General features: G+C 41.6%; 8 protein-coding genes and 1 long non-coding RNA gene across 12 annotated transcripts; 5 read left to right on the forward strand and 4 right to left on the reverse strand.

Annotated features, from left to right (window-relative positions):
* The first annotated feature begins 3,312 nt into the window (after window positions 1-3,312).
* LOC115902455 (coagulation factor VII-like) lies at window positions 3,313-11,397 on the forward strand. The gene is made up of 8 exons (XM_030945961.1): window positions 3,313-3,382; window positions 5,612-5,772; window positions 6,340-6,364; window positions 6,456-6,569; window positions 7,495-7,635; window positions 9,934-10,040; window positions 10,549-10,669; window positions 10,859-11,397. Exons 1-8 carry the CDS (start codon window positions 3,313-3,315, stop codon window positions 11,395-11,397), a joined length of 1,278 nt encoding a protein of 425 aa, XP_030801821.1.
* A 2,209-nt stretch (window positions 11,398-13,606) lies between these two features.
* LOC115902445 (coagulation factor X-like) lies at window positions 13,607-24,417 on the forward strand. The gene is made up of 8 exons (XM_030945948.1): window positions 13,607-13,778; window positions 15,984-16,144; window positions 17,558-17,582; window positions 19,820-19,933; window positions 20,505-20,645; window positions 21,271-21,521; window positions 22,302-22,419; window positions 23,173-24,417. The coding sequence occupies exons 1-8, from the start codon at window positions 13,703-13,705 to the stop codon at window positions 23,712-23,714; spliced, it is 1,428 nt and encodes a 475-aa protein (XP_030801808.1). The 5' UTR covers window positions 13,607-13,702; the 3' UTR covers window positions 23,715-24,417.
* Window positions 24,418-27,154: 2,737 nt separating this feature from the next.
* On the forward strand, window positions 27,155-59,140 carry LOC115913722 (coagulation factor X-like). Its single transcript, XM_030965953.1, has 11 exons — window positions 27,155-27,230; window positions 29,393-29,533; window positions 31,192-31,442; window positions 32,221-32,338; window positions 33,083-33,616; window positions 54,678-54,791; window positions 56,069-56,200; window positions 57,460-57,545; window positions 57,625-57,742; window positions 58,254-58,738; window positions 59,126-59,140. Exons 1-11 carry the CDS (start codon window positions 27,155-27,157, stop codon window positions 59,138-59,140), a joined length of 2,070 nt encoding a protein of 689 aa, XP_030821813.1.
* Window positions 59,141-59,638: 498 nt separating this feature from the next.
* PCID2 (PCI domain containing 2) lies at window positions 59,639-72,283 on the reverse strand. The gene is made up of 14 exons (XM_030944997.1): window positions 72,130-72,283; window positions 70,211-70,300; window positions 69,575-69,648; window positions 68,827-68,892; window positions 68,263-68,304; window positions 67,738-67,792; window positions 66,041-66,144; window positions 65,313-65,388; window positions 65,051-65,192; window positions 63,919-64,019; window positions 61,749-61,822; window positions 61,461-61,586; window positions 61,127-61,250; window positions 59,639-60,233 (listed from the first exon to the last, which is right to left on the reverse strand). The coding sequence occupies exons 1-14, from the start codon at window positions 72,163-72,165 to the stop codon at window positions 60,141-60,143; spliced, it is 1,203 nt and encodes a 400-aa protein (XP_030800857.1). The 5' UTR covers window positions 72,166-72,283; the 3' UTR covers window positions 59,639-60,140.
* A 909-nt stretch (window positions 72,284-73,192) lies between these two features.
* CUL4A (cullin 4A) lies at window positions 73,193-107,732 on the forward strand. Of its 2 annotated transcripts, XM_030949334.1 has the most exons (20): window positions 73,193-73,423; window positions 73,923-74,038; window positions 77,338-77,441; window positions 79,516-79,585; window positions 81,334-81,407; window positions 82,827-82,989; window positions 84,711-84,800; window positions 85,241-85,323; window positions 88,383-88,450; window positions 91,572-91,690; window positions 94,157-94,349; window positions 95,727-95,831; window positions 97,585-97,695; window positions 98,076-98,161; window positions 99,147-99,254; window positions 100,429-100,542; window positions 101,453-101,558; window positions 104,577-104,749; window positions 105,583-105,735; window positions 106,012-107,732. In XM_030949334.1, exons 1-20 carry the CDS (start codon window positions 73,258-73,260, stop codon window positions 106,105-106,107), a joined length of 2,298 nt encoding a protein of 765 aa, XP_030805194.1. In that variant the 5' UTR covers window positions 73,193-73,257; the 3' UTR covers window positions 106,108-107,732. The 2 variants fall into 2 exon arrangements, with proteins under 2 accessions (XP_030805194.1, XP_030805201.1); XM_030949341.1 differs by lacking the exons at window positions 73,193-73,423; window positions 73,923-74,038 and adding an exon at window positions 74,045-74,338.
* On the reverse strand, window positions 106,106-118,786 carry LOC115904166. The gene is made up of 3 exons (XR_004060764.1): window positions 118,709-118,786; window positions 115,067-115,145; window positions 106,106-106,268 (listed from the first exon to the last, which is right to left on the reverse strand). It is a non-coding gene; the product is annotated as an uncharacterized LOC115904166 (long non-coding RNA).
* Window positions 118,787-118,900: 114 nt separating this feature from the next.
* On the forward strand, window positions 118,901-137,505 carry LAMP1 (lysosomal associated membrane protein 1). Of its 2 annotated transcripts, none has more exons than XM_030954900.1 (9): window positions 118,901-119,033; window positions 127,874-127,998; window positions 129,294-129,507; window positions 129,612-129,773; window positions 132,797-133,014; window positions 134,420-134,542; window positions 135,440-135,509; window positions 135,708-135,878; window positions 136,492-137,505. In XM_030954900.1, the coding sequence occupies exons 1-9, from the start codon at window positions 118,997-118,999 to the stop codon at window positions 136,629-136,631; spliced, it is 1,260 nt and encodes a 419-aa protein (XP_030810760.1). In that variant the 5' UTR covers window positions 118,901-118,996; the 3' UTR covers window positions 136,632-137,505. The 2 variants fall into 2 exon arrangements, with proteins under 2 accessions (XP_030810760.1, XP_030810765.1); XM_030954905.1 differs by having other exon boundaries at window positions 127,874-127,989.
* A 1,375-nt stretch (window positions 137,506-138,880) lies between these two features.
* On the reverse strand, window positions 138,881-173,412 carry GRTP1 (growth hormone regulated TBC protein 1). 2 transcript variants are annotated; one of them, XM_030958379.1, is made up of 8 exons: window positions 173,285-173,412; window positions 171,654-171,805; window positions 165,571-165,729; window positions 158,023-158,147; window positions 156,188-156,284; window positions 141,781-141,953; window positions 141,480-141,665; window positions 138,881-139,371 (listed from the first exon to the last, which is right to left on the reverse strand). In XM_030958379.1, the coding sequence occupies exons 1-8, from the start codon at window positions 173,320-173,322 to the stop codon at window positions 139,282-139,284; spliced, it is 1,020 nt and encodes a 339-aa protein (XP_030814239.1). In that variant the 5' UTR covers window positions 173,323-173,412; the 3' UTR covers window positions 138,881-139,281. The 2 variants fall into 2 exon arrangements, with proteins under 2 accessions (XP_030814239.1, XP_030814248.1); XM_030958388.1 differs by lacking the exon at window positions 165,571-165,729.
* A 30,290-nt stretch (window positions 173,413-203,702) lies between these two features.
* Window positions 203,703-224,822, reverse strand: ADPRHL1 (ADP-ribosylhydrolase like 1). Its single transcript, XM_030950306.1, has 7 exons — window positions 224,343-224,822; window positions 220,463-220,627; window positions 215,296-215,421; window positions 212,589-212,729; window positions 209,407-209,534; window positions 205,560-205,692; window positions 203,703-204,476 (listed from the first exon to the last, which is right to left on the reverse strand). Exons 1-7 carry the CDS (start codon window positions 224,554-224,556, stop codon window positions 204,319-204,321), a joined length of 1,065 nt encoding a protein of 354 aa, XP_030806166.1. The 5' UTR covers window positions 224,557-224,822; the 3' UTR covers window positions 203,703-204,318.
* Window positions 224,823-226,684: the final 1,862 nt, after the last annotated feature.

The following is a 226,684-nucleotide window of genomic DNA, read 5'->3' on the forward strand; positions in this document are numbered from 1 at the left end:
TCTCCTGCACAAATCCCTTGACCTTTATTTTGTTTTATGGCAAAACTGTCATTCAGAACCAGTTAGACTATTTCCTTCCTTTCTCAAAAACTTCTGCTGTATTGCCCCACACAGTGATATCATCAATGCACTGCAGGTGTTCCAGAGCTTCACCCTGTTCCACTGCCTCTGGATCCATCCATGGCAGGTGGTGGGGCTGTGCTGCCACCCCAGGGCAGTCAGCTTCAGGTGTGCTGGACTTGCCTCCAGGTGAAATCAATTGGAGTGTGAGTAGCCCCAATGCTCCTTAGCGGAACCTGAGTAGCTTCAGAGCCTGTTGCTGGAATCTGAATTTGTTTCCCCCTCCCTCGAGCAGCAGCGCCTGTCATGCGGATTTGGCCTGGTGTAAGCATTAACAGTTCCCAGCAGATGGCTCCCGAAATAGGAAGAGACAGCGATGCCGAGAACACACCGGGCTCGTTTCGCAGCCAGCGGTTCTTATCAGATCAAAAGCCGACACGAGGAAGTGCAAGAGAACCCAGGCCCCGAAGGCTCCAGACACCAAAACAGCAACAAATGCTGCAAGTAAGGTATTGCTTAACACAGCCCTGAGAACCAGCACGACCACTCTGATGGCAAATAAATCAGCATTGTGACCAGTGACTATTAAACCAATGCAATGAAGGCTTTTAACAAACTTGTTTTAATACTCTCTGGTCAGATCAGTCATCATCTCAACTTTCCAGGCCCTATGTTGAGCACCATGGTTTAATCCCAGACACCAACTACCAGACAGCTGCTCAATGCCAACCTCCCCATGAGATAAGGAGAATCAGGAAAAATGGGTTGAAATAAGAACAGTGTAATAATTGAAGAAAAATAAGTATTAATAATACTAATGCAATAATATTAGTAGTATAAAAAGCAGAGACACAGAGAAAAAAAAACAACAAGAGAAACAAGCAATGCACAATACAATTGCTCACCACTCACTGACCAATGCCCATCCTACTTCCAAGCAGTGATCACCCCATCCCAGCCAACTCTCCCCAGTTTATGTACTACATATAAGTATATAAGCATATATATAAGCATGGCATTCTATTGTATGGACTATCCCTTTGGCCAGTTTGGGTCACCTGTCCTGGCTGTGCTCTCTCATTGCTTTTTGTGCAGCTCAACACTGGCAGAGGATGAGACACAGAAAAGATCCTGACAGGAGAAGCACTGCTCAGCAGCAGCTGAAATATCAATATGTTATCCTCATCCTCACACTGAATCCCAACCACAGCACTGTACAAGCTACTGAGAAGAAAATCACCTCTATGCTAGCTGAAACCAGGACATTTGGGGTCTGAGACTGCAAGGAAGGGAGAACTCTCCCTTAAAAACACAATTCTTTAAGCCATGAAGAGGCCCAGCTAAAGTTAGTAGGAAACACCTGTGTGGTGAGATCTGTCAGTACAAAGTTCTTAAACAAAGAGTTGGAATGTAGTCCTGAAGTGCTGAATCCCCAGTGACCCTTCTCAGGTTCATCCTGATGGAGCCTAATTGCATTAATTTTCTTGGAAGAAGGATGGTCCCCATCCTTCTGAACTGACCCTTGTTCCCAGCACTTGGGCTTCTTCCAGGGCTCTAAAAATGACTATTTGGCTGTATTCCCAAGAAATAAAAGCAAAACCTTTCAGGTTTAAGGGATGCCAGCAGAGGAAGGAAGGCAAAGGGAGAATCTACACATCATGAAGAAGGTGGAGGTTGCAGAGGTGCTGCGATGCCGCTGCAGTTGCAGCCAGCCGCCCATCCCTGGCAGGCAGATGCCCACCCCGTGTAAGGAAATAAAGGCAGTGGGGGGCATAGGTGCAGACTCAGCCTGGCCTCAGGCAGAAAAGGCAGAACTTCATTCCCTGATCTGCATGACTCACACAGATAGGTGGGGCTAGATCGTGCCCAAGAAGATGAGATAAAAAGAAATTTTCAAGCTTAGTTTTGGTCTTGCTAATCTGAAAATGCATTTGCTATTTTCAACTCCCTGCCACAGGCAAGTGAACAAGGAGTAGGTGAGCAACAACTGTGTTGGCAGACTGAGAGGTATGGAGAGGGTTCCCAAAAAGCTGCAGAGGGCTGCTGTAGTTTCTTTTGCATTCCAGTAACTGGCTTCCTTCCTCTGCCTGGGACAGGACATGCCCAGGAACTGGGCTGCTGGGAATTAGCCAGGCTGTGATCCAGAGAAGTGCCTGGATACTGCCTCTTGGGAAAGTGATTTCAAAGCAGAATATCCAGTTATGTGTACTGCCCCCAGACAACAGGACTGCATGGAAACAACAGCCAGGAGCCTGACTTTCCTAAGCAATCACAACTTCTGCAAGGAGTTATGCTGAGCATTGGCACAAAGTAAAAATACAGCTGTTGATTTCCTTTGCTGTAGCGTTCAGATGCCGGGCTGACCCTCCTTCCTTTCCATGCAGGAAGGGGAGAACAGCCTGGAAAACAGTCCAGCCTTCAGCTAATGCTTCACTTCTCATAGACAAACATGCTCTTTACCTTGCTGCTATCTTAAGTAAATATTTCCCCAAGAATGTTGCAGCTTTCCAGTCTGATGCCATTAATTGATTTCCATTAAATCAGGGACTGCTTATGTTCCAGATAAAGCACTGTCTGCAGAGTGGCCCCTCAAGCCCTGATAGCTCCTACTGAAGTACAACATGGATCAGCTCAGTGCCACTTCCATCTGGTACAACCTGTGCAGGCCACATGGCACTGGCAGCAAAGATGGAGAGAACCAGTGTAGGATGTCTCTTGCTGGTTAATTAGTGTCTCCAAGCAAATTCAGGAAAAAGTGCAGAGTTTCAACTGGTGATAGAAAAATGGGAATAGATGCCAGTGGTACAATCATACTCCAAAGCACTGAAGGGCAATATCTTGACTGCTGATGTAAGATAATATCACATCACTGCTCTCTGCATGTGGTGCTATGTGGCCAAGTTAATGCCTGTCCTATGGATTCAGGGTCCCAGCATTCATGTTTCTCATGGAAAAGGTGTGTTAAATGGAAAATGCAGGCCTGGGGTAGCAGCCTGTGTAACCAGCATAGCTTTTGCATGGGTCAGGAGAGCACATTTCAAAACCAAGCTGCCTGTTTCTGTGAAAAGGGCACATTGCAGGATTTGCATGTGCCCTTCTGCTCAGCTCACCAGGCTGTCATGGATCTTTTGCTGTTTCCATGACTTGCTGGCCCCTCCTCTGGCTCCAAGCATTTGAAGCTGAGCCCTTTGGCCAAACAGTCCTTGCTGAAATGTCAATACACTGCCAGAACACTGGCTCACAGGGTCCATCATGATTTCCAGGCAGTATGTGGCTTTGTTTCTCTGCTTTCTGCTACTGATCCCTCTTTCTCTGGATGCAGGTATGTTATAGGATATAGCTGTAATGATGTTTACTGGCAATGGAGCTCTTTCCTGTTACTGAGGTGATTTTCACTGCAAGTTTTGAGCACTGCTACGTGTTTGTCGTGTCTCCTGCTGAGCCTGTGCATTATTCTAAAGCTCTAATTCACTGTCAGCAATGACTCCATGCACTTGTTCTGCCAACTAGAAAAAGCACCTCTAGACTGCTAAATTAATTTGTTATCTTGGTGCACAGACAGCAGGCAAACCACCAGCTGTCTACATGAAGAAAGGAACTGGGATTTACTGTTATTTCATGCAGAACTGGGACTTTTTTCAAAGCAAAGCATCAAGAACCTGTCACTCAGCTGATGAGTAATTAAAGCAGGTAGGATCCACCCTGTTTCAGTAGAAGGCAGAGAAGAGGTAGCTCTTCAGTTGCTCAGTGTATGTCCAAAAACCAGCTCCCATATTAATAAAACAGATCCAGTGCTCTCAGACTCCCCTTTAGCCGGTGACTAGGTCTTGTTTGTTGTAGTGAGAAAGGTGGGAAAATAGGTAGCAAAGTCAGAAATTATCCAATACAAAAAGTGGATAATGCCAAATGGATGTCCCAAGCCATGTGCTCAGGCATGCTCCTCTGTCAGAGTCTGTGCTCATGCAATGACACATGTGCCACATATCTGCAGCACAAGGTTAATTAAAAGCCTCTAAAGAAAGCCATATCAAATGCATACATCCTGACTGAAATCAAGGCAGAAAGACCCAGCTGACATTCCTATAATGACCAAGTGCACCCAGGGATAAATTCAGTGCACAATAATATATTCTTCTAAGTAACTTTGAAATACAGGGGGAAATTACCACTATTCTGCATGTAATTCAGCAAATATCCTGAATTAGAGACAATGTTTATGGGGACACCTCACATCACTTCAGACTGGAATAAACCCTCTCAGCATCTATGATTGGGTGTATATTGGTGATGACACATATGAGTCTGTCTTTCAGCATCCCTCAGGGCCCTTTCAGCAGGTAGAAGATAACTCCCACTCTTTTTGAGAGAATGTCCTGGGGAAAGGCAGGAGATATGCATCAGCCTCACTCCCCAAATCTACCCACAAGCAGAGGTGAAACAGTTAAAGCACTGGAATGTAAGCTGTCATGAAGCTCCAGAAGCTCCCCTACAGATGTAAAGGAGAAAAAAAGAGAAAAATTTAAAATTTCAATACTTTTTCTGTGTAGTACATGGAGCAAAATTACACACCAGCACATGGACTTCTTGTTCCTTATCCTGCATTATACTGGGAGAGCACAGTTGTGGGATGTGCTAATACCCTGAGGCTGAGGTCAGCATGGTGACCATGACATTGGTGTTTCCAGCAACACTTCTGCCAGTTGCAGTTCTAGGAAATGAGCTCTGCTGATGCCTGCTATCAAACCTATGTACCCAATATATTTCCAAAGCATGGCAGAGACACACAAGAGGACCCTATCCTGGCTGTAGTCTGTGGTGATGGCAGGAGCTGGGAGCCATTCACAGGCTCCACTAGGAAATGCAGTCAGCATTGTCCAGCCTTCCTATGTACCTTAACATAACCTTTTCCACAGAAGAAAATTAAAGATAATATATTAAAGCAGTGGTTCATAAAATGTGGTCTACTAGTGGTGGGATAAATCCCTTCTTCAGGTCCAACAAGTGGAGGGGTATGAATAATATGTGAATGTGGGTGAAGGCATGACTGTGGTCCACCTGTCACTGTGACTGACTGTATCAAGTACAGAAAAATCAGCTTTTACCGTGCATACCAGTGCTAGATAAAGTGACACCAGCTTTCCAGTGCCATGTACACCAGGGCTGGATAAAGTGACACAGGCTCCCCAGCTGCTACAGCTGTAAGAAACTGCTGCATGTGCTAAGATGCATATGACATGCAACAGTGCCTCAGGGGTCACTGACATGCATACAACACACAGACACACACAGACACACAGACACACAGACACACACACCCCACTGCTGTTAACAGGCCATCTTCTAAGCTCTGGGTTTTCTAAAACTCCTGTGTTGTCACTTTGCCTTGAGGCAGGCCAGAGAAAGGAGACTCTTTCACATCTGCACATTTCTTTTCTAAAGTGTCCTAGAAAAAGCTTGGGAAGCAGAAAAGCTTTCAGGGGAAGTTGTCCCCCATCTTCTCTGTCTGGCAAGCACAGCCCTATGACAAACAGAATGTGCTGCTGTTTTTCAGTCTTTCTAAAGCAGGAAGAGGCAAGCAACATTTTGCAAAGACAAAGACGAGCCAACAGCTTCTTTGAAGAGATAAAACTGGGGTCACTAGAGCGAGAATGCATAGAAGAAAGGTGTTCCTATGAGGAAGCAAGAGAGATTTACGGTGATGTTGAAAGGACAGTAAGTAACAGAAGGCTGGGTGAGCACTCATTGTCATAAGAACTACTCAAAGGTTGTGCTTTGACACTTTAAACCACCAGAGTTTAAAAAGCACTTTGTGTCCTGCTGTTTGCATTTTTCTTTTCTATTTACAGGGATAAATTCACTACAGCAGCAGTGAATTGCAGGAGGGCACACTGCATGGGCAATCTCAAGCAGTAACCATTTAGAGGATGGTGGGAAAATGGATGCTCTCTAAGACATCTCCCCAAACCCCCAGTAATACCTGCCCTGACAATACTTGAAATTATTGTTTTGTGCAACATTTTTTTCAGTCAATCCTACCTCAGCTATACAGAGCTTATTTATGCATGACCCATTTATGTCCATTGAACAAGGCCCTTCTCTATTAGTATGTGAAAATAATGTACAATCTAGAAAATAGAATATTTTATGGATATTAACTGTCACAACCTATAAAAGCAGAAGTGGCATCACTCTGATGGTCTGTAACCCATGCTGTGCAACAAGGGCTGTAAGACTTGATTTGATTCTTCTTTAATTAAATCTCACGTGTTTTTCTTCCAGGAAGAGTTCTGGCACATCTATTCCGGTATGACCATGCAGGATGTTCTAACAGCTGTGGAACACTCCCACTGCTGCAGCTCTTTGAGTGAGCTGGACTGACACCGAGTGTTTTACAGACCCTAACCAGTGTGCCTCCAACCCCTGTCAGAATGGTGGGATTTGTGATGATCAGTTCCAGGATTATGTTTGCCGCTGTCCCATCGAATACGAGGGCAAAAGCTGTGAAAAAGGTCAGCTGTGGCATAACTTAACAAAATAAAAATGCTGTTATTAATTCAAATGCAAGGCATTGAGATAAACAATAACAGTCATTTAATTCAGCATTTGGACTTGAAGATCCTCATTGGTCCCTTCCAACTCGGGATATTCTATGGTTCTGTGGTTCTGCATCGATCTAGCTGTGACAGCTTCTGTTCACAGTGCCTTTGGTGTTGAGGGATGGATCTAATCAGATAGCAGTCAGGCACTGCAAGGCAGCAAGACACTTATTGCCCTACAATGACTTTGTGGAAAAAAAGGAAAAAATTCATCTGAGAGAAAAGGAGGAATTTCCTACTCAAGTACTGAAGTTATTTTAACTTAGAAGCTCCATGCAGTATGTAAGTGAGAACTACAGTGCATATGCACAGTACAAAGCCCAAGTGCAAGGATCCAGTGGTTTATGAAGTTAATGTACGCTTTTCCACTGATTTCAGAGGACTCTGAACATTGAGTGTTACATCCTCAGAACACGCAGAGTCTGGACAAAGGTTAGGCACTCATTGAGTCTAGGCAGGCAGTTTCAACAGTCATCCCGGAGCATCCTCCTGCTAAATGGCAAAATGTCACAGAATTGAAATTTTTCAGTCATACTTTACGATGGTTACCACACAATTACAGTATCTCCATTCTTGAGACAGCTCAGGTACTGTATAAATGGTGAGTGATTTAATTTTAGGCATATATTTCTTAACCAAAGCCTATTCTTCCCTAACCCCTGGAGATCCAGGCCTACTTAGCTTTTCATGGAAAGTACTTTTGATGAAGTTGCTCTGCATAAATCACAAAAATCTTTTTTCCTGCCTTGCTTTCCTGACAGCATTCCAATTGCAAGTTATCAATGTTAAGCACAAAAACCCAAGTCTTGAATCTGAAATGCTCTTTCTCTGACTCTAGCTGTGGCTGACAAACTGAAGTGCATTTTTGACAACGGTGGCTGTGAACAGTACTGTACTGACAAGCAGTCCAAAACACGACTGTGCTTCTGTGATGATGATTACACTTTAGCAAGTGATGGTGTGTCCTGCATCCCTCAAGGTAAGACACTACCAACCTGATGCTAAGTCTAAGCCAGCTCTGGAAGAAAAGTTTTCAATGTGTACACGTCAGGACATGCAATGCATAATGCTCAGATACCAGCTCCTCACCTCTTCTCCATGGGCAGAGTCCCAAATCATACATTTGGCTTCTGGTGTAAGTTAGCTACCCCAGAAAAGCAGTGGTTAGTCAGCATGACCACCAAACAGAGATCCTTTTAGATCCTACACCCACAGTAGGAAAATACTTTGGAGGCAGATTTGTTTTACTGTTGTCTGAAACTGTGACTAGATTTTACCACGATATTTATTTCAGCACAGGAGTCAAGAGAGAAAGAGGCCTATTAAAACCAAAGAAAAACAGTTAATCTCTTTTTCTTTCTTTCTCTCTCTCTCTCTCTTTTTCTTTCTTTCTCTCTCTTTCTCTCTTTTTTTTTTTTTTTTTTCTCTCTTTTCTTTCTTTTTTTCTTTTCTCTTTTCTTTTCTTTTCTTTTCTTTTCTTTTCTTTTCTTTTCTTTTCTTTTCTTTTCTTTTCTTTTCTTTTCTTTTCTTTTCTTTTCTTTTCTTTTCTTTTCTTTTCTTTTTTTTCTTTTTTCTTTTCTTTTCTTTCCTTTTCCTTTTCTTTTCCTTTTCTTTTCCTTCCTTTTCCTTCCTTTTCTTTTCCTTTTCTTTTCTTTCATCTAGCAAGGTAAATTTCAACTGGGACTAGAGTAGTGCAAGTTAATCTTTTTGCCAATACGTAAGCTGGCACCTGACTCTTTTGCAGATGCCTACTTGAATTACTTGAATTATTAGAGGGAAAAGGAGACCCCTGGGGATATGAACATAACAACATAATGGACAGAGCCACAGGGAGCATGCAAAGTAATTCTGAGGAGCGGTGCTCCCCTGCACACACCTCAATGGAACACTCATGCAGAGAGCTGGTAATGACAACCTAGCTCTCAGCAGCAGCAATTTCATTAGAAAAAAATGTCTACTAATGTGCTTATCCCTTATTAACAGATTCTGCAATACCACGTGATGGGAAAGCTGCTTTTGTTAAAAGCCAAGAACAAACAATTCAAAATTCCTCACAGGCTTTTCAGTGCATCTTTCCCTGCAAGGAAGATGTATTTGTTGCTGCTTGTTTCTTGGGGACCAAAATAGCTGTAAAATTGACCACGTTTTGCAAGTAGAAAAAACTGTGTAACTGCCAGGCTGACAGTCCCCTCGCTGTCCCTCTGTCATCTCCCACAATGGCTCAAATTTGTGTTGCCCTACACACAGCATTAGAGACTATGGGTGTTATGTGCTATGTCTGTTTAATCTTTCACTGGCTGCACCAAAAATCCAGTCCTGTTTGTCCATACCTTGCATGTACCTGTAAAACCTCGATGCTGTCTTCATGTCAGCTGAGGTACTTACAGCTCCATGGAGACGTTGCAGCAGCTCAGCAGAGACTAGAGGACCCTGACTCCCAAAGAAGGAGAAACAGAGCACTCCTCCTCACAGTGTTACCCCAGAGCGAAGTGACTGCCAGACAGAAGGGATGGCGTGTTCAGTTTCAGCACAGACACGTGGCACACAGGCACCCCCGAGCGTAGACCTTCTCCTTTACAGGAAAACCCAGCTGGGTGAAGGATGTGCTGAAAACACCAAAAGTTCCTCTGCACTACAGCTGAACTGCAAGTTCAGTCAGGATTTTATTCTCTTTATTGTCAGTCTTCATGTGCTGACTCAGGCAGAACAGGGATGTGCAGCCTGGAAGAATCCAGCAGGCTCTGGACACAAGCAAACAAGGTAGTGTGCGAGAGGCACACCAGAAAACAGTGTCTGCCCTTGAGACATCTTTGGCTCTGCCCAAACAAAGGATGGCAACACCCCATGATTAAGCCTCTGTCTCACTCTGCCATGGATGCTGTCACTTAAAGTCAGCAGGGACAAAGAAATTGTAGAGCTTGTCAGGGTCATTTCTGCACTCCAGCCGGCAGCCTTCCTCATTGTGTTGATGTGTATCTTAAGCAGGTTTATTGTCTGCAAAGACCTGTGGTAGGTGGCTCCGTGTCAGTGATGCTGTAAGGGCCTCAACTCTAACTGTAAGAGCATTTCTTGGTGTTTCCAAACAAAAAAAGACTACTTCCCTGCTGAGCTGCTTTACATTATTTTTGAGAATCCATGCTCCTAGACTAGAAATCAGTTTTTCAGCTGACATAGCTTCACTGAAGACATTACACATTTTGCTGTGAGTTCAGTACAAAAAAACCCTTGTTGCCTTTTGTTGTTTTGGGGTTTGGTTTTTCGTTTTCTTTTTTCTCAGTGAAATACCCATGTGGAAAAATACCAGTGTTGGCAAAAAAAAATGCAACTGCACGTGGAAGAATAGTAGGTGGTTTCATCTGTCCTCCAGGTGAATGTCCATGGCAAGTGAGTTTTCAAAAATCTTTCATTGCTTTTATTTTTCAAATTTCCTTATGAAATCACTAAATTCATTGCTTTAAATCTATAATGTTAAAAATTCATAAGAAGCGCCATGTCTTGATAGCCAAATTCCTTCTTCATCCATAGCCAGCAGATTCACCTGTTTCACTTAGGCACCTTAGCCTTGTTCCAGAGTACCTGGTTTCATAGGAGTAGAGTGACAGCACAGCTGTGTCTATCTCCTGACACCTTTGTCCTTAACTTCACTGCCAGCAAGAATTTTAGCTGCAGCTTCCAGGGATACACTTTGGGCCATAATTTGCAGGGTCTATACTACAAGATGAAGAAAATGTCCACGGGAGGACTTCCCTTGCTAAGTTCTCCATGCAGTCAGCGTGGTATTGTGGAACACAGTTGCATAAAGGGACAGAAAGAAGCAATATGAAACCCATCTCTACTGAGATTTATGTCAAGCACATTTGATGAAGGACATGAATTTGCTTTATGTTGGCAGGCCCTTATAATACAGGATCAGAAGGAAAAGTGTGGTGGCACGCTGCTTTCCCCAGAGTGGGTGGTCACTGCAGCTCACTGCTTGGAGCATATTCACCCTAAACAGCTTCGGGTGAGACTGGGTATGTATCTTCCCCTCCTCATCTTATCAAGGTGGTGGCAGCTTCCCAACCTGATAAAATCAGAGTAGAAGGCTTTGGCACTACAAGGTAATTGTCCTTAGGGTGTCAGACTAGAAACACCCCACATCCTCAAACTTCCAAGGATTCAAGGAGCTACCTGACATGACCTGCAATTAATAACTTTTCCAGGTGAACACAAAATAAATGTTGATGAGAAAACTGAGCAAGAAAGTGGAGTGGCCAGGATGATCATTCACGAAGAGTACAGGAATGGACAGGTCAATAATGATATTGCCCTCTTGAAACTGGAAACACCCGTGAATCTCACTGACCATGTGGTGCCAATATGTTTGCCTGAGAAAAGGTTTGCTGTGTATGAACTGTCCACCATCAAGTTCTCCACAGTAAGCGGATGGGGACGCCTAATAGATGGAGGTGCCACCTCTTCTGTCCTGATGAGAGTAGATTTGCCACGTGTAAAGACACAAGAATGTGAAAAGGAGACTGATTTAAATATCACAGAGAATATGTTCTGTGCTGGAGACCTGTCTGGGGTTAAGGACTCCTGCAAGGGAGACAGTGGTGGTCCTCATGCTACACAGTACAAGAACACTTGGTTTCTGACTGGGATTGTCAGCTGGGGAAAGGGCTGTGCTGTTGAAGGCAGCTATGGGGTTTACACTAGGGTATCCAAATACATTGACTGGTTGAGGAAGCACATGGACTAATGATGCTGAGCCACAGAATTTCCAGGTCGTGTTATTGCCCCCCAATCCCTCTGTACCATTTTCCCACTGAAGGATTCCTTCATTATCTTAGATATTTGATACAGGCCATACCCACAACACTATTAAAGATTTGAAGTGAGCCTAAGGCCTACGTGAATACATAAAATAACTTCCCTCTCAGTGTTGTTTGTAAACTTGTGTATCTTGTCAAGCAGGCAGAGAATGACCATAACAAATCAGACACAATGTCCCTCCTGTTCTGCATCCATTTCTGCTAAAGGTCAGAGATACATGCTGAGAGAAAGACTGTCAACAACACATGATGCAGACCATAAACCTTCCTCCAGCCACTCTCTCAGCTTCTGGTAATCAGTGAAGTACAGACTTCCTGAGCCAGAAGTTGCATTAGATTGAACAGTCATGAATGAATGTGTTGTCCATAATTGTGTGCAATCTCCTTTGAACACATTCATACTTCTGGCTTTCATAACTTCCTATGCTATGGGTCCTGTAATATAATGATGAAATAGCAGAAACAAAAATAGAAAAGGTGCTTCCTTTAGCTTATGTTAGAGCAGGCTTCTCCAACAGTTGCAGTGGCAACAGGGAGATTTGAAGGGCAGGAACTGCAGGCACTCTCCAGGACAAGAAATCTGGGAAAAAGTTGATTCCATATTTACAGGTCTGCTATGAAAACTTGATTTAAATCTTCTTGCACCAAGTATTATTGCTGTAAGGCTAGTAAGTGCAATATTTAACCCTATATTTATGAGTGGTAAAGAATACCACTGATTTAATCTTATTATTATCGACATTATGCATGTCGATAGACAGAGTGCAAATGAAAGGGAATGTTTATCAGTTCTCCAGTACAATCTCAATTGTACTCTCTATCCTGAGATCTAAAACCAGAACAGGATAATTGTCTACCCCTCTGCAAAACACTGACCAAAGCCCATTCATTAAAGTCTTAAGGCATAAATGATAGAACCTGAAGCTCTCTGAAAACATACAGTTCAAAAATGTACTTTCTAACCTTAGCATGAAAAGACTGAAAAGGTGAGGAAGATAAAACTGAACTAGGAGATTGGAAAACAGTTTAACTATCTCATGCAGAATTTGCACTCTAGATTGTTCAGATAATGCAGAGTATCAACTCAATCACAAAAGCTTATCAGCAGTAGAACACAACTGATCATACTCTATTTTTAGGGGAAAACATTGTCATTGTATGGTACATACTATGCAGTACTGAACATCCTATAACCTGTTTTACCAACAGAAAATGAAGTTTTACTGTTTATTTAGGTAGTGAACTGAACTAGGAAGGGCAGCAAATTTCAGAGACCTGAAAAACAAGTGATGTTACAGTATATATGCATACATGCACTAGAGGTTCCCCTTACTCCTAAAGAGAGTCCAGTCTCAAGGAGAAAGTAAGTAATGACCAGCAAATAACGCCTCATTTTCATTTGGATGAGGTCCTGGGCACTGTAAAACCATCCCTGATGACCTCTCAAGGTAGAATAATTTCTGTTCACCATGATCCACAAGATGATTTCTCCTCTGTAACATTCCAGTGAAAATACTGATATTTGTGATCAAATCACCTTGCAGAAAAAAGGGTAAAACGTCAAAAGAAAGCAGCACTAACAACTGCCACACAAAATGACTTTTTCAAAACAAATCTGGGGTTTAGATTATTATTTTTAATATAACAGCCCGCTTGGGAAAGCCAAGGAGATGAAGGAGACATGATGGCTGGCTCTGGAAGCACCAAGGACGTGGCCACGGCAGCGCAGTGTGAATCTCCCCAAGAAAGGGGAGACAGATTGAGGCCAGTTTCAGCCGAGGGCACTGGTCCGGAGCGCGGAGCCAGCAGGTTCCAGTGTGGATGTGGATGGGACACACGGCCGGGAGCGGCCCGGGACGGCGCCGGCTGCGGGCTGCGAGCCCGGCTGCGCCCAGCGCCGGGACCACGGCAGCTTACTGAGGGGCGATTCACTTCCCCTGCTCCAAAATAAAAGGTGCAATTAAAACAAAAACAAAAACAAACTCCACGCTGCCTTGGGCTTTGAAAAAATGAACAAAAAGAAGAGCAGCCACGTTCCCCCGAATGAGAAATCCCGCCGCGGCTGTCACCCTGTCCCGGCGCTTCCGCTATTTCTGGGCAGGGTGAAGCTGCGCGGCTCCAGTCTCACCCCGCCCGAGGGGGTGAAGACTTCGGCTCCCGTCCCTCCCGTCCGTCCCGTCCTTGCCGTCCGTCCGTCTGTGCCGTGCCGGGAGCGGCACCGGCGGGGCCGCCATGTCCGGGCGCCTGCCGCTGCTGCTGCTGCTGCTGTGCGCCGCGCTGCCCGCGGGGCTCCGCGCTCAGGGAGGCGGTAAGGCGGCTCCTTTCCCATGGTTTCGGGAGGGGGGAATCTCCCTTCCCAACAGTCCTGGGGGCAGGCGGGGACCTGCCGGGTGAGCGCCGCAGGGGTGGCGGTCGGTGCTGCGGGCCGGGGGCGCGCACCGGGACAGTGCCGGGGAAGGGGAGCGGGCACCCCACGGCTCGGCTTCCCCGGCAGGTTCGGTTTCCACCCGGCTGAGGGCTTATCAGCACCTGTGCCGGCCCCGCACACCGCCGTACAGCGGGGAGCTGAGCTGCGGGGGCAGGGGGCACCGCGGGGACGGTGTAGGAAGGTGGGATTGCCCGCCGCTCGCAGAGGGAGCACAGCTGCCCTCGCAGCCTGAGGCGCTCTCCTGTGTGAGGGGAAACGTGGCCGAGTCGTGGTTGAGTGCGCTTGGCCGTGGCGAGCTGGGGCACAGCGGGGAGCAGGTCCCGCTGCCCTCCTGTGCCGCCGGAGTCAGCGCCTAAGTCCAAGGCAGCATCAGCAAATAACTTTTCAAAAGCTGTTAACTCTTCCTTCAGTGAGTCAGACTGCTTGGGGTTTAAAACAAGGTCTGTGGCATGGGTCTGGAATATCCCGCTTCGGTTGGCCAATGCCTGTTGCTTCTTGATGTCTCTAAGAAGGGAGTGTGATGGAGAGCTTGGGAAAGAGAACAGGCAGCCTCAGAAAGAGCCTAGTTCAAGTTTGCAAAAACATCCGCTAATCCGGGTGGCGTGAAAGCAAAGGAATACAGGGGTGATAACCCCACCGGCTGTGTCCTGTCCATTTCCTGACGCTGAAGAAAGGGATTTGAGGACAAATAAGATAGTGGGTGAATGAACTAACAGTCGCTGAGCTGCAAGTTAGAAGTACTTTCTGTAAGCCTGCCTTGAGAGGAGCCTTTTCAAAGTAAATGGGGCTTCAAATTATGTGAGCATTGCTTAATATAAATAACACAAACAGAACTTGCTTCCCTGAGGAGGAGTTCACCAATTTCAGTGAAAGCAGAATAAGTCTCCTCTGTGCTCACTTGGAGGATATTAGGGTATATAATTACTTTTAGCAAGTTTATTTATCATGGAATTAAGCTGCATGAAGAATGCTCCAAAAGGAATGTGCAAGCCTCCCAGTAAGTCATTGTCCTTGAAGTCACATCTGTAGCACACTCTTCCACACTCCAGCCTAAAAAATACTGGAAATATAGGAAATATTGGCAAATATTTTCTTAGCGTAAATTCCAGTTGCTAGAACTTGATGAAATGCCGACTTCCAAACTCTTCACAATTTCCTAGAACATATACTCTTTACAGGGTAATTAGCAATTTACTTAATCCCAGGAGGTCATTCTCCCCCTGTATGGAGCGCTGTTGAGGCCACACCCTGAGTGCTGTGTGCAGTTCTGGGCCCTCAGTTTGGGAAGGACTTTGAGACACTTGAGCACATTCAGAAGAGGCAACAAGGCTGGTGAGGGGCTTGGAACACAAACCCTATGAGGAACCACTGAGGGAGCTGGGGGTGTTTAGCCTGGAGAAAAGGAGTAAAGGAGTCTCGGGGGTGACCTTATTACTCTCTACAACTCCCTGAAAGGTGGCTGTAGTCAGGTGGGGGTTGGTCTCTTTCTCCAGGCAGCAACTGGCAGAACCAGAGGACACAACCTTAAACTGTACCAAGGGAAATACAGGTTGGCTATGGGAAAAGCTTTTTATGGAAAGAGTGATAAAGTACTGGAATGGTCTGCCCAGGAAGGTGGTGGAGTCACCATTCCTGGATGTGTTTAAAAAAGATTGGATGTGGCACTCAGTGCCATGTTAGTTGAGGTGTTAGGGCATGGGTTAGACTAAATGATCTTGAAGGTCTCTTCCAGCCTAGTGATTCTGTGATTCTGTGATCTCCCCAGCATTCAGGGAAAGTCATTCCATTCAAGACTGAGTCTTGAGCAGGAGCAGCAGAAATATAAGCCCTCATTGGCAACCTTTTCAGAATTAAAAAGAGTAGGAGAGAATTTTAGGGTCCTACATTTTGTTCTGAGGCTCCTGATTCTGAGACTGCTCTGAGAGATCTTGGGATGTATCAGCCTGTGTGAGGACTAACCTCACAGGTAATGTTGTGTACAGGTAATGTGGTCTGTTTTGGCTTTGTTTTTACTTCACTCATTTGTTGTGACTCTTTTCCATCTCTAAATATTACTCACCTGTATAATTTTTCTCTGCTATCTAGTATTCATCAAGAAAGAAAATGCCGACAAGTTCTTGGAAAGAACAAAACGTGCTAACTCTTTCTTAGAGGAATTGAAGCAAGGGAATATTGAAAGAGAATGCATTGAGGAGCGCTGCTCAAAAGAAGAAGCAAGAGAAGCTTTTGAAGACCAGGAGAAAACTGTAAGGATTAAATAATATGAAACATAGGTCTATATATTTAATGTTTAAAAATTACTACTCATGCCCTTTGAGCTGGGCATCAAAACTCCCAAGTTGTTCCCAACCACTTAACACAAATAGTGATTGACTGTGGGTGGAATTGCTAAGGCAATAATCATCCCATAACAGTCTTAATGTAGCTCTTGCATGGCCAGCCCAGGTTAAATCCTCCATTCTTTTACCTGTTCTGATCTGTTTAATTGTCACTGAAAGTTATTTGACGTTCAATGGCTTTGCTGCTATCAGTGTTGAAAATACTTTCACCCTGTCTGGGTTACATCCCTGAGTGCCATGACTGTGGTCAAGGCAGTCCCTAAGTGCCATAACTGTGGGAAGGCTGAGAAGGCAAATGCTGACATGGAATCTCATGAGGGAATTTTACTGAACTTATCTCAAGCAGCTTTGCTTGTAATTTTGTAGCTCTCTTTATCTGAATTGAGAGAATGTATACTGTTGACAGTTCATAAATGCCTTAATGTTGACTGGAATGATGTTTGTGTGACTCTTGTGTCACCTGCCCTACCCCAATGGCTTGCTTAACTTTAGACAGACATGTGATTTGTTCCCAAGCTGAAGGGAAAGTTAAAGAGATGGGGCAGCTGTGTGGACTGGAAGTAGAAAAGGTGGTATTGCAAACATAGGCAGTAGCTATATGGCTGTTCAGAACTACCCTGAAACTGAAGCTAAGGCCAGATTCACTTCCCTTCAGCATTATTTGATGGCCAGAATGTTCTTGGAGTGGCCCTGAGGTGTCCTGGGTGGGGAGTCCTGGGTGCATCACTAGTGTACCTCAGATCATAAATGTTGACTTACCTATAGCAGAACTGGCACAGCCTGTTCTGCCTGGTGACCAGATGTCACTGGAAAGGACTGTCCTGCACAGGCTGCATCCTGGAGTCCTCAGTGCAAATGGAAAGCAGAACACAAATCAGACAAAATATTTTTAAATGTCAGGATTTTTGAGGTCCTGATTGATGGGAGTATGGGGTGGGGATCAAGACTGAGAATTTGGCATTATGGGAATATAAGTAAATTCAGTCAAAACTAGTGGAAAGATAATTATGCAAGAAATCAAGTGGCTTAAGCTGAATGGGTCACACTGAAAAAACTCTAAGGAGGTTCAGATATTTCTGAAGAATGCATGAGACTTTTTTCTGTAGAGCTAGGCACCAAATGGATCGTATGGTTTTAAGTTATTAAATGGTAATAGTGAGCTGCTAGGCACTGTATGTATCTATAATGTAAATATTTCCTTTAACAATTGTTAGCTGCAAGTATCCTGTGTATGAAAAGTCTAATATTTTTCTGAGGAATTTGGTAATTCTTATCTAACTCTATTTATTTTTCTTCTCCATTTCTCACACTTACCTGTAGGAGGAATTCTGGAACATCTATGTAGGTAAGAAACACTCTGTGTTTATTTAGAAGATTAAGCTTCCTTACTGCAAGGTTTGAAAGGATGCACCTCTTAAGTAACCCCTTCCTGCTCCCTTGCTTCCTCTCTTTTCACTCTGGGACACCCTCACGTTGTGTTTCCTCTGAAAAAGGAATTTGATTTACTGCCTGCTGTTGCTTGAACCCAATTGCTTCATTTGAAGGCAAGGTTCAGCTGTCTCCAGTTGCTGGACTGACCTTTGTCCTCTCAAAAAAATAACAGTGGTCCTTTGCACACAAAGGACAGTGAGGTGCAGAAACTGTGTGTGGGACTGCCAGATAGTTTTCCTTCAGAGGGGCAGCCCCAGACAGGAGAATTCAAGATGCAAAGAATCACAGGTGAGGGTGTCTCTTAAATGCCATAACCAACACAAAGTTAAATGACATTGCAGAGTCATTTGCCAGTTTCTTGTCACCTTCCATGCCAAAGTGTTGTTGGTTCCTGTCTTACAGAGCATTTTTTGGTTGTGCTTTTTACAGAACTGTTTGGCATTCAAAGAAAATATGCCAATGGATCCAATATGTCAGCAGATACTACCTAACAGTTTTCTGGTTTTTTATCTAAATATGTGAGTTTTATTTATTAGGATTCTAGTGTTTGTAAGCACTGTGCAGGGACAGATTTTTAATGTATTAGTGTTTGATAACATGTTCTCCAGAAAGTATATGTCCAGTTTGCACATTGGGAGGGGTGCATCAAAAATGTTGGCCAAAGACAGCTCAGCTTTGTCGTTTGGAATCTGCAGAAAAATGAAGACAGTTGCCATGAAGAAGACACAGACTTTCACAATCCTCTAAGCACAGGATGAACTCTGCAGACTACAGACTAAAATTTCAAGCAAAGCCTGTGTCAGTGTTACAGTAAAGAGGATTGGAATATTTCAAACCATTTTCTTTGGAGAATACAGCCAGCAAAATATCAGTGCCAATGCTCTTAGCAGAAGTGTTAGTTTTCATACATTTTAAACCACAATCCACAAATGCTTTATGAGTGTTCAGAAGTATTGAAAACCACAGCTATGTTCAGCCAAGTTACTAGAACAATTTATTCTTGCTTCCTACTTCAGTAGGGTATTCTGCAATTTGTGCAATATTGATACAGAACTCATTACCACAGCTGCAACTACAGTGTTGGGTAAGAACTAAGTAAGTATGTTTTCTAACAATAGGATGCTTCTTAGCTAAAACCACTACAGAATAGAATGCTGTGGCTCTGCAGAGGAGGCAGAAACCAGAAGTTATGATTAAGGCCTTCAGGCTGTCTTTTTTTTTTTGGTTAATGTTGGTCTTGTCTTCCCTCTGTTAAGCATGGACATCAGTTTCCAGAGCCTCCTTAGCTGGAGCATTTGGAGAGCTCTTGGTTTTGGCCACATACAGGTAGAAGATGGATCTTGATGTGTAGGTGCAGTACACAAAGCCCAGCAGCTGTTCCCCATGACAGGCAAAGCTGCAGCAGATGAGGTTACAGCCCAGAAATACCACACAGGGAGCATGCTGGATCCTTAGGATGAGTAGCTTCTTGCAAGTTGTTTCTGCTACGGACATTGCTGTTTCAGCTGCTCCAAAGGGCAGAACAAGTGGTGAAATAGGAGGATAAGAGCATGTTATCTAAAGCATCAAATTATCAAGTGTCACTTTTCTGGATAACTTGCATTATGTATAAAACAGCAAAAACTATAGGGAAATGCAAAGGGCCAGAATTTCAGTATCTTTAGGCAGTAATTGCAGTGTGGAAATGTCCTGTTAGCTCTTACAGGCTTCACTGTATGTATATTCTGACCACAATCATAGTATCAAAGAATACTCTAAGTTGGAAGGACCCACAAAGATTACTGAGTCATTGATCATTGATAAATGAATGGCCCATACAGAGATTAAATTTGCAACCCTGTCCATATTAGCACCATGCTTTAACCAGCTGAGCTAATTTCTTTACCTTCCCACAAAAAAAAGGCTTCTGTGCACATCATAATATAGTGGCCACCAAAAAGAGATTGCAAAACTGAGGATGTGTAGATGAATCATTGTAGGTTTGGAATGATTGTATTTATACTGTTTGTCCCATCTGGAATGTGGCAACACACAGGATATAGATTTTGAAAGGAAGGATGAAAGATGGCTTAAGAAGACTAAGAGCCCTTCCATGGCCACTGAAAATACTTGCACACTTACAGTAATCTGGGTTTTGGTTTGTTTTTGTAGATGGGAACCAGTGCAGTTCAAATCCTTGTCACTATGGTGGCCATTGTAAAGATGGAATTGGTTCCTACATTTGCACGTGCTTGGATGGTTATCAAGGCAAGAACTGTGAATTTGGTAAGTTTCTGCTTTAGAGAACCGTGGCAGCGAACTTCCCAGGGAGCTTTGTAAGGAAGCATGTTTTGCATGGAAATCCTTCCTGAGGCTCACTTCTGTGGCATAGAGCAGCCCCTGTGACCTTGTCCTGGGAGGGGGTATCATTAGCCCAGAAGTAAGAGCAGGAATGTGAAACTGACGTTCAATCACAGGACCGAGGGGAGTGATGAGGAGTTGGCGTTTTTAGGGCAGGAGGGAGGAATTGTGTGAGGATTTACACAATTATGTTCTGTGTTAGTGTTTTGTTCATTGTTCCCCTGATGATTTGTCTCTGCGTTTTGAGCTCACCATGCCATGGCCACTGGGCCTGCTCAGACCCGGCAAGTACATTTGGTGTGCTGGATGTGGCTGCTTTGTAAGGCACAAGCTGATGTTCAGCACTCACATGACTTATTCCTCAAGGGTGCTTCAGGTGCTTGGCAGGGGGGGATACAGATCTTGTTTAAAGGGTGTGTTTTGTTTTGGAGAACTTCCAGATCTTCTGTGAAGTCAGTGTTTATGTCCAGTTTTTCTGCCACCATCTCTTTTATAGTCATACCAAAGTTCTGCAGAATAAACAACGGGGACTGTGAGCAGTTCTGCAGCGTCCAAAGAGATGGGCGGAAGGATGTGGTGTGCTCCTGTGCAGATGGATATGTTCTAGCAGAGGATGGCAAACACTGTGTTGCAACAGGTACGAAGCCATGAGATAAAGCAATAGCAGTGGTTGGTGAGCCTTGTGTCACTGTTAAGGGATATCTTGGTTTGCAGTTGAGGAATGTCTTTTGAATCTCCAGTATCCCACATGACATAGACTCAAGACTAAGGCTAACTGACTTATATTTCAAAAGCTTTCCGTTTTTGAGGTGTTGTGATGAACTGCATCAAAATGTACATGATTTTGAACCCTTTGCAAGGTGCCTCTCAGCAAATTACCGCAGTAAATTTCACTGTTGCCAAGAAGAAAGTCATTGCATTAATAACTCATTTTCTTAAATGCTTATGCTCATCACATAAATTATGTGATGAGCAGCCTGCAAAACTTTTTTTCTCACAACCTTTCCTTTTATAGAAACTGAAAATGTTAGGTAATTATAATCAGTGCTATTTACACATGTACATTGTAGCACTCTTATGAAAAGACTCATCAGAGGTTGTCAAACATATAATCATGATGTTGTTCTTATACAGTTTTAAAAAATAACAAATTGCTCTTGTGACCCATATTACTTCACTCTGTTTCCTTGTAATTTCCAATAAGTTTTCTCATAGCCTGGTGCTTCTTTCCATCTTTAATTTTAGCATTCTTCTCTTTACAGTAAAATACCCTTGTGGAAAAGTTTCTGTGGTAAGGAAGAAAAGGTCTGTTCTTTCACCCGCTGACCACAGCAATGTAACGAGTGATCAGGAAGACCCTCCTCCATACGAAATGACCACAGAGGAGAACTTTGTAATTACCACAGAAAGCCCAACGCCTCCACCTGACAACAGAACAAGCAGCAAGACTCCCTATGTTGATACCAGGATAGTTGGTGGGGATGAGTGCCTTCCTGGCCAATGCCCATGGCAGGTGAATGGAGGGGGCTTTGCCCTGCCTGTGGGCAGAGCAGGTGTCTGAGGGAAGGGGAGCAGAGGCTCCTTCCAGCTGGGAGCCTTCTGAACATGACCCATGTCACGGGCCAGCGTCAGTGAGACGTGGCTGAGCTGTGTGACCCTGGGCACTTGGATGTGCTGTTCTGCAAAGTGCAGCCTCATGGGGTCAAAACAAAAGGCTGCGTGCCATTTCAGGTGGAACTGCCTACCCTATCCCCAGAGAGGACTTCTGGGTCATGCTGTTCTCCCAGGCCATTTTTGCAGGTTACATTTTGGTTCTGTCTGAGACCATCCCCCCCGGCAGCACACCCAAGTGCATGCCAGATAAAGCCAGCGTTTTGGTTCACAAATACACCCTCATGTCTCAGTTTCACCATTGAGTTTGGGCCAGCCAAAATGAATTCCTGTTTTTGGACATTGTTTGGGGGGTAAGTCCAAAGGATGTGGTGATCATGAATTTGCACTCTGCCTGCTCAGTCAGTCAATGCCTGAGGGACGTTACTCAGCACTGGCAGTGAGGTAATGTGGAAGGCAAATGTTTTAACTTGACATAGAGACAATCAGGACTGTGTCGCAGTAGAAGTCAATCTGTAGCTTCTGAACATGGGAATGCAGTGCTAGGAGAGACGTGGAGGGCTACATACATGTTGCAGTAAGAAGCATCTCTGTAGTGTGCAGAGAAATCAGTTAGCGCTTTATAGCTCATCAACATTAAACTGCGCTTCCTCCTTCAGCCCTTACCTCTTTTGCTTCACAGGCGGTTCTGTTAAACGAGGAAGGAGAAGAGTTTTGTGGTGGAACTATTCTGAATGAAAACTTTATACTTACTGCAGCTCATTGCATAAACCAGTCCAAAGAAATCAAAGCCGTTGTTGGTGAGTAATTATTTCTTTCACTCCCCTGAGGGGAGAGTAGCTGTTCTGCCAAACCTTCTGTGCCTTAAATCTCCCATGAGATGTACTCATGATTCATGAAGGTGTGTTACCTTTTTGCTGCTTTTTATAATTTCTTGTTATCCTGACCACTCTTCCTTGTAACAACAGGTGCCTCTCTTTCTTCTCTGCCAGCTAGCTGGAAGGGATTGCAGTCAAATATTCTAGAAATATTGGTTATCAATGTGTTCAGCAGAGCAGTGCTTCTGCAGGAAGCTCATCATTCCTGGCACTTTGGAATCATCCAGAGTTGTTCTTGCAAGAACCCTCAGGAAAGCTATGAATCATTGAATAGAGCACACAAGAACAAACTCAGATTTACCATTGCTTCCCTTTTGCACCAGGACACAGGATCAACACAGCTTCACCTTTGCAGTGTTGTGGTCCAGACTCTGTTCTTTTCTCTAAGCCAGGCTCAAGCTCCTGGAAGTGCTTTCATACAAAATTGCATGAGTTTAACTGAATCAGCTTATGCCTTTGTGTAAACTGCTACAAAAATCTCCACAGAGCAAATCTCAGGGCCCAAGCCAATCCATTTGCTGCTAAGAAATGTTGCCTGTTTACAGTTTCCTTGTGTGGTCTAAGGTCCTGGACAAAGTACTCAGAATGAATATACTACTCTCTTCCTCTGTCAGGGTTGTTCTGAAATTCTTATACGTTCTCCACATTGATGACCCTTTTAATGCTCTTGTGCAGGTGAAGTGGACAGAGAGAAGACGGAGCAGTCTGAATCAATGCACACTGTGGACAAAATATACGTTCACTCCAAATTTATTGCGGAGACTTATGATAATGACATTGCTTTATTAAAGCTGAAGGAACCTATCACGTTTTCAGAGTACATCATCCCAGCATGTCTCCCCAAAGCAGACTTTGCTAATGAAGTTCTGATGACGCAGAAGTCTGGGAGGGTTAGTGGCTTTGGGCGGGAATTTGAAGGCGGGCGAACGTCCAAAAAACTGAAGGTGCTCGAGGTCCCCTATGTTAATAGGAACACTTGCAAGCAATCCACTAACTTAGCCATAACTGAGAACATGTTCTGTGCTGGTTATGACACAGAGCAAAAGGATGCTTGCCAGGGAGACAGTGGTGGCCCCCATGTGACCAGATACAAGGATACTTATTTTGTTACTGGAATTGTTAGCTGGGGTGAAGGATGTGCAAGGAAAGGCAAATATGGGGTCTACACCAAACTGTCTCGGTTCCTGCGCTGGGTAAGGACAGTCATGAGTTTATAGTGGTGCTGTGCCCCTTGATCCTTCTTGTTACCTGCCGAGGTGCAGGACTGGAAATGGAAACTTTCTTTTCCTGCACATCAGCTAAGTTGGTTTTGAGATCTGATTCCTTAAAATTATGGTCTGCTTTCATTTGTATTATTCCTGGCTTTAAAGCACACCTCTGAGGACTGTGGGGGTCTTTGGAATTGGTTGAATGAGGGAATTTCCCCAAGCAAAAAGGCTGCTGAGTGGGGTCTTTGGCTTCTTTTAATTACTTATCAATGGCCACTGTGGTTCCTATCAGTTGTCATGAGTGCTCCAACCAGAGGCTTCTAAATATGTTCTGAGGAGTCACTAGTCATGATGAAAGCAGGAAGAATGGGAGTCACTAAATCGTCATATTGCAGCCATCTGGCTCAGCAGGGAGTTTGTCCCTACTGGAGTTGTTTAGCTTCTACCTTGAGATGTGTTCAGAAGATGAAGGGAGCAGGGGATCTTGCATGGTAAAAGCTGAGACACAATTAATTAATCAATATGTGATGCTAAATAATCACATATTTCACAAAATGGTCTGCTCAGATCACAGCAGCTCATTAAAAAGGGGTTTTGATTTATAAGTATTCTACTTTAGTTTAATTTGTACACTCTGCTCATCAGAAAATATATATATATATGTGCATATTCAGTGTTTTCTGTATCTTGTTCTGGATTGTGTATGGCTGAGGATTGGAAAGCTCCTTGCATGTGTACTGTTCTATATGCTTGTGTTAGGTGCATTATTGATGTACACCAGCATTTGAAATAAAACATTCTTCTTTTTTTCTCCTTTGGTTGGGTTTTTTTCTAACAAAGCCCCATCAGCCTCTAACCCCCTTACAATTCCAATGGCTTTTCAAAACTTCTCCAATCTCTTATGTTCTGTGCTCTGAGGAGCACTGAACTTCCTTAGGCACCCGCTCCATCTCTCTTAGGCTTTGAGCTGGTACTGGCTTGTTTCGCATAGCAAGTGCTGTGAGCAAAGCAGACTGACAAACTCAAAACACAGCTCTGCAAACAGCAAGTATTGCTGCAGCCAGCACTGATTGTGGGCAGGAAAGTGAGTGGGCAGGTCAGTTATCTCAGCTTGATGGCCTTGACCTGTATTACTCTTCAGTGGGCTTCCATGTTTGCTCAGCAGTGTTTGTTACCTGAGTTCTTCTGTCCACTGAGTTCCTGTTCAAATCCTTTGTCCCACGGGTGCTGCGCCTTGTGCTCAATCAGGGTGAAAGATCACTCTTCAAAGGAAAGCCTCAGGTCTGGGTCCTGCCCAAATGCTGCTTACATACTTTTGCTAAGGGCTTTCTTCTGCTTTTCTTCAGCAGAGATTGAGGACTGAAGGAAAACACAGATTGGGCTGTAAAGGTGTTGAGGTAGATGAAGGCATCACTTTATGTCCATTGCTCTTTCTGTATCATGCCCTGCTGAGAGGACATGAATGAAACGTGCTCGCCTCTGAACCTCCTATCAAAGGTCATAAGCAACTCTAGGGCCTGTAACAAAAGGAGGAATTCGAGCACATTCTTTTTTTAATGTTGACAAATGATATGGGAATGATTTCACATAACAGAATTGAACAGATTGCAAAATCCAGGAAAGGGGGACAGCACACAGCTGCTGAGTAAACTGGTGGATTTTGAGATACTGGAATTCCTCCTGGCAAGCACACACAGCTGGCTTAGGCAAAAGCTGACATGTACCAAGGATGGTGGACAGAGAGGCACTGAGTTAGTCTCTAGTGCTCAGGCTTCTTCTGGCTTCTAGGAAAAGCCGGTCCTGAGACTAAAGGGAAGAAAAGAAGGATGGTGAGTAAGCCCGGTGACTAGAGAAGCCCTGCAGTAGATATTCCCAGGAGGGCTGTGAAGTCTCTGACGCTGTAAGGAGGTGTCAGGTGTGCAGCATGATGGGGGCTGCCCTAAAGAACACATGTGGACAAGCTGCCCTTTGTTATGGCATCCTGCACTTTGGGAGGAAAACACACTGCAGCAGGCTCAGTGTCCAACAGTGCTAAAATTAAAAGAGGTCGATTTGACCCCCTGTTGGCTCAGTAGGTTGGGCTAGGTGAACCTGAAGGTCTCTGCAGCCCCTGTTTCCTGTGTTTCCAGGTGAGCAGCACCAGCAGAGTGTCACTTTTAGGATCATGCCTTTGTGCCCTGCACTAGCATGGTAAGAGCAAACTTCCTGTGTACTGCTCCTTGGCAGAGGTGACTGACTTGGCAGGATTGTCTTCCATAGCCTGATTCCCAGAGCACAATGGCCTGTCAAGAGCTGTACCCATGGAGTGGTTTGAACAAAAGGAAACCGCACATTAAATCCACAACCCTTCGTTTTAGGGTACAATATGAGATGTACCCAAAAGTATGTATTCCATCAGCATCTTCATGAGCTGTTAAAACCACATGGGGCAGTGTTCCTTGTCTCCTTCATTACTCATCCTTGATAACTCCAGGGGATGTCTTTTGTTAATGGGCCACTGAGTGTGACTACATGATAAAATTACATCATCCCATTGTGAGATGCTCCACCCAAGGGGAGGAACCAAGCATTCCTATCTGCATATAATCTGAGGCTTGTAACAGTCACATTCGGCTTTATCCACTGAATTCCCAGAGGACAAGAGTTCCATAACCACCACTGGACCTTCAGAGGAAGAACAAACCCTTCTACAGGAACACTGCTTCAACAGAACCACATCTATCACTTCAAGAGGACTGCAGCCACCAGTTGATTGGACTGCTACCAACATCTGGACTAACAAGGTGTCAGGTTGTATTCTGGCTCTGTCAGTGTTTCTGTATAATTGCATTTATTTCAATTTTCCTATTAAATTGTATTTCTGACTTGGGATCTCCCACTGGTTTGCTTTCAAACAATAAAACCCCCCAACATTCATAATGGGATGGAAATTGATGAGTCTGGGAAAGTGTGCTCTGTCCAAGTGTGCTTGTGACAGAGCTGGTGGGTAACAACTTTGCAATGTGCTCACTGAGACCTGCAAACTGGGTACCCTGATTCACTCCTCACTTCTGGGGTGCTTTCCTGCTTTGGCCCAGCATGCAGGAGGCACAAAGCTCTGGTTCTGATTGTCTGCCTTCCTTGGGACATGGGCAAGAGCCACATCACCCATTCTAGCTCCTGGCTACCTGCATTGTCCAGCTGCTTTAGAGAGGCTTTGTCCAAACTTCTAGAGGAAAGCCTCTCAGAGGTGCTCTGCCAGCACAAAGCTATCAGTGGGGCATTGCTGCAGCACACTCACATGTTTTGTGTTTGAACACTGTGCCGTGGTGACACTGAGTGCAGACTTTGCTCTCAGAGGTTTTGTTTTCTCATGAGTGGCTGACCTTTGCACTGTGGTGTTTCTCACTCAGCAGCTGCCCCAGAGCCCTGCAGAGCGAGCAGCGGGTGATGCGCAGTGCGCTCGGAGGATGGGCATGGCAGGTCATCGTGGGACAACGTGGCTTCTTCCTGTTGTCCTCCTTTTCCTCCAGATGAGGCAGACAGGTAGAGTGTTTCCTTCACCTTGCCTGTGTGCTGCTTTGCCTAATCCATGCAGGTAGCTGTCCATGTTTTTGTTTTGTGGGGCAGGGGACATGAGAGAACAGGTGGCTTTGCTGTCTCACCCACCTTGCTTCCCTTTGCCAGCTGCAGTGTAATGATATCCAGGCCTGAGGCACATGGGGAATTCCCTTTTGGAGTGACAATTGTGGGGTCAGTATGTTGATATGTAGTCTTTTCAAATGCTCAGCACAATTAATGGGCTATTTCTAATATTCTCAGGAGACATGATATTTAATAACCCTTACTATCCATTTGTAAGCTGCTGAGGGACAAAATGATGTCCACAATATTTAACTGTACAGAGGAGAACAAGAACCCTAGCCCATATATCACTGTGATTTTCTAATTCTTCACAAAAACATCCCAGCTGTACTTAATAAAATAAATTATCCCAGCTATTCTGCCCCTGCTTTAAACAGAGGCAAAGCAGGTGGTAAAATTTAGAAATTTGAAATTTGTCTTCTCTAAAGCAATTGAATTCTTTAGCAAGTGTCACTTTTCTGGATATCCTACTTCTTGTATGAAACAGTGCATCCCAGAGAACATATGTGAGGGGGGTAACAGATTTTTTGCAGCAGAGCATTAAATGGGAAAGACCATGTGAGAAAAGGAATGAGATGGGTGGGAGAAAGAGCTGCTACATGAAATGTGTCTCCAAATGCAGAGTTACCTCCCTGACCTCAATGTCCTTATAAACGGAGTTTATGAGGTATGTGTGGCTGGGGCCCTGGAGTCAGGTCAGCCAGTTGTGTCTAGGAAAGGAAGAGAGGCTGCAGAACTCAAGATGCCAGCATAGATGTGGACAGCATGAGGTAAGAGGTAATAACTACAAGCTCAAGCTCATACCTCAATGGATACAGTGAGAAAATTTTGGTTCTCTAAGCAGTACAGAATAGAAGTTTGGTCTGCTCATGTGACTTTAGCAGGGTTTCATAAAGTTTGGGGGTTTTATTAGCTTCTGTTTAGTAAGCCATTATCTGTGTCTTTAAATGAACAGCTCTGCAGGCAAAAGACATGCAGAAGGCCTGAGATGACCTTTGAGGAAGTAAAAGTTCATGGGTTTCAGCCAGTAGTTGCAATATAAAAATGTCCTGTCTGGTTTTACAGGATTCACTGTAAATTTTGTAGACTCTGACCACTATGTATTACTTAATCTTCCTGTAAAAAAAAGGCTTGTGTGCACATCATAATAGAGTGGCCACCAAAAAGAGATTGCAAAACTGAGGATGTGTAGATGAATCATTGCAGGTTTGGAATGATTGTATTTATACTGTTTGTTCCATCTGAATTGTGGCAACACACAGGATATAGATTTTGAAAGGAAGGATGAAAGATGGCTTAAGAAGACTAAGAGCCCTTCCATGGCCACTGAAAATACTTGCACACTTACAGTAATCTGGGTTTTGGTTTGTTTTTGTAGATGGGAACCAGTGCAGTTCAAATCCTTGTCACTATGGTGGCCATTGTAAAGATGGAATTGGTTCCTACATTTGCACGTGCTTGGATGGTTATCAAGGCAAGAACTGTGAATTTGGTAAGTTTCTGCTTTAGAGAACCGTGGCAGCGAACTTCCCAGGGAGCTTTGTAAGGAAGCATGTTTTGCATGGAAATCCTTCCTGAGGCTCACTTCTGTGGCATAGAGCAGCCCCTGTGACCTTGTCCTGGGAGGGGGTATCATTAGCCCAGAAGTAAGAGCAGGAATGTGAAACTGACGTTCAATCACAGGACCGAGGGGAGTGATGAGGAGTTGGCGTTTTTAGGGCAGGAGGGAGGAATTGTGTGAGGATTTACACAATTATGTTCTGTGTTAGTGTTTTGTTCATTGTTCCCCTGATGATTTGTCTCTGCGTTTTGAGCTCACCATGCCATGGCCACTGGGCCTGCTCAGACCCGGCAAGTACATTTGGTGTGCTGGATGTGGCTGCTTTGTAAGGCACAAGCTGATGTTCAGCACTCACATGACTTATTCCTCAAGGGTGCTTCAGGTGCTTGGCAGGGGGGGATACAGATCCTGTTTAAAGGGTGTGTTTTGTTTTGGAGAACTTCCAGATCTTCTGTGAAGTCAGTGTTTATGTCCAGTTTTTCTGCCACCATCTCTTTTATAGTCATACCAAAGTTCTGCAGAATAAACAACGGGGACTGTGAGCAGTTCTGCAGCGTCCAAAGAGATGGGCGGAAGGATGTGGTGTGCTCCTGTGCAGATGGATATGTTCTAGCAGAGGATGGCAAACACTGTGTTGCAACAGGTACGAAGCCATGAGATAAAGCAATAGCAGTGGTTGGTGAGCCTTGTGTCACTGTTAAGGGATATCTTGGTTTGCAGTTGAGGAATGTCTTTTGAATCTCCAGTATCCTACATGACATAGACCCAACAGTGAGGCCAGGACATTTGTATTTCCAAAGCCCTCCATTTTTGAGGTGCTGTGGTGGAGTGAATCAAAATGTACGTAATTTTGAACCCTTTGCAAGGTGCCTCTCAGTGAGGCATGTCAGAGTGAATTCTGCTGTTAACAAGATAATAAAAAAATCATAGAATCACAGACTATCCTGTTTGAAAGGAATCTTCAATGAACATCAATATCCAACTCCTGGACTGTTACTAGACTTCCCCAAGAATAACACCACGTGCCTGAAATTGTTGTCCAAACATTTCTTCAACTCTGTCAGGCTTGGGGCCTTGACCACTTCCTTGGGGAACCTGTTCAAATGCCAACTACCCTCTGCATGAAGAACCTTTTTCTACCATCCAATCTAAACCTCCCCTGACACAGCTTCCTGCCATCCTCTCAGATTTCTTCATGGAAAGGGCTGTCCAGCACTGGAATGCACTGCCCAGGGAAATGGTGGGGACACCATCCCTGGAGATTTTCAAGAAACAACTGAATGTGGCATGTAAATCTACAGTCCAATTAACCAGGTGGTGATCTGTCAAAGGTTGAATTCTATGATCTTGGAGGTCTTTTCCAACGTAAAGGATTCTGTGATTCCGTGTCCTGGTCACCACAGAGAAGAGATCAGTGCCTGCCCTCCTCTTCCCCTCAGGGGAAAGTTGTTGACCACAATGAGGCCTCCCCTCAGTCTCCTCTTCTCCAGGCTGAACAGCGCAAGTGACCTCAGCCACTCCTCCTACTTCCCCTCAAGGCCCTTCACCGTCTTTGTTGCCCTCGTTTGGACACTCTCTAAGAGCTTTATATCTTTCTGATATTTATATGTCAAAAACTGTACATGGGACTCAAGGTGAGACCACGCTGAGAAAAGTGATCACAGTAGGATCTTGGGTTAAACACTTACAGGCCATACAAAAGAGCAGCTTGCAAAAATTTATATTCAAATTGCAGTTAAACTTGTTAACTTGCAACCGAAGAGATAGTGCTAATCATAATTATCCAATGTACATATGTACAATTTTATTGTATTTCAAAATACCACAGGGGAGGGGTAAGTCAATGAGTCAACCATTTAGATGTCATGTCAGGTTTTATATATTTTATAGCCAATAACAAATTGCTGTCATTAGCCATATTATTCCTAAAATAAAGCACTTCACTCAGTCTCCAAATTAAGTGCATTTTATTAAGAGGAACTACATGAATCTATCAATGTAAAAAAATGAAGATGATGTATTAAATTTGTTAAAAACACATTTAGGATGGTGTATTACATTTTAAATACTTCCAAAACATGATTGTGAGATGGAAGCTGAAGGAGAGCCATCATGATGAGAAAATAAGACTCATTTTTCGAACCATATGGTCTTTCTTCCTTGGTTCCATGTGCCAAGTCTTACATATTGTCTGGAAAATAAGGAAGCAGCACTATATACTGTGAAATGGTATTTCCAAGGAGTATCTTTTTGTGTTGGTGTTTCTCTCCATCTTTAATTTTAGCATTCTTCTCTTTACAGTAAAATACCCTTGTGGAAAAGTTTCTGTGGTAAGGAAGAAAAGGTCTGTTCTTTCACCCGCTGACCACAGCAATGTAACGAGTGATCAGGAAGACCCTCCTCCATACGAAATGACCACAGAGGAGAACTTTGTAATTACCACAGAAAGCCCAACGCCTCCACCTGACAACAGAACAAGCAGCAAGACTCCCTATGTTGATACCAGGATAGTTGGTGGGGATGAGTGCCTTCCTGGCCAATGCCCATGGCAGGTGAATGGAGGGGGCTTTGCCCTGCCTGTGGGCAGAGCAGGTGTCTGAGGGAAGGGGAGCAGAGGCTCCTTCCAGCTGGGAGCCTTCTGAACATGACCCATGTCACGGGCCAGCGTCAGTGAGACGTGGCTGAGCTGTGTGACCCTGGGCACTTGGATGTGCTGTTCTGCAAAGTGCAGCCTCATGGGGTCAAAACAAAAGGCTGCGTGCCATTTCAGGTGGAACTGCCTACCCTATCCCCAGAGAGGACTTCTGGGTCATGCTGTTCTCCCAGGCCATTTTGCAGGTTACATTTTGGTTCTGTCTGAGACCATCCCCCCCGGCAGCACACCCAAGTGCATGCCAGATAAAGCCAGCGTTTTGGTTCACAAATACACCCTCATGTCTCAGTTTCACCATTGAGTTTGGGCCAGCCAAAATGAATTCCTGTTTTTGGACATTGTTTGGGGGTAAGTCCAAAGGATGTGGTGATCATGAATTTGCACTCTGCCTGCTCAGTCAGTCAATGCCTGAGGGACGTTACTCAGCACTGGCAGTGAGGTAATGTGGAAGGCAAATGTTTTAACTTGACATAGAGACAATCAGGACTGTGTCGCAGTAGAAGTCAATCTGTAGCTTCTGAACATGGGAATGCAGTGCTAGGAGAGACGTGGAGGGCTACATACATGTTGCAGTAAGAAGCATCTCTGTAGTGTGCAGAGAAATCAGTTAGCGCTTTATAGCTCATCAACATTAAACTGCGCTTCCTCCTTCAGCCCTTACCTCTTTTGCTTCACAGGCGGTTCTGTTAAACGAGGAAGGAGAAGAGTTTTGTGGTGGAACTATTCTGAATGAAAACTTTATACTTACTGCAGCTCATTGCATAAACCAGTCCAAAGAAATCAAAGCCGTTGTTGGTGAGTAATTATTTCTTTCACTCCCCTGAGGGGAGAGTAGCTGTTCTGCCAAACCTTCTGTGCCTTAAATCTCCCATGAGATGTACTCATGATTCATGAAGGTGTGTTACCTTTTTGCTGCTTTTTATAATTTCTTGTTATCCTGACCACTCTTCCTTGTAACAACAGGTGCCTCTCTTTCTTCTCTGCCAGCTAGCTGGAAGGGATTGCAGTCAAATATTCTAGAAATATTGGTTATCAATGTGTTCAGCAGAGCAGTGCTTCTGCAGGAAGCTCATCATTCCTGGCACTTTGGAATCATCCAGAGTTGTTCTTGCAAGAACCCTCAGGAAAGCTATGAATCATTGAATAGAGCACACAAGAACAAACTCAGATTTACCATTGCTTCCCTTTTGCACCAGGACACAGGATCAACACAGCTTCACCTTTGCAGTGTTGTGGTCCAGACTCTGTTCTTTTCTCTAAGCCAGGCTCAAGCTCCTGGAAGTGCTTTCATACAAAATTGCATGAGTTTAACTGAATCAGCTTATGCCTTTGTGTAAACTGCTACAAAAATCTCCACAGAGCAAATCTCAGGGCCTAAGCCAATCCATTTGCTGCTAAGAAATGTTGCCTGTTTACAGTTTCCTTGTGTGGTCTAAGGTCCTGGACAAAGTACTCAGAGTGAATATACTACTCTCTTCCTCTGTCCTGAAAATCTCATACTTTCTCCACATTGATGACCCTTTTAATGCTTTTGTGCAGGTGAAGTGGACAGAGAGAAGAAGGAGCAGTCTGAATCAATGCACACTGTGGACAAAATATACGTTCACTCCAAATTTGTTGCGGAGACTTATGATAATGACATTGCTTTATTAAAGCTGAAGGAACCTATCATGTTTTCAGAGTACGTCATCCCAGCATGTCTCCCCAAAGCAGACTTTGCTAATGAAGTTCTGATGAAGCAGAAGTCTGGGAGGGTTAGTGGCTTTGGGCGGGAATATGACGGTGGACAACTCCCAAAGAAACTGAAGGTGCTTGAACTCCCCTATGTTAATAGAAGCACTTGTGAGCAATCCACTTACTTTGTGGTAACGGAGAACATGTTCTGTGCTGGTTATGACACAGAGGAAAAAGATGCTTGCCAAGGAGACAGTGGTGGCCCCCATGTGACCAGATACAAGGATACTTATTTTGTTACTGGAATTGTTAGCTGGGGTGAAGGATGTGCAAGGAAAGGCAAATATGGGGTCTACACCAAACTGTCTCGGTTCCTGCGCTGGGTAAGGACAGTCATGAGTTTATAGTGGTGCTGTGTCCCTTGATCCTTCTTGTTACCTGCCGAGGTGCAGGACTGGAAATGGAAACTTTCTTCTCCTGCACATCTGCTAAGTTGGTTTTGAGATCTGATTCCTTAAAATTATGGTCTGCTTCCATTTGTATTATTCCTGGCTTTAAAGCACACCTCTGAGGAAAGTTAGGGTGTTTGGAATTGGTTGAATGAGAGAATTTCCCCAAGCAAAAAGGCTGCTGAGTGGGGTCTTTGGCTTCTTTTAATTACTTATCAATGGCCACTGTGGTTCCTATCAGTTGTCATGAGTGCTCCAACCAGAGGCTTCTAGATATGTTCTGAGGAGTCACTAGTCATGATGAAAGCAGGAAGAATGGGAGTCACTAAATCGTCATATTGCAGCCATCTGGCTCAGCAGGGAGTTTGTCCCTACTGGAGTTGTTTAGCTTCTACCTTGAGATGTGTTCAGAAGATGAAGGGAGCAGGGGATCTTGCATGTCTAAATAAAGAGGGGTTTGATTTATAAGTATTGTACTTCACTCTAGTTTAATTTGTACACTCTGCTCATCAGAAAAAATGTATGTGTATATTCAGTGTTTTCTGTATCTTGTTCTAGATTGTGTATGGCTGAGGATTGCATGTGTATTGTTCTAGATGTTTCTGTTAGGTGCAATATTGATGTACACCAGCATTTGAAATAAAACATTCTTTCTTTTTTTGTTCTTGTTTATTATAATTGTAACAAGCGCGGCCCCAAAAGGCTCTATTCATCATGTGGTCTGCCCCCTAAGTATCCTGAAGGCTTTTACAAAGCTTCTCCAATCTCTTATGTTCCCCTGTGTTCTGGAACACTGAACTTCCTTAGGCACCCGCTCCATCTCTCTTAGGATTTGAGCTCCTACGGGCTTGTTTCACATAGCAGGGGCTGTGAGCAGACTGACAAATCCAAAATACAGCTCTGCAAACAGCAAGTATTGCTGCAGCCAGCACTGATTGTGGGAAGGAAAATGATTTCACATAGCAAAATTTGATCCAATTGCAAAATCCAGGAAAGGGGGGCAGCACACAGCTGCTGAGTAAACTGGTGGATTTTGAGATACTGGAATTCCTCCTGGCAAGCACACACAGCTGGCTTAGGCAAAAGCTGACGTGTACCAAGGATGGTGGACAGAGAGGCACTGAGTTAGTCTCTAGTGCTCAGGCTTCTTCTGGCTTCTAGGAAAAGCCGGTCCTGAGACTAAAGGGAAGAAAAGAAGGATGGTGAGTAAGCCCGGTGACTAGAGAAGCCCTGCAGTAGATATTCCCAGGAGGGCTGTGAAGTCTCTGATGCTGTAAGGAGGTGTCAGGTGTGCAGCATGATGGGGGCTGCCCTAAGGAACACTTGTGGACAAGCTGCCCTTTGTTATGGCATCCTGCACTTTGGGAGGAAAACACACTGCAGCAGGCTCAGTGTCCAACAGTGCTAAAATTAAAAGAGGTCGATTTGATCCCCTGTTGGCTCAGTAGGTTGGGCTAGGTGAACCTGAAGGTCTCTGCAGCCCCTGTTTCCTGTGTTTCCAGGTGAGCAGCACCAGCAGAGTGTCACTTTTAGGATCATGCCTTTGTGCCCTGCACTAGCATGGTAAGAGCAAACTTCCTGTGTACTGCTCCCTGGCAGAGGTGACTGACTTGGCAGGATTGTCTTCCATAGCCTGATTCCCAGAGCACAATGGCCTGTCAAGAGCTGTACCCATGGAGTGGTTTGAACAAAAGGAAACCGCACCTAAAACCCATAATCCCCCAACATTCATAATGGGATGGAAATTGATGAGTCTGGGAAAGTGTGCTTTGTCCAAGTTTGCTTGTGACAGAGCTGGTGGGTAACAACTTTGCAATGTGCTCACTGAGACCTGCAAACTGGGTACCCTGATTCACTCCTCACTTCTGGGGTGCTCTCCTGCTTCGGCCCAGCATGCAGGAGGCACAAAGCTCTGGTTCTGATTGTCTGCCTTCCTTGGGACATGGGCAAGAGCCACATCACCCATTCTAGCTCCTGGCTACCTGCATTGTCCAGCTGCTTTAGAGAGGCTTTGTCCAAACTTCTAGAGGAAAGCCTCTCAGAGGTGCTCTGCCAGCACAAAGCTATCAGTGGGGCATTGCTGCAGCACACTCACATGTTTTGTGTTTGAACACTGTGCCGTGGTGACACTGAGTGCAGACTTTGCTCTCAGAGGTTTTGTTTTCTCATGAGTGGCTGACCTTTGCACTGTGGTGTTTCTCACTCAGCAGCTGCCCCAGAGCCCTGCAGAGCGAGCAGCGGGTGATGCGCAGTGCGCTCGGAGGATGGGCATGGCAGGTCATCGTGGGACAACGTGGCTTCTTCCTGTTGTCCTCCTTTTCCTCCAGATGAGGCAGACAGGTAGAGTGTTTCCTTCACCTTGCCTGTGTGCTGCTTTGCCTAATCCATGCAGGTAGCTGTCCATGTTTTTGTTTTGTGGGGCAGGGGACATGAGAGAACAGGTGGCTTTGCTGTCTCACCCACCTTGCTTCCCTTTGCCAGCTGCAGTGTAATGATATCCAGGCCTGAGGCACATGGGGAATTCCCTTTTGGAGTGACAGTTGTGTCAGTGTAAATTATGGGGTCAGTATGTTGATATGTAGTCTTTTCAAATGCTCAGCACAATTAATGTGGTATTCTTCATGTTCTCAAGAAATATGATAATTAAATTATCTTTTCTAACTAATGATAAGCTACTGAGGGACATAATGATGCCCACAATGTTTAACAGTGTAGAGGGGAATGAAAACTAGAGCACCCACTGTAGTTTTGTACATCTCCACAAAACCATCACATCTCCATTTGATAAATCATCCCACCTCCCCTTCAGGTTGGACACTGAGATCTTCCCTACAGAATTAGTTTATGAATCACATTGTGGACATGATGTGTGCCTTATGTTTTAATTTTGCTGTTGTCTCTGACTGGAGACAACTGAAAAAAAACACCTGAGTCATCACCATTATAAGAGCTATGAGTTAGAGGTGGATTTTGACATCCCAGAGATGAGATGGGAGAGGTACTTAGTGGGACACAGAGTGCCCTGAGAGTCTTCAGAATGTTTCAAGGAATATCTTGCATAAACATGTCTAAAGCAAATTTGAGTGCACTTATATGCATTTAATGTTAAAATATAGACTGGAAGTTGCTGACAAAACAAAGATGGAAGGTAACTTCTATAAAATTAAGTGTAAAAATGACAGAACTCATTAATGAAATAAAGAAAAAGATCAAGTGAATAAAATTAATGTATTTTTAAAAGAAAGGCTACTTCTAAAATCCCCCCAAACCCCTAAAGTTTTTAAGGCATATGTCAAAGCTGTCCCAAGGTCAGGAAAGTACAGGACAATTGATTAAAACTGTGAGATATTCTGTGACCTGACCTCCAAAAACAAGTGTTAAAGTGCCTAGCTCTGTATAAAAGAATTGTAAACATCCTGACATAAAACCAGAAAAGCTGAGAAGTAAATGTAATAAGATACATGTAACATAAAATCAAGAGCTGATCTAAGTATTTGAATAATGGAAGAAAGAACATGAGTGTTAATCTGTGACCAATGGAGAAGAAAGTCTTTCTTCCTTAAGGTACCAAATAACTTGCACCCAACAAGGAGGAAAGAAACTGCTGAACTGCACTATTCAGGAAAAAAATCACATCAAATTTCTCCAAAGGAAAACTCACATCACTTTTCCCACAAGACAGGATGATAGGCTGTGTGGCTGCAAAAGATGAAGTAAACCTCAGGTCTCTCCTTCAAGGGAGGCTTCTAACACAATTTTATCCGATGCTTTTATTGCAACAGCAAGAGAAACAGCTGTAAGTTTGGTGCCAATCTGGTCAAGAAACTGTGCTACTTGATTGAAAGAGTATATGGAGTGCAAATCTCCACACCTCTGAAGACCTCTGGCACTGGTATTTTCCACAGTAACCTGCAACACAAAAGAGAGTGTTTTCTCATGGCTTTTTTACCTCATTCCAGACTGGAAGGGCTACCATAAGTTGAGATGAGCATTCAGGCAATCTTGGGAAACTGAAACACCGGTCCAACATAAATAGAAGGCAATTATGTAAACACAAAACCAAAATTTCACCTTTGGTCCCACAACGTGCAACCACAGAGATGTGTAAAATATATAATAAAAGCAAGACTTCTTTGTTTTCCTGAGGATGAGCAGCTAGGACAAGAAGTAATGGGATCCCACTACTCTAAGGCCTACTCAGATTAGATATTAGGAAACGCTTTTTAGACATTATAAGGCTAATTAAGGAGTGCATTAAGCTGTGTGGGTGAGCTGTGGAATCTTATTAGGAATCTGCAGGAGCAGGTTAGACAACATCTTGAGGAGCAGTTTACTTGCTCTTGCACTGTTAGAGCCAGGAAGAGCTCTCTCATTCTGCCTGTGATCTTGCAGTACCAAGACTGAGCTAAAGTAGCATGAGCCATATACAGATGGAAAAGGAATGTTGCAAGGATATAGCAAGAGCCCAATACCTCATTTGTTACTGATGCTTTAGTTGTTTATATTTTTCACCTCTTACCCACACCCGCGTTCATCTTTGCCTTAGTACAAAGGCTGTTCTGGCAAGCACAGATAGCTCCTTGAATTGCCCTCAGAGAGCTGTTTGTTAGAGATGGGAAACACAGCATAAGATGTGGAATAATAGTGCTCTACCTAATGTTGACAGCTTACCAATTTTTAAATAACAATACAACTATTGTTATTGTTAAGGCCTTTTGCAGGAATTGTACTGTATTTCCTAAAGTGGTGGGGTGTTTGACTAATGTTTGCAAGCCAGCTTTTATAAGCTGCTTGTGCTTTTATCAAGTCACCACGAACCTGTAACCTGCCTATACTTTTGTCTCCTTTGCAGTCATACCAAGTGATGCAAGGTCAACTTGAGAACTGTCAGCAGCTCTGAAAAACTGAAGATGGAGGAATCATAAGTCCCTGTGCTGCAGGCTATGCCCTGGGCAATGACAAAACCTGTGTTTCTGTAGGTACAAAGCACGTTCATAGTTCATTCTATGGGACACATCACATCTGTACCACATTTAGGAGGTGCTGCTGTGTTGCAGTGCCACTGTAGCACAAAGAATACTGTTAATTGTTCAGGCCTTTCAAATTACTTACTTGAGCTGTTGATAACAAATTTAGTAAGACTTTAGCCAGAGGACATAATTTAAGTAGCATCAAATTATGCAGCTGTGAGAGATGTATGGCAGCAAAAATAGCTCAAGAAAGTATTCTGTGCAATTGGGTGTGTTCTCTCAGGGGACTGCAAAATCCATGTCCCAACAGAGGGAAACCATATCAGAAACTGGTGATTACAGCTCAGATTCCTCTTCTCCCAAATACAGAAACAGACCTTTTGTGCTATGGAGCATTTTGTTAGAAAGTAACAGGTTAAATTTTTGACTGATAAAAGTTGGTGTCTAGTTTCAAGGCCTCTGGGACATGCTAAACACCTACAGATCCAAATAGGTAGAAATCCAAGAAATTTTTCCCATACTATTCACAAAGACTCATTATAATTTCAGTAGTAGTAACATCATGTGACTGAGTTATATTTCACTTGTTTCTCCTCAAATACCACCTGTTCCATCTGAAAGAAATACAATCTGCCTTTCTCTTTTCTTCTAACAACAGGTTTTCTGCAGTTTTCATGCGGCAACCTAAATAAATTAATAACTACTGACCCTGAATTTAATTCCATCAGTTTTGCCTTCATTCAAATTGAACATTAACAATTACTAGTCTTAGTCTATTTTTCTGTCTGATATAATAACCTTTGTAACTTAATGCCAAATTACTATCACGAGCTTATGATTTCAAGCATAGAATACTTGACTCTATTTTTCAGTAAAAAATATTTATTAACAGCAGGTACATAATAATTATACCAATAATGGAAGATGTTTAATTTTCAAATACTTCGAAATGCTGAACCCACTTGCCTACTTGCTCAAAATTGGTAAGTTTTAAAAGAAATAAAAGTAACTTTCATTTTTCAGACATTTCAATCTTTTTGCATGTGCAAAGTTTTTGTTAATATCTTGAAAAATCTAGCAGAGCCAAACCTGACAAGGACACCTGCATATCGAATTAGATTGTAAAACGCTGCTGTCAAGGAGTTTTCCTTCAAATGAATGTTGAAGGAAACTCTTGTTTTCATGAAGGGTTGATTCCCTGAAAGTGACCTGTTTCCCTGCAAACCATTTTCCTCCACTGTAGGTATCTATCTGTAACTCTAAAGGCTGCTTTTGACTGAAAAACCTGTGTTCCAGCAGGTTGGAATAATTGTGGTGAAAACCTACTCAAGATGCAATGGAAACAAGGGGTACTTTCCTGACCATAAAACCTTCTTTATACCAAGGGCTCTGTCAAACAAGCTCTGCTGAGTGGCACTTCAAGGACAGAAATTGCTTCCAACAGCAGCTGCCTGCTCTACAGGGCTCCTTGCCTGTCACTCAGCTTGGTACCTCAGGGACAGCACAGGCACCATCCCCTGCAGAGATGGAAGACCATAGTCCCCATTTCCTATATATTGGCTTAAATCAGGTATTTCTGAGCTCAAGTGGAGGCTGGTGACACCAGCTGAGCATTCACAGAGTGTGTTCAGTGTTATGGACAGGGGCTTTTTGCTCTCAGCAGGCAACACATGCTTCAGAGTCCCAGTACCACCCATACAAGAAGCATTTTGATTATGCCTTTGCAGTTCAGTTCCCACATAAGGCTCAGGAATCATGAACTAGATGGCAGAAAGTCACAGGAATCACAGCAAGACCCGATGCCCATCCTGAAAATGGGGGATCCACTGAAGCCTTGAGCAGACAGTTGGAGGTCACCAGGGAGGCTGGCGTTCACCCAGCTTGTGCCCATAGCAGGCAAGGGGCCTGCTATTTTCTCCTCATCATGCTCATCCAGCCCTGGGCCCAAGAGGGCCTGTCTTCCCTGGTGTCAGAATTCTGGATGGGTTATTCCACTCTCCTGAGTACTGTGCCTCTGCCCTGAATGATCTTTGTCTCCATTTCAGCATCAAGCAAGTGCTGAGAGGGGCAGCCCAGGGCAGAAGTGGTTGCAGGTACGGCATTGTTGGTAAGTGCTCCTCATTGTGCCCTTTACTACAAAAATAACAAACTATCCTGTTGTCATTATATTGCAAAGGTTCCACAGTGTTGTTTCTTTATTGCAAGGGTTTCATACCTCCTTGATGTTTCTCATAGGCATCTCCTCCAAGCACTGACTCTTCCTTCTCACAGCAGCCAGCTGACTCCAGTTCCCCTCAACTAGCCACCCCACTCTTATAACACTCTTCTTCTCATTGCCTACAGCTGTGGCCTGTTAAAATCAGACCTGCTCCTAATCTTTAATAATTGACCCAGCTGCAACTCCTTAGGGGTAAGATTATTTTCTATACTACCTTTATTTTCTTATATTCTATCCCCCTACACTGTCCCACATTTTATTCTCCATATGTGAGACACAGAATTGTAGCAGAGTTTTTCTCACCCTTTTGTTGTTCCTCACTCCCTCATTTTATCTCTTGACTAACAGTGAAATACATGGCTGAATTTATAGAATAGACAGTTTCTTTAAGCTTGGCTTGACCTAGTGTATTTTGTATATGTTAGAAGCCAAATATAAACGAGGGAGGGATGTGGGCAGGTAAGGCTGAGCTGATGTAGTTAAATTGGTGTAATATTACAACTTTATGCAATTTCCTGTGTTGGCCAAACACTGAAGAATTCCAGATGCCTCATTCAGATATTAGCAATGACTGTTTCGACAGCATGTAGATATTATTCTGGGACTGTTCCATACTTGAAACCTCAAATATAATATTTATTATTGTTGTTTATTAAAAAGTAATTTATCACCAATTCTAGGCACTGAAAAATGGTGTTCTGAGTCATAAAATTTGTGCTCATCCTACCAGAGTAAAGCAAGAGTTGTAATTGCCTTAACTTCAATTGCCTGCCCATTTAATTCCCAAAGAATCTTCACACAAATTGAGGAAGGCCAAATATATATGTGGATTTGTAGATTTTTGTATGCAGAATGTTGAAGTTTTAAAAGACAATAAGTACCTATTTTCTGTTTAAGTCTGAATATATTGCTCTACAAATGAGGCAAAATTCTTCTGTGTTGAGGCTTGTCTATCATAAGTGCCATAGCAGTACTGTAATGAAGCCCAAAGCATTGTAATGAAGCATTTTGTCAGCCCTCTAAAACCTCTCAAAAATGGGTTTGATTTGCTACAGCTTCAGGATTCAGGACTGGTCCATTTTATTTGTACAGCACATTTACCTATATAGAGTGCAAGGAACTTTGGTCCCTTCTTGGGACCATAGAAAATTATTGATTTGCCTTAGACTTGTTGGTATTGTCTTATTAGCGACTGCTTTCATCATCTGACACAGGGATGACAGACAAGGAAAGGTAAGAGCCAATGCACAGAGTGGACAAAATGTGTGGCCATGCTGAATTGGATACAGAAACTTTCAGCAGCAACAGCATCAGCACAGTCTCTCTCAAATTGGAGAAACCTGTCACATTTTCTGAGCATGCCTTCCAGAAGATTTTGCTAGATATATTCTTGTGGAAGAGGTTTTACACTGACTTCTGTGAGCCAGAGAGAAGTTTGATAGGAGGATCCATGATTATCCCTGAAAGAATTTTCTACCAAGGTGTTGACATAAAAACCAAGAAAGAAAGAAAGATAAATAAGAGAAACTTGCAACTGCCTGCTCCAATAAGCACTTTGTTTGTCTTTATTGACCAATGAGTAAAGTGTAAACTTATGAATCTTGTAAGAATATATAAAAAGCATGCATGCTATAGTAAAAACCGGGTTTGAAGCCTTCTGAAAATGGAGTGTTGCTTTGTATTGTGATGGTCTCAACTACGACATATTCTGATGAATTAATTGGAATTGTCAGTGGCTTTGAGAACATGTATACAGGAAAAACCCCTAGAAAATGAAAAACTCATGTATCCAGAAGAGTCTAATTAACTGTGCATGTCACAGAGTGAAATGAGTTGTAACATGAAGTTCCTTGAATTGGAAAGGCTTGCTTGCTGTCACCAAAACCACTGCTGTTCTGCTAGCTTCTTGCTTTCTTCCTGAGATACTTTCTTCACCAGCATTATTGATATAATGGTTTTGGCTGTCATAAAGTGAATGCATTGCATACCCCAGAAATTACAATATTGTTATATGTTATTATTTATATGAAGTATTATTTAAATAATTCGCAACTGAAAAAAAATTAAATCTGCAAGGGTAACTAATATTTCAAGACTAATAAAAGCGTCTCTCTTATCATCTGAACCTGACATCCTCTGTCTACCTTATTTCAATCCAGAGGGAAAATTATTTGTTTTGCAGCCAGTTCATTGGTATGTAAAAATTGTGAAGCAGATATTGAGATATTTGAACCCCCATAGAAAAAGTACTCTGAGTTGAACTTCAAAAGGTGTGTTAGTATGTATTTTGGAAGAGAGAAGAAAGATGTTACAAATGGGATTGTGGCATAAAATGTACAATATTTTTCCCATTCCCTACCTTCACCACATCCAGTTTTCAAGTGTAAAAGTCACCGTTTGGGGATGGTTTTTATAATGGAATTTGTTGATCACTTTGAAAGGAATAGAGCAGTCAACTTTATTCTGCAATGATCACTGTCTGGTTTCCATATAAAAACTCAAAAAACCCTCTCTGGAGTCTGTCCCATTTGTATTATTTGCCTGCCACTTTTCTCTGACATGTCGTGAACTTCAGGCTGCTAAATGAACTCTGTTCAGGAGTGACAGTGCATTGTAGGTCGTGGTGTTCAAGCTGGATAGAAGCTCAAGCCCTGATGGCTGCATATGTCACTCCCTGATATCACTGCTCCAAAGGATATACCCCTGTTTGAATTCCCACAGGAACTCCTCTGAAATCTCTGATTATAGCTCAGTCCTACAGAGAGAGCTAGCCTGATACATGGAGCACTGGGCCAGGTTGGGTTGTGTCCCAGGGACTACAGGGAGGCCATAACACAGGGCTGCCACTTGCTGACCCATTCCCCCATTGCCATCCATCTCTCCTCCCACCCAGCCCCTCCATGGCCACTTGTCCCAGTTCTGCAGCACTCCTGGTTTGTTCATAACCAGTTACAGAGGGCAGACACCTCTGATGGGCTTTGATTGCTGTCTTTAGCTCCACATGCATTCATGGGGAATCAGTCATCTGAGCTTCTCCTTCCTCACCTCGCAGTTTGCATTGCCAGGCATGAAACACCATCATCAACCTCCTCAGATATTCAGTACCAGATAAGAACAAATTCTGTCTGCAGGGACACTTACCACAGCTGCTTAATTGCACAGAGAACTGCAATCCTCCCTCAAGACACACAGTCAGGCACACATCATCAGTGCTCTGCCTCAGTGCTCTTTGGGTCTGCACACACCGGATAGAGTTTCAACTCGAGTCATCCTGAAGATGCACTTTGGAACTTGAATAAGCTTTTTTCTGCCATCCTATTTCAATACAGATAGAGTTTTTTTCCTGTCATAAATGCAGAATTTAATCTCCAAAAGCAGTCCAGCAGTGTGACAGTTGCACAAGTCCAGAATCCATGTCTCCCACGGCTTGGGAGTCAGGTTGATGGCAAAAGCCAGTTCCACCACCCAGTTACAGATGTCTGGGCTGTGGGTGGAAGGTGTTGGGTGCAGTCTTTGCACTGGTGCTGCTGAGGTCATGGTAGGACTTCCCTGCTGCTGAATCTGTTGCAGAAGGAGTGACTGGTTGGTCAAAGGAACAATTTAAATTATAGCATCTGGACACAGCTGCAGGGCTGCTGCCCCCTGTCCTCAGTGGAGAGAGTCAGGCAGAAAGACAGAGGAACAGGAAACTGCATTAAAAAGTCTGAACTCTGGGTAAAGTCCAAGTGCTTTCTTATCTCTTCATTTTCCACTTCAGACTGCATCAGTGTTCCAGGAGTTTGCCTGAAAAATCTGCTGTTTAGGTTCCTCTGAGAGCCATCCCTAATAATTTTTATCCTGAACTCCAGGTTAAACCAGTGGGGAGATGTTACCAGACAAAACTGGAGAAAAAACATCTTCATCCACATGCACAGATTCCAAAGTAACTTTGCTTCATTTTTCACAAGGGATGAGGGGATATTCCTCATCTCAGAGCAAAATTCACCATCTTACCAACCACTCTTATCCATCACTGAAACTGTAACTAAGAGCTGAAGTGCAATGATGCTGTCTGTGTGCTCTGTCATCCTGTGGTTCTTCCATAGCAAGGTTTTTTGGCTGGAATTTTGGTAGGGAAAAGAATTTTAATATATAAGTTGAGCGAAAAGGTAAAAAAACCATGAAGGTGGAAGTAAAGAAGTAATGAATTTTAATAAATTAAGTATTAACAAAAATAGCTATTTTTAACAATATGTGCATGGAAAATACCAGAGCTTTCACCTACAGAGATCACAGAATCACAGAAGGGTTTTGGGTAGAGGGGGGCCTTCAAAGATCACCTCATACAACAAAGCCCCATCCAGCCTGGCCTTGAATACTTCAGGGGATGGAGCAAATGTCAGAGCAGTTCCAAGTTGGCTTTTGTTTTCACTGCCAGGCCATCAGGACACTTGCACATCCTTGAGGGTAGGCTGACACTCTTGTTATGAGTGCAGCAGCCAAAGGAGAAAATCAGAGCTCCCTGGGGTTACATTCCCTTGTTTGCTCCTCCAAGGTTTCCTGCAATCTGTAACCAAACCACAAAGAGAGTGCTGATGTTCTTTTGAAACAGCCGCAAGTTCCTCCTCATTTAGAAATGCTGATAATGCTGATGCGCTTCGGATTTGGCAAGAAAACCTTTTTTTTTTTTTTCTGCAGGTGGTGAACAGACTTGGCTGATCTCAATCCAGGTGTTTAGCTGAAATCAGTACCCATTTTAACTGCACTAAGCAGCTCCCTAGCTGAGGTGTGCATTTCCAAAAAAGCATGTGATGGGTTACTCAGGACAGCTGCCCTTGGCACATCGTGCTGCAGCAAGGCTGATGGCCAGCCCATAGCAGGAGGTGGCATTGGCATGTCCCCATCCCTGCCCCATCCCTGCCCCATCACTGTCTGGGCAGCAGGTTTCCAAACCCACTTCCCTTGGGTTGCTGCATTGGGAAAGGAACAACTTCCATATGAACCAGTTGCTAAAGCAGGACCAACTCCCTGAGCTGCTCCATCCTGAGGAACTGCTAACTTGGTATCTGACACTGCCTGCAGGCTTCATCCTGGAATGAGCAACCCTTCAAGAGGAAGGCAACCCCTAAGCAGGGCTGCAGGAAACAGGGTGCAAAACTCCATAATGAAACATGTCACCATATGCTGCTCTCTGTGGTAATTAAAGGAAGGGAAAAAGAAATCCCAGTAACTCTCTATAAAGAAACACATGAGGAAAGGACAGCCTTTTAAACCCCCCTTTTTATGAAGTTTTCTGTGACAGTGGTCACAAGGGTTCTTGAATGAGGCAAGAGATGAGAATGTTGACTCTATGTTCAGAAGGTTTGATTTATTATTTTATGATATATATATTACATTATAACTATACTAAAAAGGAATAGAAGGAAAGGTTTCTTCAGAAGGCTAAGCTAAGAATAGAAAAGAATGAATAACAAAGGCAGCTGTCTCCGAGCGAGAGCCAGCTCTGCCGTGACTGGTTACTACATCTAAACATCTACAGGAGACTAATCATGGACGAGCTTGTTGCATTCTACAGCAGCAGATAACTATTGTTTACATTCTGTTTCTGAGGCTTCAGTTTCTCAGAAGGAAAAATCTTAAAGGAAAGATTTTTCATAAAGAGATGTCTGTGACAGTTTTCCATAGTAATATAAAAGTTAAAATGTAAACCTGTTGCATTGATGTCAATACAGAAAAAGCAAAGTCAGTGCCATGCATACTGAGTACACTGTCCCATTCCCAAGGACACAGCTGCTCTGTCAAGGGATATCTTTTGTAAAAAAGATCCCACAGCAAGAGGAAAAATGACCATGTAAACTAAGACCTTGTGAGACTACAGCTTCTGAAGCTGTGTGTTATTAATATTAAATCAATTTGAATGACAAACTTATACCTACAAGAGTTCCTTAGTTGACATAGGTTTAGGTTTGTGCAATGTAAACAGTATCTTAAAAAAAATAAATAAAAATCTGTGGATCCACATTTTTGTTCTGGGTTCTGCAAAGTCCTGTGCTGACATCAAGTGGTGACACATTTTTCATGCCAAAGGGAGCCAGACTGGCTGTGCTGTATGTGCATGGGATGATTTTCATTGTCACAAGAAGGTAAAGGCAAGTGGTCCTAGGCCACTGGGGGACTACAGCAGCAGCCTCTGGCAGGTGCTCCCCTGGGGATGGACAGCCAGAGGAGCGTGGAAAAGCAACACAGCCCCTGCAAAGCAAGGCAAGGGGGGTGAGGTGAGCCTCCACAGTGGCAGACACAGGAGGTGCTGTCTGACACCCACCAAATGTGACCACTGGCAACAGCTCTCCCTTTGCTAGCCAAGAAAGCTCTGGCCAGGAGAGGGACAGTGGGGCTTGGTGGCCTCATGGGACTGGGGAGAGCATGGAGAACTCATTTACTGAGGAAAGCTGGACACACAGCTAACCAGGGGATGGGAGGCTGTCTTAATTAGTTCTGCAGAAATACCAAGGAGGGCAAAACAAATACATGAGGTCATGAACTGGCTGTGAATAAAATTAAGCTTGGTATTAGAAGAGTTTTAACTCCAAGTGAACTTCTGGAACAACAGCTCTGTGGAAACTGCAGGAAAACCCTCCCATAATGGAGTTTTAAAGGGCAGGTTGATTATTTGCTGCAGGTATTGTGGCTTGTGATGTGAGCTGTAACATCAGCCTGGGTTGGTAGGGACTGGCCTTGGTGAGGGATGTGGTTTGTTTCCCTCATTGGCCCCAATACTCACTGAAGCTTGTTTTCAAAGGTGCAGCTGATGGGAAGTGCAGTTTTATTTGTGGGTTTACCCATGGATGTTCAGGTCAATCATACTTTGTTAAAAGAACTGCATACTCAAATAATAGCTGCAGATTTATGATATAAAAACACAGAATGGTCTTGGTTCATAACTTCATAACATTAAGTAAAAATCCACTCTTCCTACCACTGGTTGTTGCTCTGAGAGTAGAAATGGTTCCTGCCCTTCCCAGGAGCCAGCCTGTTCTGGGAGCCCTGCAGCAGCACTGCCATTGCACGCCAATGGGTTTATCCTTCCTCTTGTCCAGGGCTGGGAAGCAGGGTCACCCTGTCCACAGGGTGCACGTCTCAGCAGCCCAGGGAATGTTTCTGTCCTTTCCAAACCTACAGCTCCTTTCACAGACTCCATCTGCCTGTGCATCTCTGGGTGACTGGAATCCTGATATCAGGAAATGTTTTCCATGCTCTCCTTCATGGCTGAGCATTGCAAACCAAAGAGTGAAAAAGAAAAATGCCATATCCATTCAGATGTGTCCCTAGGGGGAGAAGATTAAGTTTATGGGCTTGGTTGCTCCAAAGCTGGTGGGATTTGCCCATTGCAGCTAAGCCTTGGTAAATGTTTTGTCGGGACGATGTACAAAAGGGCCACATCATGTAATTGGTCCCTGAGGTCATTGCCCAGCCTGTGCTTTGGTATGGTGCAAAGAAACGTTCGTGCTGTTCTCCACCCACGCTGTGTTACAGTAAGTGAGTGCTGGGGCATGGGGGGAACATCCAAATCCCAGAGCAGCTCTCAGTGGCACAGGCAAAGGGCCCCCCAATCAGCCAGGGCATGGAGAGGAGGGCACTGTTGTGCTCCTGAGCTGGGCGTTGATTTCCTTGGTTTGCTTTGGGTTTGTTTTTTGGGTTTTTTTACCCATGTGTTGACATTGCAGCTGTGATTTGCCCTTAGAGGTTTTGTTTTCTCATGAGCAGCTGGACTTTAAACTTCACCGTCTCTCCTGCAGCCATTTCCCACAGGAGCTGCAGGAATGCAGGCAGGCACCGTTAGGCTCAGAGGGTAACCATGGCAAGGTGCTCTTGGATAATACTCTTCCTTCTCTCTGCCCTTTTCCTGCAGACAGAGCAGGCAGGTATGGCTTTTGTTTCGTTGTTCCTTTGGTTCTGATTTGTGGTGCTGCTTTTCTAAAAACACCAGTAATTTTGTACCTTGTATAACGCTGACTTTGTAGCACAGAGTGAAATCAATGAAAACAGTCCATTCCTTATTTTCTTTAAATTTCTGCTGTTTATTTCATGCAGCTAAGTGAAAACTCCTGTAAGCAGTTTTGAAGTGCCATCATTTATGCCAGGGTAATATTTTGTCTTTCCTTACAATTTTTAGAGTGTCCCAGGTATTAAAGCAAATTTTGTTTATATTTCTAGTTGCTGCTGAAATAAAAATGAGAGAGTCCTATGGAAGAGGCCAATATGCATGCTTGTTATAGCTTGAAGAAGTTTATGCTTCTGTGTTAATCCTCCATGGTTTGTCAAAAATAAGGAGGAGCCAGGCAAGGAAGAAGAAGATGGTGTTCTCTTAAGAAAGTCAAAATACCTTGCAGCAGAAGTTCGCTGCCAGCTGTGCTGGATGTGACAGAACCACTGCACAGCAGAAATATGTGCTGAGAGTCAGATAATATTTAAAATGCAAAACAGAGTCATGAAGCTTTTCTTTTTTTAATATTATGTGCAAGGCAGTTGCTTATGGGATATCCTTTAAAAAGATAACTAAATATCTGTACACAGTGTTGGAATAATTTTGCTATTGCTCTCACTTTTTCCAGCTCTATGATTATTGATTACTTCAACCAGCAGTGTTGGGTCCCCAAACACTGTATAAAAGAGAAAAAAACCCTGAATATTCCCTGCCCCAACACATTTGCTTTCCAAGCACAGAAGAACTGACAAACACGTGTGGACACACATGGTCACACATTGATTCATGGGGAAGATGAGGCTCCAGGGTGGCAGCAGCTGCCCAGCTGGCAGGCAGCTTTTGACGGAGGTGTCATTTGCAAAGAGGAGTTTTAAGATCTGTTAATTGGTTTCTCCTCCTCTTTACTCAAATCTCAAGGATTACAGTATCTCCCACACAAACAGTGGTATGGGATATAGCCCTCTTAGCCATGAGCATTGGTGAGGGGTCGTTTTCATTTACTCCCCTTAAGAGAGAATTGATTGAGAACTCAGCCATGTTATGGCTTTGCTTCTCAGCAAAAAGAAAAAGCCATGAACTAAGACTGAAGAGCATCAGTTTGAATCCACCATCATAACTTAATACCACTGATACCCACTTGTACCAATGCATCTGAGACCCCTGTGCAGCCACAAAATAGCCTTTGCCTTTTATAATAATGTTTTCCCCCTTTCCCTGGCTGTGCCACCACACCCTGCTCTGTATTCTTGTGCAGGAAGGGTTTCAAATTCCCACTGCTTGGGAGCAAGTCAGGCATTTCCCAGAAGTAAAAACTCTCAACTCCTCAGGTGAATTTGGGCTGAGACAGTAGAGCTCTTTAAGTATGTAAGTTTAATATGGCTGAAACCCCAAATCAACCAAAATTATTTATCTTAAAAAAGAAGGTAAAAGAATAAAAGGAAATTAATCTAAGTACTTATGTTAGTGTTTTGTCATACAATGTTCCAGTATTTATATCAGCTCATGATGCAAACAGTGTTATCAAGAGACAGAGACGTGCCAGTTCCATCCTTCTGGAGGAGGTCCTTCAAGGCAGCTTGGAAAGAGAATGCCTAGAAGAGAGATGTACACATGAAGAAGCAAGAGAAGTATTTGAAAATGATGAAATGCTTGTAAGTATTTGGTTTCCCTGCATGCACAATAAAAACTGCTGCCATGATCCTTTACTTGTGAAACACAAATCTGCTCCATTTGTTTGGGTTTCTCTCCATGTGAAATCTTTGCATTTCCCACCTCAGCAGGTAGCAAGCAGGTGTCTTCCATGGTCAAAATGGAAATGAGGAGGTCAGCTCTGATATTGTTCAAGTCCTCTCCAGAAAATGATGTGTCATGCTCCTTGTATTAGTAAATCACGTGGCTGCTGTCCCATCCTGACCACACACAGAAATGCAGCTTCAGCATCCCTTAGGGACCAGGAGGGGCAAAGGGCTGTTGGTCAGCAGAAGAGCACCTGGAGGGCAGCACAAAGGAATTCCAGCCACTCCAGACAGTAAATTGGGTTCATCAGGGCCCAACTCAAATGCCTCTATGCAAATGCATGCAGCATGGGGAATAAATGAGAGGAGTTAGAGTTGCGTGGGGCACTGGAAAAGGTTGTCCAGAGAAGCTGCGAGTACCCCATCCCTGGAAATGTTCAAGGCCAGGCTGGGTGGGCCTTTGAGCAGCCTGGTCTAGAGGAAGGTGTCCCTGCCCACAGCAGGAGATTGGAACTTGATGATTTGCAAGGTCCCTTCCAACCCAAACCATTCTGTGTTTTTATGATTGGGACAGAGGGAATCAATACACCAGCAAGTAGTGGGACCTATAGAGAGAGGCTCACTTGGTGAGTAGCTGCAAATTCCTTTGCACCAGGGGCTCTCCAGACATACAGAGATGGATGCTGTGCCCTTTAATGGGAACCTGGATGGAGTTCTGTTTGCAGGGAAAGCCGAGGAAAGAGCTGTAGGGCTGCCCATGGGCAGCTGTGGTGCTTTGGGAAAGGGGTGGGCAGAGGTGTGGCTTTGGGGAAAGCAGCTCCAGGGTCAGCTGCAGAACCCAGAGAGATGCAGGGCACAGGGTGCAGGTGGCCAGCAGTGGTGCCCACAGCTCTGCCCTGTGCTGACCCCTCTGCCACCAGCAGCACCTGCCAGGGGCCAAGGGGGATGGGACAGGATGGGGTCACTTCCCAAGCTGCTGCACGCCAGAGAGACAATAGCCAGCCAGTTTTTTCAGGGAGCTGCATTGCTGAAGGGTCCAACTGTTCCTCTCTGGCCTGTGCAGTGTTTATTTTCCTGTACAGCTTCTTAGGAAACAATAAAGTAAGCAGTAGGCAAAGCCCCTCCCTTCTCATGTGTATATTTGCTAGCAGCGCATTATAGTTGTGCAACTCTGTAAACATTAAACCCCTGTATATATTCTCTCATAACATGTTTTTTGGTTTAGCAAAATATTTATGACATATTACATTACTTGGGAATTAAAATCTAATTTCCTTTTTTTTTTTTAACCCAGAAAATATTTTGGGATGTCTACTATGGTAAGTTGGCCTCTTGATTTCTCTCCTTCATAGTACTGTCACATTATGAACATTATGATTCAGTCTAATACTGGTTTTCTAAGAGATTATTCTATGAGAAACAATTAATGTCTATTTGTCATGTCTGTAGTAAAGCAGAAGGAAAATTCTTGATGTGAAATGATTTTTGAAAAGCAATATACATGAAAAACCATTTAAATCTGCAAAAACAATAAAAGTAGAAGATGAGTAAAGGTTATCATAGTAAATAGGCTACTTCTTCTCCTGAATCTGAAACAGCCTGGGACATGAGAAAGTATGTTTTGCTGATACAATAGAACAGCACAGTTCTACCAGAAAAATCTCCCAAATACAGTATTAGCACTTAAATCTGGGCAAGATAAATAGATATTAAAAGCTACTGAGCTGTCTATAGACTCTGCACAGTGGGATTGCATCATTCCCTGTCAGGTGCCAAGGCAAGAAACAAATCTGTAGAAGCCTGATGTAACTAAATGCCACCTGAACAGGAAGCCTGTGGCACCACTCCTGGTGACTGTGCCCTATTCCTCCCTTTTTTCTCTATGCTTCATCCCAAGTTTTTCTCTTGTTTTTAACTTAGCTGTTATTAATTTCTAATCTTAGGTTTAAAGAGTGGATAAGGAGGTGGCAAAACCAGCAGTCAGTATTTATTTTCTGCACAAGCCACTAAATCACTGAGTCCTGGGAACCATTGCATAGAAGAATCCCATCAGTGCTATAAAGGTTATGAAGAATGATGCTAAATATCTGGCATTTTATTACTTTTGTGAGGGTGGGATTAATTTCTAATTTGAGTCATTGGATATTTGTACTAAGCATGTCATGCAGGCCTCCTCTCTAGCCTAGGATGAGAGAAGGGAAACCAGTTCAGAATGGTCCCTCCAAACAAGCTTGGCCACAATCAGGACACATTACTGACTTCAGCCTCAGGGGTGGCTTTCTTGCTGTAATTAAAAGCAGTATGTTCTGCCTCCTTCCTAAAGAACAGCAGTGTGTGTTTCCTTCTCTGTGATGGCTTCTCTAACATTTTGGAGAGTGTTGCATTTGAAAAGTGGCTTTTTCCTCCTCACTAAACAAACAGATTTTTTCATCCTGTCTTCCAATAATCTCATTTTCTAGACCTCTGGTATCTGTGTTGCTTTCCCCTGAAAGTCCAGGGTGCAGTGGATAAATCTGCTTTATGAATAAAAGAGGAAGCTTTTATTTTTTTTTTATTTATTTATTATAAAGGCTGAGCACCCACCTAACTGCTGGGTCACCCCCAGCTCTGTTCTGCACTGTTTTGTCCCTTCAAGTCAAAACTGATGTAGGGGCAGTTTGCTAGATGTCTGCTGTCAGGGCACTTTGCCTGAGCTCACCCTTGCCCCTGACCCTCTTTTATCAACAGTATGAACTTGGCCATTGCCAATCTCTCTTTAAACATCACTTCCCAAAAGTTTTGTGCAAGCCTTATAGAAGTCTGCTCACTGAATGACAATATCATTGGAGACATTTCTATTTTATGATGTTCACTGATTCCCCCTAGGTCCCTACTCTATAATATAATTAGATTTAAATTATTTGAATTATTTGATCTTGAAAAATGTATGATGGTTTTTACTTCCCACCTTTTTAGATTGCTGTGTGCTTACAGTTTAACCATAGCTTGCCAGTAACAGAAATCAGGCCAATTTCTCTATACTTTGCATCTTCTCTTTCCTCCTTTAATAAAGCTAGGTGCTGGATTTATTTTCTTTCCAGCACAGACTTCAGAGGCTTGAATCCATCTAACTGCTTCAGGCTGCAGGGTAATCCCTCCCTAGCTCCAGCTCCTCAATACTACCTGCTCAGCTGTGCAGGTGAGATTCCCCCAGTTCACCCAAAAACCCTCTCTGGAGGCCTACATTGTGCTTGGATATGCTGGTGGCATCTGACTGCAGATGGGTTGAAGGTGGTAATTCTTTCAGCCAGTATTTTAGTACATCTAACACTCAAAGACATAGTGCCCATAGCCTAAGAAGATGATGATTGGTATTTTTTTTCCCAGTAGTTGGCAGAGTTTTCACTTTTCCATCCCCAAAATCATACAGGGCAGCTCGCTGACTGAATTAACCTCTCTAACAAGGTGTTAGTTTTTAGAAAGATTGGACAGCATGTCCCAGGTTAGGCTCTCCTGGCTTGCTCACTGATAGCCTATGTCTATAATAAATAGTTGTTACTTGGATCATGTTTTCAAACTGCTTAGGAGTCATTCCTGTGGGCAGCTTGAAGGGAAACTGGCAGCTCTGCCTGGTGCTTCACTCACAGTGAGGACAGCCTCTTGTTTCAATGTTCAGTTCAGCAGACAGAGCAAGCTTGCTAGTGTCTGAGCTGCTGCATGATAATTGTGCAGATATAGAAAAGTTATATTTCCTCCAGTTTTGATGTTGCTTTCTGTACACTTGATCTATAATTTTGATGCCAGCTTTTTCTATCCAGTACATATCAATCTAAAACACCAGTCTTATATCACATTTGCAAAAAAGCAGGAACTGTGACAATCCTTTTCCCTGAATTAGAGCATCCGTCCTCCAGAAGGAGGCTCTGCCTCTGGGCAGCTCCCAGCCTCTCTCACAGGGTCTGCAAGAGCACCTCTGGAAGGAGATTTGAGCTAAAATTTCCCCTGAGGAGCAGTTCAGTGGCACTTAGCCCATTTCCTTTCAAGCTGCTCTCACAACACGTCTCTGAAGAGCTCATGTGCCGGGATGGGGGCTGTGTAATTTGGGATCGGTGCTGGCGGTGACTCCTCCCTCTCCCCTTCTTCAGGCGGCAGGAGGTGCTCCTCAAGCCCCTGCCAGCACAATGGTGTGTGTGAGGACAGCATCCGTGGCTACACCTGCACCTGTGCTGAGGGCTACGAGGGAGAGAACTGTGCTTTCGGTAAGGCACTGCCCCCTTCTGAGGAGCCTCATCTCGTCACAGGCTGTCCCCATGAAACCACACCCAGCTCTCCCATGGTGCCGCTTCCCATGGTTTTGGGTAAAACGCACAGTTGTGCCAGAGCAGGGTGATGTCTGCTGCCTGCCTGCAAAACATTATGGAATCCTGAGGTTCCACAGGCTGTCCCTGTGCCCTGAGCCTCCCTTCTCTGGGCATGCAGCAAAAGAGCTGAAACCAAACCACCTCATGGGTACACCCCAAAGCCAGCCCTGCCACTCCACCTGTGCTGCCTGGCTGCTTGTCCTGCTGTGCTCCCAGGTGTGTGGCCTGAAGGACCAAGGCTCCGTGCCAGGGTGGCTTCCCAGGCACCCTGGTGCCCCGGAGGCCACACACCCCACAAGACAGTCCCTCAGGACAGAAGGACTCCAGAAAACAGACTGTTTCCAGTGGAAGTGAAAAGCATAAAGTAAAACAGATGTGTTTTGGCACAGGAAAACCCCAGGCCAGATACTACATTTTTGTATCTGCCAGGTTCTACTTTCCAGCCCTGACATCAGCATTTCTGCTGGTTCAGAGGTCCCCTGGGGTGGGAGACGCCCTGGCTGCAGCAAGGCAGGGTCATTCTGTGTATAAGGGGTGTGACTGTGACCAGCTTCTGGGGAGCACAGAAGGTGACACAGCTTGGACCAGTGCTGGGAACTAGATCATCTCAGAGCCTTAGGCAGCCATGTTATAAAAGATTTTTTGCTACCTATGAGCTAGATCAAATAACAGTTGCTTTGTGCTAAGGATTTAAGTGATTGCTTAGCTATGGAAAGTCGAGCATGTTTTGAAGTTCATACTCCCTTTCTTTTTTTCTTATCTTTGGTAGCTACTGTGTGCAAAATCAAACAAGCATGCAAAATGAGAGCTACTGGTTTTTGTCAAAACCAGAAACCTTAGCTGCCTTCTTCCTCAAGCAATACTTGTCTTCATACCGTGCAGCAGCTCCCCTTGCTGCACATACTTGGTGTTTTGTTTAAAAACCCATGGCACCCTTTCCCAGAACTCAGAGGTGCAGTGTCTGCTGCAGGGAGGTGCAGAGGGAGCACAGTTTGCAATGGTCTGTGAATGCTGCAGAGACTCAGCTCGCTCCAAGTTCTGCTTAACAAGGGGAAGAAAAATCCCAGTGGTAAATACTGTCAACCCACATCCACACAAAGGGAATAAAAAAAAAACATAGAGGATTCAAACAATGAAAGAATACTCCATGTTTTTCTTCTGTTTGTTCTGTTTAGCTAAAAATGAATGTCACCACCAAGCAAAGGTAGGATGTGACCACTTCTGCTATCCTGGAAGGGATTCCTACCGCTGCTCCTGTGCTGATGGCTACGAGCTTGGGAAGGATAAAAAACAGTGCATTGCATTAGGTAGGTGTGAGCATGGAGGTACAATTTCATCCCCTGCCTACCTGCTCAGGGCTGGGTGGGCAGGCCACCATCTAACAGATGGGATCAGCCTGCTTTGAGCCCAAAGCAGTATTACTGGGTAGAGAAAGGAATCTAGGGACCACCACCCAAGATGCCAAAGTAGTGGCAAAAGAAGGGCTATTTAATCAGAATGTTTAAGTATGAATCAGCAGAGGGGACTTGCACCACCCTACATATCACTCACTGGACGAGGTTTTCCACTCTTGTGTTTGGTAAAGAGTAATTCTGCTGAACACGTATTTGCTTGGGAATGAGATTCAGTTGATTGCCATCAGGTGACCAATGGTTCAATAAATGAAGGGAAACATTTGCTGCCAATTTAATTGGCTTGAAACAGTAGTCCTTTTTAGTTCTTCAGTCTCATATTAGCTTTCTCATTCAATTTCATCCTCTTACAAAGTAGGTCTACTAAAACCACAGCAGTATATTTAGACCTGTGTCTGTATTAGCACAAGTGGGGCAGCCAAATAGGAGTTCAGCTGTGGAGCCACGTTTTTGGCAGTGAAAGACAGATGTCCACACTCAGTGCACACTTCAGGTGGGCTTTACATCAAACTGGCCCAGTTCAGTCCTGTGGACTAAGTACCAGTCAGCTGTGAGAGCCTGTCATGTGTGCACCTGGAAGGTGCCCTGTGGTTTAGCTTCACCTGAATAGGATCCAGTGTGTGTGACCCAAACCTAAACCAAGTGGAAGTGTGACAAATGCAGATAACTGGGTGATCCAATCAAAAAGCATGTGTGTTGTTTGAACCAGATGAGAAAGGCAGGCATGTCCCTAGAGTGGCAGCTGTAACAAGGAAAACCCAGGATTTACCTTGTCCAGACTGGGCCACAGCTCTCAGGTATTTGACACAATTTGAATACAGGACACAAAGATGAAAAAACAAGATGTGCTTATAGTTGGCTGGAGAGGAAGCCTCATTAGTGAAATGAAGCACAGTGAAACCTGGTCACTACAAGCCTAACACAGTGACCATGTTCAGCCCATTGCTAAACTATTATGACTACAATTGCCAAACAAATTATTCCAATTTTCACCAGCTGAGAAATTGTCATTCTCCTCTTCCTCTGTGCAAAAGCAGAACCCTAAAGTCTAGATGGAACAGTAGGCATTTGCAGGTATTAGCTATCTTGAAATGATACAGCTGTCTTGAAATGATACAGCATGAAGTTTTATTTTTTTTTAATTCATTTGTTAGATGCATGTGCATGTGGCAGACTTCAAGACAGTGATAACCTTATAAGTGAAACCAGGAAGAAAAGTGATGAGCGATTTCCTTGGCAGGTATTCCCAGCAATTCATTAAACCCATCACTTACCCTCACATGGATAGTGCTATCTATTGGTTTTTTGCATTTTCTTAGGTACTGCTGCTAAACCCAGAAAGGAAAGGCTTCTGTGGAGGAGTGTTGCTAAAAAGTAACTTCGTGTTGACCACAGCAGAGTGTGCCCTTCTGCACAGCCGTTTTCAAGTCAGGGTTGGTGCTGGTAGGTGATCCAACCTTTTTCCTTGCTGCAGCACATTTCAGTATTGACAAGCTAAATTTTAAAAAAGCTTACTAAACTTCTTGTTGCATAAAAATATTGTTAAAGGAAACAAATATGATGTTATTTCATTTAAGCACCTCAGTTGAGTATCTGAGCTAGAACTACAGCTACCCCACATTCCCCTTTACAAGGCAAGCAGAAAGTGCCTCTTGAGCACAGCTCAGAATTCAGCACTCAGAGATCAGCTAAACGCGGTGGATTTAGTGGTGACTTGTTTCATGCCAAAATCCACGTTAGTGCTGGATATTCACCCTTACTGCTGAAATTATTCATGCTCCTACCAGCATTAAAAAGCTGCCAGTGTATAATTCCTCGTTTCCCTTTACTGCAGAGGAAGAGTGCCTTTAGCTGCACGTGTTTCTCAGCACAACCAGGCAGCTTGCATGCAGCTTTCAGGTCTCTGATAAACTATTCCTAAGAGCAGACAAATGTCATTGCTCCACAGGGCCTAAAGGAACAAGTGGAACTGGGAAGATAATGCAGATTAGGGAGAAGCACATCCACATCCGCTACGATGAAGACACTGGTGAGAACAACATTGCATTACTACAACTTCAAGAGCATGTTGAGTGTGACAGCTCCCACCTTCCTGTGTGCACCCCTGAGAGAGACTTTGCAGAACATGTTTTAATTCCAAAACTGGCTGCTACAGTCAGTGGCTGGAGAGTGGAGGGTGATGAACTTCAAGGTGAAGAGCTGCAGGTTTCATACCTGCCTGCTGAGGACTGCAAGCAAATCCTCAACATCACTCTCACAAACAGGCAGTTCTGTGGGCACCTCCAGGAGGCTGTAGGCAAACACCTGGCTGGAGGAAGCTTTTTGGTTACTGAGTACAAGGGCACGTGGTTTCTGACTGGTATCCTGGGATCCTGGCCGCTGGAAGACACCGACTGGGAAACACTGCTTTTCACCAACACTGCAAGGTATATGGTATGGGTTAAACAAAAAATAAAGTAAGAAACAAAACACAACCAACTCCCAAGCACCAAGCCCCTACGAATCATTGCAAGGAAACACATGGATGCAGCCAATATTCCCATTTGACTCTACTACTATTTGCAGCAATGGAAGTTGCCACAATGTCATGTATTTAACTCCAGTTTATACAGAAAAGCCTGTTTGTCTTTCCTTCTGCTGACACACAGTACTGTGAGTCATGATACAGTAAACCTAGTTATTGAACTAAAAACTGATTTAATTTTAAATTTCCTAGAACTGTTCATCCTAAACCTCAAAACATGTTGAATATTTTTCTGTGATTTCAAATGTTGCTAGTACCCTGAGGTTTGATTCAGCAAATTCATATTCTTATTTCAGGATCCATACACGTAAAACTTAAAAGACATGGGGAATGTCAAGGTTTTAAATGTCTGTGTTGAGGTAGCACTTCACACTTTCATCACACTAAAAAATGCTTCCCCTCATACATGGAATTTATGTTTTCCAGTATGAATGATGCCCATGTCAGTTAGAGGGTAAAATAAAACCCAACTGTTAAAGACAACAAAAAATAAACGTTTTATTTGTTTTAAAAATAATTTTAAAACCCCCAAACTAAAATCTCATCGGTCTGGACAAAGTTATATTGTACCACCCCCAAACAAACAAACCGACCCCCAGGGTAGTAGCACTTAAAATTCTGAATCCAGTGGTAGTGTTTTCCCCCGAAGCAAAATAAAACAGAGTATGGATAATTTAGCTACGTGAGTTTTTGTTCATCATAACAAAAATTAAACAAAATATGACCAGAATTAAAAAAAAATCCCAAAGCCATCTGTGGGCACCTACCACATCTACACAAACCCATAAGTATTACTGACACAGTAAAGCTTTTGGTGTCAAACACTTCTCTATTTTTTAGAGACAGTTTGAAGAGAGTATTTAATACCAGCAAAATTATTGAGACTTCAAAAAAATTGGAAACCATGTAAGAAAAACATTACTTCCACTCTGTAGAATAGATTAACACAAGTAACAAAGGCTGATACTTCTCTCTGAAGGATAAACACAGAAATAGTAACATGAAGTACTTTATAAAAGCTTTTAAGTAGTTGGGAAGGAATTTGGAATGCTTTGCTTTATTTCTTCATGAGATACTTTGAATGATGTAGAAAGCCTGTGGAAACTACCATTTCAAAGTCAACATTTCATTTCAATGCACTTTGTAACCCTGGCAGCCTTGGCCATTCTGGGAAAGGAGCCACAAACAGTTCCTGATATTTCAGTCCTGGACATGAGCCAGGCCATTGACAGTGTTCCTGGGGTCACTGGGAGCAGCTCCACTGGGCAAGCTGAGTATCTGAAGAGTACTTGCATGGCTAAGATGCAACACTCAACAACACACTGTTGACAGTGGAGGAAATGGGTTCTGCTTGCTGACCACAAGCTTCTGATGCTGATGGGATATGTAGCCTTTGATGTGACCCTGGCAGAAGGAGAAAAAGGCAGAGTTAGTACCTAGAGCTGGTAACACAATCCCTACAACCCAAGCTAACACCTACAAGCTAACCATAGCAGAGCTGTTTATGCTCACTCACCACTGCACTACTGTACCTAAATATCCATGAGGGTCCAGTTTAGGTAACTGGGTCACCTTGGAGAGCCAGCACAAATCTGGAGCCACCACCCTGTTTGTGCACTAAGGATGCTGTCAGACTGAGAGCCTCCTGCCAGGGCCCCCCATGGGTCTCCTTACACTGCTTCCAAGAGACAGAGCTCTGCACTCTTGCTCACTTTAAAGTGAGGATTTTAATCAATTAGTATTCCATACCTAATAACTAAATGATATAGTAGTATGAAACAGAAAACAGAGTAGTGGTTAATTTTCTTGCTGACACTACAATGATGCTCCACAACCTCTGATTTAATACAAATATTTTGATTTCAAGCTTTTATCCATTCATAAACAGTTGAGATTCACTTAAAGACAAAATGCAGAACAGAACCAAAGAAATCTATTTTCTTCTAATTTCAGAAGACCAAGAGTCTCCTACTTCAAATGCAGAAAAAATCTTTTTGGTGCCACCTGAAAGGTTTCTATTTTTAAATCAATGTTTCTGCATATATAGAAATGTCAGTATTGAATTTGTAATGTGAAATTCAACTTCAATTTTAACTCATTCCTGCAAAAAAGGCAGGAACTAGAGGAAGTCCTCAGGGCAAATGAAAACATTTCAGTTTGAGCAGAAGTCTCTCAAAAAAACCACAAGAAAACCTGGGATTACTGATGAGTTTTTTGTCATAAACTGTTATTCTCTATCTAATATTTTTCACTGTCAGAAGTGTGGAAGCACCAGACAACAAGTGGTCAGCACTTACCAAATATATGAGGTTAGCTAAAATGCACTGGACTTCATCAATATCAACATCATCTACTTGCATGAACTTCAGAGCAATCAGAAAAGCATCTAGAGATAGCTGATGAGTTTTGAGCAGTAAATATCTGAAAGAAACAACAGGAAAAATGTGTTATTGAGAAATAATCACTTTTAAATTCTGTTTCTTATAAAAATGGTCTTTCTACAATAAATTCACTTAACAGGAAGTCAGCTCTCTTAGAGAGAACTAAGGAGCATATACAATTCTACCCCAGTCCCAGGTGAAACCATATTAAGTATGCTTTTCCAAAAAATGTAGGTTTTTTTATGCTTACACTTTCTTGAAGAGATTCCTGTATGTGATAATTTTCAGCTTCTCAAGGATAAGAAAGATTCCACATCGAATAAAGAAGGTCTCATGCTTTGTTAGAGCATCATTCAGAAGGAGAAGATTTCCTTCACTGCAAGGATAAAGAAATTAATAAGTGAGAAGGTCTGACATCAGTGAGAAAAGAAAGTATGACTTGGTAGGAATATGCCTCCCCTGCCTTCCTCAATCACCCCAAAGAAACACTTTTTACTTAATACTTTTTGAACACAAAGCAGAAAAGCAAGCATCATACCTCACAGACTTTGTTACTTCAGCAAACTGCATAAGGTCATACTTTTTTAAGAGCTGAACTGTTGGCATATGGCCCTGAAAAATAAATGGTGTCCAAGTTTTCCGGGGTAAAGTTAAATACATTTTAAATAGAATCTAGTAAAAAAAAAATCTAGCTAAAAATTGTTAAGAGAAAAAAAGAATTTTTAACCACTTTTTTTTTTCTATAGAATACAAGTGAATAAAAGTATTCGCAAGACAACCCCCTTGTCCCTCTCAAACACCTCACAGCACAAGTCACAATAACTACTGATTTATCATGATTTAGGGACAATTAATACTTCATGTTAGGGAGCAACTATCAAACTTGTAGAATCAAGATCCTGTGACATGAGGCCTTGGCAGATTCAAATTTTATGTCACAGTTGTATCATTTAATCTACAAACAGAAGAACCGCAGGAATCCCAAGCATTTCCAAAGGAATATGAGCAGTGCTTCAGCCTTGTCAAGTGTTATCTCAGTCTGTAACAGATTTTTTTCTTCTCTATCCCTCCATGCGGAAATAAAAATGTCCTCTCAAAAAACATACACTACCACCATGCCCCCCCCCAAAAAAAAAGGGAGAGAAAGGTTAATTAAAAAAAAAAAAAACAAAATTAATTCTTATTGTTAGATCAGGAAAGACTGAACCACCTACTGAATCAAAAAGAAACTTTATCTTTTATCCCCTGCAAAGCAAAGATCAGAATGCACATTGACTTGGTCAGACTTTAAATTTAGTTACATCATGCTATGCTATCGCTAACTCCTTTCCTGGACGAAGGATTAGCTGAGAGCAGAACTGAGCTGCAGGTTTACTGAGAGCTGTTCGGAACAAAAAAAACCAACACACAAGCTATTTTAGTAGTTTGAAGTTAGTGTTCATCTTTGGGCTCTGATTTAAAAAAACCAACTGTAAATACAACGACCTGTATCTAGTTTCTTTAATGCCTCTTGTACACTAAAACTGCTTAGAAAAGCCACAGTAATTCTAGGCACTAACAGACCAACCAGTTTAAGGCACCCAGTTGGGACTGGGACAAAGATTTAGGAAGACTGTTAATAAAGCTTTTAGGAAGACTTTTTTTCCTTTATCAACCCTACTGATTGAGCTGAAAACAACCACTAAGAAAGTCAACATATAAATAAAGAAAACAGCAGCCAGTTATCATACCCATTATACCCCCCCTTTATCCACTTGACACAGCAAGGATTGGAAAGGGAGCACTGAAAGGAAAAAGCGGGAAAGTCATAAACAGGTCAGGGGGAAGGTGGAAAATGGCAACTCAATAAAGGCAGGTGATAACATTCTACATGGGTAACTTTGGGAACAGGGCCAGAACAGGAAACTCTAAAATCTAGCTCCTGTCCCCTCAGTCACAATGAATTAATACTCAGCATAATCCACTAATTCAGGGATACACAAATGTTAGCCCAGCACATGGAAAGAAACAGGAACAAGAAACAGATGTGCTTAATTCTTTTAATAGAAATATGAAATTATCAAATAGTAACAAGTCTTCACTGATTTTTCAGAACCAAAATGCTCTGCCTCATGACCCTTCTGACATGCCTTAAATGGGAAAATGTAGGAGGTACAAATAAAAAAGCCAAAGACAGGCTGTAGCTGTGGCAAACCCCTCTCAGTCCTCAGCCAACTGTCTGCACACCCTCCTTTCTTCCACCAGGTGAAAGAGGCAGACAAATTTGTTCTAGTGAATCTACACCTTCCCTGGCTTTTGTGTGCAGTTGATCAGCAGAGAGGCACTCTGCTACAAGACAGAAGTCACACTGTTGAGTGCTTCTCCAAAGAATTCAAATATACCTTCATTAAAGTAGTAACATCAGGTTGCACCCTTGGGAGGGGTGGGAGAAAGGTAGGGGGAAAGGAGGGCTGGGTTGGTTTTGTTTGGGGGTGGGGTTTTTTTGTTTGACTATGTTATTTCCCCTCCTATCTCCTTTCCCATGTTGCTGTAAATGACAACTCAACACTTTTTGCCCTCACATAACAAGGTGTGCATTCACTGGCTCTTACAGGGGTAAAATAGCCTCTGAATTCCTCTAAGGGAAAACCAAGAAAATACTGAGCATCAGTTTTACAGTCTGCATGTGTACCCCCTTCCCCTTATTCAGGAAAGTAGCATCTACTCACCAACAACATTTTTACTGGCAGCAGGTAGATCAAAATCATTCTTTTGTTCTTCTGGCTTGATCGGTGACAGTGCTCAAAGGCAAATGACAGATACTCCTCAGCTGCAAGCACAAGTAACACAAATCAACACAAAAATAGATTAAAGCTGTAGCCCAAATTCTGTGCTCAATGTCCATCTCTCTTGAACACATAAAATTTGAAATTGTATAAAAAATCATAGCACTCAAAATACATAAAGTTGGAGAGTCACACAAAATACAAAGTATTACTAGAAAGGTAAGTTCCCCTTCAGAAAGTCAAAGAAAACTTGTCAAGATCTTCATGTCAGACATTACAGTTATAAGGAATATTAGATTTTTCAGCTAATTTCAGTAATATTATTGTGCTCCTATTAGAGAGGCAGAGAATCTCAAGAAGGGCTGGTAATATGCTCTACTTCCTAAATCAAGATTATGTTCTTCAAGAGATGAAAGCTGAATGCAATGCCCACATCTCCTGAGCTGCAGAAATATGCCTGTGAGACCACACAGCATAACAGCATGAAAATCTCTCAGCAGCTTCCACTGACACAGAGAAAATGATAAGCCTGAAAGGCAGAACACAGTTTGGAGTAACAAAGCCAGCTCCAGAACAGATGTTGGTCAAGGGCTGCAGTTAGTGATGAAGCTGTACCCCTTAGCTCCAGAAGCATTTCTGTTACTGAAATCTATTAGAAATCTAAGAAATGCAGTTTGTACATCTTCCAAAATCAATGGATTGAGAAACTACAGTTTGCTACACTACAGTTTGCTGAAGATTTCCTGTGTGGCACACCGCAACTTGAAGAGTTGAAGTCTCCTCTGCAAAACTTTTACAAACCAATTCTTTTGGATGCTCATACATTTTGTAATGCACACATATAATACATAAGACTGTAGGCAACTTCAGTGACACAAATATTTTAAAGCTGGGCATACATTACAATTAGAAGTGTCATGTAACTCATCTCTGTTCCAAGGCAGCCTGTGGGCCTTGGACCTTTTAGCATGACTTTTCCTTTGATCAGTGCAATTCTGAGTCACACACACACAACTTCAGCAAGATTTCATGCCAAGCAGCAAGACTTTAAACATGTCTTACTGGCACACAGTACCTTGCTTAAAGTCACTGTCAAACATGGCCTTGCGTCCAACGTAGTATTTGTATGTAACTCTCTGTGCCATGCTATACTCATCCTTCAGATTTGAGCTGTCAATTGCTCTAATTAAGGGCTTACAGAGATGGAGCTTGTTGATCTGTTAAAAAACAAAATAGCATTTTAATCAGCATGTAGATAGATGGCATAATATAAAAATAGGGTGGGTTTAACTTAGAATATGAAATACAAAACACAGCTTACCAGACTTGAACCCTACCTTAAAATAAATTTTAAACAGCTGATTCACAAGAAACAACATGCCCCACTTCTTTGAGTCTTCAATGCCTGCTCGACTGTCATAAGGAAAAGGAAAAAACCTGCTAGTACTGAATATTGGAAGAAAATAATAACTTCGTCCTCACAGTAAATTCATGCCATAGATATTGACTCCATAGCATGTTTAGGGTAAACATAGGTGTAGCTCTGCTATATATTTTTTCAACATAATGAAAAGGTGTCATGCAGAATATTATTCATCTGCATCAGGTCCTCACTCCAGTCTGCAGATAACACACACAAGCACAGCAGTGGCTTATAATACCTGAGATGAAAGAAAGACCCCAAAAAAAGCATTTTTTCCACTTCAGAAGTGTTAGAATTGCTAACACTGGAAAACAGAGCCACCTCTTTTCCATCTAATTAATTCTAATGGAGCAAACTTCACAACTAACAGGGCACAGAAGCATTAATCACCTTTCCTGAGAAACAGGGCCATAATCAGTCTCTCCCAACAACACCTGCTAGGAATGCTAAACCTGAAGTGAGGGCTCTCCCTCTGTAGTTAATAGTCAAGGGAGAACAGACTATAAAGGAGAAGAGACAAGCCTCGGAAGTGCTCATTCCAAGACCCATATATGGTCTAAGTATGTGGGAAAATCTAAAGCAAAGTTCATTAAGTTTTTGGCAATTTACTAGTGCAAGTGCAGCAGGGGGTCCTTCACTTACGTGTCACTGGCACAGACTCGAAAGCAGCCCATCAGCAGCTCTGCTGCTTTTTCCAACATGTCACCCACTTTGCTTTTCCCTTTCTTCACAAGCTGTTGATCTGCCTAGCAAGAAATAATACGCAATTCTACATCATGGTTCACTGGGCTGCAAAGTTTAGTTTTTTAATTTAGCATTTTATGAAGTATTATAGCAAGAGATCTGTCATGGCTGCTATCTCCCAAACCTAGAAGGCAGTCAAGCTCCCAGAACAAAAGAAAACACTCAGAGGGGCTCCTGGACATGTACCAAGTCCAATGTAGAGAAGGACAGTCCTTGGAAAATAGCACTGATCACTATTACCTTTAGTATCACTCAGCTTAATGCAGCTCTCAGAAACCTAAATTCAGGTTTAACACCTGAATTGCAGCATTAACACTTCAACTCAAGTGTACAAAGGCCAAGAGCCTGGAAAAAATTATGGAGTTTGAGTCTTAGAATTTATAATTCAGTTTCTCTGCACAGCCAGAAAGACTAGATGTTATTTCTAAACCATATCCAACAGTTTCTAGTAGTGACACACAATGCTGGCACCTCAGACTTCCAGAAGAAAGATAAAACATATGTTACAGCAGCAAGAGGAAAAAAAAGATAATTCAGTTGTCAACATATGGGAAAGATCCACACACTGACTAATGCAGAACTTCAACAGAAAAAATATAGCAAGTAGATATTTATTACATGCTTTTTAAGAAGTTTTATTATTGTGTTTGTATTCTCATTAGCTGAAAAATAAAAGAAATGGAAATGCATCCTGCTGCAGAAGTCTTCTCTGAAACCAGATCCTCTGAATAATACACTGAGGTCAGAAGATAGAGTTCCAACACTTCCAGCATGACTGATTCAACATTAACCTTTCTCATACATCTCAGAGACATGGATTTCTCTCATTCAAACTGAGAATTGAGACTTGTTGCAAAGCAGTCACACACACAAAAAATACTCCCTGTGCAAGCATTCTACATGTGGTTTTGTGGGTAACTGGGCAGGAGAGAGTGATGAGGGGAAAATGCTGGATATTGTCAAACCCTAACCTCACTTGAACTGTAGCTTGAACTTTTCAGGTGAACAAAATCACAACTCTGCCACTTACCTTGGCCGAGAAGTTCTCAATAGATCCCTACACAAGCTACTTCTATTCACCAGCCTGAGAAAAATAATTTATATTTGGGGATTATTAGCATGTCACCAGTTGTATGGGCTCACCAAGGGCTCCAAAGAGCATCAGAAGTGGTGCACACATCTGGAAAAGGGGAGCAGAAAGCTCCCTCTTCAGATCTGGTGGTTAGATCAGCTTGGTTATCTGTGATACCTCCAATTTCCACCAAATCCCAGTGATAACATGGAAATAGTGACTTACACCCCATGCTACTCAGTAAAGAAAATATTTATCCCTTCGTAAGTTCTAAGCAACTGCTGGGAGCTGCATTCAGGTCTTCAGAACTCCTCTAGTTCCATCTGCAAATAGGAGGTGGACAGATCGAGCAATCTCACTTTTCAATAGGACTGGATGAATTTAGCATGCCAACAAAGTCCTAAACAATGAGTTAAAGAGAACTGAGCAAAATTAGACCATGTTTTAAACTCTGTAAAAACATTTCTATTGTGGAAATGCCAAACAGATAAAAGTAATGAGGCTGTTAATCAGATCTACTTACATTATTAGCAAAAATTCGAAGATCAAGGGCTACAGAATACATAATAGGTAAGGCCCTGGAAAAGAAAATCATAGTATTCTTAGTAGCAATAAGTAAAACATGAGAAACAAGCAATTTTTTTTTTTGTTAGTTGGTCATAAAATTAGAAAAGTATATATTAATCTCTTAATGAAGAAGGATGCACTTCTTAAAAGGACAGTTCTTCAAGATCTCAGCATTTCAGAAATCCTACACTACAAAAATTATTTTTGAAGTCTTTTTTACTGTGGCTTTAATAAAATTTCACTTCTCTTTGAACAAATCCTTCAGGTATTTACATATGGACCATTCTATGTAATTAAGCTCAGATGTTTAGATTCCACACTTTGGACATGAAAACTCAACCAGGCTACAAACCCAATTCGGCTTGACTGTAGCATCACTGGGGATAAATAAAACTATAGATATAATTTTAGTTTGACTCCAATCGTATTATACTAGGAAAAGATGAGGCTATTTTCTAGTAGCTTTCTACCACGTACTCACCAATTTTCTTCTTTATGTGCCTGAAATGCCCGCAGGAAAGATGTATTGTATTTAGGAAAATTTAAAATGCCATGAAATGAAGCACAGATTCGAGAAACAGGTGTTCAGTGGTACCATATACGACTTCATGAAGGACTAGAAATCAAAACACCATCAAGAAGCTGAGGAGCCGAGTTGCAGCATGAAGAACATGAGCACAGCCATGCACTTAACTTTGAGTGGCAGCAGCAGTAAGGAACACTGGCCAGAGATAAGATAGAAGCTTCTTTATCATTATCTTCCCCTCCAGCCACATACAAACTGCAAGGTATTATAATGATTTGAGACTCTCCTATATTCTGGGAGAAATTAATATTCTATTTTAGAGCCAAGTAAAACTTTCTTTCTTAGCCCTATAGAAAGCTGGAAGAAGAATGCATCTGGATTTCCTTGCTCAGAAACCTAAACAACTGAAGTGTATTGGGAAGCAGACCACATTCTATTAGATTTTTAAAAACATAAAGAGAACTTACTCTACAAGAAGTTAATCTGAAAACAATATACAAGATTTATGGAAAAGGATATTGGACAATAACTGTTTGGCATTTGTATGCTTCTATGAAGTCATGGTTTGCAACAGCATAAGTACACCTGTCAAAGAAAAAGTGCATTAGTGCATCAGAAAACATAAATGAAATATTTTTGTGTCCTACCAGGCATGAAGTTTTACAGTTTATTTAAGGTACAAGGGAGTATGACTAGAAGCATTCCTAAAAAACTGGCACAAGCATTTTAATAGAGCACTAAGCTTGATAATTGTAGAAAACAGATCCTAGAGGTGAGTAGGTTTTTTTTTATATAAGCTAATGCTTATTGAAACTGTCACCAAGATGAAATTTTAAAAATACAAGATTGTTGAAAGAGACTAGATGCAGAAAATTATTTAGTAAAAGCCTCGCAGAATTACTTCAATACTAATCTCTCTTACAAGTATTTTTATGATTAAAATTCCCTTTTAAAAATATTTCTTTCCCTCACTTATTTCACTCTAAATTCTTGTGCAGCCAGTAGGCAGAGGGGAAACAGCAAGCACTGACACCAAAGCTGTGCCAATGGCCATACACAGATGACAGCCAGGTACGTAGAGAAAACTTTATGTGGAGAGGAGAAAGAAAGTCTTCATTTCCTGCAATTCTAGCATTATTTATAAGACTAATAAATAACAAGTTTTCAGGTGTAAGCCCTTTAAAATGGGAAAGTAAACTTAAGGATATCCTTCCCCATCCCTGCTGTACACCTCACAACTGACTTTACGTTCTGGGCCCATCTTTACCTTAAGTGGGCTGCAAACATTTCATCATAAGGTGATTCCAAAACTTGTTGACACTTCTCCTCTGGAGATGGAAGCTAAGTGTAGAATAAATCAATAAAACATTAGAGGAACATCCAATGCACCAGAAACAGAATATCATATGCATATTTTGTCATGGCAGTTCTCACAGATGTGCTAGGGTTGGAAGGGACCTCTAGTATGCATCTACCAGAACTTTAAATTACATTAACAATCCTACCCAGAGTAATGAATTGCTAGTGTGCATTCTGTCTCCAGAACCTGAACAGAGTCAGCCTGAAATAAAAGCATCCATAACACACAAACACCAGACCCTTACCACCCACTGCTTTTTTGTCCATAGTGGCTTCCATGCTGCTATGCTAATAACTAATTCTGGTCAGAAAGGACATTCAAAATTGTATCTATCCAGAAAACAATTCAAAATGGAACACAAAGAGCCAACCAGAAAACAAAAATTATATATAGTGTCCTTGTGAAAAGGGAAGCAAACCTACATGGGGATCCTACCTCAGCCTGTGAAACAGATTTCTGAGGTTTCTCTCCAATGGAAAGGAACCCACACATAGAGCTGGGAAAACTAAAAGTAAAACAAAAAGTCAAAAAACACATCCTCACCTGCAGCCTTGGGTTTGCAACATGTGGATGTTTAAATGATACTAATTCTGCACAAAATGTACCATCTCTGGTCTCAATGGCTTCTTGCACCTACCGAAGTAAACAGTCACATTACAGAACAAAATCCAGCAACAGGCACACAACATATTTACACAACTACAGAAGCCACCACCTAGTGACCACTGTTCATACATGTTAATATCAAATCAAATGTGAGTTTTTGAAGGCCGAAAACCGAATAAATAATTTTCTATTTCCAATACACCTGTTGTTCAAAAAGGTCTCGGGGAGAAGGTAGAGAGAACACCATTGTGTTTTTTTCCTTATTTGTAGGGTGCAAGCATATGTATGTACATGGGTTTAGCATTGTAAAACAGCAGTTGAGAGCCAGATTTGGTTAAGCTTTTTAAAATTCCAGTTGGACTTACAGGCATCAAACACAGATGCAACGATGCAATCTTTGAGAAATGCTTTAAAATGAAGACAGAAAGATTTAACATGTAAATATAAATCCAAAGGCAATGTCTGATATTAGACTAATAGTCTATATTCAAAATGCTTTTGAAACCTGCTAAGACTCTAAATGTTATACTCTATGGAAAAATGGTTTAATCCTGCTTCCTGCTAAAGATAACTCCTTGTAAAAAACAGTCTGCTTGGACAGGTTATTGTAACATCAAGGTGGAAATTTATTCAGTTATGGAGGTAGTTTCAGGTATTACTTCTTAAGAGTTTCCTTCCCATTGCTTATGCCTTGTCATATTTTTGTGTCTCAAAAAAAATGAAAAAAAAAATCTTTTTGATGTATGGAAAGCTCATACCAAATGGGAAAAAAACCCATAGACTAAAATAGCAAGAAAAAAAGGAAAAATCAACCGTTTAAACTCTTTCAGAAATTTGTGTTTAGCTATTATTTCAGGAAAAAGAAGACGTAATTTTATGTTTGCAAGATAATTTTTCATCTTGAATGTTCAATGGAGTGTCAACCTAACAAAACATGGACTTTTCAGAGCAGACTGCTGTCCTGGGAGATCTCTGATTCTCCATTTTTGGAGACTAAAACCCAAACAATTACTTTCTTATTGTGCCTTAACTAATGCTAGGTGAAGTAAGATGGTAACAGCAACGAGAATACGATGGCCCAGTGTCACAGACATTTCTTTTATGAAAAATCTTCTCTTAAGATTTTCCTGCTGAAGCTGAGAAGTTCAGCAACCAGACATAAACAATAGGTTATCTGCTGCTGTAGAATGTAACAAGTCTGCCTGGATTGGCCCACTTTAGATGTTTGGAGTTGGTGACCAATCCAGAACTGAGATCTCTCGGACACAGTCCGAGAGAGCTAGTTTGTTATTCATTCTTTACTTTTCTTAAATAGCTAGCAGCTTCTAGAAACTCTCCCTTTTCTTTTTCTTTTAGTATAGTTTAAATAGATGTTTATATCATAACGTACTAAATCAAGCCTTCTAATCATAGAGCCCATCTCGTCTGTTCCTTCACCCCAAAACCCTTGTGACCACCGTCAACAGTCCAGCAAGAACCATGCAGAGCGGGGACACATAGGCTTGTCACTGATAGCTCCATGCAGCTGGAACCCCTGCGGCTGCGCTCCTGCGCCTCCATCCATCCACGGCAGAAGTTGTGTCTGCATTTCTGTGCATCAACGAGCCCCGCATCCCTCAAATCCCTGAGCTGCTCTTGCCCCTGGACACACACACAGCCCTCCGTGGCCGTTCTTACACACAAATTACCTCAGAAACCTCCACACTCTTCAGGCACATCCTTGGCACTCAGACGGTGTGTGCTTCACGCACACTGTGATTTATTCCTTAACCAAGGCACCACATTTACAGCAAACACGCATACTCAAACAGAGCCCACAGATTAATTTTAAAAAATAATTTAAAAATCGTGCTTACTTGCTGCAAGTACTGGTTAATGGTGATGTGCGCCATTAAGGGAGAGGAGCTGAGGCGGGGGCCGCACACCGGTGTCGCCGTGCGAGCCCCGGAGCTCCCGGAACTGCCGCGCGCTTCCGGATCCCGGCGCGGCCGAGGGCGGCGGGAACGGCCCCGAGCGTCACGTGACGCCACTCAGCGGCCGCTGCCCCGCCCACAGCGCGCCTGGGGCGTGGCTTCCCTCGAGCAGCCAATAGGAGTGGGCGGTGGGCGGGGCAGAGGGCGCGCGTCAGAGGTAAACCTCGTGCACGGGGGCGCGCCACGCTTTCAGTGTTGGCGGGGCGTTGGGAGTGGTGTCGCCCGCACTGTCTCTTTGCTCTCGGCTTGGACAGCAGGCTGGCTGTGCCCTCCGTGTGACAGGAGCCCAGTGGCGGGACAGTCCGGTTACTTCCCCGGGAGAGCTATGGAGGCTCGCCTCCCCTCTCTCTTCGCTAACTTCGTTGCCCACGGGGAGCGCTGGCGAGGGGTCGCGGTGAACTTGGGTGGAAAAAGTTGAATTGAGCATTAAACTCCCGAGCGGGTTGACTCCTGAAGGCGCTGCCGCCAGGGAGATGTGTGAGACAAGGACATGCTCCCTGTTCGTGCCCACTGGGCTCGGTTGGGTTTGGCAGGTGCCGGTGAGCAGGGCGCGGGCGGCCTCTCGGGCTGGTGGCTTTTGTGGGCGGGGAGGGCGGCTGCTCCTTGGCCTTCGTTCCGGCCACCCTTCGGCGGGTACCAGCGAACAGAGCCAGGGCAAGCGGGGCACACCGAGGGACTGCTGCCGCCGGCGGCAGGCTGCCCCGGCCTGGGAGCCATCTTGTGAGCGGGGCTGGCGCTGCCCGAGCGCCGCGGGCCGCCCGCACTCAGGAACGGGCTCGAAGCCGGAGCCGCAGCGAGCGGCCGCCGGGGCGGGCGGAGACGGGCGGGCGGCTATCGGTGCCTCCCCCCGGCGGCACTTGGCAGCCGCCCCCGGGCAGCGGGGGAGGGCGGCTGGGTGGTGGCGGCGGCGGAGGAGGAGGAGGAGGAGGGGAGCGGAGGCGGGGACCAGCCGGCCCCGGCCCGGCCCAGCCCAGCGCGTTGCCCCGGCCGGACACGGCGCCCGGGGCGGAGATGGCGGACGAGCCGCAGAAGAAGTCGCACTTGTCGGCCTTGGTGGGACACACGAACGGGCTCACCAAGCCCGCCTCGCTGACCGCCACCCGCTCTACGGGAGGGGGAGGAGGAGGCGGAGGCGCGACCGCCTCCTCCAAGAAACTCGTGATCAAGAACTTCAGAGGTGGGTACGGGGCAGGCCGGGCCCTCTGTCCTGGCAGGTGCGCTCGGCCCGAGCTTTGTTTACTGCGGCCCCGGCCGGGCCCCGCCGCCCTATCGGCGAGGGGCGGCTGCCGCGGGGCTGATAAGGCCGCCGGGCTGATAACGCCGCCGGCACCGTGCCCGTGTAAGGGCTCCCGGGGACACGCGTGGGGCTCCGTGCGGCGCGGGGGCAGCGGCCGTAGGGAGCGGGCAGAAAGCCACCTTAGTGTCAGCGCTGATTAAAGCCAGGCAGGGTGGTTGCCTCGCTAAAAGTAACACGGGCGTCAAACACGGCAGCCGGGGGTGAAGCGCGGCGTGCGAAGGCTCGGGTGGAATTAGTGACCCCTCTGAGAGTGCCAGAGTTACATGGCCAAGAGCACAGAGGCTTGGCACAACCTGATGGAGCAGCAGGGAGAGAGACATTGCTGCTGCAGGCTCCCCTTAGGTGGCCGTTTTCAAACTACCTGTGTCTTACTTCACAGAAAGACCCAAATTACCAGATAATTATACTCAGGACACCTGGCAGAAACTTCACGAAGCGGTGGGAGCAATACAGAGTAGCATTTCTATTAAATACAACCTTGAAGAGCTCTACCAGGTAAGCTACGTCAAGTTTTGGTTTCGTTTTTTGCAAGTAAACTGCTTTGGCACGCATTCAACATAATGTATTTTGATTTCTTAAAAGCTGACTGAATACTTTGCTACATACTCTGTTTCTAGTCAGTTTTTGTTTATCAGTTTCTCAGAGAGCTACCAGGATCTGGGCCCATGAAAAAGCAGTTTCTGTTGGAAGGCACAGAAAGCTATTCCTTGGCAGGGCTGAGGTCTAAGTCTAAGTCTGGTATCTTCAATACTCTGCCCACTCAACATGCTGAAAACAGGATGTTATTCTAACAGGGTAATGAAGTTATATATTTTATGATGATTTTTGTACATGCTATGGTCTCTTGTAAATAGTAGTGTTGAAGTATTTGACATTATTACATTATAATATTACACTTCAATACCTTTTGGGGAATTAGAAAGGAATCTTGATTGAGCAGATGACAAACTGTCACTTTATCCACATTTCAGACTACTGTTACATTTTCATAACAATCAAGGTCTTAGTTCTTAGTTCTTCTGTTCAAGCGATGAAAAAGCATTTCTGGAACACCTGGACTACTGGAGCAGAGGCTAGGGAGAGTAAAAGAGAGATGGATTCCTCCATCTCTCTTTTACTCTCCCAATTAGAGCCATTTCTCTACTTTCTCCAATTATGTGTGGTTTAGTTCTATGTTATTTCAGATGTATGTGCTTTGAGGTATTTAGCTGAAGTTGCAGCTTTTTAGGTGATCATGCTGTAAGAGATTACTGATGTCCTAAATTGTAGTACATAATGTAAGTTAGTTGTGAGTTTTCTGTGGGTGCAGGTGTTTGATCTGCAGATTGATGTCCTTGCCAGACCAGGACTGAAAACTTTATTATGCGCACCTAAAATTTTCTAAATGTTTAGTTGAGGTGCAAAGGGGAGACTGTGAGAGAGGAGAAGGCCAGTAGTCCATACTGGGTCCCTGTTCAAGAAGATCAGAATGGATTTCAGAACTGACAGAACTGACTATACTTAACTCCCTATTTAGGGTATGTAATATATAGGTTTAAAATGGCTGATTATGTAAATGTATATTGACTTAAAATAATTATTTCTTTTAAATTGAAAGCTTGACTGTAATATATTTATCTATTAATACTTGCAGATTTGCACAGTTTGAATGACATAATGCATTTTATTGTTTTAAATTCAGCATTTGAAAAACACTGCTTTTTCAAGTCTAACAAACAAAAACCAAAAAACAAAAACCAGCCCACAGATGCTTTGAGTGTTACCTAACTTGTTTTGAGAGGCTCAGAAATGAGATTATAGTAATATGGCTATGAAATCACTAGAGTACATGCTTGAGTTTTGGCAGAAGAGGAGAGATTTCAGATAAACTGTGAAGGGAGAACTGTACTTCTTGCTTTTCCTCTTTACCTGCTTATTTGTAAAAACTGTGCAAGGCTGATTGAATAATCCTTAAGGCAGCAAATCAGGAAGATTTCTGCACAGTGGGTGGTGGTGCTCGGTGTGCCTGTGCAGGGACAGGTATTTACTGTCCTGCCAGAGGAATAAAAGATGAGGTTCAGCATCAATTGGAAACCTGATCTGTATTTACAGATCATTTTAACTGCCTGTTAGTGAGCATCGAGTCATCCACAGGGGAAAATATCTCTGGGTCCATCAGTTCTTACTATCAGGCCTTTGTGGTGGTATTTTTTTTTTAGTCTATCTGACATTATGGGAGGAAGTGAAAGGCCTGCTAGAGTTCAATGCACTCAGTGAGCTGGTGTACCAGCCTACAGTTGAACCTTCTGATTTATTTATTTAATTTGGCACAGTGGCTGAGAAGAAACTGAAGAACAATGATGAGGCTGAGTGGGAAGCCTGAAGGATACTCCTTTCCAGGCATTAGAGGCAGCATGGGAGCAGGCATGAGGGTGCTTGGCAGAAATGTAGTCAGTGAGCAGTGGGAGGGTGGCAGCCAGTTTTTTGTGACTAAAATAGAAATGATGTCTGGGATTGGTGGTAGATTGCACAGATTTTGATAGAAGTAGCTTATACTTGATGGGATAGAGAAAGTGGGGCAGTACAAAGAATTGCTGAATGAGGAGTGAATGATAAAAATAATGGAAAAAGAAAATTACCTTTGCAGCAAGGTCCTAAATAACCTGAATTGGGGCAGCACTGCCCTTTTGGAGGACATAGAACAGGACAGTGTAGTAGCAAAGGAAAGACAGTAGAGCAATGAAGGAAAAAAGTATGAGACTAGACTTATAGTTGGATGGGTAGATAGGAGTGGCTGTAGCATTATCTGCAAAGTGATTGTCTGAATACTGTTTGTTTCAGGTTATCATTTTACTTAAGAACAGATGAAAAACATTATAGGCACTGTGTTATAATTTTGTTTGTTTGCAGGCTTTAATGTTGTATCAAAATTGTGGAGGCCGTTTTTATGTGTATTTAACTAAAAATAGATTAGGTAGATTAGAATCCTCTGGAGCAGAGGAAAACATTTTAATTGTCCAGGTGACATAGTTCTTTAAATCCTTGGCAGTGTTCTGTGCAATATTGCCTCATAATACAACAACAAGTTGATATTAATATAGTGACCACCAGAACATTTGGTTTTGGGCAGAATTGGCATCCTTAGTTAACTAAGGATAAATACTCAACTAAATCCTATGAGCTCCCGATGAATAAGTTCAAGTCTTTATGTAATGGTTAATGTGGGGTTGATTATGGGGCTTTTGTTATTGTTTGGAGCTTTCATTTTTTTTTCTCTCATTTTACATACCTTGCCATGAGTGTGTGAATCAGCGGAAATACTTGGGAAGAAATAAGTGGATAAAAAGACAGGAAAGGAGCTATACTCATTTACCATTTAGACAGACTGGTTGAAATGTCTAACCTAAAGTTATAAAGAAATGAAAATATTTGGCATGGTTGTGTTCCTGCCCCAAAAAAGCACTTGTGTGCATACTGAAGGATGCACAAAATGGACCTTCTGGACGAGTTCTACTGCTGAGCAGTACTGAAGGAGGCAGAATTCTGGTAGTGTTTAACAGCACACCTGAAATATGATCCAAATTGTGATGGTAGATCCTGTCTGTGACACAAAATCTAGCAGAATAAGAGGGGACCAAAATCGGGAAGGACTCCTGAAGTCTTAATTTTTCTACATAACTTTGTTTTGATGTTTTGGTTTTGTGCACAGCTTGAACATGTAAGGCTGAATTTTTTCCTTTGTAAGCCTTAATTACATAGACACAAAAATTTAAGTTGTTTTTTTGTCTCGTTCATAATCCTTTTTTGGTTTTTAGGCTGTTGAAAATCTCTGTTCCTACAAAGTCTCTGCTACACTGTACAAACAGCTGCGACAAGTCTGTGAAGAACATGTGAAAGCACAAATCCTTCAGTTTAGAGAATATCCTTTTGTCATGCACAGAAGTGGTTAGAATGCTTAGTTTAAATCATTATTTTTTTAAAACAAGACTTTGCAAAAAATGCACCAGTAATTGTCACTGTGTTAAAGAGATTCTTTGCTTATATGTTTTTAAATTAGTCATAGGCAGCTTTAGTCATCTGGGTGAATAATTTTTGTGTATTGATGTGTAGCATCCAAGTAAGAATTTATTTATCATTTGAATAGGGATGTAAATTTTACACTAAATCTAGAAAATGTCAATAACACTATGATACTTCTCAGCAGGTATGAACTTCTGTAGCAGGTGAGTAGTGATGCTTATGGCAGCAGTAGCTTAAATAAAATCACAGTGACTATCAACAAAAGTATAAAAAATTCAAGCATAGTGTACCTGTTTGACCAAAAATAACTACTGGTCAACAGTGATGTATCACAGAGGCATTCAACAAGCCTTCACTTATTTTATGTATGCCTTGGGAGGTTCTTGGAAGAGAGCTCTAAGTTCAAGAGACCATTTGGCTGTCTTGGGATGCATAGAAGGATGAAGTTTTATGGTAAATTTCCCCGTGGTTTACTGAAGTTACATTCCTGGACTTTTCTTCTGGCTGAATGGGTCACAGAGGTGCCTGTAGATCTTCTGTGGACACCTGGCTGTAGCCAGCCCTGTTTCCTGAATTCAGTCAAGCTTTACATGCTGAGAAGGTGCCTTATATCATAGGTGTCTTTTGTGTAATAGCCACGGGCTTGCACTGCTGGAGCAGCAGATGGATAGTCTGTGTCCACCTTGCTGTCCCCGAATTCCTGGAAATGCCTTAGCCAGCAGATGATGGATGGAGAGTGCCATATTGAACAGATATTACAGCACTGTGGCTGCTGGCATTGTTTTCCAGCTCTCTATGGATTTTTTAGCAGAAGATGATAGGATAAAATAGAAAAAACCAAGGGGCCAGGACCCAGAATGAGCCTCCTTTCCAGGTGAATGCTTTAAATGTGCTTTGAATTGTAACTCTCCGTTTCTTGGTTCACTGCATTCCCCAGGTAGGTGCCTACACTCAGAATAATTTGGGGTTTTTAATGGTACATAGCACCAACATTATTTCAGGCTGTGTGGTTTTGGTTTTTGTTGGTGGTTTGGTTTTTGGTTTTTTTGGTGGTTTTTTTTAGTCCCATTTATGACATCTGGCTTCTACCTAGCACATTAGTGCAGTAGTCTTTAACATACCTGGTCTTTGAGAACCAAATCTTACAGTCGTCTTTAAAGCAGTGTACAACCATTTTTTGCATTCCTGCTTTTTCAGACTTCAGATGTTATGAAGAAAACATTTTAAAACTAGTGTTTTCAAACTTTGCTTTGACCTTGCCCTCTTGACAGGGTGATGGTAGATTGGAGAGCTGAAAATTTAATATTTTGCAGGTGTGCTATTTTGTATCCTAAGGCATGAGATCAGATTAATCAGATTTGGCCAGAATGAGTTGGAAATGATGATAATGTGTGGGAGAAGAAGGTAAAGCCTCGTTTAGATTTACTTGTGAGATACATCAGAACTGTTTTATTTGTAAATAACAGTTGGATCTGTTGTGTAATGAAGAAGACTCTGTAGATTACTTAGGGTGACCTGGAGATGTATATGAAAAGAGTGGTATTTGGATTTGTTGAGGATTATTTAGAACTGTAACTGCTTTTAAGAGATTAGGGTCACTCCTGTTGTGCTCAGTGTGAACTCATTAAATAAACAAAATAACCTCTCCATCCCTCTCACCTCAGTTGGTGACAAATGTGTGTTTGATGCTGGTGGGATTTCTTGTTTAAATCTATATTAAGGTTGCACAGTGCAGCCACTAGATGGTATTACTGAAGAGCTGGGAGTGTTATTCCTTGAAAACACAGGGAGGCCTTTTGGAGAGTTGCCAGCCACTGTGCTGGGCAGCTCTGCAATTAATGGTTTATCCCTGGCAGGCACAGTAGCATTGGAATATCCATGGAGCAGCTTTGCCTAATGGCTGGCAAAGATCATCTCCAGAATCTGGCCTCTAAAGAAACCAACAAACTAGTTTTCCTTAATGGGTGCTATACAGATTCTCTGGATAGTCTTTTATTTTTAAAGAAGATAAATAAATGCTGGCAAGATCATTGCAGACAAATGGTAAGTTGAATGTTTGTTCAGAGTATATATCCTTGAGGTATGAAATCTGGCTAAAATTAGTTTGTCATAGTTTTAGCTTGGGACTGCACTGCATCTCCTCCTCCAAGTTTTAGCATTGCTTTTCACTTTCCCCTTTGCTGGCTGAGGGAACTTCTGTTGTTGAAATGTAGGTTCTGTTAACTCTGACTTTGATAGGTTCATTTAAGGACTGAACATCACTCAAATATATTGATGCCTTTCTTTCTTTGGGAGGAAAGAAAAACTAACCAAGAAATGCTGAATTTGTTTGCTGTTCATAATTTTAAGTAATTTGGGGAGTCTTTGCTTTTAGATAGCTCCAAGAACTAGGTTAACTTGTAAATTTTTTTTTCAAAGCAGAGATTATTATCCTGACTATACAGCTAAGAAACAGAAAGGATAAAAAAATGAAACTTGCTTTCTATCTGCCTTTTTTTGTCTTCTACCTCCACAATGATTTGTTACAGAAAAGGTCCTCTCTGAAACACACTCTATGAAAACTGCCTTTAAGAAGGCATCATTGTAATTCCAAACTAACATTTTACAATGAGTTTTTATTGCATTGTCACTCACTTAGTTTGGCTGCTGATGCCTCATATGGTTGAATTTCTATTTTCATTCCTCAAATCCACTGTTCTTCCCTTTCCTGTGACGTTTGGGCAGAGGTATATGATTTTTATCTGAATTAAAAATGGAAGGTGTTAGGGAAACTATTTGAATTCAGTAGTCTGATGGAAACAAAGTTGAAGAGAATGCCTTGAAAATGTGGTTAGTATGCACCTGTGTTTTCATGAAAGGGCTTTTGCTGTGAACACTGTTTGCTTTAGTTACTTCTAAGCATTCTTTTTGTTTTTCTTCCTTAAAGTAACAACCTGTAGCAAGTGGCTCTCTTGCCCATGTGCTGGGTTAGCGCTTGTGCTATTTAAGGAAAAAAAAATCAGCTTTACTGCTGTTTTGCTTTAATATGCTTGGCCAGTAGCTATATCAGCCTGAGAATTGCTTCAGGGGCAATGAAATCTTTTAGGAAAGGAGTAGGTGGACAGCTAGGAATAGAAATCTGTCTGGCCTGGGGGGAGGTACTGACATCCGGAGTTAGACTAATGCTAAACTGAGAGTTGGGCAGCCTCCTTATGAGCAAAGTTAAAAATGGATTTTGAATGTAAAAGTCTAGTAAGCTACAAAACCACCTCCTCCTCCCACTTCTTTAATTTAAAAAAAGATAAAATATTTTTATACCTTCTTTTGACTGCTGGATTTAATGTATCTCTATTTTTCTTACGAATTTGGCAGCTAACTTTTACTATGAACAGATCTGTTCCACAGCTTATTACTGTCTTAGTTTAAACCTTTGGTTTTTGGTTTTGTTTTTTTTTTGTTTTAAAGCAAGAAGCATGCCAGCATGCTGTTTCAGGGTGTACACTGACTATTAGAGGTACTGTTTGAATAGCTTTGTATATCAGTGGTGTAAAACTCCTAACAAGATAATAAAACTATTTAGTCAATGGTTATGAATTTGAAAACTGTCTTGGATGTACTTGGGAATGCCACCAAGTAATAGTATTAACTTCAATAGATGGCATACCCGTGGCTGTACAAGTCACCATAAAAGTTTAAAATACCTACATCAGTAAATGAGGTGTGTGCCTGGGATATGGTTTTTCAGAAGTTGTTTTATAATTTAAAATACCTCGTGGTGGTGAAGAGAAAAATATTTTCTTTATATATTTCAGATCATGATCAGAAGCATTTTCTTATTTTTGGATCGTACATATGTGCTTCAGAATTCAGTGCTTCCTTCTATATGGTAGGTATCCATGTAAGTATTCCTATAATCTTTAGAGTGTTGATGTGCTATTACATTTGCAAAGATGGAAAATAAATTTTTCACATTATATTTGATCTATATAATAGTTCTCTAAAATTTTGTGTCAGTTTATGAGGATGCATGTGTCAGCATATGTATGTGTCATGTCCTCCTTCCCCAGGAATATTCACTGTCAAGGGGGGATAAAAGAGGAAGGTCTGTGAGCGTGGGCTTTGAAATCAAGGCTTATGTGTAACTGTTGTTGTCAGAGCCTGGTGAGGCTGAGTCTGTGGGAACCTCCCCTTGACTGCTGCTTCCCACCTTAGCACTGGCCCAGCATTACTGTAGGTGCTCCTGGTTTTGACAAAATTCAACATTCAGTTTCTTGCTCTGTTTTTTTAAGTAAGTCAGATACAATGACAAGGTGCAGATTATCTTTCCACCTCTGGTCACTTGATGATGCTTTTTTACTTTCAGCTCACCATGGTCACATCTTTGGGCATTCTGCTTTAAAGCATCCCCCCTGAGGGGCATTTTACATCATTGCCCAAGCAAACAAGCCCAGATTTTGCCAAAAATTTCTGGCATTGTTACTGCTTTATCTGAAGTGCCCTCCCCACAAAAAAAAATAGTAGATAAAGCATGGAAGTAAGAGCATCTCTTGTCCCTGCCTGGCTGGCTAATGTGCTCTTGTGAGTTCCTCAGGCTGTCTGAAGAACCTGGCATCTTTCTCCAGCTTGCTTGTCCAGTGGACATCTTTTGTTCCCAGCTTTAGGGGTTTTCCTCCAATTCTTTGTGTTAGGCTTCTTTTTACTAAACATTGTTGATGAGGTCTGTTCATACATTGTCTTATTTTTCTCCCACTGGTAAAATTCTTTTGTTGAAATCCTGATGCACGTGAAGAAGTCAGAGGTAACAAGTTCTATCTAGGATTGCTCAGTTTTCAATATTTAGCAATTAGCTGCTTCATGGCATAGAGGCACCATTCCTCATCATCTTAGAATGAAACAAGAATCTGATAGAGGTGGTAAGATCCTAAAGATACAAAGAATTCATGCTTTGAGCAAAACTTTTGAATTACATGTAGACTGTCCGATCCAGGGAATTTTTTATTAAGGTATATGATTAAGGTTTGTAGGTTTTTTTTTTTAATGAGCAGAGGAACTTGTAGTCTATTATGTGAAAGTTGGACAGGCTGGTAACAGATCTCCACTGAAGTGTATGCCTGTGGTAGCATGTGATCTGGTATTTTTAGGATAATTTTTGTTACAGTTTTGTTAGAGGACGGTGTCAAAAAGAGTGCACACACTATTAATATTGTCTTTTTTGTATAATATATAATATACACTGTATATATTTTAAACATGTATGATTTTTCAAAAGACTCAACAGTGTGACTAATTTTCAATATCCACATAGGGATATGGGGCTAGAGTTATTTAGAAACCATATCATTAGTGACAAGCAAGTTCAAACCAAGACTATTGATGGAATTCTCCTGCTGATTGAGCGAGAACGAAATGGTGAAGCTGTGGACAGAAGCTTGCTGCGGAGTTTGTTGAGCATGCTCTCGGATCTGCAGGTGAGTACAGCCAAATTCACTACTAACAGCTTGGTTTAGAAACACAGTGTGGATGGCCTGAGTTGTCTTTTCTACAAAAATTATCCTGTTCACCTAGTAAATGTGTGTAAAATCTGCCGGTTACATTGGTGTGATTGCCTCTTCTTTACCCCATGTGCAATCTTGTACGGTTTTTAAATGAGACTTCTTTGCCTGTTTTCCTTAGCAGAGGTAATGGCCTCAGATCTTAATAGATTTGCAGTATTTTGTCTGTCTTAATCACTTACTGTCTCATCCTAGTGCCAGTTAAATGTAGGAACAGAAAAATCTCTGTGTCACTGTACAAAGGTGTCACATTTTGGAGTCCAGATCTTGGGTCTCTATCACAAAAACATCCCTCTGCTGGCAGCTTCTTAGAAATGCTGAGGATAGAATGGGATGCCATATGAAGGCCAAGGTTTTCAGATAGATCATGTCAAGCTGCAACAGACTGGAACTTTCCATGAGCAGAGATAGTAAGTAACCAAGGAGACTGACAAGTGCTGTGCTTCTGGCTTCCACATAGGTTGTCCTTGAGTTAATGTTGCAGCCTTGTGTGATCTGCAGTGAAACTTTGGAGTTATCCTTCATTCCTAAAACCCGCTCAGGTTGCTCCATTTCAGAGTGTCAATACAGCATTACAACCCTAGCTGAAGGTGTGAAGGAGTTTGAAGAGGCAGACTACATAAAAAAGCCCTTTCTGGTTAGGCAGCTTACCTGGTTTTCTACATTTCATGTTAATCCTCTTGACTTTAATCTGTCGCTTACTCTCTCATCCCAGAAAAATGAGTCTGTTTGAGAGAGAAGCCATTGAGAAAAAACCAGGTTTTTGAAGTGATAGAATGGTTTGTGTTAGAAGGGGCCTTAAAGATCATCTAGCTCCAACCCCCCTGCATTGGGCAGGGAACCTTCAACTAGGAGTCCTTAAGAGGCAAAAAGTGGTCAGAATGTAATGAGTTTTACAGCTCTGTGTTTTGGAAAAAATATTTTCTTCTATTCTTCCATCACACTCAAGGAATTTTCCCTTTTTCTTTTCACTGTCCCTCTGTTTACATATGAATCCCTAGTTCCTCAGATTGTTATAACTTTATGTAGTTGTTCTTTCTGACTTACTTCCTTTCTGTAGTAAACTCTTAGTCATTATGCAGAATTTTTTTTAATGTCTGATTGTTATTTGTGCCCTTTTTGCATGCCTCATTTGTTCCCCGTAGAAAAAGTTCACCTTATTTGATATAATTCATTTTTCCTGGGCCACTGAGAGAAACCTGGAAGATCTGAAGATGTGTTCCTCATCATATTTATATTTCACTGATGACAGTTACCTGGTTTGTGCTAGGTGGAAGGTTTTTTGCTGCAGAAATATGAGCGGGAGTTTAGATCTCAGGTGAATTGGATGTCATGGCTGTGCTGTGATGTCGGGTACTGATGGTGGGCTATGTTCCTTAAACAGAAGCCTGTTAATTTAGGCTGTTCAAGTACTGATGACTGAAACAAACTGTTGCTGCTCTGGGAAGTCAGTTCTGATCTCAGTCTTTCTGAAAACAGTGGGCAAACAGAAAATTTGTTAATGTAATGTTACATTGACATTTCTCACAGCTGTGTATATCCTTAAAATTTTACTTGCCCTCTTACACCTGACAAACAAAATATGATACTGTTACTGTGAGCTTAATGTGAGTAACTACATTGATTTCTCGAGCCAGGTTTACAAGGAATCATTTGAACAGAGGTTTCTGGAAGAGACAAATTGTTTATATGCTGCAGAAGGCCAAAGATTAATGCAAGAAAGAGAGGTAGGTGCATGTGGTAGATGATGGTTTTTATGTTAGCTTTATCAACTCTGGGATTACATAAGAACTTTGATAGTACCATGGTATATTAATGTCTGGTGAAATTTACTGGCACACAGGTATTCAAAAGACACATGTGTGTTGATATGGGCAAGGGTATCAACAGGGAGAGCAGACCCCAGGTTGTAATGGAATTTGATAGATGCAATTGTGTAGTAACACAGTGACATTTTTGTAGCTAAAGTCACATTATCAACTATAGTACCTTTAGTATGAAGTAACATTGATTAATAAAAATACAGATTATGTAGTACATAACAACGTTCTGGTGGAATAGTCCTTTCCAGTTCATGTACTCTTTTAAAAATGTAGTTTGATTGTCATGGAACAAGATTAGCTGCCTTTTCATACTTTTATAGTTGAACTGGTCATTCTCTTCTTAGGTCCCAGAATATCTTCACCATGTTAATAAACGTTTGGAAGAAGAAGCAGACAGAGTTATAACATATTTAGATCACAGCACACAGTGAGTACAAATTTCATCATTTTTACTGTAAGTCAAGCATTCTTCATAAATCAGTATGATTATCTATGGTTGTAGAGACACTGAGATAATGTCTTCATTATCTTACAGATATTATCTTGTTGAGAGTGCTTGTGAAACAGCTTGTTTTTTAAAGGCTTCAGTTTTATCAAAAGTTAATTCCTTAAAATAAAAGCATATTTTCAGTGAGAAAGAAGACATTTGTTCAGAAATATTAATTCTGTATAGTGCAGTTTAAAAAATTGTATAAGAGCTCAAATTCCCATTATCAAAACAGCAGCTGATTTTAGCCGTTCATGTACTGATAACATCTTTAAGCACAAATCTCTTGGGGGAAGGAAAGACTCATTAGAAAAAAAAGCAAAACCACAAACCAACAAAAACCCAAACAAAATCTGAAAAAACCCAGAAGGGCAGAGGTCATGAGTATCATTTGTAAACAGTCTCAGGTGTGAGCTTAACAGTGCATCAGCTGTTGCCAGTGCACTGTGTGAGGTAGCTTGTCCTTTTTTCATGTGGGTTTTAAGTAATAGTTTGTGTTTTGTTGGATTAACACATTCCTGCAGGAACTGACACTCCATAAATCCATATAGAATTTTCCTGTAGTAAGTGGTTGCTTTTGATGCAACTTAAAAATTTTCTTTACTTAAGAATGTGACATTAAATTTATTGGGTTTTAGTCTTCTGGAGAATTTATTGGCACGTCAAAAAGGATAACTGAATAAAAATTATCTTTTTAACTTATTCTTTTCCTCAGACATTTTATGTATATTGATGTGTATATATATACATATTTATATATAGATGTATAGATGTACATGTATGTGTGTTGTGTGTCATGGCACGTATTTAAACTTGGATCTTCCTTTAAATGCTGATTGCAGGGTGACTAGCTTTTTCTGGTAAAATCACTCATATTGAAATATGTGGAACTTTCTGTTTATAAAGCTATAGCAAATATATGTATTTATTTACTGTTTAGGTTAAAAAAATAGATTGATACCATTACATTTTCAATCTAGATAGACATCAAGTACTTGCATTGAATCTTGCCCTTAGTTCAAGGCTTAGAAACCTACTTTTAGTAGGATTCACACTAATTTTCTTCCCTTGCATTAAACAGCAGCTCTTAAAATTAGAGCGCTTGAGTGTTCCTGGGATCATATTGTTTCTCTGTGTGTGCATGAAAACAGCAGAAAGGATGCTATTTAGTTTCAACTCGCTTGATCTTGAGATGGAAATGAAACTTGTAGGACAAAAGCATCATGTGAAACACCACACCAAATGCTTCAGACAACACCTGGGATGACACAAGTGTGTTGTTGCAGCCCACAGGGGATTCTTTCAGCCCAGCAGTACATGCTGCTCTGGACAGCTGACCAGATTGTCTCTCCTTGTTAGTCAGTAGGTGACCAAGGTACATAGCTTTGAGGTCATCCAGAAGGTACCTTCTGGCTCCTTCCTTAGCCAAGATATATACTCATTTTGTTTGCTTGCTAGGATGTAGTGCTTTGCCTCTTAACCTCAAGCAGACAAATTGTTCCTTATCCTGTACTCAGAATAGGTCTTCCAGGGCAGGGGATGGTATTTCGCACAACCCTGACTCCTGCTGTTGGAAACAGCCAGCAGCTGCAGGTAGCAGTAGTTGGAAATGGCAGGGGATAGGGAAAGTACCATAAAATGGCCATGTGTGTGAAAAACAAGGGTCTGTTTAAACAGCATTTCATGTTCACTTATGACCACTGAAGGGAACAGATAGAGGAAATGTATGTGATGCCCTGATACTCTCCTGGTGTCTGCCTATTTTCAGCTCAGTGTATTTTCTGAACCTGCTGGGGTTTGTGTCTTTGTATCTCAGAAATACTTGCAGTCTCTCATAGGGATTCACATCAGCTTTTCTGTCTGTGCCAGGCTTTGGCAAAGTGTTCCACAGGCGATAAAGTGCCTCCTTTTAAGTCTGGTGCCCAGTATCATTGCTGGTGTCTCCAGTTCATGCACTGAAAAGTGATTAGTCAGTTCCCTTCACCCCTTTCCTGCCTTAATGGTATCCCTAAGTCATCTCCTTCCCAGAAAGAAGAGTCTAGACATTGCAGTTGTCTCTCTTGTAGCTGCTGCTGCATGTTTTGATCATTCCCGCTTCCTTCTCTGAACCTCTATAAATGAAAGACCTAAACTGGTGTGTTGTGTGGAAGGTCAGGCATTTCACTGATGGGCTGTTTCAGGAAAGAGAGTGTCTTAGCAAAGGTGCCCTTTCAGCAGAAGTGTATCCTCCTACAGGAAAGGCTGCCATCAGTCCAAGCTGAGCACCTCTCTTCCAGGAAATCCCAATTAAGGTTCTGAGAAACAGTTTTGTAATACTTAACTCATATTGAAATGGTTGGTCTTACGTTGTTCCATTGTAAGCAGGGTAGAAGTTTAAACATTGGAATTAATTAATGAAGTGCCTTTGCACTTCAGACATTTATTTTATCTTTTAGGTGATGAAAGGTGTAAGGGAAAACTTCCCATTATTTTTCAGTCCTGTCTAAAATGCATATATAAAGGTAAAAAGTAGGGCATATTCAAGGAGAAATTTAAAAGTTTTTCCAAATTTGTGTCTTGTGCTCTTGCTCAATTTATGCTTGTGTGCATACAGAACACAATTAGCTGAAAATTTTACAATTAGCTGAATTTTTAACATAAGTAGTGTGTATTATTTTGGTTTGAAGTTCAAACCCTTGGAGGTTTTTGGGTTGTTTGCTTTTTTGTTTCCAGAACTCAATGACTTTTTTTCCAGTTACACTTTTGTATTGACTTTTGCAGTGTAAGCTTCTCACTTCGACTGTGTAGGGAATTTCATTTTCTCAATTTATTTTTATTTTTAAATTACATACATAGTTTATTGTTGTCTTATATCACATGATGGTTTTTGTCTTAATTTGTAACCTCTAAGTATAAAACTGTTTTTTGCAGTATAATGTAAGTTATGCACAAATACACTGTGACAGAAGGCAACTCCTTTGTACTGTAATGCTTCTAATACTTTTTCTTGTAAAATTCAGGAAACCACTGATTGCTTGTGTGGAGAAGCAGCTACTAGGAGAACACTTATCAGCTATTTTGCAAAAAGGTATTTTTTTAATAGTTGTAATCTTTGATTAGCAATAGTCTAATACTCTGCAATGGCTATAAATTCCATAGCTTTTACTTTAGGAGTTATATTAGTCATGGGAAAAACTTCCACAGACACAGAAGGCCAATCCTGTGATTGTTACCCTCACTGCGACAAGTAAATGGTATATTTGGAAAGAAATGTCTAAAATCTAATTCCATATTTGTAAAGGCTGCTAAGCCTCTAAATCTCCTTTAACTTGCAGCAGTGGGCTTAGGAATTAAACCTTTGGAACTGCTTCTTTCCTAGAATTATATGAACTTCTAAATCAGAGCTGCAGTTACTGTTGTAGCTTCTTTTATGTGATAATCACACAGCTCAAGTGCAATAGTTTCACATATTCTGGTGATTGTGTAGTTTAAGAATCATGGGTTACTGGAACTGGCAGCATTTGAGGCATTGAGCTTTCATAGGCCTCTGTCTGTCCCTTACCTTTTGTCTGGCAATTTCAGATAAGAATTGCAGCCTTCTTAGGAGATCCTTATTCATACATTAGTGTGTTCAAATCGCCAGTGCTTTGTTCCTCTAAAATTTTAATATCTCCTTTTTCACTGAATTTCTGGGTCTGTTCAGTATTCCCTGATCTTTGAATACTTTAAATTATTTTTTCTTTTGCTTGCAGTAGCCATATTTTAGGTTTTAGGTCTTCTAGCAAATTGTCCTTACATCTGTGTTTTCTTTTATATTGCAAAACAGATGTCCCTGGTAGTCTGGTATCTTCAAGCTCCCTCACATCCATGTTTAACACTTTCATGTTATACATACCCTTTCTATGTCTTTTTTTGTCCCTTTTAAAGATGAATTATGCTCAGTTTTATCTCAACTACCCTGGGAATAGCTTGTTTCACTGTTTTCAATACATTTATAGAAATAAGCTTGGTCACTTCATCTTAGTTATTCTTAAACTTATAAACAGAAGGTAAAAATAATTATATTTTGCTGATATGTATTAATTTTGCTTGCTCTTTAATTCAAGTATGATTAAGTGACTTTTCCAATGATATGCTTGTTTATCGAGTGGCTTCAGCAGGAAGTATGTGGTCTTGTTTTAAACAGAACTTTTTCTTGGTTTACAACATGTATGAGCCATCCATGTAAATATGGAGAGACTTTTACATTTTTCCAGCTCTCTGGTTACTGTGCTTCAGGACTCCAGGATTGTCAGATCAGGTTTTGCATTCTATGTCTCTACTGGGAAAAAATAGTAAAAAAGCTTCTATCATCACTTGACTTGCTTAGTTTTCTGTATTTGTTTGATCTAGGACACATTTTAATTTGCTTATGACATCTTAGTATTCTGTTCAAGTAGAAGATGATGTTGCCTTTTGTAGGTTTTCTTCATTAAGTCAAGGAATGTGAAGTAGTCAGTTTGATACAGGAGTAAAAACCTTAAAAATGCAGGGTCTGTATAAGAAACTTTTTTTCCCTTATGTTAGTATAACTGCTGTTGACTGGATATTTGGGGTCAGATCTAGTGGTGGGGGGTTTTCTTGTGAGTAAATAGATTTTCCCAAGGCTATGGTGGTGCTTTCTGGAAGCTCTTTGAAACCTTTTATCAGAGGACTTTGCTGCATATCCTTTTTGTTTGTCAGATGTGTGACTAAATATTTTTTTCAGTCACACAGCTCATGTTAGAGAAAGAGGGAAGGCTGTATTTTGTTATCTAGATTATAATAAAGCAGATAGTGTTCTTTAACTGAATAGGAGGTATTGGGATGGGCTTTTCTTAATTAACAGAGCTGGGGTTATTCAGCATGGAAAAGAGAAGGCTTCCAGGAGACCTCACAGTGACCTTCCAGTGCTTAAAGAGGGCTTATAAAAAAGAGGGGGCAGATGGTGATAGGTCAAGGGGGAATGGTTTTAACTAAAAGATGAGAGATCTAAGATGAGATGTTAGGAAGAATTTCTCTACTATGAGGCTGGTGCGTCACTGCAATATGCTGCCCAGAGAAGCTGTGGATGCCCCATCCCTGGAAGTGTTCAAGGCCAGGTTGGAAGGAGATGGGAACAACCTGGTCTGGTGGAAGGTGAACCTGCCAACAGGTGGGGATTGGAACAAGATCTTCCAATCCAAGCCTTTCTGTAATTCTTTGATTTCCAGGATTTTAATTCCATGTTCAATGAAAAGAGAGCACTAAAACTCTGTATTCAGGACTGTGTAGTCTGTTGTCTTACATTTAAAGTATGTCTGCTCTTCTGATATCTCAGAAGTTTAGGAAATCTCAAGACAGCAGACAAAAGTTTACCTGGCATTGTTCTTGAACATTGCTTGCCTTTCCGAGCATGTATGTAAGTTACAGTATACAGTGAAAGTATTTTTAAGCTGAAGAATATAGCAGAACATGGAATAATTTGGTAGTGATTTGCAAATTAGTTTTTAATATAATTTAAAAATTAGCATTAATGAAATATATTTGGTGAAGTAGGGCAGTTGTACAGTGGTGGGAATTGTCAACCTGGGTAAAATCAAGCTTTTTGTTTTGTAAAAAAATGTTATAAGTCTTTGATGCTATGCTCTGGTATTACTAAGGCCTCTGTAACTGACACCAAAGTACTTCTGATTACACTGGAACTACATTTGCCATACTCTCAAATGGAAAAAATGTGTATGAAGTTACTTGCTTGTTACATTCTTTGGGCTTCACTTCTCCGTTTGCTAGCCCAAAGCTTAATCTCATGTAGGGTGAATCAACAAAGCAAAAGTTGCTTGAAAGGAATCTGTAATCTTGTGTTATTCCATTGGTAGGAGTGTAGATTGTTCCCAGCACATTCTTAATCTAAAAACATGGCTCACCATGCTCCACAGGAAAAAATCATGTGACGTATTTATCATTACTTTAATTTTAGGGCAGTTTATTTAGTGTCCTGTTTTCTCTAGTGGTTCTTGATGAAGCTATACCCTTGAAGTCAAGGTCTCTTCATAACCATTCTGCAAAAGGCTCACGATCACCACCTTGTTGGGAAAGTATTTCAGTTGAAATACTAGTATATTCTCTAATAGATATATTCTCTAATATATTTCTAATTGTATTTATGTAACTGTATTCAAATTTCCTTTTTTTCTAACTTAATTTTTTAGGACTTGATAGCCTGCTTGATGAAAATAGAATATCAGATTTGACCCAGACATACCAGCTGTTCAGCCGGGTAAAAGGTGGGCAGCAGATCCTTTTGCAGCACTGGAGTGAATACATCAAGGTATGTCAAAGACCTATTACTAATGTAAAAATTTATGCTGTTACAAATTGCTTCTGTCAAAGCCGAGAATAGTATATAGGTCTATCACCAAACTTCTGTTTTAAGTAAATAGGGAGGGATGTTAATGCTTCTGCCTCAGTAACAATCATATGATAAGAAACAGCAACACCTACTTTGGTTTTAAATTTCTACTAGGAAATTGCTTTCCTTATAGATTTGAACATTATACAGGATGTTTTTGGTTGCATTGCTTTAAATAGAACCATGTGCACTGCGTTTAGACTATTCTGGACTGTACTGTGTGTTGTTTTGCTGCAAATACACTCAAGTGTTTACATACCTGCAAAACCTGTTATTCTGCTGCAGCTTAGGCAGTGCTACTTGTAACCAGCCTACAACAATGCTGATGGGTTTTAAAGCTGTTGGGAAGGGAATGCTCCTATTGAAAATAATCCATCAGTCCTATTTAGATGGTTTGGGTTTGTTTGTTAGGCATAATATCCATAGAGTATGCTGCCCCAGAGAGCTTGCACTCTTGTGCTCTTGTAAGATGAAGGCAGGAAAGTGTCACAGAAAATTTTTCTCCCTGGAGTTGGTAATTCCTGATGTCAGGGCTCTCCCCTGAATTGCCCATGTGTTCATCAACCCTCAGGATTAAGTGCATGATATCAGTTAGTCCCAGAGGTGCATTTTCTGCATGCCTATGTGTGGAGCTCAGCATGATCCACCAGTGCTGCAGCTCATGGTAATGGAACATGGTTACCCTCTGCCCCAGGACTGAGGAGGAGTTGATTCCTTAGGGTGTTGCCCAGTTGAATGGTGGTGCTGTGGCTGAGGAGGATCCTTGTTCTTCTTCCTTTCTCCCAGACCATGCTCATCACTTCCTCCTAGTGCTGCCTGCCACTACACAGGCTCTCCTGTGATCTGTTTTATCACAATACCTGGGCAAGGTCAGTTTAATCCCAGGTTTAGTGAGCTAAGGAGACTCACAGAAGAGTCCATGTGCTGGTCCAAGGAAAGTATAGGAGTTCAAGATGGGAAAAGGAATAGGGAAAGGAATTTCTCGTCTCATAACAACTGTTAAATTGGATTATCATACCCTGTGTTTCACAGAGTCAGACTACTTACAGCTTTAAGATGGTTGTGTACCTACTCAAAAACCTAGAAAACCTTTTCTGTAAGTGTCAGTAAATCTCCTTCCAAACATTCTGTGTGACAGTGAAGAGAGGCTTCAAGAACTTTCTAATGTTTATCTTGTAAGCCAATTTACTGTGGTAAGGGTCTGTGTTCCATTGCAGTCACGCTTTTGTGAATTCAGAGGTGCCACTTGGCTTTTTGCATCTAGGTTTGCTGTTTCAGAATGGGGGGAAAGCCTTGCAATTTATGAATGTACCTGGTAGAGACTGTGAGATGCTGAAATGTTGTGTTAATGTAGGGGAAATTGTGACAAGTGGAAGATCTGATGGACTAGGTGACCATCAGAGGTCTCTTCCAGCCCAGACTGTTCCGTGATTCTGTGATACACTTGTTGGTTCTAAGGACCTTGGGAGCCTTGTGTTCAGCTTTACTCTGAAATGGTACTTGAGCAAGATCTCCATGAAAGATGGCAGTAGCTAATTAGATAATGCAATGGAAGTTCTGAGGCTGGAGAGGAGCTTCCCCCATCTCTTCTACTGTTGTTGGCTAACATACTTCAGTTGACCAAAATATACCCATTGATTACTGTTTTGCTTCTGCTTATGCTGTGTCCTCTTTCTCACCTTGGAAGACTGATCATTCAGTCCAGGGCACTGATCAGTGTTACTAAGCAAATGTTAATTGCCCAGTAGGTGAAAATCCTCCTTTACAGGATATTTTAGATATCCATTAGACAAATGGTATTCTGTGTCTGAGATAATAAATGTAGGAGCAGGAAGAAAAAGTCAAGTCTGTGGCTGCTGTTTGTGCCTGAGAAAGTTTTGTTTCCCTGCAAGTCAGCTAGGATCATTTTGGTTTAGAGCCCTTGATGAAAAAGAAATCTTTGAGGGCTCAGCAGCAGCCCTCAAAGTTTTGCTACCTGTTTCATCAGTTAAGCTCTCTAGTGGGTTTAATAAAAATAGTACAAAGTTTTCCTTTATACTTAACATTTCTGAGGCAGTTTCCATTTAATTTATTTTACATGAATCATAGTTCTGTGTCTCACTGTGAACGTGCACATCATAGTCATGTCTACTGTATATTTTTTTTTACTTTTGTCTTAAATGTAAATAATCTTTAAATCAAGCACTAATGTTTGAAATCCATCAATGTGTGTCTAGTTTTTATTTTGAATTTCAATGCATCTCCGTTTTTAAAAACTTGAAGTCATAACTAGTTCTGTAAATAAATTCATTTTCCTATGATACTTTTTATAAGGGTAAATGTGTCTGTTGGGGGAGATAGGTAGCACTCTAAAGTATTTTACTATCAAAAGTGTTTGTTTTACAGAACTTTGGGACAACAATAGTGGTTAATCCTGAAAAAGACAAGGATATGGTGCAAGAGCTACTAGATTTTAAGGATAAAGTGGACCATATCATAGAAGTGTGCTTTCAGAAAAATGAAAAATTTATAAACTTGATGAAGGAGTCCTTTGAAACATTTATCAACAAGAGACCAAATAAGCCTGCAGAATTGATAGGTACACAAATATTTTTCTGTAAAATATTTCAAAAATCTGTAGAAAGCATGGTAATGCTGCTGAGTGTGCTAGTGCAATAGTGGTGCAGTCGCATTCTGCTTTAGGAGACTGGTTTGGGGAGAGCCCCGAGAGCCTGGGTGTGCTGCCAGGGGGCTGCTGGAGCTTGTGTCACCTCCTGTCCCTGCACTGCTGCTTGCGCAGGGCCTGGTGCTAACCACTGCTCGCTGCAGCACAGGGCTGCCACGGGAGGAATGCTCTGGGGGAGAGCAGCTGTGGCAAGTAAAGGGGAAATGGCTTTAACTGTGGAAATAGAGTTCTGTGGATATTCTGGATCTCTCAGGAGTAACTACAGCCCATCCATCTGCCTTGAAGTCTGAAGTTGGGATAACAATTTTAAAGCCTTTAGATACAAGGAGTTTTAATAGAGGGGAAAAAAACCCACTACCTTGACAGGAGAGCTTGTGCTTATTAAGGGGAAAGATAATAGCAAACACTTCAAAAATATATTTAGTTTATCCCTGATCGGACGAAAGCTATCCTGACAGTTCTGCCTGCTGAAAAACTGGAGCTGTGGCATTTTACACCAGGAGAGGATCCTGCTCCTTGGTTGTTTGTTTTTCCTCTGTACTTTGTTTTGCCTTTATTTGGCTGATTTTGTGTCTTCCTTCTAAAATCAGCTTTATGTAGGACAGATTGCACAACCTAGTGATACTGGTTAAAGCCATTATATGGGCTATTGTCATTTGTGGATCATGTTGTCCCAGCTCCCACAAGGTTTTCTTCTTACACAGAAGGTTGTATAAGGATACTAACGTGGCTTAATAAATACTTAGCTAAATTCAAGGCTTAACTTTATTTCTGGCATTCTGAAACTACTAACTGGAAAGCATTGCTTCTGTTAAAATTTTAATATGCTCCTACCAAGGAGCATGAGGGACATGGTAAAGATCTATAAAAATATAGTCCTCTTTATGTTGTTTGTTTCTGTTTCTCATAAAATACATTCATATACATTGTACGCTTCCAAAACATTGTCTTTCAACAAGTAATGTGCTTGTATGACACAAAATATGGGAATTTCTAATGCATTAATTTTAATTATTATATTGGATTAATTTTTTGGCTTGGACTATTCCTTTTTGCTGTACTTTTCCATTATATATAGTAGGGCTCCAGTAATATTCCAGTAATACAGTAGGGCTCTGTCATTCCACTGAATACAGGGATGGGAAAAGGGAAAATAGAAAATGTAGTGCTTATCCTATGTTTTAACATATATTGGTACTTAACACATAGTAATATTTCAAGCAGGAGATGCTTAAGTTGGTTATTTTAGATCTTTTTTTTAAGCTGTTACCTGATTTTATTTATTTGTAGCAAAATATGTGGATTCCAAGTTAAGAGCTGGTAATAAAGAAGCAACTGATGAAGAGCTGGAAAGAATCCTTGACAAAATAATGATCATATTTAGATTCATTCATGGTAAGAAATAGCAGTTCACTGTTGATGCAATTAAAACTGTTCCCTTTGCTATTAGCTTTCCTCTGAATGCAAGAGATTTTTTTCAGCATGATTTTCTGCTCAACTCTGTCTTTAATTCAGGTTGCCTTACTCTTGAAGGAGCACAATAAATATACAGGGGAGGACAGATAGTTCTGTGGAGATTGGCTAGTTACAGACCTTTCAGAGTCTTGTGAGTGGAGACCTAAGAGTTAGAGGTGTTGCTGGAAGTTTTTTAACACAAATTAACCATGGCTGTAACCACAACTTCTCCTCTAATAACAGTACAGATTTTGCTGTCCACTTATATATGTTGTAGGTACAAAGCATGAAAACCCAGCAACTTTCCTTGACTTCTCTTTTCTCATGATAGCTGAGAAGGAACACAGAGGAGGGCTCAAAATGACAGGAAAAAGTGTTATTGCTGAGTTTCACTGCCTTTGAAATGCATTTCCCTCATGAATTAGCAAATCCCCTCTGTCTTAGCAAAAACCATGAATGTGTTAGGATTTTTTTTTTCCTAGATTGGCTATCAGAAAAACCAGTGGTCTAATCCAATACAGATGCATTGTCACTGCTCTGGGGGAGGTGGAATGTGTGTCCTGGGCTGGGGTGGAATAGCAAGAATTACCTAATTCTGTATTAGTTTGTCTGAGATCTGTGGGGTTCTCTCCTCATAAAAATCTCAAACAAGTACAATATGATGGGAAAGCAGTTGAGTCATAACGTAGTATCATTTGCATAATTGAATCATAATTGCAGCATTTTTGTCAGATGGAGATGGTGAATGAAAACAGTTGTACTGGCAGCTTGTCAGCCTAAGAGAATAATTTTTGTTAATCTGAAACTTTCACCAACTCTTTTTTCTCTTCATAGTTTTTGTATTACTGAGCTAAAAGCATGGATTTTATTTTGAGCTGTCTGGTACATAAGAGCTCTTTCAAGAACAGATGATAATTAGTAGGTAGTTTCTGGGTATTGGCCTTTTTGATAATGTCTTGATCCAGCTGGTTCATGAAACTTCATCAGGACAGGATGGGGAAGGAATAAGACTATCACAAGAAGCCCAAATTGGAAGCTGTTCACAAGGAATTATGAGGCACTACTGTAGGCAGCACGAGTAGTGCCTTGGGTTACAGTAAAATTGTTCCTCTTTAAAGGGGAGCACCTTGCACTGTCATATGGGAGAAGTTTGGGTTTAAGGTGTGAAAATTTGTGGGTATCTATATGACTCTTTCATTTCATAAGGCTATTGGCAAACCATATGAGAAGACTTCTGTTAAATTTTCTTTCCCTTAGGCTTTTAAAATATATTCTTCAATATATAGAAAACCTCCCCCTCCTCCTTTTTTTTCTTCTTAAAAAGACCAGTGGAGGGAAAATGTGCTTCTGAACCCCAGAGTAATTTCATTTGTTTTGTAGCTGATCCAGTGGGAAATACAAGGCAGCTCAAGTTCCTGAGGCAGAATAAAAAGAAATAAGTAAACATTTTGCGAAATATGTTAAAATTACTAAAATATAAAAAGAGCAAAATGTCTACATGTTTTTCTTCACTGCTGCATAATGAATATTGTTCTGCTAATATTAATAGAATATTGTGGAATATTCATTGAATAATATCAACTGAATATTGTTCAGTTTTTCATGAGAAAGTCTTGTGTCAGAAACCTGAAGGGCAGTGATGCAGATAGAATGTATCATTTAATTTTATTTTTTTGTTTCAATTTCTTTACAGGGAAAGATGTGTTTGAGGCATTTTATAAGAAAGACTTAGCCAAAAGACTGCTGGTTGGAAAAAGTGCTTCAGTAGATGCTGAGAAGTCAATGTTGTCAAAGCTTAAACATGGTAGGTGTCTTCAGATGTGTTAAATTTGTATTACTTTTTGGCGTGCAGATTTGGAATCCCTATTTTCTCATGCTTTTAAGTAGTGACAAGCCAAATTTTAAGTAATAACTGTTCAGCTCTTAAATATTAAGGGAGGATGCAAGTGTGTGTGTGTATATATCAGACCTCTCATTATGCTCAGCAAGAATTATAAAGCTGACTTCTTAGGTATGAGACTGTTTATTTAATGTACCTACAGAGGAGCCAAATCCTGAGAAGGTACCTATTTGTGGGTGCTCTGTGACCTGGTAAATGTGGCTCAGCTGTCTCAGGTTAAATGTTTCACTTGTTCTGTGCTTCTTTGTAATTGTGGGATCTTTGCTTTTTTTTGTGTGTGGCAGAATGTGGTGCTGCTTTTACCAGCAAACTGGAGGGCATGTTCAAGGACATGGAACTGTCCAAAGATGTCATGGTACAGTTCAAGCAGGTACATTAACTTTTGTTTGTATACGAAATGTTTCATAGTCATGAGGAGACATTTAATGGTCCTATCCCTTGGATTAAGCTAAAATTAAACAGAACAGCTTTTGAGCAGGTACTAGTCATAGTAATAGTGTCTACTTACCGTTCTGTTTATACAACAGAATTTATTGTATACAATAATTTTACAATTTTATTTTATTCCTTTTAAAGTAAATTAGTCTAAATACCACATAGTAATTTAGTTGACTGACATCCTTGGAAGTCTGTATCCTCTCATTCTGTAAACTGGTGCTGCTCTGATGAATTTTTTGTGAATGGCCCACACCAGAGAAACTCCCTGAAGGTTGCTAAGTGCACAGAAATTATGAATATCTCAGCCCCAGAGTTTCCAGCTTGTTGGTGACTGATGAAGACTTGCAGGAATTACTTTACATGCTCACCCTGTTGCATTTCTCTCTGGGTACTTGTTTTGGGGCCTTACTGAAGTCAGGATGCTGGGTTAGAGACCTGACCCAGGACAACACCTGTAATAAAATACTGTAGTGACTCTTCTGTCCCAGATTTTGCAGTCTGGCTGGACTGATGCTCTACTCCAATTACAGAAAAATGTTTTGTCTAACAGATGTAGAAGTCCAAGGGGATCCTTTTGATCTTACAGTCCTTGCCTTGGCTTCTTTTCTTTGGCTTTATCTGCATGTGATTAAAGCTTCTTTGACCTTAGCACCCTGTATAGACAGAGGTCTTAGACTATTTCAAGGCATGTTGATCTTTTCTTTGTACTCCCAACCACTTGCTGTGTTTTGAAGTTGGGGAAGTGGTCATAAGATAGTTACTCAAAATCCTGATAGAGCATGTCTAACCAAGGTTGTGGCCTGTAAGAATTTTTAATTGTTATACTAATCCCAAATGTCTAACTTAAGTATATACATTTTCTAATTTAGTATCGAGATAGTAGTATACTTGAATAATTTTTGTCTCTTCTATTTTAGTATATGCAGAACCAAAGTGATCCAGGAAATATAGACCTGACAGTAAATATATTAACTATGGGATATTGGCCAACTTATACACCCATGGAAGTCCACTTAAATTCAGAGGTTGGTGTTTGCATTCTTCTTCTAAATACACGTTACCAAATGAAATCATTATCACAGAGTGCATTAATGCCCTTCATTTAAAGTTTTTCTGCTAGATATCTAAGGGGTTTATGTAATTTTAAGGATTCCAGAATTGCAAAAAATAGAATGTAGTGGATAAAGTCCACTTTTTTCATATGATTATTTCACTCAGTGTGGGGGGTTTTTAACCTGCATAATAATATCATTGCCTTACTTAGCATTGCAGTCAGTTACTTAAAAGTTTGCAATTGGTCAGTTCACCTTAATTTAGTCAATCTTTAACTACATTGGTTAGGCACTTTGAACTAGTCAATAGTTGTGTTTTTGCAAGTTCCTTTTTTCAAAGATACATTGCAGGGAACAGATGAAGTATCACACAAAACTAGCCCCTACATTTAAATAGTATTTGCTTGAAAAATGATTGTTTCCAAGTTGAGAGATTCTTGCAAAGCTCCTTCCAGTAGGGATTTAGGTTGAAGTGTGTATTTGGAGTCCCCATTTCCTACAGTACCTTGTTTGATCAGACGTATAGGAAGCACTTCAGAGGTCAGAGGTGGTAATGGGGTTCCCACTCAGTTTGGAAGATATGGATGCTCTTGTACTCTTGTTCCTGAGGTGTCTTTTCCTCCGTGGCAGACTACTTCTGAAGGGTCCAACCTGAGCAACACGCCATGAAAAAGGACTTGTAGAACCCCCTTAGTTGGAAGTAAGAGGGTGTAAAGTAGTGGCATTGGACTGGAGTTCTATTCCATCCACAAACTACAGGAAGAGCTTAACAGCAGATGGTACTAGCCAGTGTAAAGGTGTGAGATGGATGCTTTTTGTCCCATGATTTCTAGGTCAGGTTCAAAGATGGGGACAAAACCAGTATCTCTTTTGAGGTTTAAAACCCTTTACAGGGAGTTTATTTTACTGTTATTCAAAACAAGCAAATTAAAAACCCAAGGAAAATTCAGTTATTTTTGAATTGAGGCTTTCTTATATGCATAGTAGTACTTGAGAGCAAAATTTTGCTCTTTGGGTTAAGTTTTTCCCACAAAAGAACCAACCATGTTCTTATGAAACATGGTTGAGGAGAATAAAGAAATTCCATGTGTGAAATCATTTGGTATCACTGCAAAATATAATGCTAGTGCTTCTCTTTTCTTAACAGATGATAAAGCTTCAAGAGGTATTTAAAACCTTTTACCTGGGAAAACACAGTGGTCGAAAGCTTCAGTGGCAGACTACTTTAGGACATGCTGTCCTAAAGGCAGAATTTAAGGAAGTAAGTTTGCTTGCATAATGCTTTGCCTGTTAGGTTAAAATTGAAGTCAATTATTTGGAATCTAATCATGTGTTTCATTTTTTATAAAGGTAGTAATACTTCTGTGGAGGAACAATCACAATTCAGTACTGTTATTTTGTACAGAAAGTAGGCTTTTTATTATTAAACTGAAAACTAACAAGACAACAACATGATACCTTTTGGTAATATTAATTTTATAGGAATTGTTGCTCATTCAAATAAATTAAGTTGTAATAAAGCAAGAAATGAAAACAAGAAAGAACACAGCATTTTTTATCTGTAATTTGGGATTGTTTTGATTGTAGAAATCCTGGTGATGCTTTTGGTATGCTTGACATACATAAAGAGACTGAAGGGTGTTAGCCATGTAATGGCTGTGGTTAAAATTTAAATGCTTGTTGAATATTTAACTGTTAAATAGCTGCACTGTTTGTTCATGTGGTTTTGTTTTGTCTCCTGCAGTATCTTGTAATGGTGCAGCTTCACTGAGCCACAGCAAAGACAGAAAAACCCTTGAATTCTTCTACCTACTCGTTGTGAATATTAACTTAATTAGAGACAAATTCACTCTTGATAGTGGCAGCACCAAAATGTCATATAGTGTAATTAAAATGAAGTGAATCATGTGAAGTAAATACCAGGCCATTCTAATGAGCTTCTGCTGTCTATTGTATTGTCACTGTTAGAGGAGCAAAAAAAGGAGATTTTATAAATATCCTGTTTCCTCAATACTACATTCAGGCAAATTCTTCTGTGTGCCAGGCATTCTAAAATGCATATCCATTCTTCTAGAAGTAGAAAAATTAATGTATACTTTCTGTAACTGTCAGTTGTAGGGGATACAATAGAAAATTCTCTAAATATTGCCATTGTGTTGTTTCTCTTTTAGGGGAAGAAGGAGTTTCAAGTATCGCTCTTTCAGACATTAGTATTGCTTATGTTTAATGAAGGAGATGAATTCAGTTTTGAAGAAATTAAAATGGCTACCGGTGTAGGTAGGAAGAATACTTTCTGCTTTTTAAATTTATTCATCAAGTGATTGGTAATTATGATTTGGTATGTGAAGGCCTAATTTTAAGAAATTTTTCACAATCATTAGGACAAACTTCATGTGCCAAAAGCATACACACACCAAGAGATGAGGAGAACACACTGCAGGTGTTTCTTAGTGTATTTTCTTGGTGTGTAAAATTGACCCTTCACAAAATTATTAGTAAGAGCTGTGTGGCATGTGGTACTTCTAACAACCTATTAGATTTACAAAATGTATCACTGCAATTCTTAAAATGCAAGTGGTGATAGAGACTGTTGTGTGTACAGATTGTTTTTGCTCCTGTTCAGATTCACATAGTATATTTTGAAAATGACCTGTTGTAGAATGCTCTCAGTTGGGGGTGATTTAAGAGAGTATTTTCAATTGAACTGTTCTGAGAGCTCACCTGCCTGTTGCCCATTTCTGTTGCTGGGGTGCCCCTTCACAGCAGGTCTGATTTGTTCAGAGCAGCACTGTGTGCTGGGTGTGTGCTCTGTAGCTCTCTGCCTCTGCACTTGAACCTGAAGGACAAAGAAAGCTGAGGAGAAGAGTATAGTTTTTCTTTTTAGCCATCTGCAGTATCTGTCTTGTGTTTTTATGTTCCTGGGTGGGCTTTTTTCCCTGAATTCTTACACTCTCTTGAAATAGTTATAGCCAAAACACAGTCATCATTACTCTCTGCAGTTTTTGCATCAATCAGCAGCTTATAACCTCTAGTCCTTCACATGTTGAAACTTAAGATCAACCTAATATAGCAGTACCTGAAATAGTATTTGAGCCCTTACAAGTACTAAAATATTGGAATATATTTACTGAAATACTGTAAAATGGGGATACCATGAATCTTTACAGTTCAGAATGATGCATTGCAGAAGGAAGTACAGCCTGGGTGCTCCATTGTCTCAGTGTCAGTGCTTCACGTCACTTAGTCATCCTCTCCCTTAATGGTAAGGGAGCTGAAGAAAATCCATGCCAGTGATAATAATCATCAGGATAGTCTGGAGAGGCTCATTAGGTTGAAGTACAATGTTTACAGAACAAACACAGGTTCATGCAAGCCTTATCCAGGTCCTGCTTTCTCATCTTGGATTGCTGTCCCTTGGAGCTGGCATTCTGGCTGCCTGACAGCAAAAGATAAAATCTGCTGCATGGAAATCCATTCCATTATAGCACAAAATAAGGAATTCAATAGACTGTTTTTAAGGCAGGTGGCTGGAATTGATAGCTGGGAGCTATCTCTATATCATTGCACTGAGCTCCATGTCTGTATTTCTCTCCACTTTGGAGTAGTATAGAAATTTAGGTGATAAGGGCAGCTCGTGGTCCACGGGGTTCCTGTGAGGCCGGAATGAATAGCATAGAATCACAGGATGGCTTGGATTGGAAGGGATCTTAAAGATAATCTAGTTCCAGCCCCCTGCCCTGGGCAGGGACACCTTCCATTAAGCCAGGTTACTCATAGCTCCATCCAGCCTGGTCTTGAACACTTCCAGGGAAGGAGCATCCAGAACTTCTCTGGACAACCTGTTCTAGTGCCTTGCAACTCTCAATAAAGAATTTCTTTCTAATACCTAATCTATTCTGTTTCAGTTTGAAGCCATTCTTCCTCCTTGTCATGTCACTACATGGTCTTGTAAATTTGCAAGTTCCTCTCCATTTTTCCTGTAGGGATTAACTGGCCATGGTTGGAACTTGTGTTTTTCAATCACCGTTAGAATAAATCTTCATCAGCCTCTCTAATGAGATTGTCCCTGGTACATTAGGACAGTGACAAAAAGCATAAACTCTTACTCAGAGAAAGAATGGTCACCTTCTCTCTGATTGTGTTTCTTCAAGATGTGTTATCCAAATATATTCCATGTTTTTATTTGCCTGTCAAGGGAGCCTCTAGGAGCTGTAGTTTTTACTTCTGTTTCAGAGATTGATAGGTAATTGTAAATTCCTTCCCTCTGGCATATTGTAACCTGTGACTTCACATGCAGAGCTCCGGAGTGTTTTAACAGCAGCCTTGTGTTCTGGCAAAAACACAGCTCAACAGTCTGCATTTACTGAGGCTGAAACACACAAAATGTCTCAAATGTCATAAATGCCAGTTTAGCCCACATTGTTTAAAGGGTTTTTTTAAGAAATCATAGAACAGTTGGAAGTTTAAAAGAAGGAAAAGGTTGCTCTGTGTAAAAGCTCAAGTATTTTAAAAATAGCAATAGTGTTAATCTTTTACTCAGCTGTACTTCAGCACTAGATTGCAAAACCTTTCAGGAGATCCAGCACATTCAGTGATAATTTTATACTGTGACTAAAGTATTCTAGAGACTGCAGAGGCTGGTTCAATGCAAAATCTTGATACAAGACTTCACAACATAATTAGAATGTTTAAGACTTCATTCTATGTTGTCTAAATGCTTTTAGCCTTAAATATTACTAGATAAAATTTTCCTCACACACTTGTGTCTACTACTTTCCCATTTTGGGGGAAGTTTGACTATAATAGCTGTCAGCTCTACCCTCCCGCAAAACTTCATCCTGTCAATTTAGACTTCTGTATTTTTATTTGATTATGTTTTCTTTTTTGCTGTGTGATAAAAACACTGATCAAATCTTGAAATAGGTGGCTTTGAGTTTCTTGTCATACACTGGCTTTTTCTTTTCCTAAGTCCTGTTGCTACCACACAAAACTAAAGCAATAAAACTAAGTTTGTATTACTGTGAAATCTTTTCTGAGACTATTTTGGAAGGAAAACTCACTGAGATGAGCATAAATCTGTCTTTCTGATGTATATAATCCTGTGCATGCTCTCAGCATTTAACCTGTGAAAGATGATACCAGATTTGAAGGCTGTGAGCTACTTCTTAATTGGAACTTAGAAGAAAGTATTAACATAAAACCACTGGCTTTTCAATTTATTTCTAGATTAATCCCATAAAACTCTTGATGTTAATGTTTTGTTCTGCTTTCTCCCATATCTGAACTCCTTCACAGAGGACAGTGAATTAAGAAGAACCTTGCAATCTTTAGCTTGTGGAAAAGCAAGAGTATTGATTAAAAATCCAAAGGGCAAGGATGTAGAAGATGGAGATAAATTCATTTTTAATGGTGATTTCAAGCATAAGCTGTTTAGAATAAAGATCAACCAGATTCAAATGAAAGAAACAGTATGTACTTTTTGCATTTATTCCGTTTGTGTATTAACTGTTTATCTACATATCCCATATGGAAAGATGTAATCTCTTGTATTTCTTGCATATAAAGGAACAAATATTTAAATTCTAATTATAATTAATTTTCAGAGTAGTCAAGATGACTCAGAGAGGCAATAAAGACTTTTAAATCACTGAAATTGAAAACTTAGGTTTCTTCCTGTGCTTGCTAATTTAAATGGCTATATATTAAACTAAAAGATCTTGTAGATGTTTCAGTCCATCTTGGAAGTTTCTGTGGTATTGCTGAAGTGTTGGTACCTATACTGAACTCATGAATCAAATGTGATCATGTCATTTCTATATTTAGCAGATAAGAAGGCTATAAAAGTTAGGGTTGTCCCTGATTCTGCAGTGAAAACAAACCTTTTTTGTTGTATCTGAATTCCCACTCTTGACACAAGGTGACATATTCTAATTAAGAGTGACTTGTTTCTTTTTTGCCTTGGCATATTAAATTCCCTGAAAGTCAAACTGGAGTTTGGCACAAAACACTGATGTGTTTGGGCTGTCAAAGTGTTATGGGTTCTCTCAAGAATCTTAAGGGAGTTTCTAAGATTTATTTATCAAATAATATAAGATAAGACATTTTTTTTCCTTTACATTATCCTGAATTTTCTCTTGTACACTTCAGAAATTTCTTAGCTCTTAGAATGCAGTAATGCATGCATCTGTCTCAAAGAAGAATACATGAGCTTCATTTTATTGTGAAGGTTAACTATAAGATAGAATTAATAAAGAGTAGCAACAGAGGGTGATATGATTTGTGGTGTTGTATTGTTCTTTAGGTTGAGGAACAGGTCAGCACAACTGAAAGAGTATTTCAGGACAGGCAATATCAGATTGATGCTGCTATTGTACGGATAATGAAGATGAGGAAGACTCTTGGTCATAATCTTCTTGTTTCTGAATTGTATAATCAACTGAAATTTCCTGTAAAGGTAACTCATGTTTTTGTTTGTCAAACCATCCTAGATTTATCTAAATATATGTAATACATGTTTCTATTCAGCTTGTCTATAAGAGCACAAAATGTGAAATATCATAGAATTCAACCCAAAGATGAAGGTATTGTGTGAACAGAAATAAGTCAGAGTATCAGTACCACATCAGTTATATACTATGGTGCATTTCTTATGCAGCTTTTAGCAGTATTTTTTTAAAATATGTTTGCTTTGTATTACTAACTGTTACACTAATCTCCTCTTTTCTTGTAGCCTGGAGACTTGAAAAAGCGAATTGAATCTCTCATTGACAGAGACTATATGGAGAGAGACAAAGACAACCCCAATCAGTACCACTATGTTGCATAAAGAAGAAGAAACAGTTTTATTTAAAAAATAAAAAAACTTCTAAAATAAAAACCAAAATCATCCACATATATCTTTAGGACACCAAATACACATGCTGTTCCAGACTTTCCTTTTAGCAGATTTCAGGTTGATGTATATTATTCAAGCAGCTGCATGCACTGCTGTGGAAAAGAAGCAAAATGACATGTTAATTGATCACCTTTGTCAAGACTTCTTACTAATTTTAAATGCCCTGGGTTGTTTTTTTCCCTTTAGTTAATCTTTTGTTCTCTTGGGTTCTTCAGAATTTAGTTCTACAGTTTTGTTTAACAATGTCATTGAAGTTGGATGGAAAGGTAATATCACCTGAGTGAGAAATACTTCTGTCATGGATGCAAGTCTGGTTTCTTCATTTAGGTGTTCCTAACTGCATCCACAAAGTCCCTAAATGCTGCATTCTTTAGCTACAGTTACAACTTGAGTACCTTTTTAAAAACCCTTCATTGACGAACATGTATGTACAAGCAGTGTTGTTGAAATACACTGAAGTTTTGCACCATGAAAACCCTTAAACTTGCGTTCAGTTAATTTTCTTCCAAGTCTTTACAAACTTCAGTCTGGTTTGGATAAATCAGGTTTTGAAGTGAGATTCTTGAAGTGCCAAGAGGACAATTGCATTCACGTGTGTACTGAGCTGTTGGATTCTTTAGCTAAAATATGGATTGTTCTATTATTACTACTTCTGCTGGCTTGGGTGGCAAAGATTAGATCTGAGTCAAGGAGGCCCTACCTCATTTTAGGGCAGCAGGTGTATTTCACTGTTTCTGTAATTGGTGTAACATTTAGTTCTGCCTTGAAAATAACATCCAGGGAACCTACTGTACAGCGTGCTCCACTTTAAGAAAACAAAACCTTTTTTTAAAAAATACTTTTATGGTCTCAATATTGGGAAAGCATAGCTTTTTGTCTTGAAAGACTAAGGACTTTGTGAGTACTTTGTTTCATATTGTACATATGTAAGTTGATTTGAATTAAAGAGTGAAAGACACTGTAGATCTGTTAGATAACTGTAACCATAAGGAAGACACCTTCTCTGGTAATACTTGCAAGACTGTTTATTTTCCTGATTTGTCTACTGGTATGTTTCATTCTGAAAAAGAGCTACCAAAGGAGTTTTGATCACTACATAAAGGAGAATTTACCTGAGCAATATTTTCTTGAGAAATACCTTACTAAGTTTATGTAATGAGGGGTTTGTGCATCAATTAAAAGGCCACTTCTTAAAGTAAACAGTGCTATGCGGTGACAATTTGTGGAACTACGTATTAAAAGTCCTTATTCTGTCCTCTGGTGTTATTAATTGTATTGCATTCTGAATTATTTTTGTTCCCTTCATGTTTGGAAACTAAACACATTTAGTTTATTGTATTTAAAGCATATTTAATATTATAATTTAATGTAGACTTATTTTAATATTTGAATCTTCAGTTAATGCAAATAAAATCTTTGATGCATATTAAGTATTAATTTCTTAGCCTTTGTGAGGATGTGGCACTTCAGTTTATTTTTGAGGTTGGTGTTTTAGTGTTATACCATTCACTTTGTAGTTCACTTTTTATGTATATGGAAACCAATCAGATCCATCTTACCAGACTTCTAAACCAAAAAGGAATATGTGCCTGTATCTGTTTTGGTTTAGAGCAAAATTTTGGGAGAGAGAGAGAGAGTTTACAGAGGGGCTCTAGTAGGAGGATAAATTCAATCGGCTTTTCTTCTCTTACAACTAGTCTGGGAGAAAATACTTCTTTGAAGAAAAGTGGAAAAAAGTTGTTTATTAAACAATAGAACTTAACAATATTAAAACAATAAAACTTTTTGCTGCTTTAAAAGAGATGACTAATTGAGAAAACTTTTTTTCGGGTTGCAGCTTAGCTCACTCAGTCTCTTATTAGTCTTTTTGGTGCTGGAATTCTCACAGGCCAGGCCCGGCCTGGCCCGGTGGCTACAGGTGTGAGCTGCTGGTGCTTTTTTGGGTGTTCAGTCTAGAGCAGGTTTTAAGAGGTCTAAAGAAAAGGAAAAGAAAAACTACAGTCTAGGGACTCTTTTTTGCTTCAGCTAGCTAAAACTAACTAAAAGCAAAAGGAGAGCTCTCTGTCTTGCCGTCTGTTTGTTTGCAGACAACACAGTCTTGGAGGAGGAATGCGGGGGAGTACGTGCAATGTCTGAGCGAAGAAAAAAAAGAACTGTGCGATTTTTCTCTCTTCTTTTACTCTCTGCAACAAGTCTTAAAGGTGCAAAACTTATTATTATTCAGCATAAATTAATGAGACGATTTGGGGATAAAAGCATTATATAGTCAACTCAGGACATTCTACTTCTTATCTTTATATCGTCTGCTTACTACTAAAACTAATATAAATTTAACTCTACAAACACATACATTATACATTTATTATACAGTTATACACAGACAATGGTAACAGCATTTAGCAAACAGTGATATTTACATATAGGTTTCACTTAACAATCAGATTTCTTTGAGGTACACATTGTGTTTTCTTATCTCTTTGCATTATCTACTATGTGTAACTTGGTCTTTGAGCAAAAACAACTTTACGAATGGGTTTGTTTGTATTCGAGGCAGAATTAATTTAAACTGTCTTCTTTAACAAACTTTTGACATGTACTACTGGGACTTTGTCTCTATTTACTTTATGCAAAGACTTAGATTGGGCAGGGCTTACTCGGTTAGTAGAGCTTCGGGTATTAACTAACTAGGTGGCTTTTGCTAGATGCTGCTCTTAGTTTTTGAAAGATCTTTTACTTAATGCTTTTAATGTGGTTTTTAACAGTTTGTTGTACTTTTTACTTTGCTTGCAGCTGGTGCGTGGTAGGGGATGTGGTACACTTACTTAATACTATGTTCTTTAGCTTAAGTGCTGATAAGGCTGTTCTTAAAATGAGTCTCGTTGTCTGACTCAATTTTTTCAGGGGTACTATGTTTCTACAGAATTTGCTTTTCTAGGCTTAGGATAGTGTTACGGGCAGTGGCATGAGGCACAGGGTAGGTTTTTAGCTATTTAGTGGTGGCTTTTACTATTGTGAGCACGTAGCGCTTGCTTTGGCGTGTCTGGGGCAGTGTGATGTAGTCAATTTGCTAGGCTTCTTTATATTTGTACTTAGACTACTGCTTACTATACTACAGGGGCTTTAATCGCTTGGCTTGTTTGATGGCAGCACATGTTTCACAGTCATGGATAACTTGAGAAATACTGTTTATGGTTAAATTTACTTTTCGGTCTCGTGCTTACTTATAGGTGGCATTTTTACTCTGATGGCTTGAGGCATTATGGGCTTATCGAGCTAGGAATAACTCTTTTTTATGTTGCTAATTTAAGTCTATTTTTGACACTTCTATTTTTGCAGCTTGGTCTACTTGCTCATTATTTTGGTGTTTTTTATTAGCTTGACTCTTGGGGATATGGGCATTAACATGACGGACTTTTACAGGTAGTTTTTTTAACTGAGTGGCAATGTCTTTTTATTTATTAGCAGCTCAGATTGGTTTTCTTTTACGCTGCTAGTTGGCTTTTTTCTACTTTTCTAGCTATTTTTACAGTGCGTTGGCTACTATTTATGAATTAGTGTAAAGGTAGAGCTTTGGCTACTTTTTTCTCTCAGCAATGTCTAGGGCTAGCTGAACAGCTTTGAGTTTAGCAAGCTGGCTTGATTTACTTTTTCTTTCGGTAGCTTGTGCAACTTGTCGTGTGGGGCTCTATACGGCTGCTTTCTACTTTTGGTTCATTTTTACAATGCGGTAAGAACTATCAGTAAAAAGAGCGTATCGTGTATTTTTTGCTGGCAGCTGGTTATATGGTGGAGCTTTTTCAGCTTGTGTCACTTCTTGTTCTTCTTTATTAGTGAGACTAAAATTTTTACTTTCTGGCTAGTTTGTAATTATTTTTAGAATTTTAGGGCGATTCGGGTTTTTAATATGGGCGCGCTGTGTGATAACAGCAATTTATTTGCTCTATGTGGTGTTGGTGGCATGGTGCGTAGAGGGAACTTTTGCTTTGAACATTTACTTTAGCACTGGTAGTCGGGGTGCTAGGAGGAGTTGTGTTTTTGTGCTTATTACTTCTGAGGTAGCTTGGACTTTTTTATAGGCAGCTAAGATTTTTTTTTTTTTTGTTGGAGTATAGTTGGCTTCAGACTCTTTGTAGTTTTGACTTTAGAATCTTAGCGGTCGGCTTCGAGTCTCACTAGGCACTTTTTGCTAAAGGCTCTAGGACAAGCTATGGTTTTTGGCTGCAGAGTAGAGCACGTTTTTCACTTCTGGTCTCGTCTTGACTGGGCTAAGGGCTACTGCATGGGCAATTTTTTGCTTGATTTGTGCAAAGGCTTGTTGCTGCTCTGGGCTTTAGTGGAAAGGGTTTTTTTTGCGGGTGACTAGGTAGAGAGGGCTTACGATTTGACTGTACTCGGGAATATGTATTTTTTAAAAATTTATGGCACTTAGGAAAGTTTGCGTTTCTTTTTTGCTGGATGGTGGAGACATTGCTGTGATTTTGTTGATGACATCAGTGGGAATTTGACGCTGTTTGTCTTGCTACTTCACTCTCAGAAATTGGATTTTTTGAGTAGGTCTTTTGACTTTGCTCTTTTTGATGGCTAAGCTGGCTTTTAGGAGAATTTGGATGATTTTCTCTTTTTTCTCAAACACTTCTGCTGCTGTCTTCTTTTACACAATGATGTCATCAATATATTGCAGATGTTTTGGAGCTTCACTCTTTTCTAGTGCAGCTTGGATCAGTCTATGGCAGATGGTGGGACTGTGTTTTTACTTTTGGGGCAGTCGGTTTTAGGTGTACTGCACGCTTTTCTAGGTGAAAGCAAACTGGGGCTTGCATTTTGCTGCTAGAGGAATGGAGAAAAATGTATTGGCAATGTTAATAGTGGCATACTACTTCGCTGCTTTGGACTTTAGCTCGTACTGGAGTTTTAGCATGTTTGGCACAGCAGCGCTTAGCGGTGGAGTCACTTCATTCAATGCATGGTAGTTTATAGTCAATTTTTATTTTTTTTCAGATTTACGCACAGGCTAAATGGGGCTGTTGAAGGGTGAGTGGGTCTTGCTAACTACTTCTTGGCTTTCTAGCTTACGGATCATTTTGTGGATGGGGATTACAGCATTTTGATTTGTTTGGTACTGTCGGTGGTGCACTGTTGAGGTGGCAATCGGTACTCGTTGCTTTTCTACTTTTAGGAGTCTTACTGCAGATGGGTTTTTTGACAGTTTAGGCAAACTGTTTAACTGCTTGACACTCTCTTTCTTTACAGCAGCTATTTTAAATGCTCATTTGAGTTTTTTTGGGTCTTTGAAATATTTACTTTTGAGGAAGTCTATGCTTAAAATGCATGGGGCTTTTGGGTTAGTTACAATAGGGTGTTTCCTTTACTCATTTTTAGTTAGGCTCACTTCAGCTTCTACTAAAGTGAAATTTTGGGATCTTTTTGTTACGCTAACAATAGAAACAGACTCTATTTTTACATGTCTTGATGGAATTAATGTACATTGTGCACTAGTATCAACTAAAGCTTTATACTTTTGTGGTTTTGATGTGCTAGGCTAACGAATGTACACAGACTAGAAAACACGATTTTTTTTAGCTTTTATTTGGCTAGAGGCAGGGCTCTTTTAAGCTTGGTTATCTTTCTTTTTTTGGGCATATGCTTTGGAGGTTCTTTTAAGGGGATTAGACATGTCATCATCATCATACTTGGCAGTTTGGCTACGGGCAACTGGAGCTGCTTTTTTTTTGGTGGAATTTTTTTTCTCAGCCTTGTCTTCTTTTAATTTACGCACTCGTCGTGCTAGAACAGCAGTAGGTTGTCTATTTCACTTTTTCATGTTTTTCGTACAATTACGCAGGTAGAACTACAACTCAGCTCGTGGGGTGTACTTTCTCTCGTTATCTGGGAAACGTCTGCTTTGGATACTAGAACTTCTGATCTGTATTGCTGAGATCTGGAGAAGGTCTTCTTTAATCTCTTCTCTGAGCTTTTTGTGGTTCTCTTCTATCTTGTCTTCTAATTTCTGCAGACGTGATTCTACTGCTGAGATTCTGGCATGTGTTGGGCCATGCACAGCGTCTGCATATGCTCGGAGCTTCTTTGCCATATCTAGTACAGTCTCATCCCTCTCATCCCTCTTCATTATGGCTAAGGCAGAAGCATATTTATGTGGCTCAAGTCGCACAAGTTTTCGCTACATCACAGACGTGCATGGTACTAAGTCTGGGTTCTTAGTTGTTACATCATTTGAGAAGATAATCTCTGCTACTGCTATTTTTCTTAGGTGTTGGATTTTTTGCTCTATGGTCTTCTACTGTGTTTGTTGCATATAAAGATCATCTGCACACAGGTATCTTTGTGCAACACTTTCTAAGACTCGTGCTTAGAGGCTCTGTGGATTAGCTCCCCTCATCATTCTTTGATCGATGACAGGGTCTTGTGACAGGGATCTCAAATGCTTCGCTTCAGTGCTGTCTAGAATTGTGGCTTCACTTGCAGCATCTCAGAGACGGACTAACTAACTAATTATGGATTCATCAGGTCGTCGGGTGTAATCTTTCTGTAGTCTACGAAGGTCTTTTAGGGAAAAGGACTCAATATTTGCATCAGATCTTGCACTTGCTGCTTTGACTCTTGATTTTATGTCGGGAGGTGTTGAGGTTCTTTCTCTTGTATCATCATCTTCATCATCTGCTGGTCGGTTGGTTTTGTCTGTGCATTTCTCACTTCTAGTACTGGTAGCAACAGCTATTGGTTTGGCTGCTGGCTTTGGCTCACTATCTGGTTTGGCAGCTGGCTTCGAGCTTGGCGTGCTGGCTGCAGCTTGACTGACTGGGATAGCTGATTTATCTCTCTGCCCCCCTGCTTCTGTCTGCTGCCCTACAGTATCTAACAGAGTGCGATAAGCATAGGCCAGGGCCTAGCTTATTGCAATTAGCTTTTTCTCGTTCGAATCGTCATGGCACTTCTTTTTTAGGTATTTCTTCACTTCAGCTGGGTTCTGAATTTGTTCCCGTGGAAAATCCCAGCTTAGAGGATCAGAAAATTCTTTCAGGGTTTGGCTTATATTTTTTCATTCTCTACACTACTCAGGATTTTCTACGCTTGCATCTGCTTCTGGGTCAGGGGTCTCACCAACTCTTCTGGATATCTCAGCTTTTATTTTAGAGAAGCTTTAGACTATATAGAGGAAGCTTACTAGATTAAATACTAGAAAGATGGTCTCTTTAACATTCAGGGGAAACTGAACATTCTCAAACAGTGACATAACAGCTTCAAAGGAGAAGAAGGAAAAGAAAGGCTGGAAAGCTTTATTTTCAGCTCTTCTTCTAACAAACTCGGTGCAATTACTAATAAATTCTTAAAACATACTACTGGAACTGGGAGGCAGGGTAGGACGAAACATATCGTAAACAGACGCCAGCATCTTTATAAATGCCCTATAAATCATTATCACTAAGGCTAGCACAAGAGCTACTCTAATCTGTGCTCGTCTACCGTAAGAATTACGTATTATGGATAATAATCTGAGTGACTAGAATGGTATCGAAACTTCAGAAAGGTCTAGAGACCAGAACTACATGAAGGTCTCTACTGCAAGAGATGTTACGAATTCTAGCAGCATGGCTATTGACTGCTTTAACTCACTAGCTAGTGAGCACAACTAACGCACACAATAAGCTTTTTTCTACTTTCTTTGGCCCCACGTTGGGCGCCAAGAAGTGTATCTGTCTTGGTTTAGAGCAAAATTTTGGGAGAGAGAGAGAGAGAGTTTTCAGAGGGGCTCTAGTAGGAGGATAAATTCAATCGGCCCTTCCCCCCCTCAACTAGTCCGGGAGAAAATACTTCTTTGAAGAAAAGTGGAAAAAAGCTGTTTATTAAACAATAGAACCTAACAATATTAAAACAATAAAACCCCTTGCCGCTCTAAAAGAGATGACTAATTGAGAAAACCCCCCCCCGGTTGCAGCCCAGCTCACTCAGTCTCTTATCAGTCTTTCTGGTGCTGGAATTCTCACAGGCCAGGCCCGGCCTGGCCCGGTGGCCACAGGTGTGAGCTGCCGGTGCTTCCCTGGGTGTTCAGTCCAGAGCAGGTTCTAAGAGGTCTAAAGAAAAGGAAAAGAAAAAACTATAGTCTAGGGACTCTTCTTTGCTTCAGCCAGCTAAAACTAACTAAAAGCAAAAGGAGAGCTCTCTGTCCTGCCGTCTGTCTGTCCGCAGACAACACAGTCTTGGAGGAGGAATGCGGGGGAGTATGTGCAATGTCTGAGCGAAGAAAAAAAAGAACTGTGCGATTCTTCTCTCCCCCCTTTCACTCTCTGCAACAAGTCTTAAAGGTGCAAAACTTATTATTATTCAGCATAAACTAATGAGACGATTTGGGGATAAAAGCATCATATAGTCAACTCAGGACAGTGCCTTACAGAAAGGTAATGGCCAGAGAAGCTCTGACCACACTGAAAGCTGGCAGTAGTGTGCAGTAACTGTTAGGAAGCAGTGAGAATGTCCTGCCTGCCCCTTCTGAACTCAGATGTTCTGGTTCAGTAGTTTTAAACAACAGCTTAAAGGAGTGGTGTTACCCTGAAGATGACTGAAGTGGTTCTGCCTCAAGAAGAAATGTTAATTAAAAGTGCTGTGATGAGCAGTTTTTCTTAATTGCCACAGACTAAGGGCTCTTTGGCCATGTTATTCTGGTCTAGCAATTAAAAATGAATTGTTCCACAGCAGTGGAAATGATGAAGCCTGTCTTTCTGTGTTGTATGCCCTTGGTACCCAACTGTATCATCCCCTGCAAATAACCTCAAGCAGCAGTACTCTGAGGGGTTCTCCTTGGTTCTACCTTTCTGCTTGTGGCAGTGGGGGTTTTGTCCCTCATCCAGCTGCTCGTCTCTACCCATCCCCTTACCTCCTGAACCCACAGAGAATGTCATGATCCCTGAAGACTTTTCCAGACGGGTCTGCAAGTGGCTTCAGAGGTTCAAAAGCTGTGGGAGAGATTGACAGGGTAGGTAATTATGACTCTTTTTCTCAGGTCCTCATTTTTAATTTGATTCCCTCAAATTTTTCTTACTGGGACATTTTATGTGCTAAACCAAAACAGGTAAGCAGTTATTTTATGAGTCAGCCTGGAAATCACTTCTCCATAGTGAAATGGCTACATTTGATTGCTTTTCAGTAGCTGGTGATGGAATCTGGCTGAGCAGTCTGACTGCCTCAATCAGTTGGTTCTTTGGGGTCACATTGCCTGAGTGTACCTGTACCCACAGGGCTGAGGTTGTTAAACATTTGTTCCTGGAAGATTACCCAGTGTTGAAGATGTTGGGCAATAGCTAAGTAACAGATGTCCTCTACAGAGCATCAGTGTTCAGGTATGTCAGGGAAACCTGGATCTTGGCAATTCAGCATCCTTAGAACAAATTGTAGAGCAGCTTCTATGGAATCACAAAAAAACCAGCAGGAGCCTGGATACAGCTGGGGGCTCTAACTTATCCAAACATATATACATTGAAAAAGCAATTTTCCTAAATGTGACATGCTGTTATCTGGCCCAACATTTCCTGAGGGAAAGTGAGTGTGAGAATGTAGGCTGGGGGCTGACTTACAGGTGTTTCCCAAGCCTGGCAGTTCCAGCTCTCCTTAGCCAGCCAACAGCCTCCTTTCTGCCCTCTCTTTGGGTCTTTTTTTTTTTTTAGTTCTGTATTTAGCTTTCCCTGGATTCCTTTAGCTGAAGCTGGGTTTAGCATTTAACTCTCTTGATCTGCTGCAGCTTTTTTCATCCTTTCTTTGTGCTATACATCTTTGAAAAAAAAAATTACACACCTTTTGGGTAACTTCAATGTCTCAATTTGTTATGCAGATCTACCTATGCACTGCTCCAGGGAGTGGGGCAGAGTGCCAGGCAAGCTGCCTAGTGGAAAAGGACCTGGGGGTGCTGGTTGGCAGTGGCTGAACATGAGCCAGCAGTGTCCAGGTGGCCAAGAAGGCCAATGGCATCCTGGCCTGGATCAGACATAGCATGGCCAGCAGGAGCAGGGCAGTGTTTGTCCCCCTGCACTCAGCACCAGTGAGGCCACACCTCCAGTGCTGTGTTTAGTTCTGGGTCACTCACTACTCTCTACTATGAGAAAGACACTGAGGGACTGGAGAGTGTCCAGAGAAGGGCAGTGGAGCTGGAGAAAGGTGTGAACACAAGTCCTACAAGGAGCAGCTCAGGGAGCTGGAGTTGTTAAGGCTGGGAAAAAGAAGGCTCCAGGAAGGGAGCCTTATTGCTCTCTTCAACTGCCTGAAAGGAGGCTGTAGCCAGGTGGGGGCATTGCTCTCTTTTCCCAGGTAACAAGTGACAGGATGAGGGGAAAAGACCTCAAGCTGTGCCAGGGGAGGTTTAGACTGGATATTAGGAAAACCTTCTTTACTGAAAGGGTTATTGATCACTGGCTCAAGCTGTCCAGGGAAGTGATGAAGCCACTATCCCTGCAGGTATTTAAAAGGCCTGTAGATGTGGTGCTCAGGGACATAGTTTAGTGGTAGGCTAGGCAGTGCTGGGTTGCCAGTTGAACTCAGTGACGTTTGAGGTCTTTTCCAACCTAAATGGTTCCATTCTGTTTGTAGGTTTATTATCTTTGGCAGGTATGTTCAGGAGAGTGGACTCTGTACCATGAACTTCGTTCGCCATTCCTAGGAGGTCTCTTCTGAAAGTAGGTAACTGTGTGAAGTCAGGCAAAAAGCTATGGGAAAATAGTCATGTTTTGTGACAAAATTCTTTCCTTGTAAAATCCCCTAGCCTGTACTCTGTCTCCTTTGTTTGTACTCTGCCTTGACCTCCCAGGACAGTTTTTACTGTAGTAACGGCTCCTAACTCTCCTGGGTGTTCTCCATGAGCAGCCCATTCTGCCCATTCCTATCTGTGCCTGTGAGCAGCTGGATGGCCAGCAGCTCTGTCAGATGAAATGTGTAGTGGCTGGGTATGGACCATGTTTCCTTTCCCTCAGTGACAGCATGAATCTGGACCTCCAGGCTGTGTATATAGCAGCTTTTACAGAAGCTTTAACTTTGTTTGTTTATGTCTTACCCTGCTCTCATGTTTGATTGATGTCAGCCAACAAGTTACCTAGCACTGGGGCTGATGGCCAGCACGGTTGTGCAAGACTTCATGCATTTGTCTAACAAACACCCTGGTAGTACTTGTACTGAAAGGAGGTGGAAATTGATATGGTGCTGTCTCTGCCCCATTAACAGTGGCCCAGTGAGCTAATGATCCACATTGTGGACGGTCAACATCATTCTCTGCTGATAACCTTATGTTCCTTATTTACCAAATTTTACCATAGTATTGTTGCCTTATGCAACTTTTTTTTTTTGTGAGCTATCCAAGCATCTGTAATTTTTCCCTTCATAGATGCCTACTGATTTTCCAGCAAGGAGGCAGAATACTGCACACCAAGTTTAAACCTGAACCTCCCCATTTGCCTTGTGGCAGACTGTGTTCCACAGACCTTCCTCCACTCCCAGGGCAGGTTCCAAAAACAGTGATCCAAAATGAGAACAACCCATGTCCCACCTCCATTACCCTCAACCCCTCTGCAGATGAGTCATTCAAACACTTGACCAGAGCTGCTCATTATGTCCTTTTTCATATTAACTTCTGCTTTTGGCAATGCATGGAAAGAATAAAGATTGCTAGAAGTGCTGCAGGGAAAAACAAACTTAACTAAAATAATGCATTACTGTGTCAAAAATGCACAGGTAAAAATGCGGCATTAAAAAAGAAATACATGTTTATAGCAAGAGCATTAAAATGAAAGGTAGATCCCCATGCCATCCTTAAGGAGCAACTAAACTTGTCCAAGATGTTTTGGGGAAACAGGAACTGTGAGTGAACTGAGACAAAGAGCAAGGAAAGGTCAAGTTCACAGCAGCTGAACTTGACTTTAGCAGCTGGGAGTACCTAAATTGCATTTCAAATGGGTTCAATGTAAAAAAGTATGAAGGCAGCTTGGGAGCAGGAACCATTCTGCCTCAGAGATGATGAATCTGGAGCAGCCTGCAGTGAGGAGAGGGACTGTACAGCAGGCCAGCAGGCATTGTGAGAAAGCAGAGGCACACTGCTACTGGCACACATTCCAGTCGGACTAGAAACAGGATTGCAGGAGCAAGAAACAGCTTCTGGGGTTTCAGATGAAGTAAGCATACCCCTAGCAGTGTGGATAAAAGAGAGCATTGGATTACAAAGTGATCAAATGACCTGGGCTGTCCGTCTCCATTACGTCTGAGAATGTTTACAAGGTAACTTCACCTTTTTTTCTGGTTACAAAAAAAAAAAAAAGGTATGCCTTAACAACCAACAGACATCTGAAGCTATGTGAAATTGCAATTTTTACGCATGCAAACACACGTCATTAGCAGTCCCTGTTTTGTCTTGGAACACATGTGACTCATATGTACACCTGGATATATAAGATAGAACACTTCAGAGAAAACAGATCATCAACTTCCAGTGTTTTTACACAGATAGGACTGAATTATTCCTGTGCGAGACGACTGTACTCACCTCAGAGTGCCTTTAGCTGCAGTGTCACGCAGCCCAGATCCCGGCGGCACTGCCGGCCCCCGAGCCCGCTCCCCTCACACGGCCCCGCTCTCGCGAGACCCTCCCCTCCCTCACCGCCCCTGCCGAGCCCCGGCCGGGTCACGTGACTGACGCCCAGCCTCTGTGACGTCAACGGTCACATGATCGGCCGGGGCCGTCGCCAGAGCGCCCCGAGCGCGGAGCCGCCGCCGCCCCGCGCCCGCCCTCGGTCCGAGCCCGCTCCCTCCGCGCCCGTCCCTGCCCCCCGACATGGCCCGGGGGCTGCTGGCGGCGGCCGCCCTGCTCGGTAAGGGGGGGACGCGGGCGGCCTGTGCGATCGGCGGGGTGGCGGGGGCGGGTCGCAGCGGCCTGAGGTGGCCCCGGGGCCGGCGGCGCTGGACGCGGCACCTGTAACCGGAGAGCCGCCCGCCCGCCTGCTCCCGGCTGCTGTCGGCCTGCCCGGGTGCTGACTGAGCCGCGGGGGCTCAGAGCTCTTGGGGGGGCCATCCCCCGCGCCGGGCCCCTGTGGCGCCCGGGAGCCTCCGAGGGCCGCCCGGGGTCCGAGGGCGATGAGGGACGGGAGGTGGCGGCGGCCGCGCTGGGCCGCGTTAGAGCCCGGGAACGCCGCTCTGGGCACCTGCGCTGGGTGTCGGGACTGCGCTCCGGGAAGAACCTGGAAACGCGCCTGGAGCACGAGGCATGGAGACGCGGGGGCTACTGATGTCATTGCTAGGGAGCTGCGCTTTTCTATAGGATATGTAGTGTCCCGTTCCTTAATGACTTTCTTCCTGCCCTGTCTTGAGTAAAATATGAAAGGCGTCAGGAATAGAGAGGTTTCAGTGTCGTGATGAGAAGGTTTGTTAAGTCAGCGAGGCTGTTTAACGAGGAAGTGTGTCTTGCTTGTTTGCTGATAACTACCTTGCTTTTGGTTTCTTGTCTTGAAAGCCACATCACACAACGCTAGCAGGTTTCTGAGATGTGGCTTTGGCAGCAAAGGAAACTTGTTCAGCAGCTGGCCAAAATATTTGCCAAAGAGAGTAGCAGTTGAGAATGCTTATCTGCCATCATTTTTGAGCTGGGACAGTCCTTGTGACTCCTGTAACTCCTCTTTCGTAGTGAATATCGTTATCACCATTGACCGGACTTCAGTTTCACTGAGCCCATAAGGTGCCGCTTGCAAAGGGCAGTGAGCAGTTCAAATATCCAGCCCTCGTGAGCCGGTGCAGCAAGCACAGTGATTTACAGTGCTCCTGCTTTTTAGGGCTGCCAGCTGAAGTGTGTGGTTGAACTGGTGTCATAGTGGGAGTTACTTGAATAGTTTGTTTGGTGTAGTTATGGCTCAAATGAAGAATTGCTTTGTAGTTTGCTTTCAAATCAGCTTTTGTGATTTTTATGTGGTACCACAGGTAATACTTTTGGCCTTTGCAGTAGTCTTCCTCTGCTTAATTGGCAGTTACAAACATCATTTGGTGCACCATCTTTGTCGCTTTCTGGCATGTGAGATGTGTTACGTTTCTGCAACTGAGGCAACAGAATAGTTTATTTTACCACAGATTTATTTATTTTGGATTTTTTTTAAAAATTTTATTTACTGATAGTCAGGACTTTGTACCAGTCTAGTAGCTTAGTAGCTGGCTGTTTCTGCATAACTTAATACTACAATCTTGGGGGAAGATCTTGTGGTGTAGATAGAGACCCCTTTCTTGCTAGAGTGTGGGGTTCGGATTGTAGGTGAGGGGAGAAGAATGAGAGATAAAGATAATATATGAGCTGAAGTTTTCAGATATTTGAGCTCATTTGCAGCCTTTTAATCATCTGCGTTAACACTGGTTAGGATAAGGTCATGATCACAGGAGACTGAAAGATTAGTATGGGTGGGGCAGATGTGAAAACTTGTTTGGTGATGCATTGACTTCAGGGCAGCAGAATTTTTTTTCCAACCTGAACACCTCACCATGCCTCACTTAGTGTTTCGGTTTTCTACTTAGATTGAGCAGCAAGCACTAAGCTGAACATTTCATGTGTCAGCATTGAGCATTTTGTAATTAATTTCCTCACTACCATCAAATTTATATATGGAATTAAGAAAACATTTAGGTAGCATATGGTACATGCAGGGAAAGGGAGCTATGGGAAATGGAAGTACCTCCCCTAAACTTAGCTGCTGCTTTTTGAAATACTGAGTAAGATGGTGCTTGTCTGTTGTTGAGCACGATGAGTCAGTTGGGTTGTGTGCCAAAGCCAACAGAGCTGCTCGTGCTCTCTGAGATCTGGAGCACCCATACATTGTTTCATTACTGAAACACAGACACATCAGAGGATGCTTTCCTCTAGATTTAAGGTTAGAATCAGACATGTGTAGTGAATAAGTAATGAAGTGTTTGAGAATTGCAGAAGGGAAAATTAGTTTTTCAAAATAGTGTGATGACATTTCAGAGTCACTGACGTATAATCCACATGTTTCTATTGTGCAATTCAAGTCCAAAGAGGAATTTCAAACCTTACTACCCATGTAGAGATAGTTGAGAAACTTGATAATAAATTCCAGCCAGTGAGAAATCTGGTGCAGAATTGTTTTTTTCGGGTTTGTCATTATTGGGTGTTTGCAACTGAGACCAGTATAACTTGGTTTTCACAAAATCTAACTGCTTTAATGTTGAGCAACTTTGGAAATATTGTTTTACCAAGTGCTGCCCTTGACATAGTGTTTGCTTGATAGCTGCTTGAAGTGTATGGATATGGACAGAGTCTCTAAGGATCTGAATTAGTGTGCCAGTCATCATGTGATAGCTTACTTGGCAGATGACAGAGTGAAGAATTGCCTCTAAGTACCGAGGAACCTGATTCAAAGATTGATACTCTGTTGCAACATTAACTGCTGTTATCTCTGATAAGTCTTTGTAGGTCTCAAAGATAAAAGTTTATTTCTAGCAAAAGGCACACCTTGCTTTTGCTTGTTTCAGCTTCCACAGTTTGTCTTTGCTCTCAAGTCAGCCGTGATTGTTTGGAAATTCCTTGAGAAAGCTTGGTGTTGAAATGGATTTCTTGGTATGTGTTCTCTTAAGCTTGGCAGAAGACACTTTTGGGCATGTAAATGGTGGGAATTACAACAGCCATTTGAACAATCCCTTGAATTATCTTGATTCTATAGTGCATACTTTTAAATCTACCTTATGTTTTGGTAAATCAGGATTCCACAGTTTTTCGGCATCTGACTTCAAGATGGACTAGTGTCCCTTTCAGTCTTAGTATAACAGTTTCTTAACCTTCTCTGTCCCTTGACAGCCCCACTGACTATCAGTACTACTTTTTCTACTGTTAATTCCAAATGTGAGTGTCTCTCCAGTTACAGATCACCCTGGCATTAAGAGTACAGAGTTTAAATGTGCTTCAGCTCTGTGCAGTGGGTACTTGTTCCCTCTCCAGTGTTCAGCCTTGAGCACAGTTGTTCACAGTTAATACGTTTGGTTTTCTTGTATTAAACTTCTGATGGCATCTGTTTTCTTAGCAAGAATTCACTCTGTATGATATGGGAACACCTGTATTCTTACTTTCCTTGACAGGGTTAAGATCTACACTCTAGGACTGGGAGGGTGGTTTTACTCAGGCAGTTACTTTATTTCCAATATCTTCTCCTCTGGGGAAGCTTTCTCTTTAAGTTGCCACACAGTGCTCCTTTCTTCAAAACATTGTTTGGGGCTGGCAGCTGCCTTGAAGAATGTGTGTTAGTTGTGTGGTGTGATACAGCAGCACTAACCAGAGCCAGTGCAAAATGGACTTGTGTGAATGCTGAAAAGGGTTTGGCCAGGGGAGTTCAGCTCTCCCAGTGCACCCGTGCAATCGCTTGCTGTAGAGCTATGCCAAGACTTCCTTCCTTTAGATAGGAAGCCATAAAGGAGTTTCATGTGACTAAGCTTGATGCAGTTGTGCAATTCTCTGGTCAAATGGTAAGTGTATGGCTGTTAGATTGCCTTTCCTTTCTAATGCTTTTGTACTTGTATAATTTGGTTTATAAAGACAGGAGTTATTAATCTGCAAACTGAAATGGAAAAACAAAATGTTTACTGCCTTAATTGAAGTCAACAATATCAAAACCATAATCTGAGATTACATGAATTTGTCTCTTGGTTGGCGAGGATGCATATTCTGGGCTGGATCAGGAACTTGATGTAATCAGGTGCTGCACCTGCTCAAGTGCAGCAAGTTCTCTTATCTTTGAATTAAGCTGTGTTCTCCCTTTCCCCACCACAGTGTGGGTATTCAAGTGAGTCCAGCCTTGTCTTTTCCTGCCAGCTTTCCAGGTAGCCAGCATTCAGTCTCATGTGTCTGTTGGTGAAAGGTAAGTATAACTCATTATTTTATGGAGACCATCTTGCCTCTTGCAAAGTTTTGTACATCAAGCCTGTCACGGGATTTTCCTGCTTTCAGTTGTTCCTGTCTTTCTGTATTATCCCAAGGTGGTATAGGTTCTGAATCCTAAGGAAGTGATCTTGACTTGGTCTTCTGATACAGGACTTGGACCTGGTGTCCCTCTGGGAGTGGTGCATATGTTGGAAGACAGAACTTTGTAGAAGAGTGTAACTCCTTGGGGATTTTTCCATTCTATTCCCTGGCATAGATTTAGGAGTTAAAAGTGGTGACTGAAATTACCACTGTTCACAAAATGGCACTGAGATGACAGGATCATTCTGAACCATCAGAATGAGTAAATTACCGGGCAGTTTGGTTAACATGTACAATAGAAAATAAACCTTCTTTCGATAATAACCAGCATTTCTTATCTCCTTGGATGAATGCCCCACAGATAGCAGTGTTCACTGTGTTTGTCATCAGAACACCTGGGCAAAGGTGCAAGGCAACACATCAGTGCTGCAGCTCCGGTACAGGATGATTATTCAGGGCTGGTATCCCTTACCCCAGAGTGCTGCTGTGCAGCATTTCCAGGGTGGGCTGGAGCTGAGGAGAGTCCATGGGTGTGACCAGGCTGTGGGATACTCTGAACCCCGTCATAGCACATCCCAGGAGCTGGCAGCTGTGCTGTGCTGCAGCCATGGTTTTCCTCCTGAATGCTATAGGCCATGGTTTTCCTCCTGAACATTGCAGGCAGTCCCATCCACCAGATATCTGTGTGGCTTAAAGTACTGATGATATGGGATGTGTGCCCAGGTGGTTTGGATGACTTGTTCCCCTTTATCCCAAGAGGAAGAACAATGCTAAAGAAGTTTTTACTTATGCAGGAAACATGACTATAGTAATAAACCCCAGATTATACAGAAGTAGCTTTTGGTTTTTCCTTATTGTCAGTGTTTCATGTTTCTAATAAAAACTGGAGGCAAAGTAAATCATTAACTGTAGTAACTGATGTCCTCTTTGCAAGCAGATGGTGTACACAGTTGCCATTAAATATGCTTGGTTTTCTAGTACACAACAACCATTTGTCTATCTCCCTTAGTAGGTTTCCATTATATGGGAGAGTAAATCAGGGTAGCTGTGTTTGACTAACCGGATTTCAGTTATAAAAAGGCTGAAACCTGAAAGCATGTGCTAGATTGTTTTGTTAGCTTTGTAGTGTCCAGCTTAAAACAAACAACTTTATGAGGTGGATTTCTTTAAGATAAATTGTTAGACAATCAAGGAAGTATTTGTTTTGTTTGACTTAGCTATTTTATCTCAGATTGTTAATATACTTTGGGTTTTCTTGAGGTAGGTATGTTAGATAAAGAAGGATGCTGGATTTTATTCAAGCAAGATCTCTAGCTGTTGCTTTAACAGTTACCTTAAGTGTTTTCTTGCATGTGGCTATTTCTTCATTGCAGAAATGAGGTATGAAGGGAGAGATTGTCTTATGATTTTCAGTTGAAAGTATGCAGCTAGAATAAATATTATAAGCAGTCTTTTGTTGGAATTTACTGGAATACAAAGGAAGCATCTGAACCAAGTGAAATTTCTTTGTACATTTTTAGTAATTCCTTTACTAGATATCCACAATGTAGTGCTTCCAGCCAAATGATAATGAACCTAACAAAACTTACTTTTTGCTATTGAAAGGTCTTGGACTGCTTCATTTAGATCTGAAGTCCTGCACTTGCTGTACCACGGATAGTTGTCATAGAGGGCTCTGCAGTTTATTAAGAGGAACATTTAAAGCCTGAACTTAAGAATCTGGAGGTTGTATCAGTTTTTGTGTTTAACTACAAAGAATGGTATTATTATGAGATGTACAAATAATATTCTCAACTTGTAGATATGCTCTGAATATTCTCAACTTGTAGATATGCCCTGATAGAATTAAGCAATACATTATGTAACTTTATTAGAAATATTCCCAGGATGGATTGATTCAACATCAGTTTGCTTTTCTGTAGTCTTGACATTTTGACTGTAGGCTTGTAGTGTTTGTAGGCTGGTGATGATTCATGCATTAATCACTACTGACGCTGAAACTGCCTTTATAAAACTCAACAGCTGCTTTCCTGCGAGCTGTTCCTGTGCCCTTAAACTGGCTGGAGCAGACAGTAGGCGGGACCTTCTTTCCTTCAGTGTCTTGATTTGTTCTTCAGTGCTTTTTTTCCAATTTTTCTTTGCTCCTGTGTCCCATACATTTCACTTGGTTTCATCGACATTCCTTCAGGACCTTGGGAGCAGATGATGCTGCAGCTCAGTTCTGTCTGATCACCATGCCTGTGAGTGTTGCCTTACTTGCAGTGAAACAGCTCTCACCACTCCACCAAGGACACTCAGTGTCTCGTGCTGGATGCGTCTGTCTCATCACTGAAACTGCAAATCCAGCAGCTGCTGAATAGTTCTTAAGGAGGACTGGGGTTTTATAGCATTTGTTCCACACTAATGAAATCAGGATTCATGTAATGATATGACTTTAACCTTACAAAAATCTAGTAGTTATGCAGGTGTTACTATTTAATGTTTATTCATGCCCCTGGTTCTTTATTACTTAAACTTGCTGAGGGTGATTTATCAGCTCTTCATTACCAGAATTTGTCTTCCATTTGATGCTTTCTGGTACCTCTGCGTTGTCTGTTGTTCTCCGAATCATTTGTAATGGACAGGTCAGTCATGTTTTCATTTAGGCCAGCAACATTTTTCTTGTTTTCAGTCTTTTCTTCCCCCTGCATTTCTTTTAAAAATTATTTTTCTTTCATTCTTTTAGTCAGTTACTTCATTCTTTTTAGCTCTAAAATTGCTAAGATTTTAATAGCTATCAGACAAGGGAGTCTGCATGCACACTGAAGGTTTTCATTCTAGCACATTTTTCAGTCATAGTGTTAGTTCAAGGAGCAATGGATTCTTATTCCCTGCCTCAGCTCTTTTCTGTGCTGTGCTAGAAGTCTTCAGGAGGGTGTAAGCAGCTTGCTTTGGAGAAAAGCAGTGCTTGCATGAAATGTAAACAAGTTCCAGATGTAAATGCAAATTGAAACTTCCATGTGGATGAACATGTTTCTGATACTGCTCTAATTGCAGTAAATAACATTTCTTTGGGAATATGTTGTCCTTAATGAACATTTTATGCTGGACATAAAGGCAAAGGTAGGACAGGTTTCGTTTGAAATAAGTTTTCTATGCTGTCTGTTCTTAAGCATTTTCTTTCTTCTGTCTATCTCTGATTTCAAGTCTGGACTCTCAAAAAATAGATAAAGTTGAATGAATTCCAGTTTCATCTTTGCCCTCCTTGGTGCTGGGAGAAGATGTGATGTTGCTAAGGGGAAGGCAACAAGGGAAAATGCTTGCTGGGTGCCAGAGAAATAGTTTCCAATGTGTTCCTGCAACTGCTGTGCCTTCTGCTGAAGTCCAGCTGACCAAAGTCCAATTTTTCCTAATAATTTTCTTTGTACAATTGTACGCACCATAGTTTTGCAGTGAAAAGTTTTAAGATTTGTTTTTTGAAAACTTCTCAGGGAGGGAAGCTAGCTAATGGATAATCCCTCATCTGGATCTCTTTGCTGTTATCAGCAGTTGAATGGATTAGCATGTTTGACTCCTTAAAGCTTATTTGCTTGTGATAATGGCTTATGTCTTGCAGCTGTTTTTTTATCAGGTTTTCTGCAAGACTGAAGTTGTTGCAAATGCAAACTGATAGTGCTAGCATGAAGATGGTTCACACTTTTTGCAGTGAGGTTCACTTGGTGGGGGTGGTGGTGACAAACTGAGAATCTGAAAAATAAAAGATTCTAAAATAAAGAACTGGTCAGGTGCAGGAGCACTGTCAGGTATCCATTGCCACAAATGAAAGAGGAGATAACCAGCTTTCCAGCTGTTTCCAGCCTGCCACAGTGTGTCCCCTGTGTGAAGCTTTGTTGGCAGTGGGCACTGGTCCCACTGGTGCCAGTCCATGCTGCCATCAGAAGGATGGCTGTGTGCTCCCCTTGCTGCGTGTTCTTGCCCTGTTAAGTCAGTACTTTGGGCAGTTGTACTCAGCATGCTCTGAGAGTAGAGGCTGGAATCGAGCAAGGGGCAGAAAGGCTTTTCTCTGCTTTTCTCAGCAGCTCAGTCTGAATTTAGCTTAAACCAGTCAGGAAAACATAACCTCAGTGTGTGTCAAGGTCTTGGCTTCCTCCTCAAGTGTGGAGAGCATGAGGACAGTAAAGAGAAGTTCTCCTGGCAATGGTAGCATGCTCTATCACGCTATTTTTGGCAGTGCCTTCAAAACATCTGCAGTCCATCTAGGCTTTCTAAATGCTGCATTCAGTGCATGTGCAGCTGAGTGTCCTGGTACAGCAGGAGTGAAGGCTGCATGCTGTGCTGTGGGGGGAAGGCAGAGTGTTGGAGGCATGCAGGATCAAATAAGCTAAGCCAGGTCTGGCTGAAGATAGTAAAATGGTTGCTGTGTGCAGAGAACACTGAAGCTGCCTTGAACACTATGACTGGTGTTTATTGCATGTCTTTCTTATCTCTTAGGAACCAGAATGTCAACAGTTTTGGTTTGGGTGGCTTTGCAGTTTTATAAATGAGGTGTTTAATTTGTCCTCTGTTTCTTAGTGATGTTGAAGCTAATCTAGAGACTGTTAATGCCCAAATTTCCAAACTCAACTCATGCTAAAGTTTTACTCCTAAAATGTACAGTTGTACATATTTGGGATTAAAAATGCAAATTAATGTGACACTAAGTTAACCACTTTTTATTTTTATCAGGCTTTTTACAGGCTTGCTCTTCATTTGAAGTGAAAGATTCAAGTGGTAAGGTCTGCATAATTGCTGATTTGACCGTAGCCTTCTCAGTGGAATACAAAACCAGTGTGCAAAAAGAGGTAAGAGCAGTGAGTATCTGACTGCTTGTCATTTATTAGTCTTTTTAGTATTTATAAAATATGTGGTATCTTTGCACGTGTGCAGTATTTAAACTTTCTCTGATATCTTTGCATGAAAAACTGCTTCAACAAAGATTTTTACTCTCCCAGTCAAGTTGCATCAGCTTTTCTTTATTATGGATGCTTCTAATTAAACAGCAAGGTTGAGGCTGCCTGAAACAATCACAAACAAAACATGTGCAGTTACTTTTGTGACTGAAATTCCACACCTGTCCTGTTGATAACTAAAATGGCTTTCACTGGAACTGTAAAGGCAAAAACACTACGTGTTTTGTTTTGGTAACTTGGTCACACTCAGGTGGATTAAATCTGAACTGAAACATAGCTTTAAACTTTTTAAACTCCAGAAATCTGTGACCTTCTTACTTGGCAAATCTCTAGATTTCAGTGTATCTACAAACTAGTGCAGTGCTTACAAATTTTTCCATATTAACAGCAAAAGCTTGGTAATGGAAAATTAAGAATTTACCTTAACAAATAAGTTTTGGGATTTTTTGTATCTTCACTACTGAATCGGAATTAGGGATTATTTATAGTCTTATTGCAGTTTTGTGTTGTTGATTTTTTTTTCCTAGCTGTCAGTGTAATACAAGGTTAAAAAATCCTACTACTTTACCAGTGGTGCACTTGCTAGGTGTGATTTGAACTGAGCCTTATATTGTATAATCCATGTTTTCAGTGGTGCTGATGGTCTGAAATCCTGCTGATACTGGTATATGTGTTTGCATTCAGAACTGACTTCTTTCATAACATTCTTTTGTCTGTTTCTTATTGTAAGCAGTAAGCTCAAAACTTCGCAGTAAATGTTGTATTGGTCTTCAGTTATCACATTTCTTCACAATGTGTAATAAACTCAAAGTATTACAGCCAAGCTACATGGGATGTACCATTCACTTTTGTTCTTGCTCAGTTGTTCTACAAGAAGCAGAGCTTAAATTCTCCCATTTTTCACATGTCCAGAGTTTGCCAGATTTGATTCTTGTAGTACAGAAGTACCTGCAAATTCATATTGCTGGTTTAGAAGGAAGAAAAGTCTAAGAGATGCTGTGAGTATGTACTGTTTAGTCCTCCAGGTTCAGAGAGCAGGATTCTCAAACTTCAATGCCAGTAATATGCTGCTTGCTGTATACTGGTATATAAGTAGACATCTTATATATAATGTCTGCTGTTTGTTAGTAACAGCTTCACAGGATATTTTAAAAGCTGTGAGGAAAAGCTTACGTGTTTTATTTTCTGCCCCACAGTTTGTACACTTTTTTCTTCCGCAAAATGCTTCAGTAGACTCACAGAGCTCATGTGGTAAAGATAATGCATCTCATCCAGTTCTGGTGTTGGATTTTGGAGCAGGACATTCGTTAAGCCTGAATTTCTCAGAATCTGCAGACAAGTACCAAGTTGAAGAGTTAGTTTTCCACTACAATCTGTCAGATGCAACTTTATTCCCAAATTCAACTACAGGTAAAATAAAAACTTACTGTTGTTACTGTAAAACCCTTCCAGATATAATACTAGGTCCTTTCTTTGAATACTGGTACATACTAATGCAATGTATTTTTTTACAGGAGGTGTGAAGACTGTATCACATAAAAGTATCATGCAGGCACACGTGGGCACAAAATACAGATGCATCAACTCCAAGCACATCAATATGAAGAATGCAAATGTTACTTTTAGCAATGTCACTTTGGAAGCCTATCTCACAAATGGCACTTTCAGTGTGAACAGTAAGTATCTTGTAACAGAAAATGAACTTGATGAGCTAATATTTCAAATAATAGGTTATTTCTTTTTAAGTCCTCACTAATCATATTTAAGGTGAGTACTGGATCTAAAACTCTGACAGCAGCATCTTTTGAAATGAATGGACTTGCCTCAGGTTTTCTCTGTAGGATGTCAGAATCTGTGCCTAGGGGATAGTGCCCTGAGTTCCCATGGGTATTTTACTGGCTCTTCATGAGTATGGATGTTGAACACATGCTGCAGTAGGTTGAGTGGGCACATGGCCAAAATCCTAGTTTAAGAAGTACATGATAACTTCCAAGCATTATGGCTCTACCAAAGTAATTTGAACTAGTTACTCTGTGCTCTGGGCAAAATTAGTGAAATAATGGCAGACAGTAGAGAATTGGTCTGTAGAGAGGAGAAACTACATCTTCCTACAGGAGGTTTAATGTCAGTTGTAAAAGTCAGGTTTTTCTCCTTCGGGGACAATCACAAAGTCAGGTTTTTATCCTGATTGTTTGTATTGAAAAGTAGTGTGGAATTTAGTTCAAATTATTGAAGGCTAATCATGTCCTTTGCTTTTGTGGCAGCAGTCTTCAAGCTTTATACAAAAGAGCTGTATAAACCGATCACCCATACTGTCTTAAGGAGTGATAAGTCTTTGCCTTACTTTTAGAGTCTTCATTTTCCCTGGGATGTAGAAATTTCCTTCAGTTGTTCATCCCATTTATGCACCTGCTAAGTTGAAACAAATATTAAAAACTAGGGTAACCATGGAATGGTTACAGTGAACAAGTGCCTTCTACTGGAGTATCTCCACCTTGTCCCATTTCTGTGAAAAATACCTTGCCTGATGCATGATAATAGTGGCATTGACTTTTTTTTATGGCTGCTTCACATGACTGGCTCTGATTTGTATGTATCATTCCCTTGATCAAACTTTTCCATTCAGTGAACTAGTTTGCAGTTAAGATGTGTACCTACATTTATGCTTAAAAAAATCCACACCAAATTCTAATTTCTATTACTGCAGTCTTCAGAACTAGTTTTTTTTAAATTATGGAACTTTGATCTGATTGTTTTAGCAGTTAAGTATGATAAGTGTTTATCAGCAGGTTTAACATAAGATATGATACTGGGAAAAGCTGATTTTTGCTTCTACAAAACTTCAGTGAAATCTCCCTACTGTGTAATACTTTTCTTTTTAAGACATTAAGATCTTCTTTTATGTAATCCTCTGGTTCCATTATTGTAGGCTTGTGCCTTCCCCTGTCCCTTAGGCAGCTAGTTATCGATAAACTTCAGATCTGGAATTTTTCCTTAATGTTTTTCTTTTCTCTGCAAATCTTTAATGAAAGGATATTTCTGCCAGTGATTGGTACAAGGCTCACTGAAGGGAAGAAGGGTCAATATTCAGTGCATCTGCATAACTGGAAATTGTGACTTCTGTCAGTGTACTAGAAGTTAGTGACTGAGGGGATGGTAGTGGTTATCTGCAGCTCTGAAAGGACACATCCTTTTCCTCTGTGTTGGTAGTTTTGCCAGCTGCTTTCCTCTAATTGTCAATAAAAGACATAAGGATTTGTCTTATCTTTTGATCTGTCCTGAAGAGCTACTAGAAACTGCTCTAAATCAGTTCAGTAAAAATAATGTATCAAAACTCCAACTAGGCTAAACTTCCACTCAATGTGATTTGGTTGTTTCCATCTGTGCCAAGTTAAAGAAGAGCCTCTGTGTGTTGAGGTCTTGCAGATAGAGGGTAATTCTCCATTGAAGTGCCCAGAAAGATGCTTTTTGGTTTGTTAGGAAATTATTGCATTTTGGGATCAGACCAGTATCAGTCTATAAAATACAGGATCACTCCTCCTTCATCCACCTTCATTCTGCTCTTGGACTTTCCAGGAGTGGAGTAGAAATAGGAAAGCATGCTATGTTGGAGTGTGTGTGACTTCAGACAGCGTGATTAGAGTTCTTCTCTCTGAGCCATAATCAAAAATTAAGCTGCTTAAACTGTTTAAGGCTATTTATTAGTTGTCTTGTATCTATGAAATACGTATGCATTAAATTTTAGAAGTAGGCCCTTTGAGTGAGAGTTGATTGTTGCTGCAGTTGCTGTTGTCCTTAAAAAGTTGCAAGTTGTTATCCCTGGCATGTGGAGATGACCTTGGCTTGGAACATGGAAGTCTCTACTTTAGTAATGTCTTTGTTATGACCTTTGGTTTTGGCTTAGATGTTCAATGCAGGAACCTTCTTGGCTCCCAGATCAAGTTAAGATCTTGCTGCCACATGTTTCCAAGTAGTCTGGCAAATAAATCAGTGTCACTGTTCCCTTGGAAGTTGCTGCTGGATTGGGTGAAAAGAGAAGGTGAACTTGCACACCTTCACAGCCTTGTTAACCCCGTGGAGGATAGCTCCTCATGCAGGACTGAAGGGAGGATGGATGTGAGGGGATACAGCAGAAAACTTGGCATGAGAAGCAGTGTCTTAGAATCCTCCTGTTAAGGACAGAAGAGCCAGAGCAATATATTAAGGCTTCTCTGGTTATTGCCAGAATAACGAGAGTGAAGGGAAGGAGAATACATCTGGGAGACCACTTTGAACAGTGAGCAGAACTGTTCCTCTGCTTTTCCCACATGAGTGCCCAGAGTGTGTGATAGGGATCCCAGCCTGCCTGTGAACAGGCAGCAGGAACACTAGGACAGCAGGAATGCTGGGTCTGTCAGATTCACCCTGACCTGATGGCAAAGTGAAATGATGGATGTGAATGAAAGCGGATGTGTGGTCCCCATTAATTTCAGTAAATTACCAGCAGAGGTGTAATTTTCTCATGCCATGCTTTAAAAGGGTCTCAGACTTTGCAACAAGACTTTAGGTAATGCTTTATTGTTGTGTTTCTGAGCTTTTATTATCTTTTATTAGGAAAAAAGCTACTTGAAATTGTGTTGTCCTTTCCCTCGAGGATTAAAAAGGTAGATCATCCACAGCTTCATTTTGTTTGGTAATGACTGTTTTCCTTTCTCTGCAGAGACAGAATGTGCTGAAGATATGGTCTCTACTACTACTATGGCGCCTACAACTCCTAAACAGACTACTGGCCAGGTTCCTACAGCTGGCCCAACACCAACATCATCCCCCCAAAATCCTACAGTTGGTAAATACAATGTGACTGGTCCAAATGGAACCTGTGTACTGGCCTACATGGGCTTACAGCTTAATATCACCTATCCAAAAAAAGATGAAAAGGTACATTTTGATTTTTGTTTCTTCAAAACCTTCAGATTTCTTCTTTGGGGAAGACTTGGTAAATTATTATAAGCTAACCTTTTTCTTTTAGAAGCCCAGGTGTTTGTGTTCATCCGTCATTATCCTCTATTTGAATTGCTTAACCTGGTCTGGACTAGTGACATTCCAAACACTTGTACTGAAAGTGGTTCTTAAGGATTATTCCATTCACTAAAACCAGCATTAAACTTGTCTGTTGAATCCAGGAAGTGTATATATGGTCATTTAAGAGAAGTAGTAAAAATTACCAAGATATGACTAGGGGAATCCTGTTATCAAAATTGCAATCAAAACAAGATTTTTAAACTGCTAAATACAGAAATTTGGCCTGAGGTATAGAAAGAGTGAGTGACTAGTAGAAGGGAAAATTACTACTGTAAAACTGGACAGGCTTCTGACTTAATTACCCTCCAGCCAGCACTGGAGACATTTGGGTTTGACTTTGATGCTTAAATGCTTTTATAGTATTTTTAAAAAGAGAGAAAAAATACAAGGTTTATGTAAGATCCAGCCCTGGCACAAATTCCCTCCACTGTTGGTGCAGAGCCTGGCTTGCCAGCCCTATGGACAAACCCAGAGTCCTAAAAGGACCGTTGAATCCCCCCAACAGGAAACAGTGGTTTGCAAAAGAAGCTACTGCATTTATTTATGATGTTGATGACTGAAAGGTAAAATCATGATCACTTATAGCTGGTGTGTGGCTGTACAGTGGCTTGTTGTGATGGTAACTGTGTTTTGGCCACCTTAATTGTGTGAAATTCCCTGATTCTGGTGTTCTGCTTTTGGTGGAACAGCTGATTTCTAGTGTAATGACCAATGAGGAGGTGGCAGTAGGTTTTCTGGTCACACGAGGATCAGCTAAGAGCTACTGAAAGGGTTTCTATTTAATTGTTTGGCAAGTGGCATTTAACCCACAGCCTTCTGCAGATGCAAGACAGTATAAAATCATAAACCATGGACAAAACTAAAACATTTTGAACTGAAATGACATACAAGATGATGTGCTGACAGGTGGTCCCCTTAATTGCTTCCTTATGTCAAATCAGTATTTTATAGCATCTTGCCCTCTGTGTGATGTGGTGGTTCTTGATGTTTTTTCTTATGCTACAAGGACCAAAGCAGTTTATGTGGAGAAAGCAGTTGAGTTCTTGCCTGCAGCCAGTCAGGGCTGCAGAAAGCTTTGTTTGATGAGCCCTTAGTTGTGTGTCAGCCTGGTATCTCAGGTGCAGCCTGCATACGTCTGCCCTGGGGTCTGGAACAAACACAACACTGTAGGCACCAGACACGAGCCAGCCACACCTCAGCTGAGTGGAAGGTGTTGTGCTCAGTCTCTTCAAGTGTCATAATTGTTCCTCTTCTCTTACAGATGGGTTTGGATTTGCTGAATTTCGTACCACATAATACAACTTCTTCTGGGAGATGTGACAATACATCTGCCTCGTTGAACCTGACTTTTGAGAAAACGAGGGTTATCTTCCAGTTTGCCTTGGTAAGAATCTCTGCACCAAGTGTGTAGGGTCTGCAGCACTTCCCATGTGGGAAAACTAGCTGGGGCAAGGACAACAGGAAAAAAGACAGCTACAAAGAGAGTGACTAGTTCCTTTGGTTTTAATGCTAGGATTTAGTGGGTTTTATGCTTGGTTACTATTGTGTGAAAAGAATGTGTTTGTGTATATATGCACACATACATATGTGTACACAGAAAAGTATTTTGTTTGGAGTGGGAACTTCCTTGAAGATTATGTTGCTTACTCTTTAAGGCTTCTTGCTGAAACAGAGCAGCCTGTGACAAGGGGGCATCTAATCTAATATTAAGCCTGGAGCTGGATTTAAGTTCTCAATAATATTCTGTGTACTGACCAAAGGCCAAGTGTGCTTGTCTTCTGGTCTCCTATGATGGTTGGGAATCCTGTTTCCCACAGCCCTGCCCCAGGTGCTGTATTGGAGCTGCATACCTTTGAGGACTGAATCCACTGTTTGTCAAAGCTTCATGCTCCTTTTTATGCTGATCACGTTGAGCTGTTGCTATTAAATGACTCTACAGCTCTGTGGGGTACCAAATTCACTGCAAATAGGCTGCTTAAGCAATGGGTGGGACTATGCCTGCAGTGTGGAAGTCAAGTCAACAGTTTGGGGGTGTCAAGGCCTCCTTTCTCTGGCTCTTTGCCCTCTAACAAAATAATCTTCCTTAAGGTGCATACTTTCTGTAGCTTTTCTCTCCTAAAGTCCAACTAAACACCTCCTCTGGATGCTAATCCCATTTGTGGTCTACATTTTACAAACCTTTCTCAAAATGCATGCAGATTGGAACCTGAACAGCTTATGTTGTACATCATCATCCTAAATGACAAGTACTGATTTGTTGTTTTTGGGGATTTTTTTTAAGAATGCAAGTGCTGAAAAATTCTTCCTGCAAGGTGTGAGTGTCAGCACAACCCTGCCTTCTGAAGCAAAAAGTAAGGACTTTAAAAAAATCTACTCTCTGTGACTACTTTAAATATTAAGGGTAGCCTACATTAAATAATGCATGAGAAATGTTGGGGATGAGTGTATCAAATTGTGGCTCTATGAGCTTATAGCTTCTGCTCTTCAGATTCATATAATTAATAAGAGTTTCTCTTAATAAGAGATTAATAACAGTTTCTCTTACACAGATCCAAAATTTGAAGCATCAAACAACAGTATGAGTGACCTGAGAGCTTCAGTAGGGAACTCCTACAAGTGCAGTTCTGAGGAGACTCTGCAGGTCTCGGACCAAGCCCTTCTCAATGTATTTAATGTTCAGGTCCAGATTTTCAAGATTGATGGAGACAAATTTGGGCCAGGTAAGAGGTTTGCATTTGGCAGCCCCTGTCAAATCCAAGATTTGTGAAGTATACTTGGATATAAATACAACATACTGTAGTCAAATGTCAGCTTGTGGGTGCTATGCTTAGCCTCTGCATGCCCCACTACAGATGATGTGGGGGCTGATTAAGATGCCCAAGTTGAGGCTAGTGGGAGAAGTATGTAAAAAGCTGTGAAACAATTTGGACTTGTTCCTGATGGTCCAGAGAAGAGTTAAGGAAGGGGCTACCTTTCCCTCCAAACTGTGTGCAGACAGTTGTGTGAAGGGGGCAAACCTGTCCCTTGTGACTATGATGAAAGCAAAATAACTGTGGGAGGGGTCATGTGGATATTTATGATGGCTAAATTTGTGTATAGCTAACAGCTCTTGAGGAGGAAACAATCAGTATAATCTCCATATTTTGTATACAGCTGGTGCTAGAAAGACTTCATCCTGAATGATCATAGTTAGTGGACCTGGCTTCCTTTTCATTGTTGACAAGCTAGCTGAGCCAGTTTTATTGACATGCTGAGAGTAGAATGCTGAAGTTCTGGATGTAGCCATCTGTTTGTGCACTAGCACCTAACATGGATCTTTTTCTCTCTCTTCAGTGGAAGAATGTCAACTGGATGAAAATAACATGCTGATCCCTATAATAGTTGGTGCAGCCCTTGCTGGTCTTGTTCTGATTGTCTTGATTGCTTACCTGATTGGCAGAAAGAGGAGCCATGCTGGATATCAAACAATTTAATTACTTGCACTAAAATCCAGCATAGATGAAAAGCAATTGCAAGAGGCTGGGGGAAAAAATCCCCCTACATTTCCCCTGAACTGGTTGATATTGTAAGGTAACATCTTTTCTTGCAATTTGCTTCTTTAAAGTCTGCTTTATTAAATGTGAAATCATCTTGCAGCATTTAACTATGCACAAAAATAACTTCTGAAGATTCTGGTGTTTAATTTTGCTAACTAGTTTTAATATTTACCCACTTAGAAACAAGCTAAAAGTTTTTAAGGGTGCTTTTTTGGAATTGGCTAAGATTATGTCAGCTACAGATTCCAGAGAGGGATGTTGCTAACTCTGACTCAATTTCAGAACTCTTAACAAAGGGAAAAGGTTCATTATTTGCACCGCCGCCATTGAGCGATGATGTTAAGTATACTTACTGATGATGCATTTGAAAAAAATTTTAGTAACAACTGACAAAATTGAAATCTAAAATCTGAACTTCACCTTGTCTCTTAGGTGTGTATTTTTTACTAAGCTTTAAACTCAATGCCTGGCACATGCAGGGTGTGAACGACGCAATACTCAAACCTTACAGGAACTCTTTATGATTGGACAACTCCCCTGTTTGATATTTTTGATGCTATGCCAGCTTGTTAGGAGCTGGTACTTTTTTAAAATGGGTGTTATTTTTATTTACTTTTTTTTGTAAAGTTATTTCAGTCTGGTCTGTTGGAAGGTTCAGAGAGATCCTGTTACTGCACACGTGTACAATATAGATCTCAATCTGCTGATTCTATTGCTTTAAACTTGGCTGGGGGGTTGTACACTTTAAGGATCAGTTCTTATGTATGCATTGCCTGTAACAATGCTAATAAAGACACTTTTTTTTCTGTATTTCTTAGTATTGCTGATCACTCTTGTTGACGACTGAAGTCATGGTTTGGCAATACTTGGGAAGCTTGAGACAAGCATTAGTGTGAAGTTAAACAAGTGCTTAAGTTTTTTCTTTGTGGCACAAAGGAAAACTTTAATCTGTGTGTGTGTGTTGGAATCGGGTTCGTTTTGCACTTCGTGTTTGGAAACAAGGAAAGCTATGTGTTGGTAACCTGAGACCTGGAGGAGTTAACTCTAAACTGTCACTTCTGAGACGTGTCTCTGTACCAGTCTGCCTGCCTGAGCCTCACTTTCTGACAGTGCCGCTAAGGTTCTTAGTGTAAGGACTGTGTCAGTGGCATTTCTTGCTTGATTCTGAAGTTGGCCTCTTACCACAAAGTAGGAAACTCGCTTCTGCTGAGGGCTGTGTGCGTTGTTACGTGCTGGAAATGAACCTTGGTGTTTAAAGCTTCCCTGACTGCAGGGAGGCTCTGGTGTTAACAGTACCAGCTCTGCAGGGCAGGAACTGGGGCACACAACAGCATTGCACAGAACACTCATGACTAAGGGAACCTAATGCTGGCTTTGGACCAATGCCCTGTGATTTGAAGGTAACTGGAAGCTGTGAATTTTCCTAGGAGTGAACAGTGTTTCCCAACACCTGCTGACATACTAGGCGTATGTTACTGCTACTGTCCTTATAATTCAGTACTTGAGAAAAATGTGTATGCCTGGTACCATAAAGGCTAGGATAGCTCAGAATCACTGTTGAGTAGCAGTCTTGAGTTGTCTAGAAGAGCAATCCTCTACTTCCTCTGAAAAAGGAGATTTTTTTCTGCTGCGGAATGAAAAAATATCAATGTGTGAGATAGGGGGAAGCCACGTTTCACAAGTGACAAAGAGAGCTTGGAGTGCTGTTAAAAGGTGAGGCTTTCCAAAGTAGTTGTTGCACATGGAACATAAAACCCCACGAAGTGCTCCAGTTGTCTCTCCTTTCCCCAGCTGGAAGGAGAGAATTTGGCCACGAGAGGGCTCTGTAAGGACAGGAAAGCAATTCCCAGGCTCCTGGCCCCAGCAGGGCTGGAAGTGGCTTGGTGCCAATATAGACTTAGGAACTACACCGTGTCTTCCTCTGTCAAAGAAGTCTGTTCGTGGCTGTCTTTACAAGTGTTTCTCCTCAAATTTTTAGGGACATGGGTATGGGAGAATCGCACCACAGCTGCTCTGTCACACTGTATAGATCAACTGCTAGTGATGATCACTGATTGCTCTCTTGCCCTGCACTTTGCTCTATGTGAGTTCCTTAAGTGAGAGCAGTGAGGAAAAAGATGCTTGTATTCCAGCAATGACTGGCAGTCAGGACTCAGATCACATAATTTACACCATGAAACAGGTTCTGACAAATTAAATTAATTTATTTTGTACAAATGGTAATAGTATCACAGTTAACACAGTAATACATAATTTTTTACATCTGTTTGCTTTTAATATTACAAAATTCCTTGGGACTATTTATTTAAAAGGAGGGTCCTCCTGACATTGATCACATTCTAGTCTGAAGATACCTTAATCCTTAAAAAATAAAAACAACACACCACCAACAAACATTAACAGAACCACCAGATGCAGTTATCAAATCTGACATACAGTACAAAGTGTTAACACGCTTACTTGAAAGGCAGGAAAAATTGGTCAAGTGTCAATTAATTCATGGAAAGCTTAAAGTGTGCTTTAATCAGTGCAAATAGAGGAATGTGTCAATTGCTGTAGTATCTGACCAGCTGGTTACATCTGACATTTATCCCTGAGAAAGCACCTTTTCCCTGCAAGTCTCTCGGAGTTTGTTGATTGTTGCCATGGATAAGCTTCCAGGATCAGTGAATATTTTCTGAGGGCAAAAGAAGAAAATTCTTAGTAAAAATGCTGGCTTTGGACAGCATGCTAGATTTCTCACATAATTCTCTGAGGTGTGAAATCCTTGCTTCCATGTCCATACTGTGAAATTGCTCACTGCTCTCTGGCCTGCCTATAACAGGGTAACACCTTCATCTACTGGGCTGTAAACACACAGTAAAACTGCAGCTCATAACAAGTGCAGTAAGTTACACAAAAGCAGCAATGACAAATTTGGTTTGAATGTGTGTCCAGTTGAGATTATTTCAGGTGGTGGAAAGTGGTATATTTAGAACATATTAAACTGTCCTTGGTAATGTGACAAAGCACCAGTGCACTTCTGTGTGGTGCCAGCAGAGGTGGTTCAGGCTCTGGAACACAAAGACACCAGTGTCTTTCTACTGCAAAAAATCAGTTTTAATCCCTCAGGACACTACCTTTGCTGCTCTTCTCTACCACACTTCCCAGGGGAGTAACAGATATGATGTAAGGACTTTGTATGTGCTGAATGGCAGCACACATCTTCAATTAGTTTTTTTCTTTTGTTTTCACTCATTGTTCATGAACAATATATTTGTTTCCACTACTTCACCTAGAACTTCTGAGTGAACTGTGAAGCAAAGCTACAGGTTTATGCACTTTAAGCTACAGTTAAGGTGTGTGGGCACCTCAGTTCTGTGGAGCTGTTAAATGACAGCTCTAGGGATGAGACTGTAATTGAACCAGTTCAGAACAGCTTTCTGGCAAAGAAGCCTTCGAACTGAAAACTAAGGTTCTCTTCTGGGGGTGGAGGCACAAAATACCTGCCATCACCTCTACTGCTACTAATACCTGTAGCAGTAAAAACCCAATAAAAACCCAACCCAACAAACATCCAAGCATGAAAGTTTCAAAGTTACACAAGAACCTAACCTAAATTGTTTATCTGTCTTCAAAGCCCCATTACTACGGTAAATAACAGTTAAAATTCTTTTACTCAGGGTAACTGCAAGAAAAAGGTGGTTGATGTTCTAAAAATAGTTGGTGTAAAATTTAACACAATTAAAGAGGGGGGGAGGGAAGTCCTTCAAGGACAAGTGTTAGCATCAGCCTCTGAACAGATGTTAAGGCAGTTAACATTTAATAAAATTCTTATTCTAAACTGTTTATGGAATGGAATGGAAAAACCCCTCAAACATCTTCCTTCTAAATTAAAGCTGTACTTATGATTTTTCTCTTGCTCCTTTAATCAAAAGACTTAAAAGTGTCAGTAAGTTAAGCTAATTTTTCTTCTGTAAGAACAACAATGAAAGTTAGTACAAATTACATCCTACTGTGAGTGACCTAGGCACAGAGATGTGCTAAGAGCATGAAACACTTTGAGGGGTAAATGTGACCCTCCAGGACATGCTTTTGTGCACACTGAGCAAACAATGATAGTGGAGTTGACCAAGTGATTTATGACACATGTGCTCCTGTTACTTGTTTTGCAGCTACCACCTTTTATGTTTCCATCTTCTGAGATAAGCCCTGAATCTAATGTTTTATACTGATGTGGCACCCATTGTATTAATAATTTAAAAGACTAATCCTTAGCTTGCAGACTGTCATAGCACTTGGACATTGAACTTCATGGGTTTTTGTCTGGAAATAACAACCATCTTGTTCTAAACAGAATGTTCAGGCACTACAGCCATTTATCACTGCAAGTTTAAAATTCACTTTGTGCTTATTCTACAATACTGTATTTACAGTTCATCTGAAAATGAACTGCATGGGATCAATATCCACAGTTCACTGAAAAAATGCATTGAAATTATCTTCTCATCAGACTTCCTGCCTTAACTGGTAAAAAGGGCAAAAAGAATTCTTTTCCCTGTATGACAGATAATGTGGATGGATTTCTATATATGGAATTAGATAATAAATATAATATTTAATGGAAAATAATTATTAAATACAAATGATTTAATATATGTATTAGAAAGGTTTGAGTTTTTTATTTAAAAAACAATCCTAACAGCTATGTTTCTCCTAACTGTATCCATCTTTTGCTCAGTGAAAAACATTTCTAAGTCAGTCTTGGTTTTAATTTGGAATGACTAAAAGCTGCAGAGAATTTACCTGCATGAAGCTGTGACACTCTGTTACGAATGTTCCTTTGGTGATCTGCTTAAATTTATCACAAATGTCAGGGAAATTCGTGGCTTCCAAAATAAAAGCTTGGTTTTGCTTAATCAATGTTAAGGCCACACGGAAGATGATCTTTGACCCTTCATAGAATAAACAATCCCATATTCGGAGCACAGTCTGCAGTAAAAGAGAGAATTCAGATTAACCTTGATTTCCAGTAAGCAATTATTATTAAAGCAGTTCAAATGAAATAATCAGGGGTGTAGTATGAGAACTTTATGTTACCAGTTACCTCCACTGGAAGAATGTCAATGAACAGGCATATAAACCAGCGTGACACCACTAGGGTCCACATGACTCCATGTCTTTCCATCAGCTCTGCCACAGCTGGAACTTTCATTTTCACAAGTTCTCCAAGGACTTCCTGATCAGTTTTCAGGCCCAACATTGCAGGACTGTAATAATCTTGGAGAGAAGAAATCAAAACTCAGGAATCTGTGCACATGATCTTTTCATGAAATTGAAGAAAATATCCTCTGCAGCTGAATGTATAAAGGCACTCTGAGCCTAGGAATCCCAAGGTGAAGTAAATTAACCCACAGCACAAAGATCTCTGCACTGTGGTCATAGAGTGCTGCTCTTTCAGCCAAGCTGATCCCTCTGCACAAACACTTCATTCATGCCTTCTGAAGTATCTTCTTTCTCTCTGATGTTTTTTGGCAATGCTTTCTTCCTTCACAAGGAAGGATTGTTTAGGTGGTTTTTGACTGCTAGCTTAAACTACAAAAGTTTAAAACAGTTCAGTATAACCAACCACCTCCTTCCTGTGTGGGGGGCTGCACAACTCCCAGTCCACATGACATCCAGAGAGGTAACAGAAAACCCAAACCACCACAATAACCTGTAGCCTTTAGACCAGGTCCAGTCAAACTAGAAATGCAAATTCCCCAGAGATCAGCTGTGCAGGGATGCTGGATACTCCCCATCTTCCTAGGAGTGGCCTAGCCATTAAGGTAGAAGTTTTTCTCTCCTTTCTCTGAGCCAAGAAAATCCCACTTTTCATCTAATAATTCTGAAAGGAAGTGAATGACAGATCCCTCAGGCAACATTTCCTACTTAACTTACCTGCAAGACAGGGACTGAAATAAGACCTACATTCCTGCACTTGTGGTCACTGCAGTAACTGGTAAATTCACAATTAAGAACAACAGAGCACTCTCTGGCTGTCAGTCCAGAGCCTGTTTGTCAGGGTAAGACTTTTCATTACCAAGTTGCAGGCTGAATAACAAGCATCTCAGCTCTATAAACAAGTAGCTTTGGGTATATTAAAGGGAAGAAAAAGATGTTTCAATTCCTAAGTATTCAAATGCCCCAGTATGACACAAGAATTACACAGATGTTTAAGACATTCATATTTTGGGTTTATATGTTGACAGAAACATTTGAGCTGGATTTGGCCACTCCAGTCCTGGGAAGCAACTTTTGATAGTTCCTGAGCACTTTGCTGACAAGACCTATGTTGTTAACATTTGATTATAGAAAGAAAACAGTGGTAACACAAACACCTTTCTATGCCTTCCTTTCCTTCACTGATTCTGGAAAGCTGCAATTCAGGTTTCTCTGTCTTAACTGGCTTCCAATGGCCCCAGACACACAGCACAGGCCAATGGTTCATATAAAGGTGAAGGAATCAGAGCAAAGTCTATTTGCCTGAAATAATTCTAATAAAGCCTCCCAGTGTCACAGGTAAGTTTAAAAATACATCCAAACTATGCAGTACATCTATAACCACTTAAATTTCTGTAATTTCACAACAGCAGTTTAATATTCCACTCTTTCCTGTGCCAATGGTTTACCTGAACAGACTTCCCACCCCATGAGTTACTCGCTCTACATTTGTTCTGTTCAAACTCTAGGACATCTACAGGAGTTTTTAACGGTACTACAGAGCATCACATTCAATCTTTAGGAACCTAGCTTTCTGTCTGAGTTCCCCCTGAAGACCGAGATGTAAAACTCCTCTACAGACCTAAGAGTCACCGCCACTCATATATATTCTTCAGCCATCTGCCTTTCCACTGCTTGTAGGGAAAGCTCCAACAGCTTAAACACAAGTAATCCCATGGAAAAGTGCACTGAAAACACACCATGACCTCAGAGCCAACACAAAACCCTCTCTTTCTGCATAAGTTGTATTAGTGCTGTGCTCATTTTTGAACTGGAATGCAGTAACAGTACCATTAATTGGCTGAGTACATATTTTTTGATTTTTAATTTTTTTGTTTTTTCACTTGCTGCTTTAATGCAAGTGAAATCTAATCACATCTCAAATAACAAATAGCAGAACAAGCCCTTTCCCTTTCCTATCCTTCCTCCTCTCATACATCCACAAACCATTTTTCCCCTCTTAATCTGTGCTCCTAAAACACATGAGTACTGAAATCTTCAAGTTACCACTGGCAAATGTCCTCAGGAGGAAGGCCAGCAGCCCACTCGCTCTGCTGCAATCATCTGATATGCTGAAAGCAACAGCAGCTGCTATTTTTAATCTGTACAGCAAAGTAAATGTCACCATCTCAGGAACACAACTGGACATGTACCCAGCTCTTTGAGAGCTGGGAAGCAAAAAGTTAACAGACAGACAACGTGGATATTTCACGAATTACAGAAGCAGCCAGGAAGCTTTGGTGTAAATTAAACTTTCATTTGAGTCTGTTAGATTGTACTGCTGGAGAGGAAGAAAAAAGGAGCTATTCATCTATCTGGGGCAGCCCCCTGCTGTTCCTCGTGGAGCAGGAGCAGCTCCCATTGCCCTGGGACACAGCACTGCAATGTTCAGCCCAGCCGTGCTGCAGAACCAGTGGGAGTGATTAACAATTTATGCAAATGTCAATAACTGAGTAGCAGGGGTTTTCAGGATATTAGCTGCCAGTTCACAACAGAAGTTAGGTTAAAAGAATCTGCACCCAAGACATATTTACATGTAATTGTTGTCTGTTAATTATAGTTCATGTAGGTATTAATTATAATTATTACACATAATTAATATGTAATTATAATTTTCTATTTATTTTTCCTGTATATATACTTTTATACATAAACGTATATATATAAGATTAGCTCCTCAAATTAGGAAAGCCACATTTTGGAAATCTTCAGAAACATTCCTGGAGGACCTTATATTTGTGCTAAACTTACCCACAGATCACTTACAAGGAACACCTTTCACAGTCCATGTCTGGTTTCACTAGGGAAAATGACTTTGTAACTTGGTTCAGTGCCTAAGTGCTTGGTAACATTTAACCTACATGGCTCTTCTGTTCCCTTCTTATTTACTAGGGATTCCCAGTCATTAAGCCTTCTGGAAATGTCCCCTCAGCAAAAATCCTGCAGCGCTCCCTTGCTGCAAATGCTTCATTCACTGTGTGCCCTACTTTCCTAATATTTTATAATTGGCTTCTCTGCCCAGAAGTCAAAATATCTTTGTTTATAACCAAGTCTACACAAGCCTACCTCTCTCCCACACCACAAAGCTGTTTTTCAGAAAATACAGTGCAGGCAATTATTTTACCCATCTACCATGGAAACACATTAGCTTTATATTCCTTACATATCCTACATCTTACAAATTGTTTGAAATTTTTAGATTTGCATGATCCATATTAAATTAGCATCTTAATTATTTTTCCCCCTCTCAATAATCTGGCAAAATACTGAGCAGTTGATGACCCAGAACAAACCTGAGTCAGTAACTGCTCTCAATCTGCCACTTACTAATTAAAAAAATAGGCTAATTATATTGTTGATATCTGTTGATCTAGGTGGTTTATAGGAATGTCCTCTGACCAAATATCATTCCCCTGGAAAAAATACATAGCCGGGTTGTTTCCTATTTTCCTTCAAATGGTCAAACAGAATTGATAATTTTTAGGTGATCACACACTACATTATTTTTCATCACATTTTCTGGAAGGCGAGAAATGAAATATTGCATTATAAATCATTATTGTGTTATTAATTTATTACTAAATTCCAGAAAAATATCTAGATGAAAATCAAGTTTCTCAATATGCAATTTGGCATTTTCAAGTGCTTCTGTAAACTGATCCAAGGCTTTCTGTACTTTCCTCTCAGCTTTCCCTTTACTGCTTACCCGTGTGTTTTGCCCAGTCTGTTCTGAGTACCTGCCTATGGATTTTAGATGCCTTGCTAAGTTTAGGAGTGCCTGAGAGTGTAACAGAGGGCAGTGTGGGCAGGATCCCACATGGAATTCGTCCTGCCAAGTGCTCCTTCCTCATCAAAGTCCTGACCCTGATCAGCAGTGTAGCCCTGTGGCTCTGTTGGGATCATCAGCTGCTGCTTCTTGGAGTCAAGCAGCAAACAGGAAAAGCCAGCTTCACCAGCTGCCAGCTACTTTATTGCTACTGTACAACACCGGTGAACACATGAAGGGACCTTTTCCCTTGTTCAAAGGGCTTTTTGTTGCTAACACTGCACTGCCTGTGGCATGCAGACACTGAGCTAGAAACCTGTCTTGGCAGAGACACTCCTAACACTACATTTCACTGTCTCCCTGTCACAATAGTTAGCACCTCTGGACCTAACCAGAATGTCCAGGTCTAAGACATAACTGGCTGCTAGTGCTCCAGAACAGTAATAAGATTTGCAGGAAATAAGGATAAAGCTTGTAGGGACTCTGTGACCTTGTTCTCTGTTACAAATAGATTAAGAGGTTCCAAAAATAAAAGTTTAAGAAGCAATACTCTTATAGTCTTAAATCATCTCTAGGAGTCAAGAGCTACACAAGTTTAAAAAAAAATCCTTCCAGTCTGTTGTGTATATGTCAGGTTTAATATACCTATTCCTATGGAACTGAATCTCCAAGTGTTACAAAAATACCCAAAACAAGACCTCAGCTCTGCTGCTTATCTCCCAGCATTCCTATTATTTCAAGAGCCTACAGAGCCCAGCCTGGAACAGAATGATTTGTCTTGGAGATCCAAACCAACTGGAAAGTTAAAAACTGGCTGATTATCTTTTCTCACAGTCTACACAATGCAGAAGTATTTTATTCACAAGAATACGTTTAAAATGTCCATGAGAACTGGGGTGTGTGTGTGTGTGTGAGATGATGATAATGTTCTCTCTTCTCCCAGAGCAGCAGCAATGGTTCATTTTTATACCACCAAGCACCATTCAAGAACGTCTCCTTGCTGGAGATACCATTTGCTACCACACCTCACTGGAATTCAGGAGGGAAACAGAGCAGGCCTAAGGGCTGGCATGAAAACTCAGAGGTTTCCATGAACAGAATTTTGTGAAAAGCACTCAGTTCTACATTTCAAGTCAAACCCAAAACAGATTCCATCATGTGCATTTGTAGGGGGAAAGTACAAACACTTAAAACATACCAGCTTTTGTGCCTTCTAAGTATCTACATCAGGAGCCTTACATTAAAAGCTGAAAAACCTACATTTGGGAAGAAATTAGAAAGCCACAAGAGGAAAAGGAGGAAACCCAAGAGTACTGCCAATTCTTTTTGCAGTATCAGGCCAGAGTGACTCCTGCAGGTGTCCTGGCTAGAGTGACATCCTGCAGATATGTGGTTAAATGGCAAGCTAAAACCTCTTAACTATGCCATTTTAAAAGCACAAGTTCCTAATTTTCCAGGGAACAGAGAAAAAGAAACCCTCTAACAAACCAAGCAATAGGATCAAGTTATATTTTATCTCTTCCTTCAAACTAAACTGACTGAACTTCTGTCCTGGGGTACTGACCTCGCACAACAACCAGCATTAGCTATATCATTCACAACTGAACATTTGCTTTAAGAAAATATAAGGAAATCAAATTTATTTTGGATGGCTGAACTATCTTTAAAAAATGGGAATGCAAGCATTTTATAGATCCTTATTGGTTGATATTGAAAATTTAGAGTAATATATTTTGAGAAATGACTTACTATTAACACCTTTCCAGCAGCACAAAAAGGCAGTGTTTGTTTCTACATAATGCCATCTGCCTGTATTCATCTTTGCTTCTAGTCCCAAACTTGGAAAATAGATCCCAGGGAGCTGAAAGACCCTTTGGTTTCCCATTTGCATTTCACAGAGCACAGTGGGATTCTGAGCAGATGTAGTAGGTACCTGCCATTTGGAAACTGAAGAAGGATGCTTGTTAATTAGAAAGACAATGGAAAGCCAGGCAAAGATGTCATCCTTCCAGACATTGCAGAAGACAGAGATGAAATACAAAGAAACAAAGACTTAATGTATAACCCCTCAGAGAAACAAACTGAAGTTAGCAGCATGGGTTTGGAAAACACAAATGCAACTTTCAGACATTCCAGTTACAGAGAATGAAATTGGCTATTTTAATTATTTATTTATGCACCAGTTCTATTATGTGTTGCTCAGTAGAGACATTTGCATAATTTAAAACTAGTCCAGCTTAAAGTTATAGATACCAAACCACTCCTTTATAGCTTAGATATAACTGAGCAAAATACTGTTGGCCAGCTCTCCTCTCTTCCCTCTCTCCCCTCTTCATATCTGCTACCACTGGAATGGCTACATTTGTGGATAGCAGTTTTTTCAGAGTATCACTGAGCTGACAGACACAGTGCACACCAAATATTCCCCACTGGCTGTTTCCAAATAGCCTGGCCTGACTCCAGTCATTGCACCCCATGAATTGTGCCTGTCGAAAGAGCTGCATGCTTTGGAGCAGTCTGCAGCTCATGGGGCTGACCCAGGAGCCAAGGCTTTTAACTCACAAAACCCTTTGACAGACTTTTATCACCAATGTCCTCAAACAGAGAGGAAATGCAAGAACAAGCATTGAAAACTACAACTGCTTATCAGGCCTGTTGAGAAAACAAACTTTAAAAAAAAGCTTACAAATGTATAATGAGTCTTAATGACTGATGACCACAGCTGAATAAGGATTCCTGGATCTCTGTCTGTAACTCCTCCATGGGATAAGGAAGAATAGGTATTTTATCAGTTGACCACACTGACAAGTTATTCCTAACACCTCAGCACAAAACACAGCAGTGATATCCTCTCATGCTAAAGAAGAACCCCATTCTTACATTTTCATCAGCTCTTCACAAGAATGCTACAATCACACCATGGGGGCCACTGAGCACATGACTTGAGACTGGGACAGAAGCGCCTTAAAACAGAGAGCTGGACCAACACATATAGTTCTAGCGCAACCAAGGTTGCGTTTTCTAAGAATCTCTCTCAAATTAAACACTCACATCTTGTACACTGAGGTAGACAAAAGTCACTACTGTACACGATCTTCTTCATTTGATTTCCTTAACTCCCAAAGCACATCTCCTTACACCAACACATTCTTTATGTTGCCACCTGTGCTGCATGTGCATTATATTATATTTTGAAACAGCATCAAAGCCTGCTGTCAGTGCTTCTTTCTACTATGATATATTTTAAAAATCCAACACTTAATAGAGTTGAACTTTTGGAAAAACTCAATTTTGCAGTATCATAAGCTGCAAATACAATAAATGCAGAGTAAGCACATCTTAGCTCAAAAAAGCAATCCTTGGATATATTCACTACTGAAGAGAGAATATATAATCTCTGATTATGACAGTAGCAAAACTGAGGTTAGAAAACTGCACCCAGCTCTGATATTTACAATTCAGGCAGAAACTTGAAGAACTGGAAAAGATATGAAAGAAAAGGTCATATTTAGAAAAACTGAGTTCTGTAAGGAACCTCTTTATTCGTAGCATTTATGCAAGAAAAATGAAAAGTAAAGTCAACAAATTCATAGAGAAAACACAGCAGGCATTTGGGCTTTCCAATATAATAGGAGAAAGTCTTCGAAAAAGCAAGATCTCCAAATTAGGACAACTCAAATTCCAATAAAATATATAGCAAGTGTTTTTAATAAGACTGATTTACAATTTGAATACATTAGTAGCAGTGGTGGCAGGGTTGCTCTTTCAAACCAAGTCTGGAACCTCTCAGATATCCTGACCTGGCCTTGAACACTTCCAGGGACAGGGCACCCACAACTTCTCTGGGTAGCCTGTTCCACTGCCTTACTATCCTCTGAGTAAAAAATTTCCTCCTGACATCTAATCTAAGTGTCCCCTATTTTAATTTAAAACCATTCCCCCTTGTCCTATCATGATCTGCTCCTGTAAGAAGTTGTTCTACACCTTTTTTTAAAGTTCTCTTTAAGTACTGAAAGGCCACAATGGGAAGAGTTACTATTTCCTCACCTGTTTATTTTGTATGGAAAGTTACATTTCCAGTTACATTTCCAGTTTTATGAGTTTTGGTATTTAATACACAGATAACTTCAAGCATATGAATACATTTTATAGGGATTTACAAGTTAAAATACAAAACTGTGTACTGGGATCTGCTTTGAGCATGTATAACCCATCATACATTTGTCAGCTGATATGTTATGCTTCTTACTGTCAAAATGACATATTCAGGAAGGGTCATTTATTAAAATTGTAACTGAACATACAGAGCCCTGGCTGACCATCAGAAAGTAACAAAAGCAAAAAAAGCTGCTGTGGCTTTGCTGTGTTAATTCTGCAGGTGGAACAGCACAGTCCCTTCAGCATGGAGATGGCTCTGTCAAAAGTATCATTTCAATACCACATGCTCATGAGTGCTTTCACAACTCAAGCCATTAGATAAAAATAAAACTAAAAAAAAAATGCAACAGCCCTCCAACATGGCTACTCTAATAAAATATAAATTACAAACTAAGTAAGCCTTGTGCTGCATACTAAGGCTTGGCCACTAACAGGTTCTTCCATGTCACAAAAAACCCAGAATCTCTTCTCCCAAACCCACACTTCTGTGTTTATGCCACTGTACCTAACATGCAGCCAGGGAATTCTACCTTTGATCAATCCTATCAATCCTAGCTGAATTAAGATTTCATCTGACAAGTTATTTTGCTGATGGCTTCAGAAAGGGATGAAACTTCGATTTACTGGGTAGATAAACAAGCAAATAGCACATCTGCACAGACAGCAAAGGCTGCAGTCCCACTTGGAGTAGTGCATGTATGGCCTACTGAAGACACTTTAACATAATCAAATTATATCAATGAAGGATTGCTTGTCAGAATGAAGGAGACATTCTTGACTTTGCCTTGGTGGAACAGGTCCTGCTTCCAGTGTAAATACAGTAGTGTAAAGGCACATCTCAAGGAACACAATATTTTTCAGTGTTTTTAAACACTAGGGGTGCTTTTGCAGCATGCTTCCTCACAAAAGTAAGGCTGACAGAATGGATATTGTCATGTACAGCAAACTTCTGTTTCACACAAAAGTGTAAGAGTTCTATCCAGCCACCTAAAACACACCTAAATAATGAGATTGTTCTTTTATTGATGAGGTTTGAGACTTGGTGGGAGGGAGATATGATACAGAAAATAAATAAATTATTTCAAATGTTATTACCTGTGTAATTTTAAAGAAAAAAAACACCCCATCACTTGCTTATTTCCTGCTTGCTCAAGTCTCAAATCCCCTAGCAGCTCAGATTTGTAAGTAATGAGGATTTCAGGCTTATCATGGTTTCTAAATACAGGCACATGACTCCTTTATTCCACCTTCATCTTAACAGGACACTGCATGCTTAATTCCTAGGTATATTCAACTGACCTCTAATGCTCAAGCATTAATGCTTTCATTGTGGCTGGGGGTTAACAGTAGAACATGATGGAGTCCCATATTTCAAAACGCTTCATTGTTCAGCTGACCAGCAAAATGCTCCTGTCTCTGAGTACCAGATGTGAAGTTGGAGGCCAGAGGGGCACATCACTATGCTTCAAATGCAATCACAGAGGAACTCCACGGATGAGTGAGAATCCTGCCAACTCACAGACCTGTAGCTGAGAGCTGCCAGAGGAAGATAAAGAAGCAACCCAGAACTGATCAATCTGCTGAAATTTTCTGGGTTGATGGTACTATAAAAAAAAGCTCAGTTGTCAACAACAACTTTGCAAACATGGTGTCATGCATGTCACACATCGCCTTGAAAGGAGCTTTCCACACCAAAAGCACATGCTCAAATCTTCTCTCTGAAAGGAAATGCTTTTCATCACAACAGTCCCCATCTTAGGCTGCAAATTCAGCTCAGTTTAGGTCTAGCAGTGTTTTCTACCTGCACAACTAAATAAAAACACTTCTTGTCAAGAGGTCCACTCCCTTTGGAGATGCAGATCTGAAAAGATGCAGCTGCCAAGCCAGTTCTGCATTCAGAGGTTCCCTGGCAATACCCAATTAAGGTATTTAAATAAATTCAGCCACAAGAACAAAATAAATACAGGCTCAACTGCAATTAAAAGCAAACAGTCTAAACAGAAATACTTTACAGCTTAGTACAGCCTTCTGCATTTCCCAGGTGGTCCTTCCCTTCAAACCTGGAAGTCTGTATGATGGGACTCGAAAGATTGTTATAACAAGAAGCATTCAAAAGGGAAGGATATTCAAGAGTTTGATACATAGCTATGATGCCATTCAGTTCAAATTTTTTGTCTCTTACCCTGCCTAATCTCTTGTGCAAACTGGGAGTCTCTGGCTGATACAATTGTGAGCCAGAGAGCAGAACAAAGATGAGAGATACCCGTTCTCTCAGCATGCAGCCACCTGCCTTAACCAGCAGGCATGACACTGCACACCAGTGGCACCTTGCTTTGCACCTTGTGCACTTGCAGCTTATGCTAGCTACTTCAGTGCAGTCTACTACTTTAGTGACCATTTAATAATTTAAAACTCTACTCTTTTTATTTTTTATAAACAACCAGGCAGTACACATGGGTAAAAAATTTTAGTAGAGGCTGCTAAAAAGTAGTGAGACTGAAGGAAGATTGTTATTGCTGCTAAAAAGTAATGAGACTGATTCTTGAAGAATGCTACACCTCATTTAAGATTTTTATTAGGAACATTAAGAGAAAAAGAAAAAGCTGGTATTTATTGACAACACTAAACCCATGTCAATACACAAAGCACAACAAAGTAACGGTGGAAAGACTGGAGTAAGAGATGTGATGACATTGAAAATAACAAGAATGTGCAAATAAACTTCAGCAAAAAGGTGTTATGAATTCCTAAATGCTGTGGAAAAAACATCTGTTGACAATGAGAGAGAAACAACAGCACATGCATTATGATGTAGATCACAAATCAAAACCAGAGTGCCACTAGGGAAAAAAGGCAAGGGAACTTCTATGGCTTTTCTGTCTTAGGGAAAATACTTTCCACTGTGAAAAGAGCCACTGCACAAGGCACTAGCTGATTCTCCACCAGAAAATAAAAGTGTGCCATTGTGATCAGGTTTACAAAAACAAAAATTGAAAAATCAATTCAAACTAGAACAAGCACACAGAATAATTATTAGGTTAAAACAGGAACAGAGAAAAGGTTCATGCAAGACAAGAGTTTGACTGAAGGGTCACAGCCATACAAAAAACCTCCAATATTAATTGACTGCATCCTACAAATGCATGAAAAGTAAGCACAAAAGAGAGGGGGACTTTCCTCACTCCCAAAAGTTGGCATTGACACTAGAATGAAAGGATATCAAGTTGGCCATGAATGGAATAGTGCAGAACTCATGAGACCTCTCTTAACCACAGGAGAAATACTCTACAACTAGTTTTCATAAGAGTAACTCCAGGATAATAGTCCAGTAGATTTGTTAGAGTATACATTGATATACACAATAGCTTCCAGAAAAACACGGAAGGTGGAAGGGGGGATTATTCTTCTATATATAAGCACAACTGTCATGCTAAAATGAGACCAATGTTGAGTTTTTCTTCTCATAAGCTCACCATTTAACCACAAATATGTAAAATATGACAAGTATACTTCTTTACTTACATACTGAGGTACCAGAGTTAAAAGGTCCTACCGACCCAGTGCTTTCTAAAGCAATCTCCCCACTCTTTCCTTAACAGCACAAAAAATCCCCAAAACTTCTCAATGAGGAGCAGAGTGATGAACAGAACAGAAACATCAGAGCTATGCTGTGTACAAACTGCAGGCACATCACTCTGAGTTTGAATTGAATCTATGCTGCTTCTTGTGGGCAATGCTGTCTGCTCCAGCCATCTGTCTGAATGAGCCTGGGAATAAAAACAACTTGGTAACACCAAAACTTCAGTTAAACAAATAATTCTCTTCCCCCTTGCAGTGTTTAAATGATAATCCCTCCAAATCCCTGGCTGAGCTGCTGACAGACAACAGGCAGAAATTCATGGGCTTGCCCTCAGTGGAAGCAGGACCTTTCCGGCCTCACCCAGCTGTATCCAGCAGTGCTGGACAAATGAAAGTTCAGCCAAATGAAAGGCATGCACGCAATTCCTCTTACCAATCAACCAAGGCCTAATTTACTGGCTCTCTCTCCCAGCTGCATTATCTCCATTTGGATACGACAGAACAATTCAGTCAGAAAACCTTTACTGATGGAGTCCCATTTTCTGTCACTTGCCCAGAATGTTCCCATCTGTCACACTGTACATTTACCAATCAATGCCATTGATCTGTGGCTGGCTTAGTTCATCTGCTGACCAAGAAAACCACTGTCAGCATCACAGTTCTGGAGTGGCTGTTCAATGTAATTAAATGTGTGTGGGCAGGGGAGGAAGCACCCACAGGGACACGGCAGAGGGCACAGAATGGATTTCCAAATTGTCCTAAAGCACCACTGATTTAACTGGTAGTGACAGGACACACTCAAAAATGAGGACATGACCTGGAGGCATATTTGGTGCAATGATAGGGGGAAAACATGTATATTATAATGCAAACAAATCAGGAAAATCAAATCAGCAACCAAACTAATGGGAAAATGTTGGCTAATCCAACTGATAGGATCCAACTGATAGATTCCTAGTCTTCCCTCTGAAAGCCTGGAAAACATTCAAGATCTACAAGATCTTGAGAGGTGCTTCTCTGCTTCCCTAACAAATAATTATAGGGCTTAAAATTGAAATGTGCAATACCTTGCACTGTTAACAGAAAGGCAGTAATTATTTACCTGAGCGAGTTGCTTTATGAATATGGTCCATCTGATTCTTTCTCTCACATATGCACACACAGTATTTCATTGAAATTATGCCAATTATTTTACCTGTCATGCTTTGACTTTTATAAATACACAACTCAAAACCATATTGGAGAGTCATGGGAATAGAAGGGATAAAAATATTTTTTAAATTCTGGGACAGGGTAAAAGAGCATCAGCAACAAGTTTTCTGTCAATAAAGCCTTGTATTATTTAATACAAATATTCATACTATATAGAAGATTCATATTGCCTAGTTGGACACAGGCCAAAGTCAGTAACAACAATCCTGTTACAGAAAAGGAAAAATGTACCTATAACTTGAGTAAATATACACCTACTTTATACACAGTAATTGCATTTCGTGTTATGAGTTTCTTCTCATCACCAGTGCTACCTGCCTAAGATAAAGTCAACAGCTAGGAGGGAAAAATAAGAACAACTTTTGCCACAACTATCAGTAAAGTGTAGAAGGATATATAAAAACGAAGGTTTCTGATAAAGTGAATTAGGTTTCCTGACAAAAACAAGAAACAAAATTCAGACTCTACCTCCTTTGCCTCAAAAAAAGTGTGTAAGACTATTGAAAGGACTAACAGCAAGAGTTTCCACACATAAACCCGCTTTTTACCGAGTGCCTTATCCCTGACACAGTGATGTCAAAGCAGACAAATACCCATGCAAGGCAGGGGCAGGTCCCAGGGCAGACAGCAGCCCTGTCTCCTACCTGTTTGCACAGCTTAGAGCTCTCAAGGCTGAACAAAAGCAACAGTCAGTTGATTTCTTTAGACTATTTTACAGCTTGAAAGTAAACTTCAAGGCTGCATAATGTTAAATATTTGCAGACTGACTGAACAACTCATAGCATTCCCTGCCTGTCTCTACTCTTTCAGTCTGGAAACAAAGTCCAACCACTGTTTCCACACAAGAAAAATTCAAGTTCCTACATGGTGTATTCAATGTAAAATGATTTCTTACAGTCATTCAAAAGCATGAAAAGAATCCTTCAGCTGTTCTTCTTTATTTCTCAAGGTCTTTACTTTCTATTTAATAGGGAACTAAATTTTTTTTGTTGTTTAATCTTAAACATGAGCAGACAGAAGCAAAAGTGACAGTTTCAATCAACCTTGACCAGTAGACAGTGTCATACTGAATTCCACCTCCAACCATTTGAGATAAAAATCTGTGCAAAAGCAAAACTAGGCCAATAAGGAATCAGTCCTTCATTTTCTACTGGTCTTCCAATGAGACCTTCCACCTACATTAAAGGTGTGTCTGTAGTCAGACCTTTGCAATGCTCATACGAATTCACGATAAAACCATTCTCCCTCTATAATTAAATCCCAAGAAAAAACATTCCCAAATGCATTTCACAGGAGTAAAAAATATAGCTGTGCCTGATCTGTTTCTGGTTTTAAACTACCTCACATGTGCAGTGAGGTTCAGCTTATACATGGGGCAAAATTGATTGTGTAAACACCTCCTGCAAACCCAGAGATCCAGGCAAGGGAACTCAGAGTTACTGAACAGACCAGGTGCAGGTATTGTCTACAGCTGGAGAAGAATGCAAAGATAAAAGACAAGCTCCAATATATGAATAAAACTATACTTTTAACATACCAGGCAATATTCTTCCAATAAGAGCATCTAGTAACCAAAAAGACTCCTCTTCATTCTTTGTAATAAGAATCAGGTATCCAGCAATGAAGTTCATGCCCTGAAATAGAAAAGTTTTGAGATGCATACACTTATCTTAAGAGTTTCTAGCTTATTTCTTTTGATTAAGGGCTAAATTACTACAGTTCTACAAAGTCTGCATATTCAATCAATTCTACTAATGAAGGCCACTGGTTGAGTAACCTGCTGAACCTGCACACAAGAACTATTAACAAATATCAAGGAGAGGAAAATTAAAAGAAAAGGCTTAGCAGTCTATACTTTCAATTTTGCCTTTTTTTTTTGAATTCCAAAGCCCAATGCAACTGAAAGTGGCTGTTGCTTTGATCAGAACCCAAACACAGCTGTATTAGATGAGCACTACAAACACAACAAACCTGCAGGTAGATAGTGAGGCTGCAGGAGGAGAATGTCTGACCCAAACACATAAAGTAAAATGCTGCAGTTCCAGCAGCTTTTAGAAGTTTTTGCTGCTTAACTCACACAGAGGCTGCGTACAAACTGTTTTCTTGCATAATACCTCTAGTACTCCACAGATACATATAATAGCACTGATCCTGTGAGGAGACCAGATGTGCAAAGAATCCACACAAGGGTTTTTTAAGTGCTCTTCTTTCATTAGCCCATTAAACAGGCAAGGTACCAAAATATTTTATTAAAAATTGGACACGTAGAAGCTACTATGGTTTAGAAGTTGCGTGTTATGTTGTGTTTAGCCACCTCTATATAGAAACCTGACACTTGCAAAATTGAGTATTCATAATTCTACCCCTTCTGTTATTACCAACATATTTAAATTATATTTTGATAAATATGCATTACTGAAAATAGTAGAAATCATTCATCTTCTGAAGAATGGGAGTAAATTTCTGTACTAAAACTAGCTGAGGTACACAAGAAAAAAAAATTTTTTCAGAGACTTCAGTGTACATTTAAGTTCCTTTAAGTATTCTCCTCTCAAGATTTAAAAAAATACTGTTCATATTCTTTCAACTTTGAAGTAGTTATATTTACTACACAACTTTCTCAGCTAAAATGAGTTATATGTTAGCACACACATTCTTGCTCAGGAACCGGAGGAGACAGGAGAGAACTTAATAAGTCAACTGAAAGCACATGTTGCTGATGACAGTGCCCGCTTCTTTAAGATCCTTAAAGACAGACACTTTTTTTCTTGGCTGTCAGACTATCATGAATCAACTTATGCTCTTTGTGTCCCACAGGAAACTTTACAGTACTTGACAGTGACAACAGAAGCTTTCTTGAGCTGCCATCAAAGCAATATCAGGTTGAATTTCAAAGAAATTCTCTTCCTACTCGTGTTATCTATATTGGGAGATGGCACTAAATAATGCTACCAGCCCCCAAGTACATGATGCTACATTAATGCTGGTCTTTCTGTACTTTGAAAAATGTGACAGTGAAAACACAGGAAACTGAGATCTCATGATGCCTTGTGGATACCAAGGAATGTGTGGGGAAAGCTGGCAGGACGAGGGAAAGGCAAGCTCGCTCCCTCTTGCTCTCCAAAGCAACTACTTATGTTGCAGCTAACAAATGGATCAAGCTGGCTACAAGAACAGCCACTGAGAAATTCAGAAGGGTATCTGAATTTGCCTGAAGCTATTCATACTCTGCCCCCCCCGCCAAGCCTCCCAGGGCCAGTTTATAAACAGAAATAGTTTTGTGGGTATGCTTCAAAAAACACACATTCGAATGGACAAGAGCAGTCAGCAGCGGTGAAATGCAGCATTGTTTACAGAACAGTGATTACCTACCTGACAATATCCTACTGCTTTATTGTGATGCCCGTATGCTACCAAAACGTTGTAGAGTGCGTGCTGCAAACACGGATCAGCAGTTTTGCGGAATTTTACATTATCTGGAAATGTTCTGTTCATGTCTAAACAAAAGGGAAAAAGACCAAAATTAAGAGCTGTTCCTTGTCAGTTTCCAAAAAAAACTTTTATAGGTCTTCTGAAGTACAACTGAAGCTTCACTATGGTTCATTGAACTGTTGTTTTGGTGCATTAATGTTAAGAAACAGCTTTACCTCCATTTTGGCTAAAAGGGCACTTGCATTCAAGGATAATCTATTCCTAGAAAGAATAATCCTATTAGTGTACAGAAAGCAATTTCAAGCAGACCTAAAGAAATTCTCCTGCAGACTGGACTCCCTCCATGTCTGACTGCAAAGCCTTAAATGAAAGCAAACCAGGTATTTAGACTGACAGACACAAGACGTGCCAAACTTCAAGTCAAGTGGCATGACAGGAGTTTGCCTCTAGGAAAGCACATTCTCATAACAAATCAGATGAACTCTCAATTCACTTACTCAGTGAACTTCTACCAAACAGTAGCAGCCAAAAAACCCCAGACCTGTTCCCACAACTGCCAACATCCACTTAAAAATCCCTTTTTAAAATTTAACTTTCTCCATGATGTGATCATGAGAAGAGTTGTGTCTTCACTGGTGCAAGATCATCAAGAATGGGAGTGGTTTCTGATAACCAAGCAGCAGAGCACATTCCCACATGCTTCAAGCTCAATGCTTAACCAAGTAAGGAGTATGCAATTATTGACATTTCCAACCATTAATTCCTTTCGGACCAAATATTAATTGTAGGATTCATCTTTCCTTACAAACGTCTAAAACTTAGACGTGCAAGTTTGAGCTAATCACCCCAAAACAGCCCCTAGCTGTTAGAAAAAACAGGCAGAGGTAATTTTTGGTCCGCTTCACTCCATAAAGAGAAAACCCAAGGTCACTGGCACAGAGCTGAAAAATTCTATCTTTAAAGAGAATTTTTCTCTCCAACTTAAATGTCTAAAAGTAAGTTTACAGACTTTCAAAACCCAAGAGTTATTAATAAAATATGAGTAGTTGTTTGGGTTATATTTAACAACAACAAATTGGGTTAAAGTTAAAAACAAACTTCAGTAACAGCACTTCTGTACAGATCTTCATGTCCTAAGAATTATCACTTTTTATCAGCCTTTTCTGGCATAAAGGAAGAAGTCTGTTACAGCTTTGACACAAAGTTCAGCTATAAGCAACCAAAGGAAGAAAGCTCCCCAAAATCATGAATAGTGTGGTGGAAGTCACATGCATGAAGAAGTTATCACACTAATTGCTATTTCTTCCTTTTAAAGGGAACAAATCATTTGCAGGAAAATATTTCACTTCACCTCTCATGTGTATAAGAAGAAAAACACAAGGAAAAAGACAACTTTTGAGAAGACCTGAACAATAGACCGTTGCAGGATAAATACATTTCTTTTGTTTCTTCTTGGTAAGAAGATTATGCAGCATAGTATTTGCATAATCAGAATTTATTCTTTATTAAAGCATATGCGGAATGTTACAGAAAAGGTTAATGCTGAATTTTAGCCATGGCTCTTCTCCTCAGGTATACAGAGAAAGGGTGAGGGGAGAGTAAGAAAAGTCCATCACATACAAAGCAGGGACTACTCAAACTGAACTCATCTCTAATTTCAAAGCCTGCAATTGAGAGAATCAGTTGCAACTTGTTTTCTGATTGCAGAGCATGTTTTTTCCCACAAGGACTGGGGAAGCCTTCCCTGGTTTTATGAAGGATTTAAAACTATATTTAGTAACAATATTTTAGTTTAGGGTGAGGGGATGGAGAGAAAAAACAAGATACAAGAGCTAAAAAGCTTTACCCTTAATAGAAGATATGGAGCATGGTCTTACAGGACTCCTTGTGCCAGATTATTCCTTTGAGCACAAGAGCAGAGGATCCCATTCCTTCTCCATCCTGCCCTTTCTGCTCCATTTGCATGCTCTCCCTCCTCCTCCAGTTCTGAGGCTCCTCTGACTCAAGATGAGGGAACTCAACCCTCCACAGGCACTCATAAGCCAATGTTTTACCATGGTACAAGACGAGGGTCAGAGATGACTTGAGGCAAATGGAAGAAGCAGGCAAGGGATGTTCTTTTGGCTTCACCACTGACATCCACTTTAATCCATCTGTTCCAGGGGAGACATACAAACACCTCCTTCTCATGCTCTGCACAGCCTACCCTCTGACCCACTGTCCATTAATTTACTTTGCTCTTAATAGACATTACTGTCCAAAGGAACACAGCCTCAAACTAGTACAGTTTTGTAGGGAGGAAAAAAATCAGTTATTTTCAAACAGCAAAATGAACATTAGAATCTTACGCTGCTAGATAGTCATAATTTTGGGATTTATCTTTTCATTATGTGCAGATCTGCTGCTTATAAGTAAACTAGGTATGGGAGCACAGAACCAGGAAGGGGGTCACAATGAAAAGACTAGCTACTCTTTTGTTGTAAATTCAGATTAAATCCCAATAGCAATTTTTTTACAATCTTTCCACACTCTGAGCTGGCAGTTTTATGCTGCCAGCATAAAACAAAAATTACCACCAGCTTTCCTGCTGATTTATGTCTGTGCAGCAACCATGAGAAGACCACTGGATTCTTTCTTCCCTCTCACGAGTCTGCGGTATTTCAACCTCATTCAGTAACACAAACAGGCAGAATACATTAGCCTCAGTTTATAAAACAGATGTCTATTTTGGTACCAAGAACTACAGCCATTGATGCTATTTCTGGAGCAGAGAAATTCAAAAGCACAGTCCAGAAAAGCAATGCTTTTAGAACCAGTCTCGTGCTTTTCCTACTTAGGGTACTTCAAAAGTCATGCATCTACAAGACAACCTTCTTCACATTGCTGTCTCATCCTTCCTTTTTGTCCTGATCCCAGCCAGGACAGGGTTAATTTCTGCAGTAGCTGGGAGAGGGTGTGGCTATAGGGCCTGGAGGTTGTTCTATACCACCACACCAATGCCAGGGGCCTGGGAAAGGGCGTCTTCCAGGGAGAAGGGGCTCCATCCAGTTGAGAAAGCTGCAGAGGGAGCCACCTGGTATTGTCTATTATCCTTTGTTTTCTTTCTGTGAATTGTTTTATATACCTTTTGTTATTAATATTGTTGCTGTTACCGTTCATTTTCTTATCTCATTGCTGTTTCCAGTAATTTGTTCTTATCCAAACCTGTGATCTTTGCCTTTTGTCCCTCCAACTGGAGGTGGGGAAAGGAACTGGCACGTGGTTTTAGTGGGAGTGCTAAATTGAAGAATACATTTCCTAAACCATGGCACCTTTACTTTCATATCCTGGGTACCTCCCACTCCAAGACACAGGTGGTCAGTAAATTACACAAGTATTTTTATAACTAACATATCCTACTCCACTTATGGTCATTTCTTTGCCACTGCTACATTTGTGATGCACATCCACTCTGAAGAGCTTCCAGGCAGGTGATGTTTTCTTTTTTTACATAGTAGAGAGCAGAGCAAAAATTCACTTCAGCTGTCAACTACAAGCACTCAAAATCTCCACTGCAAATAATGAGGTTAGGCCATAAATTGCAACTTGTAAAAACAGTATACTTAAAGAGTATTTTAGATTTGTTATAACTGGGTGTTTAGCAGTCATGCTCAAGCTTTTTCCTGCAACACCTGGAACTATAAATTGTTTTGGAGGCTTGGGGGGTTTGTTTCAAGTTAAGGCCGAGTTTTTCATTAACTAAAGTCAGAAAAGCTGACCCTCACAATCCCCACTACCAAGTAACAGTTCAAGAGCTTTTAGCAATCAAGAAAGCCAACAGGGTTAGGATTTCCTACAAAAGAACAATATTGCCACTGTATAAATCTGAGAAGCACATGCATAAATTCCAGCCCTCTTCATCTCCAAAAGATGATACCAGAATTAGAGAAGTTACAGAAAGAATGGCAACAAGGAAGACCACAGATATAAAAAGGCTACCTTATATAGCATAAACCCAGGTGGATAAAAGCTACTTAGTTTAGAGGGATGATTAACAGCATTAAGACAGCACAAATCTGCAAAATTATGAGCAAATTTTTGAATTTTTTCCCATCCAGCATTATTAGGTACAAACATGCAGCATGTCTTGGCAACTCTCAAAACAGCAGATAACTGGAGACTAGGAAAAACATTCTGAGGAAGTGTCACTACACACTTCACTCCTCCAGTTCTTCCTTCAGCTGTTCTAGTAGACCAAAGACCACATGAGGCAGCTGTTTGGATATGACCTGTCAGGGCTCCTCTTACAGAGAGCCACAAGAGCTGACAATGCTCTTCCCCTTCCTCTTGCATGGTTAAATGCTTTAAACTCACCTGAAAATTCCCAGCTTCCACTTACAATTTTAGAGATGCTTCAGAGAAGCTTCTTAGTGCTTTGATAGTAAAATATTTCCTGTCTCCAGTGAAATGGCAATGACCATTGTTTGAATTACTTTTCTGACCCTGTCATAAACTCAGTTAAGATCCTGCAACTATCATCCAATCCATAGTCAGATCCTTATGCCAGCTGTCACACAGCACAGCTCAGGCTCTGGGACTGACTGGTAAGTGTAAAATCGTAGCCTTCACAGCACCTACAATTCCTCCTCATGAAATGCAAGAGTGGAAACACAGATTAGCTGCACGTACATGCCTGAGCACTTGCAGACACAGACACACTTCTGCCCAATAGCATGTTTTTCAACGGAGAGAAAGGACCAGATACAAGAGCTAAAATTCAAAACAGCCCAGGCTAAAGGAAGCTTACCCCAAGGAAGCTACAACTTACAATCCAGTCTTCCTGCACCCAGCATGCAGCCTCTGCATTAGAAGGACAGCCAGTTCTTACAACATCATTTGTCCTACTAAACTTTCCTAGAATAGGGCATGAAAAACAAAGTGTTGCTGGAATGCATGCCCTTCTAAATGTGTACATAAACTAAGACAAGAAAATTTAGACACCTGCATTCCTTTAGCTCTTTTTTAATGGTTAGAGTAAGAAGCCTGTTCCTTCCTACATTTTTCTTAAAAAAGCAAAAATGTTCAAAGAACAAATACCATATAAAACAAAGTAGCAATAAAGCTCATCAGATCAGAATCAGGAAGTTAAAGGTCAGAAATGGTGAAAGAACAGATTACAGATTTAATTAGCTGAAAGACTTCCGTTGCTATTACTAATCAGATTTTTCTTTAAAGATTAGACCATTTCTTCACACAGTCTACCTGCCATTTTTAACCTGATTATACCACATCAAAGACTTTCCCCTATGAAAACTAGTTTCAAACATACATGAAAATGGTTTGCAGCTTCTGGGCATGTGAAAGAAAGAGGACACATTGGCTCTTACACATTTTAAATTGAATTTGAAATAAAGTCGTTGGTTGGCCTTGTCCTCCTGCCCCTCCCCTGGGAAAAAAGAAAAAAGTGTGGTTGCTGTTCTCTTGTTCATAAACCCCCAGCACTGTGCTGTGGGAATAAATACCACACCGTTGCCTGAAAATTCTGGAAACTGCAAATATGAAAGCAAACAGCAATACAATTCCACATCTTACCTTGCTTTGTTATTAAAAACAACTACAGTAATGGGAGAACAACACTTGAAGAAACAAAATCAGTCAGGCAACAATTCACATTGAAAGAGTCCTCAGCCAAAGCCCACTATAAAATGCTCACAGTCAACAGGAGCATAAGTTCATTAAACACACAAACCACAAAGTCTACATTCACCTTAAGTACTTTGTTCCTTTCATCCCTCCTATGTCCACATTGGTTCTTCCTTTCTGAAGGAGGAGTGTCTGAGGTCTTTATTATATTTTTCCCCTCCAATAAAATCTTCCAGGGCATTTTTCTTTATCTTTTCCTTCACTTGCTCCACATTAATTTTCTCTTCTGCAGTTTTCCAATCAATGCAGCAGCTCTTCCGAAACTTTATTTCCTCCACAGCTCACAAACAGATCTTTATCCTCTCCCAGTATTTTTCGTCCTCCACAAAAATACTTTTATTTCATTTTAACCTGTGGGGAAAGCCACCTACTGACCCTTCCTGTCTTTGTCTAGTACTGGAAAAAAGTTGTTTTCAACTCTCTCTTGCAGCACTTTTACCCCAATTGAATAGTTTGATGCTTCTCCAGACCCTTACCAAGGTGGGCTTTAGAAAGTCATCTTACTAGCTCCCTCTTTATGCATAGTAACAGCTCTACTGTTTCTAGTTCTGAGCAGGATATAAGCCTGCAGATTTCTGGCTAGTCTCCATATTCATAGGAACATGGAATTTATGCTCCAAAATACCTTACTAAGGCGTGTAATCCCAAAAGCCCGAAGTATTCCTGTTGCGGGGAAAGGCAGAGAAGAAACTCTGCATAAAGCAAAAGCTTTTGGATGCTTATCCAACTTGAATAAAAATCTATAACACCCAAACTAAGTACCTGGGTTTTTGCAAGAGGAAAAAGACAACCTGCCTTTCTAACCAAACAACCTCAGCATTTTTCTGGAGCAGAGCCCAACCGCTTGACGTTTTAATTGGACAATTTAGCCAATATCAGCTTGGCCACAAAGACTCTGCTGCAGCAGGTTTCAGGACAAGTATCATTTACATCAAACTCCTACTTGCTTGTCCTCACCTACTGCCTTTTTCCTCCCAGTGGGCCAGCCTAAGGTCTGGGTGCCCTTGTACCCTGCCATCAGTACTGGCCACTGATCAGTGTTCACAGAAAGCACACATGAAAACAGATTAGTAGAGGAGCAGTGTTTCACCTCCTGCATTTCTCCCAGGGATTTACATTTAGTGTTTAATAGTTCATGCATCAAGCGGATTCACCCACCTCTCAGTTTATCAAATTCCTTTTTAAACCAGTTCATACTTCTAACCTCTGCAGCACAGTAACAACTGCCACAACTCTTCTAAACCTGAAGCACAGCAAATTTCATTCAGTGTCCTTGGTTCTTATATTACAAGAAACAAATAACAATTGCTCCTTATTCACCCTTTTTGCACCATTTATAATTCATATAAATCTATCAGCAGCTTTTTCTTAGTTGTCTTCTTACTCAACCTGAAATCCTAGCATACTTCACCTGCCTCGTCTGGGCCTCTGTGCCACATCTTCAACCATCCCTGTTCCAGTGTCCTATGGGACAGAATTAGGGAGAAACAGACTCAAAGGCAGGTGTCATGGCTCCAAGTTACAACTCTTCAATCACTTAGATGACACCACAATGTTTTCTAGTTTATTCTTTCTCAAATAATTTCTAATCTTCCTTAAAAGGATTCCTGAATGCTTTTAACCACATGATGAACCTGGAAAGATCTGTGCTGTTAAAGAGCTTATGGCTAATCTAATTTAAGTGTTAATTCAGCACTTTAACCACTACTACAGAAACATTAAGTTTTCCATGACATAACTTGATCTCTAACACTTAAGGCCATAGGATGGATAAATACAGATAAACAGCATTATCAAGGGAATAACCTGTTTTGATTGCTTCAAGCAGCTTGGCATTCTTCTCTCCTTCCAGCAGTCTGTGGTAATACCCAGGGTTTTGTTCCATGTTAGTTTGGGCCCCACTCACAATCATCCAGACCAATGCACGGTGTTCATTGGGGATGCCTTTCCTGATATATCTCTTCACTGCAAGACAAGAAGTTTGGTATGGTTTGTTCATTTTTAAATAAATAAAAAAAATATCCAGCTGTATTATTCTTTTTTAAATGAGTAGCCTGAACTTAAGAAGTCATAGGAAAACTCTTAACTGAGTATTATTATATTTTCTCTCCTATGCTACCATTTTAGGATGAGCATTTACTTCTCAAGCTGCATAACATATTTCAGATTCACTCCTAAGTTCTTGTTACTCAGATTCCCCCCTCAGATCTTCACTCAGGTTTTCCTCCCTCCTCTCTTCCCTTGTGTGAATTTTGAATCCTTTCCTCTTCTTCTGCTTTTCTGGATGGAGATACAAACAGCAAAGCTTCCCCCTTGATTTTGTCCTTTTTCATTCAGACAAGCACTGACTTGACTTTTCCTACATCACCAGTGGCCTCTGAAACCATGGCTCTGCCCATTTAGCTCTAACATCAATGGCCATAACCCTAGGGCTTCAGCTCAGCACCTGACCACTGAAGTACAGCAGAAACTGAGGATTATGAAATATGTGCCTCCTGTCTAAATGAGCCCTGGAAGAACTGGAGTGATGTGAGTGAGCAGCAGCTGACTTTTTCCTAGAATAACTGTGGAAGTCTTTTCAAATCTAAAGTAGCTCTTATCTCCCGCATCATTTTCATCATAAGGGTGTGCTTCAGGGTTTTTTTTAAAGCAGATGATTCAGTGTACATAACTATGATGCAAAATTACAGGAAGAAGCATCAGGCTAATGACAATGAAAGCAGCCTCCTCCTGGGAATGGTATGAAAAATATTAACAAGGAGTCAATGCTGCTTATGGGTACATAATCCTAAATCAGCTTTACCTTTTCTGACCCAAAAGACAGCTGAAAGTTTGAGATTCTTCTCCTTTTTTCACAGAGAAGAAAATAACAAATGAAACAGACATTTTGTACTAAATGAATCATGTTTTATCAATAAAATCATCAACTTCTTCTCTCTAAATTTTATGGGACTCAAATCCAAGTGGGGATTTTTATTCCACCCACACATTACCACACACAATATCACTACCTAGCCAGGTTTTATTGAATCACACAGTTCTGTAATAAATGCTGCCTAAATTAAAGGCCTTAAAAACAGCAGAGTGAAGCAAGGTTGTACAACTCAGCCAGACACATTCCAAATACATTCCACCTAATAACAGCTGCCTATCCTTTAGGACCCAAAGCTGCTTCCCCCGTGTCACCCAACATAAAGATACACATATAATGAGCATTTCACCCACCTAAAATCTGGTGTTTTCTCTCAAAGAAACATACTGGTAATAAATGCCTGGTCTGCAGGGTACAGTTTTTGTTTAGCTTTTCAATGAGGATTTCTATTACAGGTTACAGACTCTACAGTTCTAGCTGTAAAGTTACCTTAACTACAACCTTCTTTTAGACTGGAAATAATTCACTTGTTTCCATGGTGGTTTAATAATCCCCACTTCGTCTCTTTTACAAGATTTTGAACTGCAATGCTCAAGAAATCCTATAAATCAACATAGCAAATACAGGAATGACTATCAAGAACCAGTTCCATTTAGATTAACAAGGGACATTCAGATCAGCCTAGAAACAAACTTACTGGCTTAAATATTGGGTTATAGCATTTTAGCACATAATTCCAATGGCATTTTTTTCTGGAACAAGTGTAAATTCTGGAAGCATAGCCAACACTGATATCCAACAATACACATGGAAAAGCCCTTGACAGTGGCACAAGGGGAAAGCAGCCTGCAGCACAGCACACTCTCATTATTCCTCAGTGTCATCATTCTCATGGCAGTAGACAGCCAGGGGCTTGTACCACCCCAAGTGACTACTGACCCAGCTCCCTCACTCCCTGAGGAATGCAAAGCCCTTTACATTGTGCTTTTTTTCCTCACACCATTGTAATACTTGCAAGGATCTGCAAACTGGCATTCAGAAGCAGCAAAACAGTTCTGAAAAGGAGGACAGCTGCAGTTTAATAAATATCATTTATATGTGCAGATAGACATAGATATATCATATTCTATAAACAGAGCTGTGTTTATACATATTATATATATATATATATATATATATATATATATATAAGCTCTCTTCCACATTATCCTTGGGAAGCAAGAAGCCCACAAGAGCAGTTCACACTGCAAAATACTCTCCCACTGTAACATCTGAGAACTCTCCCAGATGAAGCCAGATTGTGCATGAATCTCCACCCATACATTCAATACCAGTTGAAAACCAAGGGCTTGATCTCAAAAGCAGCACTGTTGAATACCCCAAGCCCTGCACACAGAACCATTCCCAAGACAATCACAGTAGGTGGTCTAAATTCTAGACCATACACAGGTAAGAAATATCTTCAGGCAAAATTTTGGCCTCTGTTCATTAACAAAATATGAAACACCAATTTTTAGTGGGGGGAAACTCTCCCCCCTCTTCATAATTCAATTGCCTCTGACACTTAGTGCCAGTTTCACAAGTTTAGAGTCACACTTCATGAATGTGGTTTCCTTTTTACAAGAAAAAACAGCTATCTCATAGGGTAGCAGTCTAAAAGTGCTAAGTACCCAAAGTAACTTTCAAGAGAAAAAGATGCAGAAAATAACATTTCCCTAATACTGTACACTACTTACAGTAACAAGATGTATAAATAAGTAATTTCAACCTGCCTGTCCTTGTTTGATGGTACAATATGAGAATTTTGGAGACTTCTGCTTCAAGGCAAATGTTGCATTGCCTTTTCCCCCTATTAATATTGTTTCACTCTACAGTATAGACTCAAGTTTATGTAGCAAAGACCCCCTAAACATTTAAAACCAAAAATTATCTCATCTTAAAAATATTTTTTGAGAAGCATCTGCACATCTACTTTTTCAGGTACTAACAATTACAGTTGAATGTTGAGGAAATACACTTGTGCCCTAGAAGAAAAATTCTGTGGAAAAGCTGGAAACAGCATACAAGGAACTGAAAGCTTTATTTCATTACATAACAGAAAAACCAAAGCACATAAGTGCTGTAACAAAGTTCCAGTCAAACTGACTTTCCCTCCACCAAGCCCTGGAACAGAAGTGCTCATGTTATAACCACTGTTTAATACATTTATTTTTCCCTTTCACTGTATTTTATCAAAGATCAGAAAGCATCTTTTGCTACTGGTCACTTTTGACTAGTACAGCCAACAGTCAAATTCCTTTGTGTAGCATGATTTTGGTCAGAATTAGGATAGTTTGAGCAATGATGTGATGAGACAGTTTGTTTCCCACCTGTAAACAGAGAAGAAAGCTGTATTTTGGTCCCATAAAGATAGAGTTGAATGAAATGAGGAAAAAAATTTGGAGGATCTCAGTAGTGGCAGAGGGAGAGAGACAGAAAGAAGAGAAGTGATAAACAATGATTATAGACTCTCATGTGCAGTGGAAACAAGGTGAAGATGGGGGGGGAACGGACACAACAAAATACCAGAAAAATAATAAAAAGGAAGAGACTGGAGAATGAGTGAAAGGAACTGTCAGCCAAATTCCCATGACCCACCCTACCAGCAGGCTGCAACACAGAACAACAGAATGCACTGCTTAATTACCATTGTTTAAACTCAGTCTAATTCTTTTTCTTTATAGTGGAACAGAATTATACACATACAAACCATCCTGGATATGAGGCAAACCCAGCAGCATGTGAACATGCCACATTTCCAAACTGGAAAATTAACACAAATTAACATCACTTCTTCCTGTTGGCCTGGGCAGAAATTATGAGCTTCTCTGTGTGCAGACAGATGGGTGTGGAACTACTGAGACACCGCACATACACTGCCTCTCTCACACCTACTCACAGCAGGACACACAACATTGGTTTGGTTTACAGCTACTGTGTTTGGGGAGGGAAGTGGCAAATCAAATATTCTTCTCAGTTCTAGCTTATGGCAGAGCCAGCAGCTCCGAGAAAAGCTTCATAGCAATGAAGTCAGGTCCTGGAGGAGGGAAATTCAGTGAATAATTTGCCTGTAAGGAAATCACTGCATAATCATCTTGCAGGATAAAGCACACACCTGCTTACACAATTCCATGTGCATGTCACAGAATTCAATCTTAGTACTGAAATGAGAAGGAAAATATTTAAAAATCAGTAATTGCACAGGTTAAGCTTTCATTCTCCTACTCTGAGGTATCAGATGAGGCTAATGCAGAAAGCTTTTTGTAACAACTCTGAATCTACACTCAGACTACATTTCCTCAGTATTACTTTTTCCTGTCACTCTCCCTGCAATTACACGTATATGTGAGAATCCACAGCCCTGAAATCCAGGTATCTTTAGCACAAGTCAGTAGCATCAAAGGTGATGTACCAGCCCACAGGACTTGTGACAGTCCAGAGCCACTGCCTGTGTCCCCTCAGTGCATTTACAGAATCCCAGTTTCCGCAATGAGCAACCTGTTGGAAACAATCAAAGCCCCATTAAAGGATGCTGCCATTATGTTTCCAGTGGGGCAACATGACCTTTGGTTCTGAAGCCTGGTGGACAAGTTGAGAGATTTGGTCAAAGTTTTGGCTCCAAAATAAGACCAAAGGCATTCCCACTGCTAGTACCACAGTAACATACTGCTTCTAAAATGGGAACACAAAGAGAAATTAAATGAACTCATAGAAATTGCTAAAAGCTGCCACTGTTACCACTCACACATTAAGAGAAGGGTATGAATCAAAACTGAGAGTATTCTTCCCCAACGAGAAGACAAAGTTGTGCAAAATTTCAAAATCCTCACTAATTTAAAATGGCATGACATTCTCACTACATTCAAATTTGACACCCCAAACAAAAACATCTTTACATTTCTATGAAAAAATAATACAGTAGAAGTAGATACATTCTGGTTAGCAGCATATGATCTAGCAGTTATAGCTCAAACCTACATTTTCTGGAATTTCTCACCCGTAAAACAGACATCTGTACACAAAATACACAGTTATATTTAAAATGTCTCACTAGTTATCATCCCATTTCTGGTGAGAAGGAAAAAAAAAAACAAACCCAAAGCATCAGAATCACCAGTGCACCTGCAGCACAGCTCTAAATGTTACTCAATTTTTCCTTAACATTCTTCAGAGAATTTTTTCCTTAACATTGCCCAACTCCAAAAGACACCCAAAGAGAAAGCAATCTGATAAGCACCATTTACAGCAAACAGGAAAATTTAGATGCTTATATGAAAAACATAACCCAGAGAGAGAGCGTGGGAGGAAACTCCATCCTTTAGTTTCACAGGATTCCCTAACACCTTCTGATTCTCTGCATTTATTTCTACCTGTATCTCTTGCAAGACAAAACATTACTAGAGGTTTTCATGCTCTTTGAGGCAGACATTAACACTTCCATCAGCGTTTTATCCAGTGTTGCATTAGCCCCTGCATTAAGCTTGCTTTCTTCACTTCTAAAGGCATTTATCATCAGTTCTTAGTACACAGCTTTTCTGCTGCATGGTACATGTCATTTTACAAAAGGAGGATAAGGAGATCTAGAAAATCTCAGCAGCCTAAGGAACTGTTAAAGAGGCAGCAACTGAGAGCCCCAACATCCTGATCCCTGGGGTTCAAAACAACATCTTCTACATAATGCCATGTCTTTTTAAAGAGAGCACAGAGTACAATACAGCCAACAGCTGAAAAATGGCATCTTGGAGTGCCAGTGGCCACAATAGCTGATGTAACAAGATGTAATAAGATATTCCTGTGCTGAAGAGGGATTACTCTTTTGGAAGGTTTAAATGAAATCCCTCTAACTTGCTTATGAATTATTAGTATTTATACTACTGCTTTTAATTTGAAGACAGAAATAGTATTCCACACTTAAAAATACAAACCCACCGAATCCTAACATAATGCACTTTTAGTTATAAAGAGACATGAAGCTCACCTTTTAAACTCTTCTGTATACTGTTATTCCCCTTTAGGAGCTTGGACCATTTTATTGCTCTTCTAGTCAGTACCACTAGGTATCTGGAAAAGAATGCTTCATAGGATGCGTAATCAAAGTCTTCTGGCCTCTCAAACCCATATGGATCAACCCTACAAAATAAAAAGAATTCCTATTAAAATGTTTCTACAGCTGAAGAAAAAAAAAAGGCAAGTATGCTTTAAATAACTTCCAGCTGCTATTTCTAAAAGCAGCTCAAGACTCCCTCCTCCCAGCAAAAGCCTACTTTACACAAACTGTTACACTCCATTTAGCATATCAAAGCTGTTTAAATAAATTAACTTAAACATGCACTATTCAGTCAGTTTCACAGATTCACTGTTTTTTTAAGTAAGGAGTTTTTGGAGCAAAGGACCCATTATGTGCGAAACTGACACAAAATTATGGCCACATAAAAGTCTGGGAGGTATTTTTCTCCACAACACAGGTGAACAGTTGAAAAGCATGAAGTATAGCACAACAGCTCCAATATGGTCTGAATTCTCTTTCCAGACAGTTCTGTGCAGAAAAATGACAACAGAAAGTACATGTGTAACAAGTTACAAAGGCTATTTTTTAAAGGGGTAATTTCTGAAATTATCCTCATGAAAATATATATACAAGATGGAAAAAACCAAATCCTTCTGTTGAGCTACCTTCTTTGTATGAGTACCAAAATGCTAATTCTTTTATCTTTTACAATTGTTCAAAGTTACAGCACATCATCTCAGGCAGCTCAATAATGACAGAGTATCAGAACTGCATGGCTAATTCCGTTCTAATACATCAACTCACCTTGCTAAATTATATTTATGGCAACTTCCCAGGGTGCTTCATACCTGCAAATTATCACCTGAGTACAGGGCACTAATGGGCTTCACAGAAGTTAAACAGGCAGAGGGATCTGTCCAGTCAGACAAGGTTTCAGGACAGACTTCAGGATTTAACTTCCCGAAACACTGCCTGTTTCATTCATGGCGAAGGAATCTGGCCATGGAGCAGCACTGGCACAGCCTTGGGAAAATTGGCTCACGGGAGCGTCACAGGTAGTAAAGCATGAATCAGATGAGGAACAATTAAATATTCAGAACCTCAATCGTTATTACATTGTTGGCTATTTAGAAGAGCACCTTAGTATTCATGTACTCCTCAAATCTGACACGAAACCCACAGGTGTAAAAAGCACCGAGACCCCCGACACAGGTTTCTCTGAAGACACGGAACATGAAACCAACACACACAAAAAAACCCCTCACACGTCCATCAACACACATCTCTTATTTACGACTGCGACTGCCCAGGCAGCAAGTACAGATTAATTTCATGCTCCACTCCATTCCGAAGGTAGAAAGAGAAAACAAAGAGGGAGGACGCAGGGTTTTGGGGAAGGCGCCTTCCCCGGCTGCCCTCGGGCAGGGAAGGTTGCGGCGGCCGCTCGGCGCCCTCAGCCACCAGCCGCGCCCGGGCCGCTCCGTGGGGGCTTCCCGCGGCCGCAGCCCCCGGCAGGGCCGGCTCCGAGCGCCCGGGGAGGCGCAGCTCGCCTTCCGTGCGCAGCCGGCGCGGTCCGAGCTCAGCCCTGCCGGCAGCCCTACCTGTACGCCCAGTCCCGCCCGTCCTCTCGCCTCGCCATCGGCCGGCCCGCTGACGCCCGGCCGGGCGGGCGCTCCCCAGGCCGAGCAGCGCCGCGGCCGCGGCTCCGCGCCGAGCTCCGGCTCCCCAGTTCAACTCCCTGCCGCCCTGCGAGGGGCGGGAGCGGCCGCCAGCACCGCCCCGTGCCCGGGCCGGCAGCGGGCAGGGGAGAGCAGGGTAGGGCAGGCCAGCGGAGGGGAGGGGAAGGGAAGGCAGAAGAGGGTAGGGTAGGGTAGGGTAGGGTAGGGCAGGGCAGGGCAGGGCAGCTCCGCTCCGCTCCGCGCCCGCGGGGCTGGACCGCCTTCCTTGCCCGGCCAGCTCGACTGGGAGACGCGGGTGTGAGGGTGATCCCGGCTTATATTTGTGCACTTCACATTTTGCTCATATCTTGGGGAAAAAAAAAAATTCAAATGTTTTAGTACGAGGGAAATGTCTCACTAGTACGAGGGGAGAGTGGTTTCAGGTACAGCTCTCTAAACGCAAGGAATTTCCCCATAATCAGGAAGAAAAGGTGGTTGTGTTATTATTTAGGTTCACTTGATTGGTTTGGGAATTTTTTTCCCCAAATCATCACAATCTTCTTTTTAATTTTCCCAAATTACTCATTACAGTCATAATCACAGAATATTCTGAGTTGAAATGGACCCACAAGGATCATCAAAGCCCAAGTCCTGGCCCTGCAGAGGACAGCCCAAGAGCCACACCATGAACCTGAGAGCATTGTCCGAATGCATCTTGAGCTCTGTCAGGCTTGGCGCTGAGACCACTTCCCTGGGCAGCCTGTTCCACTGCCCAGCCATCCTCTGGGTGAAGAACTTTTTTGTAGTACACTGAAATATTCCCAACTTCAGCTTCTGCTGATTAGTTTCCACTGTAAACTAACATTCATTTAGATATTATTTAAATAATAAATGGCAGATTGTAAAAAATGTGGTGTGATAATACAGAAAATTATATTAAAAAACTGGCCTCCCCATTTCCAGAATTCACCTTGAAAATTAGTGCACTGTTCTTCATATTCAGAGGTCTTGAACAAAGCCAGAAGCCCGCAAGGACTCAGCCCTACCTGACTGCCAGCAGTTTCATTCATAACACACCGCAAAACAGAAGGGAGAGAGCAAAATTACATCCCTGCTTGTCCTTTTTTGAATAAAGTTCTGACTTTGCACCCAGCAAAGTGCTTGGAAAATTACAGCTACTGCTGGGGAAACATTATCTTGTTCAGCCAGCAAGTAAGAGTTGCTGCAGACAACAGATGGGATTTCACAAGGGAGATCAACAGTTGTTCCAGCACACTCTTCAGGAAAGCTACCTTCCCTCTGCGGGATCACAGGCGATCACCCACACAGAAACGTAAGAGTAGTTCTCCTCCAATGGAAAGGGAAAGAAAATAAAGAGGTTTGTGCTTGGTTTAACTGACACTGCAGCGCTGTGAAAATTTGTGATTGTTCAGCAAAACGTAATTATTACCTTTTTTTGTGCGGGAGGGCGGGAGGGAGTTCTGTGCTCCAGCGGGCATAGGGCTGCTCCCGCGGGAGGATGGTGCTGCTCCAGTTACCGTGCGGCCCCACGGGCTGGCTGGGGCAGCGGCAGAGCCGGAGCGGGATTGCAGCCCAGCCCGGAGAGCCGGCCGGGGCCGTGCCAAGCCGGGCTTGACTCGCTGCCAGCGTTGCCTTGGCGGAGCGTAGGCAGAGCACGCTCAGCAAACAGCTCTGCCCTGCGACATGGCCACGCTCTCACAGAAAATCCTTGGCAGAGGTGTGAATAGGCGGGAACGTTGTCCCACGGAAGAAAAGGAAGCCTCAGTTAAACAGAATATCCTCTTCTCTTCTAAATCCTGAGGCACAGGCTTTTTAGGTAACAGAGTTATACGTTATCTATCAACATCAGGCTCTTTGGTGCCTTTAAAATGGAGGCATCAAAAGTTCCCTGCAAACAGCAGATTGTTTCTGTGATTAATTAAGGTACATCTGCTGTGCATCAAGGGTAGCCTTGTCTATAACACAGTGTCCTTTTACTCAAGCCTCAAACGTTATGAACAGTTTCTGTTGCTCTAACACAAACACAACTGTGTGGTTGACTCAGATTTGTGCCTGTTACACACAAAAACTCCCATTAACAATGCTTAGGTTATTAATTGATTAATAGAAATAATTCCAAAATTTCAGTACAATAATTGGATCCCCATATTTTGTCTGGTAATATGAGCCAGCCCACTGTCAAGAGAGAATACCTTGGTTGTCCTTCCCAGGGTATCAATGCTGCTCTCTTCTGGGCAGATATCATGTTGCTTTTAAAGGCATTCAAAGAAACTAATGCATAAACCCTCGAATCTGAAAACTGCTTTGGTGGTGTGATCAGCAGAAAAGATACTATTTACTTTTGATCCTTTACTTCTGAAGGAGCTGGTGACAATGGCAGAGTTCAAAAGGGTAGGCTTAGTTTACATTCAGAACAGTGAAGCTCACAGCCTTCCTATCTGCCATCTGGTGCAAAAGGAAATACACTTTATATATAAAGTTCTCCCCACCCCCTTTTTGCATCTGAACCTTATCCCTGAAGTTTTTATGTTATGATGAATGTGTTTGGTAGAAATTCTCATGGTTCTGCTCCCAGAGTAAAATAGTGACTCCCTTAAAATAGTGACTTCCCTTTAAGGGTAGGCATTTAGACGTGCTCCCTGCAAAGGCAGATGAAGACAGCAGATGAGTGTTTCACAGGCTGAGGCATTCAGAGCTTTGCTTGTCTCATACCCTGCATTTTAGTGAGCAAGGCTTCCCTTCTTGTGTTTGCAGAGCAGTTGCTAAATACCAGGATGATTCTCAGCCTTATCAGGAATTATTCTGGAGTGGCTTTATGCTTCCTAACACTGTGATATATGTGATACATCACTTATGTTTGATGTATCAGCAGTGCTGAAATATGGTTCAGCTCCTCATATACCACCCCACAGCCATTGTTATTCTTAAGACCAGAAGTGGAGAAGAAGCACCAGGAGAAAATCTTCAATAATATTTGTGCTGGAAGTATTCCTTTGACTGCCTGTGGGAACAATAAAGATTCTTTATCTATTCAAGAATCACAGAAATTTATTTATTATTTTGAATATCAGATATGTATCTGGGTTTTTTCCCCCTGAGGTTCTTTTTTGCTGGCTTCAGGGAGGCCAAAGAAGAGAAATTGTTAGGGGAAAGAAAAGCACTATGGGACCAAGAAAGAATAAGGTGTATGTGAATATAGGTGTACATGGATATAGTGTGCCTAATATTTTTAAAACAGCATGACTGAATCTGTTAATAAGAAATACCAGTAAGAAACACCATTTCCAGCAAAGGCAGCTGCTCTGCTTTTTCAGATCCAGACAGGAATTTAAACTTTTAAAAAAAACTTAACTGCTTACAAGATGGTCTAATAGCCCCTTTTAAAAATATGAATGCATCAACATTGAAGAAGGATAAAAAGATAATTCTCACTACAGACTGGGTCCTGTAGTATCCTAAATAAAGGATGAAAGTCCCACAGCATACATGGCTTCCCTAGTTCATGTGATTTTCCATACAGCCACTCATCTTTGTGTCTGTACTTAGCTAACCATGCCACACAAGTGTACCCTCCTTCCTTACAGCTCTATTTTTTGGCTGGAGCTACTTTCCCATGACCTGAAATAAATCTGCTGCACCATACTTGGGGAAAAACAGTTAAGGTTAAGTATGTTTGGCAGTATAGAGTCCCCAGTAAAAAGTAAATGTGTGTGTGTTTGTGTTTATATACCATATATATAACCATCACATCCAGACACCTTTAGTTCCTGTTACAACCAGCCACCTACCAAGATTAGTCAATTCTCACCTACACATGGATTAAGGCTCTCAATCCATAATGAAATGTAATGAAATGCTGAACTTGTTCCATGTTTTTGTCCCAGCAAATTGCATCATGCTTACATAATTGTAGTCTGCAGGCCTGATTAAACCTGTTCACGTTGAATTGTTCCATCAGCATTCACTGAACTTTAGAACAGACTGCATAGCAAGGACAGAAATGTATTTTTAAAGTTAATTTCCACTATTCCCTAAAGGCTTCACAGCTTCATGTCTATGAAGGTTACTGGCTGTAAGGACAAGTTACATCCACGTGTAGTCTGGGAACTGCCAGTATTTTGATTATTCTTGGTATGACTGTGGCCCTGGGAGTCAAAGCATACTGATAACTGCATCTATAAAAAGGAGCTCTAAAGCTTGCTGCATAGCACTGCAGCTGCCTGGAGAATCAACATTACCCATGGAAACCTCTGCAGAAGGGTTTCTGCACCCAGCTGCCATCCTCCAGCTGCGTCACAAAAGAAGGCTCAAGGCTGTAAGTGACAATACTGGAAACAGCAGGGGAAGAGAAATTATATGGTAGTGCCCTCAGTGTGAAAAACACAGCAAAATTATATGTCAGAAGTGATATGGGAAAGGCACTTGAACATTATTAGCAGGAAGCATTCCTAAGGCAGGGACAAGAGTGTCCTTAGGAAAAAGGTCAGCAGCTATCACAGATCACTAACCCAGCAGTGTGGAACTGAGTAGGGCAGGAGGGAAATTAATGAATCTACCTTAGGTCAAGCTGCAACTCTGAAAACATTTTTGTTATTCAGCTGACAAAGTGAAGTATTTTCGAGATGCTTTGTTCTGTTGATCTTGTTTTTCCTTATCTACTTGAATGATCATGAGGGATGTGCTGAAAGCCCTCCAAACCATGCTGATGATGTTTACCTTCCTGGCTGCATGAGTACAAGGCTTATAACTGGACTTTGACATTTCATAGGGAGAGATGGTAGGCAAGATTGGAGATTATTAACTTCCTACTTGTCCCATCCCCTTTTCTTTCTTATCTTCAATTGTGAAGGTACCCTGCCTAGCAAATCTGGTAGCTCAAATATCTACTGATTAGGGATGGGGTTTAATTTGGATGTTCTCTGCCTACTATGAAGTTCACATTTGTTCCTAGTTGAGAAAAGTTAAGGCAAACCTTCTCCTGGCCTTTGATGGCTTCTGCATTAGGATTGCTCTGCAAGGACTCTCATTTCAAGTGTCTCAAGTAGTATCCCAATTGGTAAGAAACAGGAAGCGTTATCATTACAGGTCTTTAAATACAGTATTTGCATTTAAATACATAGTCTTAGCTGTGAATAACATTAGCTATTTCACTTGGTTGTCTCTATGCAGTAAGGAGTTTCTCTAGAAATAATGCATTAAATAAATTTAAAAAACCCTTAAAGTAACAACATGATTTGGTGTAAAAAGAAGAAGGTATATCTACCCACTCAGGAACAGTCATCAATTTCACACATGGAATAAGGATGAGTTTTGTAGGAGCACAGATGTGAAGTTTCTGTAATTAAATACTATTTTATAATGCATACGTACAGGGGTATTTAGTTTAAGTTAGATCAGCAAATTCCCTTTCTGTGAGTCTCAAGCTTTGAAGTGCTGAACTCTGCAAAAGGTAATGTGCGCCCAAGGAGGTTGTTGTTCACCACAGCCTTCTGCATGTTTATCCCCTACACATTTTCGAACTCACAGCCTGAAAGTAAAAGAAGTTTTGTGAAAACCTAAAACTGGATTTGACAGCAAGAGCGAGTGAAACTTCTTGGAACTGCAAGGTTATAGCAACAACCATCAGCACAGACATGCCTCAGTACTTACATGGGATCAGCATATCAGCTGAAGTATCATGTTTTTAAATTCCTTTGGAAGGGAAGAAACTGTGATTGCAACATCTAGGATCAAATTATTACTTTCTTCTGGCTTACTTTGTCAGGTTACAAATTACATCACATGACTAATACTGCAGGAAAAATGTCATTCTCATTTGGTGTTAATTTTCAGATAAGTGTTCCTAGTACTATGACAAGCTGGTACATTATCAAAATTGAAATAATTTAATTTTTCTTTTTCATATTTCAGGTATTTCTGACGTTGTTCTTTCCCATATTAGAGTAATCACATTGAAGAGGGAAATGTAACATTGAAAACCAGCAGCAACATTTTGGTATTTCCATAGTTTGCTGCACAATTAGATACAAAAATATGTTCTCACTCTGCTGTTTGATCCTTTTTTCCATTCGAAGTGTAGCTTTTTTGTCAACAAAACACCAGTTTGTTTTTTTCAACTGAGAAATTTTATTTTAGCTGTGTATGAATTAAAGAAAATTACAGAACTTAATTTGCTGTGATTATTCAGGGAGCTATAACAATCACTGAGTGTGACAGTGCTGCACATTTATATTGCTTCTGCAACAGGTACTATTTCTGTTTTTTCATATTTCTCAAAAACGTATTTTTCAAAAATTTTCTTCTCAGAAATTCCAAATGTCTAATTTTTATAATTTCCTTTTACATGACATCTTTTCACTGACAATTCTCCACAAGCAGTTGCTAATTTTCTGAACACAGTCAAGTAAGCTTTATGATAATTATTGTCTTTCCTGATCTATGCAAAGTAATTTTTTTGTATGGTTGCAAAATTGCAATCATTGTCTTATTAGACATTGATGGAAAATTCTTGATGAAAAAAATGACTGTAGTCATAATCTACATGTGGATGCAAATAAACTCACCAAAATACTTAAGTATCTTAGAATTGACATTAGACCATTAGGGTGGTGGACCTGCCTTGTAGGGGCCCTGATTCTCTGCTACACTCAGTTACAGTTTAGCACATGATATCTACATATGAGGAAACCATCTGGAATTCTAAAGAATGACTGTAAAAGTAATTCCAGCTGTAATTCTCTTAACTTTTCTGTCTTCTCTCAGACAAAGCTTTTTGTATGTTGATGGCAGCATAAATGCCCTGTATAAAATGTGTTGAGAATTACAGACTTTGAGAATTGAATGTTTCTTCTATGTGGGCAACACATTAGTTTGTATAAATGAAGCACTTTTCAGCAAAGAAAGCTCAGATTCAATCCCACAGAAGTCAAGGGAATGGGCTGAGTGTTCTTCACGCCTCTTACTAATTTTCAGTTCTTTGTTTCATCCTGTCCTAGCCCCTGGGGTTCAAGCAGCTGAGGAGTCGAGGATCACAGACAGTGTATGAATCACTCAAGAAGAGATGATTCTCCTCCACTGTGAAAATCTGTCACTCAGGCCTTCACTCAAGAAAAGAAGGTGGCTCCAGTGTCCAGCTCTGAAACCCACCCAAGTCTTAGAGCCTTCCAAGGTGCAACACAGAGATGCTGATCCAGAAGAAGCAGTGCTGGGAAGACCTAATGCTCCTCCTAGCCAGAAAGATCCAGTCTCTGCTTGAAGGAACTGACTGTCTCCTGTGAGATATATTACATGTGGCTGCTCTGTCTCTCACATGGCATTTCTTTGCTTGTGTTACAAAAAGTAGAGGCGGGGGCTCTACATTAAAACAAGTAGATCATAAACATGGAGGTGTAGTCACAGTTTTACTTCACATCTGAGTACTCAGGGAAAGTAAGCATGAAGGAGCTGCAAGTAGAATAAAAGTTCAGCCTTCCATCTGGTAGAAAAAATCTGCTGTGCAGAAAATTGTGCATAACAATGCAGAATTTCCCTCCTGCACATTACAGGATCACTTATTGCTCACAGCAAAGTTGTAAGTCTAGCATCTCTATGCAAGCTGAGAATCAAATGGTCAGATACTAGAAAGATGGATGCCTTGCTGAGAACTTCCTCAGACTCACTTTGTGCTTCAGAAAAGAAAAAAAGAAAAAAAAAAGGAAAAAAGAAAATAAAAGGAAAAAAAATAAGGGACTCTTGGAAGTCCTCTTCTAGGGAGGACTCAGCTTTCAAAGTGCACACAGTATTCATGAGCATGACTGGGACTTATTCTGTGTGGAAAAACACTGTACTTCTTTTGATTGCACTGGCTGTATTTTAGAGTACCGCTGTCTGGTTACTACAAGGGGTGGCCAGTGTTCACAGTGTAGGTTCTAGCACCAAAAAAATGCAGGATTAGCAAGGAGTTGTATTTCCCACAGCAATGATAGTGTGTCCCTGACAATGCCTTTCATATTCTCAGGAGAGAAAGCTAATGCTGGTCCTTGCAGTTAAGTTTATGCAGTCATAATAAACAGTACTTAAAACCTCACCGTTGCTGTCAAGGGTCCTCACAAAGGGTCAATTGTAATGAAACACAAGACAGCTCTGGTGGACTGATTTCCGGGCAGAAATAACAATTAGGTAACACTTACATAAGAATCAATGTCTGGTTTAGCTTTTCAGTGTGTCTGATTTGCTGCTCCAGCACCCTTCAGTATCTTTTGTAAATACATCCTCCTGTGCACTCATCGGCAACTTGCACTCCCCTGACCCACAGAGCTACCTTCAGCTGTCTGGGTCCAGCCTGCATTTAACATTTCTTGCTAAACAATTTTGAAAACCAGTGGAGTAACATCAAATAATATTTGAGAAATTTGCAGGAGATGATTGCAAGCAGCAAAGCTGTGAATGCTGAAATATTGACCATAAGGACATGCAAGATGCTTATCTTGTCACTTCCATTTTACCACTTACCTTTAATTAAACTGAAAAACAAAGACATCTTGGATCTCCTCTCTGAACACGCATACATACTGCAATACAGTAATTGTGTTGATGGTCTGTACTATTAAAGATGGGTAAAAATGTTTAGAAGAGACAGAATCTGTTTTTGACAAATGTCAGGAGAGATGAGGCAGGACACCACAAAGAATCACTGCATCAGGGTTTTTGCAGCTCTAATTTGAACATGGCTATTTTTAGAAGACCTGTTGTACATACCAACAACACTAATAACTGCCAGATGAGACAACCATATTCCTAAAGCCAGTGACATCACGTGCAGCATGTGTTTGGCAAATAGTGATAAAAATTAATTAATTATTTTTGTTTCCATCAAATTGAATTATGCTTTTATTTTGCCTTTCTTTTCCTTTTAGTAGTCTTGAGAGTAATTTTATAGCCTTTAGTTCTTACTATTTAATGGAGTGAATGACTTTTCTACAAAATTCAGACTTTTTATGTTATGGATGGAAGCCATGACTTCCCGTTACCTTCATTTTATTGCTATTCTGTGATCCTTCTAAGATTTTGGGAAGCAAATAATCCCTACACAGAAACCTATCTCTCCTATTACTAAATAGTGAGAGAAGCAGAGAAGAAGACTCTGTAATCGCTGTCAGGAGACACGTGAACACATTTGCCATATAGACCCACATTTATAAGAGGGGCATCCTCAGCTGGCCCAGAATAAGGGAGCTATTGCCGGGGAAATTTCTGTCTGCCTTTGCCAAGGGCATCTTTCTCATCACCATTTACTACTAGCAAGCTGTTCACTCACAGATCTACCCACAGTGCTGAATGATAATGTTCATAAGTGATAAAGCAGCCTCATTAAAAAAGTTCCAAACTGACTGTGGTGGCTGGGGAATGCAAGTTGAGTGGCAAGTACAGGGAGTCAGAGAGAGCACTTTGAGCTATGCCTGCAGCAGAATAACACCCAAAGAAATCACTGTGCAGATACTATCAGTGAATGTCAGAAGGGCCTTGAAGTAAACTGTGGAGGATTTGATTGTTGGTCTCAGCAAAATGCCATCCAGACCTTGTCAGCTGTGGAAAATGGAAAGAAAGAGTCGGAGCCTATGAAATGCAAGGGCTCCAATTAGGCAAAGCCTCTTGGCTGTTGGTTCATGCTCAGTGCAGGTACTCTGCCTGCAGGTACTGAGCTCACTGCAGATACTGCAGACACAACACAGAACTGCAGAATGTTAGTGTCACCAAGACCAAGGGAGTCAAAGAAGCTCTCCAACACCATCTTTTAAGTATTAGAGAATCAGGCATTATTTTATTCTGGCCAGGGTGTGCAATGAAAATCCTTCCATCCACGCATGACAACAGTATCAGAGCATCATTTCTGGTGGCAACAACCTTTAAGATCGTTGAGTCCAACCACTGCCAAATTCACCTTTTGCCCTGAAGTGGCAGAAATGGGGTGGGGAGGGAGAGGGAGGGGCTCCAAAAATGGCTTGTGTGAGGTGAAGAAGCCAGTGCTGTTCTTAGAGAGAGATTGCCAGTGTTACAATCTTCCTTTCAGTCATGCACAACCACATCATCTAAATGACAGCAAAGCCCGAGATTACTTTTGTCCACAGTAATCTGAAAAAGCAGTTGAAGGATTTCCATCCTATAAAAGTACACTCTGTGCCAAATGGTAATAGGGCTTTAAGACCTCCATGGTCTGGTACTCCTAAGTCCCTCTCGCAACTTCGCTGTCAGCTGAGCCTGGAAGCCCTGTATGCATCAGGAAAGGCAGAGGTAATGACAAAAGGTCTTGCAGCAAGGAAAGCAGCCAAAATTCCTGCATTTTATCAGCCAAAAAGTGCTGTGTGTGCAAAGGGAATGCCTCCAGACTGGCACAATATGGTATGGAGGTATTGCCTTTGCTCCCCTTAGCTTTGACCATATAACTCCACAAACTGTTGTGGGGTTAAAGACAAGCTGTTAAAATCTAGGAATGAAATAGAATCTCTGGATTGCTGGAGGGAGGAGGTACCAAGTGCTGCTCTTTGCCAGCAACAGGAGCTTCTGGGCATAAATCAAGGTTTCATCTTTGTTACCACAGCCGTTGCTGTGCATTTCTCCTTCCCTGGTACTGTAGGAAGCCTCTACTCTCTTCTGTGCTCCATAGCTGCTCATTATCATGGAGGGCAGCCCTGCAGCAGCCCCAGGACAGCTCCTGTCATGGCAGGAGCCCTGCAGCGCTGGGAATTGGATAAGCAGAGGGAAAGCCATGGGCAAATACATTCATGTATGTTTCCAGGTGATGCCTTGAGTTTCTTGCACAGTCTACCCATTCCCATGGGCACGTGGGGGACAGTGGTGGCAGTGGCAGAGCAAGAGGAGGCTGGTGTTTGTACAAGGTTTTGGGTAAGGCCTACCTTACAGAGCACAGCTTTTGTGGTCTTGTGTCTTTAAAGATGAAGACGATGGCAGAGCTCAGCCCTGGTGCAAATATAACAGGCCTGGCTTGTTTGCTGTGCATTTGTGGTCTGATGTCTGGGTGCCAGACACCCTTGTGCCATGCTGGAAATGTCAGAGGGGATGCTGTACCTGCTTTGCAGCAGTAGCACCAGCTGCATGTGCCTTGTGCTGCCCAGGGCTCCAAGGGGCAGAGGACTCTGCCTTCCTCACCAGGTTCCTCCTGCAGCTGGGGTGGTGGCAGAGGATAAAATCCCAAGGTATCCAAGGATGAGTGGGTACTGCCCTAGAGCATAAGGAGGGGTGGAAAGGCTTTCTCTGCTTCTCCCAGTATTTTAGTTATTTGAGAACCCAATTGTCACCAAATTTAGTTATTTGAGCACCCAATTGTCACCAAATTTGAGATCTGCTGCCAGAATGCAGTATATGTGTGCATCTGTGTAGCTGATCAAAATAACACGTTCAAAATGCTGGAGTTTTTTTAATGTCTGTGAGTGATTTCTTTAAAAAAATAGCAGTGAAACTTCAGAATAGAAAGATTACTCTGTTACTGAAAATTCAGTTTGTTTTCAGGGTTTTCCCAGGAATTAATGAGCAGCTGCATGTTGGAAAGAAATTCTTTCTCATGAGGCTCTTGGGAGGGCTCAGGAGTCTTTATTGAACAATAACTGGAAAATCTGACCCAGAGAAAGAGTTCTCTATGTTTCTTGGAAACACATGATTCATGTTCCAGTCTCATTTTGTAGCCCTTGAACAAGACAGAAATGTAGGGGGAAAAGTAGGAAAATGAAAAGGAAGTGAGGGAAGCCAGCAGTAGGAAATGCATGTGTCACAGGATGAGCTTGGCAGAGTTTCCATGCGAGCAGTGAGGGAAAAACAAATATTCTTTTGTCTATTAAAACTACTCTTTGCAGCACCTTATTTTTACTTTTGTGAAGCATTCATAATTTTTCTTCTGTGAATTGTTGAAGAAATCCAGATGAGTTTTAAACACAAACATGGATTTAGAAAAAATGGATACGAAAAACATATTTTCCTAGAAAGTGGTTCAGTGGGGCCCATACTGAAAATTTTTGAACTCTAGAGAATTTAACTCATTGTGGCACAGAGATCAGTAACACTGCAAATCATTGCTTGAGTCTTAATCCTGGACCTTGCTGTGGGACCTTTGGAGTCAGTCGATATAGGTATTAATTCAAGTCTGTGTATTACCAAAGACTGTAGGGGGGACCAGAAAATGATCCCATAATCATCATGTACTGTTGCTTCAGCTTCTGGAAGAGCAGTTTTAATGATTTTGTGCTGTAGACTGTGGCTGCTGCTGAAGTGAGGAGTAAAGATCCCTATTTCCATTACAAAGAGCGATGTTTAATGATCAGCTGAAGTATTGATATTACTATCTTCGGGCAATATCCTCGTGCCTGGCACAGCTGGTCATGCACACAAAGTGAAACGCTGTGAGAGAACTGTTGGGCAGGGTGAAGAGTTAACTCTGAGCTCTCGTCTTCAGGCAGAATTTGTTTTCCCGACTCCCCTAAGGATGCAGGGCTTTTCCTTGGCAGCAAAAAGACACATCTCCACATGGCAAACTCGCCATCTGCAGGCCAGTGCGACAACTCGCCAGGGGCGAGGAAGAAACAGCTCCACAAGCTCAGGGACACCTTGCTTACTGTGGTCTTACGATTTCCTCCTCTTTTGTGCCCCATTTAACAACAGGAAATCACTCTCTGGGTGTTATCCCAAAGAAGTTTAGAGTGTCTGTCTCTGCAGCTTAATCCCTATCCCAGTAGATTGGTTAAAAATGTAAAAAAAAATGAGACTTGATGTTCTGCAGCAGGCTTCTTCTGGCCCTTATTAACTCAGGTCTGGTCTCAGCTGCAAGGAGACAGCACAGCTTCCCAGGCCAGGCCTTAATAACCCCCCCAGCTACTACAAATCAGCACTGTTTCATCCCATGAAACACAGTTTTGATTAGAACACACTGTTTCATAAGCATATTTTTGCCATGAGAACATGTTTTATTTTTTAAAGACACTAAAACGTAATGTTCAGAAAGTTTGGGCTTTCTTTGTCAGGCTGGAAGAATATTATTGGAATGCATTTTTCTTTTTGAAATGAATCTTAATGAGGATATTTACCTTATTTCAGTGGTTATTTTGCGCTGCTCTTGAATGTCAGTTGCATCCAATTAACCATAGAAAGTCAAAATTTAAAGAAAATGTTTCATTTTCGTGGTAATGTTTCCATTCAGCCCTCAAAAAAATTCAAGAGGAAACTGAAGCAACCTCAGTTTCCCCTCATTTTGAATAAAAATATCTCTAAGTTGAGATGATTTTTCATTTAAACCTGGGTTTCTAAAGAAGAAAGCATACAGAAGGACCTGATATTGCATTTCTGTCTGCCTAGAGTTGGGCACTGGTGGTATACATTGGAGAGCAGTGTCCACCTGTTTTTAAAAAATATTTAAAGAAGACTGAACCTGATTTGGTCACCAGATTTAGTGACTACTTCTGCCAGCCATGAACCACAGATAGCCAAACCTGACCCAGCCCTGCCACAGCACCAGGTTTGTTTCAGGTGTGCATTTAAAAACTGCCCTCACCAGGCAAAGGCAAGACAGGCAGTCATGTCAGGTCGTGCAGCCCTGGCCAGCCACCCCTTCTGTGGGCAGCACAGGAGGAAATTGGTCCAACCAACCCTGTCCTTAGCCCATTACTGCTCCTATTTCAGCAGCCAGAGTCACCTCCCTGACACACAGTTTTCCTTTTGCCCATGTCTGAGGAGCCAGCAGGGAACAAGCTGCAGAAAATGTCGTTTGCTGGGCTCTTTTCAAAGCCATGCCATTTGCATAATTAATGTTCCATACTTTCTACCTATTCCCAGCTGTCACATGAAACTTGGCATGTGTCAGCTCTCCTGGGAGTAAGGCAAACAGTTTGTATACTGATGAGACATTTACTGGTGCTGTTTGTCTTCATTTCTCATGCTTCTTCCCTGATAATGACAGAATGAATACCAAGTTGTTATTTTATATGCTTTCACTATTTTAATCTTCTCAACACACCAATAAGACTCAGTGGTACAAATAAGGAACCCTCTGAGGAGGAAAACAGTTTTATTAAGAAATCTGTATGGCATGACAATGGTACAGATTTTCTTGTCAAATTATGCGTGTAATTTAAATGAGTTAATAAAGAAGATGTCTTCTGGGCATTTCTGGTCTTCTGCAATAAGTGTCCTGGAGCTTGGAGACAGAGTTGAGAGACATTGGGTGGGACCTTATTTGGGTGTTTGGATCGCTGCTGCCTGCACTGTTCCCATTCCTGAGAAGAATCAAAGATCTCAGTAACTGGGTTAGCAATCCAGAGCTGCCTTTTGATAGTCCATTGTAGTGGTAAGAATCCCAAGGAGCACAAGGATTTCATTCTGATGGTGTAATTTGGCTTCACAGTTGTTTCTTGAGAAGGATGGGCTGGATCTAAAGTGTCCAAAAGGCTTCTTTGATTCCTTCCAGAAGTCTTGGGAAGTACAGTGATGGAAAGGACTCACCTACTATTTAGACTGCTTCTTAACCAGCAGCTGCAGCAAATGGTGTTGTGCAAGTCAAAATGGTGTGCAGCCTGCAGAAAGTAGTTGAAGTTCCTTGTGGTAAAGGCAGGCACTGGCTGCATTCCCCTACAGGGCTGCAGGGAGCTGGCCATCCCTGCACACCTATTCTTTTGCTCACATGCCTTTCTTTCTGTGGGGAAATAGGTGCCCATGAAATTCTCCTGTATTTCTGGAATCTGGGGCACTTTATTTAGAAGGGGCTTTGGTTGCCTAACATGAAGCATCTTATGAAAGAATCTTGATTTTCAGAGAGCAAATGCTGAGCACTTTCCCCAAAAATCAGATCTGTGATAAGATGCCCCTTTTTGGACATTCAGGGTCACTATCAATTTTTTAAAAGAGAGCCCAAAGCTATCTGGTGGCTTTTTGAGCATAACCAGTTCAGTGCATTATAGATTTTTATGGCTTTATTTCCCAGTGATTTTTCCCTCTGGCAGTACATTTCTGCTGTTGAATGACAAGCACCATTGGGAGCCTGCTGTAGTGCTTGCTTGCCAAATGAAAATCCCACCATCCAACAGTTGTTCTTGCACCTACAGCTGAGGACACACTGAAGTTACTACCAAGTGCAGTAACAGGAGGTGTGTAGCAATTCCCTAAACTGTTTCAGGTCCTTCAGGTCATAACAGGTAAAATATTGACCTGCTGATTCTTTGGTTATTCAGTATACAAAAATCTTTTAGTTGGCAGGAAAGTAGATACCTAGCAAGCTTTCCCCCCCCCTATTTTTCCTAAATTCTCATAAAGGAGTGAAAAATGTTTCAATTCTATAGAAAGAGGTTTATGGAAATGAAAAGGAGAAATAAAGCTCACAGGACCTAATAAGTTTTGGAAACCACATTGTGAGTGCAATAGTTGAAACTGTTTTGCTGATAATACACATCCCTGTGCTCATTTCTCAGGTAAGAGAGAGTTACTTTAGTGTTCCAGAGAAACCTCCTGCCCCAAAATCTGTAAGGATCCCAGCTATTACTTGTCAGGTTTCTCTGATTAACCAGACAAACTTATTTTGGATGGTGTCAATAGTGGCACAGGAATAAGAGAAGAAATGCTTCCCTAAATTTTCCTACTATTTCTGGCACTATTTTTCATTTGCTTTCACCACTGCTTGCCTGCATCCTGCTTTACAAATTCAACCATTAGGTGGAGCATTTCTACTGTCAGCAGCCCGGATTTCATTTGCAGCATCTTGTGCCTGGGACAGATGCTGAATAGTGCTGGGATATGAGGTCTCTTCTGTTATCTTTAGTGCTTTCTTCTTTTATCAGCTCCATTGACATCCAAAAATGTACAAAGGGGGAAACGTGAGTCAAATGAGGTCTTGGTCTCTATTTTTTTTTGTCATGTGTGATGTGTTAAATGCTATCCAACTGAAGAAGATGCTGATCAATTACTAAGTTATACAGTTCATGGCCAAAAGTGTGCACTCATTCATTGTTTTTCATTTCATTTGAACAATTTGGAATCAGACAGCACTTCCAGGACAACTATTTGTTCCTGGTTTCAAAGTCCAGGTAAAAGCAGTGACACATTTCCTGACACTGCAGTGGACCATTTGTGTCTTATGAAACAGCACTGGCCTCTGTTCCTCTGTGGGGTAAACCTTCACAGGGCTTCTTTTGCTGGGAATAGCTATTCTTTATGTGCCCTTTTTAAATTTGAAAAATAAAAAAAGTCAATGAGGAGCTCTTTGTTATACTTATATAGAGACAATGCTCACCCAGCATGGCTGAACAGCTCTTTCTGAACTGGGGGGAGAGGGAGCTCTCCTGTGGCCCTCTGAAGTCCCAGAAATATAGGCACCTGAAGTCCCAGAAATATAGGCATCCCTTTCACTTCATTAAACTTTTGGAGAAAGTGATGGGCTCTTTGCAAACTCAGGATTCTGAGGCCTGGGTTTGTCCCAGTCAGCCCCAAGTGCTTTAATCAAGGGCTGTGTTGCTGCAGGAGATGGAGGGCGAGAGAAGCACATCCAGAGGGCAGTGGAACTTGTTCTGAGTTAGGGGCCCTGGAGATGGCCCCAAAGGCAGAGGTTGGTCCTTCAGTCAGAAATGTGGGAGGATGAGTGGGGCTGCTGGAGCTGGTGGGCATTTGTCCAGCACTGTGAACAGGACTCTACTATCATACTGATGTGCCAGGTCCAAGCTTGACTATCTAAACCACCCCAAACCAATCCTTTTGGGATTTCTGTATTACTAAGCCTGTCTGGCAGATGCCCTGCCAAGAAGAAGGGCTAGGGGAGATTTGACTATGGCCTAATTAGAGAGGCCGTAAAGAGCCTGAAGGACCTTCCTGATGGCTGGTACTGCGAGCCTGCCTGGCTTCTCTGTTGCTTCATTCTCTAGGCACCACTAACTACTGAGCCCTCCTCAGAGATGCTTCTGCAGATGGGAGCCTTCAGGTACCCCAGCTCCAACTCAGAGTCTGGACTCCCCTTAAATGCCTCTTTTATTCAGGGTTTCAAAAACTTCTGGAAAGCTTCACTTTGGAGACTCCAAAGCAATGGACTATGCTTGAGGCAATAATATTGTCATCAATTTTGCCCCATGTCCTTAAAAACTCTCTTTCCATGAGAGTCTAATTCCATAAGAATATGAAACTTCAAAATATTTCATCATAGAGGGGGAACCTTGAAAAACCTTGTCTACCTGGGCTTTGGGGTTTTTTATACTCCCTGTTCCTGGCCTGGTTGTGACTCTGTATCTGTATTTGTATCTATAGCTAAGCCAGGGCTTTATGGAAGCATTACTAAAAAATTCCTGCTACATTTAGTGTAGGCTAAAGATCTAATTCCTCCAGTGACCTTGAGAGATGCTTGCCTTGAGAACTGTATATTAGTAAACCAGAGGGCTGTAGTATGGAAAAGGAGCAGAACTGCACAGAATTACACCCATTGTCCAGAACGCCAAAAACCACAAAGATGTGCTGGCAGATGCCTCAAAAGTATCTGGTTTTAGGTCAGGCAAATTGAAACAGCAGCTGGGAGGGCTCTGTTCACTGCCTCTCCTGCGATGGAGTGGGAGATATGCCGAAAGGATTGCAGGGGAAGAAAGCCTCTGCCCTCAGTCTCTTTGTACTAAACCAAAAGCATAATTTACTTTTTATTGTCCATGATTCCATTTCACATTTGAGAAAAGTCCTTAAAGCATAGAGCATTTGCACCAGACTTGAAGAATTAATTCTCTATTAGCTGGCTTCTTCTGCCTGTACAGGAAAATCACAGAATCATAGAATTGTTGTGGTTGGGAAAGATTTCTAAGACTGTTGTGTCTACCAATTACCCAGCACCGCCAAGTCCACCACTAAACCATGTCCCTAAGCATCACATCCATGTATTTTTGGAACATTTCCAGGGATGGTGGCTCCACCATTTCCCTGGGCAGCCGGTGCCAGTGCCTGACACTCATTTTGGTGAAGAAAATTTTCCTAATATTCAATCTAAACCTCCCCCAGCACAACTTGAGACCACTCAAGTTTTGAGTGGTCTCAAGTCTTGGACTATTGGAGTCCAAGACTTGCTGGACTTGTCTACTGCTTGTTACGTGGGAGAAGAGACCAACACAAACCTCACTACAACCTCCTTTCAATTAGTTGTAGAGAGTGATGAGGTCCCTCCTCAGTTTTCTTTTCTCCAGGCTAAACACCCACAGCAGGTCCTCATCAGACTTGTGCTCCAGGTCCTTCACCACCTCCATTGCTCTTCTCTGGACATGCTCCAGCCCTACAATGTCCTTCTTGCAGCAAGAAGACCAAAACTGAGCACAGGATTTGAGGAGTGGTCTCACCAGTGCTGAGTACAGGGGACAATCACTGCCCTCATCCTGCTGGCCACACTATTGCTGACACAGGCCCAGGTGCCATTGGCCTTCTTTGTCACCTGGGCACACACTGGCTCATGTTCTCCCCTAGGTCCTTTTCTTCCAGGCACCTTTCCACCTCTCTGTCCTCTTGTCCAGATGATTGATAAAGGTGTTAAACAGGACTGGACCCAGTACTGAGTCCTGGGGAACATCACAGGTGACCAGACAACAGATGGATGCATGGTATTCTTCAAGTCTGGTGCAAATGCTCTATGCTTTAAGGACTTTTCTCAAATGTGAAACAAAATAATGGACAATAGAAAGTAAATTATGCTTTTGGTTTAGTACAACGTGGCCTTTATGGTTGCCAGCTTACATAAGTTTTGTGGCTGAAGTAAACCCTGTGTGTAAGGGCAGTGTTGTATTTCCAATAAAATCTATTTTAGTTTTTGAGGACTGATGTGATGCATAAATAAAATTTTCATTTTGTGACCCTCTACATGCCAAAAAGCCTAATTCTTGGCAGCATGGTAAGGAAAAAAAGTCAAAGTTTAATCCTCTTCAGTGGTCAGGAGACACAATGTTCGCATTCCCACTTCCTCCCAGCAATGTCCCCAACTGGGCCAGCCCAGTTGTCATGTATGTGACTCAAGTATATTGTGCTGGCAAATGGGTTTGATGTCAGCTTGCTGCCAGCCTGTTCTTGCCTTCAGTCTCTTGATGGCAGTGGGTGGGGGCATTCTGCCAACCTGTGCTTCAGGAACAACCAGCCCTCAGCTGCAGAGTGTGGTCATGGAGAGCATCATAAAAATGGAAGGGAATTCACTGCCACGGTGAAGCAGGGCCCTGTTTGTATGAGCCCTCTGTCCTGCAGAAGTTCAGTCCTTAGGATATGCCTTTGGGTTCCTCCACAGTAATTTTAACACAAATGTGCAGTTACAATGCTAAGCTAAACCCCTGTATGGGAGAGCTGGCGCTGTGAGAGGTTCTGTCTGTCACAGCTTTACTGAGACACCCCAGGCAGCAACCCTGCCCTCACTTCTCCAAAACACCATTCATCACACACAAACCTTGCGCAGAAGATGCTATTATTGTAAACACAAAAATTCACCCCATTTTTAGGATTTAGTGACACTGGCTGCTTTTTACTGCTCTGTTTCACATTGTATTGTAAAATAAAAACTTCCTAAGACTTTAAATGTGAGCTGAGGCACCTGCCTCATGTCAGTGTGCCCCAGCATTTAGAGTGGGACAGATGTCCCAGGAAAAGCTGAATTGCTATGTCAGAGTGTTGAGCCCCTCTGGCTTACCTTGTCTTCATGGTCTTTCAGCATTGAGCTTTTTTGAGCTCTTACACTTGTTGCATATTCATTTGCAGTAATTAAGAACCCCTTGAAATGGTGTACCTTTACAAAAATAATGCATACAGTGTGTATGGCCAAAGTGCAAATAGCTTCAGAGGAGGTTAAATCACGATTTTTCCAATATTAATATTAATGAGGCTGACCATTTGCATTTGCGGTAAATCCTCTTGTAGCATCAATGTCCTTTGAGGATTTTTCTGCAGATAAATGAAGCATTCCCCTCCTTCCCTCACTACATCTGCTAACAGTGTCACTCAGTGCAGCAATAGATCAACAGTTCCTGCTAATCTGTGAAAAGGCAGAGCTTAGAACAAGTGCTTTTTGACATAATTAAAGCTACACTGCCTACCACTATTCCTGGAAGAAGTACTAGCAGAGTTTCATTAGAACAAGTAAATACAAATAGAGTTCAGTCTGAACAGTTGTCTTTGTTACAAACAAAGCCCATTAGTTAGCAAGGAGAATTTGAAGCAGGGCTGAATTCATGCTGATCTCAAAGCCCTTCTCATATTTAATTTATAAACTGATGATTAATTCAGTGATTAGCTAATTCACTTGCAGTGATTAATTTAATTCCTGTCTTCAGGCTAATGTTTAGGAAAGAAAAAAACCCTAGCTCTGATGGATGCACATCAATGTCCTTGTGATTAAAAAATGATAATATAATGCCCTGGAGAAAAAAGGAGAAAAGAAAGATCAAGTGAATCGGTAGCATGATCTGTTGTAAGTTCTTGCCTAAGCTGTAGCCATAATTTTTAGCTGTGATGTTTAAATGTGTCAGTTACTCTAATGACCAATGGTTTGAAAGCTGAATCTAAGGATCCTTCACTGTAGCTTTCCACTGTGTATTTTGAGAATGGCGTTGCTTTAGAGCAGTCCTCCAGCTCTGCCTTTTTCTCACTGGTTTTGCCAGCTGCCTGCCCACTCCCCTCCCTTTCAGCAGCACCTCTCTCATGCCTCACCAAAGTCTTTGACGAGAGCGCTTTGTACTTCTTAAACCCAGGCTGCTTTTCTCTGTTTCCAGCAGGATTTACCTCATCTTTTGATGCAATATGTGATGATGAGAATGATTTGGGGGATTTCTCTGTATTAGACAAACTGGTCTCTTTTGGGACAGCACTGCTTTTAAAGTTTATGCCATTGCTTGGTGATGGAGCTTGATAGCTTCTGAAATCACCCACAGGGCCCTCCTCTCCTGAGCCATCATTGCTGTGCCTCTCTGACTGAGCTGAAGAGCCTAGCTGGTATTTCTCTCTTCTCTCAGGTTCACTCTTCTTTTCTTGACTACCAGTTTTATACGTTGGTTTTTCATCATGTGGTGGTGGTAAATGCTCCTTTTTGACTATGGCATTATTTTCTTGAGACTTCACAGGCAAATTTGAATGTGGGGACTGGCACATCCCAGAAGCTGGATCTTTGCTTTTATCTTTCACAGCATTTGCATCAGGCTTTGTAAAACTTTCGGATACAGTTTCTGGTTTTTCTCCTCCTGGAATATTTTTCTCAGGCTTCAATAATTTACTTGAAGGAGGTAACGGATGGTTACCAGAAGCTTGGTATTTATCTTTCTCTTTCTCTTTTACAGCCTTTTCTTTAGGTGACCTGCTGTCCTCTCCTGCTGGTGTCTTTTGCTTCCTCTCTCTTGAAGCACTTTTTTCTTGTGGCTTCAGCACTTCATTTGAAGGAGGCAGCGTCTCAGAATTTAGATCTTCATCCTTTTCTTTTACAGAATTAGTACCAGGCTTCCTAAAATCTGAAGATTCTGATGTTTTTTGCTTTTGTTCTGCAGTAATTTTTTCTTGAGGCTTAACCAATGTTTTTGGTGGTACTGATGAACATTTCCTGGAACTTGGAAGTTCTTCTTTCTCTTTTGCAGTATTTGTATCAGGTATCAGAAAATCTTCAGATCTCATTTGCTGTTTGTCTCCTGGATTATTTTCTTCATGCATTTCTGATTTTCTTGGTGGAGGTAGCTGGTGCTTCCCAGAAAACTGCTGCTCAATATCCTCTTTTACTACCTCTGTTTCAGGTGATCCAGTGTCTTCTGCTGCTGGTGTCTTTTGCTTCCTCTCTCCTGAAGAGCTTCTGTCTTGACAATCTGGCACTTTGTTTGAAGAAGGTGACTGGAACTTCTCAGAGATATGTTTAGTCTCTTTTTTGTCTGGCTTAGTTTCAGGCCTTACAAGGCCACCTGGTGGCATCTGTTTCTGTGTCTCTAGAGAGGTATTGTCCTCATCAGCCATCTTATTGTCCTGACTTGTATGTCTTGGTGGCATTGAATAATTGTTGAAGTCTGACTTGACATTTTGTAGCCCTTCACTGTCATTTGTATGTTTCATTGGCTCATCTGATGGGTCCAGATGCTTTTTCCTATTATTGGAGTAGATGTTTTTGTCTCCTGTCACATCCTCTTTATGTTTCATAAAATCTCTTGGAGATGCTAGATTCTCCAAACTCTCACCAGTATTTTTCACTCCTTGAATGTTGGTATCATGCTCTGATGAAGGTAACTGGGATGTTTGAAGACTATGAGCATCATTCTCCCTTGAAGAGTTGTTATCATGGTCCACAGTATCATTTGGTGTGAATACTTGTTCCTGCTCAAATTTATGCAAGACATTTCTCTCTTCTTTCTCCTCTGTCTCCATGCTATCAATTTCAGGCTTCATGTCATCATCTGAGGAGAAGAGCTTATCCCTTATGTGTTCAGATATTTTATTTCTACTTTTTGCATCCTTCTTTTGGTCTGAGACCAATTCAGTTGATGAAGGACTTGGGTTCTCGTCTTGCATACTACATCCTTGCTTTTTGGTATCATCTAATATTGGTGTTTGGCTCTTCTCCAAGGGTAATGGGGGATTTCCTGCTAGTGGGGTTTTATTTTCATGTTTTCCTGGCTTTGTGGTTGAATGTGAAAGACAGTTCTCAAGTCTGTGACATGTATTTGTCTCTTTGTCTGTAGAGTTTTCATTTTCTCTTGCATCATCTGGGAAGAGTGCTTGGTTCTTAAAATCACACACGGTTTTCTTCTCCCCCATTGTGTCATTCCCACCATTTGTCAATTCATCTGAAGGGGGGTGTGGATGCTTCTCACAGCCATGGCTGTCATGCTCATGTTCCACAGCACCAGCTCCCTGTCCCACCAGATCAAGAGGCGGAAGGGCAGGAGGATTTCTAAGAGTGCGATGGATACTTTGTCCTGCAATCCCGCTCATTGATATTGGTAAAGGGGTTGACAAGGGTGACTGCCATGCCTCAGAGTCAGGCCAGGGCATCTCATCGGCAGTGTCCTCTTCGTGCTCAATGACAGATTCAGATGGCTTGTGGCAGGTCTCCAGGTCAGTTAAGGAACTCCTTTGCAGGGCTTGATTGTTTGCATGATTCATCACTTCATTTGATGAAGACAATTTGTCCTTCCCAAAATCTTCTTCTGAAATAAAAGAACTGTGCTTCACAAGATCACCTGGAAAAGGGCTTTGTGCCTTTTCCAAAGGAGAACAGGTGTCCTCTTCTGTTGCAGCACCAGGCTTTGGCTCCAGGTTCTCATTTGAGGAGAGTATAGGTTTGTTCTGATTTGTGTCTGGAACTTGCATGTCTCCACTGGAAACATTAAAGTTATTTTGTGAGCTAAAATTCATTTGAGGAGGCTGAGGCTGCATGGTTTTTAATTCATTTTGCATTTGGCTGTTGGGTGTCTTATTTTCCTCCTCCTCTATATTTGGGACATAACTATCGTTTTTGCTGGAAGTAGAAGACATTTTGTCTTTACTGTGAAATGCTGCTTCTTTTTTGGCTTCCTTAGAACATTTGCCTCTTAAATTCAGTGCCTCTGTTGGTGGCTTTGTGCGAGAAGCTGGTATTAGGACCGTTAGCTGTTGATCATCCATTGAGGGCTCAACTTCACAAGATGCTGAAAATTTTGGAGAGTAAAATGGCAGAATGTTTTCCAGTGCTTTCTGCTCTGGAACACATTTTTGGCCTGCAAAGAAAGGATCTTTTTCTGGCTCTGTGAGCTCTGTGTCATCTTCATCTGAACAGTATACATACAGAGATATTTCAGGAATCTCTCCTGGTTTAGTATCCTGAGGACTTTGTTCATGGGATCCTTCAGCTGTGCCAGAGTCAGCTGAGTCAGAAGGTGGGCTGTCTTCCTTCACACGTTGCAGAGCATTGGTAATTTCCAATGGTGAAGATGTGTCAGGCCCAGCTGGCATGTTAGTCCTGTCACAATCTAGACCACATTCAGGTAAGCGGGGGATGCAGTCTGCAAGAGCTGTGTTTTTATGAGTAGTTGAAGAGTTATTTAGAACAGGGTGAAAGTTGGGTCCCTGTTTTGTGGAATCTATTTTACCCTCAGCACAGTCCTTTGCATCTGACATGGCCTCTGGTGCCACCAGCAACTCTTCTTTGCCCTCCCTGACCTGTGCTGCATTTCCCAGGGTTTTGTTCTCTCTGTGGTCTCTGTTGGATCCCTCCTTTTCCTTCAGTAGTATGCCCTGACCAAAAGGTAGCTTTGTGGCATTATTTTTTGACCAGCTCCAAGGATGGTTGATTTTGGTAGCCATGCTGAATCTGGGCACTGGAACCATGGAGCACACTAAATTTTGGGACTCTGGACTCTTTATACCTGTGGCTGTCATCGCTGCCATGCGCAGCACTCTGACCTCAGGCTTATGAATAGGTTTTCTGCTGGGGAAGTTTTTAGTCTTTCTCTCACCTTTGCGCAAGAGCGATGCTTTCACCTCTGCAGCTGAGCAGAGAGTGCTTTGTTCAAACTTCTCTTTCAGTCTGGACAAGACTGAATTCTTGTTGACTATTTTTGGCAAACTGCTGTTTGCTCCCTTCTTTTTCCAGCTGGGAGGCTCCCCCTTGGCTTCTTTTTCTTCTGCAGCTAAAAATTTCTTCAGGATGTTCTTCACTGTGTTTTTCCCAGTCACACTAGACCACCTTGCCCTCTCGCAGGGTGCTGTGTCTGCATCCTCGTCCACTGCTTTTCCATCTCCCTTCCTGTCTCTACTTCTGTCCAGCTTGTTACCAGCCCTGCTCACCCACATCTTCTCTTTAATGACCAGTTTGCCGACTTCTCTTCTCTTCTTGGTGTACGGCTCGCGATTGGTGTTTAGAAACCTGGACCGCAAGAGCTGAAATCTGGTTGGATACTGAACCCTGACTGGATCTGGACATGGCTGGTTAGAGCTCACCTGGTTTTCTTTACCTTCTGCCCATTTTGTCCTCTTGTTGCTGATCTGTGGATCGCTGGCTGTGAGCTCGGTGACGTATTGCAGCAGGCTGCTGAGAACAGCAAAGGCCCCTTGCTCTGTTGCCATCCTATTGAGCTTCTTCTTCAGCACCAGAGGGTCTATAAGCATCTTATCATCTCCACAGAAGGGTGCGCTTTTGGTGCTGTGCAAGAGAAAACATAAATGTCTTTTCAAGTTGTCAGCATTGTCACTACCTTCTTACTTCGCTTTAATGGCATGCTGCTACGCATGAAATGGAAAAAAACCCACTTAAATGTAGAACTTCTCAAGAGAGTTGATGTTAGTGACCTGTTAAAAAGCATGCAAAGTGCTCAACAAGCTTCATGAGTCATGGTGTAGCAGGAATGTCAGGACTTCACATTGTCCCACACAGCATTGTCAGCTCTTTCTTCTGTGTTTTGTGGGTAGTGGAAGCACTTAGGGAAGCAAGCGATGCTAGTCAGGGTCACTGCATCTCCTCTGTGCCACTAGTCCCTCATTTAGAATTACCATCTCCTAAAGTGAGGGCAACACTGAAGGTATGTTCCTTTCTTGCTAGGTAAAGTGTAGGTAAAGATAAATATGATGAGGTTGCAGTTAGCACGAAACCATGGCTCTGTCTGTGGTTTATAACCATTAAAACAAAACATCAAGGCTGAGGGGCCCAAATGTGCCACTGATGGTTTTTACTACTGGTAGTAGAAGTCAGTAGATACCTTCCCGGAATTTAAAAAAACCACAACAGGGTTGCTGTTATTTACTTTTTGGTAGCATTCAAATCCCACATCAGGACTATGCTCTTAAATCTGCTTTGTGAAGGCTATCACCGCAACAACAACAACCCTGGCAATGTCCCTTCACTACAACCTCTTTTAAACTGGAGGAAGAGGGATGGTATGTTGGACCTTTGCTTGTTTGAAGAATCAGGCCCTTGGACAGCTGGGGATTTAGGCAATGCTTTAATTGGTGCAGATCAGTTACTAAATAAAATACTGAACTCAGGGCAAAAGCTGGAGCTTGAAGTCAATAACAATAGATAGGTCTAGGAGGGAAAAATCAAGAGGTGTCAGCTTTCTGACACCATGAAAATCTGGAAGGTTACTTCACCATGCAGTGACATAGCTTCGTGCACAGAATGCAGCCTGCATACCCGCAGGGGATTAATTTTTATGACCAGAAGTGGAATAAAAAAAGATCTTTAAATTAAGTCCACGTGTAGAAAATGAAGAAAGGCTGCAAAGAGGGTCAACCTTTAGGGAGTGTCAAGCTCAGAAAGTTGGGGAAGGCCCAGCTGTGCCCCAGCAACTGGCACACCGTGGTCTCTGAAGGAAGCTGGACCCAGCCCCCCACTGCAATATTATGGAGGCTGTTTGCAAAGTGAAGGGCTGGTCCTTGTCCAGTTGGGTTGTGATATTTGGATTCCACTTGGCTCCATTTCAAGTGCACATATTGAAAATTACATCCCTCAGCTGCATTTGCCATCTTGAATGGAAGAAAGTCTATTTATAATGACTTTGTAGGTATTTTTAAAGGCCAATAAAAGAAAAAAGCCTGACAACTGGCCCATGTCTAATGTGACAAACAATACCTCGTAGGTTTTGATAGGGAATAAGCACATTTCAGCATAGCACAGGTGGTATCATCCCTTTCCCTTACCAAATTGACCACAGCCAAAGAGGCAAAGCTTCTATGTTACACCAAGACGCCCATTCGTCCCAACCATGGGAATTTTCAGAATAAAGAAAGAACAAAAATTCAGAGTATAATTGGCTAAAAATATCCAGGTTCATTCCCTCTCCTTGCAAGTCTGCTGATATTTTAACTGCAAGCTTACCATCCCTCTCCTCCCTAACTAGTGTCTGGTGTATTCAGAAAAACATGTGGGGCCATCAACCAATGTGCTTCAGGGTCATCTCTGATCTCCCTGAACAGCAGTGGAACCAGATGCCCTGCTTGCCCCTCCCTTCTGGACTGCTTTGGTTGCTATAAATGGCCACAGCAAAATACAGACTAGTCTTGCTTTCAGCATAGCCAAACTTGATTGTGAAGGGAGATCAGACCCTCTCTGCTAGGAATATTCACAGTAATTAATCACATATGAGCTATGAAATTCAAACAACTTTGTTAAAATATACTACGAGTGAGCTCTAGTCAGGGATTTCCTTTTCCATGTTAGAGTGTTATTATAGGATGCCATCTGAAATATAGCATTTGTGGGAATGCTGCATTGCCTTAGTACCAAGACCTGTTGCATGGGTAGAGTGTTTGGTCCATATTCACCAGCCAGCAGCAGAAAATGAACAAACAGCTATGGCACCTATTTAGGGCATCTGCAGTTCTTCCAAGAAGACGTCACCTGCAAATGACCATCGTGACCATGTAAATCTGAAATGCATTCTGTGCCAGGGCAGTGGTACAATGACACTGAATTCTGAGACCACCACAGAAAATGGAGGTAGTGATGAGTCTGCTTTAACCTAGTGTTTGGGAAACACCATGGTTTCCCCTCAAGGAAGGAGGCCTAGGTAAGAGACTTCTCATGTTTGGGAGCATGACCACCATTCTCAAAAGGCTAAGTCATCATCCCTAATTTTTCCTTGCTGTCTTTTCCCAAGTTGCATCCTGCTGCTCTTAAACTATGTCAACTATCAATGAAATATAGTCACCTCTGTATCAACTGCAGACAGTCAATTCTAATCCCATTGGGAGTATCCAGACAGGTAGTCCCCATGCACGGGGGAACCCCATGCCAGCAGAATTCACTTCCCAGCACTGTGAGCTATGCCATATGACAAGGCAGACACTTGGGCTCCTCCCTGATCCTGCAAAATGGAGGATGTGCCTTATCTCCCTCAGCCCTCTCTTCCCCTGGAGACACTGGTTTCGATGCTTTTTAATGACTGTGATGTGCCTCAATGTGCTGCTGGTTATGGAGGCTGGTTTATGCTGCCGCATGGTTTTCAGTGTCTGGAGGACAGACTGCTTGGACCTGTAGAGGAGGCAAGGCTACCTTCAAAAGTTTCCTGTCCTCTTGGCCTACAAATAATTAAGATGCATAAGACAGGCTGCTTAGTTACTTATTTATAGGTTCTTTGGGGACACTTATCACAGGCAGCATCAGAGTGGTAACAGCCTAATATGCTAACGGGTAGCAGTGCAACCCTATCCTGCTGGCCGGCCCCAGAGAAACCCCTGCAGTGGATACTCCTGTGTCACAGGCAGAGGAGAGCTCAGGTGCCAAGGCCAAGGGACAGGAGCTGGCACTCTCTCCCAGACCTGCCCACTGGCTGCTGCACCAGGGCCCTCCAGCCTTTCTATTCAGTTAGGTAGCAGGACATGGTGCCATCCCATGGCATTTGCTAAAACTGTTGTAGGATTTTCTGGTTTAGTGTCTCTGGTGTGGAAAAGAGAAGGCCCTGTCTCCTGATCCTGAATTTCATGTTAAATATCTGATTACCTTTTTAGACACTCTGGCAGCCCAAAGGACTGGCTCTTGCAGGGACAGTGGCATAGGCAGAAGGAAACAGCACTATGGAGGCCTCATCAAAAAACAAGAAACAAATTGAAAACCACTGTCCTGCAAAAGCTGTCAGAGATCAATGAGATTGGTCTGCCTTACTGTTGGTAGACTCTGGGGAAATGGCCATGAGCTGGAGTGTGCAAAGTGCTGCATCTCATGGCCTCCCTCATCCCTGGGCATCCCTACCTGTCTCTGTGTGGTGTCTGGTCCAACGACCTGCCCCTAGATAAGGAAGACAACCAGGAGCAGCTCTGCCCACTCAAAACAATGCACAGGCCTTTTGAGTGTGTTCAGTGAAATGATGGTCAAGGCACTGCTCACCCCAACAGCTGCAGAAATGATGCTTTAGAGGTTCAGTCCTTTTTTTTTCAATGAGATTGTCTTACTGATCTCTGAAACACAACTTGGTCCTGCTCAGGTTGGATAGAAGGTAAAGTGGGAAAAATTTAAAATCCCCTTAATATTTGTCAGTGATTATTTTTTTCCTAAAGGAAGAAGAAAAGTCAAAGTACTAGAAAAAGTCCTACCTTATGCAGAATATGTTCTTCTCTCTTCTCTATTGCTGAATTTATTACAGGAGTGCTAGAGGCATCCTAAACTAGAAGCAATGTTTTCAGAAAATCTTGGTATTCTCTGGCACCAAAAGCTACTGACACAATTTGCTGCCTTTGGTTTAACACATCTCCAAAGCAGACAAGGAAGCACCTTTCGAAGCTGCCAAGAGAAAACATGCTACAACAACAGAGCCAGAGGTAAGGCGCGCTACGGAAACCTTCCCATACGGACATCGTCATGCAGGCTGCTATTCCCACTGACAGGCATCACCTGCTCCTGGGGCTGCCTCCCAACATCCCAGTGATGATTCCAGCAAGGGCTTACACGGAAAAAGGCGTAGGAAAGTACTCATGTATTTTTAGCTATCTTTTTAAAACACAGTTCAGCAGCTGGAGAAAGACAGGAGAAACCAACACCACGTAGGCAATCACGCATGGTGGAAATTAGAAAGTATTACATAGACCTCACTGTCTGAACTTCTAAAGTAAAACATGAGGTTAAATGTGGGAACAAATTTTGAGCTCACTTCTGCGTTATTTCATTGAAGATTCCATATTTGTGCCTGTGCTGCTCTTTGGGGGCATTAGGATCTCCTTCATCAAGCCTACTGTTTGCTTTGTTTATGGTTTGCAACTTCTAACCCCATCGTAGTTTCCTGGTTTTCTTGAAAAATGATAAAATAAAAGAAAAAGGAAAAATGAAAAGAAGGGGGAAAAAAGGGAAAGGCAAAGCGATAGAAGAAAAAAGGATTAAAAAGGACAAGAAAAAAATTTAAAAAGAAAAAAGAAAAAAACTTAAAAAGAAAAAAAAAGAAAAAAATAAAAAAGAAAAAAAAAGAAAAAAAAAAAAAAAAAAAAGAAAAAAGAAAAAAGAAAAAAGAAGAAAAAAAGAAATGTTGAAAAATAACTTGGAGAGGAAAGGTGAGATGAAGCCAGGCAAGGAAAGGAAAAAAAAGAACAAAAGATAATAAAATGAAGGCGGGGGGGGGGGAAGGAAAAAGGTAAAGCAGTTGTAACTTTTCTTCTTGGGGTTTTCATGGTGCTCAGACTTGTGAAATGTATCACAGCCTAACTGTTGACCTATTACAACTGCTTGAAGACCTCAGCCAAAAATTCTGATACTGATACAGCAACATATAATCTGTTCAATCTAAAAATAAAGACTGATACTTAGAAAATAGTGCAAGATTAATTTATTTACAAATATTTCAGCCAGTTATATTTTAGAGAAACTTTTGTTCTGAAGACTGAAGAAGAATAAAAACATAATTCAGAAATTTTAGACACATTGATCAGAAATTTTAGACACACTGATGCTTTGCTTGTTCCTTGGAGGTATTTTTAGTGTTGGCTTTTCCTTTTCTGGAAGCTTCTAATGTAACAATACCTTACACCACAGTGCTGATACAGGGATCAGTGATTCATTAAAAGCTAATCCATGAGACATTAGGTTTACAAGTGTCACAGACACATTAGATTTGAGAACAAGGAGGGACACAGTGGTGAAAGGATTGTCAAATATACAGAGAATATCCCCGTGAGTGGGTACTACCATTAGTTTTGCAAGAAAGCATTAGTTCTGAAAATTAATTTCATATGTGTAATTACTGGAAACAGCTGTTTAAGAAGTGGTATTATAGCAAGTTAGACTGAAATCAGTCAAAAGATGTTTTATTTCTTTTTTTGCCATTTGAGGTTTAAGCAGCACTCCTTATATTTAGAAATCCCTAAATCTGTAAAAAACCCACAAATATCACATATATCTAATCAATCTGATGATTCTAATCAGTCTAATAACTCAGCTATCTTCACTTGCACGCAATGTACATAGAGCTCTTCAGACTAACTCAGGGCTACCTCGCTCACTATGAATGCCAGTCAGATATCTACAGGGTTTGATATAATCTTTAGAGAAAGAGAAAATGGCAGAAACTGCTTTACTTTTCCTCCATGGATAGCCGGTAAAGGTTCTCGCCCAAGAACTCGAGCCTCTCCCTTTGTTCCAGGTCCTGGTACAAGCCCTTGGGCACCTTGCTCAGGCCATAGACCAGGCCGAACAGGCAGCCCGCGATGGAGCCCGTCGCCGCGCTCTCCCCTGCAGGGTCAAACACAATTGCAGGGCTCTCTTAGTGTCACCTTCACACACAGGCAAACACTGCCCTGCTGAAGGAGGGAGCATTCCACACTGATGGAGGGAGTGTTCCACACGTATTCCAGCATATGGAGTGCAGTGGGGCGTGTTGGGTCAGTCCTAAAGGCTAAGGATGCCTAAAGCAAGAGAGTGATGCCAAGGCAAGCACATGGAGGTGCCACTGTGGTGTGCACTCCTGGGCTGGGAGCTCACTTCGTTTTGGGAAAATCTACCTCAGTACAGCAGCTCTTGCAGGCAGCTAACCATTCCTAAGAACAAAGGAGGGAACAATAGTTCCAGGGGTGTCTACTGTACAACAAAGGTTCTGGACTGGAGAGTGTCTCTTCCCTCTGCACAGCACAGCACAGTGCAGGCTCTAAAACACCCAGCCTTGCTGAGAGCACTGGCGCTCTGTGCATGCAGTGCCTGTGGGTTCGTGCCTGCCAGGGTCTGCAGTGGGGACTGTGAGCTCTCACCACGGTGTTGGGGCAGGTGAGAGAGCCAGAGGCTCTGCAAAGGGCCCACACCACAGAGGGAGGGAGTGGGTGATTCAGGGCTGGGGTCCTACCCCCAGCTATGCTGGCCCTCCCAAAAGCCCAGCACAATGCTTCTGCTAATGAGAAAATTCCCTCTCACAAAGCTGTAGAAGTACTTAACTGTGTGCCTCCAAGTGCTGGATTTTATTTGGCTGGCACTTGTTTGGGTGCTGTATTATTTTTCTCCCTAACTTGGTTTCATTACATGTAGCTAAAAAGTTATTTTGCCAAAGGTGCTCATGTTCTGTCAGGATCTGTCAGCCCTTTAGAAAGCTGTACTGGACTTAGACCTCATGTACCTTTGGTGGAACCATGAGAGGTAGATGGAGCAGCATTTGGAAAGTGCTGTAAATGGCTTGTGTGGCAGCTGCTGCCAGAAGAATGGGGTTTAGAGGCTAAAACCAGAGGTGACAATGTTACAGACAGCATGGCAGATTGGCCAACAGAGGCAGCTGACAGCCAGGAGGGAGCCTGGCGGGGGAGCAGGGGCAGGAGGCCCAGGGACCCTCACCTCCGTGGAACATGGAGCGGTTGCAGAGCTCAGTCCAGTCCCCCCCACAGCCCATCAGGGCGTCGTAGGCGATCATGGGGGCATCATGGCCTCGTCGTCCCCCCCGGCCTTCGGAGCTCCAGCGCCGGTACGTCTGTGGAGACACAGCTCAGTCAGGGCAGGACACTAGAGCTGCAGGCCTGGGGCATGGCCATGCCAGGCTGGCATCTCCCCTGCTGAGTGGGAATGGCTCCTTGGGCTGGGAAAGGGCATCAGGGGCTCTGCTGGTGAGGCGTGGGATGAGCCACAGCAGCAGCTCCAGCAGTCCTGGTGATGCCTGAGGTGCCGGTATAAGCCTGCACTCAGCTTAATGCACTGGGCCAAGAGGCTGGTTTAAGCAAGCCATAAATGCCAAAAAGTAGATCAAGACAGATTTCAAGTTCACATCCTAGAAATTCCTTGTTATATAAAAAAATATGGTTGGTAAGGACACACTTCATCAGCCCTCTTACTGCCTTTGGGAATATTCTCAACCCCTCACACATTTGCACACATTTCAATTAGCCAAATTTTCATGGGGGGTGAAAATGTTCTGATCCAGTAATTTCTTTAGGGCCTTAGTTTCAGACTATGTAATTCAAGCCCCTTTCTCTGTCTTATTCTTGCCAAGCTGTGGAGGGATGGAACGTAAGAAAATAAAGGTAGTGCAGAAGGTAGTCTCACCCCGGAGGAGTTGCAGCTGTACTAATCACCAAAGATTAGGAACAGGCCTGCCCTTAATAGGCCACAGCTGTGTCCAATAAGAAGACGAGTGCTACAAAAGAGTGGGTGAGCTGGGTGAGGAGAGAAATGGAGTTTGTTGGTTGTTCTGTGAAGAAGGAGTCAGTGCTGTGAGGAGCTGCCCATGAGCAATCACTGAGAAGGTATGGGAATTTTTGCAATAAGATGACAACACCAAACCTTTTCTCTCATCTTCTAAAAGCAGTTGTTGAACAAAAGGGAAAGTAATTTGCAAATGTAAAAGACAGTTCTTCCCAGAAGAAGAAGGCAGAAGAAAGAACTTCAAACCCAGTTTGGAGATTTGTGAAGGAAAATTGAATTTTCTCTAGATCAGGTACCTCCAGCCACAAATCCCACAATTATCTCAACACAAATTTATAGTTAAAAAATATCATCCTATTAAGAAATGGGCAGCTTTATTTCCTGAAGTTTAATTTACATCATGGCAAGTTGGATGTTGCTGGTTGGCTGGCTCTTGGCTTCTGTATCATGTATGAAGGGTTGGTATTTCTCTCTATTCACTTCCACCTGACCTACTTCATACTTGGTTGAGATTTATCTATGCATACATCAAACATGGCAGAGTCATACTACAGCTTCACTCTATGTTTCTTTCTTTTTTTTTCTTTTTACAATTTAGGGGGATTATTTATGCCTTTATGCCATCCGCTGCCCCATGCAAATTTCCAGCCCTATTGCTGCAGTTTGGATACTGGTGGAGCAGCACAGACAGACTTTCAATGCTACCAAAGGCAGGAGGGCTCAGTATGGAGGGGCTATTCTGGATGTGCAGCCAGGCTGCTCAAGTGTCACCCCAGTTATTCCTCCTCATCCCTGATGCTCTGCACATGTCTGATGTCATCTCACCTTGCTGGAACATTGCAGATAGCTGTCCTGGGACTGAACCTGGCAGGACTTAACTGCCCCAAGGCAGCACTTCCCAAACTATTTCCCTCTCCTTTCAGCTCCAGTGCCCTTGTGCAGCCCTGTTCTGTGCTGTGGCACCAGCCCAGCTTCCCTTGGGTGGGTCAGCAAGGACCTAGGACTTGGATGGGGTGTTAACATGCACTTTCCTGCTGAAGGCACTGAGCTGCTGCCAAGCCCAGGAGGTAACTCACATGTCCCCTCCTTGCTGTCACCCCCTGCCGCCAATAATTACCGCTGCCTCTGACTTCCCCACCCTTCAGGAGCTGACCCCCTGCTGGCTAGCACTCCTTTTCCATTGGTTTATTTTCCCCTCCTTTCAGAGTTCTTCCTCACTGCTGGGTTAAGCAACTCCATCTTAAGGAAACAAGGTCCTTATGGTCTAATTGTCCTGGATGACTTTGGTCTTGTTCCTCCCTCATTTTTTAGCCTGTTGTGCCCATCACAGGAAAGTGAGTCAGGCCAGTATTTTGTTTGCAGAACCAAGGCTGATCCCACGTGTTGAAGTTGAGCAACGTCTACCCATTCACTGTGCATCTAACATCTTCCAAAGGCACTGAAAAATTACATATACCAGCTTATAGAGAATGTGGCCTTTGTTGCTAAGCATTTCAGGGTGTTGGGAGGGAAATTGTCTTTGAAACATGCTTGGATTAATCCAAGCCACATTTGAGGGCTTCACTTTCACTGCCACATACAGCTGGCAGAAAGGTGCACCTGGCCAAGCAGGAACATGCATGTGGTGATCTGTGGGCAAGGGTTGTGCCAGACACTGGTGTTCTGCATGTGGAAAGGCAACTGGCTGTATTCCCAAACACAAGGGGACAGCTAGTCTGGAGGGAAGGCAAAGGGAGGGCACTCTTGGGAGAAGGCAGGTAGAACAGTTACCTTCTCCTCACCTCTTCTTTCCATACTTATTACCACACTAATAAAGTGTCTTGACTCCTGCCAGGCTATGATCTCTGCCTGATGGGGGAGTTTGAGCGTCAAGCACCATTTTTCCGTGTCAAAATACATAGCTCAGTAGGCCAAAATAGTTGGGCTAGGGTAATGAAGGTAAATTTTGCTTCTGCATTAGAAGTACATACAGTTCCCTCTTGAAATGATAATGGCAAATTACTGTTTGGTTTAATCTCTCCTGAAGCTCTGCAGAGACTCCAGTAGTACTGGAAGGAATATAAAACTAGTAGTAAATTCATGACACTGAATTAGTAAAATAAACCTGGAAAGGAGTGCTCTTTATATTTAGAGTGAGCAATTTCTTATTATCCACAGTCAATCATACTTCCATAGGCACCTTTCACTGCACAGATAATCACCTAAAAATACACAAAGTGGCTCGTAAGCATAGAACTATATTTACATAATCTGGAAAAAGGGGATTGATTTATGGCAAAAGGTGTCAAGAACCACATACTTATTGCTTAGCTGCTAAGTGGAAGAGCTTTGGGGGGTGCCAGCCCATATCAGATAGCTGTAAACAGCAGGGAAGAAGACACATTATTTCTCTCGAGTTAAGAAGGTACAGCCAGCAAAGAAAAGATCATGTACATTATAAAATAGTATCTCACGGAATGTGGTGAAACACCATCTCTCAAGACACTTAAAACTAGCTTGGCACAGCCCAGGTTGGCAGCGAATCAATCACTTGGGACGTCTGTCTTCTGCTCAAAGGACCGAAAAATCATAGACTGGTTGGATTGGAAAAGACTTTTAAATACCACTGATCCAATCCCCTGCCATGAGCTGGGACACCCTCCACCAAACATGACCAAATCCAGCCTCTGATACCTGGGGGTATTTTTGTCAGACTCTGGCCACAACTCTGTTAGGCTTTAATGAGAGCCCCAGGCAGGGCATTTGCCTTTTCTACCCTCAGACAGCCATGGCCCATATTTTGTACATGCTCTGGGTACCAGACCATTAAGCCTGCCTCTCTGCACTGTTTCTTCCCTGCAGCAAACCCAGGACTGGAAGTAACTGGTTGGTTTTTTTCTAAGCTAACATGTACTGGTGTTGAGGATGAGAGTTGTTTTTTCTTTCTCAATATTAAAAAAAAATCCTGCCTACACTGGTACTGTCATTAGTTGAAAAATAGTGGTCTCTTTGAAAATACCTCTGTTGGTTCAGAGCCATCCCAAGAACTTTTGGAAGTTGCAGTTACCTTTTCTCTCTCCTCCGCATCATAGTTGGCTGGAAAGACAGGTTGATTCTGATTTTCCTCATTGATTTCTCTCTCCTCCAAATAAAACTGCCACTTGGCTTCAAAGTAAAACCAGTGCTCTTGATATTCTGAAGGCAAAAGAAATTAATGATGTAGTATTTAATTTCAAGAACATTTTCAGTTCTGCTTTAACATATTTTCAGGATAGTGACAGTTTTGACTGACATGAAACCCCAGGTATTTTACAGTAATATACTGCATATATATTAAGTATGTATGGAGTGGGACTTCTGATTGAAAACAGAGGATGCAATGAAGAAAATACTTTCAGAATTTTGTGCTATTTTAATGTCATTTAAGATATATCAAGATGAAATTTTACAAGAATTTACGGAAGAGCACTCCAAGGAAAAGATAAGAGTCAACAAAAAGAAAATCAATTCTTCATCAGTTTTTATTCCTTTACTATGATTAAAGAATATCTAAAAATGCTTCCACATCCTAAATACAATTTTCCACCTACCTCAGTTATCAATTTTTAATTGCATAAATTCTCCAGTATTCCTGTTCTGTTTTTGTTGCATTTATTGTGTGATCATTCAGGAAAAAACATATAGGAAAGTCCAAAATTCTCATTTGCATATATTGTAATACATATCAAATGTAGCAAAGGGATAAATAACACACACATCTGCTACCTGTGCCCATAGAAATAAGCCTTTTTTTAATATCATATGTCTTTCTCCTTTTTTTCTGTCATTTTGGGGAGTGATCTCTAATCATGCTTAATGTTTTCCATGTAAATAGACTTATTAAATTTAGTTTATTTTCAAGCCAATGCTCTGGTTCACCCTTTTTATAAAGGCTTAAAAGGGCACTTAAGTCAGCCACACTGGACTGTTAAGCACATACCCATACACCCGCCTGCAGAACTGAGAACTGAGGGAAACCCTGCCTGGCAGGCTGAGGGGGGTCAGGAGTTAGAGAACAGTGGGGTGGCCTGGATGGCTAAGTGTGCCAAGGCAAACTAGCAATTTGGGATGGGACTATGGGTGTAAAATAAAATTTAACATTCCCACTTTTTCCCTGTGTCTCTCCTGCTTGGCTGCTCAGTGCTGTGTGCTGCAAGGGCTGAGAAGCACCCACAAAGTGCAACCAAACCATTCTACCTGAAGGATGTAATCTGATTTTGCTTCTTTTCCTAAAATGCCACGGTGGTGACTCTCTTTGGCAATTAAGATCTTTAAGGGGCTTTTTTGTAAAAATTCAAGCTGCTCTGTAGGACCTGAAACTTTTACAAAGTTGTCAGCTGCCAGTGCCCCAGCCCCAGACAGTGATGAGCATTCAACCATGTGCCTGAGACACCTGGAAATGTCCAGCTGCCCCTTTTCGGAGTCTGTGACCCAGCTTGGCCTCATTCCATTCACCAGAACCCTAAAAAGGGGGGATGTTTACAAAAACAGACTGAAAGGGCATTTACAGCCATCAGGCCAAGGAGAGAATCTAGATGCATGTATAGCATCTAGAGGAAAACAAATGTAGGCAAAGCAAATGTAAACTATCAATACCCACTACAGCAGCTGGTTATGACAGTTTTTAGAAATGTGAGTGACCTGACCTCTCTCTCTTTTTTGTTGGCTTTTTGTTTGTTCGTTTGTGTTTTTTTTCCCTAATTCCCTCATGACAGTAAACCACAAATGCCTCAAAGCTGAATGTTTTCTATATAGCACCTTAACAAGCAAGGTACTTGTTCCACAGTTTCAGAAATAGAGAGATCAAACAGGTGAAGGAGATTTTTGTTGGGTGGATCTGTAGCATGGTCAGAATCCCATGGCACTAACCCTAGCTAGGCTCTGCACCATCCCTGGAGCCCAGCTGAGGTGATGGTCACATTCAGGTCCATGGAAGCATCTGGTCAGTAATTGCAACTGGATATCAGAGAGGGGTGTAGAGTCGAACTCTCTGTTTGTTATCCATGGGGGATAATATAGCTAAAATAGGATTTTCTAAAACTGGAGGACTCTGGCAGGATTTCTTTGCAGCACATCTCAGCAGCCAAGGAGCTTAACTTTAATGCAGGACACTTTTCCCGCTACCAAAATAGGATGAAGCTCAACAATATGGGCACTGGCTGGAGGGCATGCCTCAGGAGCCCAGCACACATACCTCCACACGAGGGGTCCTGCTCCAGTGGAGTGACAGGGACCTGCTGCAAAGCCACTCAGAGAGAAGCTTGATGACATTAATCCTGCACCTGCTCCTCATGGGTCTCTGCTAAAAAAATCCTGGTGTGCAATGAGGCACAGATGAAAACGCGGGGTCTTTCAGAAAGCCTTCCCACGGCTCCTTTCAGATTTTAAAGCAACAGCTTTTCTTCCGGGGTAAATTTAAATTTCTGAGTGGTCTTGAGTAAAGATTTCTATAGAATTCAGTCTTTCTCAACAGCTGCCCCTTAATCTCTTACCTTGATGTTTCCATGTGATGATACTCATCTGTCCATGGCAGGTCTCACCATTACAAACATCATTTCCTGGCAAGGGGGGCTAAGGTACCTTTGCCCCAAAGACCACAGGCACAGCAATAATAAAGTAGTAGTATCAAGTTCAGCAGTTGGGTGATGCTTAGTTGTTTAAAACAAGGATACAACAGGTTGTATCTTAAATATTTGTTCAGAGAAGCAATAAGACAAATCTGAATTGTGGTCAAAAGCTAACTCTTGGTCCAGAGGCATCTGCAGGTGAAATTTTCCTGGCAGGATGAGGAGTGTCTGTGGTTTTCCTTAAGGAAGATGTTGAACTGCACTAATTGATGGAAGGCAGCTGAATAATTAATCTCAGCAGTCAGTTTGCCTAATGACCTGCTAAATATAATTTCCTTCCTCCCCCCTGCCCAGCAATCTCTGAAGATTCCCTAAAAATAAAACTGTGCAGTAGGGCATGGGCATTGCTGTTTTGCTTTGTATTTTTGCCACCAATACACCAGGCAACTAACTGGTGGTAGAAGAAGGTGGCACCACCTGTGAAGAGCTTACTTCTCCGAGCAGAGAGAGCAGGAGGACAACCTCTGGAGGGAGGAGAGGGGGGAAAGCAGTAAGGTGTAAAGATTAGGGAGTGACATTTCTTCAGTGCCTTTCCAGCTAAAGATAGCTTTAAGAAAATAAACATTTGATCCAGTCTCGGTACCTGCCATGTGACGAATGGTCTTCTTACAGTATTCTTCAGCCATAGGCACAACCTTCATCATCTCTCTGCCCCACTGAGCAAGGGGTTTCCCTTGTATTGCGTATGCCACAAAGAGAGCTGTGCAAAGGGACCCTAGGAAACCTGGAATTCACAAATAATGAGGATTACCAGTGTGCATCTGTGCTGGTACCATCCTTTCTGTCCTTGTTTTTCCTCTTACAATCACCAGTGGAATGCCTTGTGGCTGTCAGGTAGATTAACAAATGTACACAACCCATCTCTGCCCGTTTGCAGCCTGGCTTGTGGCATGTTGAGATTACTGGCTAATGAGTGCTGCCCCTTGGTTTGCGACTTATCTTACATGGAAGGGAGCTTCTGTTCTCAGTGGTGTAATGTGATAGAAATTGAGGTAGGGGTCAAAAATAAACATCTTCTACCAATGGGATACTGAAAATCTTCTAATTGAAGTCACATGAAATAATTGACTTGTACAAAGTGATTCAATTACAGGCTATATCGGCTTGTTTACAGCATCATCCAGCCCAAGAGTGGTGGTTGCTAGATCTAACAGTATTTCTGGCTCATTTGACTCTAAGGGAACAAACCATGTCCCCTTAGAAGAAAGAAGAAACTGTCCAAGGAAGACATGCTTGTCTTCTACTTTGGTTACAAATACTTCAAATATTATAATATGGTTACAAATATTACAAATATTATAACTGTTGATGGGCTCCCAACACTTTCATGACACCAGAAACACTCAACTCATTTCTTGTATTTGCTTGTCCTCTTGGCATTCTGGCAGGGGCAAAAAACCAACATGGTGCAGTGTGCAAAAGAAGCTTAAGAAAACCAGTCAGTTATCTAAATAAATCATAGCTGAGCTAAATATCAATGCAGGTTCTTCTCTTGGTGCATGGGTCCAAAAGTGTTCACTCATGCATAGAGGTAATCATGAATTTTATGTGTTTTGCTGAAGGTAAACCAAATTATCTTAGGAGGTGACAAGCCCAGATGAGGTGATTACTAATTCCCTCTGCCACCAGACTTGCAATACTGGGTCAGGCCCAAGGCACATCCATCTTGAGTCCCATAGATGTTCTCATAAAGAGTAACAGCCCTTGTAGACCCAGCCCAAAGGGTCTCACAGATAGGCAGCATCTAGGCCAGATGCCACAAAGATCCTTGAGGGCCACATTTACTGTGAAGGTGGCAGCAGAGGGTTTAGAGTGTGAATCAAAGGGCTAGCAGGGGGCAGTGGGACAGCTCACTCAGAGGGTGGCAGAGGCTGGGTTGTGCCCTGAAGGTTTCCAGGGGCTGGCAGTCTCCTCCTGCTCACTCCCCAGGCTGCCCACCCCTGTTGCTGTTGCCCTGCTGTCCCTGCTCACGGCAGCCCTCACACAGCCTGCTGCTCCTCACTGGGGAAGAAAGCACACCCAGCCAAGGTGTCTGCCTCTGTAGGACAGAGGGAGCCCCAGAGTGAAGTGGTTTGGCTTCTCCATTCCCCTGAGCAACCAGGCTAGTTTTAGGGGCCATTCTAATGACACAGCTTGTGTGATTTTGACAAGACAGCCTCTTTGCCTGGTCTCCTTTGAACCCAGGCATACTTGTGGACTTTGCAGCTGCCTGTAGCAGCAAGATCTGAGGCTTCACTGTGCGAAACATGGGCAAGTATTTCCTTTGTCTTCATGTTTCAGCCCCAACTGACACACTGGTTGGGTTTTCTGAATCTGAGTTATGAGGATCATAACTGGCATTTCCCTGACACATTTCAGGATGGCAGTGAGGTGCATGTGGCCTTTCCACCCCTCTCCGTCCTGCCTTCCTGCTGTGCTACTTGTTTCTCTTCCCAGCTGAAAACTCTTTCTGGATGTAATTTCTCATTGTATGGAAGGTGTCTGACAATGCTGCCATTTTCTGGGTCTCATAAGCCCTTTCTGACAATGATGGACACAGACTACAAGCAGTCTTATGGCTGCTAACGCACCACAGACTTTACATGCCAGTCTAATTTTCTGCCTTGTTTTAAATGCTTTTCCCTAATTTTATGGCATCATAATGACTTTTCTGACTGCTTCATAGCACTGAATGTGTTGAACATGTCATCATTCATTATGGTTTTATTTATTGCTGTTTAAAACAGACAGAATGAATACATGTTTACATAGCATAAAATTATCAAAATTACAGACCTGAATATTAAAAACAACATTAAATCTGTTTATTTAGGTTTTGTTTAGAAAATGTTTCAGATTGTATCCTAAAATATGTGGAGTTAGGTTTTTTTGGCTTACTACCTTTACCTACAGTGATTGGATATGACAAAACCTGCCAAGAGAAAAATGTTGTTATCCCCTGAACCATAAATTTGCATGATAACAGTGAGTCATCTAGATATTCATGAATCCTAAAATTTGATCAGGGCAATTAACATGAATATGCTTGGGACAAGGCAGGTTATGTTTACATATTGGGATTTTAGGAGAGAAAACAACTGTACTTGAGGATGCTGTCAGCATAATATACAAGCAAATATATAAGCCTATGTAAGTGATATACACGTGTATGTATCAACCAAGCAAAGTTCAAACTGAGGCCTTGAAGCCTGCAGAGCAGAAGTGGGTTAACCAGGTGAGTTCACAGGAGCCATGTTAGTCTCTGCAGAAGAGCAAAGCTGCCTGAGGGGATGTCAGAGTGCAGGCATTACCTGTGGGATGGTTGTGTGTCATTCGCCCACACTCAATGCTCACTTCGATGAGTGACTCCAGCCTTTCTGGCTTCCAGTATCGCATCCCTAAACACATGGCTTTTGTGGAGGCTCCAAATCCAGAACCTAGAGCAAAAGGATAACACCATGCATTTAAAAGGAGACTGATCTCACACAAATATGCTCATAAAATGTGAGACAAGCACATTTCATTAATTCAGCTCATGTGTGGGAAGGGAACTCCTCAGGGAATGGGAAATTACCATGCAAAATGAGTTACAAGTTTTGAAAGTTTCTTGTGAGGAATTTTGGTCCTTTATAGTCATTCTGGTTTTACAGGAATATTCCAGTAAAATCAAGTGCTATGAAGACCACAGTGGGTTCAGAAAGCCATGCGCTCTCTTGTTCACAGGACTTATTTGATCCAAACTCTCATCCCATCTTCACTCATTTTTGGCTGACACTGCTGCTTCGCTTGCTCTGGGTACCCACACCAGAAACAGAACTTTGAGAAACAGATATATTTCCACACACCCTTATGTTATAGTTGTAAACACCCAATTAAAATACTTTACATGAATTTCACAGTTCACCTGTCAATTTTAATGCATATTTCATCCTGGAGAGCCTCACCAGTTTCTGCTATGTACAAAAATAATGTGTCCAAAAGAAACTAAAGGCTACTGAGCCAAATCCTACAAAGTTAGGCAATGTCAGAACTGAAGTTTCTCATGCAACCTGAAATTAGTGCTTGTTGTGCTACAGCCTACACTTTCCAAGCTTAGTCTTGGGAACCTCTACCCCCATGTAGCACAGAATTTGTTTATTGAAGAGCTAACTCAGAATTTCTTTTAATCCTTAGTACTGAATGTGTAATCCCAGGTGTTCAACTTTTAAATACTTCATTGAATGGAGTTAAACTTACTAATGAGTTTCTCTGCAGTACTTATCACAGTAATTTTAGGATCCCAGAGAAGTTTTAATGAGCTTATCTTTACCAGGCACCAGTGAGGTGATTATCTCCTCTTTGCAGCTGGTGAGCCAATGCCCAAAAAAGCATTAACTCATTGCAGGCAACCACCCTGAGATGGATAGGCTTCTATTTTTCAAAGTACTTGGCATTTTTCAGCACTGTCTTTGCTCAATCACACTTCCCAGTGACCTTGGGAATAGCTGAGAGCAATCAGCATTTCTCTTCTAGGTTCCTGGAAGATAAGGGGGGTATTTATGCCGCCTAATTTTAGCTTATGTGAACCTGCATTAGGAGCCCACTCTCCTTGTCTTTCCAGGCAGGCAGCATGGAGAAAGGCAGCATGTCCATTCATGTGTATGATGGCATAGTAGGAGCAGCTTGGGGGCCAGAGTGAATTGAAGCAGCAGATGCCAAGGAGCCAGGGTCACAGCTTTCAGTCACTTATCTGGAGAAGGGCCCTCAGCTGCTCCACTGGGCTTTGTCTGCTGAGACAACAAAGCACCAGGGGCTCTTTTGGAACACCTCTTGCCATCAAGTCTCATGCCAAGTGGCTCCAGCTCCAACGTCCTAAGATTATGAGTGTGATCCAAGTGGAGTAGTGGGGGTGGCAGTGAGATCTACTTCAAACCAAACTGAAGCCTGAGCCAAACTAACATAAACCACCTACTAGCACTTCCATGTGCAACATCTGAATTTCTCTCTTAGGAAAAGAGTTCTTCCTCTCCCCTAGAGCAGCTATCCAGGAGCAGATGAAACTGTCTGACTAGGCCACAGATCACACAGAAACCCCAAGGAAGAGTCAGGAAGAAAATCCAGTCTCCCAGGGCACCACTCAACTGGGAGAAATATCTCCTGCTTGCAAGACCAAACTCTCCATTAAATCATCTGCTGCCATAGAGTAGCAGATTAGAGTGTTCACTGTGCAGACCTGGTTTCTCCAAAGGACTAAGTCCATGCTGGTTATCCAAGAGAGGAGGCTCTTGCACTACACAAAGCTGCTAATTAAATAACATCTCTCAGTATATCTGAAGTGGAAGAAGTACTACTGTAATCTGACTTCTGGTCTGGAGGAGCTTGTCTTTCCCACTTCATTGCCTTCCTACAGTCTGAGAAGTTCCATTAAAACCTTCTGCAGAATTAGACAAGTAAACTTGGTAACAAAAAGTTCCATCACATGGAGTAGCATTAAACCCAGACAGAGCTGCAGGGAGCTAACTCCCATGTCTCACATCTACCATTTGAACTAAGGACACAAGGGACAGCAAGACTAGTCCAAGCAACAGGGGTGACACATGTGACAACATAAGGACTGTCCTCCATGATCAGACCAAAGGTCCAGCCAACTCATTATGTCTGACAGTGAAGAGGATACTCAAGAAAGAGTAAAAGAGAAGTACAATGACATTATCCCTTTGTACTAACTAAGCTGCTGACAATTTGTCTCCCTGATCCTGGAGGCAGCTGGCTATTCATCTTCCTGCTTAAAAACCCTTGAAGGATTTCCCCTGAATGAATTTGTCCAGCTCATTTTCAAACTCACATGAACTGTAGCATCTGCAAATTGGCATTGGAAAATAGTTATGCAGCTTGTGTAGGTGTTGTGTGAAGTCCTTTTTTTTGTCTTGCTTGGAGCTCATGACCTCCAAGTTTCATTAGAAGTTCCTAGTTGCTGTCCTGGAGGAGACAGTGAATTTTTGCTGTACCTATCCATGTTTCACAGTTATTTTCCTTTTCATTCGTGCACTACATTATTCTTTTTTAGTAGGTCATACCTCAGTGTGGTTTTCTTTACTCTACACCTGTAGGATAACAAAGATTAGGGTAATAGATGCTAAACCCTGAAGAGGATGTGCCTTTTGTGACTACAGATCATTCCACATGAAAACTTAGAGCCCAGCACCTTTATCTCCTGTGCAGCATCTGCAGCTTAAGCTTCTCTTCAACATTCCCCTCCCTTTCCACATTTTTCCTCACACTTTTCCCTCATGCTCCTCTGTCAATACCACCTGCAAAAAGTTCTCAGATTCTTCCAGAAGGCCCAGAAGTTGCTTCTACAGCTGCAAATAAAGACCTGCTTGGATGCAGCAGTCTCAGCCTGAAACGTACATGATACAGGTAGAGCCCAGCCATTTGACCCACCATTTGGCTGACCTCTTGCAGTCACTCCAAAAGCAAATATCTGGCTCAGGGCTCACTATTTTATTTAAATTTTGGTTCCAGTTCTACAACATCAATGATTCTTTTCTGAACAATTTGAAGTTTTGCCACTGGGTCAAAACATTTTTACTGTGTATCAGAAACAGCAGACTCACCTGCATCAAAACTTTTAAAAAGTATTTACAGACAAACAGAGGCAAACACTTAATGGAGAGACTTTTAGCCTTGTGCTTATCATGTTGTAAACTGTAAACAAGCTCTTAAAATGGAAGGTGTTAGACAATCTTGGGCAGGTTTTCTGGTGGTCACAGGAATCTCATCAACCTCGAACATAACCCAGGTATCTCTGCAATGAGTGTGGCAATGAGCATGACATGAGGTGGCAGAGACACATAGGGCAATTTGATTTAGGGATTCAGTGTGCTGACTAAACCCACAAGAATTTGAGCAGAGAAGCATCCATAAGCAATGCAAAATTACCTAAGATAAGTCCATGAATGCTGGCACATGAATTATTGCTGGAAGCAAGATAAGATAGAATGCCCACAGCAAATCAGCCTTTTGGTTCCAGCCCATCCAAAATATAGTCTGAGTGCTAGGCATTCGATCCTGGATATTCAATGCCTGTGGCATGTTTTTGCCTCAAGAAGTATTTTGTGCAAATTCAATTAAAAGTTAATTATGTCCATAGCACTGTTGGGTCCCATAGAAGAGAGAACATCTGCATGTCAGGTTCTGCTCTCAGGGTGAAAAAAAGGCTTCCTGAAATGTTCCAAATGCTTATTTGTCAGAACAGATGGAGAAGGTGGCTTTTAGCTGCCAGATCTCAAGGAAGGAATTAATTTTAGATTCTTCTAGCCCAGAGTACCCCCAAAGCAGATAGTCCATAGAAAGCTGGGGAGGAGGAAGGCTGAAAGAAGAGTCATGGCTCCAACACTGCAGTGGACCAGGCAACAGCCATACTCAACTGCTTGTCAAACAATGTCAACAGCTACTTGGGGCCAGCAGCAGCTTCCACAATTATTTTCTCCAAATTTTATCCACTATCAGTCACAAAACACAGTACAACTGCCGAAGGGACACTTTCTCAGATTGGTTGGCTGATAGCAGGGTGGGAACAATACACCCTTTTCACTCCCAGCAGCAGTTGTGAGAAGCAGGGGACAAGTGAGAGATGCTTTTTTTGTCAGAGAAAACTGGCTGCAGAGACCCAGAAATAGCCATGGCATTGTGCCACCCGGTCTTTGCCATGGTGTTGCATCAATAGGCAGTTCTGTTGAGGCAGTGTGCTCTGCAGTGGCTGAGTGTCACACCGCGGACACAGCCACCATGGGTGTGACCTGACACTGTTTTTGGCTGTCTGGGTTCCCCATCTCTGATAATAGGGTGTCTCTACAGGCTTTCAGGATGAATTGCACTGTGTCTGTATGTGTGTGCACATAGCTGCGTGCACGTTATTTAACTTTAAGTAGAAATTTTGTTCATTGTAGAAGTAAATTATCATAAAGGGAAAGAAAGAGAGGGACAGGCATAGGTAAACCAGGGTAGGAATATTAGGGACTATCAATAAAACAATCATAGTTGTTAGCAGGGCATCCAAATGGAGAAAAGTCTCTGCTTTCCCTCCAGTGAATGTGTTGGTGCTTAGAGCAATTTACAGGCTTGGCATTTTGTTTCAGATTTGGTTTCACTGAAAAGATCCAAGTCTACAAATGTTTAAAGGAAAAATGGCAGAAAATATTTCTTAAAATAACCATTAAACTCAAGGACAAAGTTCTGGACTCTGAGGCACAGAGCCAAGGACAAAGTCTCTTTAAATAGATGTTAAAGAGGGAGGGGTTTGCTTACAAGAGGACACAGTGCCCTACAGAGGGAATTCTTGGCAGATCTCTTGTCATCCTCAGGCGAGCATGGAAACGTTTCAGGGGTAGTGGCCTTTGATGTCAGGGGGGAAAGGAAACAATTTCCATGTAGCCACAAACACAGAGAGCATGCATTATTCCAGCCAGGGCCTCTACAAGGAAAGTGGTACTGTACCCTTTTCATTGAAGGGTGTGTGCCAGGCCAGGAGGTGGTTGTCTGGCTTTAGCTCCCTGCAGCCCTCGATGGTGGCGGGGTCCGGCCGCCTGCCCGAGAGCTTCTCCACAGCATCCACGTAGCGCTTCACCAGCTCCCGGTACAGGTCTTCCAAACACCAGTAATCTGCCCAGAGCAGGGAAGAGAAGGTTGTTTTGTGAAGGCAGAAGAGCAAAAAAAAAAATATGCAAGCAAGCTCACTATGCATTTGAGAAATATTCCTGTTTCCACTTCCAATATACCGAGTCGCGTTTCTGGTGCCACTGTCACATTTTTACACAACATGACAGCAGGCTGGAGGGAGAATGGTCTTGACTCTCAGCTGTCACCTTTCTCTTCTTTTCTTTCCATGTTTAATTCCTTCACTGGCATGATGAAGCACTCTGTTAATCAACAGTAGCTGCTGAGGGCCTTTATTTAAGCTCTGTGGTGTGAAGTCATTACAGAGATGATCAACTGTCAGGTGACAGCGTGGCTGCCATGGGGTCTGGGTAAAGCCAACTGTGCATGGCTCAGCCCCTGCCCTTACAGATGTGAATCCAATTTAAAAATGAAAGCCTTTTTTTTTTCTTTTAATTACACATTACAGAATCACTTTAAAATATATGTATGACTAGATAAAAAAACAAATTGCAACTTCCTTTTTTAAATCTGTATGTTATATGTGTTTTGTCTAAAATTTGTAGGTCTTTCATGCAGGGTTCCAAATATCTTATAATATCATGAACAGTGAGGTTTTAAAAAAATCAGTAAGAGTAGTAAATCTCAACTGCCTGAAGGAGGTTTCCAGCACATAAATTTCTCTCTGTAAATAACATCTGTTTATAGACTATTTTTACAAAGTCCTACAGTCTTGCCTAAGGAGAAACCTTCCCTCTGTTAAACACAGACTCTTTCTTCAGTATTGCTGCTCCTCTCGGCAGATGTTGTCTGTTGTTGGTCTTGAAGAATCTTGAAAACCTTCCACTGGCATCTATTACAGCTGTGTATCAGTGGGAACAGAGGCCAAAGGGATTTATCCACTTATATATTTTCTGCATACTTAGAGAAACCCCATTTAATACTTGGTTAGTTGAATGCAGGTTGAAAGCCACAGTAGGGGAAGTTCTTCTAAAAATATCTTCATTTTGTCAGAGAGGGTGAATTCTGGAAATCCATGATTTAACTTACGAGAAATTTTGGAATCCCAGAAGCAAGAGACATTCTGAAGCATCAGTTATGGAGGCAGGCAGAAAAGAAGATGAAGGGTAGAACAAAGATTCCTCTTCTTTCACATAAAATAATACCCTACCACTTACACTGGCCATCCCACATAACCTCCCTGAAGAAACAAGACGCTTTCAAGCTGCCAGCTCTTTCCAGATTTAGGAGTCAGGTGTCACAGTTTATCCAGATGGGAGCCAGGAGCAGGGTTTACTGCCTGGCAGCTCCTGCAGAAACCTTGTCCCCGGAGCACAGAGTCCCTGTGGTCCAGCACCTCCAGGCTGTTCAAGCCCACCATGGCTCACCATGCCTGGAGCCAGATTGCTGTCTCAGCCATCAATAGGACAGGTTCTTTCTTTAGAAATCAACTCTTTTTTTTTAAAGCCATGTGTAAGCAAGAGAGGAAAACCACAACTTTTTTGTTGTTACAGAGATAGTTTATCTGCATTTGATGATGCTGTCCTTGTTCCTCTCTTACAGGACAGACTCCTCCTGGGAGCAGATGTTGTGTCTGTCTGTTGTCAGATCAACCTTTCAGTCAGGGCACAGGGTGGATTGGGGAGCAGCAGCTCAGTCTGCAGCAGTGCCCACAGCCCAGGCTTCTTGTGGCCATGCCCCTCCTGGGATGTTCTCCTGGGATGTTCTCCGTGCAGCTGCCAAAGCACTGGCCAAAATCCTTTCCCCAGGTGAGAGCTGCCTTTGTCTCTAACACAAGCCTGCCCCTTGGCTGCTGCCCCAGCCTCAGGCTGGGAGCTCCCCGAGGGCAGTGCCCTGATAATGACAGCAGGACTACATGGCTTTGAGCAATGGGCAAGTTTGTCCCAGCCTACAAATATCCTGCAACTGCAGGTGAGTGTCTGGGGAATGCTGTGGCCAGCAGGCAGCCAGCCAGGCAAACAGGGTGTGCAGGAAGCAGGGCAGGGAACTACAGAGATATTTGTATTGCTTATTTCCCTGCCTTTTTTTTTAAATCTGTTTCCACAGCAGTAGGGGCAGGTCCCCAGGGCTGGTGGCAGATGCCTTCAGCCTCACAGATGTTCACCTTCTTCAGCTTCACTCAGTTGACGTGGGTGATTTGGCACCTAGGCTGGGCCATGAGCAAGCCATGGGGCTTTTTTGCATTCCCCATGTCAGGAGACACTGCTGTGGGCAGGAGTGGTTCTTGTTTCCCTTGTGGGAAGCAGGAGAAGGACTCATTTTATCCCAGTCATCAATGTTGCTGTTAAATGAAGATTTTTTCTAAAATTCCCTACTCCATCTTGATATTTCCTCTCCAGCCCATGAAAGCACCTTTTAAAAATGTTTGTCTGACCAGGTAAAAGAAATTAGAGTGTAGGATAAACACAGTCAATGGAAAAAGTAGTTTAAACTTTTTTCTTTAGAGCAATTTACAGGCTGCTATACTCAAGAAAAGAATTATTATTTTACTGTTGGTCTAACTGACTTGATTACCCAGAAGTTATGATTTTAGAGGGTTCAATAAGCAAGAAACATATGATATGTATTTAATCATAGCCTATATTCAGAAATATGCTAGTCATCTTTTTTCTTGATAGGCTGACATCTTACTCTTATCTTTAGTGTATTAGCTACCCCTTAAACCATTGGTTAGCTAATAGCCAAGTATGAAGTGTTCTACACACTCTTCAACTGATCTCTACCTACTAAATTTAGAGCAGATTGGAAGCAGGCAGATAAAGGAGTGAAACACTAGCACAAAGGAAACCTCATTGATGTGAAGGATACTCTGCTACACTGGGAGATTCTGCTACTGGTAGTTATCCAGTGTTATGTTTTGAGAAAAATCAGGAATGCTTTTATAGAGATTTAAGAAAAATTGAATCATTCTGAAGGGGCAAAATATTGTTGACAGGTCACTGTCTTCTGGTGTACTTTCTATGATCTTGCCAGTCACAGAAAGCTCTAGTTTGATGGGTAAGGTGTCAATACAAACACTTCTCATCTTAAAAAGACTACCCCCACTTTAAGGAAAAATAAATGTTCTCTCTCAAACCATTGTGATTTTAGAAGACATCTTAATAACTTCCACTATTCTGACAGATTTCATTATAAATAACGGTGTGTTAGGATACTTTTTGGACTAAAGACACGGAGCTCTCCTTATAAAACAAATAGGTTTTTGCAGATGCAACCTTTTGTTTGAGGGGCAGCAAAGAGGAGACAGCGCTAGTGCTTTTAGCCTGAAAGAGGTACTAAGGTAACTCTACTCCAGCCTGGACACAAATGTGAAAAATGCACTCAGAAGAATTCTTATCTGTTACAGAAGACTCTCTAGTGGCTATATTATTCCCTAATGTACTCCAGCATACAGATAATCTACTTGGCAATTATTTTGTTATGCTGGACATGTGATATTTTAGTCTTTAACCAACTGTATATCTCTAGGGAAAATATAGGAAGAGCCTGTCCACACTCCAGAAATCAAGATCCCCCAGTATGCGAGAGGGTCACAGGATTGTGCTCGTGGAGCAGCCAAACTAATGCACATTCTCATTAACAAAAGCAGCATTTCTGACACACTTTCTCATGATTTCCCCAGTAATCAGGCTTATTCTAAGAAATGCAGCAGCTCCACAGCTTCTCTGCAGCCCGTGGCCGCTGTTCCCGCCATACCTACCTGTGATGACAGCCTCAGCTGTAGCCATGTGCATGAGCGTGTTGTCACTTACTGGCCACTTGTCAGGAGAGAGCACCAGGTTCTCAAGCCCTCCGATTTCCTTCAGCTCCTGCTGGATTTTTGCTCCTAAGGCATTGTTTTCACGGGAGAAATTGCGATAACCGAGAGCATCCCCTACCCCAGCCAGAACAAGTGCAGCCTTAAATTTATCCATGCCCAATGCACTTTCCACTTTCCTTTTGCCCGAGACAGCCACCGAATCTTGATCTTCCTTTGTTCCTTTGCCTTCTACTCAGCTCCCCCGACACTTTATATCAGCCATTGTGTCACACCAAGAGCTCTCTCTATAAGGCAAGGACTTCCTTTTCTGGCTCTGCAGATGCCATCTCTTGTCTGGGACCCGACAGAGAGGAAATATTTCATAACCCAGGGATTTTGCAGAGGCTTTGTTCAATGAAACTGTAAGAGCAGACCTGCAAAAGCCTCGTTTCTGCAACCCAGCTTAAAGCAAGCCAGGAGATCCTTAGCCCTACCCTGCCAAAGTAACTCTACACCCAGAAAAACAGATACCTCCCCAGGGGTGCTCATTTATTCAACAACCTGTAAATTAATTTTTTTTCTTCTGCCCATTTCTGGTATGCTGAAGTCAGCCTCCCTCTCAGAGAGCAGTCAGAAGTAAAGGCTATTATAAAAGCTGTTTTCCAGGCTCTGCACACTCTCTTAGAAGGAGGGATTAAGCAGTAAGAAATCAAGTGAAATGCAGATAACCTCTCCCATTTCTAATTACACCCTATGGAGATATTTTGTTAACAGCTTTCTTGTTCTGTTCACCTAGTACAAGAATGTTCTGCTAATTCACTGCACCCCTGGATAAACACTGAGCAAAACAACAACTTCAATTCCATGCCTCTTACTCCCTGGCAAAGAGTGACTTTTTCCTAAAGCTGAGGTCAGTCCACACTTCAACTTTGGAAGGAAACTATTTTCAAAGATGTATTGAAGTGGCATCCTGTGAGTCTAATAAAATCCTAAAGACTCACAAATTACTACTCCATTACAGACAGAAATAGAAATGTAAATATAGAGAGGTAAACAGAAAGCATTGATTGACTTGACTGTAATTTTGATAACTGATACCAGGGGAAAGGTCTTTGTTTTCTTCGATCTTTTCCAGAGGGCGGTACTGGTTGCTGTTCAGATGGAAAAGGCCAGCAATGTAAGGGATGCATCATCCTAGCACCCAAAGCAACAAGTTAATAAGCAATAAGTTAATCATGGGCTGAGTTGTTGCTGTGTAGGAATATCTCTGTACTTAATGGATTTTCAGGACACCCAGAACCATTGCCATGCCTGCTCTGCATTAGAAGAAATAAAGTGCCCAAATGGTGAAAGTCGTGCACTCTTGTTCTAAAGATGGGGATTGGTTAACAGAAGTGCTGAAAAGGACACTGGGATTGTGTTTTCATTGCTAGAAAGTCACAGTGCCGTGCTGAAAAAGCCAACAGAAATTTTTTAAAAAGGAGAAAAAGAGGACAATTATGCCTTAGGGACCAGAGGATATGCAGGGACAAGTATCAGTGGGGCATGGCCAGCCTGCTCTAGGGCTGGCTTGCCACAAGTGGTGGATGCCAACCCTGTGTGGGGCAGGGGGAACAGCCTCATGTCCCACAACCAGGGCATTTACACAACACAGAGGTAATCTTAGAGCCACCCCTGCTCTGCAGGTTGCCTCACATTCCACGTGTCTGAAAACAAACACTAAAAATGGAAAACCAAGGCCAGCTTACAGAACACACCAGGCAGAAGCACTGAGGTTGACATCTCTGTTACAGGTCCCTCCACCCCTCTGTGGCACACACCTGTTCTCTATCCCTGCATAGCATCACGGTTTGGAGGCATGTGGGCATTTGAACTTGCAAAGCAAGGACAGGAGGAATCACCTGCTGAGGCACTGTGGTGAGCTAGGAAGGGCCTCATCAGATGGAAGGTTGCTCCCTGAAAATGGGCAAAGCTATTCTTAGTTTTCCATTTATCTTTTTCTTCCGAATGTGGCTGGCAGTTGCGCTGCCCTTTTGCCTCCCATCGACTTCATTCTATTGCAACACAACACACTCAGCTGCTCAGAACACAGCCCAAATTAGGTATAAGGCTATAATAAAAACCCAGAGAAAATTTCAGAGAAGTTCTATTTTTCAACTCTGTAAAACAGAACATGCAGCAAAGACTTTTTTATATAATTTTTTAATTACACATGATCTCCTTTTCATGTGGTATTTCTAGCTACTGTGAGCTTTCTGAGCAGAAGTAGGCTAGACACACTAAACTACCCCTACTCCCCACAA

Source organism: Camarhynchus parvulus, chromosome 1, assembly GCF_901933205.1.
Source record: "Camarhynchus parvulus chromosome 1, STF_HiC, whole genome shotgun sequence".
In the NCBI taxonomy this organism is placed as follows: Eukaryota; Metazoa; Chordata; class Aves; order Passeriformes; family Thraupidae; genus Camarhynchus; species Camarhynchus parvulus.

What these genes read in the sequence shown, in the direction of transcription:
- GRTP1 (XM_030958379.1), bottom strand. Translation starts at nt 173,322, where the DNA reads ATGGCGAGGCGAGAGGACGGGCGGGACTGGGCGTACAG. An exon ending in GGGCGGGACTGGGCGTACAG is followed by an intron (nt 171,806 to 173,284) that starts GTAGGGCTGCCG and finishes TTTATTTTGTAG; the next exon opens with GGTTGATCCATATGGGTTTG. An exon ending in AGTGTCACAGCTTCATGCAG is followed by an intron (nt 139,372 to 141,479) that starts GTAAATTCTCTG and finishes TTTTGCCCTCAG; the next exon opens with AAAATATTCACTGATCCTGG.
- LOC115902445 (XM_030945948.1), top strand. Translation starts at nt 13,703, where the DNA reads ATGTCCGGGCGCCTGCCGCTGCTGCTGCTGCTGCTGTGCGCCGCGCTG. An exon ending in AGGCAAGAACTGTGAATTTG is followed by an intron (nt 19,934 to 20,504) that starts GTAAGTTTCTGC and finishes TCTCTTTTATAG; the next exon opens with TCATACCAAAGTTCTGCAGA. An exon ending in AGAAATCAAAGCCGTTGTTG is followed by an intron (nt 22,420 to 23,172) that starts GTGAGTAATTAT and finishes GCTCTTGTGCAG; the next exon opens with GTGAAGTGGACAGAGAGAAG.
- LOC115913722 (XM_030965953.1), top strand. Translation starts at nt 27,155, where the DNA reads ATGGGCATGGCAGGTCATCGTGGGACAACGTGGCTTCTTCCTGTTGTC. An exon ending in CCTCCAGATGAGGCAGACAG is followed by an intron (nt 27,231 to 29,392) that starts GTAGAGTGTTTC and finishes TCTCTTTTATAG; the next exon opens with TCATACCAAAGTTCTGCAGA. An exon ending in GGGAGAGAACTGTGCTTTCG is followed by an intron (nt 54,792 to 56,068) that starts GTAAGGCACTGC and finishes TGTTCTGTTTAG; the next exon opens with CTAAAAATGAATGTCACCAC.
- ADPRHL1 (XM_030950306.1), bottom strand. Translation starts at nt 224,556, where the DNA reads ATGGATAAATTTAAGGCTGCACTTGTTCTGGCTGGGGTAGGGGATGCT. An exon ending in GACCATTCGTCACATGGCAG is followed by an intron (nt 209,535 to 212,588) that starts GTACCGAGACTG and finishes TTTTGCCTTCAG; the next exon opens with AATATCAAGAGCACTGGTTT. An exon ending in CCGCTCCATGTTCCACGGAG is followed by an intron (nt 204,477 to 205,559) that starts GTGAGGGTCCCT and finishes TTGACCCTGCAG; the next exon opens with GGGAGAGCGCGGCGACGGGC.
- CUL4A (XM_030949334.1), top strand. Translation starts at nt 73,258, where the DNA reads ATGGCGGACGAGCCGCAGAAGAAGTCGCACTTGTCGGCCTTGGTGGGA. An exon ending in CGTGATCAAGAACTTCAGAG is followed by an intron (nt 73,424 to 73,922) that starts GTGGGTACGGGG and finishes CTTACTTCACAG; the next exon opens with AAAGACCCAAATTACCAGAT. An exon ending in TAAAATGGCTACCGGTGTAG is followed by an intron (nt 101,559 to 104,576) that starts GTAGGAAGAATA and finishes ACTCCTTCACAG; the next exon opens with AGGACAGTGAATTAAGAAGA.
- LOC115902455 (XM_030945961.1), top strand. Translation starts at nt 3,313, where the DNA reads ATGATTTCCAGGCAGTATGTGGCTTTGTTTCTCTGCTTTCTGCTACTG. An exon ending in ACGGTGATGTTGAAAGGACA is followed by an intron (nt 5,773 to 6,339) that starts GTAAGTAACAGA and finishes TTTTTCTTCCAG; the next exon opens with GAAGAGTTCTGGCACATCTA. An exon ending in TGTGTCCTGCATCCCTCAAG is followed by an intron (nt 7,636 to 9,933) that starts GTAAGACACTAC and finishes CTTTTTTCTCAG; the next exon opens with TGAAATACCCATGTGGAAAA.
- LAMP1 (XM_030954900.1), top strand. Translation starts at nt 118,997, where the DNA reads ATGGCCCGGGGGCTGCTGGCGGCGGCCGCCCTGCTCG. An exon ending in GGCGGCGGCCGCCCTGCTCG is followed by an intron (nt 119,034 to 127,873) that starts GTAAGGGGGGGA and finishes TATTTTTATCAG; the next exon opens with GCTTTTTACAGGCTTGCTCT. An exon ending in CCTGCCTTCTGAAGCAAAAA is followed by an intron (nt 135,510 to 135,707) that starts GTAAGGACTTTA and finishes TCTCTTACACAG; the next exon opens with ATCCAAAATTTGAAGCATCA.
- PCID2 (XM_030944997.1), bottom strand. Translation starts at nt 72,165, where the DNA reads ATGGCGCACATCACCATTAACCAGTACTTGCAGCAA. An exon ending in TTGCAAACCCAAGGCTGCAG is followed by an intron (nt 69,649 to 70,210) that starts GTGAGGATGTGT and finishes TTCTACACTTAG; the next exon opens with CTTCCATCTCCAGAGGAGAA. An exon ending in GAAGTAACAAAGTCTGTGAG is followed by an intron (nt 61,587 to 61,748) that starts GTATGATGCTTG and finishes TTATCCTTGCAG; the next exon opens with TGAAGGAAATCTTCTCCTTC.